Source organism: Plectrocnemia conspersa, unplaced genomic scaffold (assembly GCF_051122295.1).
Source record: "Plectrocnemia conspersa isolate PC_06_02 unplaced genomic scaffold, ASM5112229v1 ptg000003l, whole genome shotgun sequence".
NCBI classification, from domain to species: Eukaryota; Metazoa; Arthropoda; class Insecta; order Trichoptera; family Polycentropodidae; genus Plectrocnemia; species Plectrocnemia conspersa.
The window spans coordinates 15,567,643-15,824,326 of NW_028277167.1; the positions used below are offsets into that span (position 1 = coordinate 15,567,643).

The 256,684-nt window shown below is 30.3% G+C and overlaps 5 protein-coding genes and 2 long non-coding RNA genes across 15 annotated transcripts; 3 read left to right on the top strand and 4 right to left on the bottom strand.

Annotated features, from left to right (window-relative positions):
- The first annotated feature begins 4,487 nt into the window (after window positions 1-4,487).
- Window positions 4,488-15,332, top strand: LOC148236743 (angiotensin-converting enzyme-like). Its single transcript, XM_088183676.1, has 13 exons — window positions 4,488-4,791; window positions 9,627-9,703; window positions 9,789-10,008; window positions 10,077-10,512; window positions 11,165-11,471; window positions 11,535-11,687; window positions 11,752-11,876; window positions 14,237-14,321; window positions 14,388-14,481; window positions 14,550-14,624; window positions 14,697-14,771; window positions 14,841-14,974; window positions 15,031-15,332. The coding sequence occupies exons 1-13, from the start codon at window positions 4,702-4,704 to the stop codon at window positions 15,314-15,316; spliced, it is 2,157 nt and encodes a 718-aa protein (XP_088039802.1). The 5' UTR covers window positions 4,488-4,701; the 3' UTR covers window positions 15,317-15,332.
- A 42-nt stretch (window positions 15,333-15,374) lies between these two features.
- Window positions 15,375-24,436, bottom strand: LOC148236744 (uncharacterized). Of its 2 annotated transcripts, none has more exons than XM_088183677.1 (2): window positions 24,193-24,436; window positions 15,375-17,878 (listed from the first exon to the last, which is right to left on the bottom strand). In XM_088183677.1, exon 2 carries the CDS (start codon window positions 17,743-17,745, stop codon window positions 16,228-16,230), a length of 1,518 nt encoding a protein of 505 aa, XP_088039803.1. In that variant the 5' UTR covers window positions 17,746-17,878; window positions 24,193-24,436; the 3' UTR covers window positions 15,375-16,227. The 2 variants fall into 2 exon arrangements, with proteins under 2 accessions (XP_088039803.1, XP_088039804.1); XM_088183678.1 differs by having other exon boundaries at window positions 24,149-24,436.
- Window positions 24,437-46,362: 21,926 nt separating this feature from the next.
- Window positions 46,363-57,929, top strand: LOC148236745 (uncharacterized). 5 transcript variants are annotated; one of them, XM_088183652.1, is made up of 12 exons: window positions 47,551-47,695; window positions 51,606-51,739; window positions 51,805-51,964; window positions 52,557-52,765; window positions 52,820-53,020; window positions 53,091-53,246; window positions 53,325-53,520; window positions 53,583-53,764; window positions 55,001-55,250; window positions 56,108-56,259; window positions 56,328-56,487; window positions 56,557-57,929. In XM_088183652.1, exons 2-12 carry the CDS (start codon window positions 51,606-51,608, stop codon window positions 56,734-56,736), a joined length of 1,980 nt encoding a protein of 659 aa, XP_088039778.1. In that variant the 5' UTR covers window positions 47,551-47,695; the 3' UTR covers window positions 56,737-57,929. The 5 variants fall into 5 exon arrangements, with proteins under 5 accessions (XP_088039777.1, XP_088039778.1, XP_088039779.1 ...); XM_088183653.1 differs by having other exon boundaries at window positions 47,551-47,660; XM_088183651.1 differs by lacking the exon at window positions 47,551-47,695 and adding an exon at window positions 46,363-46,485 and having other exon boundaries at window positions 52,557-53,020.
- A 1,729-nt stretch (window positions 57,930-59,658) lies between these two features.
- On the top strand, window positions 59,659-158,015 carry LOC148236746 (uncharacterized). 2 transcript variants are annotated; one of them, XM_088183645.1, is made up of 13 exons: window positions 59,659-59,904; window positions 65,290-67,164; window positions 143,047-143,274; window positions 146,352-146,488; window positions 146,559-146,736; window positions 146,803-146,945; window positions 147,197-147,297; window positions 147,368-147,554; window positions 147,632-147,758; window positions 147,828-148,001; window positions 148,129-148,211; window positions 149,338-149,365; window positions 155,322-158,015. In XM_088183645.1, the coding sequence occupies exons 2-13, from the start codon at window positions 65,461-65,463 to the stop codon at window positions 155,331-155,333; spliced, it is 3,102 nt and encodes a 1,033-aa protein (XP_088039771.1). In that variant the 5' UTR covers window positions 59,659-59,904; window positions 65,290-65,460; the 3' UTR covers window positions 155,334-158,015. The 2 variants fall into 2 exon arrangements, with proteins under 2 accessions (XP_088039771.1, XP_088039770.1); XM_088183644.1 differs by lacking the exon at window positions 149,338-149,365.
- LOC148236747 (uncharacterized) lies at window positions 152,140-154,721 on the bottom strand. The gene is made up of 2 exons (XR_015809194.1): window positions 152,386-154,721; window positions 152,140-152,347 (listed from the first exon to the last, which is right to left on the bottom strand). It is a non-coding gene; the product is annotated as an uncharacterized LOC148236747 (long non-coding RNA).
- A 2,546-nt stretch (window positions 158,016-160,561) lies between the features above and the next one.
- On the bottom strand, window positions 160,562-167,331 carry LOC148236748 (protein-glucosylgalactosylhydroxylysine glucosidase). 3 transcript variants are annotated; one of them, XR_015809193.1, is made up of 13 exons: window positions 166,948-167,269; window positions 166,503-166,834; window positions 165,553-165,855; window positions 165,394-165,494; window positions 163,733-163,868; window positions 163,524-163,671; window positions 163,307-163,454; window positions 163,135-163,229; window positions 162,759-162,846; window positions 162,486-162,680; window positions 162,256-162,424; window positions 161,885-162,197; window positions 160,562-160,766 (listed from the first exon to the last, which is right to left on the bottom strand). XR_015809193.1 is itself a non-coding variant. In XM_088183646.1 (13 exons), exons 1-13 carry the CDS (start codon window positions 167,130-167,132, stop codon window positions 160,651-160,653), a joined length of 2,325 nt encoding a protein of 774 aa, XP_088039772.1. In that variant the 5' UTR covers window positions 167,133-167,331; the 3' UTR covers window positions 160,562-160,650. The 3 variants fall into 3 exon arrangements, 2 of the variants coding, with proteins under 2 accessions (XP_088039772.1, XP_088039773.1); XM_088183646.1 differs by having other exon boundaries at window positions 163,139-163,229; window positions 166,948-167,331; XM_088183647.1 differs by lacking the exons at window positions 166,503-166,834; window positions 166,948-167,269 and having other exon boundaries at window positions 163,139-163,229; window positions 165,394-165,486; window positions 165,553-165,571.
- An 18,129-nt stretch (window positions 167,332-185,460) lies between these two features.
- Window positions 185,461-186,994, bottom strand: LOC148236749 (uncharacterized). Its single transcript, XR_015809026.1, has 2 exons — window positions 186,063-186,994; window positions 185,461-185,991 (listed from the first exon to the last, which is right to left on the bottom strand). It is a non-coding gene; the product is annotated as an uncharacterized LOC148236749 (long non-coding RNA).
- Window positions 186,995-256,684: the final 69,690 nt, after the last annotated feature.

Sequence of the window (256,684 nt, forward strand, 5' to 3'; positions counted from 1 at the left end):
TTGAGAAATTAATAACCAATAAGATTTAATTGATCTAAAAAGCTTTCTCCCTTTGACACTTTTCTTGATCTATCACGCCCTAAGGCTCCCATTTCCCTATGAAATTATATAACATATATTATTTAAAAAACAAAAAAATATATTTTACGTAATTTAACTTTATCATAACTTTTAGAAACATAATATATTCAATGTAGCTCACATGAATCTAGCAATACAGTGGTACTTCGACTATTATATATTGTTTACTTCATATATAAGATTTACATTTGCACATGATATGTAATGTAATACAAGATAGTGGTTCATAACAATTCTTGTTTACAAATGAGTAAAACACATTTTTTTTTATATAGTTGGAGTTTAAGGATAATATAAAAACTTTTGAAAATAAAGAAAGAAAAAATAATAATGAAAGATTTACAATGAAAAAAATAATTATTACAATTTTAAGTTGGTAAACTATACATAATTAAAAATACTAGAACAAATTATCCAGCGAACGAGGTTATTATTGGTTGAGTTTGAATCCCCTAAAGTAAGATGTGCTTTGGCATTTTGTATATAAATTTAAATTTAAATCCCTTTTTGTCGTAATTATCAATATTAGACATTAGTGGTTAGTTCCCAAAATGTTTTAATAATATTTATCCGTGAGATAATAATAATGTTCTTTTCTTGTTGGAATTTTGTATTTTTTTATAAAGATTTTTAAGTTTGTGTAAAATGGGGTGCTATATATTATTTTTTACGCTTTATTTTTAATTACTTGTAATTTACCAAAGTTAGTACCTATTACTCATATTAAAACCAGTATTTTTGGTTGGGAGCGCGCTTTTTTTTAATATTTGTTGAATAGCAGCGTATTTGCTAAAGCTTGGAGCTCAGGCGAATGCCCAAGTATTTAACGCCCTTTCTCCATACAATGGGAGTGCCTTCTTTATCCCCACTTTTGAAAAGTAGGGGGTAAATGTTATCGGCGGATTGTAAAAATAATGGGTTTGGTTTTGTTTTCCTTGATTTTAATTTTCCATTTTTAAAGTAAGTAAGTAAGTTTTTCATGGATTTTTGTAGTCTAGTTTAAATTTGTTTAAGACCGTGGGAACTGATTAGTATGGCTGTATCGTCAGCATACATGGAGAGGTGGGTGTTTTTGAGGATGAGAATATAATTTATGAACAGTATGAGTAAATACTTTCCTGGGAGTACTTCATCTAGTATTTTACGCGGTGACAATATTTCATTAGTACTTCGACTTATGAACCGCTCTACATACGAACTTTTTTCATATATTATTTTGACCTTTACATGCGAACTTAGATTCGAGATACGAACTGCGATGCACAGTCCTGACGCGCGTGCCAATACTATTAGCAACAAATTAAATGGTCATAATTTAAATAAACTTTGGGTCAGAATAAAAATCTTATAAAAATCCTGGCCGTTATTATATTATTCAGGGTCAGAATAAATATCAAATGGTTCGAATAAAAATACAGGACGAGCATATGAATTTAAAAAAATATTATAAAATTTATGATTTTGGAAATAACTTATGAAATATTTTGCTCGCACTAAATCAGTTGGACAGGTTAGGTGCGAGCGAGCGGTAGCGATCAAGCATTGGTCAGAACATCGAAACGTTATTTAACTCTCAATGAATCTATTTAATTGTATGTAGAACGCGAAGGTATAGCGACGAAAGAAGCGGGAATAACAACAGAGCGGTGGCGGAGAGTACGCTTGGTTTGTTGTGTTGATATCTGACAATATTGCGAGCCCAACTGAAAAAGTTGGCCTTAAAAAACGTCGATGATGACCATGTATTATTATGCTGATGACCTGTCTACATAAAACTGAATTGAGGTTAAAATACAGAGCATATACTATAAATACTGGATATTATTTATAAATACTGACCGATAAAATGTGATAAATACTGACTGAAATAAATGATTCTAACCAATTGTCAAAATAATTCTTATCTTTTTTCTTTCTTATTTTTGCTGCTTCTTATGATTTTGAAAATATACTGACTTTACATATGTGTGTAGTAATGATCATATATAATAATATTAATAATAATTGAATAATATTTTTAAATTTAATAACATTAATATTAGATTGTATTTAACTTTAATAATTAATAACCAGTAAAATAGATTAGCAGTATATGGCTATGACTATTATCAGAAAGACCTTGGTTCGAATTCCATATGAATATCAGCGTTTTAAATTTTTATCGTACATGGGAGATCAAAATTTGTTTTCCTAGATTTTCCTAGTCTTGAGGATGAATATTGTGATTATTAATTAATAACGAGCTAGGTCGTGCATATTTAGTATAAAAATATCTAGTAATGAGCTGATTTAGCTCATAAAAAATATCACATGTATCAACAAAAATAATCATCTTTAGATTTTACACACTTTTACCATTTAATTACTAGTTTATTTCTGGAGTTTTAATACACTTTCTGCATCTAACCTTATAAAAAGTTGTCGAAATGCAAGTGATAGTATGTTGGGAAGATGTCGATTGAGTTTAACTTTTACTCGGTATAATATTTAACCATAATGTATAAACAATACATAGACAAGTAACAATGAGCTTATTAAAAATATATCTTCTTTTTACATAGGCACAAAGATATCATTAGACGCATCGGAGTAATTTAAGAAATTTTACGAACAAATAATTTCTATCCTATTGTCTTTTTTTCGTTACGCTATATTTAATTGATAACGGTTATTTTAGCACGTATGAATTGCGTGACGATTCTTCGTGTGTTTTTGATATAGAGCGTTTCTCTTCAAAACAGTCTCCATTACTTTTGCTACATGAGCAACCTCTATGACATTTTCGTGCTTGCGTCAGACGTTTGCAATTTTTTTTTAATTGTTAAGACGAGAGAAATTAAAAAATAAGTATAAAATAAATAACTTGATATATTGCACTGTAATTTATATATATTTAGTATCAGTCGATTAACTTATTATTTATTGAGAAATCAACAAAAAATAATAAATTAAATTGAGTAATGTAATTGGAAAAAATGCAATATACTTGCGTATGAAAAGTGAGATAGCGCTTAGCTAGTTTTTTCTTACCTTAGTATAAATATCTTGAGATTATCATTAAAATATATGAATAGAAGATTCATCAGGCCTGATGAAGGAGAGCACTCACCCGTCGTGTCACCAACAGACGTTATGCTTCACGAACCAGATCATCGAGTCTCCATCGTCAGTCATGTTCTTCAGCAATATTTATTTTTTGTAAATAAAATAAAACATATTTTTAGGACAAGCAACATAATTCATCAATAAATTATCTAAATGAAGACGTTTATACTTCACGATTAAAGTATAAAGGATACAATCAAAACTTCTCGCAAAAAATAGTACAATGCTAATGTACAACAATGATCTCATAACTAAAATACCTAGATTTTAGTATGAATGGATGTTTTCGCAAACATAATTATTAATAGCAATTTAATATGACCTCTAACTTTTTAAAAATAGGTCTCAAAATAATATGGTGATATACCATATACTTAAAACATTTATTTTATAAGGTTTATTAACGCAGAAGTTTTTTTATAAGACGGCTACAAATGTTATTATTATAATAACATTTAAAGCCGTAAGGTTTTTACGTTTACATAAAACCTTACGTTTTATCGTAAAATAATTTACGATAAATGTAAACGCAAAAACGCGAAAAGTCTATTAGGGAGAGTCTGACGAAGTTATCATTGGTTGCTCACGTTTCCGTATTTTAACTCTATAGGAGATTTTGTTTTCCACCTCTTTCGGTAAAATAAAAATATATGTAATTCCAAAAGGGTTGCCGTCGAATAGTTTTTTTGAAACAGATTGCCCTTGGCCATTTGGATGGCAAAACCGAATGCACGTGTTTATCATTTCTCAAGGCATTTGCGGCGGATACTTGACAGAATTTGTATAAATGATTTCTCACGGTGGTGTTCCATTTTATCAAAGAAGACAGTTTTTTTATGTTTTAATCTGTGTTTGTATCTCAATTGCCGAGACTGGCTTCGTTTCTGGTTTTTATGATTTCGTATACTATCTGGATTCCCAATCTTATAAATTTGGCTAAAAGCGACCGACTGTTTTAATCCCTCCATTGGTTAGTCCAATTGTTGAATGGAAGGGTGGTTCAATGGATGAACCTGGCAGGTCGATATTGATATTTTTTTAGGTTTTCTATGTAATAATTAAATTTAAAGTTGGGATCCATAATTGTCGCCACAATGAGTGAACCCTTTATCTTAATCTTCTATCCTCATTGGCAAACTGCAATCCGAGCACGTCATATTATCACGTTACGTTGCAATCCAAACTCGAACAGAAAGAAGCGCAAGTATTCTTCTCGCGCGTGTGCTGCTTGTTTTGTTTAATTTTCACGCTTCTTGGGCACAAGCTCCTTTATCAGTCCTCATATAACGTTTATGAGTACTGCTTCTTCACGCAACACTGAGGAACAACAGTCAGTCTTCAAGTCTCGCTCGCCTACTGCGCCGTGCTTTACTGTTACGCCGATCGAACACACCGAATATTATTTTATTACACATATTTCTAAAATAAATTACACTTTCTTAAAATGAAACATACAAAGTTATAGACGTTAATATTTTTCTTTATATTTTTTCTTAATTTTCCAAAATTAAAAAAATGGCGTTTTACAAGTACGCTTGTGTGTTTTTGTGCATCGTGTTTGTCGTTTTTGACCATCCGGTCAAATGTCAGGAGTATTTTCAACAAGTGAGTACAAAGAACTGTCTCAAATAGTATTCTATATATGATAATAAAAAAATGTATGCAACGAATATTTATATTACTTCTTATACATCATTAATTTAACAGTATAAATACAGCATTAGATTAAACTTTTTTACAAAAAATATTAAGTATAAGACAATAAAGTATAAATTTCCGTAAAGTAATAAAATAAATTGTAGTAAATCATATTGATGTTTAATTAAATTAAAATGTTATGCATTTAAAAAATATTAAAAGCTATAAAATAAATTATAAATTTTAAAGCATTCTTTTAGATAAAAATAACTTTATTAATGTCTAAAAATAACTACATAATTTTGTTCACGAATCTGCCAGAAAAGTGTATGAAAGTGGCAGAAAATTATTATCTTACTATTACTGTAGTAAATTACTTTAATTTAAAGAATTAATATGTAACATACAGTTTTTTATTCTACCAGTATAGATGACAAATTTGGAATTAGCCAATTCACATTTAAGGCAATCGATCTACTTGTCAGTCGAGAGTTTATTTAAGCACCTCAATTATTAATTGAGCAAAATGCTTACAGTCAAATTTATTTATATTAACAATATATTAGATAATTTTTAAGGAAAACCTTTAAAAAATACTACGGGAAAATAGTTTTATTAGGAACTAATGTTTTCGATGATTTCGATGTATAAAACACACAATTTAGTGATGTCTAACTAAGGTTTCAAGAAAATTCACTACAGCATGAGTAAAGCGATTTATTTAAAATAATGATTTAACTAATCATGCAATTATGTTATGTTATTATTTGGATTGAATTGAATTATTTAGGGATTAAATTTCTTAATAAATATATAAATTATATTTACAAGATATCTTCAAAGAGAAATTCATAGCTTTTAGGGGCACTTTACTATTGATTATACAGATACTATAAACTGTATAAAAAATAATAGAATTCATTTAAAAATAAAGAATTAAAATATTATATATACATGAGATAAAAAACTGTAAAAATACTTATAACAATATTTATTTATTTATTGTTAGTCTTTCTTTGCAGCGTGACAGGCGTTAACCCAATGCGTTACAATGGGTAAACAAGTAGTGAAACACCAGATTAAAATCAAAGTCTGTAAATCAGTAACGTATATTTTATTAATTATAAACTATTATTACAGCTTACAGATAATATACGTCACTATACATGACTTAATTCAATTTAAGTTATTCATCCGTGAGATTAGGAATATCTAGAAAAACCTAATTTATAATGACCGATCGGAATAATAGTCATATAGTAATCATTAATTCAGATCTTCTAGACACGATATAAATTTAAAAAATACTATGGCTAATATGTGATTAGAACAAAGGTCTTTCAAATATTAAATACATGCTAATACCACTGGTCTAATATGTACTCATACTGTTTTATTTTAATTAAATTTAATTTAATTATTAAAACAAAATTTCTAACTTAGGATCATTTATTAGTTTATAAATACTCTTGATATGAGAGGTTATGAACAAGATTTTACCCGTATGTTGATAATTAAGCTTGTTATTATTTTTCTACGAATAATTTGTAATTATTATACAAATATTCCCTCGTTAGATTAAATTTATATATAATTATTTTTTAAGTAAAATCGAATTCAGTTAAAAGTAACTATGAATTTGTATATTTTTTTTCTGTGGCTATTTACAATGATTAATCTTCCATGTTGGTGCGTGTGTAGTGCACACGCATTTGCGTACATGAAAGATATTATAGAAGAATAAGAATTCTCAGGCGAACCAATCCTTTTTCCGGTTTGCCGCCTGTTAACGCGCTCATTGAAGCATTGAAGTATCCGCACGGTCCTTACACAATTTAAGCCTAATGCAACAATAAAACTAATCAATGCAGTTTTTTCTGCTTATTTTCATTTCAACTATTACTGTAACCGTACTTCCACATTTTCTTTACGGTACATCCGCTGAGAAATTTCCCCTGCAATTTCACCAATGCACCGATCTCTTTACGCAATATTCCGTGAACGTTCGTTTCCTTTTATTTCTAAAACTTTTGAACCGTAGCGAACACAATGGCGTCGTTTGTCGAGTGCGATCGAAAGATGACACTTGTGACAATTAAAAGTTAAACTGACTATTAGCGATACGTGTATATCATGCGTCACGAAAATGGCCTGTATTGAACTATAATTACTGAAGATTTGTTTCTGATTGATGATTGTCACATTGGCCTTGTCGAACAGAAGCGAAGGCGTGGCGAAAGCGAGCCGAGGCGAAAGTGAACCGAGGCAAAAGCGAACTGCAGGACGATGGATACGGAGACGCCACATAGCTAGTCGTGTGGAGAAAGAATTGACGCCTAAGTATTCGCTAAATTAATTTTGAAAATGTTATAAAGTGAAACAGATTCAGACGACGATATTTGACTGTTTTATTATTAAAAAATAAGAAAAATGCCATAGAACTTGGGTACACGACATAAATAAAACCCGGAAAGACTATGGAGAGTATCATAGGGTCTGTAATTTAATCTCATAAAGCCAGATTTTACACTTACTTTCGTATGACGTAGGTTACACGTTCAGTCTGCCAGCAGTTCAGTCTATGATCTTGATCGTAAAAATACTGATAGTGGACTGATAGACTGACGGATGATATTACACGACCAGTCGAGACTGACATCAGTCTTCTTGAGAACGCTTTCGGGTGATACGTTTTCTGCGGAAAATATAAAGCGACGTGCTGTTATTTACATAATTATTTGGTTAAAACCCAACCACGGCTTTATTTGGCATCGAATTGGAAAATCACAAAACAAGATGGAAATGAATTACTTGATTTGGAGCCCATTAGCACTCGAAATTCACCAAACGATGTAAAAAGGATAAAAAAAAAATTTTATTCACTATTTCTAAATATTTGACTGTATTCATTTATTAGGTTATGTTGTATTCGTTTTAGTAAATGCATTAAATATTTTAAGCGTTTTTATTTGAAAATAATATACTCGATTTTGTCCAAAAAACGAAGATATTGAAAGTTCCAACCCTTCGGAGTATAAACATCATCTGCCCCGGCCCCTGATCTTAGAGACGTTATTATTTTTTTTAATTCTCAGCGGTAATTTGATCTTAATGTTTTTTTTTTTAATATCGTTGATGGTGGCCAGAGGTTTAAATTTTTTATAAATTATCAACAACCTTTCCAAAGCTTCATTTCTTTTATACTTATTTACATAATTCTTATGGGTTTTATCCTAGAAAATAGGCAATGATTCTTATTAAAACTGGCAAATAATAAATTGCCAGTATTTCTTCAATTGTCAATCAGTATATTAAATAAAAAAACTTTAAAATAAATAAGGCTACCTCCAAATCACCGAACAATGGTTCGTCCATTTCGCAATCGACGTGTAAAAAAGTGGACGATTTAGTGGCAGAAGTAAGTCACAGGTGTCGAGGTCGCAGTAAATTGTCTCAATTAGGCACATCTCGGGGAGGAAGTCGGCAAGGACTGATCATGTCATGGTTGGCTTCGCTGGAGGACGTCCTCTACGACATTAGTGTTAAAAGAACGAGATCTACTCTTCGCAAATGTTTTAGCAATTTTCAGCATGCACGTTCACGGTGACATTGATAGACATTTATAAGCATTTAGGTCACAGGAAATGACATATTTATGTTTATATTGTGCCTTTTTATCATGAGCAGATGATCTTGAGTAAATGGCGAATAATTATATTTTGATTGTGAATCTAAGTGGCCTATTTATTAAATTACACTTAATATATAATCATATTCATCTTTATTACGTCTACATATAACTTTCTGAGATTAAGATTGGTTATTAAAAGCCGGTTCATCAGAAAAGTACTAAAATATGAGATTCGAGCCCAGAACTTTCAGGCATTAGTCACCAACCAAGTCACCATTTCAAAGTTCCCACTAGATTGTGACTATAATACTAATATATTGTATGATTTTTAATGTTACTGTAACGAGTAACATTATCACGTTGTACGCACGCTGATGATTTGATATAAAAATAATTGATATATAAACAATGGTGTGGTTACATTGATTTTTTATGCAAGCTCATTTAGCAGCATTTATAATACAAATTTCGTACCTGTATAGGACCACCCTTGAAGCATAAGATGAAATTAGTCTTGCTAAAGATTGCATAAAGGACAAAAAAACTATTTGCTTTAGCCTTTAATTATTGGCGACTTTCGAGGAACAATTTTTTCTGCGATAGCATGATACATACATAGGAAGCACTTAGCAAATGTATCTGAACAATGGATACAGTCGGTGCCAATACAAAGGAATTCGGTATCCTAATGTATTGTGTAAGCGTTTTTTTTTTTATAAAACTGGTTTTAGTTGTTGGCAGCATTGTTATTACATACACTAAAATATTCTAAACGTTTCTAGAATTATGCACAATGTTCTAAAAATAATTTAAAATGCTGTGAAGTCATCTAAAGATGTTTTATAACTGGGAAGTAATTTCAACTTTGTTAGAAATCTTGCTATAATTATTTAAAAAGGTGTCAGTATATACTGGGACCATATTGTCTTGGGAAATATAAAAGTAAAATCTTAATTTGTTTTATAATTAGTGATAGGACGGGTTTGCGTTTATTATGACACTATTTTTAGTTAAACTATATTATTAAGAGTAATGTATTATTTACGTATGGTTTGAGAAACTGGCAAATGGTTTGCTCCAACACATTTTGTTTTATAATCATACATACATAACATAACCATCTAAGCAAATATAAATATAATATATACTACATATTAAATTTTTTTGTAAGGGAACAATATCAAACTTGGGTGAAGCGATGCAGTTTCTTCGTGATTATGATCGAGAAGCTGCTGGTATGTGTTACAGGTAAAATGTTAAATTAACATATAATATATTTATCAACTTATCAACAATGAATCAATATTCATACAAAATTGTCATTCTTTTACAGAGTAACCATGGCTCAGTGGCGATTTGTTACGAACATAACCGACACAAATAGGCGTCGGATGCTGGAAGAGCTGACTTTGGGTAACAAACTTGAACGGCTATCATGGAGGAAAGCCGCTTCTTACAGTTGGAGACAGTTACCAGATCCTATGGCTCGCCGTCAATTATCAAAAATAATTTTACCTTCAAGAGCTGCCTTACCGGACGATAAATATGCAGAGGTACATTCAATCTACATTCAATGTTAATTGAATTTATTTATTAACGATGATACAATGAAATGTTTTAGATTCATCAGTTGATATCGGAGATGAAAGAGACATATAATTCAGCCAAGATATGTCCTTATAGTCACAGTATGTTATCGCCCGGATCAAAAGTCATTCCAAATTCTGGTTTTTATCAAACATATTCAGATCATTCAACGCAAAGGGGGCAAACAATGTACGGATCGTTAAGTCCGGTGTCTTCGTTTCAAGTTCAAGACTCAAATAGTTATAATAAATATAATATACCAAATCAATACGGCACGCAAAAACCAGAAGAAGGTGAAAGTTATTGTGATATGCAACTAGATCCGGAAATTTCGAGAATTTTGGCACATTCGAGAATAGAAAGGGAATTGATCTACGTTTGGAAGAGTTTCAGAGAGAAGACTGGTCCAAAGTTGAAGAACAGATTTATGAGATACGTTCAATTGGCAAATCAAGCTGCTAGATTAAATGGTAAAAAAAACAAATATCAATTTAATTAAATATATTATAGAATTATATTAAACTTTTTAAAACTGATATTGTAAGCATTAATACTTTATAATTTCATAATCATGCTATCGTATACAAAAAGATCTTAAATATAGACACATATGATATTGATCACGATTACGAACTTAATTATTGTCAGCAAAATTGTTTTATCAGCCAATAAACCAGTCATCCAAACATCTTTTTCCATTGTTGAATAAACAGACATATCAGTACAATCTTCAAATGTTTAATATTTAAGTACTAAAATTGTATCGCTTCTAAAAGTAATATAATTTTATATATTTATTACTAATGAATATTTATATAAAGTATTTATATTCAATTTAATGAATAATCTCTGTATATATCTCTGGTAAAGAGACTAACCTTACTGACCTTTTTAATAAAACCAAAAGATAAAGCAATCGGGATAACAACCAATGGTGTCATTTTTAAACAACCGTACCCCATAAAGTAATGGCTGATCATCTGAACTAATTCTGGCATCTGATTGCTTTATTTGTCTGGTTTTAATTAAATCTTTCGAGTTACATGATTTGCTTTAAATATACACTAATAAACATGTATGTCTGATATAGATTCTGGTGTTATATGAATATTATTTTAATAGGATTTAACGATGCTGGTGAACAAGTCAGATCACAGTATGAAGATCCATCTTTTGAGGATAATTTACAAGAAGTCTATAATCAATTGCAGCCTTTATATAAACAACTGTTTACGTATGTAAGAAGAAAGTTAATTCAAAAATACGGTGAATCGAGCATTCGACCGGATGGACCTATTCCTGCACATCTACTAGGCAATATGTGGGCTCAGAATTGGAAGTCGATTACTGATATTGTGATGCCATTTCCTCAAACACCTAATTTAGACGCAAGCTCAGAACTTTTAAGACAGGGTTTTACACCACTCAGGTATGTATCATAAAATAATTAACATATGAATAGGTAATATATTGCAATATCAAATTGTTATAGAATGTTTCAATTGGCTGAAGAATATTACACATCAATGGGATTGAAATCAATGCCACCAGAATTTTGGAGAGGATCAATGATTTCAAGGCCCACAGACAGAAATGTGCAGTGTACGGCTAGTGCATGGGATTTCTGCAATAGAATGGATTATAGGTTTATATAATAACTACTAATATATTGATGTATTATCATTTTATTACAATTGCTTATAATCTAGGATTAAGCAATGTACGGAAATTACAATGCAAGATTTGATATCTACTCATCATGAGATGGCACATATACAATACTACCTTCAATATTCAGAACAGATTCATCTTTTCAGAGACGGAGCCAATCCAGGTATTCCTAAACATCAATATTTGAGTATTAATTATTTCCATCATTCATGAAAGTTGCTTTTATATTGACTCTGAGACAATCTAATGAGTGCAGTACTCATACTTAACTCAAACTTGAAAAAGTATTTTGCTTAGCCTTTACGCATGTAGAAAACTGATAAAAAAAACACCTTATTTCGCAAGGTTTCTTCATACACTAAAAAAATATAAGTAGCTACACATCTGTTACAACACTTATTATATCCAATACTGTCAGCTAAACTTAATCATGTCATGTCCAGTTTGTAAATGCAAGTTAAGATGAAAAGATTCACCTGCAGAAAAAATATGACACTTTCACTGTGGCTGGTATTTTTGCATGCCGTTTTGCACTTTGTTAATATGTGGTGGGCACCTAATCTTAATATGAACACTTAATATGAAGTTCTAATATTCCACTGCTGATTTTATTGCTTTTGACGTGAATTATAAACAGCGACCTCCTTAAATGTGTTCATAAAAATACATGTCATTTATTGAAATACTGTGAATCTTAATGAAATGGAAATATTAAAAAAATGACCACTGATTAGCCAACTTTTGCTCTTATTGGAAAAAGCTAAAATGCCGACCCTACAAAATTTCATTTAAGAAAGGCGAATATCTTACTGCTTTCTATTGACCTCACAACTATGCTCAAATGACTAAAGGTTCCCAAGAGCACTGGTTTATCCAGAAGAACTAAAGAGCAGGCCTGGTATACGGGTGTAAGATGTGGACATTATAGCATCGCCGGTATAACAATAAACTGTACGAGTTGTATCGGGAACCTGATATTGTCAAGCATATATTAATAAAATATAACATATCCGATCAGTCCTGCATGGACAACTTGTAAACTGCGAAGAGGTTAACATTTTATGAAACTGAGAGTATTAGGAACGTAGGTAAATCGCGACTGCATTGGCTAGATGGAATTTAAAAAGATCTCAGAAGACTCGTCATCAGCAATAGATGCTAAAAAATAACACTGAATAAGTCAAGGATCACTCAAGGCTGTAACTCTATGATATTTTGGGAGCCTATTTATATATTTATTTATTCATTCTTTATGGCCAAAACTTGATTGAACTTTTGTAACACTGACGTGACGGTGGCAGAGGGCAGTATATTCTTCTAGTGAACCTCGACGGAAAGACAATGGCCGGTGGTGCCTCGTTTACCGTTCACTCGCATATATTTTGATAACAAACATATAAACTCTATTATCAACTTTTAATAAAATATTACTATAGCAGTCAAATCTGTGTGTAATTGCCACCCATCAGCATCAAAATATATTTTAAACCATTAAAAAGTATGCTACAATTACTACGCAAGCAAAAAGATACTGAATTCTGTGGATATATATTAGTTAAATATATCTAACAATATACTTTGATAGAATTGCTTCTTAGTATCATTTATCCAAGAAATGGACGTTTTATTATAATAAAACTTCCCTTGAAAATCTATTCCTTTTAGGAATTGATATTTTTAAAAGTTGAGTTTCAAAAGAAATTCAAAACAAATACTATGATTGAATTGAAAGCTTGTTACTCATAGACGTATCTTTGAAAGTATTATACTTTTGCCATTTTATCCTTTTACATAAAAAAATTACTTACCGGTTCTCTTAACACAATATATTTCGCCTACATAATCAAGTAAATGTTAACACCCATGCTTTAATATAAATGCATGGGTGTTATCATAACATGTATGACTAACTTTTGGCATTTACTTATATAATATAATGAGTTCTAAATTTAGTAAGAGTATTTCCTAAAAATGAGCCGGAATTATTGAATATTCGATCAAATTTTGTATGAATATTTAATGAGCAATAATGTACAATATTTTTTTGCATTTCACTCAAAAGTAAGTGTTTAATGTCGGGGACAATTTAAATGAGCAATATATAAAATAATCGTTGTATAAAATGAATGCCATTAGTTTGTGCATTAGTGATGGATAGATTAGATGCGATCCAGTGAGTATTGGTCAGAACAGTGAACACATTATGAATATCTCTTTGCAACGAATCCTTTTCCAAAGAAAAAATCCGAAGATTTACCTTACATAAATGCACAAACAATTCGTTTTATGGGACAAACTATTTATTTATATGCACATATCTCTTAAAATAATTCCCGGTTAAATCACACCCTTTTATGTCTGATATTACGTCTAGAAGTCACATTTAAATACATTTTTCAATATGGTTGTAAAATGAGGTTGGGTATTGAATGGTTTTATAACATAAAATAACTAAAAATAACAAAAATTGAATATTTACTCCTAGCATGATACAATCAGTCAATTTATTTAAACTATTTTTAGCTTTTCACGAAGCTGTTGCAAATGCTATGACGCTTTCAGTATATAATATACCTCATTTGCATCGCGTTGGACTCTATAACAATAGGTAATTAAAGTTTTTAAACCATACATTATTGTTAATTTTTCATTAATATTTATGTTATGATTTTAGAACACATGATAATTACGAAGTAACGATGAACTTTTTGCTAACTATGGCTTTAGAAAAAGTAGCATACTTACCATTTGCATATTTAGTCGACCAGGTTTTTTCGCTTACATCTATTTCAACGAATATGTATTTCATCTTTCTTAATATTTTTATATTTTGTAGTGGCGTTGGCAAATTTACAAAGACGGTGTCACAAATATGAATTCTAAATGGTGGGAATTAAAATTGAGATATCAGGTACTATATTATATTAATGTCAAATAGTGATTATAAAAAAAAACATAGCTAAATACTATGAATTATTTCAAGGGAGTTGTTCCACCTATATCGAGATCGGAAGCTGACTTCGACCCCGGCTCAAAGTATCACATTATATCGGATCAGGTATTTATATTTTTATAAAAATATTATTATAGTATTGAATTTATATAATCGTATTTGTTTTGTGTATAGGAATATGTAAAATACTTCTTGGCGACTATCTTAGAGTTCCAAATTTATGATAATCTGTGTATGGCTGCTAATCACAATGGTCCGTTGCACGAATGCGATCTTTATAGAAGTAGAGAAGCCGGACGACTCTTGAGGTATAATCATTCTTAATAACTTGTAATTGATTGTATAATAATGTTTATTTTTTTAGTGATGTGCTACAAATGGGCTCGTCGTATCCGGCGTCAGAAGTGATTAGAAAATTGACGAGGGGGAAGTCGACGAGGATATCGCCAGAGTCGCTCGTCAAATATTTCAAACCGTTAGAGTTGTGGTTGAGAGTACAAAATAGAGACGAACCTGTGATCGGTTGGATTAGTAATTATGAAGATATGGGTTTATTTTCACCGTACGGTAGTGAAGCAAGTAGATGTAATGTTCTTAATAAGTTTATTTTAGTCGTTACAGTGATTGTTTATTATGTATTTATGAAATAAAAATTGTTTTAGTTGATTGGTTTTGTGTTTATTTTGATATTAAATAAGAATAACTATATTTTAATTTTTAAACAATTTAATTTATTGACTATCAGTTCTCAGCACACATATACACAAAGGTAAAATTGTTAAAAATACTTAATAATAAATGCATTGTTTTTATAATTTTTGTACATATTTTTTGAGAGGTATTTATTCTTGATATATTTTTATGTTAAGCACATTTTTTTAATGTAACGATAAAAAAATATGGTTTGACTAAGAATATAATATTTACTACCTCCCTAAAATTTTATAATATATTTCTTAAAATTAAAAAAAATTATGACAAAGACTTTGATAAAAAAATATAAAATTCTTGATCTTTTAAAAGTAAAAAATATATTTATTGAACCTACAATGTGAAAATAGAAGCGTAAGTTTAGTAATATTGTAAAAAGAAAACTTATAATTAAAATATACAATAAAACATATAACACAATTATCTTGATAAATAAATTGATAGCACAACTCAAATAAATGTCATACTTGTAAAAATGTTTTTAAAACACTTGATACTTGCCGTTTTATCAACAGCAAGTTACATCAGTTTTATGTAAATATAAAAGGAGATAACTCCATTCCAGCCTGCGGGTTACTAAAATCATTCGATACATTATTTTCTTAAAATCGTTAACATAAGGGTTCATGTGTTACATTGATGGCTTAGTTATTTTTTTATTACAGATTATATTATTGCTCGTGAGATTGAAACTAAGCTGATAAATTAGTTATAATGAAATTAAATATAGAATGATGATAACAAATTAAAAAAGTAATTCACAGTTATTACAACACAAATGTTAATAAATTTATGTACAGATAAAACAATTAATTTACTATCACAATTATTGCTTAGATTATATTTACAATCATTCGTTTTTTTCTGCCAAATTTTGAACTTCGTCATCATTAACATTATTACTAACACTTTGTTCTAATTCGTTGTCATTACTTTCAGTCTTTTTAATGTCAATCGATGGTATTCTTAAAACAATCTTATCCAAATCTAACGTGTTTTGATCGTATATCTTATGATCGTGACTGTCTCCCCAGCTGATATTTGACAATCTGTTCGGATTGTTAGCGACATCGGTATCTTTATTCAATCTTATATTCACACTTTTCTGATCTTCTTGATTAACGACGGGCGTGTGAGAAACTTCTGAAGCACACAGACTTCCCGGATCGAATCCTATATAAGAATCCGGAGAATCTATCCTTCCACTTTCTGCACACCTGTTGAGGAAATTGAGCATTCTTTCTTTATACTCTGAGCTGCTTTCGCGTCTTGGAAAATCAGACGATTTATCATTCACACTGCTGTACATCAGCAATCCATTTTCGTTTGGGTTTGTGTTGAGAAAATATCCTCCATTTTCTTGTTGACTTTGGAAGAACTTCTTTATTTTATTATCTTTTGGGTAATGTTCTATTAAATCGGGCTGCGGTGGTAAAATTTTTGTGTTCTTTGGTAAATGTTTTGTGTTGTTGCCTTTGATTTCAGAAACGACTTGCATCGTTGTATTATTTCCTCTATTGTTAAAAGCGTCGTCATCTGGATAATCGGCTCTCATTCCATCCCAAGCAATTTTCAAACCGAGTAATGACCAAATGATCTCGACTATTGTAGCAATCAGTATATTGATTGACAGTACTTTTCTAGTTTGATCTTGCCTTTTTTCTTCGCCTATTAATGGTATATTACGATTCCTCAATTCTTCCAAAGGCACTGCTACTACGTAATATATCGTTTTATTATTATCTTCATATTCAGGGTTCAATTTACTGACTTCAAAATGAGTATTTGTGAATATATTTTCGCTTGTAAAATAATCCATAAAACGCAATCCATTCTCATTGATGGTTGTAATCCACGTTGTTATCAAACAGAGCGCAACTATAGACATAAGAGTTGAAAATACAGATGAAAGGAAGAACCACGTTATACTGTGATCGAGATACCATTTTCTCCAAGCTACAATAGCAGCAAATCCAGCAATAAAAGCACCTAATGCAAGTAAACAGGGACTCAATACTAACAAAGCTATTGATTCTTCGCCTTTGTTTACTTTTAAGATAATTGGCATTTTTTCATATTGATCAGGTGATACAGTACTATTTACATCAATTTCTAAGGAAATGTCTTCATTGAAAATAGATTCTGATGGGTTATCAAATATTTCGTCTTTGTTAAATGAAATCACTTTATCGGTAGCCGTATTTGGATTGTACAATGCTAAACAGGCTAGAAGAAAACATGTAACACCCAACGCTAAATGAACCCACGCAAATCCAAAAACAGTAGAAGCCGAATATCTTCTTTCAGATGGATACTGACCACGTGGGTCAAACTGTCTTTTAACCTTTATTGTATAAATGTGTTCCATTTTCTACTTCAAATACTTGCTTTCACAGAAGAATAGTTTCTAAACACATTTTTTTAACTTTCTCTCAATGTGCATTGTCTTTGAGATGCATTGCTTGTATATGCATAGCTGGTCTCTGTAGTTTCCTTTAGATCTGAAAATAAAAATAATAAAATTGAAATAAAAATATTGTAAAAGACATTCATCAGTATTAAAATTTACAGCAGTGACCGTTAAAACCGCTTGTTTAATTTAAATAATTGACACATGACTCCCTGTTCATTTAATCAATTTCAATTCGCCCTACCTTAGTTCTAAGTAATTGACTCAATTTCTAACGGTCAAGGCGCAATATTTTTATAACCGACTATTTAATATCTAAATAAAGTTTAATAATGTTAATTGTAGCTAAAAGTACGAAGCGTATATTATGCAATTAATGCATAAAATATATTTTTATTATCATTTAATATACAATAAAATTATAATATCTAATTTATTTATCATATATGTCAAGTAAACAAATATTAACACTAGCTAAAAAATACAAGCAATTAATTTACAATATAATACACTATGTACAAGTTTGACAGTTAAAATTTTTGACAACTATGGCTATAACCTTCAAAAAACCGACCATTGTTTATTTACTCCCATATCGCGTAAATATTTTATTTAAAACTCATGGAGGCATTATAAAACTATGATTACATGACAGTTGAACACAAAGACAAATGCACACAATGACAATTGAACACACCGATAATTAAACACAAACCGCAAAAAAGTTTGAAACGGTACGAATAAAATAAATTATAAGGATTTAGATCATTTAACCATCATGAGGTACTTTAACTTGTCATAACTTCCTATAATTTGGTCATAACAAATTATTGGTAAAACGATAATTTATTTAAGTATTAAGAACAATCTAAACAGAAAAATAATTTGAAAAATAAAATAATATATACAGATTTTAAGTAGTGTCTGCGATAATTAAAAATAAATATATATCATCAAAATTTTCGCAGTGCGGTCAAATAAATTTTGATAATTTAAAAAATGTTATTTGATAAGATATCGCCAAAAAAATATATTTTATCTTTAGAATTATTCATTTATACATATAGCAGAGTCAATGAAAACAAAAATCGGGCAAAATTTTATATTGTAACAACACTATAAAGTTCTACCCGATTTGTGTCTTTAAAAAATCTCATCCTTTATGTACCAATAACGAGCGATTACCCTGCATCAACATCAACTGCCGAATTACATATATAATATTTTGTATTGGTAATAAATGTAAGTTAGTAATAAATTATCAATCTTGTGGGAAAGCGATATGATAATAAAATTGTGTTTTTTAAATTATAAGCATTAAATAAATCCCACCATGCGTTGATTACATTTATTAATAATTATCTATTGACAGTTAACAAAAAGAAAAATAATAATGTCCCATAATGATCCGATTCCCACGCATTTCAGTAATGCTAATATGTAAAAATCAAAAGTGACGCGCGTGTGAGAAAATAAACGCGCGATGATGAAAATAAAAACAAAACTCGTTTTTATTTTCATCATTGATTATCATGCAAATGTTTTTTTAGAAAATCACGCTGAACATCCAACTGTCGCTTTCATGCGCCGTCGACCTCTTTTGGCGCAAGATTTTTAAAACGTAGTGTTGCCAGTGTAGATTTTTTAAATTATATTTATGTAACGGACAAATGGCATAACTGCCAAGATAATAATTTTATCGTAATTATTATTAATTAACCTTTGGGTTCAAAATGTAATGGTTCACTATCAAAAACAAATAATGGCTAGCCTAAAAACAGAGTAGCGTTATCAACAATAAAGCAAATATACGTTAATAAGTATATTTTTATCAATAAACTTCTTCACGATTGTATGATAAAATGATTTTTTCCTTTTTCATATTTATGCCTATATTTTATTATATTGTAAATCGTGATGTTTCGCCGCAGTCGTGAACTATCTAACATTTTCTAAATGTTAAAGTAATGTCAACACACACCTCGAGTATCAATGTGTTCCACTTTTTACGATGCCCTTATTAACTTTATAAAGATATTTTTTATAACATGGGCGTAAAACTATTGTTGTATTCTATTAGGAATTAATGATTAGCTTGACTTCAAAAATGTTTGTGTTGAATATTAAAAAAAAACATGTTTAGAGAAGACCCTGAGAAAAACCGGTTAGGGCGGTCCTGAAATTATGAGCAACTGCTCAGGGATCCTTCGTATGCTTATAGTTATTGTTTTGAGATGGAAGGAGATTATCTTTTTAATGGGTTAAATATTATTAATATGCCTACTGATATATAAAACTTATAAGTAGATTGAAAAGCAATTAAAAAATACCAGTAACAGCTATAAACTATACTATATTAAATTTATATATAAAACTTTTGCGATGGTTATTTCATTTTAAAATTCAATCACCCCGGGCAAAGAACAACTCACATATAAAACCGGATTTATTTGAATCATTAAGTTCAGAAAGGTTCCATGTTCAATTTTTTTTAAAGAAAATTACTTAATTATAAGGCTTGATAAAGAAATTGTGAATGTGAAATTTTGTTCAGATATTTATATAAAAAATCATGAGAATTAATTTTGCGATATATTATTAAATATTATTGAAATCCTCTATTCATAATCAATATTTAAATGCGTGGATACTATTAATGATTTATTATTACATATACAAATTTTATCAACTAAATAAATAAATAAAAAAAATATTTATAATGTTGAGTAAACTAAATAGGAAAATTCAGTTTTACATCGCAATAAAATATTTATTTATGTAAATCTTCCGTTACCCAATTCCCAATGCGTAACAAAGCGCTATGGGCAAGCTGCACAGGCGTTCGCCTGGGGTGCTAGCTCTAAAGGGGCGCAAAAAATCAAAATAAAAGTGTAAAATTTCTTTCAAAACTGGTCATGATGCACGTACACGCGATAGACCTCTAAGAAGTAGAGAACAGTTATAACTATTTCGTAGAGATAGTAGACGATATTTAAAAATAACCTTAATTTATTTAAGCTTATAAATGCTACAATACACCTAATTAATTGTTAAACTAATTTATAAATAATTTTTGACATGTTAATTGCACCGAGTTTCTAAAAACGCAATTTTTATTAATGCTTAAAACTGCAAAATATATTGTAATAACTTTTTAAAATATATATAGATAATAAATTTACATTTATTAAAAAGGGATTGCACTGAAATTTAATGTTATATTTTCAATGTATGGATTTTTAACTCTTCTTATAGTAGAGCGACCCAATGATAGTCTCATGGTAACCATATATTATACTCTCTGCACATCTTCGATCATTAATGAATACTTTGGCTAGCTACTATTATATTCTTTGTTCTGTGGTTACCATACAGTTGTTTATAAAGCTCAGCGTTGATCTAATATTTTTAGGTCTTGAGTTTTAAATTTTAAATTGCTTATCGTTAATTTGAATTACTATAAATATCAAAATTATTTGCGAAAGATGGTAAAAGATTGGTGTATGACATTTGAATGTATAATAGCTCGTGTTTTAAATTACTTTATTTTTTATTAAATCTTCCGTTGTAACCTGACAGGCGTATGCCCAACGCGTTACAACGGGGTAAATCTGTACCAACTGAGTAGGTCAATCAAATATAATGAATACCTACAAGTATTAACTACCAGACTGAAAGTCTGGGAATCGGTGACATATATATTATATTATTAATATGTGGGGGGAAGCAACTTAGTTTTTGTCTGGGGGGCTAAATTAGCTAGGGGTGGCCCTGGGAATATAAACACAATCAACAACCACTATGAATGTACATATATTTTATTAATTAAACACTATTGTCATTAAGCAGAACTTGATTTTTTTAATTCACCACAATATTCATCTGTGAGATTAGGAAAATCTAAAATACCCAATCTGAAGTGATCGATAATAATAATCACTAATTCTGATATCCTAGACACGGTAGAAATTGAAAAACTCTAAGGTCCCTATGGGATTCAAATCCAGGTCTTTCAGATATGACTGACTTTTACCACAGATCTATAGTGCCGGTAGAATATTCGTTATTTTTGTTTTTAGTAAAAAACATTCAACACTATGTCGTGAATTGCTTTATAGCAGATGACATTTGCTATCAGTTTTCACTGATGAACTGATGATCAAAAAATTGACGAAAATATCTTTACGATTGATTAACTTTCTATTTTAAAAATAAAATATTCCCCGATTGTTTAATAATCGCCAAAATAACTCCTTTATACAAAGCTGATGATAAGAGACTCACTAACAATTATCTCATTATATCTGTTTTACCAGTATTATCAAAAATGATTAAATCAATTCTAAACATAGTTTTTTTATCACAGTAACAATATGGATTTGGAAACAAATCCAATACAAAATACGCATCTTTTGATTTAATTATTGAAATACAAAGCTTAAACGATAAAAATAAAACAAGACTTAAAAAGAGCTTTTGACACAGTAAATCATAAAATATTATTAAAGAAAATAAAACGTATTGGAATAGTAAGGACCAACATAAAATTTATTAAGAAAAAAACTATTTAAATAAGACAACAAGTAGTTGTAATAAGTGGTACATAAAGGGTATGTGAGGTGGTGAAATGTGGAACTCCACAGGGTTCTATTTTGGGACCTTTATTATTTAATCTATACATAAATGATTCAACCCTATGTAAATTTGCAGATTGAATTCAACTGTAAGCTGATGATACAACTCCAAAACATGTAAAGAAACATGCAGAGTGATTTGATCCATATTAGTGATTGGATGAGATTAAACAGATTAACAACTAATGAAAAAAAAACAACCATGTGATATTTATTGATAATTTTAATATCACAATCACAGTAAATAATTTTCTAATCACAAAAACTGATAATATAAAATTATTATGTCTACCTTTAGATACAAATTAAAAATGTTATACCCATATTGAATATATAATAAAAAAAAATTTACCAACGTCAAAAATTTTATACAGGTTTCAAAATATATTATCGTATAAAACTAGATAAAATAATATAATGCACATATTCATAGTCATTTAATATATATTTATTGCGTTTGGGGATTTACAGGTAATTTAAATTAAAATCACATCAGGTTATTCAAAATAATCCTATGCAGATTTTGTTAAATTTGCCTTTCTATATTCACACGAAAGACATGCATAAAAATTAAAATTTTGCGTATAGCTATTCTACCAAATGAACTAATAATGGTAACTAAAAAATGCTAGAGGGAAAATTGATTATAAGTACTAAATTTAAATTCGGAAAACAGCTACATAATTATGAAATTAAATCTGCCAATGATTTACACATCCCTCAAGCATTTTCTGTGAAGTTCGGCACAAATTCTTTAAAATAAATTGCATTTAAAACCTTTTATAATTTACCAAAATCAACTGAGAATAATTGCAAAGAAATTAAAAAGTATTTTTTTATTGAATTCGTGCAACTTTAATCAAATAAAATTAAATGAAAAAAGAATACATATGTAATATTACTATATAATTGTTATTTTTATTTTTCTTAACCATGCTTCTTATATATCTTATTTGTTCCTTTAAAATTAAATAATAAATATTAAAAGTGTACGTATTATATTTATAAATTTAATGTATCAAATTGTAACCGCAGAATGAGTTATTTATTAATCATGCGAATTACGTAAATAAATTCTAAATGAAATACCAAAACGGCTAACAAAATATTTCGGTAAAGGTTAAAAATTTCTGCGCACGTTGGGTGCCAAAAGAGCCATGAGACTGAATTGAGAGAGGCAATAAAATCTTTACCAGGGTGCAAAAATGTTTAGTGAATATATTTTAAAGCATATATAAATGCTATTTAATTGTCTCACAATACATTGCTTTTGTTATATGTTCTAGAGTAGACTATAATATGTACATATATATGTATGTACCCTTCGAATACTTCCCATACATAACAGTTGTTATTATATAGTCTAATTCTTTTATAAAATGCATTCAAGGTTATTTTTTAATTTGCCATATAAGCTTCTTCTACCTTGTAGTTATTTATATTTTTAGATTAAAATACATATATCGTCATAAATTAATAGCAATAGCTTTCAGTGACTCATGATGTCATGGTTCTAAGAATCTATGATTACTCTTAAGTTGTCTTAAATATATCAATAATTAATGTTTATTAAATCAATTGTAGTCATAGTAACGGATCCCAATTTTCTTATTAAATATATAACATTAGATTATTATTAAATAAATATCAAAGTATTGTGCTCTTAAATACATATATTTTAACTGTATTTTCATATCTGTCTAAATATAAAGCAATACGAAACTGACGCAGAACAATAGGTGTGCTGATAAACTGGAGGTATGCTACTCACGAAGGATGTCAATTAGGAAGCGGTTATTCAGTCCGCGCTCAAGGTGTTCAAATGTTACTTGGTCGGTAACTCGTCACGTAGAACAATCAATAATTCACAAAGGAAAACAATCGGAAAGTTCAGCACCGTGGCACAGTTTATCAGTATGTTTAACCGAAAAAGTCGCTATTGTTACTGGTCGGTATATCGACCACCACTTCACCGCCGACGCACTACCACGCGGCACAACCGTCCGACACACACTGACTGTTTACAAATGGTAATTCGTTGTGCGGCGGGTTCTTTAGATTCTGTAGCACTGTGGCTCCAGCTTTTGGCGAGTCACGAAGTTATCGTAAAATAATATAATAATGTGGTGATATAGTGATAAAATATGAATTCTATAGAACAATCACGTAGTGTTTGAATTGTGAACGTTTGTCATCATTAAATTAACTTTTATGGCACATATTCTAGATATGTAAAAATATATTGTAAATTGTTCACCGATTTATTGAAGAGCATAGAAATAAAATAACTATTAAAATAGTCTTAAGAATAAACAATGGATAATTAAATACTTTTGTTGTAACAAATATAAAACTACTCGTCGTTTATAGAGTTAGTGTCAAATATATTAAAATCCAAGGCTTCCGAAAGATTTTAAACACATTTAAAAAACATTGTACTTCATTTACTTACTTATTAAGCTATTATAAAAAATAATGTAAAAACACAGTGGAAAAAATATACCACAAAAACGTGATATATTTTTTTCACTGTGTTTTTGTTCATCGTCATTTTTGTAATTCTAAAATATCGTTTTCAACCAATAGAATATATGAATATGAAAATAAATGGAATTTATTTTTTGGTATCAAAGGTAGATTTTTCCTCTAATACCGGTATTACCGGTATTGAAATCCGTAATTACAAGGTACATTTTTAAGAAATGTTTTATGGAAATCTTATGAGCACTGCAGTAAATATCGTGTCAGTAAAAACGTTATATATGTGTGTCTATAATGTCCATATATGTCCATGTGTATATGTATAGATCAGGGGTACCTAAACTTTTTGATCCGTATTGAGATTTTTAATGCATGTTGAATCGAATAAAAAATTTTTAGTATTGGAATCATTTATTTATTTATTAATAATCTGACCATATTATCATGGCAACTTTCTCCAATGCGTCATGTTGGCCTTTGTACAAAATAATTAAAAATTTTCATACTTAAATGTTTGAGCTGATGTATAATATATTTAAATCAACTATTTATCAGTTCAAACATGCACTGATATACGAACTATATATGTATTTTAATACACTCATTTCAACATGCCTATTATTATCAAAAATACACTCGAAATGCTCAATTCTGGCATGCATATTAAAGAGATGTGCACCATCCCATATAAATGTTTTAGCTCCTCGTGGCTATCGTAGAAAACCCCATTGTGTCTTGCAAGCTCGTTGAGAAGCTGAATAAGAAACTGGCCGCAACGTTAAGAAAGACGGACGTAATCGCAACTCTCTAGGGCAGGTTTTCCCAAACTTTTCCTGCAATGGAACACATCATAAATCCTAGAATTTAAACGCTTATACTAATGCTAAATAATCAAAGTTAAATAAATTATAAGTGAATGAACTTATTAATGACTACGATGATTTTGGGTACTTGAATTGCAGTCTTCTTGAAATCAAGCACAGTATTAGAAAGTTGATTGACTGTTCATATATGACACTTGTTCTTTAATATTAAATTTTGAAGAAACCACAGTTTCTATATTATTTTTTCTCTTACGTTTGTTAAAATTTCTGTTTTCAACCTTAAATATATTACATAGTTTTTTTTGACAGTTTTGGCAAAATGACATTTTTACGTAAATTTAAACTATTTATATGTTTAAATGTATATGGCACTAATGTTTTGTGAATAATTTACAAATAGTTTTGATTTAAATTTATTTAAATTTTAATCATTAAAACAACACAAACTTATTTGTGAAATAAGTAATATTCCAGCAAACTTGTTTCCTCCAGAATTTAGACAGCGGTATGTTGAATACTTTTAAGTTTTTTGAAGCTGTTGTTTTTTTTAATATTTTTATCAGATTTGTGAACAAAATTATCTTCGCGGCCAACCGATTCGATAACATGGCAACTGACGACAGACTAATGACCGTTGCCTATCTATGCGAAAAGATTGTTCTATATCACTCGCCTCTTAATATAAGAGCAAAAATCTTTAAAGTTTGTTCATGAAACACATATATACTTCCGCGGAACACAGAACATAGTTTGGAAGGCCCTTTTTTATTTTTTTTGCATACAATATAATATTTTTTTGATATTTATCACATAAAAATTAATAAAGAATTAATGTATTAACCACAAATTAATTTAAAACTACTGATATATTATTTATGGTAAATCTCCTGTTGTAACATAATAGGCATTATCCCAATGCGTTACAATGGCGTAAATATAATTAACACCTAAAAGTAAATAGTGAGACACAAGACCGTATTTTTTTTTATAAATAATAATAACATTTATTTAATAATTTAATATTATTAGGAAGATTTTACAAAATAATGCGTATATGTACTATGTATACACATGGAAGTAAGTAGCATCACATTATAGGCAATACCACGAAAATAATGATTCTGCTAAATTAGGTATCGTGCAATTTTGTACACATAATAAATGTATTTCTTCAATCACAGTTTTTCGTTGGTCTTGTGGGAACGAAAACCAAACGCATTGACACAAATTCAGAGATAGCGCGGTCGTTAGACTTTTTTATGACATGTTTCCAATATAATTAAAATGTGAATTATTATTGGTCATATGATATAAATATTTATTATTATTTTTTACACTTAACAAATAATCATGAAATATTGTAGTATTCTAAAATATAAAATAAGTCTTAAAATTAAAATACCTATACGGTTTGTCTTAATTTTAATAAAAATAAAATAATGCAGTCAGTGTTGTGATTGAAACTAGAAAATTCAATAAAACAATACTTTAAATATTTGTGTAATAATATTTACGAGAAATTCGCAACGAGAATGTGAATTGTGTAAAATGTTAAATGTATCTATTTTTCTGTACATTTCTGCATGTTTATTAAAATATATATATATATATTATTTTATTTTAAAAATGTCAGTCATACAGAAAATAACGTGGTTATCTAATCTTTTTACATATACTTTTTATCAAATGAAAACAGAACTTTAAGGCAAGCAATTCTTTAATCTATTTGATCAAATAATATATTGCATATTTATCTTATACGATTTTACGCCGTGATTTTTTAATTAAAATTATATCTCAATATGTTTTTTTGTAACCAATCAATCAATTATCTAGTTCTATGCATAATATATTTATTTTAATTTAATTTAATACTTTTTCTTCACACTCCACTTATGTTGTATAACTATCATACATTCACTTTCATCCGATGTATGTGATATATACATTAATAAAATACCTATATACCCACATATTATAGTACAACGCATATTATTCACAAAACAATAACCTGTTCATTAACAAGGGGGCCCCGTATAAATGTTAATAACATATGTATGCTAAAATTATCGTTTCTCTTCGTGACCATGAAAGATAAACTCTTGTTGTTAATTCATTCAAGTGCGACTTTAACGGTCGTTTTAAAAATCAACGTTCACTTGAATGTCAATATTGTTTATTTGGAGCTCAAGTATTTTATATCTATAATTTGAACTTTTTAACTTTTTAATAAAAATATGAATTTATAATATATGTATGTAAATAACACAAGTTAAACATTGACGAATTTTATGTCATATTATTTTAGTACGATTTTTTTATCATTTTCTCGCTTATATATAATATAATATAAACCAATAGAGACGATCCGTAATTATTGAAATGTCAAATACTAAATAAAATAAGAAACGCCTAGATTCGTGGTTAACATTTACAATTATTTTATTCATACATAACACCACTTCGCTTTTGACTTGGAATACACGAGGGTTCAACTCGAAATCACATCTAAATCGACAGTCAGTTGAAGCCGAAGAAAAACATCCGCATCTGGTCCAGTCAGAACTTAAGTTACTTTGAACATCTAAGAGTTCAACTCGATCTACGAGACGACTTGAAAACTACTACGACGCAGCACAATGGCAAGCAAAAATAACACACAAAATCATATATACAATAAAAATGTGTTTATATTTAAGATACTCAATCCACTTAATTAACTTGCTTCAAGTATACGATAGCCAGATTATGTTCCTATCACAATTTTACATCATTGACCGTAACACACATATCCACTAAATAACAATGGTTAAACAAATTGCACGCGCGGCCTTCATTTTTATAATAATTCCAAGACGAAATCAAAAGATTCTCAAATCACGATTCTCGTCTCTTAATCACGTTTTATTACACTGTTTCGGTACCATCACGTCATGCTTTTGTATAAACATATATTATCATCAAATTGAATTACAAAAAAATTGAATCCAAAAAGAGTTCAAGATCTCATCAATAGTGATATCAGCGATGCATCACTGTTAATTTTTTGCTGCTTCTATTCTAAACGAAAAAAACCGTGGGGCACCCATGGGAAGTAATTTTAACTGCAAAGCAATTCGGTTATCAAAAAACGATTATTGAACCGTTTCAATTTCCCTGTCATAATATCGTAAATAATTAGAACTTGAGAGGCAATTGAGACGAATACCACAATTTGGAAGCGAGCCAAGTTTATGATATGTATGTGATGTGATACCTAATGGGTTATTTTGTGATAAGAAAATTTGCTTTTTAAATTCTTTCAGCATGATTTTTAATACATGTATAGTTTGGTGTTCAACCGTAGTTTAACTACCTTCTTGGCATAACACAGTGTAAAATCTAATAGTGTATAAAAATACTATTTATAATATGATGTAGTACAGGAAAATATGCCATTCAATGGCACTATCTACAACGCAAAAGTGTGACTTACCCACTTTTCTACTACAAGTAACTTATATTATAAAAAGTGCGTTATAATACAAATTATAATTGGACTAAATAAACATTCTGGTCAAACCTCAAATATCGCTTTAACGCTATAAAAAACTATGTTGATTGTTTAGTGGTTTGTAAAAACAAACACATATTATTATTTTTGCCACTGGGCAGAGAAGTTACAACAGAATTGTATTCGGAATTTTAAGTAAAAAATATTAGTCACTAAATTGTAAAAGCAACATAATACATAAAAAATGTAGTGATGCGCTAATGTATAGGTAGAATAGTGAGGTAATGTTATTCCATAGCCAACAGTAACCCATTAGATAGATAATATTATTGTGATATCAAAGAATAGTTTCTTGATTAACCTATTCAACGCCACGCGTATGTATACATGTTTTGCTTTGTCGGGCCCTCAGCTCAGAGTTTTTGCTACTCTCAATATTTTAAATATACAAATCATGAAATATAAATACTGGCTATTCTTTATAAATACTTAAATGATTCTGACCATCTGTCAAAATAATTCATACTGTTTAATATTAATTCTGGCTAATCTAATTCTAATTTTAATTTTAACCAATTAATATGTATTCTGGCCGTTTAAATGTTGACCTTTAAATATAATTTCTTACCACAATTTCTGATTCACTTCTTTCATACACTTCAGTCGCAATTTGACACATAACTAGCACTAGAATAAACGAGAGTTCAGCCAAAGCTACGTCGAATTTGGCAGCCCAAGAAAAGCAATCTCTTTAGTCAGAGTATCGAATAAAGCGAGCTAATTCTCAAGAATATATAATACATAACACTGCCATACTGATTCATTTCTACCTCCGTTACTTACTTACTATTCTACCACTTAATTTCCAATTTAGATTAACTAGAGTTCATCTGCGATTCGGAGCAACGCCGAATCGACCGAGACGACCCTTAAAAGTTCGAGAAAAGCAGTTGATTTTTTACTTCGATCTGATCTGATCCAATTAAAGTATTCACCGGAATTAAAAAAAAACGTATGTATATAATGTGTATTAATTATTGACTTAATTGTGTAATGTATAAATCAAGACACGCACAATTGATAGAATTTAAGGTTTATAATATTTTGTATTTTTTTCGACGGGACTAATTTCCGGTCCCCTTAATTAACATAGTAATCGTTTTAAAATCAAATACGAACATACTTCCACCTACATAATAAATTAAGTGCTAAAAACAAGTAATATAATACACCATTAATGGAAATGCATGGGTGTTATCATAACATGTGTGACTAATATTTGACATTTACTTTAAGTTATTAAACTTCCAATCATTCAGAAAGAATCCTGTTTAACAATGTGGACAGAATTAAGACTCAATTAATTAATATATATTTTAAAGCACGGGTTCCAAATCGGTTGATCGTTAGCGCTCAAAGGATTAATAATTTTTATAACCTTGAATTAATACAAAAGAAAACAATAAATGTTACTTCGTAGCCAAAAAAACGCGGTGGAAACTAGTAAAAATGTATTTAGTTTATATTACATATTGCGAGTTACTATAATGTGCGAGATCGTTATTCTCCGAGCGGTGATGGAGAAGCTGGCGGAAGGATGATGATGATTCTAATGAATGTCATACTAATTCGATTTTTATAATCCAGATTGTAAAAATTGAGAAAATTAATTTTTGGATCTTTAAAACCACTTCCCGGTAACAGTACTTTTTTTAAAAATGTCTGAAATAAATCAACTCTTTCCTATGCTGCGGTATAAAAAATCAGATGTTGTAAAACAGTTATTTAAAAAGACTGTTATTTTCTCGAGAAATTTGCATAAAATTATTTTTTCAATAAAGCCAATACCATGGCCATTACCATGCAAGATTTTTATGTGTTTAATTTTATTTTAAAACTCTGAAGAAAAAAACAACAAAATGTATTATAATATTCTCATTAGAAGTGGTTCGCAATGAAATTTAAGATAAACAGTAGCTCCTAACCTTAAAATGACTAGGAACCTATGCTTTACGAATACCATAATGGAATTTTATTAACTTATTAAGAAAATTTATTGCGTTTATACCTTCATCAGACGTGTTATACGACTTGGATCGAATAAGCATATTCAAAAGTCTTCCTTGTCCTTATGTACAACTCTACATATGCATAATTAGGTCGTGGGTTTATTCCCAAAAAAGATCACGTTGCTCATGTAGTCACCAAGAATTCATTGAATTTCAGATATGGACTTATTTGGTGATCGAGCGTAGGAAAACTTCCATGGGCGTCGCATCGGATTTGTGCAACGCATTGTCTTCTGTACATATTTATAAAGCTTATCATCACGCTCGGTTTCGCCAGCTCGAGGTGATGCAAGTCGGTGCCACGACTCCAGGAGTGGTCTTTCGTCCCACGACGTTTCACCACTGCTCACCTTCGAGTGCTGAGCTTCAACAATGTCGGTGCGGTCTTAGCTAATTGGACACGATTTTCCACGCAACTGCTCGCCAAATTGTGTCTGACTGTCTATCTCAATAGCCATTATTCTTCTTATTGTTCCTACGTGACAAAAATAATGGAAAACGCTCACGCATTATATGGTTCACCTGATTAGACATCGATTTGGACGTAAAACACAATAAAAGTAGAGACAAACTGTCGACCCACTGAATAGTGAGATAGGAAGGTATATAAAAAATGATATAAAAATGTCGGAATTTGGAGCAAATTTTACGGGTGCGAGTTTTCGGCGCTGATGGTGCGAAACGAACTTAGAAAATCGATACCGCTGAATAAACTAGTTTATGTCAATTTTTTATTGTAAGCTGCCGAATATTTAAGACAAATAATGCATCATAATAAAACGAAAATATTAATCTAGATAATTTACTGTATTTATGTATAGACACATATAAAGCAATTGAGATGTGCAACTTGCAACTGGTCAGAAGAGGAGTTGAGAACCAAGAGTGGACAATAAATGCTAAAAAGTCGTCTTTAAATGTATTCATTGTGCATTGTACTATTCTTCGTCAACGAATTGCAAAACGTGTAAATAATCGTCCCATTAAAGCAATTAACAAAATCAGCTCAATGGTAGATTGTTTGGATAGCTGTTTCACGTTGTTATGAAGTTATTTCAAAAACGATTGTTTTCCCGAGAAACGTAGACACATCTGCTTAGTGAATGATTCATATGACCCTAGCAAACAGCTCTTTGTCTAGTTTTTGCCTTTCATAATGTTTTAACGCTTGTGGAATTAAGTCGAGCAAAAGATCTACATAGCCCGAAACATATTTAAACTATAAGTTTTAAATTAAAAAATTATCACTTCTCAGAAGTCACAAATTCACGTCAAAAGCAATCGCCGTCGCAAAGGGAAAGCTCGTTCCGTTATTATAATCTAACTCCTACCAGACATTTTTGATAGAAATGTCTGAAGTAACCTTTTTTTAGCTATCCCAGTCTTAGAGTTTCATAATTATGGTCAGCCTATTTTTGGACCATGTGTCCCGGAATTATCTCAGAAGAAGTTGGCAACCCTAATCATGTTTGTTTTTGATGAGGAAATGTGCATGCGATGTACATATAATATATACCTATGATGATCGCAATAATGTGATCATCCTTCTAAAATAGTTATAAGTGTACAGTCTCATATAATATAATAATATTAATATTGATATTTTTATTAGTCACGATTATTTTAAGTTTTATTTCACAGTAATTAAAGTTCTGTCGTAGTGTGACAACAAGATAATTGCGTAGGCGTTGAACACAAATCTATTAGCTAACGAAGTATTTTGCAGTTAGATTTATATTTGCCAAAAGCATCGCTAAATACATTAAAGCAGTCATTTAAATGCACATTGGAATGCGAAATGACAAGTTGCTAGGTTGCCGAATCTCAATTATTGCGCATCAATATTTTATAAGCTTAATGAATTAGATAAGACAATGTTAAAAATGTATAAAATAGGGCAATGAGAGTAGTTTTAAATAAAAATAGTTTTAATAGTTGTAGAAGTATGATTGAAAGATTGGAATAGTTGGATATTCAAGAAATATTGGTGATTAATGTTTTAGTATTTATATATAAGTTAGAAAATAATATGTTACCAAAGTATTTTAATACGTATTTGATAATAAATAAAGATGTATATAAATTTAATACTAGAAATATAAATAAATTAAGGGTAGATAAGTATAAATAAGAAAACGACTACTGCCAGAACGAACGAATTCTGCGAATTTCGGTCATAGTAGATACGGCCGATAAATATTCTATTCACAAATGTTTTTCGAATGCGTAAAAGCACATTTTTATTGAGAAGAATTGTCTCATTGTCTCGCATTTCGAAACTAAATTAAGGCGCATAGAGGACCATGGATTTTGAAGCGGTGCTAGTCACTCAGGTATACTCAAGTATACAAATTGTTTAGATAGACCAGTGGTATAGTAATTTGTGATTTTTAGTTCTTATCGTGTCTGAGAGAATGGAATTGGTGACTATTATATAATTATAATTGCAATAGTTCAAAATGGATTATGTTTTCCTAGACTTTTCTAATCTCACAGAAGTTTATCAAGATATATAATTAAAATTGAGCTTAGTCGTAAATATTTATAAGATACAAAAATTCTTAGGAAGAACTTCAGCTCAAAGAAAATATCATATATGTATAAATTAGAAATGGAAATAATAGAAGATAAACACCCTGACATTTAGGTTAGGACAGTACCTGGGCATTAAACGAAACATACCGTTTAAAGTAGATCCTAAAATTATGAAGCATAAAGGCTGGCGAAGAGTTGAGGTCTTTGAAATATTGAAATATATAACATCCATGAGAAAATATTGCCCAACAAGGCTTGAGGATTAAACTTTAGGTTGTTAGATTGAAACTATCACTAAAGTCTGTAGGTCCTAAAGACATAGAAAATAATTTAAAAAATATTTTTAACATTAAATGAACTCAAGCCTAGTCAAATTATAATTTATTTTATAATTTTAGTTTCATTACTAATTAATATTGCACTTCTTAAATCAAAATGTGCAAACATAAATTCTGAGATATATGTTATCGGTTCACTCACAGGAAAAATCACCATAATGAAATGCGACAACAAAAAAATACGATACGATAACCTAACCCAATAAAAGTATTTTTATTATTATTAAAATTAAGAAAGTGTTTTTTAAAATTAGAATTAAGGTTGAATTTGCATTATGTTTGCATAAGTTATGTTAAGCTTGTTTTTTTTATTTTAATATATTTTATGTGCTCTGTGCTAAATGTTAACAATGCATCTTAAAGAATCCCACATTTGATGGTAAGATGCTTTGCTTAAAATGTGAAATCGTTATGATATTGTACGTGTGAATGATATTTACATATTATTTATATCTACGATTTTGTAGCACAAGGACTCAATGATAAATGTAAAGTTAAATTAATTAAATATCACTCACTGCGCTATTATAAGAAATACAAATTCAATTGAAGTTCCTGGTATTATTACTCAGATAATTGCATACTTAAATTCTTAGTATACTACTATATTGAGGTGAATTTATTTTATGAATTGGAACTAAGCGTATTAAGGTAATAGCACTATATTTATTTCATTAATTATATAAGGAGGTTAAATAATAGCTATTTATTACAGATGAACAAATTGAGTGATAATAAAATCTTGAGACGAAGTTCACCTTGGCTTACAATGTTATGGTTATATCATTCTTGTAGTTTATGGTGTTAAAGAATGCACTTGATGTCACGACTTAGACAAGCGTCCCAAGTAAACTTATAATATTTCTCGGTCAAAATTATTTATTTTTTTACTTGGAGAATTGTATTAGAATAAATACAATTTTAGCAAATATAAAAATTGATTATATTTTAATTAAATTATAAGACCAAATTCAAGGTTCATAATTTGTTTCGCCCAAACTATCCATTTGTAATATCCTCATTTTGTTCGCAAGCAACAGACCATCCACGAATCGAACAATCGCCCAAGGCTAAGATTTTTTTCTAGTAACATCATTATAATTTCAATTAGCTCCGATGCGAATGCAAATGGTGGTTTTTACCAATTCAGATCAGTGCCATCGCCTAAAGGTGTGGTTTTGTTTAGTATTTAATTTTTTTCCAATACACATCTCAATGCGGAGAGAGACATTAGAACATTAACAAAAATTGACATGTGACATAGAGCGACGTATTGGAGCATTTTTTTTAGTTCACAGTTATACCTAGAAGAACAGTTAGCAGGGCAATATCAAGTCACAGAACAGGATTGTCAAAAGATGAGCGGTAAGTCATGCGCCGTTTAATTAATCATCGGTGCGATAACGGTTTTGTTGCAAACGTCGGGTCAACTTTGACTGATCCAGTTAGTTTATTTAGTTCAAACGGCCGTCGATTGTCGCATGACCAATTTGACCAAATTGACTGAACGATCGCTCTAATTCGAAGATGGCCGTTGTGTAACTTTGGCATTATTATAATAATGATTGGCAATGATGGCTTTAGTTAAAAATATAACTAATATGCAACATAGCATAAGTATTTTGAATGATTTACAAATAGACTGTAATTTTCCTCAAAGAAACATACCGCAATATATCAAAAAAATAACAAGGCTATTTGATTTTGAAAGAATTTGAAATATTTTCAATAATTATGTTTAGGAATCACTGATTGTATACTGAAAAACTGATTATACATGTGTATTTTTTAATATATGTATGTATGACAATTATTGTGTACATACTTTTTTGTCGTAAAAGAGATTTATTTATTTTATAACGAATCGAAATTTTAGATATATGTAAAATTTAATGAATACTATTGGTAATTCCGTGATAATGATTGCATATGATAGTATGTTTAACTTTATGACTTAAAAATGAAACAATTTTTTTATCAAAAACCTACTTAATCAAAATATTCTGGACAAATAAAATACAATTTATCTAGAACAAATCCTTACAATTTATGCAATTTCATTTCACACGCGTTACAAGTATAAGAATTTTAAAAGACGTAATTTATAGAGGATGATTATTTTTACTTTTTAAATAAAAAAACTCTTACTTTCTGAGCCGCAATCTTTCTCTTCCAAATTCTATTGATTTTTAGAATTGATTTGTCTCTTTCGAATTCCATTTGATTTTTAGAATTGATTCAAACTGTACATTTTGATTTTTTAAATCATAGAATTAACCTTTTGCGTAAGTTTTAATATATTTTATGTAAGTTTCTACATTTACAACTGTATCTGAAATAAAACAAATACTTCATTAAATAACACATTATCATACATGGAAAAGGTGATTGTAAAAGCAATCATTAACTAAATATATGTAAACAACAATCAAGCTATAAGGAGAAACATTAAGTAAAAACAAGTAGTATACGTTATTTATTAGTGGCCAAAAATGCAAACAAGACTATTAGAGCAGTATTTCTACATATCAAGGGAGATTTCTAAACCGTAAATAGATACACAATATATACTGTATAATTGTAAAGGAATTGGAGAATTTTTAAATAAGTTATAAAGTTTTAAAACAGTTTTATAATAATTTTAGTAATATTTCAGTGTGCAATAAGAGTTATAATATATACATTATATCTATAATAGATAGTATAGATAATTTAGAATACATATTTTATCACTATTTAATTCTGTAATAGTGTTGAAGTTGTTGTTTAAATAAATAATAAGTTAGTACTTGAATAAAATAAAACTAAACTAAATTTATCATTATTAATTATAAGGATATGTTAGATAATAATTTGAAAATACATATATTGTGATAAATATCAAAAAAATATTGTTATGTATTTTTTTTAAATATAGAGTACTTAGATTAATATTTATTTATAAATAAATATGTTCCTAGATATAATACCAGAAATTAAAATAACTTAAGCCCCATCATCTTACCATTATTTAGTATTTTTTTTGAAAAAATAATCCATATGCGTTTAAAATAATCTTTGGGGTTTAAAATTATTAAGGAACAGTTTGGTTTCCGCGAAAATCACTCGATAACATATTTAATAGTTTAACGGAGCCATATGCGGTAATCTTAATATGAAAAAGAGTACGGGACTTTTAATGTTAGATATAGAAAAAGCTTTCGACACAGTATGGCATGATGGTTTGATTCATAAATTATACAAAAACAAAACACATGACTATCTGCTACGCTTAATACGCTCATATCTGAAAAGTAGAAGCTATGTTGTTTCACTAAATAATGAACACTCGATCCCGCGCAAAATTCCAGCTGGAGCTCCTCAAGGAAATGTGCTCGGGCCGTTCCTATTTATCTTGTATACTATTTATATCCCAAAAATAAAAAATACACTGACCATACAGCTATTTTAACTAATCAAAAATAAATTACAAAAAAATTAAAATCGTAAAATCAACCGAATTTAAGCAGAAGCAATTATTTTCACAAAACGTAGACAGACTCTGCCACCACCTCTCCTAAATGACGAGAACAATAACGTCAAATGGAAAACAAGCATTAAATACCATGGTTTATACCTGGATTACAAGATTAAATTTAATAAATACATTTTGCAACTTTGCTATAAAGAGCTTGCTGCTATTGCGGCCCTTATACCGATATTTAATAGAAAAAGTGCGCTATCTATATTTTTTTTATCTATAAACAATTATTTACACATATATTAACATACGCTCGTCTGGTCTAGAGCAATACCAGTAATACTATTTTTGTAAATTGAAATTCATTCAAAACAAAGCTATAAATGTAATATATAATACACATTTTTATACTAATCTTAAAAAAATGCATATAAACTTCCAAATACGAACAATTAAAGAACACTGTCATTTTCATAGCAGAAAATATTATAAAAATAACCGCATTATCGGTGACTATGATGAAAACAACATTAAATTTAAATACAAAATTTGGCACAAAATGCCAAAACACATATTGCTTTAGAGTCTAAAAACAACATACCAATAACTTCAGTTCTCCGATGATATGTACTCAAATTATCAATAAATTAATTATTTTTTTAATTGTTTGTTTTCTGTGTTGACAACCAACAAATGAACTACGTATTATTTTATTAAAAATAAATTCGCATAGATAAAATTATTATAGACACATGTTACAAATAATTAAATTGTATGTAATTATTTATTTACACGTGTTGCGCATTAATATGTCATTATCGTTATACACACGTTTATCGAATTAAATATTTAGTATAAATATGAAGTAATTATGTAAATAAAGATTGTAGCAAAACAGTACTCAATCAGAAAGTCAATAGAACAACCGTTTATTTCTGGACCACATGCATCACCGTTTCCCGGCTTCCGCCACCATAGCGCCCCCATGGAAGGTGGGCACTAAAGTGGTGACCCCCCCGACGTGATCTGGACACGTAAATCAAATTCTCACTTCACCATTTACTTTCCTCCGCTAAACATTATTAAAAAAAAATTCGCTTAAATTATAAAAAAAATTAATTTCTTCCCTTAAATTATAACCACAACCGTTTTATTTTATATTCTTATTTTTTTATTGAATTTAGCTAGTAACTAAATGTAAACATGAAAATGGTTATGTAGCGCATGTGGTTTTTGAGGGCTATTTAATTAAACGACCTTTTTTGGAGAGGTGGCGGGGACGCGGGGTGTTAGACCGTAGTCATGGCGAGAGAGAGGGGAAGAATGTATATATCGCCAGTTGTTAAAAACCACCCGCTTCACAAGTTGAGCGGTGGTGTGGCAACACTGGGAACTGTCAGAACGCCGCCACAGTTATAAACTAGTAACATGTATATTATACATAATTTGTATGTCTGTAAAATTATTTATATTGTTGAAATAAACGTATTTTAAAAAAACAAATAACTTAATGGTAGATGGGTATAAAAAATAAGTAAGGCTTAAGGATGTACGGAGGTGTAAATGTATATATATTACTAGGAAAATACGTGTCCTTAAATGGAATAAAAAAAAAACTTCGTGCATTAAGATCTAAATTATAAAATGTTATATATTAGTTAATCTATGTATATAACCAGCTTTTATATAATTAAAATAAAACATATCAAGAAGCAAACAAAAATATCAAAATTAAATGATACGAACTGGACCAGCTCCTCGTAGCTGACATTATACAGGTGCAGTTATATGCAAACAGTAAATTTCCTCTTTTTCGTAAGTTATTTTGAATTCCTTTTATAGTATTGTTATCTACACTCACACTTTTATTTCCAGTCCATATCCTTAAAAAATAAAAGATATAAAAATCATAAAATTGCCACTCACGCGATATACCGGATATACACATCACAATAAAAATTATGCTCTAATATACTACATAATATACATATAACTATTAGAAAGCAAAATTTTAAAAGATAGTAGTTTAAATATAAACATCAATGTGAACCTATTGCATATGAGTTCTAAATATACATAAATAAAGATATTATACTAAAATGAATTTGCAGAAAAAAGTTAGAAACTCTGATACAGTATTGGAACACACTACTTTTTCCACGATATAGAAAACAGCCGACTAGATTAGTGCAGAAAGTATATAAAAAAGTCGGTGGACTACTTAACCAGAACTCGTTGATTATTCTTATGTAGGAATGCATCTATTAAAAACCAGAATAAATCTATTCTTAAATCAACAAGTTTTTTTCATTGAAAGTTTGCCCATAATTGTAAAACAAAATTCGATCGTTAGCGACAAATGACATAAAAAAACGACACAAATGCAGGTCGTTCTAAGTGACAAAAAATACAATTGTGCGACTTTTGCGCAATTGTCGCCAATTCATAAAGAAAACTTGTACGTGCGGAAAAAACTAATATTGTCATTCAAATTGCTTTCGCGCAAAAAACACCGAGTCGAAAATGTCACAAAAATAAATAAATCATGCAATTATGCAACATAAATGGACAGAGTAAAGAATATTATATACGCTTGTCAAAAATGTTCAAAGGGGTTAAGAAACAGTTGTCGCCATGTTGGCACTGGTGCGCTACGAATTAGCGATGCTCGACTTTATTGAAATGCAGCACTCATGAACGCTTATTATTGGAAGATTATATTATAATTTGTGGAAGAGAACACTATTGTTTGTAAATGTTTAAGCACGTGTATGACTGAGGCTTGACTGGTACCTACATATAAATGCGAGGATGTGTTTATTTCCAAAATACAATTAATTCATAACAAGCAACTTTAATCACAATGACAATAAATAGACACAAGAACGATAGGACTTAAAAAATTAGTCAAATTTTACTTTGCAATGGAAGTTAAATGAAATGAAATTAATTCACACAAAAATATATGTATATGATACGATAAAAATTGAAACAAAACGCGAGTGAAGCCTGCTTCGAAGTTAGTTTAAATTTTGTCTGTATGTCTACGATTATATTTATAATGAACGCATTGCCTGATTTTGTTTACTATAGATTTGTAGCTGATATATCTTCATTGAAGTGTACATGAGATTTTTTTTTGTCAGTCAGAGGGTTACGCGTGCGTTAGTCATCTATTTGGTGAACTTGACACACATTTTTTTGTAAAGCCAAATTACACAGGTTTTTTTTACTAAAAATAAACAAAATACCACGTTACCAAATATATATAACAATAATCACTCACCGCGCGATTCAGTTAATATTTTTTATTCACCACAAAAGCCAACATTGCGTCACTGGCGAATTTCGATAAAAGTGAACTTGAAGAACCGAGTGTACAGTCACATGGACCACGAACTCGACTTGGATGCTGTACGAACACTGAGGTGGATATAATTTGCAAATGATGGTGTAGTTGGCTAAGTCACGATCCTGTTTCTTTGTTACGGAGATAGAGAATGCGGATAGTACCAACTGGGTGTTGTGAAATTTGCTTTAACGTTTTTGCCAGACGCCAGCCCAAGACTGAGTTTGGTAACATCGATCGGCACCGTGAATTTTTCAAGTGTTGAATAATGATAATAACATTGAATATATTTTCAAATAAAACATTAGGTAAGAGAATTGAATTTGTTTTTACTGTTCTGCAAGATGATAAACTGTCTACATTTGATCACATCACAGATGAGCATTTGACACTTACTTACCCATTCACTTACTCGAAGATGACTTTCTGAATCGGACAACTCACGCTCAAAATTAAATCGACATGGCTAAAGTTTGTGTACAACTATTCGGACATTTAAATAATAATACCGAAATCGATTTATACTAATATAGCTGTTTGCTAGATGATTTAGTCCTGGGTTGCAAAAATCCAGCAACTATGGAATTTTTAAATATTTGCTGCTACTAAAACGGTAATGCGAATTGGGTAACAGCTATCTTAAAAAGTGCGTACATGCTTTTTTTATTTGTGCCGTTTACAATAGCTCTTGTAAGTAAAGAGATCGCAGATCCATTGTTCAATATTACTTTTAAGCAAACCGCTAAAACGTTGTTTTTTTTCAAGTACATAGGATTAAACATATTTAAACGGATATTGTACAAGCTAATTGTAACACGGCGATTAAGGGTTGTCTCTACAACATTAAATACATTTTGAAATATTCGGGTCAGTAAATATTTTTGGTCCTAACAAACATATATGTGGTCTAGTCGTGACATCGTAGCACGTTAAAAAAAATGATATTTGCAGAACTGAAATGGGTCACTTGAAATCACCAAACGGGTCACTTGGTGACCCGCGGGTCATAGGTTGCCGAGCCCTGATTTAGACAGTAATTTAAGATAGTAATAATTTAATATTAAGATAGTAATTTAAAGAAACTGAAAATGTTGTAATTAAGGTAATAACTTAGGTTATGTACTTAATATTATACGAGAAAAAATGTACTACATCCAAAAATGATGTAAACAAATGAAGAACATGTTATTTTTTTTAAATTTACCTTAACTAGTGGCGACTATCGAGAGGGTGTTGCTTAGCTAACTAAATCTGAAGAAATAGTCAGTCAGCGATCTGATGTATAAATATATTTTTAAACCAAAAACACTTGTTCGTATAACCCCAGCGGGCCCCCAGGCTGAACACATGCATGCCTTCGTAGCGACAGGACTGCGTAACCATATTTAAGTCGATTTAAACATCCGTTTTTGACCGTTAGTATTTTGACTCATCTGTTGAATATTATATGATATTAAATTTTAAATAGTCAATATCAGAACACACAATTTTATTATGAATTTATGATTATTAAAAAAGTTATTCGCCCGACGAGGAAATCAAATTAGGATACCAATCGCGTTTCAGACTAGCTAGAGATAAAAATCGTTTTGAAACGCACCTTTTCCTGACTGAAACCAGTTTTGCAAGCGTAACCAATCAACACTGGTTCGCATTATTGTTTCACTAATAAATAATATACACACATACATTAACCGGTCATTGTTTCGCAGTCCACGTAGATAAACATAATCAGTTTGATGAAAACGCTTTCGACAGACAGATACCCAAATATGGCACGAAGCAATTTTCAGTTAAACCAAAAAGCTGTTCAATGTCTGGCCAATAGTGCGAAATGAACTCTAAGTGCGGAAGAGCAAGTTCGTTGTCCACGTGAATTCAATGTTATGTCCGACAACACAGCCAAACCGGTCTCTTTGCACTTTCTCTGAATTCAACTGTGACTCAGAGCTCCCGAGGCTAAGTATTGATTGCTATCGTTCGTCCCTGGTGTGACCGTGAAAGCGATTGTGGAAGATAATCAATACAGAGTTTATGTAAATAACGAGAAAAAAAGAGTTTCTAAAATTTCTATTTTTTAATGGGTGTGTGATGGTTGAGGTTGCAGACTTGCAGAACAGCCTTAATCTAACATTAATTAAAACCGCATATTATTAATACGAATTGTAATGAATTAATCGGAGAGTCATTCCAAAAGTAAATCAGTAAAGTGGTTGTTTTCATTATTTAGTAGTATTTTGTATATTTTTGTATATTATCCCCATTTTCATCTTTACATATACGAGCTCGTTCAATGACACTCCAACTATATGCAAAATATCTCACTGTATCGCTTAGATTTCTCCACGAATATTATTCTTCAAGCTCAAGACTTTAGCTCAAGAATATTGACAAACTGTCTCTATCAAATATCCTTGAGATTAGAGAAACGCGTTGACCAATGGAAATTAAAATTTCTGTAAATTATTATTTCTTTTAAATTTTATCTCATTAGCTGCATGGAATTGCAGCATCTTTCAGCCACCACATTTCAGATGTAATCTCTACAGTAGGAAGCCCATAATGTAGATATTTCTGATTAATCATCAATAATATAAATCATTTTACAAACATTCTAATTATATAAAATAATTTACATGTTACTGGTTTATAACCATTTTCATATTTACAATTTATTATTAGCTACAATTTAATAAAAAATATGAATATAAAATGAAACGTTTGTGGTTATAATTTACGGAAAAAAAATTGAAAAACCTTTAGCAAAAGAAAAATAAAAATATAGGAAACAAAAAAAAACAATAAATTAAGTAATAATTTGAGTACATTTCATTGAAGAACTGGAACTATTGATATGTTGTCCTTAACCTCAAAAGTAATATGTGCTTCGGCATTTTGTGTTTGTATTTAAATTTAAGGTTGTTTTTATCGTAGCCTCCGAAACATATGATTAGTGGGTTTAGTGTAAATATCGCGAGATATTTTTATAATATTTTCTGGTATGAAGCGTTACTTCGGTAGAGTTCGGTTCTGCCCACTCTAAAATCTCTCGGAAGCTATCTGAGGTTACCGAGAACGGGAGATAAAGTGGAGGTAATTCAGTCGACTTGGCCAGCTTCGAGCGCTTCCGAACATTGTCGGCATTATTTTCTGAGTCAAAGGGACCAAAGTCGGAGCTGCTCTTTCGAACGCGAGCAGTGAGATACTTCCCCTTTAACTTTCTCGCGTGTTAAGTGACGAGAGTGAGAGAGATAATGATATGGTGTTTCGCAAACTGAGATAGAACGAGTAACTCGGTTCAATTTCAGTATGCGTGTAGGCGTCCTATGGTTAACACGCATGTCGAGCGTGCTTATCGGGGACTTCAACAGACTCTTCCTGACATCTTTGAATATTTTGCGGTACCAAAAAGGATTAATTATATTTTTGATAGTATATTCTTCTAACACATATCGTTATTATATATTTTTTTCATATAAAATTAAATAATTAAAAAATAATTAGTGGTACTTGATTTTGTGAGAAAAAATCGTTTCGAATATCCTTATGTATTTTCCTAGATCAGTTTATATAAATGTCACACCATAACGAATTCTTATTTAGAATCGATGGCGACAAATTATAGGATAGTCACAGATGTGGTGTTCGTATTCTGAAGTATCATTTTTATGTCTTATGGCATTTCGCAAAAGACGACAAAGATTTTGCGTAAATTGAATATTTACGACCGAAAAGGTATCACTGATATTGTATTAGTGAGTGCCCACACAAACTTTTATAATTATCAGTAGCGTAATTTTAATAATATAACAATTTAAAAATTGCGATTATTTGCACATTTTTCGATCGCGCGCAAATATGCCGGCTGTACGTGACAGAAGCCGCCGTCCGGACAGCATATGAAATTTGCGACAGTGTGGTCGCCTACTCGAAGTCGTAGGTCTCGGCCGACTACAGTTGTAACTTCGGTTCATACAACTTCCAGAGAGTGTAGTGTAGAGTGCAGGCATAAGAATTTATACAATAAATAGATATTTCAAGATCGAGCTTAACTCTTGGTAATTCAGAATGACTGCTTGCTTAAACCAGATTTGACGATCAAAGTGGAAGTGGGTGATTTAGGGCTGAACTTGGGTGATTTAGGGCTGAACTGGAATCTCTGTACCTACTTATCTTTATCCAACAACTTTCTAGATTAAACAACCTTACTTATTCCATTATTATAAAAAATATATTCCAAATGATATATGTACATATACTATAAATAATTTATCATACATATCAACAAACACAAATAAATAATAATTGTATGTATAATAAATATAATCAATAAATAATCAACTGATCATTGTATTGAAACATAAAACATATTTGAATGTAATAAATATCTATTGTAGTCGATGATGCAATATCTTTAACGCCTTTGACATTTTTGAACATCTGAGATGATATCAACATCAAATCAAGGTTATTCTAATGTATATAACATATAAAATTACATTTTCAAATTCAATTCAGTATGTCAATAAAAAAATCCTTTCCTTTTAAATTAATACTAGCTGGCAACTAGATCTGACTAATAAAATAAATCAGATCTATTATATGTATTATATGATATATAGAAATTTTCACTTCACGCACAGTTTAGATTGATAAATATGTTCCTATAATCTCATGCTAGTTATTCATTACGAATCAACCATAATAACCATATTTTAAAACATATAAACACGTAAGTTAGCTCTTGAATCACCACTGATTGAAGTTATAAATTATTTTTATATTATATATTAGATGCCGAATTAGTATTATTTGTCTTAGTTAATTAGCATTCAGTAAGTAAGAGACGAACCCATATGTAGACTAAATTATATATAACGATAATAGAGTGATGTAATGTTTGTACTTTTGTACAAAGCATCAAAGCAGAAAATCATTAAAATGTATCCGTTTGTCTATCCAATTACTTTGAACGCAATATCTTATTATTTGGGACTGGTAAGAAGTCTTCTGCGAAGTAAGAATATTAATATTCTAACAGGATATCGATGATAATGAGTGCTCTACACGTCTTTGCCACATCCTAAAGGAAGTTCAATGAATGCTAAGAATATTAATGTAAATTAAAGTAAATAACGATATGTTATGATTGTAACGTATTATTAATATATTATATAATATATGCATGGTATGTAAATCAATCAATTTAAATTATAAAGAGTCGTTCGTTGATGATATTTATATTGATAAGAGTTGATTGATTAATTAACTAAGATAATCGTGGCTGGGGGGAAATAAAACATGTGTTTCTTTCAGTATATGTGCGGTTTTATGGGCGTCAAACGTATTTTACTGCAAATAATAATATGAGTCGGGGGGCGTTTAGTTGTAATTTCTAATGACTGTTATCTAATATATTTATAATGACAAACGAAAACGCGTTCGTGCGGTCAGGATTTTAGTTTTAGTTAATAATTGGACAGAAAAACACGGAACTGAGAGTGTAAATATTATCGTAAGTAATCAGTGATAATTCAATAACAACGCAAAATACTAGAATTATTCAGGCATTGTAAATCTACGAATAATTTATATTCTATAATGTTTAAATCATAATTTTAAAATAAATGTTTTTTTGTATATAAGTAAAAAAATATCAAAACATATTAATTTTACATATTTTATGACACATACACCGAACACCGTAAGAAATATCAAAGCGTAAACCTAAGTGATTAAGGTAGAGAAAAAAATCGTACCCTCGAAAATAAAACATGCACTTACAAAAAAATCAAACTTATTTAAAATATTTACTTTTAACTATTCTACGAGTACATCAACGCGTAATTATCACTTGGTGTATCGCCTGGGGTCTTGGGGTACGCGTAACCTACTTTAGAAACCATCCCTCTAAGGGATTGTCGACACCACCCATCAGCAAATTAGTATACGCTACGTCATGAATTTTGTCAATTGCACCAAATCGCTCCATACAAAAATCCGTATTCTCTCTTATATCATCATTATATATTCAAGTATCACGGGCTACGCATAACGAAGACGAGCATCCTCGATGCCTTATCGCGAATTGCTGGAACGTGAAATGTAAAATATGAATAAATCGATTCTATGTATTTTTGTATAAAAGGCAAATAATATAAAGAAGAGCTGTAGTCCGAAAATCAAAGATGGAAAAATAATATTAGTTATGTATTATCTCTCTCCCCTTTTTATAAGATACATTTATATTATGTTGTACATTCGGCGATTATTGATTGGACATCCCTATTTATATTCTCCATTCGCTAGCCATGATTATTACCGTATTTTTGCCGATATAAGAGCGTGAGGTCGACATTGAGTAAAACATTTACTTTATCAATTATAATAATTATATAAAATATTAATTTATTTCATGTGCATTTATACCTTAGAATAATTATATTGTACAATATCTATATCCCACGTTTCACAAAATAAGTTATCATTCGAGTTATTTATTAAAATAATATAGTTCTGAAAACGCTTATGCTCATCTGAAAAAAGTGAGCGATAGAGCGTGACAAGGCCATGGCCAGGCAATTGAGGCTGTGGACCATGCGCGGAAGCTGTTCCGAGATGTGTACTCGGATCTGAGGGGCGAGCCGGGGTGGGGTGGGGCCGCAGGGCTCCCGCCTCTCGCCTCAAACGGTAGGCCCTCGCACCTGTCAAAATTTGTCCGAAAGGTATTTCTCCATTCTCTCTGTTATCATTTGCATAGAGCAACACACGCCCATGTCAACAAACCGCAACACTTGCGACCGATACACATACGAACTATACAATAAAAATGTAATATGACGAATGTGTGTGGACTTATTTATATATGTATTGATCATTTCGTTCACGAACTGTTAGCCATCACTGATCATAAACAATGAAATCCATCAAAATGGCGCTACCGTCGTTCTTGGCGCCATTTTGAATTATTCACTTGATCGGTCATGAAATTTTTATTGAATTGCTTCGAATTTTTTTATTTTTTAGCGTTACAAATAACTGTTATAAATAATCGTTTCGTGTGAGCTTCTGTCTCCCCCACCACTATTTGACAAGTATTATCGACATTTTTAATGGTTAATAAATATATAATACATAGTTGCCAATTTCATACAAACTACGATAAGGTTTTGATAAATCACATTTATATTTAACATTTCAACTTAATCTAGTAAAGAGGACAGAGTAATAAAATACATCTGAAAATAATGCATTTAACGGTCAATAGAATTGGATATCCATATTTTCAGAAGGCATCTGTATGGTAAAACAATGAAATAGTGTATCTTAACAAGTGTAAGATAACTTATTCAGCGAAATGCTTCTTTTAAATGCTGTCTGACTGATTTCTGGACGTTATGTTCATGTGTCCTTTTTAAAACACTTCTTTTTATTTATTCAAGCAGTATTTTAAATCTTTTTTTTAGTAGTTTTTCCAAAACAAAATAGATAATGGAAGAAAATTGCATAATTAAAAAATGCTGTTTTAGCCTACAGGGATTAAAACAACTTTAAATGCTCGTTAAAAGATATTAAGAATTTTCGTATATTCTTAGCATATCGAATTCATTAGACTATGATATAGAATTAATACCTATTATTTAACCTTTTTATATTATGTATTATATTTATATAAATATATATATATAATAACAAAATATTAGTAGTTATTGATATAAATAAATGTTTTATTTTAATTTTACAATAAAATCAATTAGAAGGTATACCTTGAACATGATGTTTTTGGTGTACCGTGGATGTTGATCCTTTTACACCTTTGTCTGTCTGAAAAAATGAAGGTATAACTTAAATTAAAACATTAAATAGTACTTACTTTGAACCCAAGTTTCAAACCAAATTGAATTCAGGTTCAAAACTCTACTGTGAATCAAATTAGTTATCTGATAATATTTCATTTTTGTTTTTCATTTTATCGATTTGCATATTTTTCTTTTTCACAGGGACAGATTGGTCCGTCTGGATACTAGAAAAAATTCTGGTGTGCCTGTAGTTCCCTACATATTTATTTTTACATATATGATTTATTTTTATTTGTGATTAAGCAGAAGTTGATTCTTCACGAGGGTTTTAGGCCGGTTTCATATGTGCCGGATGGATTTGCCTGGCACCGGGCTGGTGCTGTGTAGTGGGGGTGGTGTTGTATGGGCAGCGTCGAGCTGGCGCCGGATGGATTCTTCCGGCGCGTCTGAAATGATAGGTACTAGCCCATACAACACCATCCCCACTACACGGCGCCGGCCGGTGCCGGATGAATCCATCCGGCACATGTGAAACCGACCTTAGAGTCAGACTTTAGCTGAAAATGATTTGAATTTTGAGCTATAGGGGAAAACAAAAAAATATTAGACATGATAATCTCAATAAGAGCTTTTCGAAATCTATTGAAAACAAATTTAAAATAAACATTTTTCGAACATTGAATTATATTTGTAGATATATTCAAACATGACTCATTTCAATTCAAACATAATGATTCCTATATAAAACAAAAGAGATAAAATTGAATATACAATATTACACAATTTTTTCCAATTAGTTTCAAAAATAAATCAACATAAAAGAGTACGTAAATCAAATATTTACAATATATAAAGCAAATCAGGGTGAGCTAGAATTGTAAATACACTAAAATTAAATACACAAGCGGTACAAAAATTGATGGCTCCTTTTGGTTCAACGTTTTGGTGAATCTGCATTTCCTGTCACAAATATTTTAAAATCAGATATATAAAATTCTTTAGTTGATTAACGGACAATGGAGTTAAAACTGTTAGTTTCTATTTTTTCATATACTCTTATATGTATATACAAGCAGGGCTATTTTTGTCATGTAATGCGGTGGAACGGCTTTCCAGCACCTTTTTCTGGTCAATTGCTACACGTGCGTAGCGATTGACAATGAGCGAAACATTTTATTTCTTTATTTTTACAAAAATGTGAGGTCATTATCTTAATTTTCTTTATTTTTCAATGTAAAAGTCCCAAGTTTAAAAATGAAAGAAAATTCCTGTTACTTTTCAACCATTGGTCCCACAAATATTCCGAAACCACATATTCTGAGAAAGATAGAAAGCTTTAACAGAGTTCATTTCGAAAAAATATTTTCGTTCACAGAGAATCTGCTGAAATCCCCAAATGATGTCCCTGTTTACAATCCACATCAATCGTACTGTCGCATTGGTTCATATTAAGACTTTTTATAGCAATATTATGACTTAATAAGTGAGAATCGAATGAAGCATATCTAAACCGATTTTTTACAAATAAGAGAGCGCAAAAAATAATTATCCCTTCTAGAAGTCAAAAATTCACGTCAAAAGCAATAAAATCGTGTCGTCGCCGTCGCAGTGGGAACGCTCATTGCCGAGCGTTCCCACTGCGACGGCGCGGAAACGATTTTATTGCTTTTGATGTGAATTTTTGACTTCTGAGAAGTGATAATAATTGTTTTTGCGCACTCCTATTGACCAAAATTCGGTTTGAATATACTTTACTCAACCCTCTTATATCGGAAGTACATAGTAATATCAGTACAGATAGATATCATAGTGTATTATCCAAGGTCAGACAAACTATGGAGCAATGTGGATATGCGACGTCTGTCTAAATTTCTTCTACTTATTTATCCCTGAGAGATCTGTTGGCTCAGTTTGTATTTCGGACTTGATCTAATGAAAGTGCTAAAACTATAATTAGTTTTAGAACCTTGATTAGATTAGGTTTGGATTAGACCAGCAAATGAACGTTTCGCTACTGTCAAATTGAGTTTCATAGACATTTAAGAGCAGCATATAATTTCACTAGTGCCTATCAGTTAAATTATATTTTCACTAGTTGAAATGTGTATCTGCTAGTAAAAATGTATTGAGACCTATATATACATAACTTTACTAAAAACTATATAAACATTTATACATCACATGTAAATAAATAATGGTAAGTATGTAAATATATGTATTACTACATTTGTAATAGTTGAAATCATATCATTTTACTAGCACCTGCCAGGTAAATTATTTTTTCACTGTAAAAATATTTGTCTACCGGTGAAAATATGCACTGATATGATTTCACTGAAATGACATATTTTTAAGAATATTTTCGGGATGGATTCGAGATTGTTTTTTTTAGTTTTTCTTTGAGGAATAATCCAAGAATTTCTGGTTTAGAATCAGAGTCGTCATTTCTGCTTTTTCCACGGAGAGTGGGTAAAAAGTTGTTCAGTCATTGATCGTTTCTTTTTTTAATATTTCGATTTCATTAAAAGTCATAGTATTTCATTAAATGACATGCAATTTTGTGGCCAAATTCAAAGGGGGCAAATGACGTTCTTGATTCTGGACCCTATTATAAATGTGCTGCAGCTGGTGTACATTTCAAACCACGAAAAATAAAATCACACCACGAAAAAGATTCCTGAGCCAGTCATAAATTTCCAATCTGTCCCTGATTTATATTATATCTAATCTATACGTAATTCACAAAGGCTCAATCTTGATAAAACTTCATACGATAGAGACGTGTAGAATATCAGAAATATTTTTCATTATTTAACTTTACATTAATTATTTACAGATGGGGATGCGTTTCTGGAGCTCAAGGAGAAAAGTTACAATTCTAGTACTTTTACTTCTTATCGTATTCTCTTTATTATTTTTTTACACTTCACAAATTTTGACGTTGAATGAACTAAGTCTCAATTCAAGATTGTAAGTATTTTAAAAACTATTTTTATGTTGTAGTATATTATTTTAATTTAATTTAAATATCACAGAAAGAACATATGGGGCATAAGAAACACATTCACGCTCGACAATGGCGGCCGGTGCAATCTGCCGAATCTGCCCGTGAACTCATCTATTATGATGAAGTTTGTGAAAGAAGTACCGCCAATCAAGTGTGTTAAGGGTGGTGTAGATTGGGCGATTTGTAAGGTATTGGAAACTGATATGTGTAGAAATAAGTAGAAAAATAGCTAATGTTACTGTTTGTGTACCCAGAGACACGTTTCAATTTTTTCATGAATCAAATTAACAACACGCTGTTAATTTGATTTTTTCCGTAGTAAAACATTCAAAGCAATGTATATAAAAAAATTAATTCTTATATAATTGTCCTTATTTTCATCACTAATATGTGCATAATGGCAAAAAGGCGTGCGATGCTCTTGTCACTGAATAAGTAACCCTACTTCTCATATCTTAAGTTTAATTTAATGGGTTGTCACGACCCTGCAATATGGAGATCAAAGTTCTATTTTTAAATGTAAAAACATATTCACAATTTTTTTTTTAAATAAGAGTTATATAAATTCTCAGTAATATATCTTATCACAGTTTGTTGAAACATAACTCAAATGTTGCTAATCAATTATACCCAATATGCTTAAAAAATATCATATTTTTAAATACTTCAATATGGATAAGTGTAGTTTAAAGTCAAGTATTATAAAATATACATGCATGGTAATATAATGTACTAATTTACTTTTTGCTATTGTATGATATATTAATTTTTTTTTTTTAGAAACACGAATGCAAAGTCAAAAATGAAATAATTGAAAAGTTTAGCTCCATTAAGTGTCATTATAGCGATGTTGTATGGGTAAATGATAATGAAAATAAGCTAGGTCGAACCACCACTATTGAAGGCAGCGATTCGTATTTTTTAGAAGCATCTGATTTTGTAGATGTATTTTGTGAAGGAGAAAAAAAGGATGACGCAAAAGCAGACAAGTATGCAATACATGATTTATGTCTATATTTTTTTAACTGTAAAACATATCATAGGTGGTCGGGTACTTTGATCGGTATCAGAAACAGTTTCGAAATTAAAAAAAAGTTATCATGGGAAAAACCCAACGGACAAGCGATCCGATATAACGTAATCATGCTAGGGTTTGATTCGTTATCGAGGAATACGTTTATTAGAAAATTACCAAAGAGCTATAAAGTGTTGACGGAAGAATTAAATTGTCATGTTTTGGAAGGGTAATATTGATGAAACTTCTCCGTATTATTTCTAGAAACTTGTAATTGAGTAAAATAATTCATGTTACAGTTATAATATTGTGGGAGATGGCACTCCTCAGGCGCTCATACCTATACTGACCGGATTTACGGAATTGGAATTGCCGGATACGAGAAAAAGAATGGGAAGTAAAGCATATTTTGTCAATGAATATCCGCTTATATGGAACGATTTTACTGAGAATGGGTAATATACAATATAATAGATAATAGATGCAATAATAATAAAAAGATTTAGCTCTAATTAATATTGTATTTGTTGTAGTTATGTAACAGCATTTCAAGAAGATACTCCGAATGTTGGTATATTCACATATCGACTGAAAGGATTTAGCAATCAACCAACAGATCATTACATGCGTCAGTACTACGTTCATACTGAGCCAAGGCAGAAAAAGTGGACTAGATTTTGCTATGGCGACACACCTAAACACAAAATAATGCTAAATTACTGTAAACAGGTATGTTTGTAATTAAATATAACAATCTAGCTCTTTGATCTTATACGTCTTTCATATTTTAGTTTATTGATGCTTATGCCGAATACCCTAAGTTTTTATTTGCTTTCCACGGTGAGCTATCTCATGATGACTATAATCTTATACAAGCTGCTGACGACGATCTCGTAGATTGGATGAGAGATTTGAAAAAATCGAAAGTTCTAGACAACTCCATTTTTATCTTAATGTCAGATCACGGACACAGGTAAATTATGAATATAAACAAACAGCTCCATGTAGAACATTCTGATCTTAGTCACTGGTGAAATAATAAATATGTTATTAGTAATTTTAAACTTTGCTGAAATAACTAAATGTTATTCTGAAAATAAAAATCAAGTTAATATATTTGCATTGTTCGATTAAAAAAACCCAGAAAAAAAAACTGTCTACTTTGTAATATTTACAAAGCAAATCGGAAACTCGTCAATTTGACGGGTGCCGTAAATTTAATCTAATGGATGCCATAAATCTAATAAACAAGGTCTATTTACAATTTTTTTTAAATTTTATTTCCCTATTTAAGGATATCAGTAATTTTTTTACAAGAGTCAATATACTTTTTATGCTGTGAAAGATGCAGTAAAGAGCAATAATCTTCTTCTTATGGAAGTTGGCCTTAAAAATCATTCAACTATTGCAGGCTGCAAAAAATATCATATAGTAAATACCTATGTATAGCACGTTTTAATGCTTTGAGTGGTAATGCCGTATATATACGGTGGTCGATCTTTCACTGCCTTGAGGTTTTTGAGAAGAAACAATAAATAAAAAGCATTATTTTTATATATAATAATTATTTTTTTAATTTGCTTTAATGTAAATGATTTCTATAGTAAATAAAACTAAAAAATTAAAGAGTGTGAAATAAATTAACATAACAAAAACTATTGAGAGCCTCTGAAGGGTTAACAATGATAAGCACAGTGTCCGACGTCAACACTACAGTCAACAATATCACTGCTCTTATAATTTATCAATTTGGGAGTAAATAAAGTTTTTGCTCTTCGTGCTCTGCAACTTTTGCAAACATATGTCGTAATTAACAGATGGTACATAGAAAACAAATTTTAGAAACGATACTGCTTCTTCAATTCTAAAATATAAAATTACAGCTGCCAAAAAAATTCTCATGTTAAAGTTCCTACAATGCCTTTCACTGGAAAGGTAAAGAGATAATTCTTGTTGATCACTTTTCAAAAAGTACTCTAAAAAATCTTGTTCATCATTAGAAAAAGTGTATAAACCTTAATAGAAATACATAGAACTTTGTAAATAACCCTTGTATAAAATACAACAATATTTTCTGCAGTTCATGAATAATTAGTGTTAAATTAATATAAACATTAAACAATGTATTTGTTCACATAATCTTTAAAGTGATATAGATGTACACTTTTCCTTATATTGCTTTGTTTATATAATATCATTTTTATTTAAGGTTCGCCAATATTCGTGATACACTTCAGGGTAAGCAAGAAGAACGGTTACCCTGGTTTTCATTTGTGTTTCCTCCTGATTTTAAATTTACGAGACCCGGCGCTTTGGATAATTTTAAAGAAAACACAAAACGTTTGACCACTCCGTTCGATATACACGCCACGTTTTTAGACATCCTCGGATTGAATCCAAATGATAATTATGACATTCACAGTAAATTTCCGCCTAGATCGCTCTCTTTGTTTGGACCTGTAAGTATGAAATAATGATGTAGAAATATTATTTTTATTGTGAGTTAAGTGTTTTACAATTATGTTGAGGCATCAATTATTATACAAAATGTCAACCTATATGAGAAAGCCGAGATTATATTAAATAGTAATCAAATCAATTATAAGAAAGAAATGTTTCCATATTGTTCTATATGCAGTCATTGGTCATCTTTGACTTTAGTCAAAGCATGTTGAAAACTCTTTAACCATTGATGTTCTTTAGGTTCACGTCGTGTTCACTGTCTTCGTAACATTTCGCAGCAGCATAATAGGGCAACTAACCTTGAGGGATTAAGAACGTAACTGGACAACTGGTAGCTTTTTCTTTACATGCTAACTTGTCTATTCAGTAAAATTAACGTGCTGCAACTGGCATAATTTATTGTATTAAAAAAAATGATTTCATCAACTTTTAAATATGTTTTATTCGAAGAAAAAATAATGTTTGGTAAGCCTGTAGTAGAATCTCATTAACAGTTATTAGCCCATGATATTCACAGCACAATGTTAATATCGCTGGAGTGCTCTATTCGTGAATTTTCAGTAGCTTAACAAGTAGCTTCTTCTTAATCCCGTTATCTTGTTATTTGAGTAAAATGAACATGCTGCAACTGGCATCATCTTTTGTATTAAGATTTTTTTCGACTTACTAATAAATTTCCGAAATGGGGCAAAATTTATGGACATCATAGCCCATTGCGGCAGTTAAGTTTTCATTTAACTCACCCTTGTATATTTTATATGTATATGATTTGCCGCTCAAGACGCACTGAAAGAAAGTAGCCCAAAATTTATTATCTCTTTTATACTGACTCAATATTACAATATGATTTTAGATATCACCAAATAGAACTTGCGGACAAGCTGGAATTGAAGCACATTGGTGTGCATGTCTCAATTGGAATACATTATCGGTAAACGAACCCATTGCTCAAAGACTCGCCGATCATCTCGTCGGAACTATCAATGAATTTCTTCAACCCTTTTTGTATGATTTCTTATAGTTACCTTACTATCATAATTGGTAAATCTTTAATGAAATAATGATTTTTGTAGAGATCGTTGTGCCCTTTTAAGCATAGATAAAATAGAATGGGTGATGAGCTTAGGCGCCACGGAAGATCTTTTGAGTTTCAAAAAAACAATGGACAAGGATGGATTTTTACCTGATTTATCTGCTACTACAAGCTATGTAACAACCATGTTTCAAATAAAGGTAATTATTGCATTGCATTTCATATGATTTATAATAAAATTTGTTTTATTTTAAATGATGTATTTTTAGGTGCGTCTAATGCCGGGAGCTTCATTGTTTGAAGCCACCTTATCTTATAACGTAGATGAAGATTTCCTTACTATGAAGCTGTCAGATGTGTCGCGAATAAATAAATATGGCAGTCAAGCGAGATGTATATTAAACGATCAACCACAGCTAAGAAAGTATTGTTATTGTACAAAAGATTAGCGTTTAATTGCATAAAGTTTACTGTGTGAAAAGAGTACCTTGATATATAAAAATAATTAGCCCTTCTAATTGTGCAATATCATTATATAATAATAATTATAAAAAAATCCAAATAAGACTACTTTGTTTTATAATGTCGTAATGTTAGTGTATTTGTATGTACATAATGTGAAGAATATACATACATATGTAGAATAGGTTTTTTCAATTAAATTGAATTAATTTTTTTCTATAACTATTGGTTGTAATACTTATAAATATATTTTTATAAATGTTGATAAGTTCATTAAATTACATATGTTACATTAAAAGTGCCAATTTGTTACTCTACCTTCGAAAGTCGGCAATCGTAAACTTAGATCAGAGAGTTTTATAATGTATCAATTGATTCATAGTTATTAATAAAAGAAAATTGAACTGAAGAATCGATTCATATTAAAAAGCTCCCATTTTACACAACCCAATTCTGTAATGCAGTTAATTAATATAAAAAAACATACATATTCACAATAATTCTATCATTTTTTTACTTATAATTAAACTTATCGTATAGTATTTTCTGTGACTTAATTATAACATTAATAATTAAAAATTAAACATTTTTAACAAATAAGCAATATATTTTCTAGGATCATAAACTGTCTATTTAAGGCTGTGTTAAATATTTTGAATATAAAAATTATTATTTCACTTGAGTTTTGTACGAATTTATATTGTATTATCTTTAAAAAATGTGTATTTTTAAGGAAGTCGCAATATGAATATAATAATCTTTTCTGAAAACGTGTTCTAGTTGTGTATCTTATGTGGAATTATACTATGATTACATTTATTTTTGATATATGTGAAATACAAAATTATAAAATCACTCTTTTTGAACATTTATAATGTATGGAGAAAAGTCTTATTTTGACTCTGTCTCTTCTTTAAATTATGAGTTTAACTTTTTCAAAAGATTAAACTCATAGTTTATAATTTTTTCTTTAGCGTCTGAATAAATCTTGCTCAAATGGATATACTATGTATGATTATTGTTTTCTTTAATCTGTGACTTAATTTATATGTAAAATAAATGAAAACAATTTTCAATTAAGCTGATTTTGTGATATATGATTTAAGCAATTATTTTACTTAATAAATAATATATCAACCTTTTGAATGATTTTTAAATATAATATTTTTGGTTTAATAAATTTTTTTTTTATATTTAATAATAATATTGATAATTATACTTTTTAAGATATAAAATACACATAAAACCTCTGACGTTTTTTTCTATTAAACGCAATATTCATTTGAAAGAAGATCGGCGACACAAAAGTAGTACTATTCTTGATACTTGCATATGAAACAATTAGAAATTTTCCATATTTTTTATATTAAAGAGTTGTAAGTGTATTTGTAGCGTTTGTGAGAATTTGTTTTGCCAGACATTTTAAGCCATAATTATGAGTATCAGATGTCATTAGTGCATTAAATGTAATGTACAACTGTGATTGCGTGTTCTTAGTATTTTGAATCAACCTTTTATGTTTTCAATTAAACTACATTACGGCTGTAGTATAACAAAGTTGATTGTTAAGTTTGGCATTAAGGATAAAAACACGAGTAAATGAAATTGGTAAAAAAGCCACATTGAATTCAGTTCAGTTTTTTTGGATGTCAAAATTTGCAAGGGATTTTACAGAATGGAGAAACATGCTGCTGCCGTTTGCAACAACATATTTTGCGAATAAGAAGTTTGTATATATGAACTTAAAAATGAAATACAACAATCGTTTGAATATATTGCGGATTGGGGGGGGGGGGGGATACGGTTGGCGAATCTGGAACTATGCTGGCGAAACCAAGTTGGAGTGACAGTGGAGGACATACTCTATTGGCGACGCGAAAATGACGTATTTATCTAAAACTAACATTAACTCTGCACCAATGATGCTTGATAGATGTTTTGTGGGGGTTTTAGATGTGGGGGTGTCAGAGATAATGTTTTGTATTTTGAGTTCTTCGTTAAAGTCTAAGTTTTTGTAAATTTTATATATTCAGCTGTAATAATTTAACGGTGTTCAGGGCCGGTTTAAGAATATTTAGCGCCCCGGGCTCTAAAAAAGTCTGGATTTTTTTGTACATTTACGGATGCTGCAAGAGCTAAAAAAATGTAATCTAAGAAAAAAGATAACATTTGTAAACTAACAAATATTTCAGAGTGACCTTTATTTAGCTCTCGCAGCATCTCTAAATGAACAAAAAATCCCAGATGACTTTTTTGTCAGTTGGACGGCACTGCTTATGATATCGTGGCATCAAATGGTGCCCCTTTCTATATTATAAAAATATTTATGAATTTTAATACACTAATTTGTTAAGCAAAGTGTATTTTTGTGAACAAAAATGTCATTAAAACCCTTTCACTGCGAATGGGTTCTATAAAAGTTATCAAGAAAATCGCCAGTACTCATTAGGCACTTAAAGATGCCATAAAAATTTGAGCCTAATAATATAATAATACGGTTATTTAGTTCAATTCAGGGCTGTAAATCACTTGAATTTATTGAACCATAATATTTTTTAAAATATGACCTGAATAGGTGCTCCCCACATATTAACAAATTTCTAAATGGCGCGCAAAAATATCAACTGAGGTGAAAGGGTTAATACTATATTTTTTTTCAGTAATTAACTAGTCGTATGTTTCCATTATTTATTCTGGTCAGGAACTTAACATTTAAACAAGTTATTATGAGAAACGAGACAAACTTCAACTTAAATATTTTTGCCTCTTTTAGTTGTATATAATTCATATGTGAAGGTATCGAATCTCAGTTATTTGATTGATCAGATTGGTTTTTTTATTTTATTATACGTGAGGAAAACTAAAATTGCACAAAGAGTGGAATTTGAGTTATTCGCACTGGCAACACTTCGGACAAAGGGTGGCGGCTGCGAGGGTAGTGTCGCCGGGTTGGGCTGTCGTCTTTTTGTCGTAGAAAATCAATCGTAAACATTACAGCTGAGAGATAAATTTGCACAGTTCGGTGTTTCTAATTATATTGTTGAAAACGTGGTATTGTGCAAACATCCGTCCAGTTGGATTTATATTGGTGTTTGTAAACATGATCATAACATGTTTTATCATCCATCAAACGTCAGTGGTGCGATGACTTCTGTGTAAGTTGACATATTTATTTAACAAATAAGATTTTTATTTATAATATGAATAACAATAGTTCTTATCGTTTATTTAAATTTAACAATATGTTTAAATTTTAAATTGCCAATGGTCGTTTGTATTATTGTTATGTTATCATTTATGAATTAAAAGGTGGTGATAGTTTTTTAATTAATAATTATTATGAAAAAGATGGCGCTAGTGTCGCTATCGTTTGATTTGAATATTATTTGGTCGATTCTTTATTTCTTATGATTCTTTATTAAAAAAATTATCATCGTGCGCTTTGTTTGGTATCCCTGCAAAAGCTTTCGTTCGGTGTATTTCTGTAGCCGTAGACACTGTAACTAACCGGTTCGGTTTTAGACCGAGTAGATTTTGACGCGCTTCTTCCGGGACGCATTTAGAACTCCCTCCGACATAGTCTGATCGCCTGATCTGACGGCCGATCGTAAATCTTTTCACTCCCAATGACAATACGAGACATCGAGAATATCACACAAGCTGACCAACATAACGGCAAATCTAAAGCGTACATAAAAAAACGCTTAATTCGCATCCACGTGTCGTTGATTATCATGGAGATCCCACCCAGGCTTTCTCCGTAATTCGTAAGAATTTACTATTAATTTATAATTTCGCCTCTGAAACAACCCTCCTCACCTTTTAAACGCATTAAGGGATTAATTGTTTAATTTAAGTTTAGAAAAGGGAATGAAAAATTAGTAAAAAAAAAATTAATTAATTTTTACATCTAACTTATGTGTATATAACCGATCATATATGGACGGATTCTATGGAAGGCGTGAGTTGCCCCTCTGCTGTTATGCGCTCGTATTTTTCGGGTCAGAATTTATATAAAAAGGTCAGAATATTGGCGGCCAGAATAAATATAAGATGCTTAGAATTTATATTATTTTGCCGGAAGTTATACAATATTAAATGGTTAGAATTTAGATTGAATTCAGAATCATTTTAATTATTTTGACAGATGGTCAGAATAATTTTAGAATTTATAAAGAATAGCCAGTATTTATATTACATTATTTATATTTCCCCCCAAGGTCAGTTTTATGTTGACAGATGGTCAGCATAATAATACATTGTCATTATCAAGATGTTTTAGAACCAACTTGTTAATTTCGAACTTTGTCGCTGACCAGGTTTGACGTGAAGCGGCTGCTTCCTCGGTTTTCTTTGGGTCATTTGGTATATACTCGGCGTAGCGTAGATTAGTGCGAGTTCTGTTGAATTATTGTATTTCTAAAGTTAGAAGTAATGTAGTAGAAAAGTCAATTTTGTTCTGTGCAAAAGAGAAACTGCTAAAATATATCGCTAACTCGTTTCTGTTAATGCCAATGAACAGTCAAAATCGCGTGAATTTAAAACAGGAAAAAGTGACGTTTATGATAAAAATAAGAGTAAATGACCATTATGAATTTATTAAACGTGTAATGATAGATTAGCTTTATGCCTGTCTAGAACTGTTACCGAAAAATTGGACTATTGAAAATTCTGCGCGCGTTGGGTATTGAAAGTGACACGAAACATCAATGACGTTTCGTGCAAACACAACATGTAGCATATGATAAATACACATATTTTTATTATAAGTAAATCTTAATATAAAATACTTTTTACTAATTATATCACACCTCCAATATACATAAGTCGTTAAGACCTAAATATTTCAAGTATCTTACGATATGCAATACGAAGGTCACACGTTTCTGGCATTCCTTTGCCCAAAAGTTTACAACATAAATGTTCAGTCTTCCACACGTCTGTTTGTTAGTTCAAGAAGCTCAAAGCAGAATTATCTCTTGGTGATGACACGCCGTGTAAATATAAATATTTCGATTAGTACGATATTCGTATTCGACGTTTAGAGCAATTCGCAAAAAACTCATAATAACACTTACGTCATTTTTGGTGTGTGCAATAAAAATATGCGAATTGTAAATATTTTACTTTTACGGTGGCTCCGAAGTACAGTTCTCAAATATACATAGATGGGGGTAATAAACTGAATGGTTGGCTGTATCGTTTTATTATATAGAACGAGACATTTGAAAACGAACGGCCCGAAACGGACCTTATCTTTATGGCTGGGTTGATAATTTTGGAAGTGTGGATAGATGAAGGGTTTAGCAATTTGGAATTGCGCAGCGCTGATTCGAATAACGCTCATAAATTAAGCGAATCGTGCCCCGAATTACGTTTATAACCTATTTTAATCCGAAAACTAACTTAAATTTGTTGAAAATAATCTTCCAAATATAATGATCTTCATTTAACTTTAAAGTTTTAAACTTAAAAGTTTCGGCGAGAAACTCGCATTCATCAACACGCTGTCAACTTAGCTGAAAAGCTTTTATAAAAGTTGAACGAAAGTGCAAATAAAAAAAATGAGCGAATTGAACCAAACTAATATTTATGTTTCATATTATTTACTGTATTTTTTTCCATTCCATTATTAATTATTTTAAGTAGGTGGTAGGTACATTTAGTGCATAGACAATATATTTTATTGATAATAGCTTTCGTACACGGCTTCACCCATATCATCATTTACTCATAAATCACGTTTTTTGTTGAATTTTTCCTCTGTCTATACTTACATATATGTACTTGTTCTGAAAGCTACGCTCGTGGTATTGCGACCTAAAACTGACCATGATAAAAGTATTCAACAATCAAATCAACTCCCGTCATTTTGTTCAAATTGACTCAAAGCCGAAGTCTAGAAAGCGAAAAAGCAAATCGCTTAGATTTAACAAGCTTATATTTAGATATTTGCAATACTATTTTAATGTTGTTTAGAGATATTTTATAACACCGGTTCTAATAAAAAAATAGCATGGGTTTCAAGGTTATATTATTGTATAATTCTAAATTCATATTCGATTATGTTAATCAAACATATTCCGCATATATAAATACATATAATACTGTTTGTATATTTAATGAACATACTATATAAATAAATAATTATGCACTATGAGAACCTTCAAATGTAAATTAGCTATTTGAAAATTTATTTGTAATGATCGATTATGATGTTCAATGCAATTACACGTTTTGCTCGATAACAAAATTGGATAAGGTCAGAGAGTTAATTAAATTCAAGACAAGATTTTAAACACCCTCTCTCACTCTTATTCCAATTCCCATTCTTACTCATAATATTATACATATGCATGTACATCTGTACATTTTAATGTAATCACGAAAGATAAATATAAAACGTAGCTTTCTCAGTTCAACACATTATAGAATTGTTAAATTTTGATATTTTACGTTGCTTTACCGCTCTATTTAGACTGCTTCTTATTTTAAATTGTTTGAAACAGTTTACTTCAATGTACGTTAAAATTTGTATAATTTTTAGTTTTGTAGATCGTGGGAGTGTTCCTTTATTTCAATATACTACACGGGAATAGCTTAATAATTGTGACGTTAGAAATAAAATTTGCATTATCCGTCTCTTACAAGAAAACTAATTGTGTGACTTGTGTTCCTTCATATTTCACCGAGTACAATTCAAGGGGTAGGGGTTAAACCGCATATCAAATCTAATGTTACATTTCGAGTGATAGATTCGTCGAAACATTAGGTGATCATGTATCACATTTCAACAGTATATACGCGATGATTTTTTTTATCTCCAATAGTATAAATAGGTATTGAATTCAAATACATACAATTAATATATGGAAATTTGTTCCATAGCAAACTAGTGTTTTTCAAAATACTGTACTTCAAAAATACCTACATAATTAAAAATTAAAAAATTAAGCCGTCCAAAAAAGCCGTGCTAATCTTATATTATCTAGTTTTTGCGTTTGATTTCTTGATACTGCATGAAAATGCTTTTTAACCCTTTTTGTGCCAGGGCCCTGATCGATCGTCCCTCCATGTAACTTCATCCTACTGATCAAATAGTTTATTTTTTGTAAAATTTTGTAAAGCACAAGCTATACATAGTGTATATGTATTATAGCTTGCTATATAGTACATACCCTGACCTATAAACAATTCCTTTATCTAAGAAAAGGAGATTTAGAAGGCCATAAATGACATTTGCTGCACTCGCGAGAACAAAAGCAAAATACACCAAGTTTGACCTTTCACGCCGGCAAAAACATAAGCGTTCGAGTTCCTATTGTCAAAAAATTATTTTCATGCTAATTTTCAAATGATAAAATTTATAAAAATATGATTCGAAAACATTTCATGCAAACTAGAAATTGATTTTTGTATAAAATTTTATGAAATTATTTTAGTATTTATACACTTTTAATGTTTTCTATTGTATCAAATGTATTTTATTTCGTTCAACAAACAGAGTTCATATTAAAAAAATGTTGAATTTTTAAAAAATAATAATTTAAAAAATATTAAAATTATGTACTGCTCTGAAATATCCATTTAACTCACGATTTTATTGCGTTTGACGTGGATTTTTAGCAGGGACGTCATTTGTAGGAAATAATATAAATATTTAACAAATTCTGTATGAATATTTTTTAATTTCTTATTTTAATCAATTGATTTTGCTTTCAGTTTGCTTCCTGTTAATTTTGTGATCGATCTGTAACCAATTTCCGTTGTGAGAAGTTGCCTTGTGACCAATGTTCGTGTGAGCAATAATCATCCGCGTGACCAATGCTCGATTAACCAGTTGCCATATGAGCAATGATCACCGAACCGAAAAGTTATATGCATTGTATTATTTCCATTCACGTTATGGCCCACCTTTGCTCTAAACCATTTTTCAAATTTTAAAATAATGTGATTTTGTCAATAATTCTGTTATATGTGTAACAGTGAAACACATTATGAGTATAGTATTTATTAAGTGTGTTAACGCGCTCTAAAATTTATTTTTCACAATCTTTTCTGTATTTCTTAATTTTATTTTTCTAAAAGTAATGTGACAACCCTGACATTATGGTTTTTTATTTGTCTGCACCAAATTTGATTTGACATATTTTTTTAAACGTATTTGTTTGAAAATATGTGAATATTTTTTTTACGAAATTTTATTATTATTATTTTTTTTAATAGCTATGTGAAAACCTTGACGTTTTTTATACATCTGTATTAAATGTTTTATTTGTATTTTACAATATTTTTTAATTATTTTATTTTTACATTTTGTAATGTGGCAACCATGGTTCTAGTAAAAATGTCATATTGTATACATCATTGTACACCATAGATACATTTTAAAAAAAAAAATTTCAATAGCTTTTGGTATATATATTTTGAACGTTATAAGATAAATCGGTAGATGTTTAGGAAAAAGTTTTTCATTAACCATCGAAATAGTTTAAAGTTTTCATAGATAGCGGAGTGACGGTGGCATTGTATTTTTACAGGTGGCGCTCTCCGGCCCCGCGGGCCCCCGACTCGGCCCCCTCTTCAGCCAGTCCGCGCCGCAGCCGCTCGAGGCGCGCTCGTGTCGCGCGAGTGCCGCGAAAAGCGACTCCGCTACGGAAATAAACGCGCCGCGCCGGGGCTAAATTTGCGCAGCCGATGCCGACGCGCAGATGAACCGCGGCCATCCCGCCTCCTCCCGCGACCAGGATGACTCCTGCGCCCACCCGACCTATCGGAACCGCGAGCGCGAATACAATTACCTGAACGCCCTCGACGACTTCTCCTGTCTCCTGGAGCGGTACCCGCACGTGCTGCAGAACCGGCGCGTCGCCGACCTCCTCGCCGACCCCGAATCGGGCATCACCCCCTCGGTCGTCCTCGAGTCCATCAGGGAGCGCGAGAGGAGGGCCGAGCGGGAGCGCCACTTCGAGGAGTCTTTCGCGCGGGCGGAGCGCACCATGGCGGCGACGGCCAAGCACGCCAGAGACAAGTTCGACGCAGGCGAGGAGGACATAGCCGCCATCGCCAAGCAGATCTCCGATCACGCGGAGGCCATCTACCAGACCTGGAAGTCTAGAGGCCTGGCGCCCGCGGAGATCCTCAACTGTCGCTCCCCCCAAAGCGAACCCCAAACCTCCGAAGCTCCCCTCCCCGTGGCGGAGCTGCTAGCGAGAGCTCCCGAGATGGACAACAACAATCTAGAAAAGCTAGTCAACAACTTCGTCAACGAAGACAAGGCTAGACAGCGCAACAGATCTCCATCCAAAACCCCATCTACCATCCAATTCGCCTTACAGAAGTTCGAAAAGAACACGTCGCCTCAAAAACCCGGCTCTCCTTCTTCTCCGTTCGGACCCAAAATGAACCAAAAATCACCAGTCAAGCCGGACCCTCCCGCTTACGCGTCGAAACCCGCGATCGGAATCAAACCCCAAGTCGCACCCAAGACCTTCGGCCTACCTCAACAAGACGCGCGCGACGGCGACACGATAGAAGTCACATATCCGCCCGACATAGTCCCTCAGAAACCGGAAACTCCCAAGAGACCAGCCGGCCTGAGCCTTCAAATCCCCGCTAATCTACAAACGTGGCCTCTCAAAAATAAGATAATAGATCACAAACTTCAAAAATCGCCGGCGCTCGCAAACGACGTCCAACAGCAAAAACCGGGCGCGACCAAATCACCCAAAGCGGACAAGTTTTCCACTCTGCCCGGAAGCGCGAAAACTAGCACCGCCGCTTATCTAGACGAAGTCGCGAGAGAAGAAGAAAGACTGATAAACGCGCTGAAGACCGGCGTCGCTCTGAGCGAAGATTCGGACTCGTCGCCGTTCGCGTCCAAGACTAGGAGTCTCGCCAAAAAAGAGGGCTCACCCGTCAGAGAGTCGGTCAAACCGGATTTGATCCCGACCGAGAACACCGGCTTATCGCTGGTGGACTACGCCAAGAACAAGTACATCGACAGTCTGGAGAATCCTCCGACGCAGCAGAGACTGGAGGCGAACAAGTCGACAGTGGCCAGCCCCTCGCCGGGGCTGCAAGTGACCGAGACGAGGAGCAAGTTCGAAAACGGTGATAAAAGTGATATCAACGGTGCGGCTCCGCCGGGGCGATGGGGCGCTCCCAGAGGCCCCAGCGCGAGAAGAGTCGAACAAGTGCCTCATCCGGAGTTGACGACCCAACAGAAGCAGCACATCAAAGCGCAGGCCGACAAGGTGGCCGGCAGCCCGGTGAGGCCGTTCCTCACCCGGGGCTCCGTGGCCGAGAGGGTGCTCATCTTCGAGAAGTGCCCCAGCGAACTGCTGCTGGACAAGAGAAAAGCGCCGGCCGTCGCATCATGGCGCACGGGACACGACGTGATGGCCAAGGCTCAGGTGAGACATTTTTTTATTCAAATATATTTGTTGTTCGACGCGTTCGCCTCGAGATGCAAATCGCTATGTAATCGAATTTACATAATGGATTTTTATTTGCACAAGCGCGCGTATTTCGAATAAACGGACTGTTGTTGATGCTGTGCATATTTTGGAATAAATAAAATACAAACCGCTCATATGTGCATACATACATATAGTGGAGTGAAGACCACCAAAATACGCGGGTCACTCAACTTTCAGGTTCTCGACGCATTCCGGTGCATCCTAACGCTCGTTCCACGATAGATAATCTTTTTCGAACCTAAAAAGTGCTTTCTGTCATATTATTTTAATGTATATTTAAAATACATATCGTTTTCGCTGTGTTTTTCATTCTCTATTGGTCTCTTCTGTGTTTGTGGATGTAGTGGGGCTGGACGTATTTATATAACATAAAGTCAATACGTTTTTCATTGCTACTATTTTACTATACACGGGTTTTGCCACAAATATAAAATATTATAACTCGAATTACTCGTTGATTTCAGCTAGTTTTTTTCAAAATAAGGTCCATGTGATTTCTCTATAAACACACATTTAACTCATTTTTGTAATTTATTGACAGTAATTAAAGGAATACTTTTATAAATAAAATGTTTTAAAAGAAAGAGGTTGGTTATATTTTGACAAAATAAATCAAATAATTGGTCAGATCTTAAACGGCGTTTTATATATTAAATGTTATGTTTAAAAATGAACTTGTTAGTTATATTTTAACACATTATTGGGTCGGTAGTTTTGTTTGATATTTGTCAGTAATTTAATTAAACACTCGGTAGTTTTAATTATTGGCAAGTTACTTAACCCTTTGTAGTACAAAGTTTTTTTTCCAATAAGTGTTGCTTAAAATCAAAGCCATTTTGAATGAATATATTTAATTAAATAATGTATGTATTTTTAATATAATTAGTATTGTATTAATTTAAAAAATATAAAATATTTTTTTTATATATTAATTTGTTGCTATACTCCGTTTCTTTTAACCGAGTCTTTGTAAGTGAAAAAGAGATGACAACTTTGGGTGTACGCTTCACCAATTTACTACATTTTTAAATTTTTTAATTGGATTTTTTTATTGAAATTCAATTTTTATAATTTAATGGAATTCAATTTCTATTAATTCAAGAAATGTACTAATATTAATTTTATTAGATTATATTTTTTATTTATTTATAAGAATTGTTTTAATAATTTCTTTTTCTATTATGTTATATAGAGATACTTATATAATTAATGAAATATTTAAAGTACGTGTTATTTATTTAGTTTTATTATTTATTTTATTTATTTTAAACTAATATTAAAAAAATTCAGACGTTATAGACGTATGAGCTCCCAGTAAAAAACAGATATGTGTGACAAAGGACTACAAAGGGTTAAATGAGTGTTATCTTTTCAACATATACCATAAGTTATTTGGTTTCATTTCGGTTAATATTTTGGTTTAACGGAAAGTAGTTTTAATATATAATAATTGTGTATTAAATGTTTATTTTAAAATACAATGGATATTTAAAATACAATATATTTAAAATATTTATATTTAAAATACAATAATTGAATCGAATATTGGTATTTTAACAGAGACTTGTGTTTATTGGGTCAGAGTAATTTAATTTAACGGTTAGTTTAATTAAATTACTCTGGTCTGTTTTTTATGTTAAATTTATATTTTACAATTTACTGATAGATATATTTTGACCAAATATTGTTATTTTTTAACTTAAATTTTTGTCAGTAATTTGGTTTAATGGTAAGTAGTATTATTCTTGTTTATAAACGATCAGTGATTATTAAAGGATCTGATTTTTTTAAATGTTATGTTTTAAAATGAAATATTTTATTATATTTTGACCAAATATTGTCACTTTAACCCTTTGAGTAGTGAGTTAATTTATACACATCTGTTAATTTGCTCGTATATATTTATTTGCGAGTGAGTTAATTTTAGATATTTTTCCATAATTATTTCTGTTGTAATTTATTTATTATTATTTTATATTACGTTTACAGTAAATTATATAAATAACAGCGATTCTCAACGTTTTATTACTTTGATTTATTTTACTACTTTTTTGTATTTTAACCCTTTGGCTACCGAAATCCGATATATCGGCTTTCGCTACACTAGCGAGAACTGCCGGATCCGACGGCTCCGAAATCGTAGTATCCAATACATTTTCAACCGTCTGTAGGGTAATTGCTTCAGGGGTTTATAACATTTTTTTCAAATATATGTTATAAATATATTATAATCATTATTTTTATACATATACACACATATATATATATATATATATATATATATATATATATATATATATATATATATATATGTATATGTATATATATATATATATATATATATATATATATATATATATATATATATATATATATATATATATATATATATATATATATGTATATATATATATGTATATATATATATATATATATATATATATATATATATATATATATATATATATATATATATATATATATATATATATATATATATATATACATATATATATATATATATATATATGTATATATATATATGTATATATATGTATATATATATATATATATATATATATATATATATATATATATATATATATGTATGTATATGTATATATATATATATATACATATATATATATATTAGGGGTACCGGAAAAGATTCCATTTTTTTTACATTCCTTGTTTGAGATCAGTTTGACCCTGGACACGGTGGAGTGAGCATCTTTGTATGTTTTTTTGTCTATAGTATTGTTCCTCGGCTTTCTTTTTGCGCCATAAATATTTTTTTAATCTTAAGGGTAAAATTAGCAAACCAGAAGCAATCGAACAATACATACGGCATTGCATGCTACTTTTTTTTCGATTAAAGCTGGAAAGCAACTAAGGCAGCTAAAACCATTATTGAAATTTATGGAGCAGTAATAACAGCAAACAGATGCCAGTTTTGGTTCCGGCGATTTAAATCTGGCGATAGGACCTTAACAGACGTTCCGAAATCAGGACGACTTTCGAAATTCGACGATGAACTGCTGAAGGTCATTTTGTAATCAAATCCTGGTCAAAGTATCGAGGATTTATCCCAAAAACTTGCTGCTCCGTGGTCTACAGTGCAAGAACACAAAAAAATTCGGCAAAACTAATCGAATGGGTGTTTGGGTTCCCCGTGCGCTGTCCGTAGCGAACAAAGAGGAGCGAATGAACACGTGCGATTCACTGTTGTCAAGAAACAGAATTCACCCATATTTGGATTAAATTGTGACTAGTGACAAAAAGTGGATAGTATACGACAACGTGGTGCGAAAAAAACAATGGCTTTCAAAGAAGAAAGTACCTGTTCCGACCCCTAAGCCCGACCTCACCCTTCGCAAGTCCTATTGTGTGTATGGTGGGATATTCGTGGAATTATCCATTATGAACTGTTAAAACTGGGTGATACGATAACTGCAGAAGTTTATTGTCAACAACTCAAAAGATTGAATGAGAAATTAAAAGTAAAACGTCCGAATTTGATAAACCGAAAAGGAGTGATTCTGTTACACGACCACGCGCACCCTCTCAGTGCAAAGATGACCCGTGAAAAAATATGCAATTTAAATTTTGAAGTCTTGAAGCATCCTACATATTCGCCAGACCTCGCTCCTTCTGATTTTTATCTCTTTAGATTTATGGAACATTCATTTAGGGACAAAAAATTTGAAAATCTGAAGGAAGTCGAAAATCATTTAAATTCGTATTTTAATTCGAAACCACCAAATTGTTATAAAGCGGGAATCCAAAAATTGCCTAAAAGTTAGCAAAGAGTTCTAGATAACTATGGGGACTATATTTTATAATATGTAAAATAATATGAAAATAAAATTTCAATAAGACCTATGATGTTTAATATGAAAATAAAATTTCACTAAGACCTATGATGTTTAAAATAATGGTTTTCTTTCCGGACCCCTAATATATATATATATATATATTTATATATATATATATTAGATATATATATAAATTAAAATATATTTATATATTTTTTACCTAATATATATATATGTATATATATATATATATATATGTATATATATATATATATATATATATATATATATATATATATATATATATATATATATATATATATATATATATATATATATATATATATATATATATATATATATATATATATATATATATATATACATATATATATATATATATATATATATATATATACATATATATATATATGTATATATATATATATATATATATATATATACATATATATATATATATATACATATATATATATATATATATATATATATATATATATATATATATATATATATATATATATATATATATATATATATACATATATATATATATATATGTATATATATGTATATATATATATATATTATGTATATATATATATATATATATATATGTATATATATATATATATATGTATATATATATATGTATATATATATATATATATGTATATATATATATGTATATATATATATATATATGTTTATATATATATATGTTTATATATATATATGTATATATATATATATATATATGTATATATTTATATATATATATATATATATATATATATATATATATATGTATATATTTATATATATATATATATATATATATATATATATATATATATATTCAACAGTCTGTAGGGTATTTTTACTTAAACCATTATTTAAAAATATTATATTTTATTAATTTACGAAAAGTTTTATTTACATTATAAAAATAAATAACATATTATATACCATTGTTATTGATTCCTGGTTGTTGTTCGCCCGCTCAGATCTCGTATTTTTTAATACGTCATGCGATAATGACTCTTATTCAGCGCAAATAAGAACTAAAATAACACACAATCGCATATTCATCATTAATTAGGTCAAGTTCACTGCAGACAGCGTCGCACGCCGCGACAGCATGTTTACAAACTAAAATACACATTTTGACTTTTTAATTATTTAATAAAAAGTCCCGGCAGTTCTGGAACATTTTTCCAAAAATGCCCGGCATCCAAAGGGTTAATAATTAAATTTAACACTTTTCTATTATTAAATTTCGTTAATTTATTTTACATATTATTTTATATATTGAATAAAAAAATACTTCTTTCAATTCAATTGTAATTTAAAATTATATAACATCTGCTATATTCATTTACTTATAATATTTGTTTACGTCAATTGAACACGACTGAAAAACAATTTTTTTTCAAACAGAAATTTAAAAACTAAAAATAAAATCGATACATCAGGGTGAAATTTTATTTTCTATCGAGCTATCTTACATTTGTGGCAAATAGTACAGACTTGTACAGTGACATCATATATGTTAATAAGCATGAACACACACTGCCCTGATTATTCCTCAAAATGTTGTTTTGCTATCGTAGCGGTCGAGAAAATTCATCAATCTTTTCCTCAACATTGCTTCTTTGCTGAGAAACGAGTTTGGATGGTATCAGACCGTAAAGCTATATAGCAGTCGTTTGTTTACTCTACTCGATTCAAAGTTTCTTCTAATCTTTATCTCCGATGGCCGATATATCGCGGCGCTTGGCACCGCTCCCGATTATCGTCGATAAAAATAATGATATGATGTATTAGATATTTGGCATGGGCGTGAACCGTGTTGGTGGCTCGCTGTTTGTCCTTGGTCTCTCGCGTTCATTCCCATCTGGTTGACGAAACTCATTTGCCTTTTGACAAGCGTTAAAATGCTTTCGATATATAATGCACATACGTATGTCGAGAAAAGCGTAATAATTTTCCGCGAAAATCAAATAGACGTTAGGGGTTAGCCCGCGTGTGTAACTTACTGAGGTTCAAGTTTAATATTTGCGCGTGGTTATGTGTATGCCGTTAACGTTAAACTTTTCCGACTGAAAGGAAATTTATTTGCGTGTAAAATGATAAAAGTCAAGAGAAACGAAAACTTAAACGTTTCTATTATTTATCAATTATTATACGTACGTCTGAGTCACTACTCTATTCTAAGGCAAGAACATATTGATCGAAAATGTGTTATAATCTCTACTAAACGCTTTGTATACTCTTGCGAATGAACACGCGTTACTCGAAAACGGATAGAAGATGTAGAACAAGAAAGTGAAAACCATGTTAGCTGTACTTTTCTATGGAAGTCAAATATTATATATAATTTACGGTTAAATTGTATTAAAATACATGGTTAACATGTTCTTGCCTTTATTGTGTTATGACGAGAAATCTGTTTTATGAATATATGAATAAATTAGATAGGACATGAATTTATATTACATCTTATAGAATATTTGAGGTTATGCTATGATTTTCATAAAAATATAACACACATGTTTCTTGATTTATTTAACGAGCTTTTACTAAATGGGGATATAATACATAACATCTATGATATTTTGCTATATAATTGTTATATTTTTTATCTTTCTCGTTGAATTTTAAAAGCTGTTTTAATAGTGGCTTTATCGCAATATTTTTTTATATTTTTAGCAAACTGAAAATAATTTCGCTCATATTTTGTTCTTCAGAATCAGTGATATATGTATAATATTTGCTTTTGATTTCGGGTCTACAAACCATGTAATTAGAACGTCATCAGTTATTTCATCTCTGCTGAATAATGCCATTATACCACGGTTATTCAAATCTCCTAATGTATTCGACATCGTAATAATATAAGCAAATTATTAATTTAATAGTAAGACATAATTTCTAATAAACCAATTCTAAAATGTGCGAAATATAATGCCTTAAATATTATTATTGCATATAAGACATAAAATAGTTATCGGATATATTTTGATAATTATAATATTCTAAATTGGACGAAAAATTATTTCATCAGTATTTAGATCGCACGTCGCGCGAAGAGTGATTTAAGCCTTTTTGTCGCTAATAACCAAAAAACTTGTATTTTTGTTTTTAATTTAAAAAATAAGATATTGATACTTTTTTATGCCATTTTAATTTATTCATATAATAAGTATGTTATGTAATCAAGGCCGTTTTAAGATATTCGTAAATCTTAAGCACCTGTAGTGAAATTCATTTTATTCCTTCTTCCCTCTTAAAAATAATATACGTATATATAAAAAATATATATTTATTTAAACCGTATTATTGAAAAAAATAGGAAATAATTAATGAAAATTGTATTGTACATGTATATTCAAAGAAGACCCAGCTAGAAAATTTGCGTCAGCCGAGATAAAATCTGGACTATGCATAATAAGATGACCTTAACAAGGTATATGTCTCCACTCGAATGATTTCCGGGTATTTCATAAATAAGTTTATATTAATAGCTGGGCGAAATATTGTTGACAAAAGCAAGTATTAAACATTTTACTATTCAAAGTTCGTCCTTTACCTGTTTACCGACAGATAAGTTTCTTTTGAATCTCAGCAACATCACCTCTAACTTAAGCTGGTATAGATAATTTAAATTCATTGTCATTCATTATTAGTTTTGTTAGTTGATTGAATGAATATTGTTGTGCTCTGCTTATTTGTGACATTTTTAACAGTTATTAAAACACTGCAATTATTACGTCAAACAAAAACAATAACATGTATAGACATTATTTTTACTACACTTAAACGTAGAAACAGAATAGGTTGTTTATTAAGAAGAAACGATTTAGTAATGAAAATATCGAGTTACAATAACCGTACATTTAATAGTAATTTAATTAACATTTCATTTAAATAATGCTTGCTTAATATATAAACTTAATTCGGTGGTCTAAATTATTATTATTTTGTTTTCGCTTATGTGTTTATTTTTTAAGTGAAACTGTCGCTGAGTATTATGCCTAATGGATAAAGCGTCTCTATGTGTAACTGAACCTATAGATTAACAACATTAAATATTTAGGAATGTCCCAAACTTGCTAAGAAAAACAACAACGGATTTTTACTCGATCAATTGCTTAGAGCCCAGAAAGATTTTTTATTTGCTCATCCCGTATTTGCGTTTGCTAGTATTGTATAATTGCTGGTAGATTAGGTCGGTATGCAAACAAAACGGTCGATGATATTTGCAATTCGTGAATTTGTTTAATGTGCGACGTTATTTTTACATTTACTAATATAAAAGTTTACGATAAAATTGTTATGTTTATTGCTTCACATAGTTAAAAATGCCTACCTAAATATAAACTTTTAGCCGATTGGTTACAAATCAACTGTTGCACTACATTCAGTGCTCGATCGACCCAAAAACTTTTACAGTTTAATCACTGTAAACAACTTGTACGCGCTATTAGTTAACGATAGATCTAGTTTGTAAATCGGAAATGGTTACATTTTTTTTCTATTTACGCATTACACTTTCCTAATCAATTATTTATAATAATAAAAAAAACACTTAACAGTCATTAAGTGGTTATATGTATGTACATACGATAAAATTATATAGTTTCATTTTAATGCATTTTGATAATGGATCTAATAATACACAGATTTTTAAAATTTATTTGTTTTAGTGAAAAGGTGAATCCGTTTTATTAAATTAGTAGTACATTTTATATACTAATGAAAAAAAAACATAAGTATTCAATGTTAGGATGTATGATATGATTGATTCCTTGCTCTGTCATAATATCATATATTATATTTTATATCTCAGAACGAGATATATTTGACTTTATCCATTATCAAAATTGTCTTCAATATAAAAGTAGTTGATTCAAACTTTTGCACTAGTTATGATTTCGATAGATACCTCTTTTAAATGTATTGTTTACCGACGGTGTTAAATGGGTTTTTAGATCTGCTTCATGCTAAACACTATCATCCAGCGATGTTGCAGCAATCTCACAAATTGCCCTGACACACTCTTCGGCGATTTCTAATCGATCGCTTTTGCTAAAATTTCGCTTTCCGCTGCAATGGTGTTTACTCCGTCGTCGCATCGGAACCAGGTCGAACCGCTTCGGTTTTCTTATCGAAAAGGTTTTGGCACTTTGCCCGACATTTTCGTCCGCCGCCGCCGCGGATATTATTATGTTACGTTGCTTATTTCTAGCCTGAGTTTAATTTGCTAAAATGTGCTAAGTTACGGCGAGCGACTTTAATTTATAAGCTTTGAGAAACTCTTTGATTTTCGCAATCGAAATGAGACCGGTACTATTTGTTATGCACATATTGGACAATCACGAATGATGTTTCTCTTGGCGTTGGAGTAAAAATCAATTTATATATCGAACAGCTTAGGAAGATATATGAGAATTGACATTAGGCTGTGAAGGATGACAAGGCAGCTTTATGCACATAAATTCCAAATATATTTATGGAGCAGTGATTATTTAAAAAAATAATACTTCATCCCGATAATGTTGCTAGACTTCGATAGCTTATGTAAAATATTGGCGAAGAGAAACAGGCCCACACGAAGCGATTGTTTATGTCAATGAAAGTTAAATAGTATATATAGAGAAGATATAATTAGAACAATATGATACACGCTGTGAATGTATGTATTCTATACTTTTATTTACCAAACACGTATGCCGATAAAATAATATACATATTTGGCTAGACGTTTATGTATAATTAGCGTCGCTTCCGATCTTTACAAAATTCATATTTTTTTAATTAAAGTAGTTTATAATATATCGAGCATATCTTCTTTTATAATTACTTCTGCAGAAACAAAGGAGTGCCTGCTACACTTTACAAGCTCGCTACTATAAAGTCGCATTAAATATACCAAAAAGCCGTATGCGGCTCGCGATCCGCTATTTGCCCATGTGTGATATATATTATTAATTTAACTAGCATATTATTACGCAAATAATACTTCTAAATTATTAATATTTTTTCGTTTATTTAATTAATATATTTTTTTAAATATTTATGAAAAATAATGATAAAGTGGATGAAATATGGATCTATAATACTAAGTTAACATTAGAAAATGTTCATATTTGATTTTTAAATTGTCTGTTACAAAAACACTGTTTTTTTTATTTTAAAAATTCTCCACGAGTAAGAAATAACTCATTCTGCGGTTACAATTTAATACATTAAAATTATAAATATAATACGTATACATTTAGAAAAATATAATGTGTCATGTGATTGACCGTTTCTTTTTTAAGTTTGGTTGTTTGCAAGATGCCATTGGTTGTTATCTTGATTTAAGTTTTGTCAAAATAATTTCTCTTTTTAAATGTCATATTGTCTATATTGAACATTTATATTTTTGTAAACGCGATATAAATACGGAAAATTCTCGACTAAGCTGGCTTTTAATTTATAACTTTTGTATCAAAATTATGTGTTTAAAGTGTGCCAATTTTTGCATATTCCTGGTTTTTACATGGTTTAAAATTACTCTGTAATTATGTTGAGTAATTGTATCGCATGATAAAACTAACCCAAATATTTTTGCAGGGTAGCTCCAATCTACACAAAATTCGCGAACAACTTGAAAATAATGTTTGATCGACGACAGGCATATTAATATTGTAACGAAATATTTCTCTAATGTTTGTCAGAAAATTACTCGAGCATCATTAATCAGAACAAACGGTGGGCTATCCGTCCCTTGCGGAGTTATTACACTTGTATAGAGCGCACGCGACATTTCGGAATTGAAAATGTCACGTGAAGAATGGCCACTTCGCAAAAGGTTAACTCATACAGAATTCGTGTTGTATTATGTACACCGAAACGTGTATAATAATAATAATATTCGCGTATAGTGTTTATATGGAAAGTTTTCGATAAAGTTTCGAGCGCGTCATTTACATAAAGCAATTTCTTCCCCGCGTAAAAATATGACCGAGAAAAAATAACTCGCAACGAAACGTGACGCAGACGCCTGTAGGAGTTCACGGCTGAAAAACTGCGAAAATTAGCTTGAAACTCGAATTAATTGCTTTTATATAAGCGCAATCGATGAAAAATTGAAATTCGTCAATTCAATCTTGGAATGCTACAATTTTTTAATTATTTTCTTTTGAAAGGCTCACTTGAATAAACGGAAAAGTAATTTATATTATATGATTTTTCTTTCGGAATTAATAACCTTATAATAAATTTTATTTTTCAATGTCTAATACTAGTGATAATAATTGGATTTTTTATTCGAAGTTTAGAAATAATTCAAATGTGTTTCCGGTCTAATTTATTTTATATCGTTTTAAGCGTGTTACTCAGTTTTATTGTCAAAACATCAATGAAAAGCTTAACTAATCGACAATAACTCATGTATGCAGTAGTTTAATTTAACAGCTGACCCACATATTATACATAACCGTCTAAGCTAGTGCAATTTAAATAGTTTTCCGCGAATTACTTAGTAAAATTAAATAAACAATATACATAAAAGCTATTTTAATACATATGTATAAGATATTCTCTATACATATAATATTATTAAAGCATTTTCAAAACCGAATATGTAATTAATCATCACGATATTCATCCGTGAGATTAGGAAAATCTGGTGTTCGGATTTTCCGGACACGAATTTTGCGGACGAAAACTTTCCGGGTACTGATTATTCCGGACATTGATTTTTCCGCACAGTATTTTTGCGAACGCTGATTATTTCGGAAAAAAACATATTTTAATATTATATTAAAAAAACAAATATGGATCGTTGAATTTTTAACTACGGAATTCAATGTAGCAATCAACTTGAATTAAATTCAATAAAACTAGATTTTTACTTCGTGAAAAAACGTTTTATCAGCTTTTCAAAATATCCGTTGTTGTTATTTTGATTATTTTTATAACATTTTTATCTAAAAACGGATATTTAAATGTTAAATAAAGATTGATTAGGACTTTTTGGCTGCGATTTTTATGAAAATGAAAAATGGCAAATTTCGGATGTGATCAACAAATAAAAATTGCCGTGTACACAGATTCAATGCAGGCTAATTTTTTACGCTTTGATTTGTGCTTTTACCGACAAAGTCATTCCCAAATATGCGCCCAAAGATTATTTTTATTATACGTATTATTATGTATTGAATAATGCGGATGACAACTTCGTGCGCGTCTTAATTACCTTTTTCCATTATTGAAAGTGGCATTTTTGTCTAAATCCGTTCTAAAGGATCGTCATAAAACGTTGAGTGACATGTAATAAAATTAATCCCACGCGTAACTTCAAACATTACTTTTATTGTGTTGCCTAAATGACCTATTTCCATTACTACATAGTTTACGTTACTTTTATGAAATTAATCTTTTATTATTTTATTTTGAATATCATTTTTAAGAACTAATAATTTAGAAAGTTTCCTAGCTAAATAGAATTTGACTTTATGTGGTCACATCCAAATCAATTGAAAACATTTTTATTAGAATTTAGTCCATTTGTTGAAAAAATACGATCCATTGTTAATTGAATGTTTTCTGAAAATCAATCTGGGAAAGAATTTTGCAAAATCATTAATGATTAGTAAATAGTACAAAGTAGGGATTATTTTTATAAGAACACTACTTGATAGATAAAGAGATGACGGATTCATCAACTGATCCAGAAAGTCCTTGTCCGTAAAAATCTGCCCGCAAAATTCGTGTCCGGAATAAATATTTTTTGTCCAGTTATAATCAATGTCCGGAAAATTCCTGTACGCAAATTTATGTGCGGAATAATCTTGTCCGGAAAAATCATCAAACAGGAAAATCTTTCTAAACCTTAATTGTGGTGATCGATTGAAATTATTATTAAATAGTAATCATATGTGCTGTTTATTTTTATAAATATATCTATTCATACGTAATATTTTCTTATATATTCGAACAATACGTATTTAAAAGACCTGTTTCTATATCATGTTAAAAATAGAATATAACTACGTCTTTCTCCAAGCTGAGTAATCTCCGCAGTACAGATTAGAGATTCTGTCTCGATTCGTCCCGGTAAATATTTTCCGGTCTTGATGCCCGGAAATCTAATATTTTAATTATTTAATAAATATAAATATTTTGCATTCACTGGTCTAATTATTGATGACATCCCCAGGTATTACTGTTTTGATAGACAAAGACCACCCGACACGCAGCAAGTTCTTTACAAGATTACCGGCATATAAGATTTCTTTCGAACCTCAGCAACATCATTCAAAAGCTTGTGAATTAAGTTGCATCGAAGTGATTTTTGATTTGTATTCCATTTTTTAAATAATGTGTGTTAGATTAATCAATGTAAATATTTGAGATAAAATTTATTTCTCTTTATTTTTTACGATTTAAAGTTGAGTTATTTCTGCATTTATGCACGTACGACATGTGCTTTTTAGTGAAATAAAATTTAAAAAATACTTTATTTTTTCAACCATGTTAAACATTCAGGAATTCCCGGGAATGATTTTGAGTTGCATGTTCAGATATTCAGAAACCCTAGTACGGATGCAACGAAAATATATCTCACTTTGAACGCTTATAATAAATTTCAAAACATATGAACACTACATCAATTGATATACTATATAGTCATATTTTATGAAATAAAACTGAATTTTGTATAAATTTATTTCGCCACGCGCTGTTTAATGTTGATTTCCAGGACCATAGTCGATGACGAATACCTGAAAGATGGGTTAAAATTTCATGTGAACCCTAATGTTTTTTTTATTGAAGATCGGATTTAGTGATTTTTATATAATTAAAACTCCGATCGATTAGGATTTCCTATATTTTCCTAAACTCACTGATGAATAAAATCATGCATCATGACATATTGATTGTAAGCTGTTTTATTAGTTTATTATTAATATAATATATATTCTAAATCAGCTTTGAGTATAATTATGAATTAATTCCTTTAAAAACACGTCTATATTTTAATTCTCTGCTACTCAAGAAAGGCGAAGCTTTTATATTTATTATAATTGAAACATTTATGAATTATTCCGCTACATACCTTTCTTCGCACATGAGTTCGTACATTATTCCACTCTCATCAACACCATCAACTCAATAATTCGTCCTTGTCGCGCCCCTCTTAGAGCCCAACTACCCTCGGAGGTTATGCGTGAAACTTTCACGCGCCCAATTTCCGAACTGATTAATATAGATCGGATCGTTCGGCCACGTTTTAGGAAATGGCACGGTCTAGATAGGATGCATAATTAACACACAGGATATCAGACATTGTGTAATTTAATGGATGCGGCGTTGCGCAAGTCGGAACATCCATCTATCATCGGCGTTTTGACAGCGTCGAAGCGATCCCTTGTCGATTCAAATACGACACGAAAGGACGCAACGTTGATTAAATACATTATTAAAGCAGACTGTCATCGGAACCACAATTTATCTTTAGCACTGCTTACTCGTATTTATATATTCTCGAATACGCGACCTTTGCAAAAGAGGCCTAACAATGGACAACGTGTGCAACATTGTCCATGAGCGATGGGACGTATCGATCAATTGCCAATTGTTTTGCAAGCCATACAAGTTTTGGGATTTAAACTTATATTATATATCACACATTTATTGCTGGATTCACTGTCTTTATATTACAGTAAAACATAATTTGTTTTAAGTTTAATTTCAACGATTGGCATACGCAAGTTCAAGGGAAAATTTATAATTAGTTTACTAATACTTGATAAATTATTAATACTTCAACAGTTTCTCTGTACTTTTAAATGCTTATCCTTGAATAATGCTTTCTAATAACAGCATAGAGTAATAGTGGGGAGTCCCTATTGAGGACAGGAAATTATCCTGTCAATTGAATCCAACACATTTTTCTTATTGTATGTGACTCGTATTCTCATGACCAATTTAGTTATTTGATCGTTTTCACCTATGGAATGTAAGAATTGTCAAAGTTTTATCAACATCATATGTCGGTGAATGCATATAACTTATCGTCTGTGTGTATATTACAAAATATTCGATCGTGTGCAAATAATTTGTTCAGACAGTATTCAAATCAAAGTGTGCCATCTAATATGTGTAACATGTACATATTTGATATCACCAAATTCCTAGAATTCTAATGTGTGTATACTGAAGTATAATTTATTCTTATCTAAAATCATTATTGCCAAGTTGAATGCACGTTTTTAAGGGCGTGGTCATGGTTTTTGATGCATCGTTTTTAAGGTGTGACCGGTGACTTGCTTATGGGGTTAGTATTGATTTTTAATGCAGTTAATATGGAATTTAGGCATGTGTTTAAGGGCGTGTCTCTATAAAAATATTTTTTATTATATAAAAAACAACTCAAACTCGCAGTGTTAAATTCTGTACGTAAACAAAAGTTATGTGAACAACTTATGACTTAAAACCGCTCGCCACATTTGTCCTTTTGATTTATTTTTATTTATGTATATATGTGACTTGAATAAATATTTCACATGCCCTTTTTATATGAATTATTTTAATATATTAAATATAGAAATGTAGATCAAAAAAAATATTTTAGTAAATAACACTTATCATATTATATAATAAAATCTAGACAAATAAAAACTTTTTTATTTTAATTTATCAAGTTATTGTATCGATTTGAACTTTTGAAGGTTCAGGTTGACTGAATTAGTATATTTCAAGTCTGAAGCGAAATGATAGTCTTAGTGGTAGTTCAGAATTCAAGTTCCTGATAAAAGTTATGTAGAATGGCAGGTAGTGCTTCTTTTCAAGAGCTTCTCGAGAGAAATACATAATGATAATATCTCAGGTCTCTAGAATTCTCATAAAAATATTTTTTTTGTTAAAAATAAATTTATATGAATATTTGTTTATAGCCGATACAAATAGTAATTTTAATCAGCCAAATTCACAGCTGCATTCAGAGCAGGTAGTGGGAAAAGGGACAGGTATTTCCGATTAATTTTCTGCAAACATTGCTTGATAATATCAGTTTTCTAGCTGATTTTGGAAATCACAATTAATAATCAATTCGTATCAACTTCCTGTAACATATATAGATCGCAAAAAATTGAAATGCAATGATCATAAGTCTTGTCTGCTACACGAAATGAGAGTCAATGTTTTCATGAAAATGCTATATATGTAAATCATACCATAAGATGTTTTGCTCTATAATAATAATATATTACATAATAATTTAAACTTATTAACACTATACTAATTATGTATTCTATGTCTTAATACATGTTTTACCATTATTCGCGTTCGTTTATATTATAATTATTAATTATAATATAATTTACATGCATAAATATTGAACCGAATTGTTGTAAATGAAATCGGAAAAAAATATGTTTACTATACTATAATAGTATAAACAAATACTGTATATTATATATAAACACATACATATGTGTTTATAAGTTAAAATGTCGAGAAATTTGATTCAATAAATTCTTTTTTGAGAAATGAGATACACCATTGGAAGTATTCTGGTTTATATACCTTATAGGAAGTAATAGGGTTCAACGACCCTTTTAGTCCTTGATTTTTTGACCAATGCAGAAGATTTAGGGCGGAGCTAGAATCTTTGTTTTTGTATGACACATAACTTATCAAACTTTTTGGTCCATTCTACATATGAATTCTGAATGACTGCATTCTGGAAAATTGCAGATCGTCAAAGGTGCTAACCAGGGTTCCGAAATAAAAAAAATAACGCTAAAATAAGCTACCTAAGCCTTGTGATGATATCTGGGCAATATACGATTTTAGTACACACTTCCTTTAACTGTTCTCGTTATACAGTTCAGTTATTGAAAGGAACGCAAATCTATTAGTTTTATGACCATTTTAACAGATGTAACAACTAATTTCGGCGCAACGATTATGGGTGGTCCCGACCACGGCCGATGTGTGAGATATTTTCTCTAGAGATAAGGTCGTGCTATTGCACAAACTCTCACTCACTATCGTCACTTAACCATTTGACTAGTAAGTTAATTTATAGACATTTATTAATTTATTAGTATACACCTGAGTGAATTATTTTTACGTATTTTTCCATAATTATTACTGTTTTTATTTATTTATTATTATTTTATATTGCATTAATAATAAATTATTAGTGATTTTATTTTATCACTTTTTTATTATTAAATTCTGTTAACCTATTTTAAATATTTTTTTATATATTATTCGGTTTTTGTGGATTAATTTTTCATACATCAATTCAAAGGCTCTTAATATTTTATGTTCATTTATTTCATGCTCTTTAATTTATTGCTATTATTTTATACAAAAATCATTTACATTCAAATTGAAAAAATATTATATAAATATATAACTATCTGGGGTACCTCAAAACAGCGAATGATCGACCGCCGTACATGTACGGCGTTTATTCCTCTATTGTTTAAAACTTGCATTTAAATAATTATATATATTTCTGTTTCCTTAACATTAAATTATAATTCACATCTGAAAACAATATATTTTTACGATATACGCTTATATAATTTATCTTGCCGTTTACGTTTTAAAGAGCACACGATTGTTAATCTAGTTTTATATTCTCGCCTTGGGGTCTATATATTATTTAATGATGTCACGTATATTTAAAATAATATTTTTACATACGTTTAGTATATTAAAATAGGTACGACCTCTACGTGAATTATTTTTCTCTGATGTGGTTCGCGCTTACACATTCTGTACTTATTCCATCATCGCTCTGTTGATGTATGTTGATATACAAATTCTGGAATTCGCCTCAAAGTATTGTATATCCCTTTGCGATTGCGTTGTGTAAGTACTCACATTTCCCACAAGATAAGGTATGTGATGTAATGTGTAATTACACACGTCGACACATCTGATAAGGACTTCATATTAATGAAAGGTATCCTTTAACTGTCCTTATACATCCATGTGTTTGGTTCGATAGCGCTATTGCATGTATACTCGATACAAACGCATATCCTTTCGTTTATTATTTAAATTGAAAGATTGTTCACGCTTTGTTGTTGGCATGTCGCGTTACTGTGTCACAATTTAAATTTAATATATCGGGTCATCAAACTATGATAATCTCGAATCTTGCACATTAGCGATGGTATGTTATAGGAAAAAGGCAATTTTTCAAAGCGGAAAATTCACTTAGCATATATAGGTTAATGATGGTTCGACTTTCAGGTCATAGGGCGTAAGCGATTTCGCAATCAATTTGATGAGATTATATTTTTCTGCTTATACGTGTTATTAAGTAATGGCTCTGTGCGGTAAATGTAATCTATTATCGACTGCATTAGTGGTTATGAATAGGCAAAGTGATTCTCTCATATTTATGGCTAATTATAACATACCTAATGTGACAAATGTATCAAAACCTCAAAGGAAAATATATAACTGAGCGTAATTTTGTTCTCTCAAAAAGAATCGTGAATTAAACAAACTTGAGATATGGATTTTGAAGTAACATAATTTATTTTGTTATGTATTGCATTTGTAAATTAAGCATCTAACTGAAAAAATGTAAAACAAACATTCCATATTCATTATTTATCTTCTTAAGCTTATTACTTAATTAATTTATGTAATTATACACATCTACGTAAACATAGAAACTGAAAGTTTATTTCTCTATAAAGTTAGATTTATAGACATATAATATGTATCTACATACATGTATTATGCATATAAATTGTGGCAATAGCAGTTGTATACTTGCTGAAACCACAAGTCAAATGCGATTTAATTCCAAAACCTTAATTTGATACTCGGTTTGTAGATCGAGTTTTCTGTGAAATTAACCGCTAATGTAAATTTAATTTTAAGAATCCATAAGTAGTAAACCTACATATATATTATATATAATCTGGCTTAAATTATAGTATATAATATGTAAAATTTTACCAAGTAAACTAACAAGATCTATAATTAAGCGTAAAATTCATTAGCACCAACAATTTAATTAAACAGCTAACCTAACTGATAATTTAACATAAATTAATGTACTTAGTATTATTTAATAATTTAGTAGGCCAATCTTTGTAGTCTTATTACCGCTATATTTATACACGAACGCGCAGTAATGGACAAAGGCTTTTTTGATATTGTAAAATCAAATTGTGACCTTAAAACATCGTTGAAAATTCGAGATTTAGCTACTACTATTTTTGCGATACGATCTTTTCCCACGACTTCTAAAGAATCGAAGGTGAACCGGCATTATTATCATTATATTTAACACACGTGTGCTACGCTTCCAAGATGACGTAGTTTTTGGCAAAGGTGTGGAATAGTTTAAATTTCGTCTCGCACTCGATCGAGACCGTTCTGAATGAATGTGGCGCATGCGACTTTTGGCGTTTCGCTTTTGAGCGGATCATCTCTCAAGCCAGGGATGGACTGTAACGCGATTAGATCGATCAACTTATTAAGAGGCCACTTGAACAAATTGCGAAAGTGTTGCGAAAATTGCCGACCGGCGCAACAATGAAAAATGTGCTCGCACGGCGAAATCCCGGAAGCCACACCTGTGCTAACCAGAAATTGCCAATCTTTCAGCGTGGCGTAGTTGATGCTTGTGTTTAATTGATTGCTTTTATGAGATTAAAATAGTGGGCACACGAAATTATATGTATTAAATAAAGTACAACAAATATTCGTTAAAAATATAATATAATAATATAAAAATAATATTCCTCGTCGTTGAACGACGAAGGCACGTAGCACGCATAAACTTGTATCACTTGCGATAGATCGCACATGAAAATTGGTACATATTATATATTTATCTCCATGCATAAAGCACGCCACTACATTTAGTTAATGCTAAATAGAGACAGGTGCATTTATTGTTGAAATTAACTTTTAATTTAATTAAAACACCTCTTCATTTACTTTTTATTAATGATGCCTCTTATTTTAGACCTTCAAATTTAATTATGATCAACGCGTTTTTACTGTTTCATAAAATATATTTCTCATTTTTATAGATCAATGAATGCATATCATTAGTAGCAATAGATGGTCTTCCAATCTTATCTTCATCATTAAAATAAACGAGTTGGCGATGAGTTTTAAAAATAACTATTAAATTGTTTTTTTTTTTTACTTCAAATTTTACCTTTGTTACTGTGTTTAAATGTTTTGATTTTTTCAATTTTTATTTATTTAAAATTATATTTTATGTTTATTCCGCAAAAAAAGTTTTTTCTTCAAAAAAATTTTCTTGCTGATTTTTGCGTAAAGGGATAAAAAAAATCAATCGGGCGAATTCAGTCGATTTGCGCGTTCAAAGGGGTAAACAAGCTACGTTGAACATATTTTTAAGTTCTAGTATGTGTGTTATAGTTGAGCATAATAAACCCACTACTGTAATTGATTTAGAATTACAATTTTGCAATTGTATTGTTCAGATGCAGATTTTCCGATTGTTATTGCACTCTCTGGAGTTATTCGTTCAATGGTCGTCGATTTCATTGTTATTTTACTGTATTTACAGTTTTTTGCAATGACATGTAGAGTGGCGTTGTGTGGAAATCGCACGTATCAGTCAACGCTACAATTGCATATTTATTTAATTAAAGTAAAATATCGATAATTTAAAAAAAAATGTAATTTATGTCGGGGGAGGATTATAACAATAAAATCTGAACTTAACTGTATTTTTGAATGCGGAGATAAAAATACGCGTTAATGTGTTCATTTCAAAGTTATTCGACCGTATTCGTTTTACTTTACAGTACAATTGAACCCTTTTAATTATTTTCGCAGCACAAAAAACGTATGGAAAAGTCAGATAGCATGATTTATGTCGTCCCTTTGTAATTTATTTTGTCGCGAAAGAGCAACGCTATAAAATCGCATTAGTCAGGTCTTCTCATTGTTTCAGATTAAATTTAGCGTATTACGCTATGTAAGCTTGAATATATATATGTTTTATTATACGTCAGCATAGTTACTCATAAATTTTGAAATACTCATAATACTCGATCGATAACCGGCTATCAATATTTAGATCTCTTTAAGGATTTTAACTAGAAAAACTTTTTTTTAAGCAGAATTGGAGATTTAATATACACATAGCTAAAGTTTGCGATAATGTATCGATGCTCGACTTCGTTATGCGGAGCGCTTGTCACATTAAGAATTTATTTGCCGATTCTCATTATATATGATACGTTAATTCGTAGCACCCCTAAATATGGCTCCATTATCTGGTACTATTTGTTATAAAAGAGGATTCCGAAGATTTTTTTTTTAAATATGTACAAGAAAAAGCACGGATTATATCCGAATTTGTATCCTAGTGCCTTGTTATTGTCGTCGTCATTCGTAGTTTTCAACTATTCGAATATTGAATATATTCATAATTTTTTCTCGGTTTTTACCAATATTAATTTCTTTACCTAATGAGTGCAATAAATAAATTATTTGCCTGTAAAATATTATTTAATTAAAAAATAATTATTAATTGATAATAATTAACTAGGATTTTGATGACTGATTTGGACTTAATTTATTATACATATTTAAAGTCTCTATGGTGACCATGATGTATCACGTTAAGTTTTGTGTTTTCTTTGTTGCTCAGTGTTGCCATATAGTTAACTTCCAGTCCAGGTCAAAAGCAATAAAATCGTGCCATCGCGGTGAAAACGCTTGATTATCAAGCGTTTATATTAATCACTTTTTATAATAATATTCTCATTACGAGTGAGAATACAATCTATAAAAACATCAAATTTGTATAATTCGGCTGATGCTGTGGTATTCGATCCGAATTTTCAGATCCAATACCTAAATTTATTGCTATTAATTTGCATTCATTGAATATCTCCTCTCATGTCTAATATTTTGTATACGTTCATAATAAAATAAATGTAACACTAAGTTGCAAACAAATTCTGAATTTACTTCTGCATAATGCAGATCAGGTATTGTTATGCAAGTTACAAAAAATTGATGTATATTATAAAGTATTTTAATTAATTACTTTCATAATCGTGTGCTAACATAATGTGTTTGTGATAGCATTAAACGCTAATAAAGAATGAACCTTACCAATTTTGTTTCGTTCAACGAACAAATTCTGTGAATTTCGGTCATAATAGACACAGCTGATAAACAATCTATTCACAAATGTTTTTCTAAGGCGCAAAAGCATTTTTTTCTTAGAGAAGAAGCGTTTTATTCTAACGCATTTCAAAACAAAATAAAAGCGCATAAAGGACCATGATTTTTTGTCAAATTTCATTCGCGATAGTATAAACGAATATTCGATCAATTATTTTAACATCAGGCGAATAATTCGAGTAATCGATTAAGAACCCAATTTAGGATACAATTATTGCGTATTGGTCGAAGCGTGTTATCAATGAACCATTTTTGAAGATTCTCTGTTTTTTTCAACTACGGTTTGTAGAATGTCTTGGAAAATCGCGATTACGTCCGTTACAGGATACTAGCGCTCGAAAACGCCATCCATAAATGAGCCGATTAGATGCTTTCGGCGGTAGCTACAGTGAGCTGGAACAATTATATAGTATAATTAAACATTTCGTGCGCATTTATATAATCCTATTTGTACACTATAATATCATATTTCTGTAGTTTCTCATTCATTTCACGAATGCGACGCAATACGGTTTTCGCGAATTCTATTATTTCGCTAAAGGTCGCGAGCGTTATTTATCTTTTATTATGCCGGTAATAAATCTCCCTTTGCTTGGTATGAGAGAGATAGAGGAAGAGAGAGAGTTATCGCATGAGATTTATGCGAACTTCAACGATGATAATACAACTCCGCCAATAAGGCAATCAATGCCGCCTTTTGTGCCAAAGATGCGGAAAATGTTTTTCGCAAAAAATACGACGACGACGACGAAGGTCTGTCCTTATAAGGGTTGACTCTCCGGAATGAGAATGTTAAACATCTTTCGATTAATGAATGAAATCCTTTTTATTGATTTTAAAGAGATTGTATGTAATGCGGGATTTGAAAGGTCAGGGGTACGAAACCTGAAGGTCGCGACCTAGTTTCAGGACGTTTAAATTTTTCAGGGTTAAAACCGGGTAGAAGAAATACAATTTAATGCTATAAAATAATTTATATTAAACTGGAGATAAAATGTTATATCTAACGCACGCATAAGGCTAGACAATAAAAATGTACCATTTGAGAGAACGAGTTTACAATTCATAGTTTTCCTTTCACTATACATTAAACCATATGTTCTTACATATACATTCCTTAAAAAATAATATGATTATTCATTATAATGAAATAGGTATTTATACGTATGTATTACTCTAGCATTTTAGTACATATTACATAATGAATAAGTTTTTATTTATTATATGTATGTATGTATGTATGTAATAATTATTATACGATCAAGATTAAGTTTTTAATTTTCGAATAAATTTCCGTACAACGCTTTGTTTCGCCCTCTCGTTAATTCGAAAACACACATGTTGCCGGATAATAGATTTATTCAGCCTTTACAGCCGAAATTAATAGTATGCTCTAATGAAATTTTCATTACGCCATTTTCCCTGGCTTCAATCGGCCTATAAACCTTTATGATAGTGATATTTTTAAAAAACGTTTTGTTAAAAAAGTTTGTTGAACTTGCACACAAGTTTCGTTCTGCTGTGTATTGTTTCTGTGACTTAATTATGTTTAAACCTTCATTAATTACTTTTAGTTATTTACCTATAAGCTTATGTATCGCCTCCTTTAAAATTAACACTAGAACACATTGACTGATATATTTGTCGTAAATATGTTTTAATATCCACTACACTTAGATATTTCAAATATAGGGCTTTATCTACACATTATTGTATCACAGATACGGGTTGTTGTATAAAAATATATACAAGAGTTATCTATCTATTATATATTATATAGCACGATATACCAGTGGTATAGGACAGTTACTATTGTCCAAAAGAATTGGGGTTGAATGCCTAGTGTTTTAAATTTATATCGTGTCTGAAAGATCAGAATTAGTGATTAATATAGTTTTTATTTTGATTAATCATCGCAAATTTGGTTTTGATAGATTTTCTTAACTTCACGGATGAATATCGTGATGAATGATTAAAATAAAATAGAGCTGGATAGTTCATAGTGATATATATTAATCGTAAGCTGTTCTAATGTTTTATTAATAATAAAATAGATAGATTTTATTACTGTCTGAGGTCTCACTACTTACTAGTTGCTATCGTATTTACCATGTTATAACGCATGTTGCAACGAAAGATTTATAATTAATAAATAAATATAGTATATAATGTAGTTGTGACCTTTTAACGGCCTGCTAAAATTCGGTTTCCATTTTAAAAGTGCCTTATTTTAATTCTAGTAATATTTTTTACTTATGTCAGAGCTTAAATGCTTAGGTGAGAAACTTTAACCTTTAATCTCTGGCAAATGTCGATAAAGGAACACCCCTATACATTTTCATTGTGCTTGAGAGAAGGAGGGAACCTTTTCTTAAGCCTGTCCAGACTAATAAAATAAAATAAATTATATTTAACTATATACTAATTAAACATTTAGTATTGTTTTTTTGAATAATACGTTGTTTCGTTTTTCTAAAAAAAAAAAAACAATTTTAACAAATTGAAGGTGACGTCGAAATTTGCCTTTTAATCTTGCAAAACGTCAATTCTTCCCGAGAAACAAGGCTTTCATTGTCGTTTTCAATTATTTTTTGAACCTCGTTGAACAAAGCTCGTGACCTACATAGAGAGCTATTGTCAAACCTCTGGATCCGCATCGAGTGCTCTCAAACGCTCACCACCTACGTGGATGAGATTTTCGCTTAATTTGCGAAAATATTACCGGGAAGAAAAGCCCATATGAGAATTGCTCGTCTCGGTTCGATTCTTGCGTGTATTTTTTTCTTTTATAAGCTGATAAATTATTGCAGGAGCTTGATCCGATAAAAAATTTGACGGCTTTATTGCGAATTTTACACAATTATCCATATACAAATCCTTGTAACGGCAAACATTCTTTATCTGCCTGAGAGATCTTAAGGATGTTTTATCGTTTTCAACAAAAGCCTACAGTACTCCTTCGGGCGTCCTTATGTGCAGTAAATCTTATGAAATGCGTATTTTTCTCGTGATATGTAATGATACAAACATGAATACATATGATGTAGGCTTAATATTTTATTATCATTCAACGCTTGCCCCAGAACGATGTTTTATGTTGTAATATGTTTTTGGGTGTGATTATTTTTCATTGAATGCTTTACTCATGACACTGCAACATAAAATTGATTACGAAAGAAGCATTAATCACTTAAATTAATTATTGTCATGTCAAAGGTTAGGCGAATAGTGAATTAAAGTAGCTTGAAACAAAATATAGTAGCTTTTTATATTATTACTTACAAACAATTGCATAAAATATTTTTGGATTTTCTTAACAAAATAGCATAGTTGCCAATAAATTTTCTTACAAGTCTCAGCTAAATATTATTGCCGTTTTGTTTATGGAAAATTAAAGTAATTGTTTAAAAAATAAATAAATGTATCTTTACATTTTCATTACGGAGAATGGCAATGTGAAGTTAAGTACCTAAAAGTGTTGCCATTCGTAGTATTAAAGATAGGGTATAAGATAAGATATACTTAGTTCTTTGAGGTTTATCACTTACTAATAAGAATTCAATTTAAAACTATGATCGACAATAATTGCTTTAGTTTATATAATCGAGCTTAGAATATCTTGGCAATAAATCAATTAAATGAATAGCTTACAATTCAGTTACACTATGATGGTTACTGGTATTCACCCATTCTACTCCTAAGATCCGATCATTCAATGTTTTGTCTTTTGTATAATAACAAAGTGGTTAATATTTCTTCGCATTTTCTTTATTAATTGAAATATCGTCGCTCATTATTGTTTAGTATCCAATTTTGCGCAAGATTGCCAAAAAATAAACGAGACCACCTAATGCCTTTCCCTGGGTCTAAAGCGTAAGTAGTACATGAGATTACCAATGTCAAGGTTGAACAAATCGGTGGAAAGCGCCGACGCCGCGGACTGTGGGTGTACGGGTGGGTCAAAATGGCGGACGTTCAAATAAAACTTAACGGCTTTCTCCTTTGTTCGAAGTAAAGAAAAGCCAACGAAAGTGCTCATAATCTACGTCGGTTGTCGTCCCCCGGGTGATTGCTCGGGAGGAACAATGCCAGTAAATAATCGCTGACCGGCTAGTGTTGAGGGTTAATTTTGCGGTGCGAAACGACATCGTATTCGCCAAGTCACGAAGGAAGAGCCGAATTTCAGGATAAATTATTATAGGCTATTAATCGAGGAAATTTGCTCTTAAAGCTGTTTACATTTTACAGAGTGGTGAAGCTTTGTTGTTTGTGTTGTATGAAAGATTATACTGGAGGATCCGCCAAGAAAATATATATATTTAAAGCAAGAGGTTATTAAATTAAGTACATCCTGTTTTTGATATATTTTCACTTATAATACGATACAATTATCAATCGAAAGTCGAGGGTTTAAATCTCACACTAATCATGACGTTTTTCACGTTTTTCAAAAGTGTAAGGAGTCTGTAACGTCTCTGAGGTTGCGGGTTCGAGCCCTGGCAGCGCCATTCGTTTTTTTATTTATAAAAAATGCGCTATTATTAAAAAATAATCGATTCCAGCTACATTAACATCTATTGATTATAAATGATATTACACATAATAATTTATAATTATAAATATATGTAGATGTCACCGATGGTGGTTAATACTTACTTGTAGGTATTCATTATGTCTGATTATCTTACTTAGTTGTACAGATTTAACCCGTTGTAACGCATTAGGCTTACGCCTGTTAGGCTACAGCGGAAGATTTAATAAAAAAATATTCCTCATTGTATCTTATTACCTTTTTGTGTGGTGCATTAGAGTATAATTAATTGTATTCTTGTGAGTATGAAACACTCTTTGTTCCCACTTGTGGGTGGTGTCGACAATCCATCGATTCTTTGTCACTTTCAGCCGTTGAGTGCTTTTTTGATTTATTAGATAAGAGTAACTTCTCAAAATTAAAGTATAAAATATTTACCCTTTAAACACATACTAATGTGAAAGCTGTTTTTTTTATCTAAAATAAGAGCAGTTAACTGTGAAGTAGTGTTGTACATCAAATCGATTTTGTTTTCATTGTTACTGGTGTTCAAAATCCCAATTTGCATAGATAGATACAAACATCCAGAATCGGTCAATTAGACGATGATTTTCTAGACCTATTGCTCCAAAAAAAGTTGTTAATTGTGTTTACCCAATGTGTTACAATTGGGTAAATACAATTAACAACTATTTAGTATATAATATGTAGTGTGACACTAGATTGAAATCAAACTATTTTGTTAATTATAATATAATATTATGATTTAGATGCACGATCTAGCTCGATTATCTTGTGAGATCAGAAACATCTAGGATAACCTAATCTGTAATGACCGATTAATTATAATTATATAATAATCTTTAATTCTGAACTAGACAAAAATATAAAAATTGAAAAAAAAAACACCAAGGTTCATATGAGATTGGAACCCATGTCTTTCTGGTATTATTCATTGACTTATACTGCTGATTATCGTGCTGCTATGATTTTTTTTACAAAATTTAGTAGTAGTTGCACCCAGATTTTGGTGTTTTACTAATTGACGCCTCTTCTTTTTACAATCACTAAATACACATTCTAAATTAGAATTAAATAAGTATGATAAACTTATAATTATAATAATTTAGGTAAAACAATATTTTAAAGTTTATTGGATAATAATGTGTTAATAAATTAGATGATGGATTAATGTTTTTCCAGTAAGTAATGAATACTCTTGTTTTCGTTTAAACTTCATAGTTTATAACATATTTTTGTTGATTGTACGGATGTACGAGTAACATAAATAATGTAATACTTAATAGTATTTTTCCGGCTCAAATTTGTGGTGAAAAAAATCATTATTTTATTTGTAGAGATTGAGAATTTCGCCTCGCTCTTAACCATTATATATTTTTTCTCGAAAGTTAGGGGATTTGTCTTTGATCTTAAATCCACCAAAAAATACACATTTTAGCTTTGTAAAGTTTGGTTAATATAGATTTAACTTTTCGCCAAGATTAATTAATTCGCAAATGTAATATGAATGGAAATTAAGATATTGTAAGATTATTGCTTTGAGTAATTAATTTCAAGCTGGCAGTTTTTGAAAATGGATATAACTTATTTAACGCTTAATACGCACAAAGTAAATTAAGACAGGCGTTGATGATTAAGGTAAACTTATTATTACTTCTTATGCTCTACTACTTTTCTTATCACTTATTGATTAGAGCGGTGTTTATTTTAAAAATTAAATTGTATCCAATGTATAATCATTGTTAAGGTTTTTGAATATGAAATGAACGTAACATTGGTATTTAAGATCAAGTCTTTTTAGCTCATTTTTGTGCTATCGCTTCTCACTCGATTTCTCAGAGCATCGGGAAAACACGGATTTGCACTCGCTCTAGTCGCGTAATCGTATAAGAATTTCCTGAACGTTTATCAACTTGTCGCCTATAACAACGGTACCATTGTGCGCTAGCTAACATTACTGGTGAACATTGTCGCGAAACAGAACACATTTGATATGCACAAATGGAATTCTTCCGCTTGGATTGCTTCTCTATGTGTCTGTGCGGCAGAAGTAAGTTTTCAGGGACGCGTTGCTTTTTTAGGTAGTCGTTTTCACAATTTATTGTTGGCGAGAGTGTTGACGTTTTCCGTTTCTGGTAGGAGTACTTTGAAGCGCGCCCACGCTCGCCTCGTTTGCTTTACCGCATTAACCTTTTGCGATGGCGATGCTCTTTGACAGTATGGTGTTTGAAATGTGTGCTTTTCGTCTTCCGTATGCCACTTTCATTATTTTTTATTAGTTTTAGCTACTTATAAATATGCCGTTACTCATTTTAAGTTTACATACGTCAGCTCATTGTTCATCAAACGGCAGACGCCAGCTACTGGTAGCTCGTGGCGCTGTTCTTGGTAACTCTTCACTCTTGGTAAACCATTGAGAATTTAATCTCGACTTTTTTGTTGCATTGGATATATGTCTATTGTCCTAATCATTTATAGATCAATTATTTTGACATTTTCTGAACCAAAATAAAAATATTTTGTGTATATAAAATTAATGTTGATGTCCAACCTGACTTATTCAAAGTATTTTTAGTGGCGTAATGTGTATTTTTAAATATAACGGCATAGCGGTTGCAGTTTTCTCACTTGCGCATATTGCGTAAGTGTGAGCGCAAGCGTGACGGCTGCGCCTGTTATACCAATAATTATACCTGCACTTAACGACAATAAATATTTCGATTGACTGACACACTCAACATAAGTGAATGAAGTGTGATTTGTGAGGATCTTCAGACGCAATTCAAGCCATTGAAATTGTGCACAGAAACTTGATTGAAATTGAAATTTATACATTGAAATATATATAGTAGCATAACAAAGAGATTAGCGGTTTGGGCCTCACTCCGTGGAGGCAGGTCGTAGGTCTGCCGTCTCGATGGAGGACGTCGTTAACGCAGCAGTCGAACGAATAGAACTCTGGTGTGGATACAGCGTTAATGTGTATCTTTGGAAACCTCTACAGAGGATATCATAAATAAAGTATTAGAATAGGCGACTAGTCAAAGTACGAGATTGCCAAATGGCCAAGGGGTGAAACCCTTAACGTGCTCGGACCCAAAAACATCTTGTCCCCTTGGTTTAAAAAATTGCGTGCTAGCTCCTCTAGTTGACGATCTGAATTTCACTGTCGATGATGTGGCTCAAAAACTGTAACATCCCTGGTGGGGGCGAAGAGATTGAATATATTTTCTGAAACACTGTGATACGCCAATGAAATTCCATACTGTCCCATTATTTTTAACACGGCTAATCACAATTAATATTTAAGGAACATTGAGTGGCAAATGTGCGCCACATATTCATCTTTATGGATAGAATTTTCATGATTAAAACATATCTTTAGTGCTGTGTTTATACATGTACTCTTCGATAATGGATATTCTAAAAATACTATGTCATAATCCTCATACATGCATGTATATTTTAATGCTTCGAAGCTCGCCGTATAATTGGGTTTCTATGCTAAATAAGTTGGAAGATTATTACATTTGCTTATAAGTAACACCTGATTTCTTAGTATTATGTATTATATAATATGGTCTTCAAATTCTAGTGAGTAATATCTGAAATACATGGCTTCTTACATCGTTTAATTTATTTGATGTAATTCCGATCGATCATAATATATTAGGTTCTCCTAGATTTTTTAATCTTACTGTGTAAATTGTGAGACTGATTTCAGTCTGGTGTCTCACAGTTTTCTTGCAAGTATTATGTTTACCCCTTCATAATGCAACGGTCACCAAGCTTTCGTACCTTACGGACCACTAAACTCAAAATGTTGAATCTTGTGGATCACACCATGCTTTTTAAAAATAAAAGTGACATACTAAATATAAATGCAGTGAGGGAGGTTTAGTGCTCGCCCACTTATTACTGCTACATCCAATTACGGCGATCTGATGTATAATTGGAATATCCTGTTTAAATCTCGGGTTTAGGGGATGCATAAGTAGCGCGTCAAACTGTTCATTGATAGTGTCCCTTTAAGTTTAAACCATTTTTTTCTCAATCCCATGTTTTGTTACGCAGTAATTAAACATTACGAGCCAAAAAATGATTTTGTAAAAAGTGTCTTATTTAGTTGGCCGCCACTGTATGTATATATAAATTGCTTATTGATTATTATTTTATATTTAAACCTTTATATAAACGTAATTTATTTTTTATGTATGTGATTAAAAATTAGATGAAATAGATATTTACGTACGCAACAATTAATTAACTGTTACCATATCAATAAGACGATAAACCTTAACTGCCTTTTCTATACTTTGTATGCGAAAGGTTAAGTAGTATCTATATAAGCTTTTAGGGTTTACTTTATGTGAGTTAAGACATTTTAATTAAGGTTTAATATTTTGATAACGCAATATCACGACTTGATATTATATTCTGATGTCGCGCACATATTATGTCTTATTTTATTAAAATTGCTTGTTTTCATAATGGATTACGTGTTGTTATTGATTACATAAATAATATAGAAGACACGTATACGAATATACAATTTCATTATGCGTTAATCTATTGTGTAAGGTTTCATTTATTAAATTATAAATTTTTAAATTCACAAAAACGGTTCTGAATATAATAACATTATGTTACCATTGCTCTCACAAGCCAATTCGCGAGGGCGTTATATATTATAATATATTTTATATGTACAACTTTTTTTCTTCGCAACTTTCAATGGCAACAATCGACGTGGGCGCATGTCTAAGATTCTTATCTTTTCGGCCATTTTCGATATCCGTCGCTGGAGGGATTCCCACACTGAAATTTTCAATTGTCGAAAGCACAAAAGGGCAGCATAATCACCTTAAAGTTTCCCACGTTTTGATTTATTTTCTTGTAAAAACTTCGAGGACTGCTCCTTTGGTTCATTGCGCAACGGATGCTGCAATAACTTTCTTTTTTTATTACACAATAACACGGCCATTGTTACCTAATCTGTCAACGATCAAGGTTAGAATAATGCTTGTACTATATTATGTAATCAATGTGTTTGGAAGTTTTTGCGTCTTAATTACGAACAATAGGATTAGGCCGTTGTGCGGCAAAGCATAATATTTTACCTTTCACTTTATAAAACAATTAATCAATTATTTGATATAGGATACAATAAAATGCATGTCATCGTGCTATGCTTAGATCGGTAAAAATCATAATATTAATTGATAGTTAAAAACAACATTACAGACCGTTAAAAAAATTGACGGGAAGTGTTAATTGTTTATTTAAAGTTATATTTTTTATATACTAGTTATTTGTTTAGGAAATCATAATGATTTTACGATTGTGTTAATTTAAAATTAATGGCGGATATTAGGTATATTTCGTAAATTTAAATTATAATTATTGTTTTAAATAAGAGTTCTAATACATTAAAATACTTTTAAGAGATTATCCCTGAGATTTATTTATGGTCATTACGGTAGCTTACGATAGTCTTACCGGAAATTGCAATATTTTAAAGTTAAAAGGCACGTCGGTCGTTATTAACGTAATGAAAAGAATGCAAACATATTTTTATTTAGCACAGATAATTAAAATTATTGCTTTAATTACATTTAATAGCAATATTTTGACGTACAATCTATGATCTTTAACTTTTAAATCTACAATTCTATAATATGTAGGTGGAAATAGAACTGATCGTTTACTAATCATCATTGTATATATGTACTATCTTTAATTTTATTTGGTTACGATAACAACATATGCAAAGTAGTAATTCGTGCTTGTACTAGTACAAAGTATATTCACATTTTCCCTGTCCAAAATGGACCCTATTGTTAATGAAGACAACTTTGGCGAATATCTGGTGACAGGTTGGCAATATTACCCAGGTTAGTCACACCAGATGTTTTTATTATTGGTCAATGTTAATAATATGAAATGTTTATGATTACGTAATCGGAGAGGCGATGAATATATTATCGTTATTTGATTGATTATATAAAACAGGATATATAAACATAATTGTTACAGTATCGATTATGTTTTTCACTATGTTTTTATCTATTTTTTAAACTATAGAACTGTGAAGTATATTTCTTCTACAAATATTCTTTTTAATGTAAAATTTTACGATTTACTTCTCATGTTATTCACAATGCGTTTTATGGGCCAGTCGACGTATTTATTGTAATGTGTGTATACATATAAAAATACACCATTTCGAGCACAATATTACACGTGTTTACAGCCCGCGATATTACCCGCAAATCTCGTTATGCTCGTTCGAGGATATTTTGCAAAATTTCGCTTATTCCCACATATGTCGACCGCGTGAAAACGGCCCGAGGCCACGTGGAAAATGTGTAAAATCAATCGGGAAAAGTGTTTACCCGAGTTGCGAATCGCGAAGGGCTCGATTGTCGGGGGTTGATGTATGTTATTACCTGAGGGCTGAGGAGGAAAAAAATACGTAACTTTTCCGCTTCGTTCGAGTTTTTCGCCGTTGGCCTTGGTCCAAGTTTCACCGCTAATGATACAATTTGATATTATGACCCGAAATAGGGTGAGAACGGAAAAGGTTAATTGATAAATGCGTGAATTTTTTTGAGAGGTAAATTTTATATACTATATAATACACCTTTTCATTTGTCGTAATAAAAAAAATAGCAATACTCTGTGTAACACAACGCTATTCTAGCGGATAATTGCTTAATCATATGTTTCATTATAAACAAAGTGTTCTTTTATATTATGCTCTCTCTTGTTATTTCTTTCATGATTATCCTCCGCAAACAGCTCTACAGATAATGAGTAGAGTGAAACGTTTTCATTGTGACTGGATTATGTATAATATATCTATATAAAGGTTGATCCAACTTCAATTTTCAAACTTTTCAAAAAAAAAACACAAAGTTATTATGTCTTTGGATTTTTTTTTAATAATCAAACATTTTATGTATTTCATTAATTATGAAAAAGAATATCAATTAAATGGCCTCTGGACCTTTCGATGACATTTCGGGCGGTATTTTGGCTATAACGTAGCGAATGTTGGTTTTTAGGTACTCAAACATTTCGGGTTTGTCGGCGTAGACACGATCTTAGCGTTACTCCACAAAAATCCAATGGCGTTCAATCGCATGACATTACCAAAACGTGAAATAACGCGACCTAGGAACCTTTCATGCAAAACATCCAACGTTACACCAGTTGTGTGGTAAGTTGCGCCGTCTTGTTGGAACTACATGTCTTCCACATCAATATATTCAATTTCGTGCCAAAAATAATCGGTTATCGGACGCCGCCCGACCACAGTGCGCACCAAACAGTTTTTTTAGACTTGTAATGTACTCTAGTAAATAACATGAGAATTTTTCTCGCATCATATGCGGAAATTTTCTTTATTAACTTAAAAAAAGAAATGGAAATGTGCTTTTTCAGAGAAGATTTTCTTCAAAAATCAGCTTCAACTTTCTGCTGCTCTAGCACCCAATCTACGTAAATTCTTCGTTGTTTATGGCCTTGTATTATCTGAATTTTATACGGGTGTAGGTGCAAGTTCAGATGCAAAATGCGCCAAAGGGAGCCGTAAGAAAAGCCCAAAAAGTGCGAACACCGACGAATCGACAATTCCAGGTCTTCGACCACACTCACTTACAGCACAGGCCTTATCTCCAACGCGTCCAGTTTCTTCAATTTTTTTACTCAGTAGGACGATACATTTAACCATAATCTTTCAGTAAATAATGATACACAGTTCACACAATTATTATTTATATAGAACAATTGAACAATTTAAATGCGTTGAGCGGTTGTTAAGCGATCCATTTCCTAAATGTGTTGTTGCAAAATATCATTTGACACACGCGTGATTCTTGACAGCTGTCTGATTTACAGTACAATTGAATATACCTATACATGTATATATTATATAATTATTTAAATACCGGGATTCTATATTACATCAGTAATGCTCCTACATGGTCACGAATTTTTAATTATGTATTAAACATTATGTTTTTAAAATGATATATTTGTGTACAGAATCCCCCTGTTTAATACCACGTTTTGGTCTTTTTTATTTGCTCATTCCTTATCTCGAATATCTTGAATTATATATGTTCAACAGAAAAAAAATTCGTACATATAAAACATTAACCTATTCTTTACTAAATGATATTCTATATCAACTTTGTCGTTGGTTGTTATGTTTCATTTCGGTAGGTACACTTATGTATTTATTCTCTCCTTTAAAGTTCATTAGCATTTCTACGGCGGTATTTAAGAGTTCTTTTACCTGGTTCAGTTATTTAGCTTTCTCATAAATTAATAATTGTACCAACATTGAATAAAAAAAACATGAAAGAAATTAATCTTCTTTCATATAAAATACGCATAGAAATTGTAACAAACAAACACTGTTTGCGAAAAAGCGACTTACCTAAGCTTTTTTTATACAATAATAAAAAACATGTACACACAGCTCCAAAGAAACTTGGTTTTTATTATACATAATACAGAATGAGATTTACGCTCGTGTTGAGATTAATATTGCTATTAGTTATTATTAAATTAGAAATTATTTAATTATATATCTATTATAATATTAACTTAAATTCTACATGTACAATATACGTTTTCATGTGTCTATTTACAGTGGTTAACTAGTTGGTAAACTTCGATAAAATACATATACCCCGAGAACGATCTTATAGCATGAAAAAAATCTTTATTCAGACAACGCCAATGCCCACGGGCAAGCTCGTTTTTTCGAACTTTATCTTGTGAATCTGTACTTTTTATTAATGCGAAAGTTACAATCTTAATATTGATGACTTGTTCATAGAAAGCATGAAATATGAAAAGTATTTTTTGCTCATAAATATATCATGGGATACTTTTAGAACACTATTATTTATCTTTCAATATAGTAAGTATTGACCTCAGTGCTTTTGGTAAGCATGAATTGTTTTATTCTAACGTCATGTAAGTGTTGCGTCTGCCCTCTTTTTCGGCACCCAACGCGCTTAGAGTTCAACTATTATTACGTCTATCAATATTTTTTTCTTATTTTTTTTGAACGAGTTCATAAGTTACACCCTCACTCCTTTTTTTCTCTTTATAATAAACAAAATAAAAAGTTTGCAATGAATTTTAGCAGAAAATGAATGAACTTCGTACTTGTTAATATACTGCAAGCAAAAATTCCTAAAATAATAACACATTTAGAGCAAGGACAGTGTAAAAATATGTACAAGAGTTGTCAAATATAACTGCAAGGGACTCGATTTAAAAACAATAATTAAAAATAGTTAATATTTGTATTAAATATTTTATCTTTTCAAAAACATATTGATTTACGCGCTATTACGTTCCAGAATCAAATAATATTTACGTGTAATTTTTAACGTTTCTTTAAATAATAAAGTAAACTAGCAAAATCTTGAGCGATACGCGTAAACTCAGGGCAGTGAGAGAGGTTCCATATGTAGGTCAAAAGCAAGAAGTGTGAATAAGCCATTAACTCATACATCGCGTTACTCTTGTGGAACCTAATATGTTAGATTTTGAGTATTTAAAATAAATGTTATTTCTTAACTGCGTGTATTATACATATACATACACTATGTCGAAAAAAGGCATATTTTTGTTTAATACTCGGACTTAAAAAAATATTGGTTTCAGTAAATTGATTCGAACACTAACTCTGTATGTGAAACTGATTCATACAGTACACATTTTAACCGTGTATTGACTAGTCACATTTCACATTCCATGCTTTTCAATTCTCGGATATTTTCAAACAAAGTTAAAGCATTTTACTGTACCTCAATAAATTATGAAAAACGTCACTGATTTTTTTAAAGCTTACCACTTACTCTACTAGTCGTAAATCGCTTCTTCATCAACATTAAAATCTGAATATAAATTTACGATCATGCAAATTAAAACGTATACCATTAAATATAATAGTATCGAAGTTGAACCAAAAATATATTGGATAACTGCACTTCACTTCGCTACGGTCTACGGACAAAAATAGATAGAAAACGTCGAGAAGATTTCGTCGTTAGCAGAGTGTGGCAGACAGGGACGAAATAGAGAAATACAAATTTAAAATTTCATGTGTTAAAATCACTAAATGTCAGATTTTGCAGTCATGCGTATGGTTTAGTAAAAAAGTGATAAGTTAGCAGTGATATTCACACTATTTTATTATTCTAATAATAATGATTTCAATCCTATATTAATTTACGTGAGGCTAACAGACCTTCATAAATGTTTGACCCAAATCAAATTTTAAGCGACATGAATCTAAATCAAGATCTGACACTAGATTAAAATAATATTTAATTTTTGAAACCTTTGCTTTAGGATACATTTATATATGCTAAGAATTTAGCTATGCATATTAATATCTTATGCTAAACATGTGCATTTTTATTTTTTGTAAACAATTAAAATCTATGCAAATATTGAATCGATTACAAAAGGGCATAATACTGCCTCGGGTCTCGAATACTCGTATATGCATGATCGTTCATAATTTATATTGTTAATTAGCAAATAGCATCAGATATACAATCTGTATTCTGTTTGCTTATACATATGTGCATGTATCTGAGTTCACATTTTCACTTTTTTCTTTCTCGATCTATTATCGAGCGTCGCAGTCCACACGTTGCCAAGTATGCGGTTTGTGTGCTAGAAGGAAATTAACGATGTGCCAACTACACACACTTCCTGGACTTCTACTACATCTTTATATTGAATGAATTGACAAAAAACTAGTAACCTTATAATAATAGCATAATATGGATACAGTATAATATATTTTTGTTACGTGGGAGTATAAGAAACCGGACGCCCACTCTATAACATCACCTTGATGCCTTGCATCTGTTGCACATTTTCCGACAGATTATGACGATTTGCAAAAAGTGAACCTTTACATTTTACATCGGCTCAAATCTGAAATTGTTTCGTTCTGGTCTTAGTGGGTGGTTGCAGTTGAACTCGATTTATGAACCATTACATTGCTTTGAGTTTATCAGTGAATTGCCAGTTATATATTAATTTAATAATATGATTGAGTTTATTAACATATGCCCGTTTAGCGAAGGCGTTTTTTCAACATTCTTAATCATATCCACTATGATTTTAACGTGGGTGGAATATGATCTTGTGATTTATAACTCAATGTAAATATGCTGGAATTTTGTAGCTCATTGTCGATTTTTGCCTGTAATATACATAGGTACAACTGCGTTATTAACGAAGTGTGCTACAACGATTGTTTAATTAAACGGTTGATGTCATTCAATTATGTGGTGCATCATGTGGTATAAGCTATGCGAATGACGTAAGGATTTTAAAGCATTATTAATTACATAAGATAAAAACAGTACTTTTAAATTAAATTAATGATAAAACTGAGTTTAATTAAATAGTTTTATAGCTATTTATTAAATAAATATTATTTGAAAAAGGTCTAGTGTAGAAAGATTTATTTTTTATTTCAAGTGTCTAATTATGTAAATTGATTTTTTATGGATACAAATTGAATATTTTAGTGTGTCGTTTAACGTGACAGGTGCAGATTATAATTATATAATAACATAATTTAGTGACATTTATTTAATAGTTACAGTGCAGCTGTGGTAGATTTATTTAATAGCATATTTATTCTAAATAAAAATCGATTCGCTGCATTCGCAAACATTTTATACTAAATTAAAAAAAAATATTTTGGACACTAAGTCATTATGGCTGATTACCCCATAATGATAACATCAAAACAAATCGAACTGTGTATGATCTGCAATGTGCATTATTATTTTCCGAGGGATGTTAGTGGAAGATTCTCAAAGGCCTTGTAGATGAGGCAGTGACGGTGTAGTGACCATGGACGTTCATGACCGTATGGTCCTCGCCTCGTATCTCAGCATATCTCATCTCTAAAATAAATACAATTATATTCGCTCTTTTAACTGAATTTTTTAAATGTTTATATAATATTAAAAATAAATTATTATATAAAATTATAACAACAAATAAAGGTCGAAATCACGCAACCGAACATAACGGTCACTTTAGCGAGACTGAACAATTAGACCTGCAATCCCTTTTTAGAACTTAAATGAGCAATTAAAAACGACAAATTCCTTTGTTTTGTTCTCAGAATTACGGTTATTAAAATATTTCGGTAAGACTATGCACTTGTAAAGAGTTACACGCTATTTTAAGGGGTGCCCCACTATAGCCAAGGCTGTAGATATTAGAGTATTGGATTATTTTTTCTATGAAATGAATTAAATCCTAATTGATAATTATTTGTACCATATAGAGCTCACTTAACCGACAATTTATAACACATATTGGTAGCTGTAACTTAATTTAATAATTTAAAAAAAAATATGTGGGCCCTCAAGAGACCTCAAAAGGTCGAAGGCGCCACAGCGGCAGATTGGCCTACAGGCCGCTGACGAAACGATCACAAATGACGTTTCCGATCGAGCCTAACCGGTTTTCCAGAACCAGATTTTACTTTCATACCATGCTGCGTGTGTTTATTATCTCCGAGCGTAACGTCTTATCTCATTGAACGCAATCGTATGAATACATACGAATGTATTTTATTTTCCTTTTCAGGCTCCGTTTTCCCTATCGGTTCTTCGTTGTTTGTTGTTATTCTCTCCGCCGTTTTTCACTCTCTTCTCTATTTAACTGATATTGCGTCATTGAGAATCGCTCGCGTAGTATTATTATTGTTTTTTTGCCTTCAAGTAGCTATTGGCGTTGTTAAAGTGAAAGCGAAAATCGCTCCTATGAATGATGTGAATTTTTTGTTGCGAGATTAATTCGATTAAGTTTTTGTTTTATTGTTCGGCGGTTTGGTTATGCAATGGGATAATTTGGTCGTAATAGTTACAGCTGTTAGATTCGGTAGAGAAAAGAAAATAATCTTTAGAGTTGATCTAATCGAAGATCTACTAAAAAACTTGAAGAAATTGTATTTATATGGTAATTAAATGAACGATATACACTGTTTAATCGATGCTCAATTTCAATAAACGTTTATTATCATTACGATAATTATTGAGTGTTAAATAACCCGTGTCAGGTTTACTTTTATCGCTGAGGTTTGTTATCTGGCAACACGCAATCTATTAATTGCTTTATCAAATGTGAATAATTGAATAAACATTTATTTATGTCTTACGATAAAAACTAATAATAGATTAGTTTAACTTCTTTATCTTTTTCAGAAGCGTGTATTAATCGTGCATATTGTGCTTAATAGTTGTTTTAAAATATTTTACTATCTGAAATAATTTATTTTAAATGAAATTGGAGCTTTGTATCTTCTTATTAAATTGCATCATAGCGTCCACGTTTGTGGTGATTTACTCATTATTTTCATACACACCGTTAACGTTATTGATACGTTACGAGAGCTTAAAACCGCAACATCACACGCAGTAATCGCTTGACCGTAAACGTCCGTTCGGGCATCAATATAGTAATATCATTGCACATATAATATTTACTGTGTGTCGCAACGTAATTGATTTTTAGTTGGTCGCTTTTGCTGGAGAATTTCACCGCAGATTCACTCACTTTTTGCTCGTTTTCACACGGAGGAGTTATTTCTGTTCTCCGCTCCTTCCCCTCCCGGGTCTGGCGAAATTTCGCCCAAAAACCAATCGATATATCCCTAGGGAGCGTTTTCTGCGCCCGGACGCGATAATAACCCTCGACAGCATAAAACATTTTTGGGAGAAGAACCTTCGAAGGACGTCTGTCTGACATAATACATATATAAAAAAAACTACCCCGGAGAATACAACGGACATTCTTCATTTTTTCAATCTCTTCGGTGTTGATGGAACTAGTAGATATATAACATAATATATAGATAATAGTAAATACTTCCGAGTGTGAGTTACTAAACATATTTTTCTAAGCTAATAAAAATAAAGACTTACTACCAGGCCTGCCGAGAGGGGTCAAATTCTCTGGTCCCGTTCTCCTTGAGAGGCCCAACTCTAGAAAAATCATAGCAAGAATATAATTATAAAAAAAGTAAAAACCGACCTCAAATAATGAATCTGAACTAAACTACAGTTGTTTAAAATGTACCTATATACTGATGTATTTCAGGTATAAGTTCCTTTAGCCTTTTTTATACATATTATACAATAAATAAAAGGAGCGGAACATTGCCTTCAAAAACAACCACTTTTTAGGTAGTACTTTCACAATACTAAACATTATTATTCAAAGGGATAGATTGTAATTTTTGGACGCGGCTTCGTTTGTGTTAAAATTTGTTTGCAAATTTTGCGAAAATATATTTTAATTGATAGGCTCCAATATGCTGCTCTAAAACGTCTATGAAGCTCAATTTGACAGTTGGGAAACGTCCATTTGCTATTCAAACCCAAACCTAACTCATAAAAGTTCTAAAACTATAATTAGTTTTAGAACTTTTATTAGGTCAAGTCCAGAATACGAACTAAGCCAACTCATCTCTCAGGGGAAAATAAGCGGAAGAATAAGTACAGACAGACATCGCATCTCACATATTGCTCCACAGTTTGTCTGCATTTCAATATTTCACTATGTTTTAAAAATACGATAGCTATCCTTACCGATATTACTACGTACTTTTTATATAAGAGGGCTGATATGAGTATTTTCAAACCGAATCTTGGTCAATAGGAGAGCTCAAAAACAATTATCACTTCTCAGAAGTCAAAAATTCACGTCAAAAGCAATAAAATCGTGTTGGCGCGGTCGTAGTGGGAACGCTCAGTAACGGGCGTTCCCACTGCGACGGCGACGGAAACATGTCGCAACGGTAGCTAATTTTTATATTTATTTGTAGTATAGAAAGGGTTAACTTGTACCTATTATTATTTATTCAAGAAATTATATTACAATATTAAAAAATATACAAAATGCCATTTGGTCATGAGGCCAGATTGAATTTCGATATGTTTAACACATTCATTGTTGCGTGGCGTTACATTGTAGTACAATGTAACGCCACTCCTTTCTGTATTCCTAATACGATATCTTGTGGGTCTTCAGCAATTTACTTCTAGCTACAAGGCACTCATTAGTGATGATACGACTAACTTAATAAAATCGCATTAGGGCACTATGGTATACGACAATGTATCAAACCATTCGCTTTATACTATATTTATATTACAACTAACTTCGATTTATATCATATTTTAACAGTTAATCTGGCATACCGCATAGACGCAGCCCTAATCGTGCTCGTACTAACTATGACATTGTTTTACAAAGGCCCATAATTAGTTTGTGAAAGTCGCCCGTTTTAAAACTATTCTATACTTGAGGGTCGTCTGATTTATTTCAACGGGAATTGTTATAAATGGAGTCACGATCAAAGTTTCGCCGCCGCATTGCGTTTCTCAAACGTTTTCTTTGAATGTGCTTTAAACGCTATTAAACATTTTAAACTGATAGTTAGTTCCGGGCAGTTACTCGATAAGAATGTATCATGCTAAGTCGATTGAACGAAACGGTTGGTTATCCCTGCTCTCAAATGGGATAAACCCTGGCTTGTAACGTCCTTCGCATCTCATATAGCTAATCTTCCAAAAGTTATATTTCAATCTCGTAGATCTGATTCAAACGAAAAGTTTTCAGATTACGCCCGTTTGCTTTTTGAATACTTAACGTGATATATTGCCTTTTTATTGTAAAAGAATAATGTGCACATATACGTATTAAAAACATTATTATTAATTTAATAAATGTAAGAAAAAATATTCCCAACTGAGATTACAGCTTAATGGGGAACAAACTATGTTTTTATGAAACTTTGGTTTATATCTAACATATTGTTAGCTTACCACTAGGAATTGTAACGTTTTTAGAAGAACCTTGAATCTGGTTGAATGTTTAATATGGTGAGAAGATTTTTATTAATTCATTCATTATATTTAAAACAGTATAGTATCATACAATCATAACTTTGTGTTATAATTTGGCGGGTCTTGATGAAGCTCACCGATGCCATCAATTTGGGTTTCGAGGAGGGTTTGAGATCTAATAAATTCTCGGTAACTCTAGGTCTATTGATAAACTTCATTGACACGCCATAAAATAATTGTTAACGAGCTAGTTGGAATTCGGGTGAATATCGATATTTTTAGTGTCCAGACGGACCATATGGTTCGAAAACTATATGATAATATAATCCCCATAACAAATGAGATTCACATATTTATAACATTATCTTGAAATCAAATGGACATAATTATTAACTAAAATAACTGAAGCGTTCGTTGATGAACGAGTTAAAAATTTTAATTATTTTTTACTTTTTTATTAGACAAATCTTTAATCTTGTGTTGTAAATATGTATGCAAATATTTTTTTTCTAAGTTTTTACTTACTTTACCTTTGCAAATGTGTCCTAAAAAGAGACACGTAAAACAAATAATCAGAGGCATTATTTTTAAGTGGATTATGCCACTCATTGTTATCTCGATTATTTTTCAGTGAAGTTAAATTTATACTTATTAGACATAATGCATTTGTTAACATCGAATTAAAACTAGTCTTAAACTAATTAAAAAAAAACCTCTTAATGTTTTTTTTATATTTTTGTGGCATTCGTGTTTTTGGGTAGATTTACATATTATAATATGTTTTTAAACTTTCCAAACCATGAGAAAAACGATTTTGGATCGTAGCGCTGTATTATATACATTAAATAAAGTCTGCTTGTGGTTGTTTCGCGCTACGTGATCATAAATGCGCTTGTGATATCGCGCTTCGCGTTCATAACCATTGTTTAACTAAATTATTTTTATTTATTGATATCTTAGTGAACTTAAAATACACACTATCCGAACAGGGGGACGTTTGGACCCCAAAGTAGTTAAAATTACAAATTGACATAATTTTCGACACAAAATTAAATGACAAAAACAAAAGGATTTGTATAAAAATAATACATATACAGATTTTTGGCATTTTGTGGAATTTTCTAGTGCGGATTGACTGAAAGGTTTTGCTCTATATCTGTGTGGGGGGGTTCTTCTTGAAACTCGCGCACTAAATCACCGTAACTATGGTAATTATAAAGATGAACTTGACAAAATACTGTAACTGAATGAACCACCACAATAGCCCTCGTTATGTCCAAGGGAAAAAAGGAGCAAGTAAATACGTTGTATTTCCCTCCGATGTAGAGAAAAAATTGATGACGACAAAAAAGTCTTTAAATCCAAAACCTGCTTTTATTTGTATTCCATTATATACACAAAAATGTCGATGGACACATTTTAATATAAATAACAATTTTATCATGATAAGATAAGAAACAGATCAGAATCAATATCTGGCATCGTGTTTCGTGCGTTTTAATATATTATCATTGCATTATATGGTATTTTATTATCTTTGATGATCACCTAATAAATGTTATTTTATATATTTATATTATAATTTTAATTTGTAGCTGATTATTGTCTATAATACACTCTTTACATACTTGGTTATACAAATTAATAACTCAGTTTTTCGTATCGTTAATTTTATTATTTATTATTACAATACTTATATCGTATTTGTGTAAAAATTCAATTCAGAAAATAATATAATTCTTAAAATTCCACTGTTTAAAAAATATTGTTGTATTTTATAAAAAAAAGTCTATCAATTATTACCTTGTGAATAATATTATATTGTATAAAATCAGCCAGTATGTTATTTTATAGATTTTTTACATACCTTATATATCGCACCCTCAATTAAAAACTGTCGCAATATCTGAATATTTATCATAAATATATAATATCTATGATAAACAATCAGATAAAGCCGATAATATTACGAAATAAATATTTTTTTCTATTATATATAAAATCAGCTTGCTATATACAATATACGTAGTCCAACTATTGCTTCATATATTTCTTTCCCGTATAAATTAGCAACAATATTACTACACCCTTACTCGAATATCTATCCCTTACGAGAAATATTACATCTTTACTCAAATATCTATATATTTGCCTAGACGTATATGTATATGGATGTACATACATACATATTCGAGCTAGGAGTATGATTTTATTTGAATAAAATATAGTGCTCCTAATTTTTGTTTAAATACCCTAATTTATTAATTTATATTTGAAAAACGGTTTTTTAAAATATCACAGTATTTCAAACATAGTTTTTTGAAAAACTAAAGATATGGTGATAAAAATATATTATTCAAATCCAGTTGTAATCTTTTCTGCCTATATTTAAATTACTACATTATTTTAATGAGGTTGTGATCTTCTTTAGACATTTATGAACATAAATAAATAATAAATATATTTAATCAGTAGAACTTTTTAAAACCATTAATACAATATGTACTCTTTTACTTGCGACTAACTTTAAGGCGCTCTACGTGGATCTGTATTTTTATTATATCAAATTATCATAAACCCAATTCCAAACGTCCATGTTAACTGCATAATATTAAAAAATATAATGTTGAACCGTTAAATAAATATATGTGTATGTATATATTTTCTTAGTGAAAAGATAATTTTTCACTCGTTGAAAGAGAGAAAAAATGTCCTTGACACTTCAGACAGATTTAATCGCTGCGTTCTAAATATTTATTTGGCACTTTAACTAAAATACTATTCTACTAGCACACTTACAATACTATTGTCTAGTCTCTAGTGTATCAAGTTTTTTGGCTTGAAAAATAATAACAAAAATCCTTATTATCCTGAAAATTTATTTTTAAATTGTCTTGATACGCTTTTAAAGTTGCGGGCAACGATCGTAAAGAAGCTTTTGATGCACACAAAACATCGCTTTAACGCCTCGTTTGACGATGGCTCGCTTTACGATTTCCTTTACCAGTAAAAGACACTTAGTCGACCATTATGCGGAATAAGTAAAAAAAGTGCCGACATCAATTAATTAGTCTTGTGACGGCGGACACGTGTTTGTATAATAAATGCATTATCTGGTTTAGTTTTTATTTTAGTATCATAATGTACTCATTTCCTCTCTACTGTGTTGTTAATAAATTGCCATCCGAAGACTCAGTTTATCGATGATTTTACCAATGAACGACATTATGAAATGTAAACTCTATTATAAAACCAACTATGTTCAATCAAGTTACTGATTATATTATTGATATGTATGGATTTATAATGCAATGCATATACTTGTTTTTTAAATATTAAATGCATACAAGTCTTCAGAGATTAGGTCGCAAATTCACAGCCTCCGCTATTGGTCCGAAAATCGTAAAACCCGCTATATAAAACCAGCCTTTGTCATTTTGTTTTTTAGCCTTGAGCTTTATCTGAATCCCGATGTAGTTTATGATTAAATTAATTTCTGGATTTCGCATGCAAATGGTTTCAATAAGAGCCGGTCTAAAAAGAGGAGTTTCACTAACGCGAGTTAATGAAAGCGTCGAAGGATGGGTTGGAAAATTATTTTCCCTCCCGAATATGGTACAAAGGTAAGGTTTCTATTTTCTATAGACCTTACGGCGTTACGACTCCTGTATATTTTCGTATAACAAAGTCAGGCGAGTCATTGTCTCGTGTCTAAATTTGTACGACACACTCGTGACGATATCTATTTTTAGGCATACGGGAGTGTATAGTGTTCTTTATGTAAATATATATTAAAATATACTAATATGATATTCGTACACTCCTATTTTTTTAAATATAAATATGAAAAATTAGATCGTGATCGAGAAAATATGTCAGATTTCATTAAGTATTGTTAAAAACTATGTGCGTGGATATCTGCTAATAGATTACTTAATATCAAAAATTTCATTACATTACATTACTTATTCTTACCAATTTAAGTTTATTATAAAATTTATAAAAATGTGCTTTATCGCACATATAGTTACTGATTTGGATGTCCTATTTCAAAAGGTCAAAAGAAAAATAGATTAAGGAGCTTGAGGACACTGTGTGTTTTGTATAATCACCTATTGCGTAGAACCCTGGAGCCTGATTATCTGTTCTAGTTGTCAAATAAAGCAACCAATTTACTTTTAATAGAAATGGTCCAAAAAAGAATTCTCATAAACCACTTATACATTATTATCTATATATGTTGGGATATGATTCCCTTGAGTCGCATCGACGAGTATACTTGAGAAAGCACATATTCAGGTTGCTAATAAGGAATATTCACAATCCGAAGATTGTGTGTGCCACCTAATTACCAACACTTGTTATTCCGAGTTTTTTGCAAGTACCGCATATTAAATAACTCATTTTAACCATCTGTCAGATAATATTGATTTGTATTCATTGTAACGAGGGCTATTGTGTGGTCCCAATCCTTTACAGCTTTACACTATTATCTTGTTTCCTTATGATGGGTGATCATGTTGGTCACGATAAATTAATGAGAGTTTTAAGAATAAGACCCCACAAGACTAATAAGGATAGACTAAAAGAAACTTAATTTGTTAGTCAACTACAAATGTTTGGTCGTTATAGTATTAAAAATAAACGCCGCTTAAGAAAATGTAAAATGCGTTGGCTCTGAGGCAATGTGTTTTTATGCACCCCGGCTTACGAACGCAATGGCTACATATATTATGTTTTATTAAAGGGGTGAGTCGTGATGAATATTAAATGTATTTTAAGATTGCTTTGTGGTTTCTGTATATTTTTTTTAATATCCTATTTTATATTTCTTATAAAGCTCGTAACTCCCTGGGCGTACATATTTAAAGAGCAACTTTAAAAATTCATTTTTTTGCCATTGTACAACGCAAAAATTTACAAAGAGCCGATTTTGTCCATATATAAAGCATTATGAGATACAACACAACCGAAAAGCTTTTCATTACACAATCTGTATTTTTTAAACACCAACACGTGATGTAAATATACACATCTGTGTAAACACATCGTTCATTTACATTTTTTTTTCGCGTTCCGCAATTTTATCCAATTAACCTTAAATCCAGACGTCGAGAGATTAATTTTTCTTTCGGACGTTTTCGCTGCATGTGACCTCAGGGATGAATTTTGCACGACCTTTTTTAATTTTCTACGTATATAAACGATGAGGCCCTAATGGACGCTACGCTGCTGGAACTTATGTACTTAATAATTGAATCTTTATGTCCGTAAGGCGCTTTTATTTATTTTTGATCGTCATTTCATGTATAAAATACAAATGTTGTACCTTTCTGTATAACGGATAAAATGTGTCATGCTTTGACCGTATGAATATGCATAACCCATTCCGGTCATATCTCTGCGTCGCGTTTACACATTCAAAGATCGTGACGCATTCGAACGCATCTCGAATGCTAATTATAATTTTATTGTATGTTATTTTTATACCTATATACATATATGATACTAATATTACATTATCTCATTGTAGAGCACCGCATATAATATAATCTGTGGTGATTATATTTATAATTAATTAAAAGTATATACAGAACCCCCAATAGCACGGTAAATTGGAGACGTTACTTTATGTGTGAGCGAGCCAAAGGAATGATATCTCACCACACGCACATGATTCGTACGTATTTATTACAAAAAAATGTTTTAGTATTTTCTAATCCCCCAACTACACGCACCCAAATAGCACATCCGTAATTTATCGTGTTATTGGGGGGTCTACTGTACTCTGATATTCAAAAAATAAATTAAAAATATTGCCCCATGTGAGATTCGAACCACCGACCTTCAATTTATTAGACCGCTCCATTGCGCTGATTAGTTCTCAAAATAAATATGAATTTAAAAAAATACTTGAACCGCAGTTAAACACCGGAAATCTGTCAAGATTAGGATGATCGTGTTAATTTGACGCCATTATCTGAGTCAAATATTTGTACGCTCTATTTGAGGTGATGGAAAGAAAATAAGATAATTGTAAAGACACGTACCACGTAATATACGTGAGCAACGTATGTACGCGTAAACGTGTTACGATTTTCAATATGTAGTACATATTGGAGTACCTGGTTATCGTGATTGCGCATGGCGTGAGTTACAAGTTTAATTTAATTTTTGTAAGTAATTTATAACTTAACTCTTCAAAATGTGTTGAATTTAAAGGTTTAATGTAATCATACATTTTTATAAACTTTTTGAAGTTTTTTTTTATATACATATTGAGACGCATGAGAATAATATTGTGTTTATAAAATCAGAGATTTAATAAAAAATCTTAATATATTATTACGAGAAATCATGAGCGTGCATGAAAAACACTATCACCAATGAAAAAAAGATTGTGTAGAATTTACATAATAGTCTGTGTTAATTTACTGGTAATTCGTTCTTTATTTTTCAGTACTTGTTTTCTATGGAAGTATCTGGGTGTCCTTCTGATTTTTTTCTTTCAATAATTTTACGGTTGTTTTCACTATTCAGGAAGGAATATTCAACCTTGGTATTACTCCTCTTTTTTTTACCGTAACGCAAATCTTATTATACAAACGTTAAAAATGAATTACCGTCTCGTTAAACGCATTAAAACATGGCAGCGCGTGGCTAATTGCTTTCTTATTGGACCACTAAGTTACGTGACTATGTCTAAATTTATTTAGTATATTGCTAGGTCTCTGAACATCTTCACTATTTCCCCTAAATATTACATTAAAAATATGTTTATATTTTATGTTATCTTTGTAGTATCCGTTGTCTTGTCAATGACATTTCCTGTGACACTCATCACTTAGTCCATTAGTACGCTTTTTCTTCGTCGAAAGTATATATTTTTGGTTGTAACAAATCAAAGACATCGATACACTTCCTGCGTCAATTAAGTAATCATTTAACAATAGCAGGATTTGAATGCAGTTTTGGTTGACGCCCTGATATGCCGATCAAAGAAAACTACGCGTCTTCATTGACTTTAAATTGTCATTGATAATTATTTGCATTTTCTGCATCAACAGAAACCTTAAAATGCTTTTTAATCTGGTGTCAACGATCCAGACGATGAACTTAAGTATATCGTTAAGAGTATTATCCTCATTGTAGTGTTTCTTTCTAGAATGGATTATGAATTAGGAATATGCAAGAAAGACTTAATGTGATTAAATTATTTAGTTTATATTAACAGTAATTCGTTCGAAAACTAAAGCAAGCGAGCTCTTGTGTGCTACTATCGAGTATACATATAATATACTATCTTTATTACATAGCTTCGTTCGGAATAGATGCAAACTCATTATTTATTCAAATTTATTTTATTGTACGTATTGCAGTAGCACGTAATCAGTCGTCAGCGCGTCGCGGTTCAGCTCAACTTTAAACTTAGTCGAAAGTTGAAAATCACACAGTTGTCCTAGATTCTGCTACTAGAATGACATGTGCAAATGTCACGTCGTTTAGGAGAAATTATTATGACAGACAGACAAACATATATTTTTTGTTTTATTGTATAGATACACTTTTTCATATTAGTAGGATCAAAAACATGTCTTAAGATCATTGCAAATGTTGTTAATTAATCAAGCAACGCGAATAATATGAACATTCTTAAGGTACCGAATCTATTTATACTTTATACGGAAGGTTCCCTTTAAATTATTCATGTGAAGGTGCCTAAGATTTTCAGCTTAATATCGCGTGTAATGTAAATGTTAATACACAACATTAAGTAACGTTAAGTGTGTATTTCAAATGAGTAATGTACTCTACTCTTTTTGTGAGTGTCAAAGAAGTTTATTAAGTATTTTTTATTCGTCGTTTCGAAGAAAAGGCGCATTTCAAATAATTGCACTCGTTGCGACAAGTGCGACCTTAAAAAAAGAAACCTCGACTTTTTAAGGATGTCTTTACAGTTTCGTATCGATTTTCAACCCGTCTGCTCTGGCGTTCGTCTTTAATATCATTGAACACAATGAAATACGACTGCCGCAGTATAAATTATTTGGGGATGTTTAGACATAGTTCTCGTGTGCTGAAGATTTATAACTGGAATTAACAGACACTGAGAAAAATATATGACGTAAAAATATCCACATTCATACATAGAAAGTTGTACGAATAATGGTTTAAACTTTGTATTAAATATTATTATAATATTTATATTAAATATAAATATTTATAATAAATTTATCATAAGTGAATATTAAAATAATTATTTTTGTATATCATGGAATCTTATTATTGACATCAAATATTCCACATTTATTATGTCATCAATGGATCAATTAATTCTAAAGAACAGTGTTTTTTCGGGCAAATTATGAAAAAATAAAAAATAAAAGATTTTGCGCTGCGTGGCCAAATTAGTTCAACAGTACATAAATAGGTTTTGTTGCCCAGTGGTTTGACTTATATATACGCAGAAGAAGTACTTTAATAAAGCAAGAGTACTTCTTCCGCGTGGGCCTTCATACGCGAAACCATTGTGGTCCCTTCTGATTATACATATAACTCGGTGTACAAGCAGCGTTTAATCGCACTTTACCATTATTATGTATTCCGAAATAACATTTTTTTATGTATTTGTTTTACAAAACACATTTGTTTGATGATTGCTTTCTTTTGGGCAATTATGTAGGAGTTTAGTTTAGTATCGGAGTTATAACCAGTAATTAGCTTGACATGAAAATCAATCTAGTTGTTATTAAACAAACTTTCGGTTTGTCAAACTGCACGGTTAAATGTGTCGGTATTTCATTGTAATATGGATATAATAGAAAAGCTCTTGACTTATGAAATTACGTTTGATTTCAGCAACGGCAAATTTTACCATTAAAAACTCGATGTCTAGACGTTAATTAAATTCTTAAAATCATTGTCGTTTGCAATAGAATTGTCACCTGAAACGGTTTTAATTTTTAATACACATTTATATTGCTATTATAAGTAGATTAAATTTCACTTTTATAATTTTTTATTCCAGTAATTTTCAGCTTGAGAGTTATTTACAAAAACTTGAATAGTTAAAGGTTATGTTGTGATCACTTAAATGTTATAAACAATACTCTAATAGTATCTCTTTTAAACCAAGTGTCGCTTTCATAAAATAAAATAATAGAAAATCTAATTTTCTTTTTCTGATATATTGCAATACAGTATTTAAATCTATAACTATAAAAAGGAACAAATTTATATATAATTAATAAATAATTTATATTGCTTTTGAAAATATGTTCGAGAAACTGAAAAGTGAAAGACATGTTTCAATTTGTTTATAATCTTTCGTTGTAACCTGACACGCGTAAGCTTAATGCGTTTTAACTGTGTCAATACACAAACAGAATTAATATGGACTGAACGGATCATTTCTGCATAAAGAATGCAATAGACAATGCGTCTATCCCGCGTAAAAACCACCATTATGATATACTCCTGTGTAAAACTCAGACACATTTTACAATAAGTTCACTAGAGATGGATTACAATTGTATTGGTTTCCCGTTGAGTTCTAAGCGAAAAAATAAACGATCTGTACCCAATATAGTTCAGCGATGAGTCACACTTGAAAATGTAACGAGTCGCAACTTTATATTTGAACGTGATACATTTATTCAATCGATATAACCGCGCTTTACTATACACAATCTAGACTAGATATCCCGCTATGACCGCTCCCATATGTAAATTGGGCGTGCATTTTGCACCGAGCCTTTGTTTTCGTTCAGAGCAATGGACAAAGGTCACGAACTACAGACCCTTTGTGTCGACTTCGCTTTCAATTTCGAAAATCGCCATATTGCGTTTTGCCATCGCAACAATATTTTTTTTGCGTACTCTTATAAAGACATTTTATTCGGCTAGACAGAAACTTGAAAGTCTATAAGAGAACGTATATATGTAACATTATTCATTTGGTTCGAAACTTAAGACGTTTTATCTTTATTTTTGTTTATTAACGAATAAGCGAGAGTGAGATGTTGTACATACATAGTATATACAGAGTGAGATGTTGTATAATACATACATATATGCAGAGCTTTTTTTTAAACAAAATAGATACCGGAACTCATTTTTTGTCAAGCTTTTTACTAAAGAAATTATATTTAAATATCATTTAAATTAAATTTTGGGCAGATTTTTCTATGCCACAAAGCGCATAAAAAATTAAACAAAATTTATCATGTCTTTTCGAGAATGTATTCGCAAAATCTACGAATCGTTTCTCTTTCATTTATGGTAGTCTGATTGACATGTTCCTAAATTCCATCTCTCCAAATATCAACTGAACATCAATATCTTTAGGCCAATATTTTTAGTCAAGTACGCGAGCCCTAAGTGCAAACACATTTTTTCTATCTAGCATCATTATATCCATATATGTCAGCAGCATATATGTATATGTTTCCTCTTCAGGTAACGCCTCCACAATACTGATTGTATAATGTAACAATCATGATTTCCATCGATGGTCCAATGCTGCTGGTGTCTTGTATTTGTAATTATTATATTTATGAAATCTTGTAATTCTTTCACTGCATATGTTTTATTCAGAAGATCATAACCAGCGGAGTGATAAATAAAATACATGTATGTTGCTTTATAAAAATACTCTGGATTATTAAATTCCATTCTATTTTATTTGAACAAACGTTTTAAAATGAGGTACGCACTATTTATTTTAGAATTAATATACGTTCATGTGTGCAGGCAGCGAAAATTGCATCACTCATTGAAAGTACGTGCGACACAACTCATAGCAGTGAAGGTAACAATGTATATAGCGCTACCTATATTATCACTTGTCTCGGATTTCAAAGTGAAATTTCAATTCAATGTCGAGTTTATGCGTTAGTTCAACGAGCTGCATGGTGGTCTTATGTCATTTACAGGACGCGTGGGTCACTGGAGAAACAACTTATATGCGTCTTTTTATAACTCAATAGAAAGTTGTCAGCTGTCAGAATTTTTCTATCGATATTCCGTACTAAAACAAATAAAGTTTCAAGTATAATGAAGTTTCGGTTCATGTTTGTTTTTCGATTTATATTTCGGTCGAAACCGAACATGAAACAAAACTTTTGACCGACATTGCCGAATCCGAAACTGAAACCGAATGCTTTTAATTATAATTCATGGATGATATCGTGTATGAGGTTATATTCTAGGCGTGTTTTTATTATAAAAATAAAAAAAAAATCGTGCGTTTGAAACGTCCTAGCTTGCACTGAACACGAAAGCGGGGTTAACTGGAGCAAATGTCAGAGTTCCGTCTCGACACGTTCACATGTGATATACGATATGTTAGGAAGTTCTATCATCATGCAAGTGCCTCACGTGCCCCGCGGGGAAATTCTCAAGGGTGTTCCCATGTGAATAGGAATGAAAGGTTGCATTTTAGTGTGACATTTTTTACGCTATACTACGATAGTTGTAATCGGTGACTTCGCACTTTTCCCTATTGGGACAAAACCGAGTGACTGATTCGATAAAATCTACATTGATGTAAACCATTCGAAACTTGTAATTAGATTTTGGGGTAATAAAAACGGCTTATTGAGTTTATGTTTTGAGTATAGTGTTAACAAAATACTTTGAATTGAAAGCCCCGAGAATCTCTTGTAGGCGTGCTAAGAATAACAATTACGTTAATTGAAAGTGAAAATAAACAATAAGAGTAGCCATTAAGCTAATTGAAAATAATTTGAGATATTTATTTTAAATTTGTTTATTTCTTTGCTATATAGATATACATATACAAGGCATTTTTGTTATTTAGCGTTCCGGCACTTTTTTTTAACGTTATCTTTACTGTTTCAAAGATAATAACCTACAATATAGCTCAATTTGAAAAAAAATCGATCACAGAGAATCTGCTGCATACAAAGCAAATTTTAAATCTCGCGTAAAAGTAGTAACAAAGGATATAATATAAAGTAGCAAAGGAACGCTCGTTACTGAGCTATTTTCACTAGCACCTATCAGTTTATATTTTCGCTAGTAAAAATATAACTACACAAAAAATACAATCATTTGTAAATGAATATTGATAAGTATGTAAATGTGTATACTGTAGACCCTCCAATAACACGGTAAACAGGGGACGTGCTATTTGAAAACGTGTAGTTGGGGACTAGAAAATTTTAATACATTTTTTTGCAATACGTACGTACGAATCAGGCACATGTGGTGAGATATCCTCCCTTTGTCTCGCTCACACATAAAGTAACGGGCATTCAAACAGCACTTCTTCAATTTACCGTGTTATTCGGGGGTCTACTGTATTACTACGTATGGAAAAGTTTAAATGATATAATTTTACTAGCATCTGCCAGATATATTATATTTTCACTGGTAAAAATATGTATCTACCGGTGAATGTATTCCGTTATGATTTTACTGAAATGGCAAATTAATGATTTGACTCTTTTTTAGATTTTCTTTGTTGGACAACCCGATAATTTATGGTTTGGAATCTGGGACGTCATTTCTGCTTTTTCTAGGGAGAGGGGAGAAGTTTGGTCAGTAAATGATCGTTTTTTTTATATTTTGATTTCAGTAAATGACATGCATTTTTTGGCAAATTCAATTGGAGGAAAATTTCTCCACCTGATTTTGGACTTTATTATTATATAAATATGCTGCAGCTACTGTACATTTCACACCACGATTTTTTTCAAAAAATGTTTCTTCTATTGACTAGAAGCATTTTATTCCACATTGAACGTCAATTGAAAAAAATGTGCTAGATAGCTAAAATGTTATTTGCATATTTAACCAAAAATATTGGCCTGAAAGATATTGATGTTCAGTTACCATTTGGAAAGATGGAAATCAGAAACATGTCGGTCAGACTACCACTGAACGAAAGTAATAATTAGTGGATTTTTCTCGAAAAGATATCCTGAAAAAATATTGCTGTTGATATATGCTGTAAATTCTATTCCCATTTATTGAATGTGTGTTTTCACTACTGAATCTAATTATTACACCAATAAGAGCTTTGTTCAAGATCAATACGATTTCGGCACTTATGTTCATCAAACTCGTCGGATCCCTTTTGCCACTTTTCGATCCTACTTTTTTATATACGTTGATCTGTGGTTTCTCAAAGGATGAAATTATGCTATAGACACCAACTCTATAAAATGAATCGAGACGATTTATTAGACGAGAATTGGACAAAACTTTGGAAATCACTATAATCTTTTATTTAAATATATTATGTCTTACATTTAGTCTTTAGTTGTATATTTTTTGTTTGTTCGTTAAACTTTACATTTGACATGTCTAAAGTAAAGAAAAACATTATGATAAATTTTGTTTAATTTTTTATGCGCTTTGTAGCATAGGAAAAGCTACTTTAAATTTAATTTAAATGATATTTTAATACGATTTTTTTAGTAAAAAGCTTGACACAATGTGATTTCCGGCACCTTTTTTGTTTAAAAAGAAAGCACTGGATAATCAAAAGCACCCGTGTCTATATTTGACGTTTTTAGAAGAATACAAGAATATTTATATTTAAAATTATGTATAAACGTATACATATATAGAATTTTTGTGGAATATGTGTTGGTCTTGAACAAATTTATTATACACCATTTTATATAATATATCTTTCTACGGTACCTCGCGACAGTGAAGAACCGACAGCTAATCTCTCCTAAATGTCTTTTTTATTGCATCAGTTTTAGCTTATAAATGTGTACATATATGTGCTTTTCAGTTAATTTTAACCTTAACTGTAGGGAAAGTTCGCGTGCTAAATTTTGGCCACAGCCTTAATTTACTATATGAGACAGTTTCTTAGTCATCGGTAAATGCTGAAATGTCTAACATATTATGACACATACTATACATAACTGAGAAAATAATGTATAAAATTGTTTTATCTATATTGAAGGATACTCCGTCGCGACACCTTGCAGATTTATTTAGTGATAATATAATAACACACAGTTAATAGAAATAATTATGTATGTACTTCACTGAGTAGAACAGCATTGAAATGGATAGAACCATTATCTTAGTTCCAGAGTTTCTACTAGCTGAAATAATATAAACGTATTAAGATTTACTAGACAGACCTATACTCTATAATGTATTATATATGCTTTATAATCACAACACACTGCAATAAATATAGTATGTGGCTTTTCTAGTGATGCTATTTTAAATCTTAGCTCCATTTTTAGATTTGTTGTCAATAGTTACAATTGGAAACTCTATTGTATATTTCTAAATAATTCTTGTTTTTATCAAAAATATCTGATTCTAAATGTTTCATTACTTTTTTTTTAAAAAAAAGCACATGTACAGGATAACCAACAGTATCATCATTCATCACATTAAACTTTACGAGTTGAACGCTCGCGAACAGCAGTTAAACATTGTATACAACAGTCCACCGTAAAGCTAAAACTCCAAACCGTGAAAACAACATCCAGTTAGTTTGTTTGTCCGTAATATCAAAAAGCCGGATAGAGATTTACACACTTCCCTTCGCATAAAATTAATCAAAGCATGATCCTATTATATTTTTATTTTAATACATATTATAGCTTTAAATGCGTATTGCACGTATATCTAACTCTTTGCGCAATATCCATGCCTAACGCCACTTTACCAACAATTGGGCTTAATTAAAAATTAACCAACACTACAAACCCAACGAACGGCGGGTATTGCGTGCAAAATATACTTTGGTTATATGTACATATTTATATGATCAAACGAAAAATTTGCGTGGGTCGTATTTCAGCGTTGTTTTGATTTTTGTATTTCGTACGTGTCGTACGTGTTCAATAGTTTATAATTTAATACGACTATATAATGTTTATATACTTCTAAATTATCCAAGTTATGTTATCTATATATGTAATATCTTAAAACGATTGAAAGTACATATATAAAATTCGAGCTTTGTTTGCTCGATAACCAAAGATTATTTTATTTTTATAATCAAGTTAATTCTGTTATACATACATATATTCATGTTGTAATTTTATGTGTTTGCAAATGTTGTAATACACAGCCCAAACAATCTGCCATGTAAACATTGTTAACTCGTTTATAGCTCATATTAAAAATGTCGAGTTAATCGGGTCCATTTTGCTGCAAATAACTATTGTATTTTTAAATTAATTACATCTCTTTCTGCCACTAAATGTCATGTGATTTATATATAGAATTGATTACATCCTAGTGGTTTATTTAGTTTTGAATTATTTTTATTTTTTGTCAAATACATTTTGATTGTGTTTTTTATTTTTTTTATTTAATCTAACATATTTTTTAAGTGACGTTTATCTGTTTTTATTATACATACACATATTATATGAGCTGAAGTAGCTGGATTTTAATTAATTTGATTACGATATTCATCCTTGAGATTAGGAAAATCTAAGAAAACATAATTTGCGATGATTGATCGGAATTATAATTATATATTTATCACTAATTATGATATTTCAGATAAGGTAGAAATTTAAAAACATAAAGTTTCATATTGGATTATAACCTAGGTCTTTCGTGCTTGTATAAATCTTTGCGCCTCTTCGTTTAGAGATTTACCATAAAAGCAACCGACATATAGCGAGGCGATTTCGCATTGTTATATTTGTTACACAATAAGCTTAATATGGAATATATTATAACGTAGTTGTTTCTTATTTCGCGTGAGAATTCTTAATGGCCTTCCTTATTACGAAAGGCTAGAAAATCTAATCTCAGAATTATTGTAAGTAACACCTATATAAATGTATTACAGTTGCACGATAATATTAATTAGGGCGAACTAAAGGCATGGGCCTAGTCACGTATATTTAATAAATATGTTTTTAAAGTTACTGAGGGGTGGTGTCAACAATCCGTTGATGCCAATTTCGAAATCGTCGAAGCCTTAAAAGTGTTCGGCTTCTATATGCAGAGCGTATTAATAATTTATTGTCGATTCGCATTCTGTACAATACGTTAGTACGTAGCTTCCATTGTATAAAATTCCAGCGAAGTTATAAATATGTCCAATATACATCGAAAACGCTTCCTTTATGCGAGCTTGTCATTCATAAAGCTGTTTTCAGCGATAGCTACGAGGAGCTGGGACAATTTATGTGAGATGCTGTTGTGCCACTATTATTTTATATGTATAATTTTAGTTTAATTAACACATTTAATACCGCAATATATTTATAATAATAGTAAAAATCCCTTTTTTTAATTAGTAAATGTTTTGAAGTCAAATTAAAATTGCAATTTTTAATTTTTCTTTATTAGCTAATATATATTTTAAATATATTAATTATATTTATTGTAAATAAAAATAAACGTATGCTTATAAAATGGTTGGTGGCCACTGAACTTCGAGTATTGAAATGGGATCGAGTACTAGATAGGGTACAAATAAGGATTGCAATAATAACGAAATTTTTAATACCGGTATTGCCGAGAGAAAAACAGTCAATACCGGTATTGACATTATTTTAATTATTGGAACCAAATTACCGCTCGCATGATTCACCATATTTATTTCTTAGCAAAACCAAAGCATTCGAATACCTCGGCAACTATTGTTTCGATATTTTTAATATTTTAATAACAAAATATTTCAATTAAAACATTTTCATTAATTATAAAAAAAATTCGGAAATTCGGAAATCTTTATTTTTTGGAACAATAAATCTGGAATGGTTACGGGATGTCAGTAATTCAAAATGTACTTGAAATGTGTTTATAATCTAGAGACATAAAATCATTTTTAATACTATTTTAGTTGTTGTGATATTAGTGTGGGCTAAATAAATACTTCACAGTTAATATGCAGTTTTTTTGTAAACGTCTAAACGCATACATTTGTGCACTAGGTATTTAATGTGTTAAACATTTTATGTGCATTGATAAGTGTGTAAATACATATGTATTATATGTATGTGAGCCAAGTCTATGATGCTTAGATTTGAAATAAATAAATAAATATCGAAAAAATTCTCAATACATTTTCAATGCAATGTAATTAATGAATTTATGAATTTGTTGAGGATTTTTATATTGTGTAACTACTGTTTGCTTTTATATGTAACAACATTATTATTTGCACTTGTCATAATTGATTGAGCCGATTTCAAACAGTCAGTTTTTAAATACAATTTTTTTTTAGATGTTGATTTCTTTCAGGATTGAAGCCAGGCAATGCTTTTTAGCTTTGATCTTTGGTATAAAAATAACCATCTAATGTATTAATGGTTGTTTCTCATATGATTTAAATGTAAGACAATATGTCGAATGAAATTATTTGAATAGGTTTTGAATTCAAAATTCAAGGTCATATTTTATAGGAAGAGATCTAGTCTTTGTTTTTATTAATATCATTTTTAGCTTAATTGTTTTAGTTTAGACAGTTGTCTCCTCCTCTGTATCACCCCCTTTTTAATTTCTATAGGAGCAATAGTTCTTTGTTGTCTTAGGTACCCTCAGGGCCACCGAGAGCGAATCCGTGGCCTGGGAAAACAATGATTCTGGGTCTCATCACAAAAACGGCATTTTATTTATTTTTTAACATCGTAATATAATTTTTTGAATAAATAGTAATAGGCACGAATTAACCCATTCTATGCTACAAATAAATATAAAATTTAGCCACCGTTGCGACATATTTTCTGAAATCATATTTTATGCAAAATATTTTAATTTGGCATTGAAAATATCTACAAATAATATTTACCTGATAATTTATCGTGTTTTCTTTGCTGCTCAATGTTGCCATATAGTGAATTCGAATAAAACACATCTAAACCGAATTTTGACCAATAGGAGAGCGCAAAAAACAATTATCCCTTCTCAGAAGTCAAAAATCCACGTCAAAAGCAATAAAATCGTGCCGTCGCAGTGAGTACGCTCGTACGTCTAATATTTTTTAAACGTTCAAAAAGCAATAAAATCAACAATAATTTGCAAACAAATTTTAACACAAGCGGAGCCGCGTCAAAAACTACACTGCGTCCCTTTGAATAATGGGGTTTATTGTGAAAATACTACCTAGAAAGTGGGTGATTTTGAAGGCAATGTTCTACTCATTTTATTTCTTGTACATATGTATTAAAAGGGCTGAAGGAACTTTTACCTGAAATACATCATTATATAGGTACATCTCAAACAACTGTAGTTTAGTTCAGATTGATTATTTGAGGTCGGTTTTTAGTTTTTTTATACATATATTCTTGCTATGATTTTTTCCAGAGTCGGGCCCCGGGAATTTGTCCCCTCCCCCCCTATTCTCGGCAGGTTGGGTACCCTATGTTGTTGATTTTGCATCCTTTTATGTATAATGCATACGTACATATGTACATGTCATGTCTACCTTTTTCTTTGTCACGTAAACCATATTATGTCTTAATTTCGATTACTTTTATTGTAAAATATTTAAATTTATTTTCTTGATTATATTGCTTATGAGGCAATTAAAAAGTTAAGCATATTAACCTATAATTATTATGAGCATTACTTATTTTTTTTAAAACACAGTATAATAATTGCGTGTTAATAAATCTTGTACAATGAAACAAATCACATAATATTAAATCTATTATAGGCAAGGTCGCCGAGGATTGCCATTATCGTATGGCCGTAATTGTATTGTGACGTTTCCAAACCATTCAATAAAATAACGTCATGTGTTATGCAATAAAAACAATGATACATACATTATATTTTTTCTTTTATAGCTCAACTTCAACATCAAATATCAATCAAACTGGAATTGAGTCTAATCCAATAACGATTTGAACTGTTGGCGAGATATTAGAACACTCCTTGTCAAGTGTCCAATATTTTAATATGACATGTGTGTAGTTTCCTGGAATTTTATTTCTGGCTAATTTCATCAAACTATTTTAGTTTAATATTTATTTGATTAGTGGCAACCTTCCGCTCACCTCTACCATTGGATCTTTAGAACCTTTAAACGAGTTCGTTGCTATTGCCATGAATCATCACGAAGAACTTCATCAAGAAGAAGAAAAAAATCATCTTATTTTAAATGTTTGTTGGCTTTGTTCTTAAGCTACTTCCAATACATATTCAGAAAGACGTTGGCTGTTAACAGACCTTGTCCTGTGTTGACCCACTGTTCATCCCACGCCCAAATCGTCACATTGTTTCTAGCGTCCTTGTTTTGTCGTATGGCGGATCGTTACGCTCAGCTGTGACCACGAAATGTTGTACAGGCCATACGGTCACAATCAATTTTCCAAAGTGTTATAAATTATCTTTTATTGCAAGCCGAAAACCATTACCGCAATTACGTACGCTTTGAACGCCTCGCGAGTACTACACCGTATATCGTATGATAAAGTAATGCGTCAAACAAGGTTATAATTTATAATTGAACGTTTTCTCACGACTTTAAAATATATATTGCTTAATTGATTGAGTGTACTTTAATTAATTTAGATACATTTCTAATGTTTATATTTTAATAACATTACAGTCCTCAAAGTTTTGATGTATTATCTTGTTAATGCGTTAATTTTCATTATCTTTACTAAAGTCTGTTTTAGTAAAAGCTCCTGAACATTAATCGTGAACAAGATTCATTAACAAACTTCTCCCATAACACATAATTTTCTATCTACAACGTACCTACCAGGAATGTCATCAAAATGAGCAACACTACATATTCGATTAAATAAATTTATTGATAGCTAAGTTATTTAGTCGAGTTCTTAAATTTCACAAATACGAACACAAACTAACTCAATGTCGGATTATTATGTTTCTTATCCGTCAAAATTGTTCAATGAAATGCGATTTTTTTATTCCTAATCCAATTGATTTTTTTGCTTCAAGAGGTTTCATTTTTTAGTTACATTGATTTTATCATGATAATAAATAAGATGTGATAGGAATTTATTTGAGAGATGAATGCTTCTCTTGTACTCAATTTTATGTCATGAGCGAAGCTTTTATATATACTTTATGCTGAAGATGATAATAATATAATAAAAATCATCGATACGCAGTTACGAAGAACATTTTCTTTAAATACTACAAATCAAACATATTTGGATCCATACAGCGATGTACAAACGCATGCATACACTTATTGCACTTGTCCTACATCTGGAACCTCTCCCACTACCCATGAAGTATGTCCTGAGTTGCTTATTTGAGTTGCTCGTTTACTTTATGTGTTAAATAAACGCTAAAAAGTACACGTAAATACTATTCAATCGTTTTATTACAAATTTCGATCTATGCCTCAATGTATGCGATATTATCTGGAACGTATCTACTGCGAAAATTGAGGGATTGGTGTAATCTATATATGCCTTGACATATATACCAGGCGCGTGCGTTGAGATACATTCCCTTTCGCTCGCTCGCGTGTTAAGTGAAGAGAGTGAATGAGAGATATAGGCGTGCGTTACGTGCGTTCCGTACGCCTATCTTAATAATTTTTATGATATCTCAATAATTTTTATTTATTATTTAATTTACTCTCATATTTCTACTGATGTTAAAAATAACATAAATGAATCTTCGTGAATACTAATAAACTTTTACATTGATATTCTACGCCGATAACATTACTAAGGTTAATCCCTTACAATGAGCATTCTCCACTTTCAAGTAATATGGAAATCTATACCATATATTTAGATATCGTTTTTAGCAAATAAAATGAACGAACTTGAGATTTTTTTTCTAATATCGGTATTTCATTTTGTAATACCGATAACACCGAAGGTCGATCTTTGCCCCAATACCGGTATTGGAATCCCTATATAATATGTACTATGTACATACAATTTCTCAAACTGTGTGTACGTAACAATAGTCTTTTATATGTTTAACTATGTTATTAGGTTATGGGACCGTAGACTTTTCAATAGATAATATGCTAGTTTAACTTTTAAATGTGATATAAAATAAATTTAAATTGTAAAATGTATTACTAAACTTCACTATACAAAATGATTTATTAATTATAGATTGGTTCATGTTGAAAGTAAATTATAAGCGGCTTATTAAAATGTCTCAATAATGTACCGAATTTTGTTCATTATTTATTGAATGATTCTTAATTCCCTAATTAGAAATAATAAATATATGACTACATAATATCTTCATTTGACCTTTATATATAATTATAAATTATATAATTTGTATAATATTATACAAACAATGATATAATTTAATAAATATTATTTTTTTGCACGATATGGATAAATTTATATATTAATATATTATGTGGGTAAAAATGTGGCACGCAAATATGTTTTCCTTAACCGCATTATTACGTATAATATGCGATAATAATATTATTTTTATGATATATATGTACACTCGTTACTCGTGTCCACTTGGAATCATTCACACAATTATCCAAAGTATACAGCAACACTTTTGCTAGCTTTTTTCATTCTAAAAACATAAATTTATAATAAATTAAATATAAACCTAGTTAAATTAACTAATAATTTTGATAGTTGTAAACAAAAGTATGGCAAGTTGATTCTGTTGACGCGAATATTGCTGGGGACAACTACCCGGTTGAGCTTATATAACGCGTATATTATTTGATACTGTGGTTTTTCTGAGAGGAATCTGATATGTAGCTTTTGATTTAGAATGAGGATCTTATCAAATATAATAAAAATAAAACAATATTTGACTCCGTTTGTTGCGCTCCTTCCGCGTGCGATTTTAAAATGGGCGTATGTCAGAGGTCGAACCCCGCAAATAAAATCAAAAATATCATAAATGCCAATCTCGTCTCGAGTGATCGTAAAATAGAAGCGAACTCGAGCCGCTTGCCAAATTCGTCTTGGGCCGTTCGAACGCACTGAAATATATGTGCGCTCTGGAACATGCATACAAAAGTAAATAACACACACTCATATGAAAATTCCTGGAAAGCTCCCCTGAAAATTCCTGCGAGAAAAGACTTTCATTTTCGCCCTGACGCGCGTTTTTCTCGGTTCAAATTTAGAATAATTTACGAGAAAGAGCAAAAAGCGCGAACTTTACTCGAAATAGTGTTCAGGCGTCATGGATCCATAAATATCGTACAACGACCGTCTCATTGTGAGCCGTTGAGCTTTTATGTGAGTATAAAAATTCGCGTATTATATGCTAGATTACAAATCATTATTATTGCTGAAAATCTTAGGCGTTAACATAAAACGTTCAAATCAAAAACACCAAATAACTTGGTTCAAACTTGTAAATATATATATTTATTCCGGTCGTTAAATGGGTGAAAAGGATTTCAATGTTTTCAATTAGCAGTTGGTACATTGAGTGGGACGTCGATTTTGGCAACTTTCGAAAATAGAAGTTAGGAAAACAATCTAGATGGCAAAATGACGGATTGACAGTTGGTTATCAAAGCGAGGACATGACGCGGGTCAACAAACAAATACGCATTAGCGAAAATTCGCAAGCGGAAAAAGGAAACACGCAAATCGTGTCGGGAATTGAAATGCTTGGTGAAAAGACCAAGGCAGAAAGAGGTAAACCGCAACATAATTCCATACGTGAGATAAAAATAAACTTAAGACTGAAATATAATTCTGGTTTAAAAATAGACAAAGGCACTTCACGATCTATGAATTATACAAAGTGTGCATTCATCAAATAATGGCTATACAAATAAAGATACGTAACTTTCTCATGAAGTTGTTTGTGTATATTTAAATAAATAAATAATATGATACTATAGTTAATCTAATAATGTATCGCTTAACATATTTGACTTTGACTACCGTACACGACTAGCAATGCATTCTTAGAACAATTAGAGCAAATACTTTGTATGTGATATGTCTTTTTTAAATTAGGTTTATATACATATGTGCAGCTGCTTTCTCTGCCTATGATAGTCGGCGTTGCTCTACTTGGGTTCGAATTCAAATAAACTTTTGTCTGTCCAAGTGTGAGATTCAGCCGCTGTGTATCAGATTTTATACACTTGGTTCAAGTGCTTGCTGACCATTAACAATCATTCAGTGATCATCCAGCCAATCGCTGCATTCGCTTCTTAGAGCAACGAAATAAGTATACGCCTTTAGAAAGTGACATATGCTTAATAGACATCTCTGAATGTTGTGGCCTAACTGTGCTATTTGTCTTCCGGTTTTATATTTTTCCCCATAACCGTTTTGAAGAAAGAAATATTCATTCAATGCACCGGACAATCCTCGCGTGTTATTTATCTGAAACCTATTTTTTTGTCTAGTCGTAACGAGGGCCTTTGTGTGATCCCACTATTGTCTAGTTTATCCCTATTGGTGAATGATCACTTTTTGTTACAGATTTTAACGTTTCAAGAATAGGATCCCCCACACAATTTACACAAATTAGGCAAATTTTTGCCTATTTCACGCAATAAGCGATTTCGCCGATTTAGTGTTACATATACAATATAATTAATATCAGATATGGCAATTTGTTTACTATCAACGTTTTTGTCTTCAATGTCAATTTTTGAAACAAATTTGAAACAAATCACACAGACAAATATTATAATGTCATCAAACTGCTATTACCTTGTTTCTATAGCACCACTGGTTTTTATCTAGATTTATGTTTAATATTTTTGTAAAAAAGATATTATACAATACAATTTTTGCTAAGTTATTTATTGCATACATATGTAAAACATTTTTTTTTAACATATTACGTAATATTTGTTTTATAATGATTCTAGATGTCATATATGTATTTATTTATCTCTAGTTATTGCTAGACTTCGTTAAGAATAGATGAGAAATTATTGTAGGCGTTTATGTTTTGATTTGGACACGTTGCACTCTTTCCGCGTTTGAACTTAGTTCGAACCCCACATAAAAATCGAAGACAATCCGACATTAATACCTATGACTTCATACGCCATTCGTAACCTATAATTATACCAATTCGTTCTTTGTAATATATCGATCAGGATGTTTTTTTTCGCCTTGAAAACATTTAACAATAAATCTAACTTAGCATTTTGAAATTCGATATGGAGTGATAATATACATGTATGCAAATATAACCGAAGTTGAGTGAGAAAGAAAATGTTTCGCGCCTGTTGCTTTGGATCGAATCCAAATTATGGTATTCACTAATTAAATGTGCTATCCTTTTTGAGAGCATAAAATTTATGCTCCTAACGAACGACCTCGATGTTGCTGATCCATCTTGGTTCAGAAGATTTCTAGTGTTGTGAAACGGTGGTGATGCTGTTTTGTTGCGTTATTTATTTACGATTGAATGTATGTAGAAAATAAATATTTGTATTGCTCTTTTTAGTATCGTGGTAATTACAAACATCGACCACAGAATGTCCCATATCAGATACTCAAATTATTAGTGTAATTTTGATATCATATTTTTATAATCTAAATTTCTAAACCCAAAATATTGATGCCGCATCTTGTTCGTTGACCCCTTACCACAAATGTGCATAACTGAATTAGTGTTTGGGTTCGATTCAACGGCCGCCTGTGTATTTGAACTTTGGCCCGCGACTGCTATCGTAAATTACTTGTTTGCTGAACTATTACAGACATGGACACTGATCGATATGATTCGATTTGGAAACCCCTGCCATTGGCGCATCAACCTATCTACGATTGTATACGAACTTGCCATGTTTCACTTTTAATTTGAGATCCAAAACATGCGTCATTCTTTGTACTATGTTGCATGACACAATCCATTTTAGTAAATTAATGTTGGGCTCTGAAATTACTTAAAAAAAGCTTGCAAAGACCTGCTTTACGTAAATTGAGTCATTTGGAAGCGCGATGAGATAGTAATCAAGCGAATGATCATTTTGGACGATCGTTTGGGATATAAAAAAGGCATAATACAAATTTACACATTTTTACCCATACACCAGGTTATAAAATTGTTTACTTAATATCTTCAGTAATAAAGTGTGACATGTGTTTTGCGTAGTGTTACAAATTGCGGTCAACAAGAATGAACCTTTCGTAACTTTTTTGTATTATTCTAAATATGACTTGTTGAGCTGAAAATAGCTACATGTTTTCTCATAAAATAGTATTTTTAAAGGAAAATAAAGTACAACAAAGTAGTCAGCAACATGTTAAATGACCTTGACCGTGTTAGCACGTGTCATAGGGGCGGAGGAACAGGATCCCACACGAAGCGGGAAATAAAAAAAGTTTAATAAAATCTTGCAATATCACGTTAATTTGATTTCGTGTATAGATTTGGCGTGAGCTCCACTGGTAGCGAGCCCAAGGCTGTCAATTGATAATTTGGAAATGATTTTTCAATGACGTGATTTCAACTTCGGATACTAATACATGAAAGACCTGGGGTTAAATCCCACATAAACTATATTATTTTTCAATTAATATCGCGTCTAGGAGATCAGAATTTGATATGATTATAATTCCGATTTTTCAAGACTTCCTTGAAGATCGTGATGAATAATCAAATAAAATCGTGCATGGTGTCAGTAGTTGCTTAACATATTTACATTAGGCTAATGTATTTATGGTGTAACGATAGATTAAGAATAAATAAATATTATCTGAGAAATGGGAAGAGATCAATGATTCTCTTATCTGGTCTTTTCTTGACAAATATTGTTGGCGTATAACTGGAAATGGTGTTTTTGCTACCTGCTCAGTGAAACAGTTTTCATTGACTTTTTCAAGTTTCTGTTAAACAGACAGGCCTTTGCGTGCTATGGACGTAGGAGTAATTATAAGTTTTCTTAAATCTGCATAAGTACTTATATAATAAAGTGAAATTTTAATTTTCAAACTCTGCGTATACCGCATTATCAAAATATAAAAGTATTGAAGAATAACCGATATAAACTTAGGTAAAACTATATTAAAATAAAGACATTTTATCTGTGAGGGTTTTTTCACAACGCGTATAGCAACTATCGCTTTGTTTTTGTGCAGTACATTGGGAAATTAAACATAATTTGAACCGAACCACAATAAATACTGTCTTCGGGAACAGCACCCACTAACTGTGATGTACACAGAGTGTACATGTCATTTAAATATGTAAATATCTATATATATACGTCGCATAAAACGTACACTTGTAAAGTGACTAAAATAAAAATTCTGTCTATGAAATCGTGTATTGATTCACCAATCCATTTAAAACGGCGCTTACCCTCATGTATCCAAGAAGAACTCCTTTCTCATCCACCGTATTTCTCAGACATTGCTCCGAACGACTATCATCTATTTGGATCCCTGCAACAGTTTTTAGTTGAAAAAATAACGGATATAAAAAAACGACATTAAAGAATTTATTGCATCCAAAAATACATTATTATAATCAGTTATAATTATAGAAATAATTGGAGAATATATAAATCAATAAAACTATTACATACTTTAATTTTTAACTCAATTAAACGCAAAGACACATCACTGAATCGCGCGGAAGTTTTTTGCATAATTGCGTCGGAAGGGAGTTTTTAGCGCAATATCGCTGGTTCTTGTTGTTCATATAAATATTTAATCGTCCTAGTATTAAAATCGCGTTCAAATGGTCGCAACAAAATATTTCAAACGCAGATAAAATTAGAGCAACCTTGTAAGTTTTTAGAGAAACGTTTACACACACTGAAAGTTTTTTGCGTAGGCTTGTTTCCTGTATCTCAAAGCAAACGTTGATCACTATATATAGGGCTATCTTACATAGTGGCTCATTTAAAAATAGCCTAGTAATACTTTATTTATATTACAATACTTTAAGACTAGGCGTTTCCTTGCTTATTTTTAAAACGGTTTTATAGGATATTTTGTGTTTTGTTGAGGAGCGTCGTACAACTGGACCGTATGTCAGCGGTTAGCGTTTGCTGTAATTAAATAATTTAATAAAATATACAGATTGACTTCATGTTTCTTGTAAATATATATTTAAACTTCCTGCTATCGGGTATACCGTCTATGAATAAACCATTTTAAATTGAATTATCGTGAAAATCCAACGAAGTAAACTCAATTATTATCTATATATTCACTCGCCGTGAAACATGTTCCAAACGGTACAGAAATTCATCTCGATGCGGGCAGATTATTGTTATAGCGACACTGAATTGATATTCAACCTACCCGTGAGTTAGGTAATTGTGAGAGCGAAGTGAATATTATAGGAGATGAACGAATTTTGCTTTCATTTTATTTTTTAAATGAATAGCATTTATGCCATTCAAAAAAATAATTTAAGAAAAGAAAAAATCGCTAATTCATCTAAAAATAAATTCAAAGGGTTATTTTAACATATTTTGCCTAACTTACAGACCACTTAAATCGCAAATAACTATAAATTTAAGAGTAGAAGATTTTAAGCAATATTATATGTACCTTTGAATATTTTTTTACACAGACAAATTTTGTAACGAAGTAACTTATGTGTGGTATTTTTAAATGTGTGCATATACCACACTTTCGCTTACTGTTTTGTGTGCAAATTGAATACCTAATCGTTTCTTGTTTTTTTTTTTGTATATATTTTCCGAAAAAGTGTCTCTGTGTGATATAAGGTTATTGGTCGACTCAGTTGCGATACGCGTATCACTTTATATGGTAATGGGTTGATTGACCGACATTTCCTATCCATTTACGTGCACGGCGGCGCTGAGACCTTCTGTCCTTCTTGAGGATTTACTGTGCTAGCGATTGTTTTCAAAAGCTCTAGTATAAACCAATGAAATTCAAAGCAATCTGGTTGTGGGTCGTTTGGGTATAATATTCATTTGGGTATGAAATAAAATTGATATAACATTTATTTGAAAAATAATGACATTATATATTTTATGGCTTCCTATTACGTCAATGTTTGAATATATTTTTAACGAGATTCTATCGATAAAGTAATTTCGTTTGACAGCCCATTAATGTGCTATATTATATTATATAGTTAAAAACTTGAGTTTTTTAAACATAGCTGCGTCATTACACATATGATATAATGAGTATTCCATGTTATATTTTTATATTTTACGAGCTAGAAATAGCACTTCATATTTTTCGTGTTTACATCATAAATCATGTCGTCGGATTACTTTTCATTTTGGTTTATTATATTATGTGTAGCACGTGCGATAAATCTGACGTGTAAACTCTCTGTAGACTCAATCTTGGGGTTTCTCAAATGGAAAGCAAAGTTATACTTTATATTGTCGTAATAATTCAACCATTTATTTTATCTACTAAGTAATAATAGCGATAAAACACGACATAAATAGTGCTAGTAGCGGATTTTAAAGTAGTCCTTTTTATTTTTCGTAACATAAGAAACGACCAGATAGTAAATCGAATGAAATTATCAATATTATATTATTTTATTTTGCAATTGTTTTAATTTTTAAAAATTTATATTGCTAGTTGTACAATGCAGATTATTTATAACTAAATTAATGCTTTTTAACTTGATTTATTTAGTTAAATTACATTTCTTTCAAGTTCATTAAGTTCATCGACAAAATAGTTGTCACGAGAATGCAGGTTTTATCCGGGCGTATATGGAACGGTGCTGGCTCTCTGTGGATAAGCAAGCCTTCTAGGGGTGCCGATGGGGATTGCTTCTTCTGTGGTGCAACCGACTGGTTAAGGGAAAAGTTCCAGCGGCAGGCCCAAAGGGCATAAAAAGGCATAACTTTTATAGACTTTTTTTATTTTTTGAAAACTTCTCTGCGCATCATTTGCGGTATGCGACGTACTTCTGCCTTTCTACTGCCGATTATATGATCGATAATGCTTCTGTGTCACCTGGTAGCGGGATTTTCGAAATTTTTATGGCCTCATCGATGAGCCATATCTTATCTCGCGCGCCATTGTACTTTTAAAGTTTGTTCGTGTGACTATGTATATTGCTGCTACATTGTAACATTATTATTATTAGTTTAAAGTATTCTAGTATGTATTCCTTAACACTATACAGGCCGTAAGGATATATGATTAAACATCACAGTAATATAATTTTTTTAAATTTGTTATTAATGTGTTTAGGATCCCAGAATAAATTGTAAATATTTTGTGCCATACGCTAATAATATTTGAGAAAAACGTAAACACAGAGAAAACGTTAAAAGCCGAAACGTGGCACACATGCTGTACCATCGGCCGTGCATATATATTAAAAAAAATGTTTTATTTCTGATATTTAAAAAAAATATCTTGTAAGTGATTGTCATGTATGTTAATACACATATGATGTTTAGTTAATTTTATTTCACATTTATTTTTATTGAAAACTAGATATTTTTGTATGATGATTTCATTATAATTTTCTTGATAACCTTTATTTTTAGCACCCTTGTCGAGCCTAGTAAATTGATTTTACAACTCTCGAGTCGCATTGCGGCCTGCAAAAAATCTGAAAATGCTTTGCCCGCATTCAAATTTTTGTGAGAACCACTAAACCGAGAGGTAAAAGTACCATATTTACACTGAGAAGTAAAAAAAATCACTCGCTGAACATTACCGTGTTTTGAGGCATTACGGACCCTCGTAGTGATTCTCCACAAAACCCTCACTTTTACTCGTTTTACCCGGAATCGTTACGCCCGTGCGACAATTTGGCAATCTTTAATTTTCCACCGAACGAATTTTCAATGGCAACTCGCAATTCAAGAGCGTAATGACACGTAACCAACTTTGCAGACAATGCTCGGCGCATAATTACACACAAACACGCACACACATATCAGCAACGTCCTTAAACTTTGTAACTACCAGTTTCGGTCCGTTTCACGCTCGACTCGCTCTATAATCTGTCCTTCGTGCTTAGATATTTTGATGGTGCAGGCTGCTAAGACGCAGATTGGAGGCTGCTCTCGCTTCACGGAATGGTGAAATTGTCAGATTGAAGTTCGTGTTAAAAAAATGTTTTATTATATAATATCGTAAATCGTGTTTGCTATCGATTAGACTGCTCGGGGAGCCATTATAAATTGCTACAAAAACAGCATGAAAATGCGTTTTTGTGTCTAAAAATTAAACAAAAAAATAACATGGCATTTGTTTAAAAAATCACTATTTAATTGCTGAGTGTGAGCTGGTGTTTTATCGTGGTGTAAAATAAAGTCTTACGAAAACAATCCGGTGGTTATAATATAATAAACAGGAAACCAAACCTTAACATTCGATCAGACTTGACGTGCTTTTTTATATTAAGAGACGAGCGAGTCGCCAGCGACTTTATTTAACCATTACGATGCTGTTTTTGTAGGAAATTAAACAGATTTGTTTGCAAAATGTCAGTAAAAATTGCTGCACATGAACCGTAAAATTTACCAACTTCTAAGCACAATGTCCTTAATTCTATACACATTTTAATCGGTGATAAATATGCTAGGCCGTCCATCTTCTCAGTTATATTTAACATCTTCACAGACCTCTTGGAAATGTCTGTATCATCAATAAACCCTTAATTTTGACATAATATATAATGTTTCGTCAATACTTTACTGTCAAACACAAACTATGTGTCCAACCAGAGAAAAATATATATTTAGTTATATTCACACAGTTAGGCTAAACATTTTTTAACTTGCGATTCTAGTCAGTGGTGCTGATTAGTCTCCAATTCGAGTAATCGAGTACTCGATACTCGAGTATTTTTGTCTATTTTTCAAGTACTTGATAATCGAGTATTTTGAAAATTACTCGATTAATACTCGAAATCAAAAAATTTTGAAATATTTCAGAAACAAAAATAACTTTAACTCGGTCCGGTAAAGGTTAACGTCTTGCTTTTATTTGGCGTTTATGCCCGAAGTCCCGAGTTAGAGCGGTTACTATCAGGTATAATTTTTTCATAGTTCCATAGTTGCATAGTTCCGGTCGTCGGCTATGTTAGTGGGTACGACGGAGAAATTTCTTTTGTGTTTTCTGTTCGAAATATCAAAAAAATTTTTTTAGGTTTTATGACTATGCAGTTGTAGCGTAAAGTGTTGTAAATTGTTTATACTGATCCCTCAGCTTAAAATATAAATCAAAACAATTGTGTGTTTTAAAGGCATTTAAAGTAAAGTCAGTTCTTTGCGAACCGTTTAGCTCTAGAGTGAAAGGGATTCACCCAAATACATCTTCGAAGGATATAGATTTAAATTCTTCGCATTAATCAGAAGGAGTAGAATATTGTATATTGTTAAGAAAAAAAATCTATTCAAGAAGAATTACAAAATGCTATTTTGTCAATAGTCAAAGGAAATAAGAGAAAAGCAGAGAAGTGAATGAAAGAAGAGAACATAAAAAGAGAGTTCAAAAATTTTTATATCTATAAAAAGCGAACAGATATAAATTAGAAGCCTTATCCAACGCGTTAATGACAATAAGACCAACATCAACAGCAACGGAAAGGGTTTTTTCCATAACAGGAATAATAAAACCAAAGGTTAGCAGTAATATTAAATTCGAGACACTTTTTGCATTATTGTTTTTAAAAAGTATGTTCGTGAAGTTAAAATAATTGTAAAAATTAACATACTAAGTATTTTATTTATTTATTTATTTATATGTGCACGAATTTGAATAATAGCTATTTTGGTACATTTGGTAAATACTCGAAAGTACTCGAGTATTTTAAAATTTTAATATTCGATACTCGAGTAGTTGATGGTTCGAGTAATTGGAGACTAGTGCTGATTAGTATTATTCTTAACTCGAGAAAGTAGCGGGTATTGACTGGAATGCATAAACAGTGCTGTATAACGTTATATGTCAGTTAAAATATATAAATAAATACTCTATCTATTATTTCAGAATATTGAGTATTACTAAATAAAAATAATCATTTAGTATGCCTTTTATCTGAAAGAAAACGCTTTCATATCTTTCAACCTAAGTTAATTTAACTTGCGTCGTTATAACACACATCCACCCGAATCTCTTATATTTATTTTGTATTCGCAGTACTTCCACGCAATATAATACATTAGCATGAAAAATACCGCTTCGCCTCCGACGGGACGTTTACGGTCCTCGCCCTGGGACTCTTTAATCCGAGCTTATGTTTATGCGCCCTGTGAGCTTTTCAGTTTTCGGCCTGAAAAATTCCCAGGAGACGTGGGATAGCGTTCTATCGATATGGCATGGAGTTTCGTGGCTCTCATACTGTAGAAAATCGATAGGGCGGATGCTTATTTAGAGCACTCTCTCGTACATGTGCGTTAACGGTATACGTGCGTGCGTACTTCTGTTTCGATTATATGATGAATTCGTAAAGCGAAGGACTTCGTGCGCGATGTGTGTAATAGCAAGATGTAATGTAATAATGTTCAAAGTTTAAGTTTTGGGAATTTGTGGCAATTTGTTGGTTAACTCTGGATGGAAGATTGGCGTCTGGGGTGACTTTAAAATGATATTATACATATAAGTGAGCTGAAATTACAACTAAACTATTTGTAAATAACTTAGTTAAAATTATCATGTGTCAATTAAAACATTTAATAATGATATTACAGTGTAATATATAATAAATTCAAGGTTTTTTTTAATTATGAGGCTTTAGGCAAACCTACTTAATTGCTTTACAAGATCGTTTGATTTTCACTCAAATTTTAATATGTACATATATGTTGCGATTGAACTAGTTGGATTCGATGCGGTCGTTGTTTATTTATTGGTAATTGTTTTCGAAAATGGGTCAATGCCCACTTTGACACAGTTTCGTATGTTTATATTTCAATTTAAATATTTATGAAAGCCAGGAAGTGCAGATTTGTTATTTAAACCTTAATTTTTTAAGTTTTTATTAAGTTTAGAAGTTTGTAATTTTATATACAGTAGACCCCCCAATAACACGGGTAATTGAAAACGTGCTATTTGGGTGCGTTTAGTTGGGGGAGTTATATTTTTTCCATACGTAGGTATGAATCAGGTGCGTGTGGTGAGATATCTTACCTTTGGCTCGTTCACACATAAAGTAACGGGCACCCAAATAGCACGTCCGCAATCTACCGTGTTATTGGGGGGTTTACTGTATTTGTGATCGATAATCACAGATTAGATATATTTTCCTAATCTTACGGATGCATATCGTGACGAATTTAAAGTAATAACGTGCATAGTGACATATGTTAATTGCAAGCTGTATTTAATAGTTTATAAATAATAAAATATATGTAATTTACAGGCTGGTGTCTCATTACTTAGTAGTCGCAAAAGATATATAGAGTTGAAAATTGTGCTTTTATAGTCTTTCTTTCTGCAACTGGTGACTTATTATGATTTTTTATCTTTTACAGACCTACGGAGCTGGAAGGTGTTCAAGCGCGCCTTCGTACGGAAACGCCGGTACTCCTACCACTTTACAAAGAGCAGCACGCGCCCAAAGTGCCGGCACCGGAACTGCAGCGCGACGCGCCCCAGTTCCTCGCTTCCATTTCCCCAGCGGAAGACCACAACCTCAGTCAGCCCTTGACCAGTCAGTGCTGAGGATACAGTCCGCCTTCGCCACTTTCCCTAACAGTCAGGTTAGTAGAATAGCCAAATTGCCATCTTATCACTTTAGACTAGCTTTAGAACTTGTCGAAGACTCGAAACTCGGACGCGTGCTCAATGATATCCATTACAAGGGCAACCCGCTCAATAAGGACACTTGATACTTGTCATTTTCCACATATGACACGCTCGTCGAAAGGCAAAAACACGAGGAAGGTGTCCGACGGTCTTGTAACCAGTGAGTCATGCGTGTGATTTTTAATAAATTACGCTAGAATTGCTAATAACGTCAGTGTTTCACGCTAGTGTAAAAATATACATTGCACGTACGGTTACTCACTACTGATTAGGCGACCGCAAGGATAGTTAGAAAATCTTAATGCGTTGGAGAATACATTTCCAGGGAAAAGTATAGTTCATAACGTGGAATAAGTCATAAATCTGAAAAAAATATGATCATGTATTGTATTTTATATCCATGTGTTTTGTAATTTGAAATTAATTGAACTTTTATTTGAAAATAAAGATAGTTAGTTAATGACATTTTGACGAAGAAAATCAATGCAAAGGAAAAAGTAGATCATTACACGCGATTAAGTGGATATATCGAAAAATATTTAAAATTAATTAAAGTTACATTTTCACTATCTACATAAAGATATTGCGTGCCAAAAGTGCGATATACTTACAAAGAAAAATACGAGTATTTAGTAACAAAGAAGAAGAGATCGACTCTCATCTGAAAAATGCTGAGCTAGCTAAAAAAAATGTTGACCTTGTACCAACATATTTAATTATTTTGACGGAAAAATTGTTTAATATAAAAGTAAAATAATTATAGATTCAACTGGCACTGTCTGCGCTGCAGAGCCTTAGCTAACAGATTTTCGAGTCTACTCAACCGGATTTTCAGCTACCATGAAGTTGAGCTAGCCTTCATTTTCCGCTCACCGTACGCTATACAAAGATGCAGCTAAAGTACACAGACGTATGCATGATACATAAGATGCAAACTCCGTCGTTCACGCGGACCACTTTTCAATTGCACCTTAAAAGAGTTCACCATAGTCTAATTTCGCAATTGCTAGGGGAGGGGTGCGTGGGGACGAACTGATGACAATCACTGACGCTCAAATCAGTACATAGGTAATCGCAAAATTCTAACTGTGCAGATTTTATTGCTACAATGCATATATATATATTTTAAATTTACGAAAACGTCTAATTATCTTAAAATTAAATTACTTATTCCATTTTCATAACAATCAGTTCATATAATAAATATAAATATTATTATATATAGAGGGCGACAAGCCAAGGGTTGATGAAAGGATCGTAATTTTCGGGTCAGAATAGATATTTGCTGGTCAGAATATATATTAATTGCTTGGAACTTATATTAAATGGTTAAAATTTAAAGGGGACTGGTAAGAATAATAAATATTTTGACAGATGTTCAGGATATTTTTTTTTCTAGTTTGAAATAGTGTAATCGTATAGTGTTGTTATTGCTGTAACGCTAAAGATTGGTACACCCGGTCAAACTATCATTCGCATGTCGGCAGTTCATTATCATTATCATTATAAATGTATTTTAGGGCTAATTTGTTTGGTTGGGCTCGAAACATAGTCAGATATCAGCAAAACAAGCCAAGCGTCTCCTTCGCCGCCGCTCTGTCGTTATTCCCGCTTCGTTCGTCGCTAAGAATACCTTCGCGTCCTACATATTCGTTGAAATTTATTCATGGGTTGCTCAATATCCTGAATCAAACAGTTTTAGTGCGAGCGAGATATTTTATTATATATTTCTAAAATAAATAATTTATTGCATATTTATATTTTTGAATGTTATGATATTTTTTGAATTCACATGGCCATCCTATATTTTTATTCTGACCGTAAGCTATTTTTATTATGCCCAGGCTGTTAATAAAATTCTGACCAAGATTTGATTTTTATTCTGACCCAAAGTTGCTTTAAATTCTGACCATTAAATTTGTTGCTTTAAAGAAACCCAGGCGTAAGGCAAATAAAAATGAAATGCTATGCCTTTTCTGCTCTAATCGAGGATCCAAAATGAACACCTGGCGAAGGGAAGGGTTTCTCGGAAGCATTCAGAAATGTGCGACTAATCGATTTTTTTTTAACTAAGCCAACACTCTATATTTTTTAGAAAATCTTAATCGCACTTTTCTTCCTTTTCGAAAAGCAATTATTAAGTGGTTCTAAGAAATTAAAAATCGGCGCTAAATTTCGTTCCAAGAATCGTTGGTTGTCTTGTTTGGCGATTGGCGAAATTTACTTGAAAGATTATAAAATATATTGCAAGTGGAGCATCTATAATACTAACAAAATACCTAATAACCTATTTAAAAATAAATTTCGTTGCTTTGCAACAGTTGAATGTAAGAATGCATTTTTTTCTTCGCCGTTAGAAACGTGTTTTTATTGTGTGTTTTAAGAATAAATAAGTCTTATTTTTAAAGATAAACAAAATATTTACAAATCTTAATGTTATATGAACCTTAAGTTAAAATAAACAAACAAAGATTCAAAATACACAGAGCTGAAATAATTTTATTCCTAATTAGTTATATAAAGAGTCACAAATGTTTAATTTTGTGAATTTGGTAAGTTTTAATAATAAATAGTGACACAATTGTGAAACATCACCTATATAATTTTACACAATTTTCATTGTTCTTGTGAGTCATAAATAATAATTGAGTATTAAAATGTTATTGATTTTCAATGTTACTCGTAATCTCACGGGATTTAAACAGCTTTTCCAACAATGTGAACATTCCATTGTTCCTTTGATTTCCAACGGGATTTTGTGTAATCGAAAATGGAAACACATTTACATTAAAATGAATGTATCCTTTCTTTATAAGCTCTTTGGTGTTATTGCATATTTCAATATTATTGTACAAATAGTATGCCAAAGTAATATTTATTTTTCCGTAGCAAATAAGTCTGACATTGATTTATATATGATAAAACTTTGCCAAAATTTTAGACACACAAAGGAATATATGCCTTTTGTCTCTTTGTTCTTAATTTAATTGTATTACGTATTCACGAACTTTAATATCATTTTATTTTATAGGTATCCCGCGAAAGCTTCCACCACATTGTCAAATCCTGCGAATGCCCATTGTATTGGAAAGCTCCGTTGTTCTTAGCCACACAACGCAATTTGCATTCACCGGTAGACGGACACAAATTCATAGACTTTTGGCGCAAGTTAGTTTCATAAATTATTATTTTATTATTAATGTATCACCGTTTCAGTGGGAACTTATGATATTTTCAGAATGACGCAGCAGTGTCATGATCCTGCCTCCCGTTTTGTCTACATACTAACGCGGGGCGCAATACAGACGTTGGGACCGGAGGATTTGTCTCCTTTGGTGCAAGACGTCGTTGACACTCATCCGGGATTATCTTTTCTGAAAGAAGCGACAGAATTTCATTCCAGATATGTACACACAGTGAGTGAACATTTTATTTTTTCTTTATGGTGTATTTATTCGCATTACTAAAAATATTATTTATAGGTTATTGCCAGGATATTTTACTGTGTAAACCGGTCATGGTCGGGAAGAATAAGCATACCGGAGCTTAGACGGTCCAATTTGCTTCAAGTTTTGCAGCTATTAGAAGAGGAGGAAGATATAAATCAAGTTACCGCGTACTTTAGGTATGTTTGCCAATGTTTAATTTGTTGTTCTCAACCAAAAATTATGCTTATGTTAAATTAGATGTATTTAATTAGTACATGAACATGTTTAGAATGAATCATTAACATGTTCATGCCGAATAAGATAGCCTTAACTCAAACATATGCAATAAACACATTTTACAAATACAAGTATCCAAAACGTATTCTAATTTTGACTTATTTTATATGATAATATTTATACAATTTAACAAAAATTGTTTATCTTTCAGTTACGAACATTTCTATGTGATATATTGTAAATTTTGGGAGTTAGACAGAGATCACGATCTCTTCATTGATAAGCACGATCTTGCCAGACACAATGATCATGGTAAAATATCATCGCTTATATAAATATTAAGTTGTGCCGATAGCAAGATTCTTATAATATGTATTTTCAGCTCTATCGAGTCGAATGATCGAACGCGTTGTATCAGGATGTGTCACAAGGGGTAATCGTGGACGTAGGCGTGGTGTAAGATGCGAAACTGAAAGTGACGAGTCTCGCATGTCGTACACAGAATTCGTTTGGTTCTTATTAGCCGAAGAAGATAAACAGCATCCCACCGCTATAGAGTATTGGTTTAGGTAAATCTAAATATTGAATCTTTTTCACCAACGTTTATTTAAATAGCGATGCTCATTTGTGTGTATTTGACTTTCAGATGTATGGACTTAGATGGCGATGGATATTTGTCTATGTATGAATTAGAATACTTCTACGAAGAGCAAATGCATCGTATGGAAGCTATCGGTATAGAAACGTTACCGTTCCAAGATTGCCTTTGTCAGGTACGATTCATTTATATTATTGACTGTCACAACTTTGCATGTATGTGTATTTAATGTATGGTTTTATAGATGCTGGATATGGTACAGCCTACTGAAGGAGATAAAATATCTCTCGGAGACTTAAAGAGGTGTAAAATGACACCGATTTTCTTTGATACATTCTTTAACTTAGAAAAGTATTTAGATCACGAACAAAGGGATCCGTTTGCATCGCAGAGAGATCACGATGCTGATGGTCATGAGGTTGGTATTGTTATATTAACTTCAAATGCTCAATAATACTATTCTCGGCTCTCAAAAGGAGAACATCTTAGTAATACATATGTTTTGCTTTAAATATAATTTTGAACTTGTTTGATTGGTCTTTCAGTTGTCTGAATGGGACCGATTCGCTGCCGAAGAATATGAACTTTTAGTGGCGGAAGAAGGCGGGAGTGATGTTCAAGATCAAGCGTAAGTAATCTGCAAAAAGATTGATTTTTAATAATTATTTTTTGCATACATTATTTCTGAACACAATTAAGATGGGTCTTGAAACGAACGATGTTTTGGGTTAATTGTGTATATTTTTTTTATTCTCAGTTATTATAATATAACACGAAAATGCGAGATTCAAAAGATCAAGAAAAAAATTCAACAACAAAACTCGTTAACATGAAGTCTTTTAACGTTAAGTTTTAGCCTTAATGATTGAGTCAAACGTAAGTTTATAAGAAGAACGCATCGAGTTACACAAAACATAATGTATATGTCGCAGGCCAATTGTAAACTCTGTCTTATTGCCATTGAGTCTTGAGGATTTTGCAACGAGTGAGATCGAGTGATTTTTATCTATTGTCTGCCGAATAAATATGCTACATATAGTTAGTTCATCACTCACTTTAACGCTCATCTTCCAACAATCGGGAAGTGCACTTATACTTATCATTGTCAATATTATTTTTCTTCTTTCGATATCATTATTATGTGTTTGTGTTGATTTTTTTCATATATAAAAAGTATGAGAACAGTTTCTTGTTGAACTGGATGTTGTTTATTAACATATTTTTTGTTGTGTATTAATTTAGATATATTTTTTCTATGAACTGAATAGATTATGCTAAAAAGCTGTGAACAAAATCTGGGAATAATTACTCTTTAAAAATATATTTTATATATAATAATTTAAAATTGTGCATTACTTCATGATTCATATACAGATATTGTTTATTTGGTAACTCTTCTGCAAAAATCTAAGATACACTACAATAAGACAGAATAACCAATTTATCTATTACATATACATTTATATATAAAATATCAGTTAGATCATCACAATGCATCAAACATAAATAGTTAAGTGCATTTTATGATTGCGTTTTATTTTTATAATACATAATCTGAACATCATACACTTAATTTACTTCCAACACAACATGAATGATTGATACATTCAATGATTTTATTTATTTATTATAATTTTAGACATCACCTCCCCCCTATATACACGTTTTTTTAATATTTAGACATATTAAATATTTCATAAATGTTTTAATCATATTATAGTAAATAACATAGTGTTTTGATTTTATTTTATTAGGGAGGAGGAGTCCACTGGCTATTCTAGGGTAAGAACGTGAATCAAACGCATTTGTTAACCAATGATCAAACGAATGAATGTTTCGCATTTCATACTCACTGTATATTCATAACAATCTCTTAAAATTGTTATGAATCCATCATCATCATCATCATCATCATCTTCATAATATTATTTATTACTACAATACATTGCATTTGGTTTCACAGATGTACCAAATGTGTTGTAATTAGTGTTATACATATCACAATCACATTGATTTCATAGAGTTTGCTGTTGACGTTCTGCTGATGTTGATTTCTGTGTATGGCTTGTCTTTATACTATTTGCATCTTGATGTTTGATCTGGAATTGCTCACACATAGGCACAAGTGTTCCCGTTTTACCGGATCCTAATGTATTCACGACTATAAAATAAGCTTTCGTTACTCGGATTACAATGCCATTGAGAAATGGTCTATTCTGTAAAAATTTAATATTGAGTATCATTTTCCAAATTTGCATGAAAATGAACGACGAAGTTTATTGTTAATATATGTGTATGTTATTATTGTAATAAGAAAATTTTCATGACCCATTAAGGATTATTTATGTTGATGTTATCGTAGCTTGTATATTTCATTTTTATGCTTTATCTAGCTAGGTTGTGTTATATTGTTAATAATATAAAAGGTCGTTTGTAAAATAATGGTCAATTTCAGTCCTCCAACGTTGAAGTACACCTATGCAGTTACATATCAGGTTGTTCCATAAGCTTTTGCGTTTTTTAAGGTGCGGGTTAAATGAGTTAAAAATTAAAACGTGTAATATTTTTGCTAAATATTCTCTATCTATTTCTACCATTTTTTTAGGTCTGGTTCAAAAAATAGTGTATTTTTGAAAGCAATAAATTCTTTTGTCGCTTTTTATATCCATTTTTATAAAATAGTTTTTTGACCTAAAAACTATTGCAGGGATCTAAATAGATGATAGTCGTTCGGAGCAATGTCTCATTAAGATTCATAGTATTTCACTAAATGACATGCATTTTTCTAGCCAAGTTCAAAGGGATCCCTGTTTAGAATCCACATCAAAAGCAATAGATCGTGCTGTCGCTGTAGCAGTGGAAATGCTCGGTTATAAGACTTATTATAACAACATTACGACTTACAATAAGTGAGAATAGAATGGAACATATCTAAACCAAATTTTGATCAACAGGAGAGCACAAAAACAATTATCCCTTCTCAGAAGTCAAAAATTTACGTCAAAAGCAATAAAATCGTGCCGTCGCCGTCGCAGTGGGAACGCTCGTAACCGAGCGTTCCCACTGCAACGGCGCCGACACGATTTTATTGCTTTTGACGTAAATTTTTGACTTCTGAGAAGGAATAATTGTTTTTGCGCGCCCTCCTTTTGACCAAAATTCGGTTTGAAAACATTTGACCAATACTCTCATATCAGAAGTCCGTAGTGATATTGGTAAGGATATCTATCATATCTTTAAAACATTGTGTAACATCAAAGTGTAGACAAACTATGTTGCAATATGTGAGATGCGAAATCTGTCTGTACTTCTTTCGCTTATTTTCCCCTGAAAGAAATATTTTAGACTTGACCTAATAAAAGTTCGACAACTTTATTTAGTTTTAAAACTTTCACTAGGTTAGGTTTGGGTTTGAACAGCAGTTGGACGTTTCGCGATTGTCAAATTGTCAAATTGACTTTCATATACATTTTAGAGTAGCTTATAATTTCATTAGTGCTTATCAGTTTAGTTATATTTTCGCTAGTAGAAATATATATCTACTGGTGAAAATTTATTTGGACTCTAGTGAAAATATATCTTCACTGAAAAATACATATGTAAACATGGAAAAGTTGAAAGCATATAATTGTTCTAGCACCTGCCATATAAATTAAATTTTCACTGGTAGAAATATATATCTATCGGTGATAATGTATTCCGATATAATTTCACTGAAATTACATTTTCGGGATGGATTCAAACTGTTTTTTTTAGATTTTATTGAAAGGATAACCCGATAATTTTTGATTTAGAATCAGGGACGTGATTTCAGCATTTTCCAGGGGGGGGGGGGTAAATGTTCGACAGTCAGCGGTCGTTTTTCTTAATATGGCATAATTCAAATTACGTCCCTCTTCATATCCCATCAATTGCATAACATTATCTTATTGGGGTGTAATCTTGTTCTCAGCTGGATGGGCAAAATATCAGCTGTTCGGCTCGCGTTCCAAAAGGGTCGGTCCTTGTGTTTCGTCCAAGGGTTCTGCGACAGGGCGAAGTTTCAAGCAGGCGTCTCGAAAGTCTTCGCTGGCGTAGGGTGGACTTCGGTGAAGTTGCTTGCTCCTGTCCCGATAGCAAGAGTGATGTGATTTTGTATGGGAACTCCAACCCCTTATATAGTGGACTTCTGTCAATTATATTGTGCAATATCGTCCTGCTTCCCACGGTTTTTGGTTCTCATGCAGGTGTCATATTTATTTTCCAATTTTTAAGTTTTTTCACAATATCGTCTCCCTTGCAAGGTGCAATATTCTTCATCCCAGATTTTATTATAAAATAATCAATGATGTATTAAAAGTAAGATGTCGTTTCCCTTTTTGCGTGAGATTGTAGGTTTCAGACTAGTCTGTTTACTTTTAATCCAGGAAGACGTAAAATATCATTGCTCTGTTTGCAAACTCCCCTAATTCTTGGTTGCGCTTGATTAGTAGATCCTTTTTGTATCGCTGTTCCAGAAAGATCCCCTATTTCTTGGTCGCGCTTGATTAGTACATCCAGCGCGTCGGCGAGGAGTTGATTAGACATGTGAAAATGTTTTATTCCTCACTTCCAGAGCAAAAAATCCAAAAATAAAAAAAAACATCAATTTGTGGTCCTCACAGACTCAAAAATAAATCATTCTGTTTTAGAAAAATTTATAATTGGCGTATTGAGATTCGATGCGCGAAATTTTCCTTAGACAATTTTTATATACAATCCATATTCTGTAAATTAGCACCTTTCCTAATTTTCAAATATCTGTGAATTGATGTAGGCGACACATTGAGCTTTTGTGCTAGCTTCTGTATTGGTAATCTCGGACCTGCTTTTAAGGCAGCCCTAATATCCTCACTAAAAACCTCTAATTACTACTCGCTTTATGTAGACATTCAATGTCAAAATACCCGGAACGAAATACTTGGAACCACATTTAACATTTCTAAATTTAATGGAATCCCTGCCCATTAAATTACTGATGTTTTTAACTGCTTATTATTTTTTAGATTATTTTTTATTTTATTTCCACTGCCATTGTTGATTTAGAGTTGAAAATATCGCATAACTGAATAGCATCATTGAACCACTATTGTTAACAAACACCGAAAGAATAGTGAAATTACTGTTAATGTATAAAATGTTGTACATTTTCAAATGTAAGAAAAAAAACGCAAAGACTTATGGGACAACCTGATACATTTCAAATTTGGTAATTAAAGATGATAAACATGATAGAAAAATTAATTAAAACTAAACTGTGTTATTGAGGAAAACAATAAAGTAATTTCGTTTTTTGTGTGGTATAAATAGATTCATAGAATCACAAAAAGCTTTAGTTTTGGCAGGTAGATACTACAAAACCTGTCGTTAAACATCAAAGGTCAAACTAGGTCTATCATCAGCGAAGAAGATGGGTAGGCACTATTTGCCCTATCAGTTTTGGTTTCGCCAAAACATCTGAATGATTAAAGAACCAAACGAAACTCCATTTTCTTTTACATTTTTTCGTAATCTTTAATACATACTATCTCAATTTGTGGTGATTGAAAACCAAATACCTATTAAGATGTAGATATATTGCTTTCAGCTGGCGTTTGGCCATTTTTTAAATGATTGGACCACTTTTTAATTCATATATCATTCATGGTTTTAATGTAATTGATTGTTTTTGTCGAAATTTATTTAAAATTTTGTTCAACACATTCGGCATTTTGGTTCGAACCACAGGTTAGGAGTTTGACTATTGCGACTATCTACGATGCGGTCAGTGTGATCTGATAAACAGCCACTAATGCTTGATAGAGTGTATTAAATTTAGGTGTTACTGAAATTACTGAAATGCTACTTCTTTTTCGCAAGCTTGTGGTCACAGGCAGCTAAACTGTGAGTCAACTATTTAACAGCTATTGCTACACATAAAATAAGAAAACGAGTCAAATAAAAACCTTAATTGTCTTATATTTCGTAATTTATTGAACTGTATTGTAGTCCGACTTTTGCCGGACCTGAATAAAGATGTGAAAATAACTGGGGACGAGATCTGGCGATTACGGTGAATCTTGAATCGTTGCAATCATTGAGTATTGTCGTCATGTTGCAACAGAATACCTGTACTCGGAAGTCCAAATAATTCAGATTTGATTATTGGTTGAAGATAATTCTTAATGAGATGTAATATGGGTTATGTTATGTAGTAAATATTGAATGTTTCGTGTCGTAGTGACGTTTTGCATTATATTTTTTGAGGACAGAGAGTGTTTCTTTGCAAATTAAACAAATTGCCTTATTTTTAGCGTCAATTATGAAATATTGAAGTCTTCATTGCTCTCTAAATGCTCTGCATACACTGTCTATTTTTATTTTCTTAAAGAAAATAAAACAATTTGATGTGTTTATGTACGAGTACTAAAATAGTTTGTAATTTACTTGTACAAACTTGTTATCGAAACAGAATGCACTTGACACGTTCGCTCTGTATCGGTCAACTGACTGTACAATATTGAGAAATTTAAGATCTTGTCACGCCAGAGTAAGTAGGTGCCGTCCAACTTTGACGTTTAAAAAACAAAATGCAAGAGATATTATTAATACAATTCATGAAAAATTATGTGCATTATATATTTTCCATTTACGTAATTCAATATTGGGTTGTGTCCCGTCGGCCTTTGAAAAATTGTTAATCTGGCTTGCTATTGAAAACTGTTGAGAACCCTGATCTATAAAATCAATTTTTCTGGAAAAGTTTGCTGATGTGCTGCACAAACTTGCAGACACTTTCTTGAACTGCTATGATGTACTCTGTGTGCCTGACCTGGTCGAGTCGAGAAAGGTCATTTTGGAATTTTATGGCACACTCATACATTTGACATGATTAGTTTTATCCCTTCACTATTCAAAAACGTATGTCAGAGTACTGCTTTACTTTGATGCATATTGCAAGTGTGGCGAAAATTTTGAGTCACTACTATGCCTGATTTGTTTTGACCTTATATGCTGTTTTTATAATTAATTATATAGTTTTTGTGTAACAATCTTTTAACTGCTTCACGGTCACGGTACTTTTTTAAAAATTACTCAAAAACGTCTGGATACATCCTTTCCTATGCAGCATTATAAAAAATATTAAAAGTGTTCCTACAATTTTTTTTAACAAAAAAAGGCTGATAATTTTCATGAAAATTTGGTGATCTTTAAGATGAGAATTCACAAAATACAAATTTCTGATTTAACTCGGGCATGACCGGGAAGGAGTTAAATGACGCATGGTTTAGTATGAGAATTGCTCAACAATTCACAAGTGAGTCGGAAATAATTATTCACAGCATCGGCCTAAAGCGAATAATTTCAAAATGTATGCATCTCGAGTTGTCAACTTATTCACGCCTATATGTAATACTGCTGCCAATTTATAGACAATAGAGCAGTGTTTTTAATTTTTATTGCACTTCTAAGGTTTTTATTTGACTCACCTTCTTATGTATATAAGTATATAAAAATGTATATTTTGCTTATAAAGAATAGCTAAATTATTATTTTTATTATTAAAAAGAAAATTTCGAACTTCATATGTGTATCTTTCATATATTTTTAACCAACTTTTTGAAATTGGCCATTATATTATTAACAACCTACATATGATCATATGCATATATTATCTGCTTTGTATGTGTAATCGCATATATTTTTTATGATTAATAAATAAATTTTGCTTATGCTTCAGCTCATACGATGAAACCGACGACGATTGCCTCTCTCCGAACCTCGATGAACTTCTCTCAACTGAAATCGTGGAGGACTCGAGCATTGCCAGCTCGGCCGGACCAAACAGCAAGCATTCACCGTCGCGGCAATACGACAAACCGAACGGTTACGTGAACCTCACATCAGTGTACACGACGCCAGTCCTCGAACGCGCCATCCTGACAAAGACCGGAGATCAATACAACAAAAACGGTTATCTCGAGCAACAGCAGTCGGGTCTCGGCTCGCCCACCAAATCGGAAAAGAGTGCCAATACTAGTTTTCTATATAGCCAGTTATTATCGCCTCAGAAGAAAGCGTTACCGATCAAGGATTACGCAGACGTCGGCAACTTTCAAAGCACGTCTATTTACGCCAATCTGTTGAATGAGAGCCTTGCGAATTCCGCGAACGTCGATTATAATAACGGCTCACCAAATACTCTGGGTAGCAGTCCTCTAAACAAGCTCTCGTTCACGAGCGGCATAAATAAGATATCGGATAACTATGAGAAAGCAATAAGCAATGTGTCTCAAAAAGAGATGTCCGCCATGAATAGATTAGGCATATTTAAAAAAGACGGTAACGGTGCGAAAAGTTTTAAAAAGTCAAAAACGGAGGAGGACGACGAAGCCGATTACGCGAGAGACAGCGACGAATGCTCTATATAAAATAAATTTAACCCACTCAATGCCATTACATAGAATAATGATAATAACGATTAACAATGTATATTTTATTAGCGATTGATTAACAAAAATATCAGAGGTTAGGTTAGATTATGTGTACGTCTCATACTGATGATATTATTGATCTTTATCTATTCTTAATATATTGTATTATATACATTATTTGCGTGAATGTGTCAGTGTGAGCTAGTATATGCGCTATGTGTGTTTTTTGTCTAACCTCTTTACTCCTTTAGCGAAACATAGTTTTATAACATATACCATTGATTCCTTATTAAATTAGGCCAAATATGATGAACGATATGCACGTTGATACATTTGTTTGACAAATGTTCGTTTATTCGTTTGATGTTGTAGTAGCGAATCGGTTATTTTTTGCGTTAAGTGTTAATGATAATCATTATAATGTTATGTTGATGTTTATATAAAATTATAATTAAAATATCATATCGGTTGTTCAAATCACTTCTCGAAAGTAGCAAAATATACCGCTACAAAAATATTTTCTTAAACTTCAACTCTTAAATGTGTATTCTCGTAGCTCTTGACGAATTAATAACGGATAGTATTTTGTGAGATAGCGATAGACGTACGATTATTATCAATCTAGGAGTTAATTGTGTATTTATAACGTATAACACGGTGTGTCTGTGTGGTATATTGAAGTGATACGGTTAAAACAGGATTGTAACTTTGAAGCGCCCACGTTTTATAATACAAATTTTCTAGGTTAAAAAAACTTAGCTGTAATCCGTTATCGGACAGAAATGTGTGTATCAAGAATCGCCTTTCGACGTCACCAAGCCTTATTGGGTAGGCTTAATTTTAAACGAACAAACGTAGAATACAATATTTTGTTATAAATACTATAAAACACTAGCAGACTATTGATTTTTGGCAATACGATTACGATAATTAATGAAGAAGAAATCTAATGTTTTTTATACACTCTCAGATCAAAAATGAATATGTATATTATATATATTTTTTTACGTTCAACAATATTTAATGATAGTGAATAACACAAGAGTAGATTTGTAGTGATTTTGTAATATTTCGTGTCTAATTAATATAGTTCTTTTCACTATAAAAAATAATAGATCTGATGCCATATATCATATATATGTATAAAAAAAAATACCTCGCTTATATATTTGTTTGTCGCGTATAAGTCATTGAGTTTCAAAAATTATTATAACATTTTAATTTTCCGGCTTAGAATTATAATTTTTACTCTTACTAATTTTATCCCATAAAACAATTTGTTTACCATGTAAAAAATAGTATGAAAATCAACCGTAGTAAAATCTATCAATAGTAGAATCGCTTCTTAAAAAAAACATTATAAAGAGTTTCATAATCTTCCTTATATAATCTAGAATCAATATCAGACATATATTTTTTTCTTGTAAAAAAATATTATATTCATATAAACAGAAATGTGGAGCAAATGAGCATTGTTTTAGTCGTGTCTGGATTCTGCCCTAATTTCTAATTTGTCTGGACTTAACCATTGGATTATACTAAAATTTAGTTGAAGTTATCTTTTAAAAAAAACATTTCAAAATTCTATGTTATTTAAAATGTCAAGATGTCGTAAGAAAATAAGACAAGTCCAGTCAAATTCTTTTCATTCTCAGATACTGTATGCGCAGATTTGTTGGTCTTATTATTTCGACTTCATACAAAAAAAACTGCATATTTTAATGGATCGTTTTTATTTAATATCATATTAACTAAAATATTAAAAAAAAGTTGACAATTTTTTGTGTATCTAGATTACACATTACGTACATCCCATCACCATCTATCGGCCTTACTATGCACATTCATTAATCCCTAACTTATCTAAAAGTCTTCTGAAGTTTTTCTGCTAATATTTGGCCTTGAAATAGTCTCGCCCTGTTTAAATTAGCTCCAGTCTTTTTATAAACACAAATTTTATTGGTACATGGTACACTGATGCGAAAAGAAAAAAAAACAAATTTGTTTTAAAACGTTGAATAATAAAAATTATTAATTAAAAATATTTTTTTTGTCACAATTATCGCCAAAAGGCAGCGGTGTTTAACGTGTTAACCCTTTAGTTGCCGAATTCCTATACATCGCCATTGCTATTTTGACGAGTATTGGCGGATTTGATGTCATTATTGAAAAAAGATATATGCAAATTTTGCTATATTTTTCAGATAAAGATAAAATGTTGGTATTTTCAATATTTTATTTTCAAAACAGCACGAAGCTAATCCTAAATTTTATTTGTATATTTATGAAGAACGTACTTTTTCATTATAAGACCATTAAAATGCGTTCAGATTTTGCTACTCAATGACTTACGTGCGTTAAGTAGATAATACACATAATTTATTCAATTCATACTAAGATTGATTAAAAATCCATTTATAAACACAAATGCAAGCTTTTACCGTATTTTCAAAATAATATTCATATACATATATTTTTAGATATTCACCAGATAATAATATTTTTTTATCACATTTGATTCTTATGAAATCAGCCTCAATCGAGTTAGAGTCCGTAACAATCAAAGAGCGAATTGTACATAAGAAAATATTCACATAGGATTACAAGTTTATAGAATCACTTTTTGTATCGGAGATGTAATATTTTTGCCACTTTTTTTGTAACAATGACTTAAATTTAATGGCTTACCTAGTATATAGTTGAACATTAGTAATATACATACGATCGAGTAATTTTTTTATCATTCAACGTAACTATAAAAATAGTGTTTCTAGAGTTAAAATTTCAATCGATACCTCATGTGTATATATAGTTAAATATGCAAGCAAGGTGAACCGATATCATTTTATATGTTTCAATCATGAGCTTTATAAATTCGGTGACGGCGATTAGTTGCTGATGTTACTATACAAAATGTGCTATTGTCAATTATCGTAATATCATAATGTGTTTTATTTTGTTTGTTTAATGAAAAAATATACGAATACACACCACAAGCTATAAATTAACTAGAATTTGATAAGAACATTGATTATATAATTGTTTGATACTTTACGAACATCGCATGTGTATAAGATGATTCAAAAATCAGTAATGGTTTTGTGTCAATTTATATTAATGCGGTCGACCGTCTTCCATTACTTTTTGTACTTTGTAATATCAGCTTCCAAGTTACACTAATTTTTTTCTGTTATTATTATAGTTTGTTTATAGGCGATTGTTGTCTGAAAATTCTACCCATAAGGTGTTCGATTTAAGGAGTGAGACTTATAAAAATAATATTGTAATTTGTATTATTTTTTTTAATTTTAGACACTGCTCTCTTTTTGCTATATATAATAATAAATTATGTGGTATAATTATACATATATACGATTATGAAATATTTGCCATAAAAAGATATTATTAATCAATAGATATTACCGATCTAGTCGATATGTGCTAATATATTATTAACATTTTTCTTCTTTTATATAATAGTATATTTATTTAAGAAACATTCTGCGCCATCATAAATGTTACGTTAAATAACAAATTTCATATTTATAACACTCGTACCAAAGACATTTTTATTTTATTTTATTTTATTTTTTTATTTATTTTTTCATATACAGTTCATACCAAAGTTAATAATATCCGGTTTTTTGAATCAATTCATTTTTAATATAAATTAACAAAATTAAACATAACCAAGAACTTTAATTATATAAATTATATAAATGACTAATATTTTTCGGTATTATTAATGAATAATTTATTAATGTTTTTTATTATCATTATTATAATTGTATTAATTATTAAACGCTAGTTTTGTGCATATGGCAGACTTTTGATGAATGAAAACCGAATCGAAAGTACAGAAGTGCCTAAAAAAAACGGAGTTATCAATTTCGATTTGAAATGAAAAACACAGCAGGAAACACCTCAGTTACCTCGAGTGTGAAATTATTCACCGTTTACCGTGTGACTTATGAATAAATTGTTAGTATGGAGCCGGTATGTTGTCAATCCTGACGCCGAAAGGATCGTAATCGTAAACGACGATGAACACGCAAGACTTATTAGACTATGGACGAACGTTTAGTCGTACTAATTAGATTGATTCCTTTTTAAATATGTTTAAATTAAGTTTAGTGGTATCCGGAAGTGAAAGTTTTTGTATTAGACGGTGATGTTTGTTGTTTTTTTTTTTTGCCTTTTTTCATCATACAGTAGTTTTTTTGTACAAAATACATATTGATATAAGATTTTTAAAGTATACATACACATATACACAGTGTGTTTATTTACCAATTTTGATTGAAACCGATTGTATTTATTACTTTTTAACATTTGTTATGTATTATTTGTGAATTTTTATGTAATATATTTATTATTAAAACAAATATATATTATTATTATTATTATGTATATCTCTCGAATCTTCATTTTAATGAAAGATTATTAGCAAGCGATTTATAATTACTAACCTGAATAATTTTAATATCAGGTGTATTAAAAATCAATTAATTGTATTAATCTGAAAAAAATGAATAAAACGAAATTATAAAAAAAAACGTTTTAGTTATTTTTATACATTACTTCATAAACTAAGTTCTATGAAATCACAGTATATAATATTAAATAATATAATAGTTAATTTGATGTTTCTATCGGAACTTCTTTCGGTTGTCCTATGAGATCCAATGGCAACTTGCATTCATTGGGAATTTTCTTTTTAATTATAAAAGGACCTTCTCCATATAAAACAACTGAAAAATAAAAAATATATTATAAAGCCATTAGATATATCAAATGATTTCATTTTTAGTAATCTTGCTGTGAAAAATTCGTTGGATCTGAGAATTTTGAAAATTAAATTAAATAGTTTTGGTTAAAGATTAATTAACAGAAATTAAAAGCATAGGTAGCATACGTAAACAACTACTGACTGAAATATTAAAATCCATCGTAACCACTGACTATTCACTATAGACCACTGAAAATCTCAAACAACCACAAATTTCTATCACACTAATCTATCAAGGAAATGAAAAATTTACTTTAGAATAAAAAAAAGCAGATTTCTTTGTTAAGTATTTAGCTACTGTCTTTCTTTCTTAAAGAGAAAAAAATATGACATTTTAAAAACATCCTATTAAATGAATGCTGTGTTGCAGTGGGAACGCTTGTTACCGAGCGTTCCCACTGCAACGGCGCTGACACAATTTTATTGCTTTTGATGTGAATGTTTGACTTCTGAGAAGTGATGATTGTTTTTTGCGCTCTCCTTTTGGTCAAAATTCGGTTTAGATTGATTTTAATTTGTTGTAAGTCGTAATATTGTTATAAAAAGTATTAATATGTAGAGTTACAGCAAATGAACCGAGATGAGACATCACCGAAATATCCGAGAGTTCAACCCGATCTTCGATATATAAGTATATACATTATTGCAAATTTTAATTATAAATTTAAACTTGTATACTGTCAATTTGTGCACCAAACTCCAGTTGAGGATCCAAACTGTCAATAGGAAATAAACTGTTACTGTACGTAGCTATTATTGTATATCTTTATCGTTAATATATAATAGCATAATTATATCTTAAAATTTCAAGCAAATACATTAAGAATTAATGTATTTGATTGAAATTTTTAACCTATGATTCATTACAAATGATATGCTTCATCAAGATCTTATAGTGATGCCGGTGAAAGGGAATATAAAAAACATCAGCAAGATATACCTCGACAGATTGATGTTACATATAAATAAAGTCGCTAGGGAGTTGTCCTCTAGAGACAGACAGAGACAGAGTAATAACTAAATAACTATCTTATAATTTAATCCAACAATAGCTAAAAATATTGTAAAAATAATACACACCTCTCATTCCATTTTTTAACGTTATTGTATTCGTCCTTACTAATAATTCCAAAGCATTTTCTTCTTCCACCTTTAAAACGTACAAAGACGTGTTTTTTGGATATATATCCAAAATTATATTAGAACCCAAATACTTTAAACCGTCGATCTTCAGACGGTTCGACTGAGGTAATACTTGCGGCTTGACAATTTCCAATCTATCTAAATATATACTAATTCCGGCGTATCCAAACATTATCGTCTGAAGAAAGCCTCCCATTCCTGTCAAAAAATTGACTGAACCGACCCTCGGTTTTTTATATTCGGTCCATATCTTCAATAAAAATTCAATATAAGACATATAAAAACATTAACATAACATTTATATCAACCTTGAACGGTTCTCGAACATGTCCTTGGTACGTTTTATTAAAAAAATGTGCAGCTAATTGAGAATTATCGATTCGAAGATGGTTCACGGAATGCATGCTCCATGTCATCGCCGGACCGCTTTCCCGAGTTACGCTTTCATAATAAGTCAAATCGTTTGCTCTCGTCGATCTGTAATATTGAAACAATTAAGTAATGTAAATCATGGTATAACTAAATTATCATACGATACCTATTCATAGAATATTGCAATGGAAATCCTAATAATGTAACATCGGCCTGTTTGATCTGTTCAGGTCTTTGATAGCCGTCAAATTGAGGATGGTAATCTAAGACAGGATCATAAGGGAGAGCTAAATGCATCGCAACTTCGACCCATTCTCTTCTCTTTTGTAATGTAAAGTTCTTACATAAGCATCTAGCATACCTTATAATACAATACATTTGCTAGAATATATATTTATTTTGTGACCAAAATCAACACTTTATATGCAAAAAAACTTACTCTCCCAAATATAAAGAATATCCAGCTACAACGTTTGTGAAAATTGAGTTAGTAACATTGCTGTGATCTTCATCTGGCCCCATTACATCTGAAAGGTGTAAAATTATTTTTATATATACATAAAAGCTAAATTTTTTGTATGTATCTGAATATGAATTCGAATTTAATGGACTATGTCTGTATGTATACTTAGTTCAAGAAAGTTATTCTTGTTATATTTACATACATACATACATAGATTGGAAGGCAGTACTTCAAAAATATAACCTTAATCAATTCAAGTACTCAACTGTGCCATTGTTTTTTAATAATTATAGATTAAATATGTAAAATATTATACCTTTTTATTAAAAGGTAATAGTAAACTACAATTTACCTACTTTTAATATCGTACATTTTTGTCGTTTCATTGAACACAGCCCTCGATTGCCAAAAGTCTGCTATTCTAAATATTAAATCGCATCCACCTTTCTAAAAATGTATATAAAACATAGAAATACAAATTAAAATCTAGCAACAAATACACATAAAATAAAATAAATGGATACCTTCAACCAATTAACACTGCCATTGACAGCAATGTATTGTCTAACTGCAAACGCTATACACCCCGTAATGTGATGTTCATAATCAGCCACTTCGGGACAGCAAGGCTGTGTCACTTCACGTCCCGTGAAAGCACTCTCCCATGGATATCTACAAATAATGGGTCACAAATCAATGGCGATTGACGTTTTATTTAAATTTAGGCAATAAATCTCACACCTGACGCCTTTGTGATGCGTCTCCTTGGCAAGATCGGCAGCCACGTTTATCATTTGCAATCTGTAGTTCAACAGGCTCTCGGCATACCATGGTTTGAGAAGCAGTATCGCTGGAAACATCCAAAACTCTGTATCCCAAAAGTTATGACCTGTAAAAATTGATATTTATTAGTATTATTTTGATATATTTATTAATTAACAATATAATACCTTCGTAGTCATTCAATAGACCGCCTCTGGATAGTCCTCCAGGACTCAATCCATAATAGAGTCCTTGTATTTGGTTGGTATTTGTCGATGGCAAAGAACTTAACATGTAATACCAGATTCCGTTCACAATTTTTTCCTACAATTATAAAATTATTTATGATTAGTTTCTTAGTAATGTATTTTATCGTGTGCTTATGTGATATGATTATGAAGAAGACAAGGAAAATTCATTAAAATATTACTTGAAATAAAAATTATCAAGTCAAGGTGAATAATTTAAGTAAAATTTCATTTAATATTTTTGTAACAACAGCAAAATTGTTAATACAAATAGAATTTTGATAAAAATGTAAATTTTATCATTTATTTATTTTAACATCATATTATAATAAAAAGGGTAAAAAATAACTATACTAATATAAATATTACAAAATGAAAATTATTCTGATTTATTTAGGACATGCTTAGCAAAACATATGTTATGGCCAAGGTGCTTAGATGAACCCAAGCAGGATTATTCTGCTCTTTATTATACTGCTAGCGTCCGTGATGTGCAGACGCCGAGTTAAGCCTATTTGTTGTAAAACAATATGAATATTACTATTCGTTATCCCTTATAATGAATATTAATGTAAATATTTTAAGGAATATAGTTTATTTGTGAATACTGAATGATAGTGAGTTAGATGTTTTCTTACTGAAAAGAGCAATGAAAATAAATTGTTTATCGTAAAATTTTATAAAAATATTTTTTTTTGATTATTATAAAGCTTATTAATTCTAAATATTTTTTTTTTTTTTTGATATTAAAGATAAAAGTGTGGCGGCTGAAATGTTTACCACAAACAATAACCGAATCCCAATGGCTCTGATCATTCCCAGACCTTTCGCCAGAAAAGAACAAGTCAAAACGAGCGGTTCGAGTAGCATGCTGGCAGTTATGCATTTGAGGACAAACGTAAAAACCATACAGAGGGCCGACTTTCCAGAATGCCATAGAAGTATGTTTCATGGAGAGAACCTGTGCTCCTAGAGCGTTCTCAGAAATCACATTTTCGCAGAAGGCCCGCCACCGGGGCTCCGCCCATAATTATGCTGTTTTACGACCATTGGTTTTTGAAATTTCATACAACAGCATTGTTTTTTTAATCGAATTTTTACAGAGGATAATAAGTGGTTAATTTGGGATGCACCGCAGAAAGGATTGCATTAAAAAATGTTAACGTAAGTCTTCATGCTAAGTTATCTAACATTATCATTTGGAAAATTAATGTTTTCTCTGTTAAATGTGCCATTTTATTATTGTTATTTATTCTGTATCGTAAGAAATGTGTTACTCATGTGGAAATTTATTCATTTTATAAACGTAGTATGAAAACATTGTAAAGAATTGTTTATCGTCTATCACGTTCTTTTCGGAAATGGAATTATGTTACTGGCATTTCCTTGCTTTAAACAGGAGGGAATACATTTGCTACATTGGAAAACATCCGGAGCACAATTGATGAGGGAGACAAACGACAAAATGAGATGGAAAAATTATTCAATATTAGAAATTCATATACATATTCCATGAATCTCTTTCAAGTAAATTCAAGTTGTGCAAAAGAAGGTGTATAGGAACTTTTATAATTTATAATAAAATAATATATATTATTTACCAATTCCAAGTTGCCACCAATCTGAATCCTGCCCGTTTCGTAAATGTCTCTCCATTCGTCCTTATGCTTGTCGAACAGATCGTCTTCCGTTTCCTGTAAAACTATTTCCAACGTGAATGAAACCACGCAATCTGCATAACACAATCTTCCACGAATTACCACCAATCATCTCTTTAAGGGCGACGTCCTTCTTCGAATCGACGGTCATGACGAAGGTATGCAACATTCTTCCTCGTCTTGGCACCACCAAGTGAGAAGGCGCATGAGTCCAATAAGCGCACACCTGAGACGGCTCATCCTGGTACTTAGGATCTTCCAGTTTCAAAGTCAATCCGCAAGTACTCCAAATCAATCTATTTTCAATCTTGGATAGCTGTGGACTTTCGAATTTTATATCTTGACTATCAAGTCCAGGTAGGAAGCTCAATTCCACATACTTAGCGCTGTGATCTCTGTAAACATCTAAACATATACATTAGGTATTGTTACATTTTAATAGATTTATAGAAAAATTGAGTCACTGATACTTATGCAACGTAAGGCGAAATACTAATATAAACATTGAACTGATTGATGATTTCAAAGATCAGCAACGAAGTCTAATACTTTTCAACTGTTTCAATGTATTACTGACACAAAAAAAGTTAAAATGCAATAAACGTGATGTAATATAGTTTGTAAATACAAATTATTTCTATTGATGCAAAAAACACAGTAATAGCCGTGTTTGTCAAATTTGATTGATATTTACATATGTATTTTTATTGCTTGTGCAATTTTGTTCTATGTTTATAAATAAAATATGATTAAATCTATACATATTTACTTTATATAAAAAAATAACTATGTATCAAATATGCATTGATTGTGAGAAAGCACCTGTCGCAAATACCTATTAAAAGCGCAATTAATTAAAATTCTACTAGTCGTTACGATTGATAGACAATGTTGTCGGAGATTCAGAAGGATTAGTGTCTAATGTTTAATTAAAAATAATAGTAAGTAAAGTAAAGATTGATTATAAAAAATGCAATAAAAATACTAAGCTATCAACTTAGATACACCTACACAAGTGTATATTTTAATATATTGATTAACATCTGACTTGCCTGCTTTGTGTTTCGCCGTAATTGATATCTGATTGACAATGGCCCTCGTGTAATATCTATGGGCATAAATCCTCTGATCTACCATCGACCATTCTCTCTCTACATGCACGAAGAAAGTTGCCAAATTAGTATCCAAAGTATAAGTGGGTCTCAGCGGAGAATTTCCCAATGTAGAATTCAATCTCACATTACACCACGCAGGCACTCTTGCCCTGTGACTTAATCCTTTTTCGCCATTGTAGAGTCCGTTCATATACACAGTATCGCTGAATATATCCGTTGCAATGTGCCCGTTTCCAATCGAAGGCATGAACCTCGAGTCTTTGGGCAACCTACAATAATTATAATAAGGTTATCGCTGTCGTTAGAGTTGAACGCCTTCCAGTTATTAGCTAATTATCTAAGGTCATGGAATGTAGGTCTTCGAATGGTGCGTCATACTCACTTCTCTGTGGTGAACTCGTAAGGATCAGGGCTCATATCTATGGCAATCAACGGTACGATGTCTCTCCTGACTCTGGCTGCTCCCACATTCCTGTGAATCACTAATGACACCAATATACCCAAACAGACTAGTCCTCCAGCGCAAAAGATCCTCCATGGAGTCAAACCGCATCTCGAACGAGTCATGTTGCCTCACTGATCATTTCAGAATTATCACAAAATAGGACGTAATTTTTGGGTTTGCGTTTAATTAATAAATTAATAAGTTTTTAATTTATATACAAAAAAGTAGTGAGCCACAAGAGCTATACAAAGGAAGATCTGCACAGACGTAGAGCAAAATAACCGACTGACAAAGCGACACACAAAACACAGTCAATTGATTAGAACGAATCTACAGAGGGGACTAAACTACATATTTTTAATTATAATTTAATTGCTCGAATTAAAAATAATTTAATATATTTTTATAGTATAATAATATCTTTGTCCTATATGTTTTAATTAAATACAAAAAGTTTAATTTCTATTCAATTATTATGTAATTTATTAATAGCAATCAAAAAAATCTATTGTATATAAAATAATAAATTGCGAAATATTTTTTTACAAAAATAGATTTAGGCCACTATGACCAAATCAAGTTATAATTGTCGATTAGAGTGTCGTACTCATTTATTAGTTTTAATTTGGTCGTCGTGAGAGAGAGAGAGAGAGAGAGAGAGAGTCACACATACTCTCACGTAAAAGATAGTATAATACATAATTATCACATTTTAAAGGTGATTGAAATTATTAACTTATTATTGAATTATTTTTATATAGATAGATAAGATTGTTGTATTGTTTTTTTTAATGTACTATACAATTTTGGAATTTTATATTTTTACTTATCAGTAATGTGTATTTTCTTAATTTATATTTTATAATAGTACTTTTTATTACATCGCTTATCGTTCAAAAATTAAGCAATATAATCTGTATATGATTTTCATTGGTATGTAATTTTAGATTCTCAATTTATTTACTTTAATATTGTTTTACATTTATTTTTTACTTTATATTATAAATAAATTTACTGGAATTGAAGACCTTATTTGAAGAACAAACATTGTCACAAAAATTTTTTTTACAGGAAGGAATAAAAATTTTATTTTTTGATTAAAAAGAAATACTGTATTTAATAAGTTTTAAATATAAACTATTAAAGCAAATTAAATAAATTTATATTAAAAATAAAATAATACATAAAAACCAACTTGGAAATGTGTCGTTTTTACGGTATTTTTTTACATTAACTGTTTTTCAGATAAAACTTTATTTTTTATACATTAAAATATATTAAAATATAATAAAATGTATTTGATACATTAAAAATATATTAGAATTAGTTTTTGTAATTAGATAATTATTTACAGTGATTCAGATATCAAATTTATCGCTTAATGGTTGTTTTTTTTATTAATTGTTAATTTCTTTAATACGAGTGATTTGTAAAACGTTTCCAGAACGCATCATTCTCGTAAACTGAGGTTTCCCTGTACACATGAAGAGAAAAAGAATTGACAATAATAAAACAAGAAATAAGTAAGGTGTGAAATACAATTTGTTCGAAAAATATAGAATCTAAATTAGGACCTTTATTTTATGAACCAATTTGATAAATAAATATATAAGTGTTTCTAAAGTTACTATCTATTAGGGTCAGCTTTTAAAAACCAGTTTTTTCGGAAACATTTATAAAATTTGAAAACAGGTTTTAATTTTTTAAAAACGTGATTATCCTGAAAAATAATTACATTTATCACACAAGGCAAGATACAAGAAAGAACTAAAACATTTTGACTTAATAAGGAAGAGCACTACCTCCGTATTTACTATAGTAGTAAACAATATAAATGTAGCTAAAATGATTGACCATAAAGTGCGATATACTATTATACTAAAAATATTTATTTTAATTATATATTTTTAATATTTTACACCTATTTAACTATATCAAATGTTTTCATCTAACATGACTCAATATTTAGCCTTTGTATTGTTTTACTGCAAAAAATATTTTTCGCATATTCTAAACAGTTAATCTGATCTTCAGATTCAACTCTTTCAACACTGACACTATCCTGATAATGTTGTTTTTTCCATAATTTCTGAAGTAGTGTGTTCGCCGTAGCGAGACGAAAGACACGGATCAGCGTCCACGAGACCTGTTCGTTATTCGCGCTAAGTTAATTAAAATTATCGTACAACTCCCCGTGGTTATGATAAATAATAAGTTCATAAATAAATCATACAGACCGCAAGTTAAATATAGTTCATCGTTTGCTCTGTTAGTCGTGTTTTTTTCACTCTCCCCTCGCGCATATTCATTACCCGCATCGCCGTTTCGATTTTTTATTTTAAATTAACGTTAAACAATCATTAAACGATTTCATGTTCACGATTTAAACTTTAACGACGCTTTCAACTACGTGAAATTCAATTTTCAGAGAGCTTTTTTAATAATATAAAGGTGCACAGTTGTATTATATTAACCGCCGGACGCGTGCCTTATAATATAAATAATTTAATCCTATCTGAAGCGTGATTTTATAATAAATATTAATGGATAACATGTAAAAAAAATACAATTTTGGTTGATTGTACAAAATTATAAATAATCTTTTCTTTTGGTAACAAGAAAAAAAATTAATAATTGTATTTCCTCATCAAATCTCAGTTAGGTATCCGAAAACATTTTCGTATTTAATCGTGAGATCTTGCTGAGCAATTAAGTTTAATTTGCCGTCTTATCACAATGATCTTAAACCAGTGATACAAAACAATGTACTATAAAATTACGTTCGTTCAAATACAAAAACGAGCTCAAATTTTTGCGTCAGTGTCAACGTACGATGACTAATTATAAAAAAAACTTAAATTATTTATTTCAATTCACTCATTTTTAATGAGAAAATCAGAAGTTTTCCTTAAGCATTAAAATCAACTGTTATTCTAAAAAATATATTTTAACAAATAACTAATGAGAACACTTATATAAATATATATACTGTGAGAGTATCATCAAATACAATTAGCAATTCGATTCAATAAAAATATGATAATATATTTTATAATTAGTTTTAATATTGACTAACTATTTATTAATTTATTATTTTTTTTGTCTATATATCATTACTATGTATATACACATGTAAAAATAATGAAACGATTTACAATATATTAAAAGCATACCTATCTACTTATATATCATAGTTGACAGTCTGATCTTACAAAACACAGAAATATTATTTTCGCGTCATAATAAATCAAACGGATTTAAAACAATCTTATCCATTAAGCAAAACAATTTTTTCAAGTTAGTATACTTATTTTTTTAAATAGTTGTGTAAAAAAATTGTTAAGACCAAATAGAAAATAATTTCCGGACAAGTCTATTCGTCACGCTTACATACCTTACGAACGGAGATCAGATAAATGCGTATTTCAAATAGATCATGTTAAAGTGGCAAAATCAGTGAAATGAAATTAAAACTGCCTAATGAAAGATCAGTCTAAATAGCAGTTATTAAAATTGTGAATGTTGCGCTTAAAAAATCTTATAACAAATATGTTTCCGCCTGTAGTGTTCTGTATGGATCCACGATGAGAAAAGACGGTACGGAGTCACTGCTGTGACTCCATAGGGTCTTTTCTCATCTTTTTTACTTCTCACCGCGTCCCCCCCCCCTGTGACTTTTTATAATGTCGTGAATCGCAGATGAGGATGTTTGCGAGCCAATTGCATCGCTTCTTAAACACAAAAAATACTGGTACAAATGATTACTCTATATATGAAGGGTAGAATAACAATAGTATTATACGCAGGATAGTCTAGCGCGCATCCTTTCCTAACAAAGATTACTTATTTCACGGTACTTAGAATTGATTATCGTCTCGGGACTTGCTATGAAAATACTTGTGTAGTCCGGCATTCGAGATTTTCATTTGTTCAAAATGTCGTTAAAATAACCCCCACAAATATAAATATACGTAATAAATATAAAAGTTATATTTTTAAGTTGCTTTCTATTTAAAAAGTTCAGTATTTTTTACAAGTATCAATGGCAATCCCATGGATAAGTATATTCAATTATATACAGTTTATTTGAAGTTTTTCCTTTACTAGAACGCATTGAGTCCCGGCTCAATTTAATATAGCCTTAAGTGGATATCAGGAACAGCTAAGATACGAAAATGGGAAGACGTACGAGATAAGACAAAACTGTTACTCTCATAAGATTTAAGTGTATATCACGGCCTTCTATGTCGACATGAACATTATAAAATGCTAATAAAAGGGAAAATCGTTCAACAGAACATATACTGTCTAGAAAAACTCGAAAATATCAAACTTATTATTTAGAATATAGTTTAATTTTATCATATAGACCTATAAGTATAATTATTAACTATAACGTATAAGATTAGAAAAATTTATGTTCCATATATGTATATATTAATGTTATACTATACAAACAAATTAAAAAGAACACTAGCTTTTTTCCATTAAAATTTTCATTTAACAAAGGTCTTAAGTTACATTATTTTTTCTTATTTTGTTGTTGACATACAAGTTTAATTAAATAATTATATTAAATAATTTAATAGTGATTGAATTTCAGAAGTCCATATCATACAACATTTGTGGAAAGATTTTTTCCAGCAACCTTTAATTGTTGACTATTTTATTTCAGCCCACGAATTCCACGTACATATTTTACTTTCCCTTAAAATAAGCTATTGTTGTTTGATCAAGTGTGGTATTGAAAGGTAGAAACACAACATTATTTTTCAGATATAAATTCTGCAGAGGTTTCGAATGTATTTGAGTATAGGCTAAGAGCTAATGATATATTATTAACTTACTTAGCTAATATAGATAATTGTTTACACACTAAATAAATTTAATCAAAACATAATCAAAATAAAATAAAATAATATAATAATTTTTTCATACTTTTACAACTAGTAAGTATATTTTTATCTAAAATTACTCCAATTCCGCTATTTTGTAATTTGTGCAACATCATTTTATCTTATTTTGTAAGCATATAAAATATTATTGCACAATAATTGAAGTGGAGCAATATAATACTATTGTAGATTATTTTTTTGTGTATATAATTAACATACTTCTCATCCTAGATAAAATATCTATTTTTCTACAATTTTTTTATATATGTAATTACAATGTTCCTCAAAATTTATTTTTTATCTACAACTACCACTAAATATTTTATATTGTCAAAAATTCCTATAATAGAGTTTTATATATCCATTTTTATATTATTATCTAACATATCTTTATAATTTTTAAACATACATTTAGTATATTATTTTTTAACCATATTTTTGTTATACTTAATTCATTATTTAAGTTATCTACAACTTCTTTAACATTATTGCCTATGTAATAAATTAAACGAAAACTGCTCCTGGTTCATAAATAATAAATTATTCCTACTACAATATTTCTTCAACGATATAGGATTTTCTGTTTGATAAATTGGCTTTAGCTTAAATTTGCGATACATAGAAATGCAAAATTAACTTTTTACTTTGTACGAAAGTCGAGTACTACTCCCTAACAGATAAAAATATCAGGATTTAAAGATGTGGAATACATACATATGTGCAGATGTAACACATAAGAATACACATACATAAAAAACACTTATTGACATATATGTACATATGCTTCGAACTCAGTGAATGCAGATGTGTTGAAAGTTAATTTTATAAAAAATTGTGCTGTTAACTAAAACATATTTAACATTTACGCAAATAGATTAGATCTGCAGTGGCGTTTTAACGGAAAGTTCTGAATAATAATTCTATAACTTAGCAATGAACGATGCCTCTTCTTTCATGACAAAAAAAATGACAAAGAACTGAATTTTTATCTTGCGGAAAAATATAATATTTTAATTCTGATAATCAAACTTTGGGCTATTAAATATTAGATTTATTCGTAGTGAAGGTTGCAAGGACATGTTTTCATGAAAATTAAATGAAAATTATGTTATAAAAATATAAAACACAAAATAAATTATAAAAATATTAATATAAAAATATAATCACAAAAATAGTAATATTGCCCAATTTTAATTGTTGTGTAACAGTATTAGATATGTTTAATAAATTAGATAAAATGATGGTGCAAAAATTATAAAAGAGCTATATTAGCTAAATAAATTAATAAAATTTTCGGGTTTCTTACCCTGAGGGGTGTGACTTTGCAGCCAGTAAGACGCGGTTGGAAACTAGATAAAAATTTATTCGATTATATTACATATTGCGATGGACTATGATGGGCAAGATCGTTTTTCTCCGAGCGGTGGCGGAGAAGCTGGCGCAGGGATGATGTCCGTGGAAAATCTTCAGAATTCTGCTTGGTGTGGCAGCGACAATATAGCAGAGATTGATTTTTCAAAGAAATAACAAAGAAATATTCAGATTCATAACAAAGAAATATTCATTAAATGCACCGGAGAATCCTTGGGTGTTTTTTATGAAGGAACGAGAGCTTTTGTCTGATTGGCCTATTGTCTAGTTTATCCTTATTGTCAAAGTAATTACGCGAATTTCAAGAATAACGTCCCCCACAAATGTGGTCATCTGTGTGTTCCGCCACAAAATAAAATAAAATAAATAATGATCACATTGACGAATCACTATACTTTTTAAACAAATATTTTCTAGATTTAAGTATAATGCAATAAGAAAAATTATGCCTTAAATGAGATGAAATCTTCAGTGGGGGCTGGTCAAGGATGAGTTTGACGAATGGATGCTCGAATGTTTTAGATACATGCATTAGATAGCCCTTTAAATATGATATTATTTCACAAGTAACTCATTTTTTTTATCAATATCAGAGCAGATAATTCAATGAGAAACGTCTTTCAGAAAGTGACAGCACTATCGCATAAAAATCATTGATAAATATAAACATTTTTGTTGTTACTTATAATAAAAAATAAGCATAAGTTGTGCCTTTCAATGAAGACTTTGGAGAAAATGTACCATTTCCTATACTCAATTTTTAAACATTTTGGTTTGAGAAATACTGCTCCAGTAAGGAAGAAAAAAAATGCATGTGCTTTATAAAAAATCAAGTTTATGTTACTTTCAATCAAGTCGTATTAAAATTTTCGGCAAACTCAATAGATAAAAAAATAATCATAGATCATATCACATGATCTGACATTACTTACAAAGATTGCTAATTCAAATTGACACCACTGATTGTTATCTTGCTTGTTTTATTTTTTGATTTTATCATAATATTTTTTCACTCTGATAATTGCACAAAATCAAAATATACATAAATCACAATTATTTTGTAAAACTATCTTAAAAAGTGTTTTATGTAACAAAATATTTAAACAAATGAACAAATAATAATATATATTTAAATTCAATTATTAAAAAGTAAAGCCAGTTTTAGACGCTATATATAAAATATTACGGAAATTTCTCCTATTATTTACAAGCATACTTGTGATGAATAACAAAATTATTAAGAAGACAAAAAAACAACAATACAACACCGCCTTATCGCAAATAGCGTAAGCCGAGCAAAACGTTCAGTCACGAAGTACGCACTCGATGTCAAAGCGATTGCATATCTCAATCGTTAGTAGGCGCAGCCTTTAGCTGGAAGCGCTGCAGACGTATACTTTGATATTATTAAGATAGAGCAAACCGCTCGTTATCGGCTCAAATTACCGTCCGCCATAAAACAAACCCAGGCTATGCATAGCGGATAGATAGCCATAGAGCGCCATGGTAGCCACACCGGAACGATGTACATACTTTTTTTTCCATCGAAGCCATAAATAATCAAAACAACTGTAATTGCAGATCGCCAGAGACACATCTGCCAATTTTGGACGTGAGAAACGATAGAGTCGATTCTGAGCTGTGTGTTCCCATAACGAAATCGATCTGAAGCAAGACGGGGTCGATAGATTTTATATAGATCTAAGGATTTTTGGTCCCGTTAAGTCGGAACTGAACTTCTCTTTTTGTTCAATAATATGTACTTCGTTGATCCTAGACTTCTTTTGGTAAGACAGGAAAGGAGTCAGCAGCTTCTGTCTCGGTGCAAGAGATCACCGATGCTTGACGGTGGCTCGTTCCGCGAAGTGAACATCCGGCTGATTTTTTCCACTCCTTTCCACCTGACCGTGGTCTTACAATGTTTAATTGCTCGCAAAATTAAAATACAATTTTCTAATGGCAGGTTGGGCGTATGCCACGATGTACTGCACGTGTATGTATTATATGTAAATACTAATATATTATCGCATGACTGAAATTAAGCATAGAGCTATAAAATATATAAAAATGTCATAATGGACTAATATAGATAGTAAAATGTAAAATATGTAAGAGAATATATTTTTACATATTTTTAGTTAAGTGAAATGGTAATATTAATTGCTATTGCCATGCATAACGTAGTAGTACAGCTAGAAATGTATACCTTTGAATCTTCACATGTACAGCTCTAATCCTAATAATGGACTATCATATAAAACGATCAGTAATTATTCACAAGTGTATATTCTGACAATATTTTAGTATATATTTTTGAGTGATATTTTGATATAGTACAAACAACTTCATCGTCGTTTTGAGGATCACATTATTATTTGTCAGTTATTTTCATTAGCGTGTTTTGTGTTTTCATTTGCCATTGCTAATGAATCCTGAAAAACAGCAATTCATAATAAAGCCCAAGGGTTCTAGGAATATTGACCGACTGCAATTCACCGAAAGAAAAATTCATCGAACGGAAAGAACCGATTCTACATTTTATCGCCGATGATTTATTTATTAATCAGTTAACGTATTTCATTTCTTAGTTTGACATTTTAACTTAGTAACTATTGATTAAATTTTAATGAAATTTAAAATGGGCGATAAAATAAGAGTTTTGGACGTTTCATTATTTTTAACATCGCCTTAATTTTTTTTAACGTATTTTTAGATGCATAATTCTGTGAGCTATTCTCGTTTATTTTTTTTTTATTGCTTAAGCAAATTTCATTTGTCGAGTTTTTTGTTTAAATCAAATCGACATTAACCTCAATATTCATACGTACTAAGTATATATTACATGTTCACGTTTAAAACGTATCTGGTTTATTTGCAATTCGTTAAATCTAACGAATATGTGCATTAAATCAGAAGCAATGATAATTTGTATGTATTGTAAAAAGAAAAACTCACTTTTCAGCCTCGGAGCTCTGTGACAGGAATTCAAAGTTTGAAGATTTCATTACGAAGATTGTTTTATGCTTGTTTATCTAGTTCAATCAATGTATTCTTATAATCCTTACACATATTATGTATATATTTAATTTTCATAGTTATAACATACCTAATTAATTTGCAATTCGAATATTTATATTCAGTCAAATCGAACAACGCACATGAAAATTAATGTCGCGTAGCAAAATTTTGTTTATAAATAATAAATAATAATTATTTAAAACTGTTGTCACGTTGATGTCGGCCATCTTGTTTTATATTCAAATGCTTGTTTTTTATTGGTCGAAACACCGAATGCATTACCGGCGGTTCGAAAATCAATTTTTATTTTTATTATTTTAATTAAATATATTACCTTTGTTTTATTACATGTATTATACACCGTTCATACAAAGCGATACGATTTACAGAGTAGAGAATTTAACGGAGAATGTTTCATTTTAAGTTATCCGCGTCCAGAAGCGGAAGCGACGGCTTAGAACAATTATATGTAAGATGTGATGTAAAATAATTGTACACAATATTTAAATAAACCATATTGTGATTATTAGTAATTATTATTGTAAATATTAGTATTATTTAGGTATTTGATTTTAATTTTCTACATCTCAAAATATTTATTTAAGGTTTTTGTAATTTATACGCAGCCGTATATTATGTATTATTTTTATAGCTTTGTTTTGAATGACTTGTAATTTAGAAAATACAGTATTAATGTTGTTACTCGACACTGGAATGGCATATGTTAAAATGGGTCTAATTAATTGTTTGTAAATTAAAATTTTATTTTTTATAGTTAACACGCTCTTTGTATTAAATATCGGTTTAAGGGCCGCAATGTCAGCAAGCCTTTTTACAAAATATGCTTATTAAATATAAGCTTGGAGTCCAGATCTAAGCTCAGGTTTTTAACGCTTGTTTAATATAAAATGTGCAATAAATTAAATATTTTATTCAATTATTATAGAATATTATAACAATTATATTATGACAAAACATAGCTGTAAATAAAATGAAAAAAATATTTATGCGGTAATTATTTATAATATTTATATTAAAAACATATTCTTATTAGTAAAATAATATAAACAATTACTCCATATAGTAAATGAAAGCATTTTAAACATAAGCATCTGTGTTTAATCAAGATAAGTATTGAAGATTATTTATGTAAATGTTTACATACGATTGCTTTAATAATAACGTTTAGTTATTCGTATATTTAAATGAACAATAAATATGTAGCACTATAGTTATGCATATAAAAAATAAAAACACGCTATTGTATAATGTGAAAATCGTGGTTCAATTTTATGATTTTTTTTCTGTAATAAAATCTTTAAAATTGGTTCTTTATTTGATGTATAATTTATAATCTGTAAGAAATAATAACTATTTATACAACGGTTTCCGTAGTTTAAATAATATATAAAAATAGTTGTACATAATTAATGGTGTAAATATATAAAAAACTTTAAACTTTACTAAAAACTTTTTTTAGATTAAATTAAAAAAATTCTGTATGTGAATAAATAAAATAAATTATGTACATGCTCATATCGTTAATACTTTTATATCACAATATTACAAGATGTATTTTTTTAGAAAAGTAAATTATAATTAATTTAATAGTGATAAATACTAATTAATAAATTCTATACATACATTGAAATACTTCGAGATTATTAAGATTAAAATAAACTCTCGAGGCATTCTATGCAACAATATTAGAATAGTCCATTAAGAAAATAGCTTAGAAATGCAACTTTAAGTATTTAACATATTAAATTTATTATCTCAGATAAACACTTATAATCTAAGATTTATTTATATGGAATCAGAATTAATCAAATTTTATAATTTATTAAAAATCGTGTAATTTAAAACCATTTATCTCATTTCTACTTGTAACTTTAATTGCTTACTTGGCAAGCAGTACGCAAAAAATATTTACTTCAGCAATTAATCGAATCGCATTTCAATTAATTGCCAAGCATGAGCGAAAAATTAATAGCAAGCTTGATTTGTTAATACAAAATTAGAAATACAAAGGCGTAACGATTATATTTAACGCTATATACAAAAAGTCGTTTAGGTAATTTTGCATAGTAATATAATAACTATTTTTGTTAAGTTTTTTTTTCAGTGGTTGTCTGAAAGCACTGCAGCGTCCATGCTGCGTGCCGGAATTCCAGTAGCTAATGTAAGAGTTTATGACCACAAATTCAGTGATGCATAACCCTAGGTATGCGCACAAGAAAATAAATATTATACCATAGATAGAGAGACAGTATCATTAGAGTCATCGTTGCGTTTCGTAACAAATATGCATAATTAGCCCTCCAGATTTTGCTTGAAATTATTATGTCGCATATACTTATATGTATATAGTATATAAGTATCTAATTAAAATATATTAAAAAAAATATCCTAAATATATTTTAATTAATGTGAATACTGAATTCACTACACATTTCGTAGAATTTTTCTTTTAATAAAGCTTTTATTGCATTTTTTGTATTAATGGCGTTTTAATAAGCCTTAAAAAAAGAGATCATTAAGTTAACATTCTCAGTATTTTTTATGTATCCGATTTAAGCAACGGAATATGTATTCAAAGTATAAATGAACAACTATGTATATAATACCTGACAAGTGGTATATAATATAATATCTGATAAAATAATCATTATTATTATATTACTTATAATTTTGTGTCATGTAAATAAATATTGTTTTATAATAATATAAAAATATGTAAAAAAATATGTAAAATACAACCCTTAAAATAGCATATTTTCGTATTATAGAGAAAATAAGTTTTAATTACGTTTTTAGATTAAATTAAATTAAAACTCAATATGTTTTCATTGTAACTTTTTTTCTAAATTATGATTGCCAAATTGGAATGGTTGAATGTTCAAGAAACATTGAAGATGAATGTTTTAGTATTTATATATGCTATAAAATAAGTATTTTAATAAGTATTTAAGTATAGATTTAATACTAGAAATAGAGTTATGTATGTATGTATAAGAAAGCGAGTACGGCCAGGGGAATAATTTACAGAGGTGTGACTTTGTATAATAATATAATAATAATGTAGCGAGTTTCCTAAATGGAATATAGAAACACTTTTGTGCATTAAGAAATAAATTATAAAATTAAATATTTTTTCCTTTTATAATTATGTTTTTATTATGTATGCTTAATTAAAATTTGTTCAGTGTAAAAATGATCTATATTAGCTTAATAAATTAATAAAATAAATAATTAACTTATTTTTTAAAAAGGATGCTGTGACGAGCGGGCGAGTGATCAAACAAAGACAAGCGTTTAATAGGGCATGTATTGCCACTTCCATTCGGAATTCGCTTCCGTCAGCACTTCATCAAAAATTTTCACCTGATATTCCTAACTTTGGATATAAGAGAAAATATCTGAATTTTCAACAAGTCAAGATACACTTACCATGGAATGAGACAAATTACCGACAAAGCAGCCACTTTCATTTTCATGTCAACTCTGATGTAGTGAGTTTAACCCGTCCATCGTCTTAGCCGAATGGATTATTTAAACACAGACACAAATTAATTCACAACTAAATAACTTTGTCAGTAATATTAATTTATTACTAAATAAATTTGTAAATATTTAATTAAAAAGCTTCTTAGCATTTGTGATTATTTTTAACTTTTCCCCTCAAAATCAATTAACCCGTAGAGGCAATTTCCATTCTATGAACTCAGAGTCGATCATCGATTAAGAGGTTCTTTACACATTGCTTCCATCTGGTTGGCTTTTCATCAATGTCAGATATTAAGTTACCTTCTTGAGTATATAATATAAAAAATATAGGTCATACCAAAACCTCTGTACTGATCAAAACATCAATTATCAATACCTTTTTGTTTAAAATTATCTTTAGTCAATATTTTTTAGTATATCGTGAACCAAAGGTTCTGCGCTCAGTACCCAGCTGAGTACCGCATCACGGCGTATTGTAAAAAAGCTAATCGAAATATTCGGTAGCTGCTGTGGTGATTGGGCACGCTTCACTGGCGCTCTGTGAGAACGAGACATCACCGTGATAACACAGATTCTTACAACAAACCCTCGTCTCCATCGACTTTTCGATATAATTAAACGAAAACCGGCCCCGACAAACAGTCGCATTAATCTGTGAGAGGACGTAAATTTCCCTTATATGTTATACAAATAAACCAAGTTTAATAAATTTATCTAAAAATAATATTAATTCGGAGCTAACTATACCTGCATCATATTTCAACGTTGATTATGATTGCCAACGTTAAATTGCTACGATGTCATACGATTTTACAAGTCGGTAATGACTGACGACGATAATGGTCCGAAGCGAAACAGAATAATTGTTCCGCTTGATCACAGTACCGATTGGAAGTTACGGAATGATTGATGTCTCTGCTGATGCTGCTGCTGTAAAGTCATATTATATGCAACGTTTCAAAGGCTATTCACAAAAGCCTCCATATTTTTATCAGTCAGATAAACCTGTTTCAGGCAATCAAGCATATAGTGATAAATGTGAATTAGTTATTAATATGCTTAGTTTGATAAATCGCATATATTCTGAAAATACTAAAATTAAATTTTTCCGTATCAAAATACTGCAATTAATTCGATAAAAAATAAACGGTATCGTAATATTAACAATTATAGATACATGGTCAGCAATAGTGTAGTAAAAACATAAATACTATATTTGTAGTAAAATCAGAAATACTATATTTTTACCAGAGAAGCTTATGAGGGGTCGATTTATTTTGTCACAAACTAGGCGGCACTCTGGTAGCATTGACATGACGGCAGCGAGGAGAACATTATTTTTTAGTGGGCCACGATAGAAGTGCAACTGCCGGCGGAGCCTCATCCGCCGATTTTTCGGCGGACAACTTCAATAAACTACCACTGCAGTGGCCCAATCTGTGTATAATTGTCATTTGTCACCATCCGTCCGCTAAAAACGCAATATAATTATTTTTCAATTAATAAAATAAAAATTAAATATTCTAAGTAAAGAAAATCCTGATCTTTACATATTTTCTTTTCCATATTTCATAGAAAAATTTCGTTATAAAAAAAATAGAAGAAACACTACGCCTTATCGTCTCATAAAAAACTTGTATTCTTGTATTGTAAATATTGTATGAAATATTGTAAATATTATATACATATTTTTTTATATGTAATATGTAAATATTACCTGAAATATAAAAATACTGTATTAAATATCTAATTATTATAAATATTATATGAGGAAAAATAATTTTATGTTCCTCCCTGTATTTCTTGCAAATTTAATGTTTGCCTACTTTGAATGCTTTTATATGATATTCCAAGAACGCAGGATGCAAAATTCATTTTAAATTAATACTTCAAGTACGTCAGCATACTGAACCTTTCCCATTGTTACAAAAATAAGCTTTGTAAAAGTGTGTTGTTTTCAGTTTTAATAACAAACGTTATATATTTTTACAAATATGGTGATTTAGAGCTGTTATCTTAATCGGGACTGTATTATAATACAAATTAGCATAAGCTATTCCAAAAGTTAAAAGACTTGAATTAAAAAAGATTCTAATGATTAGAAACTGAATCTAAAATATATATTTAAATTATATGTATAATTTGCAGGTAACTCACATAAGCATACGAATTAATTGGATAAATTAAGAACAAATTAAGCTTAAATTTACTGAAAATATTATATTGCAATACTTAGTTTGAAAGAGCTTACCGCTATTGCGGCCTTTAGATTGACGCATCTAACATCACAAGTTTTTTTTCTCACATTTTTTTGTAAACTGCAGATGAATAAATAATATATAGCAAGCTTTTCTATACTAACATTAAAAAAAACACTTATAAACAATCTAAAACACACTATAAGACGCGAGAAAAATTTACCTTATCTTATGAATTATAATATTACTAAACCATACATTTTAATGTAAATAAAAAAAATGCTTAAACACATCTTGCTTTAATAAGATAAATTAATTTTTAATTAAATTTCAGAACCGCCAGGTTTCTATATAAATAACTTAATAATTTAAAATATTTTGTTCTTATTATAAATTTTAACCACTATGTTAATTGTTAAGACCAAGACTGTTAAGGCCAAGAAAAGGGGGTAACAGCCAAAAAGTTTTTTGACTGCCTAATAAATGCTTAAACGATATATGTAGGTTTGAGGTAGGGGGGTGGCTGTCGTTCCTACATTGGTGTTGTTAGTTGCTATTACAGGTGTGCTAACTGAATCGTTCTGCACATTACTTAGATATTTACTGCACACCTTTACCACACCCTAATACATGCTTATTGTGAAACAAGATTTATTAGATGCGAGAAATTATGACATATAAAGCATGATACTAAAGACAAGAGATGACTATAAAATAAATATTATAAATTATGTAATGATGAAAAGGTTTCACTTGGCCCATTATTTGTGACACCTACGGTATCACGAGAGCTGTTTACACGTGAATGAAATAACTACAGACAGCTTATAAGGGAATACAACTCGGCAAAGAGTTTATAATGAAAGATATTATTAAGAAATTATGTTATTTATTAATCAACTTGTTATGCCAGGCACAGCTATAAAATATATTCCACCACAGTTTGCCTTTTATTACATCATATTATAAGATCCTTATTTTAGTGATATTATTATGAACCATTAACCACAGGCTAAGAAATATTTTAATTAAAATAATTTCTTGTTATTTATTAAAAGACATTTAAACGTACATTATTATCATCCATTATTCATAGTCGCATTGCTCAAAGGGTTCGAAGCGTAATTTTGACATGAGCTAGAAAGATTCACGCCGTCATGGCCACGGTTGCGTGCCCAACAACCTGACTTCTTTAATTACCGCATTAAACAGTCTGCCTGTGCAATTAACGAAGATTGTTAACCTTTATGTGTGTGGAAGCGTTTCTTCTACGGTTCGGCCATTCAATGAAATATTCATGGAAAACGGAAAGCGGCTCTGGCTATATACATAGCTAAGAACTGTTTTTCATCCTTAGATCGGCGACGATACATACCATTTATTTTATAATATACTTTACCAAGACACGGTCGTAATTGTACGTGTCGTTAATTTTTATTATGCATTAATATTTATTTAGAAAAATCATTTCATAATTGTAGCAACTCTAAATAAAATATATATAAAGTTAAGCAATCCGTCTTTTAAATTTGACAATAAATATTTTAAGGATTAACCTGATTTGTTCCGAAGCACATAAAAATGCTACTTCTACGAATCATGGGGAATTGAGGCGTCGGCCAATAAAAAAGGTAGAGAAAAAACATTGTTGCATTATAATTGTAGTGTTGAAGAAAAATACTCCAAATACCTTAGTTCAGTGGCTTCTAAAATATCTGCCTTTGAAGAATAATTAAATAAGTAATATTTATGCAAATATTTAATAAATGACATCAGAGTCTGGTTTCTTCGATTGTATAATTTCTCTTCAATTGCCCAATTGTATTAACAGAAAATTTAATGCTCCTTCGTTCAATAATAATCGTGAAACAATTGTCAATAACAACCGTTGCTACATTACAAAAACAAAATAAAAAAACCTTTTGAATTATCGAAAGAGAAAAATATTCCTAAATCGTTTTAAAAAAACCACCGGCGGGTGAGCGTAATAAAAAATTGCAAGTTTTTTTTTAATTTATTAAAAATTCCAAGAAAGTGAGCATTTCGAAAAAGTTTCTTATCTGAGTGTCTTCCTTTATTATTTAAGCAAATATAAGTGCTAAAAATTTGTAAACAATTTTTCGTCATTTACAGATCTCTATTAAAACCTTCCAAGATGTAAAAGACCTTTTTACATAGAAAATATTTGCACGTAAAAGACATTTCATCGAACCCAAGAAAACATTATCGTATTTTACGTGTTGTTTTCTTACATAAATATGGATTTTACCATTTTTCAAACTCAAACCTTCTATGAAATTTGCCCATACTTTCCATGGAAAGGCGCATCCCATATAATTATAACCCATTCTTGATCTAAGCAATAGTATATTCACCTTCTAGTTAGATAATATAAGTATATACATATGTATATAATGTTTAATTTAAGCAATACATATTTTTTTGCTGTTGGCTTGTATTTCTAGGGTCCTTCGAATATAATAACAATATTTTTAAATTGATTAAAATATTAATAACACACAAAAATACTTGACAGTATTTTTTATAGCATAGCAATTTGTAAAGCGTTTAAACAGTACACTATAATGTCTGGGATAAATGTTATAGCAATATAATATTTTTCCATTTATATAATTAAGATGTTGATTCTTATCTGTCTATAAATCTATTAATTGGATTCCCATAGATTTACCAAACAGATTGAAATGAAACATAAAATATGTCAATTACAGATATGCAGCATCGCGTTGCTAATCTGACAGGTAATCGCATTCCTGTCATCTTAGTCAGATTGCCGATACTTGATTTCTCGCGTTTGTTTCTTTCATCATACCGATGTAAAGATATAATATACATATATAATATTATGTTCGAAGATATGCTATTAAATGCACAGTGTGAATTGATCTATGAATCTTATATATAATTGTTCTAATCCGCTTCCGCCGTCGCTTCCGGACGCGCATAACTTTAAACGAAACATTCTCCGTTCAATTATCTACTCTGTAAATCGTATCGCTTTGTATTAACGGTGTGTAACAATACACGTAAACAAAGGAAATATATTTAATTATAATAATAAATAATAATAAAAATTAAAATTGAATTTGTTCCGATTGATTTTCGAGCCGCCGGTAATGCGTTCTGTTGTTTCGACCAATCAAAAATAAGCATTCAAATATTCAAATAGCGTCGACCAATGAAAAATAAGCATTCAAATTCAAATAGATAGTACCGTGACAACACTTTTAAATAATTATTATTTAATAATAAAATTTTGCTACGCGACAATAATTTTCATTAATTCGTCATTTGACTGAATAAAAATTAAATATATACATAATGTGTTGAGGATTAGAAGAATACATTGATTAAACTAGATCAACAATCATAAAATAATCTTCGTAATGAAATTTTCAAATTTTGAATTCCCGGCGACGGGCTCCGAGGCCTAAAAGTGAGTTTTTACTTTTAGAAATAATCGGATTGCAAATTAACTAGGTGTGTTATAACTATGAAAATTAAATATATACATAATGTGTTGAGGATAAGAAGAATACATTGATTAAATTAGATAAACAATCTTTGTAATGAAATCTTCAAATTTTGAAATCCCGTCGCCGGGCTCCGAGGTCGAAAAGTGAGTTTTACTTTTATTTTACATAAACATTATCATTGCTTTCCGATTTAATACATATATACGTTAGATTTTAAGAATTTTAAATTAACCAGTTATGTTTTAAACATGAACGTGTAATATATTCTTAGTATGTGAGGATTGAAAGGTAATGTCGATCAAATCGGCGCTGTCGGACAGCTTATAAATGTGTACTTTCTTGGATGTTATCTAATAAACGACATTTTACAATGATTATAAATATGTGATTGCATACCTGGAATAATCGATAGCCAAAATATCTAAGAGTGGGTTATTTTTAATTCCGATGTGGCAAAATATGTACAATTTTTGTTCTGTGCCATCATTCCTCTTTCTGAATAGCCAAATTTAAGATATTCAGTTACATCAAACTTATGTAGTATGTTCTTTATAAAAAGATAATACTTGCTGACAGTGACTTCAACATGAGAAGATTAACTCTTTGTTTATATATACCAATTCTACGTTGTAGCCATTTAGGTCATCAAATTGTTCCATCATTGCTTCTGAAAAATAATTAAAAAACAATAAGACTCCTATCAAGAGTAAACATTGAACACATTATTACTACTAATATAATCCATAAATTAAATTTAAACGACAACCAAAGAACACAATTGATGGATGTACTGTAGAGGATTAAACATGTAGATTGGCATCTTTTCATCTTCTACAAAATTGTCACAATATGTCATATATTTTTTATTATTACTAGCATTGTAATATGTTTAATTAACTTCGGTATGTATACCTTTAATTGCCAAATCACCGCTGTTTGTCTTTTAATATTAGATCCTGGAAAGTCAATAGTAATTTTGTTAGAATAACCGTGTTATATTATTCATTTATAACTAAACACTTACTGGCACACCCACAATTTATAGTTTTGTCTATAATTTCAAATGCTCCATCACTTGAATCATCTTCAATTGTCACTTTTTAACAAAAGTGCCGCGATTATAACATATTACGCAGCCGGCACAGCGAGCGCTTGCCAGATGTGACAGAACTGTCAAAGCAAATTTGGGAAGTCCCGCGCTTGAGAACGAACTAAATTGATTTTAACGAGCGAAATTGATTTTAACGATTTAAATTGTAAAACATTTATTAAAATATGTATAAAAATCATCAAATACTAAAAAAAATGTTTTTTAAAATATTTTTTTAGTTTATAGATTTAAAATATAATAAAAATAATGTGGATATGTATTAGCTTCTCTATACAGAAAAAATATGTACCAAAATTTTGGCGAACGTTGGCAATTTAAAGTTTTAGTTTTTAGAGAATTTTTAAGACTTTGTTTTAAAAAATATTTTCAACAAAAAGGGGCAAAGTTTAAAAATAAGTACTATTTATTACCAACCAACTACTAAGCGCACAGTATTGCAAAAATCCCTCTTACTGACGCCTTTAAAAGTAAACTACACAAAAATGTATAACACTAATTTAAATATTTTTTAAATTAAAAGTTTCAGAATAAAATTTCAAGATTTATTCAAAATATTTTTTTAAACATTAAAAATCTTTTTTATTTTATTATGGATTTTAAATATTAATAATTTATTATAGATTTTAAATATCTTTAGTTTATTATTAATTTTAAATATAGTGAAAACTTTTTACACTCATTAATTATTAAAATATATAATGTTGCGCAGAAAAACATTTACTTTAAAAAAGATGTAAATCAAAATATTTTTTGATCAAAAAAGACAAAGGTTTCAAAATTATTAATATTTTAAAGCGCACTTTTGGTCTAAAGTAACAGATTAGATGCTTGATATTTTTAGTTTATTGTTTCTTTCTAATTAGTAAATGTAATTAAAAACTGACTTTTATATTTACACATAAAACATAGAAATATTTTTTTTTATTATAAAGTAACTTATGGTGTCACCAAAAAACTTTTTTGTTACGAAAATTTAAATTTATGATAAAATTGTGTTATGCAGCGTTAAAACTGACACTCAAACACCTAAAATACGCTAAAACACAATCAATGACTTATAATCACTCACATTGCACTAACTATATATGATCGATTGTGTTGTTGCGTTAGTAACGTGTAACAAAATATTTTTTCATATCAGTAATATTTTTGAGCGGATGTGTTACCGATGCTATTTATTATTATTATTTATTAAACTGTAAACCTACTTTTAAATGATACAAAATGTTACGTTTTAATATTATTTTTTATGTTGAAAACATTTTGATATTTTTTGTTTTATTAATATTTAGTAAAGTTACAAACCTATTTTAAAAAATAATACAATGATATTTTTTTGTACCGAATACCGAAATAACGAAATTCCCAGTTAAACGAATCTTTAATTTGTCCCCGAAAAGCTTTCATACAAAATGTTTTCATTGTAATGAAGACTAATCTCAGTATAACAAAATATTTTGCTCCGAATTTAAGAATGACGTTATAACTTGACAAAATATTTCTAAGAATTCAGTTCATCATTGACTTGGGGTGTGCCAGATGTGTTCAAAAGCGACATTACAGGTGTTTCGTTGACCCTCAAACTTTTTTATAAAACATTTTTTTCACAAATTTTATTGTGTTTCATACATTTTCCTTAAACAAGGAAAAAAACGATCTGTCAACCTTATAAGAGGTTATTTTGATGCTGTAGTAATATAGTAATTAAAAATAAAATAAAAATATATCATCTTCCTTACATTCAATATAACGAATTTTCAGTACACCAAAATTTATTCATTGGTTCCGTGAGTTTCGCTGTATTGAAATTTCATAGTACAATTTAAAATTTATTTTTATATAATAAAAGTTTTAAACCTATTCATAAATGATATACAATATTTAGATTTATCATTAAATATCTAAGTTTCAATATAATGATAAAATCTAACGTTGTAAATCTAATAAATAATATAAAATGTTTTCTTCTAGAAATATTTAGTCAAGTTGTAAACCTATTTTCAAATGAATTGAAAATTTCAAGTAGTTTTTTATAGATTGAACTATTTTGTCTATCATTGAAAATTCTAAATAGTAATGTCCAATTTGAACCATTAAATTTTAAAAAATATTTAAAAAAATCAGAACGAAGCAAAAATTATATTTAAAACCCAAAAAGTTGAGGGTCCGGTATTCGCACACTCGCTAGCTATCGGTACCTCACGATAGTGAGGTACCGACAGCTAGTACCGCTAAATGTTGTATTTAATATCGCATTTAATGTTAATCGTGTTAAAAGAGATTAATAAAAAACATGCTAATATTTTTTTAATTTATAATATTTAATATAATGCTAAAAAATGTATTTAAAAGACCTTTAAATTTAAATTAATGATTTGTAATAAAAGCCACCATTTACAATCTACTTGCAATTTCAGTTCTAATGTAGTTCCTCAAATAAATTAATAAAAACACATTTAAAATAATGAAGCATTTTAAAGTGAAATAATTTATTTTTTTGATATTTATATTATTTTAAGTTTTCTCCAAGAGTTTTAAAAATTCAATTGGTAACGTGAAAACAGCTTATCGATTTGCCGTAAGCTGCACTGGATACGAGTCCGAGATAAAGCTCGTGTATTTTAATTTGAAAACGAAGCGAAAATCTTTAATCATTGAAAACCAAATCTGAGTGAATTTTAACTGTGAATTAAAAAATATTTTTATTGAAGCAACAAAAACTATAGAGTGGCGAACTTTGGCTTCATGAAATTTGCATATCTAAAATATAAAATAAGCTAAATATTAGTATTTTGGGCAAAGTTGCCATGTTCATTTTTTTTAATTTAAAAAATCTGCAATTTTATTTTAAGAAAATGCTAAGGTATGTTTGCTTCTTATTTTGTATTTTGGCAATTTCAATAGTTTAAGCTGATGCACAAAATAAATTTTGATTGACCTTCATATTCGAATGTCTTCTGAAACGGAAAAAAAAGACCCGGGTTAAACCGGGACGGGGTTACCGCGCTTTTTAAAAAGAACCGAATACTCTGTTATTTTTGAAGGGTATCCGGTTATTTAAATTTCAATATAATACTTGATTTCTCCATATGTAATATATTTCTCACACAATTTTCAAGATGCAAAATTCTATATTCTTCTATAGTGAGAGCTTGTGAGAGCAATGTATCGAAAGAGACAGGAAATCCCTATTTAACAATTCGATAGTATTGTTTTACAATTTTATGACACATTTCGTTTCGGCATCCTCAAACATTGTCGTGTAACTAAAAAAAAAATAGGAGTATTTGCTTAAAATACACATGGTATACTCGGAGGACGGTCTTACACTAAAACAACATTAAAGTATATTTTTATTATTAAAGCTAGAATATATTTTAAATGTTGTATCAAATTGCGAAACTTAATTTATGGATTTTGTCATACTTATTTCGTGGCAATTATTTTATTCATATTTATAATGCATTCATACAGGAAATGTAGTTTTTCTAAAAGCATTGTCATGATTCTACTCCGATAAAAAACGATTACTTACAGTAAGATGATTTTACGATAAATTATATACTATCATTGAATTATATCTGTAATAAAACATGCATTAGCATATTTAACATAATTTTACTTAAAATAGTCAATATAAAATTCAGCAAAATTATATAATATTAATAACTATTTTAGCAACTTTTGCACTAGATTTGATGTTTTTTATGAGTTTTAATTTATTCCATAACCGCCGGTCTTCGTCGGACTAATCAGATATGATAATTTTTGTGTTCTGTGTGAACAATAGTCGGAGAGCAACGAGTTCCGGTCCGCTGAGCAGCTTCCGGTCGCCTTCCCTCGGTAAACATTCCGGGAGAACAAGTGCCAGCACTTGCTACTTGAGGCTAAGGACCTCCGACGTCAATCATAAAATATAAGCTTTAAAGATTTAATTTAATTAAAAATAAAATTATAATAGAGTAATAAATGTGTGTTTTTAACGCTTTCCAAGCGTATGCTTGACAATATTGATTTATTTAACCACGGTCCGAAAATTTTACCGTCGTGTTTTTCACGGGCGATGGTCACGCTAATTGATCGAATTTAGATGATTAATCAAAAAAATTCTAATTAGATGGATTATAATAAGACACGCGCATTACACATTGAAATTTTGCCTAAGTTTATTTTTACAATAAATGCGTAATTATAGACTTTTTTTTTCTCGCTAAAAAAATTGTTCTTTTCCAAATAACTCTCAATAATACTGCGATTTTGTTAAATCTTAAATTTAATAATGTTTTTTTTTGGTACATATTATTATAAGTGATAAGTAGATCATTAGATAAAAATGATATTTAAGTACAAGTTTTAAAAAATGAAACTAAGATATTGTCTCGAAAAATTGAATGGTTGAGCACATTGTGAGTTACATCAATAGCCAATTAAATAGCAAAGCAAATGATTAGGTAATTATACAAAATATTCGCTATTTTGCAAAGATGAACATAGTAGTATTTAGTACATATTTTTAGAGGCTTTTGCAGAAGATTGGTTACATAGAAAATTAATGCTTTGCACCAATCATATGTTTAATGTGGCTGAAGAATTAGCTTATATGAATAGTCTGTATGGAGCAACTACAGATGAAAATATTTTTAATGAAGTTAAAAAAACGTAACATTATTAATTGAAATCTAATAAAATGGGTTAAAAATATACGTTGCAAAAAATATGAGCCGTGTGAAAATGAAAAGTTTCCAAAGTCTCATTATTGGTATTCATTTAATTATTAACCGGCAGATATTTGTGGGAAACATTTCAATTTGTCATGTATTATTGAACTAGTTTTGTCAGCAGTGAACTATAAAATATTCGCTTTCGTGAACTTAACTGTCGTCAATTCCGTGATTTTTTTTTATTAAAATGAAAGCCGAATATCCTGATTTGCTATAGCATACAGCAGCTCGATGTCATTGTCATGGTAAAGCTTAATAAAATTGTTTCTTAACAAAAAAGCCCGCTCTCAATAAATAGCATTGAAAATTAGCCTTAGCTACAGATATTGCGGTATTTCTTAAAAAAAAATCTCGTATATAAAAATTATACCGCGCTTAAAAATTCGGAATAAATTACTTTTTTTGAAGCTCACTTTAATTTACTGAGCCTAAAACATTTACGATCTGGACCTTAACAAGTTCACAATATATTAAAAAAGTGAGGAACATTTATTGCACACTAATTTTAAAATTTTGGAGTTTGAAATTAAAAATCAATTTTTTTCAAAAGTCCATATATAGGATCAATGTTTTCATATTAATAATTTAATTAATTTTAAAATAATAATATACCATTTATATTCAAAGAGAAATTATACTTTTTGGATATATGTTAATTAAAAAATTAGCAATTACCGCCAGATGTCACTAATGAAAATAAAACAAATAATGTTTATTACATTTAAGTACACTCAGCCGTAACATGAATAAATAAATAAATCAGTAATTTATTTTAGTGATTTATAAATATTTTTTTTTTAAATATGGATATTGTAATCTAAATATAACATATTAATTTGGGACAACAAATAAAAAATGTCAATAACATACAATTAAAAATAATATGTTTTCTTAAGTAAAACACAAACTAAAAATTGCACCAAAACGATTGGTTGAATTTTTATATACTTAAATATGTATTTACTTATATATACATTTATTATTTATTTTAATTATAGATGTATGTATTGTTTGATAATATAAATTAAAAAAATATATAATAAAATATGATCATAATATAATAATTAGAAACAGCAAATAAAAATATCTAGAGAGTAGCAAATTAAAAATATTGATTTAAACAAATTAAAATCATTAAAAATAAGCTTATTTATTAATCTTATTTAAAAAAAATTATTATTTATATTTTCGTAGTGCAAAATTATAATATACTAAAGCAAAATTAATACTTATAATCTCAGCTTTAAATTAATTTAGTATGTGCTTTGTATTATAATCAATATAAAAGCAATACAAATATTTAATTTTAATTTTAAAAATGATTGAAATATAAAATAGATGATATGTAAATATGAGATATTATTATTAAAAAAATACTTTAATATCAGTTCGATAATATTTATTTTAATTTGTTCCATATTTTTTAATTCTGGATTTTAATATCAATTTTCTTATTTGCAATAGGAATCACAAGATTGTAAATACCTCGTCCTTTTATTTTTACTTTATATTTTTATCGTGGAAAATAATTGTTAAAAACAGTTTAAAATTTGTTTTATAATAAATAATTATGTAATCTTACAGTGATAATAACCATTAATTTGAATGGCAATATTTATCGTTTATTAATATGCAAATACATAATTTTCCATTGCATGATTTTCGCGTTCGCAATAGTAAGACACGTTGCACCTTGTACGATCGTATTTCATTACGACATTCAATACAAGTTCAATGTTTTCTACGCACAGTGTATATCATTTCCCCGCTAAGTTAATTAACATAAAAATATATGAAACTAACGCACACATTATACATTTTTTTAATCATAAAGAAAAATATCATAATACACATTAGAGAAAACGAGCGTTTGTCTTCTTAGACCGAGAGAAAATATAACGATAATGATGATGACCGAAATCATGAACTACTTTTGCCGAATTACTGTCAAACAACTCGCCATACGAACGAAGCTCATATAAAGAAACATGATAAATGTATAGCAACGTCCGTTTTCCGCCACAGTATTGATAAATCGATCCAAATACTGTTACGTTCGAACAAATTCTTTATGGGAACAGCCAATTGATGAAAATCGTTTTACGCCATTCACAACATAACCATTATTTTACATAGATGCAATAATTATTATGCCAATTGCTATAGTGGCTTTCTATTTATTTATTTTTTAATCAACGAATTTAAATACTATTATTTTCCAATTATAAATGTGTATTCCTTAATCGTCTTTATTGACAGCACGCAATTTAGTAAATCATCAGGTACATCAGATTCGCGTAACTGTACATGCTATAACGACGATTCGCAATGACACTACTGTATCTGATAGAACATGACTATAAATTATTCGGTATGTATGTATGTATAATATTTTTTTAAATTATAAATAATGAAAATAATAAGTCATTATTATATAATTTAACCGTGTGAACAAACTTCATAATATATCATCGTTTCTACTACACACAATACATAGCGTGATTATTAGAAAAAAATATTATTACTATAAATGAAATATTTATGACATCTTGCCATGAATATACTACGCTATGTATATGGCAGCCGTTTTAAGATGTTAAATAATATGGCGTATGAATCCAATTGCGCAATTCGCTTCTCAATTTCCTCAAAAATTCAGTTAATTAAACAATTATGGCAATAACGACACATGACATGCTAAGTCACATTACAAATATATATACTTTTATGGTTCATAAAACCAGTATTAATAATTAACTGAAAAACAATTGCGTTAGTTTGATGATATACTATTCCATTTTTTGTTCTTGATAATTTGAACCATTACTAGTAAGTAGATTTTGAGTTAACGCGATCAAAATCATAGTGCAGTGGAATAAATAATAATGCAAAAAAATTAAACCTGTTTTTGGAGCGATATTGCTGTTACAACGAAAGATTATACTAAATAAAATATGTAAAAATAAAAAAACATACAATATTTTTGATTTTTCATGGATATCAGATAGAGCTGCGCTGTCCAACTTATTTTAATTTTTGTCAGCATCTCGGGGGACCACAAAAAAGGTAGGTAATTGAAAAGTAAGTTCTTGTCTCCTCAATTTATACGAAAAAAATACGCAACTACTATTAAAAAAAATATTTCTAAGCTTATTTGTGTTTCTGAAACATAGTTGCTATAAATAATACATTCATATTTTTTATTTTTGTTCATAAATCAGCAACTAAAAAAACGCATTTACAGTAATTATAAAATTACTAGCTGTCGGTACCTCACTGTCGTGAGGTACCACAGTTAGTGAGTGTGCGGATGCCGGACCCTCAACTTTTTGTGTTTTAAATATTATTTTTGTTTTAAATAATATGTATGTTTATATATGTTTAGTGTTAAAATTAGCTATATTATTTAAATAAATTAATAAAATAATATATCTTTATAAATCATTTTTTTACGATGTCTTGAAACGTTTGCTCTTTATTTATTTATAAATTTTAAAGAAAATTTATTATTTACTTACGTATAGATACATATTAATTATTTACAATTTTTTTTAAATTATTTTAATGTTATGCATTGTGTAATATTGCAAATTAATGCAATGTATTTAATTATTATGTAGGAAATATTTTTCTATGTATTGTACAAAAGAGCATGAATTAATAATACGATGTTTCAAATACCCTTTACTTATTAAAACAAATTGTAATTTAAGATGCTTGCTCTAAATATTTTTTATAATATTTACTTGACAAGATTCAGAAGCCCTTGAAGATATATACCATATTCACTCGCAGAATCCACGTCTTATTTACCTAATCATAAAATCTCTAGGGGGGAATCTTTTGTTTTGATTTGCACACAGGTCACGGTCGCAGTGCGCGTGCGTGCGGGTGGCTGTGCACGCTAATGATCGTGCACTACTAGTATTGCACAGACACAGCCTCACAGAGGAGAAAGAAGATGATGCAGAGCGGTACATGATTTGGCATTTATCGCTTAATCTCGCGCTGCTGCCAGAGCACTGGCTGCTTTAACGACGCTCAACTCCGCGGCATACTAAGCGACGCTCTTCCCAGGCACCGGTGCCACCGGTTAACGACCCCGAAACTACACTATTTCGTAATGGGGATTGTTTGTCGAGCCTCGGTGCTTCTTCGGAAAAAGCTCCGTCTACCGTGTCGCGAGAGGTATGCTATAATAAAGCGGTGATTTTAGAAAAAAAAAACATCTAACGCGCGTTAAGATCTTATAAATCGCTTTATTAGGAATTCAAATATCGAAGTGATATTGAAACAGATCAGTGATCTCCAACTCCAGCGGCCTTAGAAACTTCCTAGTTTCTGATATTATATTATTAATTAATACTTTAACTTATTCAGCGCTCGAGAAAGCTTACACTCTTATACGAGTCATCCAGCTTCTCAGTGGGCTTGAAAGCATGTTTAGGCGATAGCTATGGGGAGCTGGGACTTGATCTGAAATGGTTAAACATCTCTTTAAGATGTGATGCACAATCATTTTTTAATTTTATTTTACAAAACATTTATGTGTATAGTGGAACCTTGATTTACGAGCATAACTCGTGTCAGAAACAAGCTTGTATTTCAAAGCAAATGTATCCATAAGAAATAAACAAAACTATTTTTTTATATTTATTTATTTCAAAAGTTTTCATATTTTTAGTATTTAAATTAATTATAAAATAATTAAATTTATTAATTATTAATATCTGAATCAACGATAACTTGATGAAATATTTTTATTTTCGTGAAACTTTAACTAACCTCTATTTGAAAAAATATTTGAAATAAATATTGAAATTTTATTCTGAAACTTTGATTTTTGCAACACTATGTGTTTAGTAATTGGTTGCTAATGACAGTATTTTACGCACCGTCATTGTGATAGCGCGAATAGTACTTATTTTGAAACTTTGCTCCTTTTTGTTGGAAATGTTTTTTCAAGTGAAATTTTAAAAAATTTCTAAAAACTATTACTTTAAATTGCCAACATTCACCAAAATGTATGTACACCTTTTTTCTGTATAGAGAAGCTAATACAAATCTACATTATTTATATTATATTTAAAATCCCGTATAAACTAAACATATTTTTCTTAAGTTGAAAATTTTTTTTTTAGAATTTGATGATTATTCTGCATATTTTAATCGATAAAATCAATTGCGTAGTTCGTTCTCTAGCGCGCCTAAAACCGAGATTTCCCTTAACTCTTAAATTTGCTTACATGTGACTTGACAGATGTGTCATCTGTCAAGCGTTCGCTGCGCGCAGTTCGGTGCAATTAAATAAATAATGAAATATGTTATAATCACAGTATTTTTTCCTACAAAGTACTAATTGAAGATGATTTAAAATAATGTAGCACTTAAAATTATAGACAATAAAATCAAAACTATAAATTATGATTGTGCCAGGAAGTCTTTGGTTATATGAATAATATATCACAGTTATTCTAACAAAATTACTATCGACTTTCTAGGATCAAATAATAAAATACAAATAGCAGTGATTTGGCAATAAAAGGTATACATACCAAAGTTAATTAAACATATTACAATGGTATGATTAGCTTGGTAGTAATAATGAAAAATCTTGTATTAGCTTAAATAAAAAGTTACATTTTACAGTTTTTTTCAGAAGCAATGAAAGATCAAATAACATTTACATATGGCAAACAATTAAATTATGACGTACAACTTATCAACAATCTATGTGCTTAATCCTCTACAGTAACTTCCGTTAATTCTGTTCTTCAGTTGTCATTTAAATTTAATTTATGGATTATTTTAGAATTTAATGTTTAGTGTTTACTTCTTGATAAAGGTCTTATTGTTTTAAATTATTTTTCAGAAGCAATGATAGAACAATTTGATGAGCTGTATGACGATAATGTAGAATTGGTATATATAAACAAAAAGTTAAAGTCACTGTCAGCAAGTAGTATCTTTTTATAAAGAACATACTACATAAGTTTGATGTAACTAAATATTCTAAATTTGGCTGTTCCAAAAGAGAAAGGATTGCACAGAAGAAAAATTGATAAAAAACCATGACGTAGATACATAATTTGCTACATCGGAATTAAAAATAACCCATTATTAAATATTTTGCTTATCAATTATTACACGTTTAAAACGTACCTGGTTTATTTGCAATTCGTCAAATCTAACGAATATCTGCATTAAATCAAAAGCAACGATAATTTTTATGTGTTGTAAAAGGAAAAACTCACTTTTCGCCCTCGGAGCCCGGCGACGGGAATTCAAAATTTGAAGATTTCATTACGAAGATTGTTTTATGCTTGTTTATCTAGTTTAATTAATGTATTCTTATAATCATTACACATATTATGTATATATTTTATTTTCATAGTTATAACATACCTAGTTAATTTGTAATCCGAATATTTATATTCAGTCAAATCGAACAACGCACATGAAAATTATTGTCGCGTAGCAAAATTTTGTTTATAAATAATAAATATTAATTATTTAAAACTGTTGTCACCTTGATGTCGGCCATCTTGTTTTATATTTGAATGCTTATTTTTCATTGGCCGACAACAAAAGAATACATTAGCGGAGGCTCGAAAATCATCGTGCCAACTCTATTTTAGTTTTTTTCTTGCTATAATTCATAAAGACGATCGATTGAACGCATATTAAAAATATTTTTTAAACGTGTTCATCAGTGCCAAGGACGTCATTTGAAAGGTGGTGGGGCAGGTGTGGGAATTCTATCCCATTGGCCGACTTTTGCTCTCCTGGAAAGGTATGATTTTTGATTTTTTTCTTTTTACTAATTTTAAATATTATTTTTAATTATTATTGTTGTCTTTGTTTCTCGTGGTAGAAGGCAGTATCCAGGTATTTTGAAATAAATTTTTTTTCCGTAAAATGAGTTTTAGAGAACGGCATGGCTTCTATTATGTATTATTCACAAAATATATTTATCCTAGTCTGTAAGATCTAGACTAGTAACCGAGAGGCCTTGGGTTCGAGCCACGACAGCAGACTTATTTTTTATTTATTATAATGCGCTATTATTAAGAACCGGCCTCAGCTGCAAAGTGAGTCTTATTTAATATAAATTATAATACACATACTGCCAGAATTTGAGACTGGTGGTTAATACTTATAGGTATTCATTGTGTCTGATTGACTTACCCATTTGCTATGGATTTTCCCCACTGTAACCCATTGAGCTAATGCTTATCTGATTACAGCGGAAGAATTAAAAAAATATGTGGTTATATTTTTTATTAAAATAAGTTTTTTATGATATTTTATGGTTGGGTCCTATCTATTTTTAAGGTTACATGCCCCTGTATATATATGCATATTTCTTGTGTCTCTAAACGTTTGAATTATTTTATATAAATGCTAACATGGCGTATTTAAGAAACCTGGAATGTTAAGTTTAAGTACTTTAATAAAAGTTTTTTTCGTTTCGGTAGCACGAATTTGCAAGCGTTAAATTTATGTTTTTATCATTAAGTAATATTTCTCAATTTTTATATTAATTTAATATTAACGCCAAAATAGAATTACGTATCAACAGTTATGTATGTGCCACACAACGCACAACAGTGAAGTCGGCAATGTTTTTAGTGCTACATTTTGCTTATTACTAGCATTGTCTCGAATTGCTATGGAAATTCGTAACTAATTATTAAATTTATGTTATGATTTTATAACTTGATAGTCATTCGATAGTCTTATTTAAATTGATTAAGTGATTCGATCTTTTTTTTAAACTATACATTGTTCATTATGGATAAATGAATTATTTTATTCGTCTCATTCTTACTACACAAAATAATTTAACAATGGTTTTTTTCCCTTAAGAAATAATCTCCACCGAGACTAATTTATTAAACATCAATGTAAAAAATACTTTGAAATTAAATTAACATTAATATTATATTTTTTAAGGCTTTGCTAATAAATACTAAAATTAGTGGCAATTTAATATTTACAATTTTTGTCTTTATTGCAAAAATATAATTGCTGATGGATAAATCTCACCACAATTTCTTAAAAACAACTCCTGTATAATTGTTAGGTACTGTTATTGACAGCTAAAGTATAACTTTAGCCCGCTATAAATCAGAGCGACTCTCTCAATAGCCGGAAGCATTAAAAAATCAAGTGTTACTATGCTGCAAATCTTTTTATATACATTCATAGCATCTATATGATCCCATAATATTTTGGCTGAGTTACATGAACTGTATAAATGTTTAAATTCTGAAAAAATCTCTTTTTACTTGTTGCAAGATTCACGTTTGAGTTTCACGAAATTTGATGATTGAGACTTCATTTCTAAGTTTAATTTTTAGTTTGTCCCTATCCTAGGTTTTATATAAGGGAATAATTATTTAGAATCAGCTGCAAGCGATGTGGTAAATAGTAAGCTCATGGCAGGACTTTCTTCACAATATATCATATCCATGTAGGTTTCAGGTCAGTAACGAGGAAGTGCCTGCCGCCCTGAAAAAAAAGTATTCTTTCCAAGTATAAATAATTAGTTAATATGAAAACATTACCTTTCTAATAGAATGTCGCTCAAAAATCTTGTGATGATAGATCTCGTAGCCCTGAAAGGCAATACATCAAAGAGAAAGTAACTACGGCATTTAGTCTCAGGTAATGGGCAGCAGCCCTAATCTGTTCCAAGGCAAGGATTGGAAACAAACAAGTAACATTTATGGCAACGGAAAGGCCAACTGGCTGAGAACAAATAATAACGTATGGTCCTTAATTCATCAGTGGGTACTAAGCATTTCCGGGTCAGCATTAAAAATTGTATCTTGAATCAAGACAGGAAAAAAAGTAACGGAAGTAAAACCAAGCGCTTTTTTCGAAAAATATAAACATTACTTGTTTCCATAGGAAGACTATCGTCCATTTGAATCAGTATACTTTAAAAGCTCATCCTTCATCGAAAGGGCTGCATTCATCGCGTCCGATCTTCATCCGATTTTGTGTGATTTAGTGTCGGTTCCGGTTCGGGTCACGCTCGCCCCGGCCTTCTTCGTGATGAAATCTCACAGAGCCGCAGCGGGCTTACAATGCCACTGATCCGAATTGGTCACTCGGTCCATTCACGAGCTGCGTTACCTTTTCTGACACGATTTCGCACTCATCATTGTTCTTCTTCGTTCGCCTGTAAAAGACGCGGACGCGGAGCGAATCGACAGGCGTCGGCGACCTGCCGACGCGAGAGCCGCGAAACGTGCCCCATGTAACCTAATTACGATTTCGACACGCTAATTGCTGATTATACTATTCGTCGCTATGCGCAATGTTTATAGATCATTTACGGTGTGCCGTCCGAAATCGTAGCATATCAATAGGCGAAAATATAGGGTGGTAAAAAAAATATTACTTTATTTTTATTAAATCTTTCGTTGTAACCTGACGGGCGTAAGCCCAATGCGTTACAACTGAGTAAGTCAATCAGACATAATGAGTACCTATAAATAAGTATTAACCACAAGACTGAAAGTCTGGGAATCGGTGACATCTGTATTGTTAGTTATACAATTTATAATCAATAGATATTACTGCAGCTGATGGCATTTTTTTTAATAATAATTTATAAATAAAAATCGAATGCCGCTGCCGTGGCTCGAACCCGCAACCTCAGAGTTACTAGTCTGAGACGTTACGAACTACAATAATGCTTAATACGATTTAAATTCATTTAATGTTGCGTCTTTGAGCTTTAAAATATAATTATGATTTTTTTAAAGAGCAAGAAGTATAAATTTTGTGTAATAATCGCCAATCACAATATAATGAAAATATAGCTACTATTTTATACATATTAAATATTTCGTTTATGATATGAATGAATTTGTCTTAACAAAACATAAAAAATAATTGTTCATAATATACAGAAAATCCGTTAACAAATTAATTACAGACTAAAATATTGTACATCAGTAAATCCGTTGTCATATAGGCCAAACTCTTGACAAATTTTATACAATGTTCAAACGAATGTCGCGGAATGTTAGTCAATGACTACGCTTTTAAGACATTTTTACCTTTTATGTGCCGTGAAAAATATGTCTTTCATATTGTTTCAAATACTACTCAAAAATATATGGAAAGGAGAGAAACATTCTACGACATTGAATTGTATTATTTTGTACATATATATGTATATTATGGATAAAACTAATATTACATATTAAACTTGATTGTGGATATCTTTGCGTGAAATGATAAAATTATAAATATCTATACATGTACTTTGTACTCATACTGTAAGCTTCATAACATAATATTACGTAATACGTGTAATTCTGTGAAAATCCTATAAGCCTAATGATCATAATGCCTTCGATGGAAATTTGGAAGTTCGAATCGATAGAATTTATTGAGCGGCGTACGTGATCGTCTGCCGTACAACTTGTAATTTCGATATGCATATGCATTGTGTGTCTCAACTCATGTGTCAATTGTCAAGAGTGGCCAAAAATAAAAAAAAGTATGTTCAGTACGTGCATCGTCTGTGATAAACGGAATTGTTCCGATAACAAAACGCCCGGCACGTGGGCGTTTTGCTAAACGGTGCCCAAGAAGGTGAATGCCAGCCATGCACGTACCTGAGCTTCTCAATTATTGTATAATTGCAATGTTGTTGTATAATAAAACATATCAATAGTCAGTAATGATAGCCTATAGGCGGACTGTATATCATTGGAATTAAATTAAAAGCACATTAACATGTTATGCATTTAGGAGTAATCTCAGATCTAAATATCAAAACAGTGCTTGAAGCTAGTTGCGAATCAAATAATACATAATTAATTTACGGTTTAACAATTACATTTGATAGATGAAAGTTTGTATAAATGTTGCAATTAACTGTTTGAAACATATACTGGCGATAAAAGAAACAGTATTTAGTTGAAGAAGTAGTATCAAAAAGTATGTATTGTATTTATAGAATACAAGCAAAACATAAGTTTGTTTTTAAATACTGTACTGATTATTCTTCAGGTCGAGTAGCATTATCTGATTTTAAATAAGCTATGTTGTACCGACACACAAATTTACATTACAATATAACAGTTAAAATACGGTAATATAATTTGCGTAATAAATAGATGCTGCGTCGTAATATTTTGTTATCTCTTGACGCTTTTATGTGATTGCTTGGCAAGACAAGATCTGACGATTAAAGTGGAAGGGGCTGATTTTTTGTGGATTTTAAAAATGTTGTCTGTGTTAATTCAGTGTAAGTTCCACTGGGCGTGAGTTCGAGGTCGAACTATCGAGTATTTCAATTCGGAAGTGAAGTAGTAGGCTAAGTGAAAATACTAGTGAAAGTTTAAAGTGCAACGATCTTTTATGAAAGCAATCTGGCTAATATAATATCAGGAAAGAGAAGACGAACAACATCCCTATTCACCAAAGATTTCATAACCAATCTGAATGATGAAACAAAAATCTTTGTTTTTTTATAATAAATATATTATTATACTTTCCTTTCTGAAAAGTTTTGCGGTGACTTAATTGATTTCGACGAAGAATTTTGATCATTAAGTTTTTCAGCATTTTGGGGTATATACGTACCGTTAGAAAAATAAGAGTTTATAAATAATCCTTCTCATCTAGACTTCTTGGACAATCCTATGTTTTTGGAATCTCCGTTTTTATCAGACTAGCTTATTATTCTGGTTGTTTGCGTCTGGTGTTGCATACATTCGGCAACAATGGAGTTATGGGTTTCACTACCTTGGAGAATGGTATTTGCTTTTGGTTGGCTATTCTTAAAAATACTTTGTTGTTGTACCCTTTAATGTTTATTTCGCCAGATAGTAAATACATCGCTGATCCATTCTCCAGTATCAATTTCTGCCAGGCCGCTAAAACGCTGTTTTTTTGGGCATAAAACAAAAAATCAATTGATAATCGCTTCAAAAAAATATGTATTCTTTATAAAGCGCTTATAATAAATATTATTCTCCAGTATGTTTATTATTTTATTCTTAATGCGTTATATTAAAGCTAGACATGAAATATTGTACTTACACAATATATTGTGCAATAGTTAAAACAAGAAGCACTATTTTGTTTAACAAATCGTTTCTATTTTTCAGATTTTTTATTGTGCTACAGTGAAGGGACTACAATGACTTCATGTATAGAGAGACACCCGAGAAACATACTTATACTTCAATAAATGAGATGAAGTCTGACAATACGAACAAATTATTCTAAATATGCCGTTTATCATTGATCTTTGCTTATGTTACAGAAAATATAAGAGGGTTGACTCTTGATAACTTAAGAGCGAGTGAGAGAGACCCACTTTTCAAGAGGCACCAACATCAACTCTCCGCCACATCTACAACCTGCTACAACCTTGTTTATCCACCTGAAATCTTCTGAGCTCGACACTTAAATAATATGATCCAAAAATATAATGTGAGGGGTCCAACCAACTGCATCGCCAACGCTGAGGTTAATATTTTTTTTAATTTCAAATATTATAAAAACGAAATAAGCTACTCATTTTGACAAAAGAGCAAGTAATAATTGAAGATTCAATAGATCTCCTATTTGCTAGCACATTAACCACTTGTAAGCACCAAAAAACTAACCTTTTAGGCGTAAATTATACACGATAGACAATGCGTCTATTCTGCGTAAAAACCAATATTGTCATACAGGGCTGACGAGAGCAAATCCGGGCCCTATAAAAACAATGGTCCCGGGCCTCATGGCAGAAATAGCATTTTATATATTTTTTAACCATCGTAATATATTTTCTTGAATAAATAATAATAGGTATGCTACAAATATAAAATTGGCCACCGGTGTGTCATGTTTTCTTAAATCATATTTTATGCGAAATATTTTTATTAGGCATTAAAAATTATTAAAAATGTCTACTCATAGTTGTATTTTCTTTGTTGCTCAGTGTTGTCATATAGTAAATTTTCAGTCCAGGTTAAAATCGTGCCATCTCGGTGAAACCGCTCGATTGTCAAGCGTTTATATTAAAACTGAAAATTCAGATCAAATCCCTAAACAAAAGTTCTGATCATAGATGATTTTAATTGAAAAAATCATGTTTTAAAAATATTTTACAATTATATTAGTAATTTATTATATATTGTTATGATACACAATTTTTACTTAAAAATAGAGAAAATATTTACCAGTTGGAATTAAAAATTAAATATATTTGACAATCACCTACATTCGGAATTTTAGCTGTGTAGAAAATTAACACATTGCAAACAAACGTTCATCTGAGATAAACCCGCATTTCCAATATATCATCATCGTCTTGATGAGGTTTAGTCTACTTTTGTACGCATACCTGTTTTACACCATCGATTACCAGTATTCTTATTGGTGACTCCGATTATCTTAGAGTCGTATTCCTTATAAATTGCGGTTAAAGAATGTAATTTAACATATTGGTTCCCGAATAGTAATGTATAGAGTTCGTGGTTTATTGCGTTCTTCGAGCACCGTCGTGAAAATACGCTGTATTTTTTTTAATTTTAAACGTTATTATGTTCAATGCAATATATATGGATATAATACAAGGTGGTCCAAAAATGAACGATACTTAAAATGCTGATATTTTACGAGCAAAAAAGAGCGAATGAAAATTAAAAATTCCTTGTACAAGTTCTGTTCACTTTATAGTTATCGATTTATAATTATATGGTCATAATGCCTTTAACGAACACATAAGGAGTTAGACTTTTGAGACTGAAAGTTAAAAATGTGACTTTTAATTCAACATCCTACAATGATTTTTTGAAATTCATCTTTAAGCAATATAACCGCTCGCGCACGCCTCTCACTTTACTTTGTTCTCTCAGTTATTTTTCTTTCTATTCATCTCATGACTATAAAATCTCGTCTTCCCTTCAATAGCATTTATTTTTAGCATAATACAGACGTGAATTATGATTCATAATTCTATGCTTTGGATACTTCGAATCAGCGGCTAAAGTAACATACTGTTTATGATGCATTTTATGATTATGAAAAAGTACATACTAATCTGAAGATATATTTAATCTCGAAATTTTAATTTCAAGTTTCGCCAACTCCCAAATCTGTACATCTAATGGAGTTTATCTGGAATCCTGACCCCAGATTACGGTTGGCTCTCTCTGCTAAGAGCTTTTTAATTTGAACGAGAGCATTCTCACGGTTTTCGACTTGAAGTCACAATTAGTCCATTTAGAATTGTGAATCGTGATGGCCGATTTATAAAAACAACGAATAAAAAACATCATATGGTACATTTCAATAATATCCAACGACTTATTATTGTATAAGGAATACTATTCCCACAATACCTGTTTTAACGTTTCTTATTATAATTTCTTCACCTGTTCCGCCACTTCCCCTTTTTAATTGCGCGTGCAAGAAGGGTTGAATTCATAGCATAAATTTACATTAACGCTTCTTTTTTAACGGTCATAAGTTTGTCTTATACAATTCGACCTTCAATCAGGTTACAAAGATCCTCTTTGCTCGGCGATCGGTCATCTTTTTCCGACGTAATCATCCGACATGAGTTTTTTGACCTCAAATTATGACATTAACGTTTCTTTTGCTTTTGTATACGTTTGTGTGTAATTATAACTTTATTATGGTCATTTGGGAATTTTTATCGATATACACGATTGTATTCAACGGCATTCCCAAAATTATTTTACGTATTTATACCGATAATTGCGGCAATCTGAATTTGTACGGAGATGTGTGAAACGTAATATAATGATTGGTATGTGAATATAATAAAATCATGCATTTTCAATTTTAATTTTACAGTTAATTACTTTGGCTTGGTAGCATGTTAAAATAAGATTTTTTTCCATAGAGTTAAGATAACTTGATTTACATATAAAATTACCCATTAATTAGAATTTTAATATAGTATATTTTTTTACAGCTTACGTTGATAAATACTCATAAATCATTTTCACTTGAATGTATATTATTAGTTATGCTAGTTTATGATACATCGTACATCTTGTATTCATTTAAATGTAAGTTATGACTTTAGATTATAATTACACATTATTGAAAGGAAAAAGTGAAATTTTCTCTATAAAAATTGCTACTAAGAAATGCTCAATATTTTTTACAAATGCATTTTATTGCGTTAATGCATATAATTACTGTTTTGCTTACATGTATAGGTTTTTATTTATTTTATAATAGGAAAAACATTAATATTTGAAACACGATTAAATTTTTTTGTCACAAAGATTAAATTAATAATTGATATATAGCTCAGCCGAAAGTCATTTTTAAAAGTGCTTCATTGATGAATACAACTAAGAAAAAAAATTTGAATACGACTAAGAAAAAAACAGTTTTCGTTTTCCTCAGAAAATTATTTATTTTAAAAATGAAAAATTTGTTTAAAATTATGGAAAAAAATCATTCATGGTAAAATAACCAGAAATCGATGATAAAATGTAGGAAAAACAGTATGTATTATATTTGAGGATTTACATACATTGATTTTTTTATTTTTCTTTGCATAGTATATGTACAAAATAAATCATAAATTGTAAAAAAATTGATATAAAATAGAAAAATATATAAAATGTCATTTTTTCATGAGGCCCGGATTCATTGTTTTCCCAGGGCCTGGGTTCGCTCTCGGCGGCCCTGAATATAGAAGTCCAACTCAAATCAAATACTAACAACGTGATATAAGCTTGATTAGCTTGCATTATTGTGAATTAGCTAATCTCACATAATACATAGATTATTTATACTATGCACACATATAAAAATACTTTTGTGTGTGTAGGGCATTAAAAAATATACGAAATGATTGCTGCCCGGCCGTCACGACAAGTCATTAACGTGACGTAGACAATGAGTGTCTCTAGGTAATTTAGGCTTTCCGATTGTGTTTTTTTTCTCTTCGTCTTCTTATTCAACATCGTCGGTTTTTTTCTGTGTATTCTTCGTCTTCGTCTCCTTCTTCACCCCGAGGATAATTGTGAAGTATGACTCGTTTGTTAAATCGCCGTAAACATCCGCAACGGAGACTTAACCATCCGAATTCTGGCACGCCACACTTCAACGAGAAGTAATAACTTTTATAGTCACAAAAGTATGTTTTAAACGTTATAAAATGTATAAACATTATTTTAAAAAAATATATATAATTACATTTAACGAAACCATATTATACATACATTTAATTTTTACAGACGTAGATTTTTTTTGGAAATTTGCTTTATTATTTATTTATCTTTGAAACCATGACGATACAACATAATAGGCAAAACTTAAGAATACTTATAAAGATTATACGTAAATAGATTGAAAATTAAATTTGTCTGACTTCTGAATATAATATTTTAAGCAAATCTGCTTAAAAGTATAGTTTAAAGATTTTTCCTACTTTTCAATTTCTTTATATTATAGAAAATTATTTGTTTACTGTAAATATTCCGTTAGACCAAATCAACACATCAAGTTAGTGAGACATCATACTGAAATCAGTTTGTAAATTATTAGTATTAATTTTATTTATTATAAACTAGTATTAAACCTCACATTCAATAAATGTCAATATGCACCCCTAAGTTTTATTTTGATTATTTTTTACTATACTTTATTATTGATCCGTGAGAATAGAAAAATTATGTAATAATCATTCATAATTCTGATCTCCCAGACACAATAAAAAAATACAAATATTATTTATACTATACTCACATATCTTTTTGGTACAAGTTTGATAAACCAGTGGTATAATCATTGACTAATACCCAAATGACCTGTTTTCTGTCGTATCTGGAATATCAATTTCTGTCGTATCTGGAATATCTGAATTAGTGATAATTATTCTGATCGACCATCACATTTGTGTTTATTCTATTATTATTATTATTATAGTGCTCTAATTTTTTTGTCCTTATTCGATACACCTGTCCGTATGCAGTTGTGAATTTACAGGATTTTAACCACTACTTATTTTTAAGCTATAAAATATTCGTATATTTCTTAAAATATCAAAAACGGCTAAAAAGCGCGCAGTCGGAATCGACTCTATATTTTTCGACCGTCTAATAAATGTTGAAGCAACGCATTTGATTTCTATTCTGCTGCTTTTGAAAGTTTGTAAATACTACAAGTATATGTAAAAATGTAAAGTTAATATAAAAAATATGTCAGATTTTTTACAAATTATTTTTTATTTGAATTAAAAATGGAATATTAAACTTAGAGATTTTTTTACATAATCAGTTTTTAATGATATTTTCTATTTTATTTTAATAAAAATTAGTTCAAAATGGTTAGTTTAATATTAAGACAAATACTTTAGAACAGAAACGAAATACAAGTAAAAATATTTGTTTAATAATTGTTCATATATTGATATGTAATAAGCAGGTTTAAAAAAAGATTATTGTCTATTAGATATATTTTAAAGCTTAAATGATTATTATCTATATCATAAATACATTAATCAGACTTATGATGCATTTAAAAGAAGCCCGCATTATAAATTAAATGTTCAATGCAACCTTTGTATTTATCACATACGCATCTAAATAAATTAAATTACAAAAATTGCAATTCTTTCTGTTGTAAGATTTAGTATAATATTAATTATTATTATTTATGTTTAAATGAAGGGTTTGATATATTCAACAAAAACAATAATAAATACATATGTATTAAATATACATACATCAGTACTAGGGATTCCAATCCCGGGCCAAAATTTTGATCCCGGGATTTCGGTATTGCAATTAGTCGATCCCGGGATCCCGGGACCAGTCCCGGGATAATTTTCATGTTATTTTATCGATAAAAATAATTTAAAATGAATAATACAATATTTTTTTACATCAGTTTTTTATAACGTACAATGTATAAAGTACGTATAATTTTAGTCTTGGACTTAAAATAGAAAATAATATAATAAAAATAAAAAAAGGGAAGGTCTTATTTATTTATTTCAGAAGATAAAAAATGAGCTTTTGACAATGTATGTACATATGTACATTCATAGACACAATTAATGTAAAACATTATTTTGGAAAAAACTCACGAAGTAACATCAAAGCATCAAGCGTTTCATCATTTAGCCTTGATCTGATTTTGGTTCCTAAGCAGCCTGCAGCTGAAAAAGCACGTTCAGACTCACAGCCTCAAAGATTCACAGATGACACGTGCAACTCGCGCAAGTTTGTATACGAAATATAACGATTTTGTCAATAATAATTCGATTGTGCTTGATAAATTAATCAATCCAAAAAATTCGGGATTATGTTTTATAATCCCGGGACTCATCGGGTATTGAAGATCGTTCGGGATCCCGGGATCCCGGGATCCGGGATCCCGGGATTGGAATCCCTAATCAGTACTAAACGAGATGTAAGTCAATATTACACTTGTCAATTGAAATGATTTATTTACTATATAAGTATCTATTAAAACAGTAATCTTAAATTTAACATTTTTAATATTTAATTTAAAAAAACAATTCAGATTCACTTCAAATGAAAACTTGTAGCAAAAACATATACAATATAAAGTTTTTGTTTTATTTATTACTTCACATTTTCTAAAATATTATTTTGAGGTCCAGTAAAATTTGACACATTCTTATTAAATTTAATATATTATTAAAAATTAAATATTCAATGATTTTCTGCATATCACTAAAAGTAAATATGACAAAAATTGATTCTAGACGTCACACTTATATTATCTTTTATTCTTAATCAAATACGTATACATAGATTATTAATAAATGGATCAGTTAAAGATCTGTCTGAATCTAAAATACATTAAAAAAACGTTTAAAAAACTACTCTATAATATTTATTTATATTTATTACATACAATGTAATAATTAACAAAATATTTGCCAGTAAAAATAAAAAGTGTTATATTTTTCGGTATTGGTACTATTTTTAAGCACGCTATATATATTTATTTTTCATATATTCTTTAAATAAAGTAGAGACGTCAGAAACGCTAATATAAATACACGTGTACATCTGAATGTATTAAAACACAATGAACGGAACTAACGTTAGGTGAAAACTTTCACGGTCGCACCTTGTAAACGATTTTCACGCTTTTTACACAAAGCGTACCGTGAAATTTCCCTCGAAATTGGATAACTTCAGTTTTTACTATTTGCTCATTAACAAACATTCAAGTCGATTTTTTTTTGTATACACACATACAATTGTGATCTATGATCGTATGAAGTGTACACATATGTTAATCAATGGTATTCATTGAAAAAGAGTTTCGTTTTATGACATTTAGAAATCAACCGTAAAACACTTGTTCGTCGTGATTACAATCAACAAATTGTGATTATGGTTCGCACGTGCATAAATAAATTAATTAACACTTTGCCTTTAAGTATCTACTATTTATGCGTACAGCATAAACGATAGAATAAATCATCGCACGTGTGCATCGTAAACGATTGAAGCGTTATTCTTTGAATCAATCGCGGGTTCATCAAACGCTTGAGGCATTTTGTATAAATAATGATGATTATGTGTCAACTTCGACCTCTTGAAGGTCCCTAAACATTCAGTAATGCTATAACTTTTTTTTATTATATGATACATACAATTTTGCATATTTTTGTGATGATCTTACGGAACTAATTAAATTATATAATAAATATTTTAATAAGAAAAACGATCAATTGGCAAACGATGTACTGTGAGAGAGAGTCGAACGGTAAAGCGCGAAACTCAATCGTAAATTTTTATATTCTATTGTATTATTATTTTAGTCAGTTATAATATTAATTTTACTAACATAACCATGTTATTATGTCTTTGGAATAATTATTATTATTCACGCGGTTTATTATCATTTTTTTTGGACCAATTAATTTGCAATTAGTCTATGTATTATTTGTTAATAAACATCAATTGATCAATTTTTGTGTGTACACACGAGATAAAAATAGGGCGTAAAAATATAACAGAATTTAATCGTTGCTGAAATTGCTTGGAATACCGCAAATTTATCCGTTGCACGTAGCGGTATTTGATAATGAAGCAGAAGAGTGATCTTCTACATTTTTGTTACGGTTTTTTGAGATGTTGGTCACAGAATTTTTTACCCATACATTGAAAAAGTTAAACAATATAGTTATTAAATTAATAACACATTATTTAAATACATATATTTGAACAATGTTCATAAGTTTAGTTTATGGACTAGTGCAAAAGTACTACATAACAAATTATATTTTTTTAAATTTTTTATTTATCAAAAATAAATATTAATTATATTCCGTATAAATATCTTCATGGATTACAAAAAATATCTTTGCCAATCACTATATGTTAGTTTGAGTTCTAACAGTTAGCTTTTTAGGGAATCTATAAAATTTAAAGGTTTCTTACTTAGAAAAGATAATAATAAAACACTTTTAGGCATATATATGAGAGAGCTCTACTCATATGTAAACCTTTACGCATTTTCATCAAGAAAGTCTCGTATTTTAGATTTTGTTTGTCGCTCTACAAATCTAATCAGTATGTTATCAGTTACCTGCCGCAAATTTTGGCCTGATATAGTAGAAAGTTTTTTATAAATGTAAGTGGGTTTGGAAGGAGTATAAACTGAATGAATTATAATTGTTCGTAATTCATAATTACTTTTATGTAATCATTTTGATATGTTGTGTCATGGATAAAGTAACCTGGCGTTCTGGATTGTCCCGCATTGAACATCGTCCCGGAGTGTGTCCTAAAAAAATCTGAGATGACCTTTTCTATGCGTCACATATTCCAATCTAGAAAATCTGGGCACTTTAGTTATGGATTACTCTAGATTTTATAAATATCGCAGTTCCATTAAAACAATTATTCTGACATGCCGCTTGAGTTTCAGAAATAAATATAAATATATTAAAAATTGAGTTCATTGATTTTCTTTTACAGACCGTTTGCATTCCAAGTTAAAAAACAAAATCTGTTACGATGTGTATTTATTAAATATTATATTTTAATAATCAAGTAAGTAGTTAAAAAAAAATTAAATGGGGTTTCATATCTATTATTATTTGAATAATATTAGTAAAAGCATAAATAATATTTTTTTTCTTAATACCAAGAAAAAAATATATATAATATGTATACGTAATTTATTATTACGTAATTTTTTTCTCAGTTTTTACCGATATTAATTTATTTAACCAATTCGTGCAAAAATGAAATTATTTGCCTAGTCCTAATATGGACGCTAGATAATCGAGCGTTTCTACTGTGACGGCACGATTTTATTGCTTTTGACGTGAATGGGAGGGAAGGGGGGCAGGTGAAGATATACTCATTTGCAATGCAAGTGGTGAATGGTCATTTTCTGTATTAAAAAGAATTATTTACGAAATTCGATTAGTCGATTGCATTTAAATAATTTATCGGTAATGTTTATCGAAAATTACGTTTTTCAAACAAACTCTTTAGTCTAAATTTCTACATTTTATTTATAAAGTCTGAACTTTTACATTTTATATGTTATTATTTTTACTTAAATTATTATTGAATTCCATACGTTATATTTGTGATGTCAAAATATTACAAATAGAGACATTTTATATACGTAATAATAAATTTTGTAGCGCTTTTTTTTCATTTCATGAAAAAGAAGACCTTCAAAATTATATTGCGCCTGGGGCCTCGAAATACTTAATCCACCACTGCACATAATTATATAAATATTGCATCATTTTTACAGTCATATTTCAAACTGTGTATAGTCCATGTATAACATAACTTTTAAATAATCAAGATGTTTCATATATCAATACACACTTAGCTCACTTTCTGTGAAGATGTCTGATGACTACCTTTACATTTAAACAATTCGTATATAGTGTGTGTAGCAAATCACAAAATATGTATTATAATTATTACACACAAGATTGTTTTATCTTTTATCGATTCTATTCACAGACGTGCTTTATAATAAGCATGTAATTATAGCACTTTATTGGCATTGTGGCGTGTTCATTTCCAATTATTCCTGTTCTCCAGTACAAATGTAAAGCAATTGAAGATCCTCGGAAAGCTCCGAGAGGGTCGTGACCGCTTCTCCGTGAGTGGCAATCTCGCCTCGCGATTAGTACTTCGAAAAACTTTTTTGCATCTCTCTCCCATGCGAGATGATAGTGTTTTAGAAGCGTTCCTAAATATGTGCGTTATATAATAATTCCTGAGGAATTTCACTTGAAAATTAATCCGGTTCGGTGCGCCCCGAGCGGCTCGTACAACTGACAAAAGATTCAATCATTATTAAACTTACCTCTTGCGGTCATTATACAATTATATTACGAATGAAAATAGCTCGGATGGCAAGGACGCATGCAACCGAGTCTCTTTTTTTTGGTCTCCTTTTATCATCATTATTGTTTTTGTCGGAGCATTATTAAAGTGGATATGAAGAAAACCCGTCGGGCTGGTCCAGCGCCGAGGCCCGTGGCTCTATGCTGATTGTTGAGCATTTGTTGAATCTCAAGAATGGATATATAGGGCAAATAGCACCTACGGACAATGACTCGGATGAGAGTTTCGATAGATTAAAAGGGCAAATGCAGCACTAGTCTACACTGATGCTTGAACGCTCTACTATAAAATTAAATTTGCATTATTAAATTAACATTCATATTTAGAGTTTATGGCAATTTTTTTCTGACAACTATTAAACTGATACAATAAGACATACGACATCTAATTTTAATATTTCAAACGCTTATATAATATTAAGATACTTTAAACTAAACGATGATATCGCCAAATTTCAATGTCATATCTTCATTGTGATGTAATTTGGGTAATTAAAAACACTTTCAACTCTGACTACAATAATCAGGTATATATTATCTGAGTGTGAAAGGAAATTATATTTTTTATATTTGAAATTTATTATAGAAATTCTGTTACTTGTCACTTTTTTTTTTGCTTATTCTTGTACATTGTTTTCAGTTTTGTCCATCAAGGAGACTGAGCGCTCATATCTTATATACGGCTTTGAGAAGTTGAAGACGTTCTGGGCCTGATTTGGTTCCCGATTTAATTTTTAAGAGTTGCAAATAAGGTTCTCAATTAAATATTCAATTATTTAAATTATTTATCCGATTTTCAACCAAATGAATATTCGAATAATTAAACGAATATAAAAATAATATTCGTTTATTCTATCTCGATTGCAATTAAAAAATATTGTTTACTTGAGCAACACATGTAGTCGTTTTTTTCTCAATACACCCGAGTGACTAGTGCAGCTTTAAAATTCACGGCCCATAACCCTTTGACCGCGGATGACACCACAAGAAAATCGCCAATATGCATTGACCACCTAAAGGTGTCATGAATCTTTGAGCCTGGTAATATGTTTTATTTGCATAATATTTAAGTAACTTTTATGGCATAAAAATATGCTCCCACACATATTAGCAAATTTCGAAATGGCACGTAAAAATATCAGCCGAGGTGAAAGGGTTAATTTGCCTCTATTTTTTTTCAAAATTCGAGACATGGTGGCGCCTATTTTTAACAAAAAAATGCGTTTACGCCTTCGAAACACATTTGTAAATAGAATGTTTTTCGGTGTGTTTACTATGACCGAAATACGTAGAATTTGTTCGTTGAACGAAAATGTTGGAAAGGCCCACCCTGTATGATCGTTTAACGCTTATCTCAAAAACAGGTGTGCGTCGCAAAATTTTGTAAAGTACGTGGCACGTTTATGTATTCGTTTTTTCTAGACGCAAAGATTTTATTTCAATTATTTCAATGATTCGATCGCGATTAATTTATTTATAGTTATTAAATTTAAATGAAAATCCGCACAAAAAAGTCCGATATTAATCTAATCTTGATGTATATAAAATTTGTTCCAAACATTATTAGCTATTGTATATATATTAAATTTGGAAAAATTATGTTTTATAAAATGTACCATAAATTTTACTGAATTAATTCTGAAGTAATTTGAAAAAGCTGAAATAATGTCTCTAATCAAAAAAGTATGTAAAATAATAAATTAGAAATTTTCATTTGTGGTATGCATATTTTAAAATATTCAAAGAGTTTATCGATTATAAAAGTAATTAATTATAAAAAATTAAAAAAATGTATTTTACAATCAATTAATTGATTTTTTGCACTAATTAGTTAAATAAAAAATATATTAGAATATTCGAATACTTGTTCCATTTTTTATTCAATATTCAAATAGTTGAAACTACAAATAATTGGGAACCCTAGTTGCGAAATCAGTCTCGGTGCTCCTCTAAAACTTATTTTTGATCTTATTCTGATCATTGGAAATTCTCAAAAGTCACCCATATTTATAAAAAGGATGATAAATTATTCATACATAACTATAGACCAGTCGCAGCGCAGTCAACTTTTGTTTAAAGTAATAGCGGAATAGCGTAGTCCGTAACGTCTCAGACTAGTAACTCTGAAGTTGCGGGTTCGAGCCCCGGCAGCCCCGGTAGCGACACTCGAATTTTTATTTATAAAAATACGCCATTATTAAAAAACCAGCCCCAGCTACAGTGACAGCTATTGATTATAAATTGTACAGCACATAATAATTTATAATTATTAATATAGATTACCGATCAGATCACCGATTCCCATACTTTGTCTGGTGTTAATACTTAATTGTAAGTATTCATTATGTCTGGATTGACTTACTCAGATAGTATAGATTTGCCCATTGTAACGCATTGGGCTTACGCCTGTCAGGTTACAAAGGAAGAAAACAAATAAATAAATATAAATGTTTCATACATGAAACATATCATTTTCGGCAAATTTTGTTGGATAAACTTCCCACCTGCTACACTGATATAAACCATCATTTAGAGGTGCATATGGAGGCACCCCCCCCCCTCCACGAATTTTTCCAGAAAAGTGCATGTTAATTAATGAAATATTTGTTTTTCACTTTTGACGCCTTAATACACTGACATTACACATCGATCCATTTAATGTCAGCTACGAGGAGCTGGTCCGGTTCGTATCATTTTTTTTGTTTCCTTAGTATGTATTTTTTGTGTATTATTTTCAATATTACAATATTTTTTTGTGTGTTGTAATAATACAATGAATTGTTTTTTGAACATCGTCACGCATTGGAGCAACCTGTTAGGTCACAATGGTCTTAATTTAATTTAAATAACCAATATTTACGTGAATCAGATACAATAATGAATCACTGGCTGTAATAACATTAAGGATCAAAGCTTGTTTAGTTTAGTTTTTTTTTGATAGCTTAGCTTAGTTTAATATATAAATTCCAACCTTCTTGTGCTACTTTTTTGTTAAACAGCTGACATGCACGTTACAAATGTTCTATGAAATGCAATATACATTTATAAAAGAACAAATCAAAATTTATTTTATTATTTATGTTTTGCCTAAATAATAGGCTTAAACATATACATTATTTTAATTTTTTAATTTTTTTAATGCTATAAATCATTATAAATTTAACGTAAAACAGTAATGGTTTTTATATTATACTTTTTCCTGACTAAAACAGTATTTGGAAAGAATATTGGCACATTTATTTGAGAAAGTTGCAAGAAAGAACTATTTTATTTAGGAAAGTGCATTTTCATGAAAGTTGCGCAGTGAACTTTTTTTTGTAAAAAAAGGTCGAAATCTATTTGGCCGCCAGAGTGATTTTTTTTAATAAAACGCTAAAAGTCACGTTTAATGTAATCACAAGTAATGCCTAATTTTTGCATGTATAATATACAAAAAACAAATATTCGATTATATCTATTTAAAAACAGCTTGTTGGTAATTAAAAAAAATACTTTGTTACATTAAATATAATTATGCAGTAACTTAATAATTTTATATAAAATTATTATAGCTTTTTGTAAATAAAAATAAATAAATATATAGATTAACATTAAATTGAAGTTCTCTAGTTTATAGAGTTAGTTATTCATATAAAATTAATATTTTTTACCACTCCATAATTCCATAATTGCTGATGTAAATGTTGCAAAGGTTATATAAGTAATATAATCGGAGCGGCTTAAGCTAACAAGATCAATTATGGCAAATAACGGAAACAATGTGAAAAACTTAAAACCGTTGTATATAAAGTGGATTCGAATCCACAGACAAAAACAAAGATTCTAGTTCCGCACTGAATCATCTCCATTAGTCAAATGATAGAGGACTTGAAAGGATCATATTCGTTGGTATATATTAGTCAGATCATTGCCATACTATACTTTCATCACAATATCCAAGCTTTCAAGTTCAATTTTAAGAAATACGACAATAAAACACATGTAGTGGTGTTATATTAATACATTAAAAATAATAAGTATATTTATTTTAATTATGTAAAAGACACAAGTATATTTGAAGTAAAGCTAATTTTTTATAGTATATAAATCCAAAATATCTTATACAAATATAAATGGGTGTTTATTGGAGGGACTGTATTTCATTCGAATATTTGTTTTATTTGTACAAGCTATACATTTTTACATTCCTTTTTAAGAAATGCAAACAATGTTCTATTTTGAGTTGCATTCACTAATCAATTCGAAGCTTAATATTAAGCAGTTATATACATATGTACTTTATAATATATAGAGCTTGAAGCAATAACACTCAAATGATACTTAAGTGGAAGAATAATACAATAAGAGGATGTAAGGCAAATAAAACTGAAACGAATAACAAAATATATAGAAGTTGCTCTCGATATTTTTTTATACAGACCAATTAAATCCTGCCATGATGAATGACAAAAATCTATATACAAATACCGTTAAATTTTCAAAAGTTATACCGTACCATAAATAATATGACGTGCTTCGTTTTCTGCACGACACTAAATGATCGCGTGATTGATTTGTCTCTCCCATTGTCAGATGCTTTTTTTATCATGGAATCGAAATAAGACACGTTCTTGTCTTGACTCGGTGTTGTCGTGACTGTCATTTGATTAGTTACATCGCAATTAAAAAAATGACTGACATACAATTTCACGCTGATTTGTCCATAATACAAATTGTGATTGAGAGGTAGGAACTTTATAGCTTCGTTAGGGAATCAGGTTAAACGTAAGCTCAAATTAGACTAAATACTGATAAACAGAAATAGCTTTTTTCATTACTAAAAGTAAATATTATAGATGCAAGTTTTGTATGATTAGCATTAGTTGCTGAAATGTTTTGAGGGTTTTTGATGTTTGATACATAAGAGATCAGTGAAAGTCAAATAAAGTGACCACTAACAAAAATATTGCATCTTGAATCACATTTTCTATACAAGGCAATATGTTAATCGGTTTCATTTCCTCAACCTATTTACTATTTTTTTTATTTTAGGTATAGGTATAACAGTATCAATCTTCAATTTATCAGGTATTTCTCCTTCGGAGAGTGTTTTATTTACTATATAATGTAATTTAGTTTCTAGTACTTCGCAAGTTTCTTTAATTAAATTCACATATAATTTATCAGTACTGGTTCTATTTTTTAATTTACAAATTATATTATGAATTTTTTTTTAAGATACTGAATTGGATGATACTTGAGGGTCTAAAAATGCGAAATCTCACCAAAGTTAAGCTGGAATCACGAGAGGCATGACTCGTAAGATCATTCTATAGGTATGTTAGCAAAAAAACTTTAATTTAAGGCATTTTAGGAAATATTATTCAACGCAACTTTTCGAAGGACTCTTTGACTACCCATTTTTATGGCCATCGATTATCCACAATAGCAACATTATAGTTTCGGTAGCGGGTCAAATTAACCCTTAATATGTCTAACGTCAAATTTAGACGTTAACAGCTCCAAAAAGTATAGGCAATGTTAGGATCGAAGGGACAGGTTGCTCGCACACCTGTTACCGTTGGGGCAGGTCCACCTGGGAGCCCACCTGCTGTACGCACAATTTATTCGCAACCTGCGGCCTCCTCGCTCGACCCAATGCATAATTCAAAACTTGTGTATGGCATTTCAATTTCCAAATGTCATCCCGAGCATTACAAAACACACCGGCGACATTTCTTCCTGGTTAAAAGATAACCGTTGTTTGAAGGGCAATTTTTAATAATTAATTTAACCTTTTACCTTTAACGTAACTGCATCATTTTCATATCTGTAGATACTTTTATGATATGATAAACTGTTGATGCTATAGAATAAATAAAAGTTCGGTTTAAGTATCATACACAATCAACAATTAAATTCTACTTCCCGTCAACTATTATATTTTTATCCAACCTTCATCTAAAACTATGCTTGGAGCACGTTTTACACTTGTTTTTAAACGGTTTGTTCTATGTGAAAATGTGCTTGCAATAGTGTTATTCTATAAAAAAAAACTAGTTTTCGAAAACGACTGATTATTTATATAATAAGTATTGCTAATCTTCAATAGGTTTTCAGACAATTATATTTTGTAATTAATAAATATTTTTTTTACGTTTTTATTTTGCGTTCTCCGTTCCTTAAATATTACATAAAGGCATTCTAAGTAAGCAAACAAATTATATTGCTAATGATTATAATTAGTATCAGTACTTCCATTGGCATGAATGCATGAAAACCAGTACATAGGTGTATTTAGTAAACCTGCTGTGATGTATTAGTAAAAAGGGGTTAATAAAGCTTTTTATTATTTTAATCTAGTGATTTTTTCGCTACTTTTGTAGCATTAATAGTTCACAAACAAGTACGTTATTTATGGTTTTTATTTATTTAATAATATATTAAAAATTAAAGAAGCTTTAAATATATTTAAACAACACTAACAAGTATCACATTGTAGCTAAAAAAACACTGATTGAAAATAAAATAACACATTTCTTCAACCCTTTTCAGGTTATTTGTATTTTGTGAATTCTTATTTCAAAAATCAGAAAATTTACATAGTATTTTTTTGTTAAAAAATAAATTACTACAACTGTATTTAATGGTTTTACAGCGGCTGCAGTATTTTTATATCGCTGCATGGGAAAGGGTGGATCCGTGCTACATTTTAGAGTCAATAATAAAAAATGTACTGTGACCAAAAAGTGGAGCTATATCTTTTCTGTAGCCAAAAGTGAAGTAGATCTTTAGTTTTTTTTAAATGATATTCTGTTTTTCTGCTTTTTTTTAAATGATAACCCTTTTAGTACCAAGCAAAGTTAGGTAGTGTATACTAAAAATGCCTAGCATGATTTTAAAATCTTCACTTCAAAAAGTTCAGACAAAAAAATTATTTCTAAACATTTTTTTGTGTAATCTACTTTACTTTTTTTAAAAAATTATTTCACAATTTTACAAAAAAAAAATTGCACGTGTTTTTTTGGTATAATTATTATTTTTAACACCACACTAGTGTACACTATATTATAACTATTTGTGTTTTGAATAACAATGTCGTTGGATGTATTTTGCAGAAATTGTTCATGAACACGTTTTTAATGCAACCTTTACATATTTTTCTTCAAATATTTTTTTCCCTACTAGTAAAGCTTAAGAAAATGGCTGCTTTGTCTTGATGTGTTGATCTAGTTCAAAACTAAAATAAGTTAAAAACATATTTTTATACTGTTAATGTATCAACATGGATTTTTTAATTTGTCTCGAGGAATTTACGTATATCCACTTAAAACCGATCAATCGCCTCTGTGGCACTAATACGGTTAAAAAGGAATCATTTTAATATACTAAAAAAAATTGTTAATTTTATTTCTACAATACTAATATTCTGAATTAAAGATTATTTTTGCATCCTCTGTTCTTAAAATGTTTCACAGTTATTAAAAGTAGGTCATAATAGTTCATAAATTATAAATATAAATGCTGCGATACAATAAGAACCTTTAATTGAATATTGTTAACTATTGTTAGTGTCTAAATATAACACAACGTAAGTAGAAATTTTTAGTGAATTGTGCATCTTAGAATATTATGTCATTCAAAATGTAAAATTTAAAAATGAATTATTCTGTCACGCTAAAAGGTTTGATAAAAAAATGTATTTAGAAATAATACCAGTATTTTCATTACAATGAAAAATTTTAATCATGATATTTTGTTATGCTTTAAATCATTTTTTAGTGTAGCAATAAAATTTTACGTGATTTTAACACCTGTACTAATAAGTAACGCCACTTGTTATTTATTGTTTAAAACACCATATTCTTACAAAATTATTTTTTATATACTAAAATATAGATGAAAATCATTGATAATAAATATACTTGGTTATTAGCAAATTTTCTAACTTAAGGTGAAATTATAAATTAATTCTGCACCTTCCGTTCTTAAAATATTATTAAAAGTCATTCGAAATAGCCTTACTGTTTTGCAACAAGTCTTACAAATAATACATAAAATAATTAATACTGGCATTTCCTTTTATATTGCCACAAATTGTATATCATATTGTTTTAAATTTATGTAGATTTTATACTGAAGCTTTAAATATTTTAGCAATGAAAATGCTACTCTGAATTTTTAACTATAAAATAAAAAGACCTATATTGAGGTGTTAGAAATATAAAATTAATTTTAAATAATGATAAAACTAAGAGTAGGTAAATCACCTACATTATAAAACTGCAGAATGTGCATGTAAGTACATTTTATGTAATTAAAGTCAATTTACGAACTGATTGAAATTCCATTCCTTTGAACGAATATTTAAACGCACATTCGTCAATTTTAACATTGGCAATCAGAGAACGAGAAACGTTTGGTTCAAAAGCAAGAATCTGACTTGAGGTCGTTAACGTTTGCACACGTGTGTATGTGTAAATCCTATGTATGCCTTTTATATATGTAAAATTTATACTGTTCATAGCCAGTGTGAACCGCTCGAGATATTCTCAGGATAAAATAAAAGAATTGAAGTAGAAGAAGCAGAAGAAGATGGCTCTCGTCATCGGGCCATTCAACATTGGATAGAAACATAAATTCACTCGAATTAATGGAAGTTCTCATAGTAAACATCGGCCGATTGTTATCGCGAGAGAATCTCACGTGGAATGTTATGTATATTTTTTTTAAATATGGAATAAACACACACTTGCGCGCTGTAATTATTATTATATATAGATTATATAACAATATTTCGTTTCGTGTTCGTGGCGAAATACTTCTTTGAATACCCACGCGTCAATACCCTACAATAATGAGCGATAACGTTTTTTATACTACGTATAAATAACGTGATCTAAATCGGTGATAATCCATTACTATCGAAATTCGATTCTAAGAATTGTCGAACAGAATTTTGATACTTGAAAAATACAACCGATGACGGCCCGTCATTATTAAATATAATTAATATCTGTGTATATATAATAAAATGCCAATCACTAGCAATCTTGATTAGCATTTGAGCTTATTATATATTAATCTAATATAAGCTAGAGTAATTGCTTTTTATAATATTAATTATATTAAAACAAAACCTAAAATTATGCTATCTGAATGATTGGAATCGAAACTTACGTTATTTTTATAACCTCGATGATTTAATTATATTCCACATAAATTTATATTATACGATATTAAATTTATAAATTTATAATATACATTTCATTTAATTAAACCAATGAAACAACGTAAATTGCTGTCCTATACTGTATGGTTATAACTCGTCTGCAATGAAGTGAAAGGATAAAATAAAAAATATTTCTGCATCGATTCATTAAAAAAAATGGGCTTATTCCCTTTTACGTGTTGGCTCTTTATCAATTATTATTTTTTAATGTGTCTTCTTGTTCTCTTACGATGCTCCACCTGTTACCGAAAAATCAATAAAGCTATTGACTAATTAACTTTTAAATCTCTCAGTGATTATTTCTTTGCATTAAATATATTTTAGCAGCTCTCATACTATCATTTACGATATGTTTTCTTATAAATGCAATGATTTCTGTCTCCACTAAGTTCTATTTATTCTCTCATTTTATACATTTTTATTCATTTTTACCACCGAAGAGTTCAGTCTTTTAACTTTTAATTTTAAACCATTTATATATTTTATTAAATACATTGCTACTGAATTAGATTTTTAATTTGTGTATCGCAGTTAATAAAAGCTAAATTACATTATTCACTGGTTATCAATAATATTTTTATATAAATAATATTTTTATTAATTATCGAATTTAATCGACAATATGCAATATCACCTTAAAAGAAAATGCTCGCGTTTATTCGTCTCCACGATTTTCGGGGAATTGCTAAATTAAACAAAACTATTTATGGTAAATTTATTTTTTCAGGTTACGTGTGAAATCACAGTATAATTTGTTATAGCAATATTTTATGTATATTTTGTTTGAGTGAAAAATCGTTGTTAAGGTTTTGTAATAAAGGAATTGGTTTTCGCACGTTTGTTACTTTATAGCTTTATGAGAGTAACGTTACTGTTGAATACTGCAAAGTTGATACATTTCATAAGCTAGCAACTATATTAATAAATTAAATAATTAAAAATATATTTGTGAGTTGTTGTCAAAATATAATAATACGAGCCGTTCAACGATCGTGACTGACTGAATCGTTGTTATGGTCTATTTATTCCATGACTAAATAGTTTCCACCGGAATAACTCTACTTTCACGTGATGCATCACGAAATCCACAATCAAAAATAACGATTTTGCTCGAAACGATTCTTTTATAAAATGTATTATTATTGGTTAGTACAAATATATATTTATTAATTATATTACCATTATTGATCATAAATTAATATAGTTAATCAGTTTTATCAAAATTTTTATTATAAAAATGTCTTTAAAAATACTACATAAAGTTTCAGAAAACTTCTTCGTAAAAAAAACTTGCTAGATTTAAAAAAAATGCTTTTTATTTATGCATATTTAGTAAGTGAATAATTTCAGACTAATGCTCCTTTTTCACAGAAAATCATAAAAATCATAAATGTTCCATACGTGTTTATTTTTTTGAGTTCATATTAGAAAGGGTTATAAAATATATTTAAGTTACAATTGTTTATTGCGTGGTTCTTCGTGATCTTTAATTGTCTCGTAAATTGCATCAAATTTGATGATTGAATTGGAAGCAGTTGTCGTTTGTGTTAAATTAGCGTAGGCTCCACTGGACGCAAGTTCACGTAATGCAAATCCAAATAATACATAAGTTGTTATTAAAGTTGCGATTGAATTTATTATCCTATGGCAGTGTTCTACATAAATAATATTTATTCTTGATAATTTCTCGATAAAAATGCAAAATATTGATTCCTAAATTTTCGAGAAATTTTAAAGTTTCTCAAGAATTTTCATTATTTTTTTGTTGAAAATTAAATTTATACAATTATGTTGAAATTTTGCAAACACGTAGAAGTTTTAAATCCATTATAATCAAAACTGCATTCAGAGCAGGTAGCTACAAAAGGGACAGAAATTTTTGATGTACTCTGTTTTATGACTGAGGAATTACGATTAGCATTTTTTTCGATTATTTTTTAGTAAAAAATTGCGAATGCAAGAATAATTATTAGTAGAGCTGTAGTATCACTACCTTCTATATGCTCAAATAGCAGTTGCTGATCATTTTTTATTAATTTTAGTAATAATTATCTTTAAATACCCACATATACTTTCGTCGTGTGGCATCTGTTTCATCCCAAATATCCTACTCCGATATTTATACTTAGGTTAATCATTTCATTCTAGATATTTGCTTTCAAGGAATATAGGCATCGTTGTCTTAAGCCATAAATATATAAGATGTATAGTCCGTCAAAGATGTGAACGCTCATCGACACAGTATTGGTGAGAAATATAATAGGGTGACCATGTAAAATTACACGTTCAATTAATTTTTCCTTATTTAATTTAAAATGTTGAGTAAAATGAAAAATATCACTTTGTTTATTTATATACATATTTAACTCAAAAACACGATTTTAGAGTCACTCTCCAAGTTGAATATAATATTAAATAAAATACCAATAGAATATTACAGGAATTGTTTTATTGATTACAAAATAATTTTTAATTCAATTTCCAACGTATGGTCACCTAACCCTTAAAACAGCCTTGATTTAGTATTGGTAACGTTTTCTTATCGGTGTAAACAAATTCGCGGAAAACTTTATATGTATGCATGCATGCGTACACGCGCCCTTATTTCCAATACAATGATGATGAGCGTTAACATCTTGGATGAACTATACAGTTTTGAAAAAAATAAAAAAATATTTTTGGTACTACCGGTATTTTATTTTATAATACCGGTAGTATGAAAGGTCAATTTTTTCCCCAATACTGGTATTACAATACAAACAAACTAAAATCAAATGCATAAAATGGTGTTATAAAAAACAAAACAATAAAAGTGATATTTGAATAGTTGTTTTTAAAGATCTAGTTAAAATATACTTTTTGTAAATAAATGTAAGAAATGATGAATTTAAGAGTCTGTGCTTAAAGTATATATATATATAATTATTTACTTCGATAGTAACGAAATAATAAAAAAGTTTTTATTTTCGCTCTTAATTTTAGACGACATAAATATTTTTAAGCCTTTGTGAATTGAATTTAAAAAAAATATTTTAATTGACTCATATTTCATTTTATCATACTCAATTTATAGGACTTTCCGAAAATCCCACGTATGCCTATCGTATATTTTTCTATACTCAATCTTCATTTCACGCCACATCAAGCGCACACTAATCAACTAAGTGCCGATAGATTTCAATTTACGATGAAAAATCATCAAACATCCGCTCTAATATTGCATTATACAACATACGTGGAAGCGATCAGTTAATTTTTCATCTCAAGGTCGATATCAATGGACCCCACCTTGGACCTGGCGGTTTTTTCAGTAGCCACTCCAACCCGACTACCGGTTTTCACCTTAATTGAACGACGTTATATTATTATACAATATGCATACACACGCTACGTATGCAGTTAGTACGTACATATATTTGCAATTTCCTTTCTCACCTTGTTCCTTTTTCAATTAAGGCATGCCTCGCTATAGCTATAGCCAAGATCCTGGCGATCTTTTCACCGCGTGATGGCCATCTTCCGTTTGGTAATTAACCGCCGAGGCAGTGACATTTATTCTTACCGTTAACTGCAATCAATCACCTGTAATAAATGTCTAAAGTGGGTCTGCAAATGAAATTGCACGCGAGTTGCAATCGGGTGTAAAGAGCTCTTTGTGCGTACCTCTGTTAAAATTCCTACGTTTATTTTTGCTAATTAAACTGCATTTTTTATTCACATTTAGATTTAAATTATTTTAGCAATTTAGTCCGTGATTAGTTTATTCACATACATACAAATGTATGTAAATTGGAAGGCAGTTTTTCAGAAAGAGTACATAAAAATAAGCAACGTATAAACCTTCACAACAATACTCTTTTTAAAACAGCGTTTATTTCTATACGAGAGTGATCTTGAGTGTCAATCGACAAAAATTAACTATATTTAACTTAAAGTGCATCTTATTTTATGATTATTAATGTAATTCTTAAGGCCGAATAGAGTGATCCATTTTTTAGCCATTTAATATTTATAGCTTCTAAGAAAGCATACATATTTTTAATCACCTAGCACGTACCCACCCTTTTTTATGCAGCAGCATAAACGTTTTTTATAAATACGATAAATTTTAAGACTGGCGTCCATATTTATTTTTATTAAGTCTTTCCTTGTAACCTGACAGGCGTAAGCCCAATGCGTAAATCTGTACCAAGTCTGGAAATCAGTGGCATCTATATTAATAATTATAGATTATTATGTGTAATATAATTTATAGCCAATAGATGTCACTGAAGCTGGGGTTGGTTTTTTTATAAATAAAAAATTAAGTCCCACTGCCGGGGCTCAAACTCACAATCTCAGAGTTACTAGTTTAAGACGTTGATGTGTTTGATGCAGTGGCGCAAGCCTTCTGTGGTGGGCCTAATCGGCCAAGGGCAAAGCCCCGGTGGCGATACCTCTCTGTGCTCTGATTTTATAATCCGGTGGATTTAAATAATTCATTGAAATTTCTACTGCTGATTTTTTATCTCGCCGCGTCATTAATATTTCGTTATTTATCATGTTGAACGTTTTTATAAACGTATTAGTTTAAACATATAAGTTTTGTTTTGTACCTGTGATTTTATTCTGGAATTTTTTTAGTTGCTCTAATTTTTTCTGGAATTTTTTTTTTGAAATGAGAAACACTAGTCAAGGATGATAACTTATATATTATATAATACAAGTTTTCTAAAGTAATAGCAATATATGAAAAAATATATTCCATTAACCCTTGCATTCTCTTCAATGCATAGAACCAGTTTATATATAAAAAATCTCAATTTTACACTATATTTAGGAATATAGCAGGTTATTTTATGAATACTTTGACTTTTACAAGTATTATTTTAAAATATTAAAAAATAATTCTTAATTGAATTTTAAAGCAAAAGTATATGTTATAGTTACGCAGTCATGTTTTAAACTATAGTAAGATGTTGAGACTCACAGAAAGTTTTAGCACTATTACAACAAGAGTTATAGGGTTAAACACCTGGATATTCCTTTATTTGGTCCCTTCGCCGTGTGATATCGAGTGCCGGGCCATGATTGGATTGCGTGAAGATATGTCGGCGTTACGGACACCGACAAATTGTTATTACCAAGAAGAATCGGACAACAAAGGAGGACCGACTTCCGCGAGCCACTTCCACAGCAGATCCCACGCTCCCGGAGACTGCTCGAGACCAGAAGAATATAATGTACGGCTCTATTCCTCGTCAGCTCTTTCCCAACGGATTGTTGTTCACTGCCTCTTCTTCTAATTGGCTCCAGTCCAAGCCACAATGAACGCATTATGATCCATCATCACAATGGATATGATGAGGCCTTTAGAGATTAACTGGCGACATCGGACAGTTATTGCGAATTATTCCGACGCCAGGTGCCGAACCTGTCGCGTGTTTTAATTGGCAGTTTAATTTGACAAATTAGCGATAAAAAACAACTGTTGTATAATTGCGTTTCAGATAGATTCGGTTCCCAAGAGAAGGTGGTTGTAGTGTGAACCAAATTAATTCAATTAAACCTCATAGACAGCTAATATAATCGAATTGGTTGATTAAATAATTGACATATGGACATGTACTTACATGGTATGTTAAATTTATTTTACAACTTGTGAGGAACGGTGCGATATTATTTTACAGTAAGCATTTAATATATCTATCTGTATATAGATACATAAACTCAACTTGATTGAAAAATACTTCACTTGTAGACTTCGTTTAGTTTCTAAATATTCAAGTGATATATAATACATATAAGTCATAAAGACTCTAATAATGAATATAAGTGAATATTATATATATTTCATTGTAATAAAAAAATATGGAAGCTATTTATTTAAATATAAAATATATAGAACAATATATGTTGTAGTACGAAAATTTGTTTTAATTATCCTTTTAATTGATGTATATTACGTATATGTCTTATTTTCTGTATTTTTAAATGTATCTAAATATCCCAAATCAATATAAATTTATTTGCGTGTAAATCTACACGCAGATTTCACCACAATTGATAAAATTATATTTTATAATTTTTGTCGTAAGCTTGTGTCTGGAAACAATTTAAATTTATAATTTTAGAACATATACTTGGATATATATTTTCCATTATATTATGTCTCAACGATACAGTTGCTGTTTTTGTTCGTATATTTGAAACAAGAACATTTTTAGTTTCTAATAAAATTAATAACATTTTACTAGCACTACATATATTTTTTATTATATCATCAGGTTTTTAATACAAATTTGCATGTTCCTTATGTTGTTATTAGAGTAGCACTAATTTTACTCAATTATTTAGTTTCAGTTTTCATTCAAGCAAGAATAAGAAAATATATATTTCTCTGTTAAAAACACTACCTAAATCATAAATTTTTAATGTTTTATCAATACAGTCAGTTATTAAGACGAATCGGTTTTTTTTCTGTGTTTTCATAGAGTTCCACATAACTTAATTATTTATCTTCTATTTGAGTGTAATTCTGTAACATAGGATAACCGTTATTTTAATCTGTAAAAAAATTTAATTCGTTCTACCTGCTCGGTGGCAATATTGGGGGCTGACCGTTTTTTGTCGGAGTATTGACTAACATTTTTAATGCAAAAAATCTGCATTATTGTTTTGCTTTCCGTTCTTAAAATATTCTAGTTTTGCAACACTGTTAAACCTGAGCTCAAAAATGTATTTGAAACATTGATAAGTAAAAGTTAAACATTAGATCAAAAATCTGGATGCGTTTTGAGCTACTGTTTAGCTTTTTTTAACTGCACGATATAAACATAATTGCCTGTAAATAAACTATCTTAAATTATTAAGTCCTTATTAAATATTTAGTGGATGTTATTATCAACTTCAACATAGTGTTCTAACATAATTTTTAAAATCGCTTATTGATGTTTGTTTATGTGATTTCTTGTGAATTTATACTATATATTTTTTATCAGAAACATGACTTACTAAGTTATAAATCAGATTTAAAATATATTTAGAACCCTCGCAAGTTATTACTCCGTTTTTTTAATTTTTGTGTAACTATCAATTATATTTTTCCCATACTTCAGTAATTTATTGCATTCTCAGCCATTTGAAGACATTGTTTTTATTCTGCTCACTCCATACCTAAAAATAATCTAGTTCCAAGTTCACCAGTTAGTTAGAAAGATTGGTATTATATTCGATATTTTCTATTTTAAATTTTATTGTAATAATATCTCTATTAAATGTTTTATTTAGGCAAAATATAGTTTTTTGATTATGTAATTGTATGACAATACATTTAACTGAAACATTAGTTAATATTTATTTATTTTGAAATCGTGCCTATTAAAATATATTAAAGTTTGTATATGATCATAAAAAGGGTTAGAAGTACATTTTTACCGTATCTGATATATTTTTCGAACGCCAAACTCGAAGCACGATTCTCAAACACGAAACACGATGAAAGAACCCGCAGGGCTTAAACATCCGTTGGCAAGCCTGTCTTTTGTGGATTAATCATCAACAAGCTTACACAATTTATTTAAGAGCAAACTTATTACTTTGATTAATGCAGGGATAGGGATGCAAGCCGTTATCCAGAAGTTTAGCCAAATATATCGATTAAATCGATTTTTACACATCTATTTTGATGTTGCTTGTTGTGAAAACATTTTTGATAATATGCAAATACATTTCTTTTTACTGTTCTTCAAAATAATCATTATAGTTTTCTTTGAATAAAGTAGCAGGTTTAGAAATAATTGGTCCAGTTTTATCATAAATACAAAAATGACGATTTTGTTCATGTAAATCAGAGACAAATGGAATGTTTTCTTTGCTACACTTGAATTATAGTTTAATCAAATAAACGTTAATGCATACATATATTATATATAATTTAATTAAATTATAGAAAGTAAGGAGTTTACCTAAATGGCAAACGACTTTTTATTTTACAGAAGTTCTAATAAAATCGAACTTTTTTAATGAAATACTATACAACTTTATCATACAAAGAATGTGCATTTATATAAATATAAAGACGTTACATATGCAATCATCTCTACATAGGTATACCTCTCTCTTAAAAGAGATACCGACGCATTCATGACGTAGCGTAGCATAATTTAGTTTCAAAGTTCATGGACTTAGGTAGTCTCAAAGGTTTGCACCGCATCCTTTTGATCTAGTACTGGCGGTATTTTTTTGTCTAGCACTTCAAATTAGCAAAATCGCCACTGCCGATGCCGAATTAGATACGGTAGCCAAAGTTAAGTTAAAAAAAATATATAGATAGTAGACATATGTATGTATTTGGAGTGAGCCACTTATTAAATGCAGAGATTCGTATTGATTAGTGAAGGCGTGAAAATCTAAAATTAGGCTGTATAATTACCAAATTAGTAACGTTAGTTTATGGTGGATCTAATTAAAATGTATATCAGAAGCTAATTGGAAATCTAGACCCCCATTTCATTGATCTCAAACGAATTGGTATTGTTGATTTACTGTTATTTAGTTGAATTAAACTGAGCTGGGTAATTTTTATTAGTGAGTGGAATGAAAAAAAATATTATGGTCTGATCAACAAAATTTCTGATATAAAATAAATTTCTGATTTAAATATAAAATTATAAATATTAGCCCATCATGTAAATATAAACATATTATAATCTACCGCAAACAATAATACAAATACAACCACACAATATCAGTATAACTGATTAGTTCATAACATTGTATATATAAATATTAATACAATAAAAAATGGTGTGGCAAATTTTTAATAGTGATTTATAATAGCAAAAACTTCATATTTTGCAAAAATTCTTAATCTTTATCTTAAACCATAAACGATACTTAAGATCAATGTAAAATATATAAAAAATGTAGTTAGTTCATGAAAAACAAATCGAAATTATAAAATGTAATTTTTGTCATGAGGTCCGGAATCATTGTTTTCCCAGGGCCGGATTCGCTCTCGGAGACCCTACATATATATTTTGGTTTTTTCAATTGTACTTTGATTTTGAATTGAAAAAAAATTCTCTACGATACCTTGAAACGTTTGCTCTGTTGTTTATTTATAAATTTGGGAAAACTATTTACTTACTTGCATAGATACAATTTAGTTTTTGAATACAAAAATGTGTAATTTGTTTCAAATTTATATTTTCCCTAACGGTTTGTAAATAGGAAAACATTCTTAATTATATAAAATTGTATGTAATTTCGTACGAGAGCAATATTTTTATGAATTTGTTCCCACCCTATTTAAATAAAATATTATATATTTATAGCCCTTACGGATGCTGATATTTACGAATATAAATACTGTCCGGATCAATCGTCACCGAATCTAATATACAGTTGTTAATTTATTAAAAATACAAAGTTGCTTTGAACGAATTTTATTGCATCTCTAACTCTAAAGCATATGTCAATGAAAGGTCGTTCTAAAGTTAATTTATATTTCATTGTATTTATATTGATCATGGCAAGCGTTATTAGTATTAAAACGTCGAGTACGTATACTTACATAACACATACATTATATACAACTGTGAAAAGCGTCTTCGGTTACAAAGGGATACAGCCGAGTGAAGGAGGCAAAGCTCATAGACGATGAATATACCTACACCTAGAAGTATAGGAAGTGAGTCAGTCGGTGCTTATACTATACGCCGACTTTAGTATACCTTTCTCTCGAAACGTAACGGAACTCGAATCTGAATAAATAAGCATAGAGAGAAGCAACAGAGACCAACAATCGAGCGTCTTCCCGCGGACAATGGCGTCTCTGCGCTAATGGTCCACGATTGCGGCGACAAGAGACCAAAAAATGAGATAAAAAAATACATATACTATAAAGAAACACAAAATAAGATTGCAACAACACAGTAGTGGCGACGGCAATGAGAAACGTCCGCGCAATTAACCGGATATATCCGGGCGCTTTGCGGCCGCCGGCCGCGTAATGGCGGCCGAGATTTGGCCGCAAATGGCCGACGGCGGCTTTTTGACAGATTTCTTTATTTTTTATTTTGATTCTTCAATGGCTAAAATGACCAGGAGCGCTTTGACATCGGCCCATGACTAACGATCGCTGAAAGGCGTGGACCGGCTGAGATAGTTTTTTTTATTGTTGTGTGAATGCTGAGGTCAGATTTTGATCACGATTCATAATGATGGATTTTGTAGCCGCTTTGAGAACATCGAAGATCGTAAACGATTACCAACACGATTGATCAGCGGTATAAGTCATTGCTTATCAAATGAAATGTCGTGGGTTCAAAGCTGTTGTCTGAAAAAGTGTCTGGGAGGTCGGCAAAATTTGATAATTGATGTTTTCATGCCGATTGATCACTTCAGATTATATAATATTATCATAGCTTTACCAAAACTCATGGATGAATATTAAAGTGCTTAACTGAAGTCGTGAAAGGGCGTCATGGTATGACATTTGCGATTACAATAATTGCATACTTGAAATGTTGCATTAGCTTTGCACATGGTTAAAAGTTAAAATAGAGCTTTTTGGTGTTACTTCGATTTAATAATTTTAAGTTATTATTACCTTATTTTAAAATAGTTACTAAATGAAAATTTATTTATATATAATATATTCTTGATAGATCGTTGGTGTCATGGATTTGCGTCGTAAAGTCATTTCGAATTGCTGATTCTGACGTTTGAATGCTGATTTACTCCTGTCTTCAATGGTGTTGTCCTGAAAGTTTATGTTCGTATTAAATAATTTATGTTGATTTAGCGTGAGCTATACTGATAGCGAGTTCAAGGTAAAGTGATTTCCTTACCTCTGGCTTACATATTGTCAGAGAAATATGAGGAGTTTGATTACTTCTTTCTTGATCGCCTTCATGAACAATTATGGGTGTTTTGGTTAGTGCTAAAATCTACAAATTTATATTATAAGATTGTCTCGCAATGCAAGTACACTGTAGCTGAATGTAGCGTGAAATAGATTTTCTACATGTTCAAGGAAACTGTTTTCATTGTATTTTTTGTGTTAATGTGAGAAAGTTAGATATATTAATTCCTTTGGCATTTAATCCGTGCCATTCTATATGAAAATTTGTTTTAAAAGCGTTATTGCGCAGTAAGAAATTTTTAGCGTCATATCTCTAATCTAACTTTCTCAAATTTACACTAAATTTCCGTAGTTTTTATACAAATGCATCGTAAAAATGTGTTACTTGTTCATTACAATGCGACGATTCAGATTGTCGCATTATTCGTTCTTTTCTTACATTTTAAAAAATGTATAATTTTTTATGAATCAAAGATAATTTCAAAGAATTTTCGTTGAAATTATTAAATACCATTATTGGTTATAATGAGGGTATTTAGTAACATGATATTTTTGGTTTTGATATTTTTAACCCTAAATCAATAATGACAGTGAAAATAAATAATCTCAGTTAAGCTATATTATGCTTTATGAGTTTCAATATGATCTTGATGTGTCAATGGCAATTAAAAGCATATGTAAAGCAATGGGCAGGAATGCTATTCAATTCATAGCATCAAATTTAATTTTAAAAAATTCGTTCCGGGAATTTTTCTATGTAAGCGCGGGTTGTTAGTGAGGATATTAGGGCTGCTATCAAAGCAGGTCCGAAATTAACGATACAGAAGCTAGCACAAAAGCGCAACGTGTCGCCTATTTAAAAATTTTAGATAGGTGTTAACTTGCAGAATATCTCACAAATTGACTGAGGCGCGCAGCAAATCTTAATATGCCAATAATTGATAATTTTATAAAAGAAATATTTATTTTTGACTTAAATTTTTTCTTGATTGATAAATGATTGATTTTGACAGCTTATTACTTATACTATTTCAACATAAAAAAAATATAGTAACATTTCTAATTTCTCTAAATTTATTTAAAATTTATAAAAGAGTAATTTTAGACTTTGTCTTAATATTTGTTAATTATCTTTTAAGTTTAATGATACAACTTTTTGTATCAAAAATATATTATATCAACCTATACATGGATTGGAGCAACTTTTATGTATCTTTGGTATGAAAAGGATCAGCTAAAAATAGATTTTATATATAGATTTTCCGGGACATTTACCTACAAATGTAAAACTCGAAACACTTTTCAACTGGGTTGTATGAATAATCTGGGCTTCAAATAAGGGTTTGGCGCTTGAATACCATTAAAATGTTTTACTTCTCAAATAGAAAATATTTTAAAAATACTTTTCAATATAACAATAAAATATTAGCATTTTTTCGGAACAAATTCGGTTGAACGCGCACGACGCAAAACATCGATTCTGAACAAAAGAGTTAAAGTTGTATACCGTTGTGAAATTGTATTAAAACTGCAAGATTCAATAAATGTTGCTTCTTTTCTGCATTTCATATACTCGAACCGTGTAACATGGAGACAATTGAAAATGTTTTCGCCTTTCGGATAACAAAGCAATAGCATACAGGGCCGGCTGTAGTATTTCGCGGTCGTGTTATCAGTTCGTCGACCCGCGGATATATCGATTCGACGTAGAACTAGCACCTTTTTTATCACTGTACACATACATACAGTTTTGTACCTCATTTATATTTATAGGGGCGTTTTAACATTCATGATTTCGGCCATCCGGAAGTTGCGCCACAGCATCTCCAGACCTGCCCTACTTATTGACCAAAGCAAAATGGACTATATAAATATCTATGCATGTTCAAAACCAGTGCCGGCTCAGAGCAGCACTCGGTTCAAAATATATTGCACAATATAATTTTCTCTTTTGTGTAACAGAATATTATCTTTAAAGTCTATGTACTTTACAACCCTATTGAAATATTGTAAAACAAATCTTTTTTGTTGTCATTTAAGTGAGATTAGTACATATTTGTATTGTACAGTATTACTAACTGTATCAGTTGCAATAAAAAAAAGTTAAATAAAAATGTCTGGATTTTGGGTAACAGGATAGGACATTAATTAAAACAAGTGCAATTATTTCTAATCATTGGCGTAATTAGAAGTATAATTAATACTCGTACTATTTATTTCTAGTACGTAAATCAGGTTACATACGCTATAAATCAATACACAATATATACTAACTACTAGTTGAATCAAACAAACTTTCAAGTTAATCCTTGGTACGTGTAATTTATAACCTATCACTTGATTGCGTTCGGAAGTATAATTTCCGTTTAAATAATACTAATTGTGCAATGGTAAAAAAATTGCTAAAATCATAAATTTGTTATTCTGATTGTAATAATAATAATAATATGCTGATCGAAAAGTTCAATACAAATGTGAGTAAGAAAATAATATAATAACTACTTAATTTTCTAACTAATTTAGCTCGTGCTCAAATGTCAAGTTACATAATAATCAACAATAATAAAAAAATATAAAAAAACAGAAGAAATCTAAAGCTTCTTTATGTAATATAAACTAACATATAAAGAGACTGACAGAAAAATAATCGGACTTTATATAATAATCTTTTGATTTGTGAGTATAACAAAGATAAGACTTATATTTTGAATTACATGTATCAAGAAAGGAGCATAAAATTAAAATTTAAACTGCATATGCAGTAAATAGCATAATATGGTATTTGAGATTTAAGTAGCTTCATTTCTGAAAGACACTATTTTTTGAATAGCTGTTAAACAGTGATTTTACATAATGGATACATTTTAAAATCGATGAATATAAAATTGACTTTTAAATAAAAGACTTCCAGTTGTAAATTTATTTTTTTATATTATAGTTTTATTTTTATTATTGCACTTTGGGGGCAATACACGATGAAACGCGTCAATGGTGAGTAACGATCTTACATTTTAACGCTAGTCGCTTGAAGGTATTCTTCTTAGTAAAATCACGTGGAATAAACGCAGTATCCGGGTATTTTGAAGTAAGCTTTTTTCCATTAAATGAGTTTCGGAATCCAGAAAAAAATTATATTTCTATAATATTTCTTGTCTGTGTTGCGATATACCGTTGGCGTTCCATATGGCAATATGTATTATAGTAAGGCGGGCATTTTTCAATCTTATAAACAACTACTGTTAGTAGGTTGAGTATAATAGTCAGATCTTGCATTAGATCTTTCATAATTTTTTATTATTTCGGATAAGTCATTGTTTTCCTAAAATGTTTCGAACGGTTGCGTAGCGTCATTTCTAACTTTGCATACGTAAGTTTTTTCTCAGTTGATTCTGTTATATTTGCGTTGGTTGGTTATTTTTAATATTTATTTTTTGAAGTTGTGGATGTTGTTTTTGTTGGAACTGTTTATATACCAGTCAACCTCTATACTTTGCACAATCCGCACATTTTACGACATTAATTTTAGTTAAATGCATCCCTGCACACTTGATGCCGTTGAAATATTTTCTATGTCTCAAATCGGTAGATTTAGTAAAAAAAACTGCAATTAAACGACAGGAGAACGTTAATTAGCATATACCGCAAAAGTCAGCGATAGAATTAATCGTGAAGACTTTTGTCTCCGAAGATCTTAATATTCATCTTCGCCCAGTAGTACTCGTAATGTTGGATGAAGACGTACGTGTAAATTTTGTTCTGGTAATAAAATTAAGCGTGTATCGTATTTTGTTTGCAACGAAGCTGTGTGTCAAATTCATAAAGTAATAAAATATCCAGATTGCTGAGCATTTAAAATTTTTAAAATTTATTATTTTTATATGTTATATTTTAAGTAATTTAGGTTTTTTGTCATTTATTTTTTAACCCGTTTAATGCCAAGCAAATATAGATGATTTTATAAATATATGATATTTAAAAAAACTATTTCTGAAAATTTCATTTTTTCGTGTGCACCACTATTTATTATAGGAACAAAATTAAATCCAGTTTATAGAAGTAGATACACAAAAAGTATAGAAAAAAAATATTTCATAATTTTACAAAAAAAAAAACTAGAAACGGACACCCGCGTCCTAGCGGCATTCATGTCGTCGTTTTTAAGCAAACACTGGCGTCCCTACGGTATTTAAACGGTTAATATTATTATTTGTAAACAATAAATGTAAAAAAATATATTGTTTCTTATTGCGAACGTTTGAGAAGCCGCGCGTGCTTGATGTCATCAAGTCTGAGTAGAAAATGCGTTTTTGAACGTGCATAAACAATGACAAAAAGACATAGTATGATCTCGTTTTACGCTTAATTAAAAATATTTCGATCTTTCGATAGGTGGTCATAATAATATTTATAAAATCTTAAATAGTAACAGTAAATTCCAGAGAAGAACTCTAAATGCTTATAAATTAAAGAAATAATCTTATTCTAGCGAAATAATATGGAAAAGTATTTTACATGTGCATTTGTTATGTTCATTAACGCCTCATAGTTTCTACCTTCATACGAAGCTACAAACGTTCAATTTAAAACTCTCTGTATGTGTTTTGAAAAGTCCGTGAATTTTACAACCGCACCTCTCATTGCATTGGCCATATGCCGCCGTAAAGTTCGTCCCGAGAGACTTTTATTAAAAACGCGGACGATGCCAATTACCGAACGTCTCAGAATCACCAGATGGCCGACGAGGGCATCTTCGTCAGGATGCCATCGTCGAGATTCTCCAAATACTCGCAGCCAAAAACAAAACGTACTCACTATACACACACGCGTAACGTAACGGTTGAGCGATCGAATTTCGCCATAGAGCCTCCGCGCCATATGCAACGTGCGCGAGATTGGTCAGCGATCGGCAACTTTTTTTCAAATATGAAAAAATAACTTCTTTGCACAGTGCAGTGTGCCGTCTCCTAATCGGGAGACGGCTCACAGCGTGACAGCGGGCATATAAGGGAATCGGTACAATGTAGCGGCATCACTTTGCCTTCTGAAGAGGGATCGATAAGATCTTTTTTGCGTCGCGATTTTTTCAAGATTTATTGTGTGACAAAATGCGTTTCGTGGAATCACAATGCAGTAGTTTTTCAGTTGTATTTTACAGTATTCACTCATTGAATTAGGGACGCCTGTTTTTATTAATATTTTTAAGATTAAATCCAAAGGCAAAATGGTTTTACCATTGCAGTCCAAATGCATCTATAAAATGCACAATATATGCGAAATTTCTACATGCGAAATTCTGCTCTAAAATGTATATGAAACTCTACAGTTGCGAAACGTTAAAACGCGTGTTACTTCAATAATATATTGCCGTTTCGCGTTTTTAACGATACGGTAGCGTCCTCAAATATGACTCTGAATTCCAAGTGAAGTAAAGTACTCCTTGTTGTTGAAGAGAATTCAATTTTTTTTATTATATATCTCTACAAGAGAGGGTAAAGATCGTTTCTGCATTTGCATATTTTTTTACTACGAGCATTGTGTTACAATGTGTAAAAAGGCGATTAGGGTTATAGCGTCATAGAGAATCGCGATTGCGTCCGTTATTCTTACTGTTGTAGCCAGCACATCAGCGCTCGAAAACGCTCCTCTTACACACACCAATAAAATACTTCATGTGCGATAGTCCACAATTCGATTAGGTGTGTGCCACAATATTTTCTGTAATATTTAATATAATAATTATTATAAATAAGAATATGTGTTTGTATACGTGTATGAATGTGGATAAGTGCGTGTTTGAAATGATGTACGGAATGTTAATAAATAATTAAACTACGAAAAGGTAACTAAATAAATAAATACAGGACTATATATATATATATATACATTAGAACTCGAGTCTATTCAATAAGATTTAAGTAGCTTCTGAGTTTATTTTTTATGGTAAAAAATTTAAATCATCGTGCATTATACGCAAAATACAAGGCCAATCGCAAAGTTACAGCAACAACAGTGTCTGGTTATCTAACTAAATGCATGAAACATTTTCACAATTCAACGATTCAACGAGTACTTAATCTAATTCGTCGTAGAAAACTCTATCGGTCACTTACATAAGTTTTTATAATCATTGCCTGAGTAAAGACCGTTCAAGAGCCAATCCAAGATTTTTTCACATTTTTCCTTATGTTCTAAAATATTTTAATGTAGTGTTTATTTTATTTATATATTTCATCTTTACTGCATTGTTTAAATTGATAAAAAAATATTACGATGCCAAGTTGCAGAAACATATACGAATTACAATTTCGTTAAATATATGAAGAATAATTCAGGACAGTTTTATAATCTATCTAATTCCAGAATAACTTCCATTCCGGAATATAAGAAGCACCCCTAGATCATTCGGCTCTCTAGATTTCGCATGGTTGCCTAAAGATATCTTTTGCCATCTTGGTGACAACGTAGTACATCCATGCATGTTAAACACATTTTTTGTTTCTTTTTTGTCAGTTTATGTATGTATCAAATCGTTACTTAATCTTTATTACAAGACTAATTATTTTTAACTTTAGACCGATTTATTGCACCCATTTCAATATTAAAAAAAAATGACCTAATTGCCGAATACACAATTATATCGAATTTTAACTCTCTGAATTGTGAGTTGAATTATTTTTACCAAGAGAGCTTTCAATTGGTTATGTAACCACTCAAAAATAATATAAACATCCAATCAAGGATTATATTTATTATAAAAGTTTTATATGTATTATAATTTAATATTATAATGTATCTTTCCATTGGTTATAAATATAGAAAAACTACGGTTAATATACACTTTTCATTGATTTCTTACGAGTATGATGCAAGTTAAAAATCATTGTATGAATAAATATTTAATTAACTGTCTGCCTGTACTTCCCTAAATTCAATTAAGAAATATTGACCAAAAATTCAGTTTCATATGTATCAATTAAGAACGATTTCACGCTGTAATTTAAAATCGATTATCTCTTTAAAAAAATAATTGCTTATGCGTCATTCAAGGGCAGTACAACAATTATTTGCATTACATAAGAATAATGTTCACTTCAAGAGTCAGGAAAAATCCGGCTCTACACAATCGAACGTTGGAAAAACTTGCCATGACGATTGTCACAAGCTATTGTGCGATAAACCTGATTTTAACAGTTAACGCAATTTTAACCATGACGTTTAGAATTTCCTACATATAAAAAAACTACATGATGCGGCATAACTTATATGGAAAAACTGCTGTTGAAATTCATATTTAAAATGTTGCTGCATTTGCCAATGAAATTTTACATTTTAGTAAATAAACCATAAAACTATACAAATCTGATATGTTATATGAATATAATTTTCATATAAAGGGCGTTAATGAACAATTTACGTATATTGTCAGCGAATATAATAATTTCATGCGTTTTATTAGCACTAAAACAAGTTTCATAAATAACTTCTCTTAAAAGCCATGCGATATATAATAACTTATTTATTTATATATTTGCTTTTAAATACTTCTTTACGAGCGTTTAAAGTCCGTAGCTGTGTGAGCCACCGGCTTGCGTTTATCGCTTTATTGGTTTTAACTCGTACATTTGCCATGCAGAGGTGATAATCTAAAAACCTCGACATTATTAGACTTCACCTTCGCGTTTTTAGAGTGACACTACAGTTAGAAAAAACAACGACTGGCTCGATTGTAGGAATTTGGAAAAAATGTTGAAAAAACGATACGAAATTGAATACGGCATGTAATTCAGCGGTATCTCAGGTTTTTGTATAGCTATAAGACGTAAAAAACTTCGTATATAAAGGAAACTGCTATAATATATTCATAAACGTGTAAAGGTATATATATATATATTGAAACTGTAAAACATCTCGTAGTTACCATTTTATGTAGTAACAAGATCAACAAGTCTTTATTTACAACACTAGATTATAATTATCTTTAACAATATAATAAAACTCTAGTTCAATAAAATTAACCATATGCAGTATAAGTGCCAAAAGGTCTGATAAGATATGTATTAAACAATAACAATAAGTCTTATTCTGCCCCAAATCATTAACATTTATTCGAGGATTGAGAATTGGAAACGACAATAATATTCATCTGATTCTGCCAAAACTGCCGTATTGAATCACTTCTTTTAGACTCTTCCGTCAAAAACTTTATTAATATTTCGACTTGAAATAATAAGAATTCACTTGCACCAAGTAGAGCTATGCCAATTTGATCGAGTTTACCCTTAGAAGCCCGAGAAAAGCAGCAGCTTTTCTCTTTTTTACTCAGTGAAAAATTAAATTTTGTCCAGAAAAAACACGAATCCCAAGAGTGCAACTCGATATTCGATATAATTTTAGAGATTATTATTATTTCCCAAATTTAAAAATAAAAACTTTGTTATTATATATAAAAAAATGCGATCACCGCCTTTGGTTTTTAAGCATAATAAAAGTAATGAATAGTAGCGGCAAATTAATAAAAAAAAAAACCTTGAACTTTATTTGCTGTTTTAATACTGCTTTTGGATAGGTATGTATCTTTTTTAGAAATCAATAAAAAAAAAATTTGGAACAGTATTTTTCATAAATTTAGAATTTTATCTAGTTATAAAAAAATGAAGCATATAAATAAGGTATTTATATGTTTTATTTTTAGGCGTCAGTAAGAGAGATTTTTGCAACACTATGTGTTTAGTAGTTGGTGATTAATGAATAGTACTTATTTTGAAATTTTGCCCTTTTTGTTGGAAATGTTTTTTCAAGCGAAATTTAATAAAACTAAAAGTAATTAAAAAATATTTTTTTTAGAAGTTGATGATTTTTATACATAATTTGGTTAGTGTTTTACAATTTAAATCAATAAAATTAATTTCGTAGTTCGTTCTCAAGCGCGCTCAAAACCGGGATTTCCATTTCAAATTTCCTTACATGTGACAGCTCTTCTGTCAACTAGCAAGCGCTCATTGCGCGCAGTTCTGTACAATTAAATAAGCACTGAAATATGTTATAGTCACAGCATTTTTCTTACAAAGTGTTAATTGAAGATGATTTAAAGTGATGTAGCACTGGAATTATAGACAATATAATTAAAACTATGAATTATGAGTGTGCCAGTAAATGTTTGGGTATATGAATATATATCACGGTTATCCTGACAAAGTAACTATTGATTTTCTAGGATCAAATATTAAAAGGTACACATACCAAAGTTAATTAAACATAGTACAGTGCTAGTAATAATGCAAAATCTCGTATTATCGTAAACAAAATGTTACAGTTTACCCACTATATAGTATCGTTTAGTTAATTTTCAGAAGCAATGATAGATCTAATAACATTTACGTATTAACTCTTGATAAAGATCTTATTGTTTTTAATTATTTTTCAGAAGAAATAAGGAAACACTTTGATGACCTATATGGCTACAACGTAAAATTGGTATATATAAACAAAAAGTGAATCTTCTCATGTTGAAGTCACTGTAAGCAAGTATTATCTTTTTATAAAGAACATACTACATAAGTTTGATGTAACTGAATATCTTGAATTTGCCTATTCCTAAAGAGGAATGATGGCACAGAATAAAAATTGATTAAAAACCATGATGTATACATACATATTTTGCCACATCGGAATTAAATATAAGCCACTCTTAGATATTTTGGTTATCGAATATTCCAGGTATGCAATCACATATTTATAATCATTGTAAAGTGTCGTCTATTAGATAACATCCAAGAAACTACACATATGTATATTGCGAGTCGTCACTTGGAACGGAACGATCTAGGTGATTTTTTTTTTTGCTGCAATAATGGTTTTAATTAATTTTTCTGTAACCAAGCTTCTTCAGCTAAATAACCGACTATATCACAATCGTCGTAAAATATAGTATTCCCAAATATCAATAAATAAAAAAAATACGTTTTATTAGCATTTATACAGTTCACGTTTAAAACGTATCTAGTTCAGTCAAATCTAATGTATATGTGCATAAAATCGAAAGCAATGATAATGTTTATGTATTATAAAAGGAAAAACTCACTTTTTGGCCTCGGAGCTCGCCGACGGGAATTCAAAATTTAAGATTTCATTACGAAGATTGTTTTATGATTGTTTAATCAATGTATTCTTATAAACCATACACACATTATGTATATATTTCATTTACATAGTTATAACATACCTAGTTAATTAGCAATCCTTATATTTATATTCAGTCAAATCGAACAACGCACATGACGAATTAATAAAAATTATTGTCGCGTAGCAACATTTTACTAATAAATAATAATTATTTAAAACTGTTGAATTTGAGATATGGAAAATAGGCAAAGAAAAACAATTTTTGTATGAGTATAAAATATATGGTACAGCAGCTGTAAAATAAACTGGTCATAAACTAAACAATGCATTTAGTATTGGTACTATTAAGATTCGCTTTTCTTAAGTTGCACGTAAGTTAGCGTTAGTAATTTCCTGGACCAATAGAAAGAGTTGAAAATAAAAAAAGATTGAAAAATGGGTACCGCAAGAAAAAATCACAATGAAAAAGTTTTTTTTGGTCTTATTTTATGCAAAATAAACGATCCTTTTCTTCTTCAAATTGTAACGTGCGACAAAAGTGGATGCATTATTATAGGAGAAAGTAGTTTTCACAGTGATTGGGTAAAAATAAAGCTCCAAAGCAGTTCACAAAATTGAAATGACACCAAAAAAGACTAACTGTATGGTGTATAATCCACTACAATGTTTTACATTCTACCAAAATCAATAAAGCTGAGAGTTATTGCCATGAAATCGACAAAATGCGTAGAAAACTGCGATATCTTGTCCATACATTTAAATTCTCCTGCACGACATTGTGCGTCACATCGACATCCTCATCAGACATCTCGGCAACAGATCATATTTGTTTAAGTTTTTAACAACTTCTTATATGATAAGGCACTCAATAATCAGTTGTGTTTATTTCAACTATTAAAATAATTATTATTTTTAGAAAAATGTATTTTAATCTGAAGGTCTGCAATTATTTTTCTAGCAACCTAACATAATTTAAGAATTTAAATACAATTAATTAATAAATATCTGAAATGAAAGAAAATTAAAGATGTTTATTTATACGTGTGAATAATATTGTTATGTCGCATTTGCTTTAAAATATTTTTTCCCAGAAGAGGCCCAAAAATAAAACCTTGAACAGAGCATATGAAAAGCTAGTTACGTCACTGGTTAGAATACACCCATTTTACATTATTACTAAGGCAAAACGAACGAATATTGATAAAACTTATTAAATAAAGCAGTCGTTTTCTTACCTTGCTCCGAGAACTTTCAGCGTCAAGCATCCAAAGTACATCACATTACCGTAAAACCGCTAATCTAACTGCGATTTCGAAAACCTAACCGTAGCACAACAACAACAAGAAAAAATAGATTAACGCTCGACTTGCCACAGAGCAAAAACATCCCCAGTTGCTCAACTGCAACTGCATGTTGGAAACGATTTTGTTCAACCACAACTGCAACCATTTCCCAACACTCCATCAACACGACCGCAGCTCGCCGAAAAGTTATTACACCACAATTATGCCAGTACACATTTCGACGATTGGCGTAATACCCAATCTCTCGGTATTCTCTCGCACGTGTATTCCCACGAGTCTCTAGTTCATTGTGCAACGACCGAAAAAATCTTTGGAAGTGGATTTATGGTTGTATAGAGAAGGTGGTTGATGCCAAGACGATTAATTGCTGCTTACGTCGCTACTGTACAAATGTGTCACTGTTGAACTTGTATAATCAAATACATGATTTGCGTATTGTTTGAGTTAAATACTAAGAAATCCGTAAAACATTTATTTTAATCAACTAGTGTCGTCATAAAAACAACTGAACTCCAAAGTAAATCACGTGATCAAAACTCTGACCATAGATGCTAGTTTTAATATATGCTATGTTGCTCTACATTTCTGAATATATGTATGTATAAATAATATACACGTGTGCTTTTTTTATACTAAGCGTCACACAAAATACATGAATTTGTCTGATATGTTTATGAGATGATTACTCATACTCATCAAAGTATTGACCGATCATCTAACTACAATAAATGACAATCCATGATACTTTATTTGTTTGTGGTTGATATATATTTTCCCTACTTTTTTAAAAATAAATAAAATAAAATAATAAACATAGACGCTCATCTACTGTACATTTCTGCATATACAGTTACTAAAAACATAAATCGATATCGATTCTAAACGTTACAAAAGTGCCCATTTGCAATAAGACTTGTTTATTGATATTCTAATTTTTTTATATATATTTTAGAACCATTCTCAATATTATATATTATTTTACAATATCCAAAGACCAGCAGGCTTTTATATAAATTTCAGCAGGGCTGTAATTAAACAGGTGCATGGACAAAGGCTCAATAACTAGGGGGAGGCCCATATTAAGATATAATTTACTTGAACACGTTATAATCGGACATTTTTAATGCTAAAATAATATATATTGAAACATGGGTAACATGTTTTAAATATACATATTTGAATTTGTATTATTTTAGCTTAAATTGATTAGCTCACCTTTAAATGACAAATACTCAATAATGCTACTTTATTGCATAGTCTATGAAAATCTCATAGCTCAAAAATGGCAGGTAAACATAAATGAGGCGTCTTAAGTTGATTTGATTTTATAGTTACTAAAAGCAACTATCTAAAAGTCACTTCACTATTTTATCCTAAGATCTTTAAGACAAGAAAGCGTAAGTACACGAACTTTGGATTTTATCTGAAAAATCTTAGTATTACTTCATATCAATGATTTAAAGTTGAAAATTTACACTTGAAGCAATCTGTTTATAAAAATAGTCACATTTCACATAAACATGTATTTAACTATATACTTCAATTATATCGAGAAATATAATTTTGCTATTTCTTGTCGAGATAAACTATATTTATAATAATACTCTCAGAATTTCCATTTCTACGCAAAATTACATGGAAAAATAAATCTAGCAAAATATTTAAACATTAAAACAAAAACCTTTAATTAATAATTTTAGTACTTGTTATTTAGCACGGCGCCACACTCAAAAACCATCAGTTGTTACTCTCCACTGCGTTTCCGATGCTGTTCAAACCCAAAAATAAACCTAAACTAAGGAATCATTTACCTTTATTACATTCGTTTAGGTTAGGTGTGTGTTTGAACAGCAAATATACGTTTCGCAACTGTCAAATTTAAGCGTGGTGCCGTGCTATTAAAAAAGTATCATCATTTTAATATCTATGTATTTTCTTTAAACTTTTTTTAAATTAAACATCCTCAGAGACGAATTATTTTTTGATCTTTGTTTATATTGTAATCTATTGTGATATATTTTTTGTAGATAATTTCGCATGTAAAAATATAAGATGTATTTATAGATCATTTCAATGATCTATAGTAAACTATATAGTTTTGCTGCGTTTTTTGTAAAGTTGTCAATTTACATTTTAAAGGCCACAGAGATGAACCATATTTATAAAAAACTATAGTGAGGTACCTCGAAACGGCGAAGGATCGATATTAAGGAAACATTAAGCTCGATTACTGTAACATAATTTTATAATTTTTTGGCACGAAGATAAAATAAATATGATCTTGTTTTATATTTAAATCCTTATTTTTTTATCGGTTGACGGTTAGAGCCTCCAATCAAAAACAAAAGAAATAAATCGTAAATAAATCGAGCAAACTCTATTTATATTTTTATTATTATAATTAAATATATTTCCTTTGTTTATGTTTATTATTATACATATTTTTAAACTTGAACTAATTATATTGTAATCTTTTACATTTTAAAATAATTAAACTGGACTGTAAAAATATTAGGAGATGTACAATATGTATATCTAAAATAAACTATAATACATAGTTTTGATGTTTCTTAAATTTTACATTTAAAATAATCACAAAATTCACATGAACATAGCTTTAACTTTATATCCAAAATTATATAAAAAGCTAAATCAAAAGTAATGATATAAATGTTTGTAACAAAAACTTTAAATTAATACCTCTTTTTAAATCAAACATTTTCGGAGAAAATTCACATTAACATGTCTTTAAATATTATATTTACTCAAAATTATGTGAAAAACTAAATTAGTTTTAAATCAAACATTCTTACATTTCGATTTTCTACACTGTTAAAAAAATTTAGCTCATGTAAAAGAACTTGTAGCAATTTTACCTATAAAAAAATCAGAATATATACAAATAGAAATATTGAAGATTTTACGATATTATGACAATTTTTAGTATTTAGTGTAAAGTTTAATATTATTGTATTGCACGGGTTTCGAACAGGGGGACGTTTGGACCCCACACTCTTTTCAACAAAAATTAAATAGCAAAACCTATTAAACCCATACTTCGATTTACGCGGTTGAGAAAAAAAAACATTTTTTTACATACATATTGCAATCGTATGTATTCGACAGTCAACTGTGCGAGTTGCTGATACAAGCCAAATGAATTCACTTCGAAAAAATTGTGAAGTTCTACAATTGGACAGTAAATTAGAAAATATGGTTTTAACTATCGATATTTAAAAATCATTTACGGACAGTATCAAAAAAATTACAAGGATCAAAAATATCTACTGCTAGACGTGACTGAAAATAATGATTTTAAACCAATTCTAAGAAAACAACATATACAACAGCAGTATCCCGTTTCAAGTTATGTACATATTGTTATTGTAAATTAATAATAAATAGTATTTTTACCACAATGCCATTTTTTGTATTGTTATTCGAAAATATACATATATAATTGTATGTGTTCGCTTTACGCATTATTTTGTAACAACCCGATTTAAGCAAATTTTTATTTTTTGGAACCTATTTTCCATTTTTGTATATGTCCTATTAATAAATTTCGCAGAACCTGTCTACCACGCATTTTTTTAAATATTTAACGGCATTTTATTTTACGAACGGTTCATGGGGTTTTGTTCTATACCTACTGTTTTATATACCAAAATATACACAATATGCCGAAAAACGCATTTTAAAATTAATAACGATTTTTTTATTTAATAACATAAAATGTAATTTTTTACAGATCTATATTTAATATAAATTAATATTGAACGCAGTTAAATTTATGATGAAAACAATAAAGTTGTGTTAAATCATCGATATTGGTAAATAATTAAATTCCTATTAAAACTTTATAAGCTTAACTAAATAAATAAATATATAATTTATAGCAGTGATTTCGCATAAACGTGACATTAGTTCTAATTCTAAGAAACATGATTATTTTATAACTAATTATTACATTACAATATACTTGACTATTTATATTAAAATTATAATCTTACGTGCAAAAAAATGTACGTGGTGACTCGTGTACCAATATATTGCAACTTTACAGGAGGAGCAAAAAACTAAATAGCAAAATAAATATTATCTCAATTTTCTTTATATGAAATTTTAGTGTTTATTTGCAGATCTTGTAGATTGCAATTTTTTAAACATGTATATTTTGATTAAAGGTACAATGACATTATTAAGTCATTTTCAGCGAAAATTACACTTAAGCCACCGTTATGACTCTTTTAAAACAAACTGATTCGATGTATAAATTTCCCGTCGCTTTTTAGACAATTCAGTATAAATGTTATACAGCAAAAAGTTAACACCTTGCATTATTTTTGACTACTTTTGAATGCACTATTATTTGTTATATACATATATCTTACAAACACACAAATGCACTATTATTTGCTATATAAACACATATTACACAAATAATTTAATAACATTATTAACTTGGTAATAACATATATTATAAAAATTAATTTAAATAAATATAATATGATTTTTAGTGTATTGCACATAAATATATAAAAAATTAAAACTTTTGTAAGTTATATGTATATAAAAAAATATATTTTAAATAAATACATGCATAGTTTCACACCGATGTTTTATAAATGACGCACCGATCATAGACGCTAAATTTTAAAGTCCTAAACCTTATTTTTCACAAGCATGATGATAGAAGGATTGTGATTTAGAACATATTTTGTAAAAGTATACGTTGATGGTTAGTCATTTTATAAATTTTCAATTATATATGATAGAGACGAAATCTTCGCAAGCACGCAGCTTCCCAATACACCAGTGATGCCACTAAGAGAACACGGGACGTTCAACATCAGCCCGTGAATTCTTCCAGTGCCATTTCCTGTGCATGGGACTCGAGAGACGGATTGAAGAAGTCGAATTTCGCTACACGTATATATATTTTTCAAACAATTCCGCCGGTTCGACCGGTTTAATATGGCAACACTATGCTGTACTCGACAACCGGAAGCAACCGACCGGCACTTTACACTCATCAACGCTTTTTTTGTTGTCGATCACAGGATGGACCTATGATGCTGCCTTCCGGCCTTTTTTCAAAAAGTTTTCTCTAAACACCACATAATCAAACAATAAATACAAAAAAATAATAGACTTACCTGTACAATCGGCGCATACGCAAAGGCGAAAAAATTACACAATATGTGTAAAATTCTTATGCAGGGCACATGTGCATATAACTCAAACGTGATATACTATATATTTAAACAGTATGTACATATATCAACAAGTGTGTTGACCCACAGTCACAAAACAAGTTTTTTTTAGTATATTGCAGAGTTGATCAACATTTATATTTATTTTCTTATTAAAATAAATAAAATATTTAATACGAATAAAGCACTTGAACACTTGTAGTATTATATGGTATTACGCAAGTCGAGATGTTCACCGCACGATGGTCAAGAGCAGACTGAATGTTATTACACCTCGACGTCTGTATAAATTGCGATATGTACCTATGTACGTTCAGGTACGTACGTACCTATAAATTTTAATTACTCGCACGAATCATTAAAATATATGTATTTTTATATATAAAATAATATGTAAAACGCTCAACGGTCAAATACCTCAATTAGCACGTTTATAGAGTGGGGGATAATAACGGGAGCGGCACTTAAAAGTAGCCCGTGCCGCCATTATTTTATCAACTGTGCTAACAAAAAATAACGGTTCAGTAACTCGGACGTTTTTTAAAATTATTTCAAGCGAAACGCTGAAGAAACATTCTTAGACATTTTTTGATTATGCATTAAATTATACTAACGAAAAATAACGGTAAGAAACGGCTTTTAAATTAACCATTAGAAGCTTTTTAAATTAACAAAAAAAATGTATTTAATAAGACATTTCATTATGGACTTATTTTAAAATATAAATGCGCTAACGAAAAATAACGGTATTACCTGAAAAAATAACATTATGCGTTTTAGTGCACCTACGTGTTCTTGATATATAAAACGCGGAAGAAACGTACTTAGTCGCATATGTGCCGTTCTTAAATTTTACATGAGCAGAAAAAGGTTCGGCGTCAATGGCGAGCGTTTCGAGCGGTGATTCATACGAGTGATGCATGCCGTGGAAACCGGTGGGGCGGAATAAGCTCATCTTTTGGGAAAACTCCCGATGGCCTTGTGCGCAAGTCGAGATTCGAGCAACGCTATAGCGATATGTGGGCCTTCCGCCGACCTTCGTCTCGATTATTTATGGACCCGCAAGCCTACATCGTTTCTCGAGTGACGAGAGTCAATGCCGTGCCGAAACAAGAATACGATCGACGGAGAATTTTCTCCGTACTTGTGTAAACGCATACGAGTACATAATTCCATTTCTTACGCGTTTTGATGTGTCATCGTAAGAACGTAGTCACATATAACATGAAACCTAAATTTCAGATGAAAATAAATACAATTATCAGGAAAATTGAACAAAGATTGTATCCATTAAATAGCAAAATTTGTAAAGCCGAGATGTTTTCACGAGACTTTTTCCGTGTATTAATTAATATAATTTACACTTACTATGGTTCATCATCAGTTGAACCATACATATTTATGACTTAATATAAATTGTTCATTAAGCACAATTCATAGTCATCCAACATGTCTTGCGTTTGGGGATTTATAATTAATTAAAATTAAAATCACTTCATGTATGAAAAAATGTTCATGCAACTTTAATCACATAAAATTAAGTTAAAATTAATAATACTAAATCAATCACAAAAATATTTTTTTTAAATATGTCATTTCAGAGAAATTATATTAAAATACATTTTCACCGGTAGATGTATATTATCGTGGTATAAATGTAATATCCAGGTATTTTGAAATAAGATTTTTCTGTAAAATGAATTTCGGAAACCGTCAAGACGTATATGTGATATTTGAGAAAAAATATTTCTTGCGTGTGTTGTGATATACCGTTGGCGTTCCATATAACAATATATAGTAAGACATTTTACAATTTTAGCGACAGTTTGCCAATAAGGATTGTTTTTAATACTAATTCACTTTAAGCAATTAATGTGTTATGGCCATAAACGTCATTCAAGGGGGGGGGGAAGCAGATGGGCGCATTTTTACTTCTTGAATTTGGCCAGAAAAATTCATTTATTAAAATACTATGGATTTTAATGAAAACGAACTATTAAAAAACGACCAATTTTTACCCCCGACCCCCCTCCCAAATCTAAAATGTCATCACTGATTCTAAACAAAAAATTCTCGGGTTATCCTTTTTACCAGTAAAAATATAATTGATCTGGCATGTGCTGGTAAAAATGTACATACTTGTTATTATTTATAATGCACTAATAATAGATATATATTTTTACCAGCTTATATATAATTTAACTGATAGCCGCCAGTGAATGTCTGTGAAACTCAATTTGAGAGTTGCATAACGTCTATTTTCTGTTGAAACCCAAACCTAACCTAATGAAACATTTAAAACTAATTATATTTTTAGAACTTTTATTAGATAAATCAAAAATACATACAAAGCCAACTTATCTCTCAGGTGAAAATAAACGGAAGAAGAAGTACAGACAAACGTTGCATCTCACATATTGCCCCACAGTTAGTCTACACTTCAATATTACACTATGTTTTAAAAATATGGTAGCTATCATTACCGATTTCTGATATGAGAGTATTGGTCAAAGTATATTTAAATCGAATTTTGGTCAATAGGAGGGAGCAAAAACAATTATTCCTTCGCAGAAGTCAAAAGTAATAAAATTGTGTCGGCGCAGTTTCTAAGCAGGGATGCAATTTAATGAAATAATGAGCTATTATTGCTCTAGATTTTTAAAATCATTGAATAAATAACGTTATCAACAACAAACTAAGACCATAAACACTGTGTATGTAATAAAACATAACAAATTATTTTATATGTTCTCTACAAGCATTTCGCTAATTTCTATCACACGGGTTTACATCATCGTGCGTTGGCGTCTTTTGGAAACTCGTTCGACCGCCGCGTGGAAATCCTTCAAAATTACAAACAAGAGCTGGTCTTTTTTGACCTCTTGACTATTCAACGGCCAATTCGCAAAACAAACACGCTCAACGCGCGAACGTTAACCTTATTAATTTATTCGTTATTTATTGATTATTTTTAAATAGCTTTTGGAGGCAAGGGGTCATCGAAACTATAAATAATGGATATTCTAAATATGTCCACGCAAGATCTAAACATAATCATCATTGTACGTATGTACGTAATGGCACTGTATAGTATAAATTGACAGTCATTCGACACATGGTCATTATAATGCCATAACCTCTGGTACGCAGTGTACGTGATTTTTTATTTAGATATTATAATGCGTCGTATATACAGCATATGGAGATGTTAAATTTGATGACATAACCTTAAATGGCTGCATTAAAAAATATATATATTTACACATAAAATAAAGCAGCGAAGCTAATTTAATTTAAAAATTCCATCCGGGAAAAGCCGTGTTAATTTCTGTAGATAGAAATGTATGAAAAAGTATTTTAATTTTTCGTTTTATGATTTTTTTAATAATTAACATTCACGTTTATTTCATTGTATTGAATATCCACCATTTTGAAACAAGATGGCGGATCAGCCTCACTAATGAATTAATCGATTGTATCATATATTTCGATTCAGTCATAATATATATCATAATAATAAAAAAAGTGTTTTAATTCCTAATTTGTAATAAATTTACACTCTTTACTTTATTTTTAACGCAGTTTTTTTCAAGGTTTGAATAACCGCTACTTTGAAACAATATGACGGAACAGCATGGCTAACAAAATTATCTGAAATATTTTGAAGGTCAATCTCTCAGATTTTTTTATAAAAATCCGCTTAATAATTTTATATAAATTTCAAATAAAAATATTGAACACACGGCGTTTTGCTAAAATGTTTTTTAGCATCAACTAATGAGTAGGACTTTTTTGTCGTCGCATAATATTTGAAACGAGATAGCGGATCAGGCTGGTTAACATAATTTGACAAAATATGTATAAGAGCAATTTTTTTTAAAAAAATACGGAGATTCGATTAAAACTATAAAATCCAGATATAAATATGAAAAAAAAAAAAATTTACGGATTTTTTATTGTACACACGACGTTTCGCTAAAATGTCTTTAAGCATCAACTGGTGAATAATAATTCAACCCGAGTATAATTTTATTGTATCATGTTTGTATAATCAATATTTTGTGTTTTAACTTAAAGCACGGTATTAATACACTTTTATGTTATTTTATACATATATAATATTGTGTATGGGTTATACGACCTAAATAGATTTGAATGAATCATCACGATTTTTGTCAGTGAGATTAAAAATATCTAGGGAAATCTAATCTGTGATGATCGATCGGAATTATAATCATATAATAATCACTAAATCCGATACAATTTGAAAAACACAATGGTTTATATATGGGATTTGAACCCAGAACTTTCGGGTATTAGTCACTGAATATCTTTGAATTAAATTAATTGCTGATATGAACATACTTTACAAAACGAAGTTTAATTCAAAGCGTAATAATGCTGTACTTTTCGCATTATAAACTAAACTATCGATTAAATAAATATAGCGTGACGATAAAAAAATAGCACTAGATAATACCAAAGGACATTTTTAACGAAACGTCGTGTAGATAATAGAAAAAAACAACAGAAAAAATTCCTAAATATTTTTTTTTATTTTAACCTGCGTAAAAATATATAGAAATATTATCAATTACTATTGACCCCAGATAACAAAAAAGCATCATTATTTTACTATACGAATCTATGTGTTTCTTATAATAAAATATAAGTCAATGATTGTATTAAAATATTGAACGCGCGTTTATCAATTTGTTTTCTTGAATAAAAAAAAAACAATTAATCACCCGACACTGCCTTAAAGGGTTAAAAACTAAGAATTATTAGTTCAGCCCACACATCGGAAAAAATACAACCTACGAACGGCGCCGGCACATTTCAAGCTAATTACTAAAATCTTAAACAACACACTCGAACGATGATTCATCGTCGAACAAACAGATATAGATACAATCGTTTTTTGTTTGTAATCCATGTTTGTTTTTAATACTCAGAGTCGTAGAGCATTTGCATGGATCGTGACCCGTTTCTGTCGTGAAAATAATAATCATTATCATTCGTGAGCCGCTCTAGAGCTGTACGTATCTAGAGCTAGACTAGAACCACGGCTAGAAAGTTAATTTGTGCTCTGCTACGCCACATGTACGTGGATGTATTTTTGTGTATGTATTTATGTATGTGTGTGTGCCCGGCGGGTAATTGGCCGTCGAGACCCCACGGTCCCGGGTCGCCGGATCGTGACCCGGCCCGGCAATTTGCTCGGAAGATGAGCGGCGCCCCGCCGCCGAAACGTCGCGCAAACAATGAAACATGCATGAGGTGAAAACTCGCTTCCCGATATCGGGAGCGGACGTGCGTGCGTGTGTATAGACGCTTACATAAAGCCCCGGTTACACGTGATCATAAAATGCTAAACTGCAAAAATATTCAATCTCAAGCAAGGAGGCAAGTCACCATAGCAATGTGTCGAACTTGAACTCGAGTATAGTCTGGCTTTTCAGATTCGACAGTATTGCTACATTTAAACACATTTAGAAAGAGTACACATATTAATATTATCAATTAGATTTCATCCAGTGTCTATTTATAGATGCTAAAATGCGCCTTGGATTATTGAATCATCGATGATGATTAAACTGTGAAATATTATATGTATACTGCACTGCATTTTCATCGTATGATGAATCGGCATTAATTATTATTTCTGATAAGATAAACAATCGTAAATTGGAACGCGTAATTAGTGCCTCCTTATATAGGACAATAACCGTATTGTGTTGAAACGTTATATGCTGAAATACTTGCAGATATTAAGGCGCAGCTAAGAATCGTTTTTAAAGCATGATTCATCTTTGTTTTAAAAAACGTTCAGCGCGTGCGAGGCTCAAAGGCTTCCGCTATAGATCCACTTTCAACTCGATAAGCCCACACGATAGATAAATAATAGCGAAACGAACGTATCTACGCTACGTGACTCGTGAGCGTAATACGTATCAAAAACCAGTCTACGGTCTTTTCCGAGAAAAGTCATGGTTTCACGGTTTCGGTTTTTAGCGATAATTTCATTACTGTAACGAGCGTCGCCGGGGAAATGGTCCGAGTGACGGACAATATGAAACAATGGCTGACGATAGAGTTAAAAATAGGTATCGCACACACGTCTCATCGCGCTGGACGTCCGAGCTCGGGCTCTATTGTGGAGATGAGAGATGATGGATGAACCTAGAGAAGAGGACTCAATGAAGTGCGCTTCATTCACGCTGCCGAAAACTTTTTTGTAACACATTCCGATGAATTTGGGATCGAAGT

Bases quoted from the DNA above. Each gene is read 5' to 3' on its own strand.
- LOC148236743 (XM_088183676.1), top strand. From the start codon at position 4,702: ATGGCGTTTTACAAGTACGCTTGTGTGTTTTTGTGCATCGTGTTTGTC. The intron at 11,472-11,534 runs GTATGTATCATA...AAATTGTTATAG, and splicing joins CAGGGTTTTACACCACTCAG to AATGTTTCAATTGGCTGAAG. The intron at 14,482-14,549 runs GTTTTTTCGCTT...TATATTTTGTAG, and splicing joins TTGCATATTTAGTCGACCAG to TGGCGTTGGCAAATTTACAA.
- LOC148236744 (XM_088183677.1), bottom strand. From the start codon at position 17,745: ATGGAACACATTTATACAATAAAGGTTAAAAGACAGTTTGACCCACGT.
- LOC148236745 (XM_088183651.1), top strand. From the start codon at position 51,606: ATGGGGATGCGTTTCTGGAGCTCAAGGAGAAAAGTTACAATTCTAGTA. The intron at 53,247-53,324 runs GTAATATACAAT...TATTTGTTGTAG, and splicing joins AACGATTTTACTGAGAATGG to TTATGTAACAGCATTTCAAG. The intron at 53,521-53,582 runs GTATGTTTGTAA...TTCATATTTTAG, and splicing joins TGCTAAATTACTGTAAACAG to TTTATTGATGCTTATGCCGA.
- LOC148236746 (XM_088183644.1), top strand. From the start codon at position 65,461: ATGAACCGCGGCCATCCCGCCTCCTCCCGCGACCAGGATGACTCCTGC. The intron at 143,275-146,351 runs GTTAGTAGAATA...TTTATTTTATAG, and splicing joins CCACTTTCCCTAACAGTCAG to GTATCCCGCGAAAGCTTCCA. The intron at 147,555-147,631 runs GTAAATCTAAAT...TTTGACTTTCAG, and splicing joins GCTATAGAGTATTGGTTTAG to ATGTATGGACTTAGATGGCG.
- LOC148236748 (XM_088183646.1), bottom strand. From the start codon at position 167,132: ATGACTCGTTCGAGATGCGGTTTGACTCCATGGAGGATCTTTTGCGCT. The intron at 163,672-163,732 runs GTATTATATTGT...CAATTTTTACAG, and splicing joins TCTATTGAATGACTACGAAG to GTCATAACTTTTGGGATACA. The intron at 163,455-163,523 runs GTGTGAGATTTA...CATTATTTGTAG, and splicing joins ACGCATCACAAAGGCGTCAG to ATATCCATGGGAGAGTGCTT.